General features: G+C 41.6%; 2 protein-coding genes and 1 long non-coding RNA gene across 5 annotated transcripts; 2 read left to right on the top strand and 1 right to left on the bottom strand.

The window, feature by feature from the left end:
* The first annotated feature begins 24,059 nt into the window (after positions 1-24,059).
* WARS2 (tryptophanyl tRNA synthetase 2, mitochondrial) lies at positions 24,060-62,496 on the top strand. Of its 2 annotated transcripts, none has more exons than XM_032680426.1 (6): positions 24,060-24,169; positions 43,756-44,013; positions 54,899-54,979; positions 56,724-56,809; positions 59,408-59,526; positions 61,529-62,496. In XM_032680426.1, exons 1-6 carry the CDS (start codon positions 24,116-24,118, stop codon positions 61,975-61,977), a joined length of 1,047 nt encoding a protein of 348 aa, XP_032536317.1. In that variant the 5' UTR covers positions 24,060-24,115; the 3' UTR covers positions 61,978-62,496. The 2 variants fall into 2 exon arrangements, with proteins under 2 accessions (XP_032536317.1, XP_032536319.1); XM_032680428.1 differs by lacking the exon at positions 24,060-24,169 and adding an exon at positions 24,402-24,479.
* A 26,480-nt stretch (positions 62,497-88,976) lies between these two features.
* On the top strand, positions 88,977-181,403 carry TBX15 (T-box transcription factor 15). Its single transcript, XM_032680592.1, has 8 exons — positions 88,977-89,496; positions 141,945-142,158; positions 150,662-150,763; positions 152,505-152,676; positions 153,040-153,207; positions 157,109-157,173; positions 164,626-164,723; positions 178,441-181,403. The coding sequence occupies exons 1-8, from the start codon at positions 89,295-89,297 to the stop codon at positions 179,223-179,225; spliced, it is 1,806 nt and encodes a 601-aa protein (XP_032536483.1). The 5' UTR covers positions 88,977-89,294; the 3' UTR covers positions 179,226-181,403.
* A 32,629-nt stretch (positions 181,404-214,032) lies between these two features.
* LOC116783469 lies at positions 214,033-229,425 on the bottom strand. 2 transcript variants are annotated; one of them, XR_004355700.1, is made up of 3 exons: positions 229,297-229,425; positions 219,073-219,332; positions 214,033-214,141 (listed from the first exon to the last, which is right to left on the bottom strand). It is a non-coding gene; the product is annotated as an uncharacterized LOC116783469 (long non-coding RNA). The 2 variants fall into 2 exon arrangements; XR_004355701.1 differs by lacking the exon at positions 214,033-214,141 and adding an exon at positions 218,279-218,617.
* Between the last annotated feature and the right edge of the window lie 58,933 nt (positions 229,426-288,358).

Below are 288,358 nucleotides of genomic sequence, written 5' to 3' on the forward strand. Positions count from 1 at the left end.
TCCTTATTAAAGGCACCGCACGTTAGCAGGGGTCAGGCACTCAGCCTTGCCAGTGGCAAAGTCACAACCAAGGGCACGGCTGGGAGGCACGGCTGTAAAGCTCACTGCTTTTCTTTCTTACGGATGGCGGATAACCTATTTAGCACCCAGAATATATGGTTTTCTCCAGCTGTCAATCCTACCTGGTTGGGATACAGATTGAGAAAATGTGTGAGATGCACTGTGCTGCTTGCATGGCTGCAAACAAGAACTACATAAAATGTGTGCAGCAGATGTCCACTGCTCCTGCCCTTGAGGGGGCCACCAGAAGCTCCCCCCGGGAGCCTTCCCACACCTTGGGAAATGGTCCCTTTCCAGCCATAGGCAAAGGGAGTTTTGCCTGAAAGCATGGAAGGGGTTGGCAAAAAACCAAAAATGGCAGTATTCACACATTTATATATCCATCTGTCTTTGATTTCTGTTTTAAAAAGGGGAAAACCGCCCAATTTTTCTGATTTCAAAATAATTTGTTTTTGTACGGAATTTTTTGTTTGGAAATACTCTTCAGATAGCAAGCAGGTCATGCTACCGGAGCTAATTAAGTATATGACTTGAGGAGCACTGCATTCTGAGTGTTGTGCTGTTCCAAGTCCACTCTCCAATCAAAATGTGCCCCTTGAAAATACAGACCTGTCCTCAGATTACCTTTTCTCCCAAGTTCTTTCCAAAGACTCCCTATACTGGATTAAGATGGAGGAAAGACAAGTAAGAGAAATGGCAAGAACTAGCTTGGACAGGGAACTAGGAAATAATCTGTGCTGCCAGGTTAGATCACCAGCATATCACAAGCATGCACATAACCTGCCTGAATCCCAGGCATGGATTTCTGTGGTATCACAAAAACCTGAGGGGCACGTGCACAAGGGAATCCTGCTCACACCTTGCTGGTTTTCTTCTCAAGATCTTGCAGCTTACATGCTGTGCTACCTGATGCAATCAAGGTTTAACTGCTCAGTAGCAGACCTTCAAGAGCACAAGGAGGTTTGCTGGCAAAGGAATAGCCCTGTAAGGAATTTAGACATCTTCATGTTTGGCAGCATCTTTGCTGGTGTTTTGGCATGTCCTTGAGCAATCTAGATGTTGGTTCTTGGTGGTGTTGGGATTTTTTCTCTTTTTAATGAGGCCTTTGTATTTTACTTCTGAATTGTTCTTAGGAACATACACACAGGAGTGACACAAGATACAGCTTGAAGCTGTTACTTCAGTGATCATGTCGTGTAACCCCCAGGTTACACGAGAACGACACTGCAACACCAAACGTCAGCATATTTTTTAATGTTTTGTCCAAATATGCTACTTGGTGTATAGGATTCATCCACAGTTCCTTTAACGATTTTGTATCAGTAAGGAGGGGTGAGATTTCATATCCAGCACAGCATGCAAACTTCTCCCTATCAACATATTAATATTTAAGTACAGAAATGAAAGGTTGAGAATAGTGAATACCTTAGATAGGCAGTTGTTCAGTGAGGGCCAGGTTTACTGGGCTCCTATGCCTTTGACTCTTTGAGGCAGGTTGTGCTTTTTCTAGCTTCTGAGTCATTGGCAAGAAGAGCCAACTGCCCAGCTCACAACAAAAATACAATCATCTCAGGCATCTACCCTCTTCTTCTGCTGGCATGAAAATAGCAGCCAGCAGGAGAGCCTGCACCACAGCTGTCTGGGTTAGGTTTGATTGGTCAGATAAATCACATTGTATTGTTTCCATTCCTTTGGCTCAGGGAATGTGTAAGCACTTCAAAACTGAATGCTTATGCATGAGAACTTAAAACTAGTTTACTTAAATGCACACATATGTATCTCTGACATTGACTTCTTACAGATTTTCTTGTCAATAAAAGTAAATTGCTTGACTGTTCACAGAAAGTTAACACAAACAGAGTCAAAGTGAATTCCTATTTTAAAACTGCATTTTAGCACAACGTCAGTGACAACTTTGTGAAAAGGAATGATAAAGTCTTTACTGCTACGACTCCACGCCACCACTGCACTGAAGTCATTTCCCTGACCAAGAGCTCCAAACTTTAAGGAACACCAGAGCAAACACTGAATGACTATTTCAGAGCAGAGGACTCGCTGATTTATGGCAAGTTGTGTGTAATGGAATCGTCTCAGCTCATCAGAGGACATAGACACTGTCCAGTTACTTCCCAACTGTGGGAATGCTTTTGTTTTGGGGTTGACAACTCTATACCTTTTCACCACTTCTCAGGTCCTTCCTCAGGGTGATGGAGAAAGCCTTTCAGCGTACAGTAAAAAATCATGCCTTGCAATCTTTTCCAACTCTCACACATCCTTGGGAAGCAATCACAGCTGCTCTACAGAAGGGGTCCCAGCACCTTCTGCCCACCCACTCCCTCCTTACCACTAAGACAATAAAGGAGCAGGGAAAGAGAATCAAAACCCTAAATGTTTAGGAGAGCGTCTGGAACAAAAGGAGTGAAAATGGGGGAGCATAGGTGGTGGTGGATTTTTTAGGACAATTATTGGTAAGGCATATATGGGAGTGCTGATTGATTAATTAATTTGGGATAGAACATTTGGGGCGTTTCCAGTTTCTCTTTGTTTGCTATGAGTCCCAGCTACATGAAGTCCACATGGCAACTCCTCCACCAGCAGACTGAGCCCGAGGGCACCATCAGCTCCCCATTCGCACATCCTCCCACGCAGGTGCTGCCGAGTGAGGAGCTCCAGCGCAGTGTCACTCTTTGTACTTTTGTACTGCTAGCATCAAACGCTGCTTGATCCATCCCCCAGGGATTAACCGTGACAGGCAGCTTGGCTGGATGTATCAGTACTGCTAGAGCAGTGGCTGCTAAAGAGATGGGGGTGAGGGGGATGGGGGGCTGGGAATTCAATTTGTGACCTTTACAACCAATTATTTTTACCTGGACACTCCTGTAGACCTGACTGATGGATGGAGTTGGATCCCTGCAGCTATTGTAAGGTTACCTCAGTCTTGATCTATCCTTGATCAACACGGTTACTTGTCTCTGCTTCCCTTCATGTGTGAAGCAGCTGTCCTTGTTTTCTGAGGATGTGGGGTGGAACTGACACAATTAAAGGTCACTCTCCATCTGGGAAGAGAAAGTTCTGGTCTACAGTGAAGCACGGGGGCTGGTTTCCATTTTGTCAGAGTTATGTAATCTCTAAATAAAAAATAATTCTGCTGTTCACTACAAGATCTTGTTGCTTAATGCTCTCTAGAAATGGCTGCCAGATTCCTTATGAACATAGTGTGTACACTGTTTTAAAACCTACACAGATTGGAAGTTCTTTAAATTGTAAACTCAAAGCATTATTTTATAGAAAGGAATCTGTTCTTCCAACTGAAAAACATGAGTGCCTGATTTTCAGAGGTGCTGAATGCCAGTTGAAGCCAAAGGCAGCTGCTTTTGTTTTTGTGCTGCCCTTCTGAAAATTAAGTCTGCAGTATTAACAGTACATTTCATAACAGGCACTGTAGGTGCAGTTAAGACATGAAAATGAAGTAAGGGGACACAGGATACACACAGAAGGAAAACTCCACTACAGGGGAAGCAGTCAAGCCTTTAAAGAAAAGCATCAACAATACCATTTGCCACTTCCAATTTGAAACCCCCAGTTCATAATCCAACTGATCTATGTTGCAAAACCCAACAGCTAAGGTTTTCCAATTTAAATACGTATGCTCAAGAGACAGTGACAAAAATTTCATCTCTACCCAGGATTAGGTAAGTGCACCCTTGCTTATTTTAGACAACATACTTTAATTAGCATTTTTGCCTCTATCCTCACATATGTCAAAATGCACTAATGTTCAACAAAATAACCAAGTTGCAGTGTTACCTCTGCATTCATATTTGCATCTCAATCTTCAACTCAGATTCATCTCTTGAGTATTTATTTTGTTTTCCCTTAATCAGAAAAGTATCTTTTCACTCCTCTTGATTTCTTCCTGATTGAGCTGAACTAGCCTAACTTAAAGTGGGGGGATTCATGCACCAAAACATGTGTTTCACTGTGGCTCTGTACCAGCACTGGAGGAGTGGCATAACTAATAATCTGAAAATCCCCAGGACGCAGAGGAGTTTCCATGGCTCTGCCCATCTGGGCCATCCTCCTTGCTTGAAGAATTTTACACAAGGACATGAACAATGTGCTGGAGAAGGCACAAGATATGGCTGGAGTGCATTATGCCCTGGAATCTTTGGAAATGAGAGCTACAGGGATCAGCTGGTGGTATCATCCATGAGGGCCTTCAGAAAAGCGTGGCAAGAAAGCGATTGCATGTTTGCTAGCAAAACAAAATATGTTACTGCACTGAGCTTTTCTTGTCCAGAGTAAGACCTAAGTGTATAACAAGTATGTGCAAGAAGAAAGAAACCAGCTATTGTCTGATTCCATTTCAATTTGTTGATCTAAACTCAACTAATGTTCGTAACTAATGTGTGTTAATAAGCTAGTGTGCTCCAGCATAACTGAAAGACAAACTTGATCCCATCAGGGATATTTTTCATTAGCCTCCAGTAGATAACTATACTTTGGTTTCATTCTGTACATACATAACAACCACTATCTGTGGATATCCATCATCAGTTAAGGTATCTGAACTTATAAATCTACAAAATTGTATCTATTTCTGTGGAGAATCAATTATGTGCATTGCATTGTAGAGATGATATGTATAAATTATCTATATATAATATCTCATTATACTCCGTTTGTCTGCAGAAACTCACAAGATATTTTGGGAAAGAAAGAAAACCAAAATGAGATCTGTCAAAGAACCCAGAGATTTGCTATATTTAAAAAAAATGCTTTAACCTGCCTCTAATCATACTGCTAAAATCAATTTTTCCTAGGCCTAAGCCACGGATCAACGACAATAAGACCGCAGACCTGCACTACATGGGTAGGTTATCTATGAGGTAAGTCTCCTTCATTGCTGAGGATTCATTGGTTCAAGGCATAACAGCAAAGTCTGTTTCCCCTTCTGCAGTGATGGAGATAACTAAGCTAAGTGGAGTTTACTGAGGTTTGCAAGGAAAAGTTGAGACCTAGCTACAAGTAACAATGCATGTTACATCCATTGTGCCTGGTTGTCCCTTGTTTTGGGGTGAATGCATAAACAGCAAAAGAAGCTGTTTCTAGAATAGAGCTGCCACAAACAGATGCAACCACAGGCTCTGAAGAAAAGGGTCTTAGAGGTGGTGAGCAAAACCAGGATCAAAAGTTAACATGGTGGCCGAACGGCCCATGGTAACACTTTAGGCAAGAGATAGGGTAGAAGAAAGAAAACACAGTGGAATGTCCTTGAAAGGGATTAGAATTAGAGATCAAACATAAGTGATCTACAGTCATTTGCACTGGATGAAATAATTTTCATCTCCAAATCCAGGACAGGTTTGCATCTGTGCCTGCTCTTGTTAAAGAGGTAACTTAAACTCTCTGATGTCAGCATCCTCCCTATGCATGGATGTCATGTCCAAGATTTCCTCACACAGGAATTTGAGCCAGGTACAGTATCCTTCTGTAGCATGGAACATATTCCAATCAAATGTGAACGCTCCTTGTGCTGTGAATTCTTTCTTTCTGCATGTACATACATTCCTGAGAGGTTCCATCAATCCACAAAGTACCATACATGCATGACTCTTTTGAAACAAAGAAGAACTAAAGAAATCTAAAGATTACAAAACCACCATTAATTTAGGACTTAAATACCCTGCCTCTTCCCATGAGAAAAACCTTGCATCTTACCTTCCTGACCATTCCAGTGGGTGCACAGGCATCTATCTACTGTAGAAATTCCATGTACATAGATTACAGGACAACCCATGTAAATTGCTTTTATTTCACAGACCCTTTAGAAGTGGTCCCCCAGCTTCCACAAATCTGTGGTCACAAACTGAAAGCCACTGACCTAAGGACACTGCACCGTAGGTGCAGTGGGGCAGTCATGCAACAGACTAGTAATCATCAAGCTTGCTTTTAAATCAAGGTTTGCTTTGTTCCTATGTATGTGCTCTTATTCAAACAGGAATTAGCTTTGGACATCTCAGTTATGTAAGTCAGCCCTCAGGTGAAACTCAATGGTCAAGCTACTCCCTCTTGAGGCACAGAGGCCCATTAGAGTGCAAATGACTGCCAAGTATTTGCCTACTACACCTAAAGCTCAGCAAGACTGGATAAAATGCTTAGGGACTTCTTTGGCCTTCTTATACTTAGAACTGTAAGCTGATGTGCACCTAAAAGCACCCTGAAGGTGCTCTATATGCACCATCACACAGAGATGCCCTGTTGCAGCCCATTGACATGAGACATTCTCAGCAGCTGACATAGCCTTTCCTTGCAGTACCATCCCATCATTGGTTTCCACCACATACATATTGAACCTCTCACCCTCTTTATTCCTATTTACTGGGAAGGCCACATTAGAGAAAATATGTTCTGCTTAAAGGAGCTTTACTGGGGTAACAAAAGCATGTGGCTGTCCAAAACAGATTACAAAGACAGCAAATATCCAGCAGTGTAGAGGGAGATCTTAACAGTCTTTAGACAGCCATACAGCTGTCATTAATGAAAAGGAGAGGAAATCTTTTCAAAGTGAAAATATGCCTAGATCTGCCCCTGTACATTGGAGAGGCAGGAGATCTGAGCATCATTTTTTAATGAAGTAGAGCCCAAAAAGAATTCCATATATGTTAGGTGATGTAAGAAGCATTCTGTCACAGAACAGAAAGTGTTGCAATCATGCCTCACTGCAAGAATCGAATTACTAGAAAAACAACCAGAATCCAAATGCAGAAGATACCTCATCATTTAAGACTGTTAAAACAAAGCATGTACTATTGCACATAATCTTGCATTGACAATCAAGGAGTAGACTAAATTATCTGATGCTTGGGTTCTCATTTATGTGCATTTGTATTTGCAGAGACAGCATATTCATAGAGATTAAATCTGAAAGGGCACATTTATATTGCAACTTCTTAGCATTCCTAATGTAAATTTCACTAAGTGAGAAATCAGTGTGATTCACTTGTCCATGCTGCTAAGAAGATGTTTTTGAAGTGAGTAAAGAACCTATGATCGCATCTATTAGGCACTGCTTTGCTGCAAACATTCCAGATAGAGAAAGCTGGGATTGTTCAACCCGGAAAAAAGAAAGATCCAGGGAGACCTTATAGAACCTTCCAGTACAAGAGTGCTGGAGAGGGACTTTTTACAAGGGGGAATGGCTTCAAACTGCAAGACAGTTGGTTTAGATTAGATGTTGGGAATAAATTCTGTACTGTGAGGGTGGTGAGACACTTGAAGAGGTTACCCAAAGGAGTTGCAGACTCCTCATTCCTGGAAGTGTTCAAGGCCAGGTTGGATGGGGCTCTGAGCAATCTGGTCTAATGGAAGGAGTGTTGGAATTAGATGATCTTTAAGGTCCCTTCCAACACAAACCATTCCATTATTCTATGATTCTACAATATCCAGTACCCCAGCCTGCTGCATCCTTTAGAAACAGCCACATTTGGCTTACTGGACTAAAAATGAGATTATTCATCTTAAAAAACCAGTGGAGAGTGTAGGGAAAAGAAAAGCAATTCAGCTATTTAAACATGTACATTTTGCTTCTCCATTCTGACAAAGGATGAAGGATCTAGTATCTTGCATTGCCAGTGAGGGCTCATTAAAAAAAGTTGCTTTTTGTGGCTAAAAGCAAAGGTGACTGTATAGATTGCAATATATAAGTCTCCAGAAAGGTCTTAAATCCAAATGGACGCCTCGAGGATCCATACTAGGTAACAAAAGTATTAAAGTCATGACCCCTGGCATGAACAGAGGCTGCTCTGAGTGTCATAGCATCCCTGCATATAGCTGACAGTAAATCTGCCTTACTATCACTTACAGAGGGGACTCAAATCTCTCTTAAAGCACAGTATTGGAGCAAGGCAATTGAAGACCTAAATAGCAGTGACTGCATCAGGGAATGGAAGGTGGAAATGAGGCTGAGCACAGCTCAGAGATATACTTCTTTTTCAAACACTGACCCCCATAGCTGCCCAGGGTTCACCTTCAGCATCTGACCCAGACCTCCAGTCTTAACCCAGGTCTCAGAGGAAAGGCTGAACATGAAGCTCTGTTTTGTTGCTACATCTCTGATGGATGTGCTGCAGTGTGTCGCTGAAAGCCTGACAGTCATATTCCCTAGGGGCACCCAGGCTTCCAGCACCAGCAAGGTGAAAGGCAGCTGCCATTCGCCCCAGCACCAGCTGGAGAAGCCACAGTAATGTGTAAAGAGTGTCAGCAGTGAGAGCCTCAGGGGAGAGAGGGAAAGAAACTATGTCACTGTAATGGAACCCTTCCCTGCCTGACTGTCTGTCTGTCTGTCAACAAGGACTTCTGTGTCAATAAATACCAGTCAGAATGCACAATTCCTGCTGACCTACAATCCCTCCTTCATCTCTGGAGAAAATAAACATGGGCTGTGGGTGCTGAGCTCCTCTGTCTTCTTCAGAACCTCCACTGTATTTGTGTTTGAAACATTTCAGCCAGCAACACTGGGCAAGGTTCATTTGGTACTCCCAGGAACTTGGAGGAACTCCCTGGTTGTTATGAGATTATCCCTTCACTGCAAAATAAACGGTCCTTTACAGATACCCTCTCAAGGGTGTTCCTTACAGATGTCTGGGAATCAGGAGGGGTCAGGACAGGAGGGATTTGACATTGTGTATAAATCCTCTCAGTGCAAGCTGCAGCCCCCAGAACAATGCCATTCACTGTCCAAAGCACCCACAGGAACAGGAGCTCCCTATCTTATACCTCAGCCCGCAGCAGCACCTTACACATCTGCAAGCAGCTCAAAATCAGATGCAGAAGAGAGCTCCTGTTCACTCATGTCTGAATAGAAACACCAGTTGTCATATCCTAGTTTTCCCTGTTCCTAAGGAAAAGTGTTTTGGTTTGGTATTCTCTTGCTATCTTATTCCACATCTTAATAGAGCCATTTGTCCTTGCTATTAGTCAGCATTCAATAGTGTAGTTGTCAAACTACTGATTTAAAAACAAAAAGCCCAGCATCCCTTATGCTTACTATTTGTTTGAGGGGGAATGAAGGGACAGAAACATCTTTTTTTCTCAATTTCCTAGCAGCAGCAGATTGTTATTTCATATTTGGCCTGGTCATTAAAGGGGTGAGGCATGCTTTGCCTGTGGGCTTCACAGGTACTTGATGACAGTGGAGTGATTCAAAAGCTTTCTGGATTGTGTTCCCCATTCTCCAAATTGGATCCTGGTGCTGATAGGTCCCTCTTTTCTCCAGGGCCACGATGCTGCTTGCTACTAGCCTCATCCCACGTCAAATTTCCAGTTCCAGATTTTTTGTACCTGTTCTTTGACACTGTAAGTCCACTAAGGCAAGGGGTGTTTTACACAATACCTGGAAAACACCTGATACACTGAGATGGCCCATCAGCAATTAATTCTAAACAGTTAAAAGCTAAAAAGATCTAAAGATATTTCAATCTGGCAGAGAAGATTCAGGATTATTTGTTTCTTTGAATTAAAAAAATATATTATTACTGCCCATTTTTGACAATGCAGAATAAAGGGGATTTTCTTCAGCAAAAACTGAGTATATAAATATTCCAGCAGGTTTCAAGTCATTTGTCTCCTAAGCTATTGGGGTCATTCTGAAAGCCAAGGCTGGTTCACAATTTGCAGAAGTTACTTTCTGCTTTTTCACCTAGAGTACTCTTGTTAAAAATGCAATCCTCTAAGCCTGAGAATTCATCCAAACATCACATCACAGTCCTGAGGCTGAGCAAGTATGAAGGTGAGCCATGCTTCACCTAACATCAGATAGAAGAGTGGCTCAACAGGACATGAGAGTAGAAAATTGATCTTACAGGGGACAGGCACAGCAGTGTGTGGCATAAGGTGTTCAGCAGAAACTTCTCAGAGGAAAAGGCAGAACAGCAACCATGAGTGGCATGAGCTGGTCTGGGGGGCACATTCTGCACCGCCAGAGTGTCTGCTTCACACAGCTCTGCAGCCCATGGAAAACTCACTGTAAATCATGTCCTAGAAATCAGTTTGTACTTTAAAAAGCTTCTGAAACTAGTTATGGAACTAACCGTAAGAACCTAAACCAGGGGTAAACCATTGCAGCAATGTAGAGATGCCTTAGAGCTGGAAACAACAGTTCTCGTATCAACTTCTTGAAGCATTAACTCATTTATTCCACAGCAATGGAATTTGGCACATTCCCATAACACGTAAGCACAGTATTTTACCAGTATCTGTAGTCAGGTACCCAACTTCAGTTTCTGGCCAGCTTGCAAATCAAATGCGTACCAAACCAGGGCAAAACAGGGCATAGGTTCTTTGTGGCAAGGGAAGGGGTTGGCACATGGTAGCATCAAGGCTGAGAACTGTGATCTGATACACTGCTGAGGCCATCTACAAGTTAACTCCTTCCCAGGCAGATACCAGAAAAAAAAAAATAGTCCTGGACTATGCTTCTTGAAATAATACTTCACAAAACAAGGCCCTGACAATGGAGATAGATTGCCTGGAGACGTTGTGAGGCCAAGAAAAGATAAAAGCTTTCTTAAAAGAATGGTTGAAAATATTCATTGCCATATTGTGGTGATGACTATTTTCAGCAGATATGGGCCACAGCTGCACATGTTTGTATGAAGAAAGGAAGACAAGAATGAAAGGATTTTTTTTTTTATATCATTACCATTTGGTCCCGTCTCATTGCAGAATACACATAATCTGCCTTTTTGAAGGATGCGTTCTTTTGAATCTTTATGGCTTAGAACCAGAGCTAAGGTAAATAGCTGTTAATTAATTTAATATAAGACACTAATGAGATAAAGAACCTAACTCACTTTGCAGCAAGGTAGTTCCTGGCCTACAGGCTATACCAGGAATATGTACTATATAAATAATAGTATGTTGAGAAACTATTAATGTTTCAAAGTCAAACACTCAAATGTAAAGGATCATCAGTAATAAGCCTGATCTTATTACTCTATCTACCTTACCATGCTCGATTACATAACCACATAGCAATTTTCCACTGGATCTCTGTTGAAGATTCTGTGTATTCAAGGTCTTCTTTTATACTCATTATGTGCTTCATGTGGATCATCCAGACTCTGCTTTGAAGACTGAATCATTACCTAATTTTTTTTCTGTTATATTTAATCTATGAATTTCCAATATGTGGAAATTCCTGCTCTGTTTCTGGAGACAAGTATCTGAGGTTCATGCCTCTCCCTCATCATTTTTCCAGTCCTACCTGGAAGATCCAAGCCTTTCTCGGAACATCAAGATATTGAGCTCAGCAGCTTTTTGTCCCAATGTCTTCATTCCCAGTACTTCAGTCCCAGGTCCCTACCTTTTGCAGTCTTGTCAGAAAGGTTCCTTATCCTCTTCCATGGTCTGTCAGTCAGATCACAGCAGAGGGAGCAACACTGTTCATCTCCCGTGCCTTGAGAATGGGGCCACACCATGTACCTCACTGCTCTGGTGGGAGAGAAGGTTGCCATCCACCCCTGGATTTGAGAATGGGCAGAAATCCTTCAGAGAACATGCATTTCTAATGTCTTTGTGTGAAGTGGGACTTTCTGAGGCTCATAACTTGAGTAAATGTGGGAAACTTTTTGCGGAAATGGACAAGTATACATTCCTGACATCAGAGGGATCCTCCGCCCCATCTGCTGACAAAAGACAAGTCTTTCATCAAATTAGGTAGGGACTATTAATTTTTACTGGTATCCCTTTCAGGGTTTTTTAGCATATAAGTAAGAGTAAAGTCTTCCAAAACTTTTTCTAAAAACTCAATTAATTATTTTTCCTCCATTTTTCACAGAAAGGGGGAAAGAAGGATGCAAGGTACAGAGATTTATCCCTGACATGTGAAATTTTACCTTAGTTATTTCACACGTAGCACAGTTCATACACTACTGAAAACAAGGTATTACAACGATGTGGCATAAATTTTCAGTGTACCTAATTTTAAACATTTCTTTTTATGTTGGCTGTAACAATCAGTTTCCAGGAGTATTTCTGTTAAATTAAATACAAAGTTCTGTTTGGCTCTCATGTGGATTAAAAGGAGTGCTAAGATCTTGCAAATCTTTGTTAAAAAACATGTTAATAATCCTTCCTACATTGTACTGAAAATGTTCAGCTCAGTCTGAGCAACCTATTCAATTCAATTCCTGCAGCCAACCCACTGTCATCATAATACAGAATTTTACTTTTCTGTCCCAGTATACAAGACATGGATAAAACCAGAGCAGTACAGCAGGGTGCTCAACACAGTTTAACCAAGGAATCATTAAAGACTCCAAGCTATCAGCCTGGGGACTCACCTTTCTCTTCTACTGCCAGCAGCCCACTTAACTTCCCAAAGCCCATGGTTGCTCTTCTTCAACCCCTTGCCCCCACCACCATGACACATCCTGAGCTCTACCTGGGAATTTTGGGCAGTTGGCCAGGGCCCATGCTATGCAGGTCACATGGAAAGTAAGCTGAGAACAACAGGAAACCATGATTTCTTCTGCTAAAGAAAGCAGAGACCAGAAGTTAACCAGCAAAATGCTTATGTCCCTGACTCCTGAGACACCACAGTCAGGGAGAGCCTCAGCTCAGTTTTTTATCAGTCTTAGCATCAGGATTGAGGACTGATTAGAAAATTGAACTGCCTTCTTCCCACAACGGCCAGAGGAGAAGGCAATTTTTCTGGCCTTGGTGAGGTGCTTTGAAAGGGGACCCCAAGGAACCTTGATAGGGGAGCCACTGGTTCTGCTGCTTCAGTGGTACCTGTTTTGTGGACAAACAAATTACTTTATTTTCCAGTGCTGTCATCACCACCAAAGTAATAACAATATCTTTAAAAAGTGAATTAAAAGCATACAAAAAGCACTAAGTAGCCAGTTGCCTGGTGCTTGAAGCCCAAGATCGGATGGTAGAGAGGGAGCAGGGGGTCTCTTTCTCACCTAGGTAATGATTATACGAGCCCCATAAGGACATAGTTAAATCAAGTATTAAGAAGACTGCACTTAAGAGGGGGAAAATATGTCAATCACACTTCGCCTTTGACAAAAGGAAATTCCTTGAAACTGAGAATGGGGAGAGAGTGGGAGGGAGAGTGTCTCGTCATGTGGGTGGCCAGGAAACTGGAGGCCAGAAAAGTACGAGAGAGAGAAAGAGTAAGAGATGGGGCGGGGGGAACCCACCAGACTGAATTCTAATCCAAATGCTGTGAGGCGTTCACACCAGGCCTTGTGAGAATATTAACAAGGTTACAGGAGAGGGGCCTTTAGCCTCGGGAATTATTAGTGAATATGGAATTATATTTGCGCAAACACAACCAGATGCAAGCAGCTAAATGCTCTGCAGATGTGAAAGGAGACGGACTGCATTCCAAATGGGCAGCAGCTTCATGAGTTTTAACCCTCCATCGTGATGCCTGGCTGCCTGTCAGAGCGGGCTGCTTTTCTGAAATGGCAATGGGATGGGAGAGACAGGCTCTTCTTTTTTTATCAGAAATTTAAACATGGGTACACTTTAGGGATTACTCTTTCCCAGAAACACTAGCATCTCCTAGTTGACTATCACACTGAAGATTATTTCCTGACTACATTCTTTTGTATCTCTGTGGCTTAGATTAATTTCTCACAAGTTTTCATTTTTCTCCATTTTGCCATGTCGTTTTCTCAAATCTCTCTGTCTCCTTCCCTGTGTTTCCTCACTGTTTGTTCTCTCTGGTTGAAGGGTCTAACTCCACCATGGCCTGAGAAGTTAGCCTGTATACATACAATATCGCAGGCTGTTTCCATTACAATGAGAAAGTGATTACAAGAGCCAGGTATTTCTTTGAAGTAATCCTGTTTTACTACAAAAAAAAAGGCCCGCTTCTTGAAATACAGTAAGTTTGAACAAGAATCTGTAGCTTTGTTCATGATCTGAGATCTGCAGTCAGGGGTCTGCTCAAAAACCTCCTTTCCTTGGCTTTCTTTCAAGACCATTGTGTATTCACTTCATTTCTTGTACCATGATTTTTGGGTTTGCTCCCTGCTTGCTACCTCCTGCTTTCCACTGTCATTCACTCTAATCAACCCTCTGACCCCGCATTCAGTATTTACCTTGGGAAGTGGCCTCCAGTGTTTAAGTTGTTCCTACATACAGTGTTCCCTCTTTTAGACAGTGTGGAAGGTAACAAACACACCTAGCATCCTCACTGGGATTTATGGTTATTCAAAACTAAAAAGACTTTCAGCTCCCAAACTCACATTATTAAGTGCATAATACCAGTAAGCGAGTGTCTCTGTTGAGAATGCAGCTTCTTCATTCTAGATCAGTTGCTACTTTCAAAACAATTACTGTCCTTATTCTGAAGAGCAGAGAGCATATACTAAATCTTTACAGATCAATTTCATCAGTTTAAGTACAAAGCTGCTGAAATGGCCATAGGCATAATTATAAAGGGGTTTAGTGTGTGGCAGGGTGGCAGGGTTAAGACCTGCTCAACAGGAAATTTTTGCTATGAAGAATAATGGCAGCAATTGACTATGTGTCCTATAGGGCTGTAAATGTAAAAGTATGGAGATCTGGAAGTTTATGTACGTGGGATTTTAAGAGATTGACTTGATGTGAGTATGCTAATTGTGATTTTAATTACCTGAATTATTTGAATTCCCATTAATAGAGATCTTGCCCATTTATGACCCGGACTGACAATGCTTGTTTTCAAAAACAATCAGAACATTCCTACAATATGGCTTATGCAAAATTATTGATGATATTTGCCTTCAAATTTTGTCATCTTTTAAAATATTTTATATCACTAAATGCTTATTTCAAAGGCAATAAAATACTCTAGAGTTAGGGTAGAATTTTCAAATTCAGGTATGCTCTGTTATGATTCTTTACTCTCCATGAAAAAATGCAGTGTACTTTCCTTAACAGTGTAATGCATATGGTTTGACTACAAATTTTCCAGTAACTTCAAAGATGTACTTGAATATATCATTTTACTTAGAGATTAAAAATGAACCACCCATTATTAGTCCTCTCTTTGTTTCCAGTCTTATTAAAAATAATACATACTCCAGAAAGCCAAGAATACATGAGGAAGGAGTCTGCCCAGTAAGAAGGGAGGGAGAGTAGAAAAATATCACATTTTCATAGACAAAGCGCTCGTTATTCTATGACAAAAATTGTTTCTTATTAAAACTGTCAAAAAAGTATTTTGTTCACTTAGTATTTAAGAGCCAGTCAAGGCATCAATGAAACAGAGCATCAAAAAGGACTTCGACTTCCCCTTCAAAAGCTAAGAGTTCTGCTAGCTCACACTTAAAGTGGAACCTTGCATGAAGACTTTATTTCACTTGCTTCTTCTAATTAAGCCAGTTTTGTTTTGGTATTTTTCCTGTTGCATGTAATCTTCTTTTCCCCTCAGGCAGGGCTGAGGGGTCCTCAGTGGACCTCAACCTCCCCTCAACATGGCTGCTGCTCCCCAGTGCTCTGGATGGGCCTCAGCTGGTGGCCACGTTGAGAAGGCTTTTCCCCATTGTTCCCAATGGGGTCTGTGTTTTATGAGCCTCACAGTATAGGCAGCCACTATCTCCCCTGGGGGCAATGGCAGTTTCTGTTTCATGGAGAACAATGGATGATGGTGGCCAGTTCAAAAAGGAACAATTCTGCATGGGGAGAAAAACAACAACAACAACAACAAAACAACTTGTAGTTACAAAAAAACAACAGTAAGTATGGCCATTCATATGAAGCCTCTGTGAGGAAAGCACCTATTGTGCCAAATCCTCTTTATAGGCAAGCTGAGAGGAAGGTGGGAGGCAGCATGCTTGTCTACTGCACCAAAGGAGGAGCCAGGAGCACTCTTCCTGGAGGAGTGGTGGAGAGGAAAGAGGACACGTGTACATGGCTGGCTCCAGGTTTACAAGCATGGAGGGGGAAATCATATTTTACCACCCAAAGGAGAAGGGGCAGGGTCACTTCTGCCATGAGGTGGAGGAAAGGCAAGGAGGTGAGACAGGGGGCTCAGGGAAAATCTGTGAAGAGCTGATCAGGCACTGCCACCATCAAGAGGCTGGAAGAGCCAGAGACATGACCAATGTTACTTGGCAATGCCGTGCTCCTGCCCAGCCAAAGCTGTTGCCCGTGCAATCCCTTTGCTCCCTCAGCAGCAGCAGTTGGCCTGGCTCTCTGACTGTGGGCCACAAGATAAGCAGCTGGCAGAGCAAAGAGGTTTTGCTGTCACCTGTAACCAACCTGGTGCTCTGGGCTGCCGGCTACTCTGCTGGAATTAAGTGCCAGTTTGGCATACAAGGGGAGAAGAATTGTATGAGCCTGGGGAATTCCTCATATTCAGAGGATAAAGCCAAGCTAAGTGTCATATATGAAGAAAAATTAATGGTGGGAGGTGACAAATCAGGAGAAATTTGGAGTGCAGAAAGCAAAGGGTGCTAGAACCTGTTTCAGCAGCTTTTCATTGCTGTGGTGAAACAAAACTGCAAACCTAGCCAAAGTATCCCATAAACCAAAGGTGCTCCACGTTCCTCAGATGGGAACACAATAGTCAGAGCGTAGCCATGGAAGTGCACAGAAAATGTAAAGCAAAAAAAAATTAGCTTTGAAAATCTGTACCTCAGAGTGTTATTAAATAATATACTAACACATGTGAGTGATTGTTTGAGAGATAATTATAGCAACTCTGCATTTTATGTACTTAATTATTTCTGGTATCTAGAAATACACTTGGCTGTGCCATAACTACATTTTTGTAAAGAGTTTATTTTGATACTTCGTGACAGTCTTATTTTTAAATGAACATAGAATAACCAGGGGAGTGTATATTGAACTGTACATTAAGATATTAAACCATTACCAGTTCAACAGGTCTTAAGCCACTAATTTTAACAATTAGCATTTTTATTAACCACAAGGAAGAGAATAGGAAAGCACTGCTAGTAAAGTCTGCAGATGATTCACAGCTTGGTGGAATGATAAACATTATTGAAAAACATTCAGTTATACACAGCTGGGCTGTTTGGTAGGAACGGGGAACTCATTCAAGCCATGACTCTGAACACACATTAATGGGGAAGGTCACACACCTGGAAACAAAAAAACCTGTCACCCTTACAAGTCAGGGGACTGTGGAAACTACTGACACCGAAATCGATAGAGATCGAATAGAAAGAATGTGAGCTGTCAGTGCAGTGCAGCAGCTAACACTATTCTCAAATATATAAATGCTATTTATTATTCTACCAATCTGTGCATCATCTGCAAACTTTCTCAGTAACTCTTCTATTTTATTTTTAGCAAATGGTTGAGTAGAAGCAGATGAATGATAATGAGAATAGCGATAGTAATGTGGCACATTTTGGTGCTTACCCTGAACAGAACAGCTTGGGAAACTGAAAAGATTAAGGAGTTAAACTTGTAATTTAGGATGTGCAAAGCCTATTTTACGACACTTTGCGGGGGGGAGGGGAAATCAGTCCATGCCATTTCTTAGGGGGGAAAAAAAACCCAAACAAAAAACTACCAACAAAAACCCCCATTCTTTGATTATAAGGAGAGAAGATTTCTTAAAGTAAAATGTGTTTTAGCTTAAAAGGCAATGAGGTTACACAATCTAAAAGTGGAAAGTAAAATCAGATCAATTTAGATCAGAAATAGGGTATATTTTATAGAAACTAGAACAATTTCTAAAAATAAATTAAAGGGTTTACATCAATGACTTTTCGTAAGTGTCTGGTGCCTAATGACTCCTGATTTAAATGTGAATTAGGCAAGCAGATTTTTCTGTACCCTACTCTCACATCTTAAGGATTCTTATTACAATAAGCAGGATGAAAGATTCACTGAAATATTTTTTGTAGAGTCTCTTCTGAGTATCTTGGACAAACAGGTAAGTCACAGACATATGTTCACACTGTAACACATCCTCTAGAGAAAGTGAGAGAGATGTTATGCTAATTGACCTTGTAAACAGGCAACTGTGAGGTTCTCTTACTAAACTGAACAACCAGAGTTACAAAGCACAGGTTCAGACTGTGAATTCCTACATATTCCTAAACATTCCAAATCTGTTTGCTTATGAGATTTTTCCTAACAAGCAATTTCTTAAATTTGCCAAGCTTGTCTTAAAACTAAAGTTTTTTGTTTTCTTCATTTTTTTCTATTAATTCTAGAAATAATATTTGCAGCCTTGAGAGTTTTTAATATGTTCAGAGGTATAGAAATATCACCATCAGTTGGGTATACATGAAGGAGCTTTGGCAGGTGAGGGAAATTATTAGGAGAGAGAAGATAATCCTCACTAATAATTTTGCCCAAAATAAAACTCTTATTTGGAGATGTGCTTCCACTTCAGAAAGGAATAATCACTGCTGCATACCAGCAAAAGTCTCCTTGGTGCCCAAGATGATTATGACTGAAGAACCAGCCCAGATGATTGTATCAAACTTTCCCAAATCTGTTCTAGTTTTGCAAACAACAGATCTGTGGTTCAATGGGGTGAAGGAGTACATGAATCTAGTGAAATATATTTTGGGTGATATTTTCATTGATGCATATAAGTATATTGAAGCTTCAAAAGGAGGGCATTCATGTAGGAGATAAATTTCCTTCTTTGCAGGGCGAAATTCCTGTAAGAATAAGAGAAAGTATGAGAAAGTGCTGTAGATCTGGCTCCCAGTGCTTCTTACAACAGCTTTTCTCTCCTTTTCCACTCTTGTGTTCTTTAAAAGTAGACAGATATGGATGATACATGAACACTAATTTTTTTCTTTGTGAAGTCTGTTGACATCATCATTCTTTTCTGTCTGTGGATTTAATTTGACTTATATACAGTAAGTATGTTCATTCACCATTTCTAATGACAGTCCCTCAGAACACTTATCTGAATAGCAGTATTTTCATTTAAAATGCAGTTTCAGATACAAAAGACAGAAATTCTTAAAAGCATTGCTTAGGTTACACACAAAAATATGTTAAGCATTTTAGAGATATAGAATAAGATAACTCTCTACTGGGAACAATGATCGAAAGTCTCCTTAGACATCCAGGCTGGATTATCCACCGGAAATAATAGCAGAATTGGGTTTTCTACTTACTGTAGTAAAGCAACCTTGTCTATAAACTCCTTATTGCTGCAAACCAAAGGTGTGCGTCTGGGGAGGGCAAGCTTTTCCCCTTGATGTTCCAGGACATGGAAATACAATCCTTTTTCAGACACAGATGTTTGCAATAGAAAACTTTCACTCCACTCTCTTCTGTTTTTAATCTGCTCATGACAGGAAACACAGATTCAAAATGAATGTAAAGAACACAGTCACCGTAACTGATGATAATACAAAAGAACATGTAGGAAAGATTTCTTTTTCCCAACATATTATAAGGAGAAAAGGTTTACAGATTTCAGAAGATTCTAGGTGATTTTATTTCTCAGTGGCTACCAATACAGTGTTTTTCCATGAACTTCACAGGATATAGCTCTCTGCAATGCTATGATACTATCAACAGTTTCAGCATACAAAAGACAATACAACACTTTTTCAAGTTCTCTGCCAGATCTTCAGTGCTTCCAAGTGACTACCCCTCTAAAGCTTCACTGAACAAACAGATGTATAAAAATGGCCAAATATTCTTCCATAGCATGCGTAAAATGTAAAATGAAAAGAGTGACTGATTCACCCTCTTCAGCCAGTCTTGCTGCTAACCTCTAGGCTCTCAAGAATTTCAAAGATGTGCTTTTTAAAATATGGTAATCTACACATCTCAAGTAAAGCTTTTTACGTATGACAGTGTGAAGGCTTTGACTTGACTCTCTCATGTGCTTTTTGGTTGTCTGTTCAAACTTCTCCTCCTACTCTGTTCTTCAGAACACAACCTACTTAGTCTTACTTCTCTGACTCCTCCAGATTACCTAAATCCCTTTTCCTTGCTCTTTCATTCAGGTAGCACCTCGCTAATAACATCCTTCCCTTAAAAAACAACAGGACTCACAATACTTACATGTTGAATTCTGCAAATTCATTTATCATGCTGTGTGTCATACACTCTTCAATCTGTGTCCACTTTGTCTTTTAGACTATGAGCTATTTGGAGCAGGGGTTGTCACCTGGTGCATGCTTGAGCAATGCACAGCACAAAGGCATTCTATTTTAGACAGTATCTGAGCAATGCTGTAGCAAACAAGAAAAAAAATTGTAGTTATAATTACCCCTCCTGCAAGCTACATTAAAAAAACATGATCAAAAACTCAGAAACTGAGAAATGAGAGCATCAACTCTGTTATGTGATTTAACTAATTTCCCTCTCTTCTGTATAAATATTATGATACTGACTCTGGCTATATCATAGCATATTATTTTTTCTGCAAAGGTCTTGTTCCTTTGAGTATTGTTGATTTTTTTTAAATGGTGTCCAATTCTTTCTCACCATAGGATTTTCTGTCATAATCCCATCATCAAATGGAAAGTTACTGGTTTCCTTCTAGATTTTTCTTTGTTACTTTTATCAGGTAATGTGAATGATTCAAGAGTATTAGCAAAATTGTTTGGACAATGCTGACTTGAATAATTGTTACTCCATTTCAAAGATGGGAGAAAAAACACAAATAGATTAAGCATAAAACATAAATCTTACATGTTAAATTAACAGACATAGGTTCTAACATTTTAGGCTGTTTCAAGGTTTCATGAAAATAAAAGTTTTGTGGGCTCTAGCCCAGCTACAGAGGTATTCCTACCTGGAGAAAAAGAAATTCAGACTTTCTGTTCTGCTTCTAGCACTTCCTGCATCTTCACTAATCACTTAATTGAGCATATGCCTAAGTCCTTTTTTAAATCATTTTACAGCTATTGTCTGTAGTATTTTTGCTTGATTTTTCAATATCTCTTTTTATGCATAGAAACCCACAGTGGACTTAGTATTTTCTGACCAGTATCCCAGTACAAGAAAATTGTTTAATTGACCGTTTCAGCTACAGGACTGCACCAGCAAATAGAGCTGCTTGTCCCACACAAACTCCAGATCTTTTGCAGAATCACCATGTCCCAGGGGACACACACCGATCTGAAAGATATGGTCTAGAACTCCTGTTTCTAAGTCAACAGTTTGGCAGTACTAATAACAGAGAATTGTACTAGTGATATTTTGACTGGAATCCTGGTTCATGTTCACCCGTTAACTGGCATTTTCCTAATTTGAGCTGTGTAGCAAATTCCTCACATCTAAATAGTCTTGAGTGGGTTAGGAATGTGCAGTGGGGTAATATGGGTAGTGGGAAGGTGTCTAGGAATCATACATGAGAAAGGTCAGAAGTATTTTGGCCGCAGTAGGAGATTTCAGAGGACAATAAATATTAGCAGTGAATCTTCCTCCTTCCGTAATTTTGGCATCTCGCAGGATGCAAGCTGCCTCATCTTCTCTGGGATTCTCAAGCCAAACTCTTCTTATCCACCTTGCACATTCACACCACTCTCCTTCTCTGCCTACGTCAAGAATATCCCAGCTTATTCTTCTGCCCCTGCTGGATTTCTGTCATAGCAGTGGGCTCTTCCTGTGGTAAAGAGGTATTTTGAATATTTTATTGATTTTTTTTGTTGTCGTTCAGCATCAGTTTGGGTTTAACAAAGACTTAAAAGTGATAACTCAGGCTCAGTTCAAGTTAAAGAAAAAAATTCAATTTTAATTCAAGTTTTTACTTCAGTTTCAACTTGATTTTAAAACACGCTTTGTTTTAATACACTCATCTGTGTGATCATGATGTTTTTAGCATTACTTAAAAGTCTGTCAATATTTGTGTCAAGGGCACATTTCAACATTAATTATTCAGTATTTATTTCCAGATAATTGGCAACAATACTGAGTAGGGCAAAGCATAAGTCACCACAGAACTCTACTATAACAAGTACTTTTGAAGACCTGTCAGCTAAGGAGCCCTGAGTCATTTAACGTGTGCTTCTCCTGTATGTTTAATTAGAATGCTCTGTGGTACTAAATCAAGGTATTCCACAAGTCTAAATTTAAAGTATCACCTTTTAGTGTTCCATTTACTAACTTAAATTCTAACAGCTTTGAAAATGACTACTAATACTTCTTAAGCAGTGTTAACTATATCTTCACTTTTTAGTCTGAATTCCACACAGCTTTTTTCTTCATCATTTTGTCTCAAACCAACATCCAACTTATTGACTTATAACAGCATTATAATATTTATATTTTTAGACGCTGAAAGTTTTCTCCTTGGCAAACATACTGGAAAAGAGTTTTGTTTTAAATTATTTCCAACTGAAAAATCGTCTTAACATTTCCTTATCAGATTACTTCAATTTTCTTTGAGTAACTTTTTGAAGACAGGTTTATATTCCATTTACCTCCAGCATTTCCCTCTTCATGGCATTAGTTTAAGACAATCTACCTGCTCCAACTAGTCTCCAAAAGAGAACAGTTCTAGTTGTGAGACAGAGGCTAGGATTTGTCATCCCTGCCACCATCAGGGTTGTCGCCTGATGCTCCACTCTGATCACATCTTCAGTCTCATATTAGTGAAGTAGCCATAGGCTCTTGTCCAATAATTTTCTGGTCTTAGGACTGGAAAATCTCAAAAAATATCAACTGGGCTTTTCCATTTTTCAGCTTTTCCCCTGATGTTTCCTACAATTCAAGTAGCTTCATGTGATTTTTGCTTAGTTACGTTCTCAAAAAATGGCTGACATATTTTTGCCGGAACACCGAATAAAAATGTCAGACAAAGATGAACATCACACAAAGAAGTCTTTAGATCAAATTATAAACAATATCTATAGCGATGATGCAAATGATGAAAAAATTATATGTACAATTTCTAGGTTTGAGTTAAAGTTCTTACGGACTGTGCAAAGTAGATTTTTTTACAATTTGTATTATAGTAGAATCTGGGGGAATAAATGTACTCCTATGTATTAAGCACTGCACATAAATGGTTTTAAAATATAAAAATTGTTACTAGCCAATGCATCAAAGTGAAAATAAATAAACAGTTATGTAAATTTACAGTGGGTTTAGCTACTAAAATTACTTCCAGATTTTAGAGTTAGGAACATTCCATGAAAATATCCTCAGTGACGGCGTTTGAGTGGGCTACTGGAAATAATCACCAGTACGACACACAGTGCCACTGCTAACAAACCTACAAGTGCACCTTCTTCGCTGATCCTTCTTTCCTGGTTTGTTTCCCCAGACCCTGCAGTAGCAGATTCCCACAGACACTGTCCCAGATGTTTCCAGACCCGCAGATGAGCTGCAGTTCACATCACCTGACCACTGCTAAACAAGCATTTTGTGTCTTCCCAGCCTGGGAATTGGAACTGGGTAGAAATTAACTGGCGAAAACCTGGCACCCTTTCCGGAAGAGCTGACGCAAAGGGTTGACGAACAACTTCTTCAAGAGCATGTCAAACCTCGTTAACAACTGCGGTGTTATTTGCTTTGGTTCTGTGAGCTGGTACATTGGAAGCAACACGGGCACAAAGACTGGATTTGGGGACGTGCCGTGTAGGGGATGCTGGATGAAGAGAGCTGCTCCTGCCTTGGCTTTTGGGACAGAGCAGGGCGGATTGAGGGAAGAGAGCACCTTTTCGGGGTGTTCTGTGGGGGGTTGACTTTAGCTAGTTTAACGAGTAAGACGGGCAGGATGTGGATCTCTCCGTGGAAAAGCTGCAGTGGGCACGGCCAGGCGAGCTGAGGGGAGCGGGGAGCCCTTGCAGGGGACACACTGCTGAGAGCGGCCTTTGGAAGGACAGTCTGCAGCCGAGGCAGGACCCGTGAAAAGCGGGAAGCGATGCCCCGCCCTGGCACGACGGGCACACCCACACGGCCTCACCCGGACTAACCAGCCCATCCCCGCCGTCCCAGGCAGGCCCGTGCGGTGCCAGCGCCGCCCCTTCCCGCTCACCGCGCCCCGGCCGCCGCTCAGGGACCGCGCCTGCGCCCTCCGCGCTGCGGGACGCGCCGTGCCCCTGCCTTGCTTCCCTTCCCCCCGCCCCTTCCTCCCGCTTTTGCCATGGCGACACCGAGTGGCCTGATCCGGGCCCTGCACCGCGGGACCCTCGGCCAGGTAACCGGCCTGGGGCACGTCCCCCGTCCCTTCCCGGTCTCCCCGGGATGTGGGATGAGCCCCGTGCTCCAGGCGCGGCCGGCCCAGCCGACAGCCCGCCCCCGTGCTGCGAGCGGCTTCGCGCATGCGCGGGGCGGGGTCGGGCCGCGCGTAGCTGGCCCTGTTCTTCCCATCGTTCCCGTTTTCCAGCTCCTTTCCCTGGGTCTTCTCAGCTCCAGGGGCTTTTACTCCTCGGGGCACTCGGGGTGTGGGAGAGAGGGAGGGCTGAGCCGGCAAGTACCGGTGTCCTGGTGGTCGTTCAAGGGCTGAGGTACCGCTGGGCGTTGTGCGAGATTTCAGCGTTGGTCTTTGCTTCTTCTCTAGAGTATCACCTTCCGATTTTAAATGCACCTGCAGGCTAGGAACTCTTGTCTTCTCCAGCAGGAAAAAAAAACCCAAACCGCATAGATGTCTGAATTGATGTATGTCAACTCCCCGCCTTGGTACTTACACAGCTTCGATATGTTCTAGTAGTGGTTACATTTCCTTAACATATTTGGGATTTTCACTGTAACCATAAGAAGCCTTCACTTCCTCCCTCCCTCCCATTCTATTACAAAATAAAGGAGCAACTGATTGCATTGATTGTGTTTGGAAAGACAACCCTCAGTAATCAGCCAAGTCAGGTATATATTCAGTGACTATATGTAGGCACCTTCCTTCATGAATTTTTATGTCTGTGAATGGTTTGCCTTGCAAATCTAAAATTTTTATGTAGCTTACAGTCTTATTTTTAAAATAGGTGGAAGAATGATTAATTAAAACAATTTGATAACAATAATGTTGCATAATTTTAGTGAATGTTTGTTTCCCTTAGCTGGACAATTGGCTTTTTCATGAAAATCTTGCTAATGTTCTTATATCATCTAAATCCTGAATGGTATGCTGTGTTTCTATAATGGAACATTTTATATTGAATGGTTGTCAGGGTAAATGTGTCTCATGTTGCTTGTGAAAAGAAATAGGTTAAGTAGAAGGTCAAAGACATCTTTGGGTGTTATCCACGCTGTCTGTGACCTTGCAGCAACTGGATTCTGTTATCCTCAGCTGTTGAGTTGATATTCTGAGCACATCAATACACACTAATACACAAAAAGTTGGTGTATATAGTGGTGTATGGTGGGTAAACTATGAGTTGTGAGACTATTTCTGAATTAGGACTTTTAAAATGAAGCTTAAATAATCAAGGCAATAAGGGTGTTTCCATTTCTGGAGGTGTTTTGATTTCATTTCGCTTACACGTACCTAAATCTTCCTAGGTTTCTAACACTTACCATTTGAATAGTTCTTGCAAAGATGCCTCAAACCACTCATTATTTTTAGAACTCAAAGTTCCTTGAAAAATACTGAAAGGACTTGTATATGCTTCTCTTTCCAGATGCTCATGATGGCTCTTTCTGATCCATTCAGTATCCTAGCAGATGGCCTCCTCTGTTTTCATCCCTCTAGCAAAGGATTCTGGTTTATCTTACATAATAGAGAACTCTGCTCTGAGTAAATATGGCTCTGTTATATCTTAATATTCACTCTGACAGGCGCTGCTTTGTCACCTCTGAGTTACCTGTCAGGTCAAGGTGTGGGTGCTTTATCATCTGATTACTGTTCCACAATGTCCTTTAGATATGATAGGTCTGAAAATGTGCTTCCTTCCTGTTGTTCTTTAAATGTTTTCATTTAAAAACAAGAAGCCCCAAGTTAGCCTTGGTTATGTAGCTTCATATCACCCACCCTCAAGTAACAGTAGTAATTTAAGTTGTTCCTCCAGTTTTAAATTTGCAAGTCCATTATGTTATGGGATTCTGTCAATTTACTCTCTCACTTTAAGCGCCCTCTTACATCTATATGGAAAGAATTGCACTGGAATTGAAGTAGTACTTCAGTGCATCTTCAAAAGACTTGAAGGAAAAAAACTGGCTTCCTTATTTATCTGCCCCTGTTTCCAGACTGGACTCCAGAGTAGTTCAACTATTGGAACAGCTTGGAATAAGATCATGTATTTGCTGTGTGCTAATGAGGAACATTCAAATTTCAAGCTGGAAAAGTGTTTGCCTTCAAGCTTGCACAGTAGGCAAGTACTGGCCAAGTACTGGCAAACTGATAGTTTTGATGTTTAAGCATTTGATAATGCAGTCACAGTTGCTAGGACGTATCATTTATGTGGTTTCACCTTTGTTTTACTGTAGTGCACAGTTCATTATTGTGCTGGATTTGTCATGCTATGGAAAAGTTGCTCTATAATTTTTGTTATACATATTTCTAGAACACAGCTAGACTTTGTAGGCATAATATATGTGGTTAAGAAGAAAGTAACATTTTGTTGGAGAGATTAATTACATTTGGGGTATCCTGACTTTCAAGAGCTTATTTTGAAATTGCCCGATTTACTGTTCTTCACTGGTCTCTAAGCCAAGGTTATAGAAAGTAATTTCATCAAGTCTGTTTCTTTGATAAGACACTCTTAAAAGTGGCAGCTAACAGGTACTCCAGAGAATTACTGATAAAATTATGAGAAATCCAACAAAGGCATAACCTGTCAATAGGAAAATTTACTCTAGAGTGAGTCAGTCAGTTGTTGTTGTATGTCCTGACAGAACATGGATTAGGTTTAGTCCTGTCAGCAAACATGAAGTAGAAGAATGACAAGGTCTTGCTTTTGGTTATAGAGTCTCATGCATCAGTAGATGGCTTTTCAGACTCCCAGCTGGAGGCCTACTTTATTTGCCTTCAAGAATTCAGGAGTCTTTGGCATCATTTTTCTTTTCTAGTATCAAAGTAGTTATCACTATTACAGTTACTGCAAGAATACTCTAGTACCTCTATTGCTTTTCTTCCTGAGAGTATCTTTTAAAGAAAACAAGAATTCTCATTTTGCTACCTTTTCTCCTGCCCTGGTCTTTCCTCTTTGATAGGTAAGCCTTCCCCGGCTTTCATACATGATCTGTTACAGTGACTGTATTGTTATTGCTAAGCTGTACATTTTGATGTTCTACAAACTTCATCTCTTGTCAACTTTCACAGGAATGATGCATCAGAAAGTGGATTCTCTTTTAGCTTCAAGTGGTACAGAATTGCATCTTCCAGCCACAAGGGTTGGTATTTTTTAATACGAAATCCTTTCCATTTTGGTGCTAGAATTTAGTGGGGTTTTTTTCTGACTGGAAGTTGTATTTACCCTAATTAAACTTATCACACTGACTCTAGCAGGCACTGTTTGGGTCATACAAAGAGAAAATTGGTTTGAGTCTCACGGTTCCAAGAATGTTTTTCTACCTTTTGGTGAGTGTTGCACAGAAAACATCTCTGGTGAACATTTAGTCAGATACCACTGCAAGTACACAACCTTGAAATCCAATGAATCTTAGCCAACATGTTGGTAATCTTAGCAGTTCATTTAGGAATGTACCTGTTTCTTTGCCTGAGTTAATATTATTAAAACAATATCACAGTGTGGTTCCCTGTATGTAGTTTCTCTAACTTGCTTTACAATTCATGACCAAAGGTGGTGCTAAAATCAAGAGGCCTTTAGGGTATCTTACCCTACTGTGGCAGCCTAAAGGATCTCAAGGACAAAGTTAGACTAATGTGGTGTGCTTTGCTCCTAACAAATCCACATTTGCTGTTGTTTTCTTTTAGTTATCTTCTAGGGAATTGCAAAAGATGGGTTTTATTCACTGAGTATTGATGCTAAGTAGACTACCTCCCAGACTGCTCCTCTTTTCCTGTATTTTTGAAGACAGGAGTGACATTTTTCCTTTTTTGGTCTTCTGATACTTTATTTGGCCTCTGTGAACCTCTGTGATTCTGGCCAGTATTGTCAGTACTTTAAGAAGAGATCTTCAGATTGTTTGGGTCTGATGAAATTTGATTTACTTTTTTTGAAGAAGTATTGTTCTGGTGGTATTCAGGCCACCTGATCACCCCATTGTTACTGTGCTAGTCATGTTAATGACTGGTCATGTTTCATATTTTTTAACAAAGATGGCTGTGAAAAAGGCAGATAAAAATTGAAGGGTTGTTTTGGAGAAGACCATTAAAATGCTTTTTCCCAGATTGCAAATTAAATCTTCAAAATTTTTAGCTATAGTTACCATATGGGCTCCAGAGAACGGAAGTAACTGAAATTACCAGACCCTAATCCTTAAGGATTTCAAAGGTCGTAGTTAAAACTACAGTGGGAGAGAGAGCTCAGTTTTTAGTATCATTCAGATGTGTTATGAATGAAATGCAAACAATTTAAAAGTATCCGTGTTCCCATCTTGAATTTGTTGCTGTCACATAGGGGTCACTTTGTTAACCATTAATGAAATGAGTCCCCAGGTGCATGTAACAAGCTGCACACATACACAGGTTACTGCAGCAGGTCAACTTCAGAATGTCTGTCCAGACACTTGTGTACTGAAATTGATGGATGAACAGGCAAATTTTTAAGTGCTTGCCCTGAATTTATGATTGTGACAATCCCCTGTGTTACATCTCTTTCTTCCAAAGAGCATGAAGGTTGGAAGTAGCAAACTGCTTTTGACTGACTTAAAAAAGCTGGAAATGCTTTTTTAACCTGTTAGACAGCAAAGACCCATGATGTTTCCTGGTGTCCAGTATGGGGTGCTTCAGCATATTGGAATCTACAGGACCTTTAGGAAAGATCCAAGTGATTTGAGAAATGCTTTCCAAGTACGGATATCCTCTATCCGAATTCATGTATGTAGAAATTGTGGCCTTTTTTTTTTCAATTTCCTATTTTTCTGAATTTTAACATTTCTAACTATTGCTATTGAGCCTAGATACTGAAAGTTATTTAGTTACCTGGGTTCTTCTGAAATCAACATGTTCTAGTCTTTGGATTAAACCTCTAGTGTCTCCTATTCGGGTTGGAATGGAAGTCTTTCCTAATCAGTCATTTGTTTATACTCTAATCACAAAATAATTTATGTTTGATCCTCTAGGGAAAGCAACTTACCTTTCAGATAAAGCAATGGAATAGTTCTTTATGCCAGAATGAAATCATTAGCTTTTGTGTCATTTTCAGAGCTGAAGGCAAGTTAGTATACAGTGAGAACATACATTTCTTGGGTTTTCACTGGGTTTGAGGGAGCTCGGATTTCCACACAGATTTATTAGACCTTCCAATTGTGGAAAGACTTCTCGTAATCTGCCTTGCTTAATGCCTTGTCTCTGATGGATTTTGACCACTGTTGTAGCTGCACAGGAGAGAGCCCCCATTGTAGACAGAAATGAGGGATCTTTGAGGCGTGAATGGGTCCTATTCATTTCCATAATGGAGTTCTAACAATAAAGTCTGGCAAACACAGATTGTTTTAGCAGGAAACAGCCCTTTATTTTGGCATCTTGGCAGGGCTTGGGTAGAGTCCCACCATTCTTTCCCCCTCTGGCCCTTGCTTTCAGTGTCTTGACTGAGCCTGTTTTTTCTCTTGAGAGATTCCTGTTTTTATTAACTTGTTTTTGTACAGTGAGTTTAATGAAAGATGCTACTCTGCCTATGCTGGATGTTGAAGTTTTATGTAAATTTCTCAGTGCATATGCTGGACAAACATATTGTACAGTCTGTAGTAGATTGCCTCTGTCTCTAGACCGCAGACTGGGGGTCTTGTTTTAATGCTGTTTCATTGGCAGATAGAATTTCCATTTACTAATACAGCAAGTGCTGTTCTAGACATTCAGCAATTACTTTTTCCATGACACAAGTTGTGGTTTATGCTGCGACTCGGGTTGGATGAACAAACATTTTGTGGAGTTGACTCAAATTACAGATCAGAAGTTGAAGTGAAGAAAACCTCCAAACATTAAGTCAGTTAAGTCACCTTAGATCATATATTTTTTGAGCTCTGCAGAGTTTGTAAGCAGTGAACTGAAGTTGTTTTCCTTTTTGTTGTTTGAGCCCTTGACTGTAATAATACCATTCTTGGAGTCCCGAACTCAGACAAATCCTGTAGCAGATTTTATAATTTTCTGCTGTATCAGGCACATCTGTATATGCACTGGACAGGATTAAATATATTTATATGTAAATAAATATATTAAATATATTTTTGCCCCCAGAGATTCTCACCTTGAGAGTGCACTGAAGTTCTTGCTGCCTGGGAAAGGAAATAGATAGATATTTGTATATATATATATATACAAATATGTATACTCACACAAATATACAATGCAGTATGTATGCTTACTTTTTCATTTCCCTCCTTCTTGTGCTGAAATGTGATGATTGCTACCAGAAATGAAATATCTGCTTTTATTTTAGCTTTGAGCTCTTTGAATTATGCTAGGGCTGTATCCGCTTCTTGGAGCTGGCTGAAGTAATGGAGAGGTGAAGTTGATCCCATTGCTTCAGTGATGTCTGCAGGATATCTGAGTGAAAAATTAGTGTTGTGTGTTTTCGTTATGTGCACACAGTTCACGTTATGAACTACTACCGAGATGTTATCTTCATAGCCAGGCAGATAAAACCCTGCTGTGCTTCCTTTGTATTTAGATGGCACTTTCATAACTGTTCAGACTGGGAACTTCTTTTTGTTTAGACTACCTTGTTTATAGATAAGTGGTTTGGAGCCTTACAGTACAGATTAGAAGGTGAATAAATGCTTCTGACTGATATTTCCAAGTGTGGTAAGCCCATCTAGTTCACCTATGTAGGTGGTTGTCAATATTTACATTCCTGTGCAGAAAGATCCCAGAGTTGGATAGTGCTAAGTTTCCATTTTTGAAGCTCAAAGCTCCTATAAAACTCTTCCAATCCCCTGAAGTATTCGGAAGCTGAAATGAGATGAAATTGTATATATTCTCCCATTCTGACAGATGGAGGATGTGTGACTCTGAATCCCATCACTGTTGTTTCTGATCACATACGCTCAATGACAATCAAATATTATGTATTGGTCTTCATAGTGTCATCCTCACCATCTGAATGCTGAGCTGTTAATCTCATTAGAAGGTTGTTGGCCAGCATTCAAAAAAAAAAAAAGAATTGCAAGTGTCTTCACAACTTTCTGGTCTCACCATCACCTTTTTCCTTTTGCCAGGTGCATAGGTTCTGACTTTGAAATCTGCCACCTGTGCCTTGGGAAAAGATATAGCAGCGTTTTCATGTTAATAAAAGACTCCAGGCTTCCTGATGATCTCACCAAAGATTCACATGGCAACTATTTTTGTCATTTGCTTTCACACTTGTGGATGCTCTAATATCTCTGTCCTTTGGCAGTGAGATTGCTAAATAGCCTGTTTTGAGTTTGCCCAACAGTCAGGAACAGTTCTTTTCAGGGATTCTGCCTTGATCCTGGGCCTCGTGGGCATTCACTTCTCTGCTTACCACCATTGCTTTTTGCACAAAAAGCAGCAAAGAAATACGAGGAGATACAAACTTTTGATGGCAGAACCATGTTATGCTGTCCTTCCTAAATACAGTCTTTTTATAGCTACATCAAAGTTTCTTTCAAAGGTGGTCTTTGACTTCTACTTGAATTGGGTTATCCATTTGCAAATATTTTTCTTGAAATCACATACTTGTCAAGATGTGGAAAGACTTTACTTAATAGGCATCCATAGGGTGCTTTCCGTTTGCATGGAAGAACAAAACAGTTTCAAACATTTCAAAGCCTCTTTGTTGCTTATGTAAAGGGAATGAGGGGTCCAGCCCTCTGAATTCCTGACCAAATCTTGTCTTGCATCTCTGCTGGCAACAAATCAGCCCATGTACTTTCTGCGACCAAGAACGAGTTCACGTTCTGCTCTTCATGCACTTCTACTGGGGTGTTTTGTTGTGGGGTTTTTTTAAGATATCTACAATTTAGATCTTTGCAGAGTTAAAGCAATGTCTGCACTCTGCAGTGTTCATCAACCATTAAGCCAGGTCACAACAGCCAAAGTGCTGTCACTCCCTTCAAAGGGACATATTTAGAGTTGATCGTGCAATGTTGATTCTAAGTCTCTAGGATACAGAATACTTGCCAGTACTCAAAAAATTGGAGTATTACACATCTGTAGAATACCTAGAGTAAAAACACTTGGCTTGTTTTATACTGCTATACTCCAAAGGGTACATCCAAGTTGAGATTTGTTAGTTTGCCTGGCTTCCCATGGGCCAGTTGAATAGTACAGGTAAGTTAGCAAGGAACATCTCATCTTTTTAACAAAGCAGTGAGCATCACACACAAACTAGGGAACTTCTCATGTGATATTTCTGGGCTCAAGGTGTGTAATAAGCAAGTCACAGTTTGCTGTGACTTGGGTGGCGTGTGCTGTTGCCATTCTAGTCTCACTTGGCTACATCCTCTTGACCTGAGCACAAATAAACACTTGTGTCTCTGTCTCCCTCATCCGTTGCTCATCTGTTGTTTGTCCTTTTTATGGAAACAGCCCAGGCTGGTGGTTTCAGGACCAGCCTGCACCGATAACACCAGTTTAAATGTAGTCTATATTGTCTATCTTCAGAAAAAGTTTTTTAAATTCTGTAGAAGTCCCTGAGACAAGTATGATTATTATTATGTCTAAAATACTCAAATTCATAGAATTCTCTCCAGCATAGACAAGGAGGACCAGCTGTAGCAATTTCTTTGTGCATGTGTGCACCATTAGGGAATTCACTGAGATTTCTGCATCCCAAGGCCTCTCAACATCCGTCAGGTGGTTTTAAAACTTTGCTATTCACCTGAGATGAATTTCATGCAGTGACCACAAGGTGAAAGTTTTTGAACAGCTGTGTTAATTTTGGCCCCATGTGAAATGAAGCCAACTTTTCCTTGCTACAGGAAATTGCCAAATAAAATAATGGAGAGGAAATGAACTACTCTTTGAGTTCCTAGGACAGTATTCTGAAGAAATATAGTAATTCCAAACAAAAAATATTTTTTAAAAAACATCCCTATAGATGTAAGTTGATATTCTTTGTTTATATCTCATAGGGCAATGTTAGTAGCAAGCAGACTCCTCACTTGAAGAAAATATATAAAAAAATATAATAAACTCTCTTTCAGCTAAAGGTCAGAGAAGGAGCAAGAGCAATCACATGTTTTTAAGAGATTTGGATACTACTGTGATCAAAAACATAAAACTTCTTTAATTTCTCTGGGAAGGAAGTATTTAGTTATGGGGCATTCTTTAGCTCTTTGTTTTGTTTTGGTTTAAGATTGTGGAGGTTTTGGTACTTAGAATGGTTTAATATATTAAAATTGCACCAACCTTTCATATATCAAATAATCTAGATTTATAGTTTAGAAATATAATACACTTTTCCAGTAACACGTGTATCTTGTGTGCTAATTCTTCACTTGTTGCTATCAGACTTATTCTCTTGAAGCAGTGTATGTTTCTAAATGTGGATAAGTACCAGTTTACAAGTGTTAAATGTTAAGTCGCATTTCACAATTTTAAGAACGTGAAATGGTTTTGCAAAACATATCAATGTTCAGGTGCTATCTGTGAAAAGGCCTCAATTCTTAAATTTTGTTGAATGCAGGTAGAAGGACTTGAATCTTGAAATGCTGGGAGATCTAGCCTGTCTAAATAGAATTCTGATTTATTTTCTATCCTCTTTGGTCAGCTCACTTTGATCTTAATCATCTTAGTGAGATGATTAATTAATAAGCTCAGAGGACTGCAACAGACCCAGCTGGAGCTGGTGCTTCCCATGGCCAAAATAAAAATTAACTGCCCCTGTATCTTTATCAACACATCGCATATATACATTTATATATAAATAAAGAACCTCTCTAAGCTCTCTTCTGAAATGCTTTCTTTTTCTTACTGTTGAAAAGTTTTCTTTACGTCTGATCTGAATCCTTACTGCAACTTAAGCTCATTGTTTCTTACCCTATTAACCACGATCCCAAAGTCATATGCATTTAAGGCGCGTTTAAGACCTTTTACTGTCACAGTCTTCCTTTCACTGGACTAAAAAAGCCTCAGGCTTTCCTCTGTAGTCTTATTTCTTAAGACATTTACTGGACTTGATTGAACTTCTATGGCCTCCTTCTACCACTGTTTTGAAACACAGGACCTAAAACTGTCCAAATGCTCCAGCTTGAGGCCATCCTCATCCTGAGTAAAATGAGCAAATTGTTTTCTCTCTTCTGGATTTTAATCCTATTCATAAATTCCTGTGCAATTTTTGGTGTAACTTATAAATGTTGTGGCTTTGCAGCAGCAGGATACTGATTCATACTCACCTTCTAAAATATTACAAACCCCAGATCCTGTTCTGCAGTTGTTGCCTGGACAGCTGTTCTTCCTGTGTTTGTGTGGTTGACTAGTCAGCTTTTCTGTATAGATCCATGTATTTTTGCCTGGTAAATAGCATTCTGTTTTTCAGATCATTTCTTTCCTTTGTCAAGATCATTTTGAGCCCTTACCATCCTTCCAACTTTGTTTTGTCTGCAGGTTTAACAAATACTCTATTTCAACATCCAGATTACTATTAGAGATACTAAAATACCAAATAATACTGGACCTAGGACAAAACCCTGCAAAACTATATTTGATATATCTTTTGACAACCAGTGTAAGCCATCAAGAAGTGCTCTTTTCGCTTTTGGGAGGTTTTTTCTGTCCAGTTCCACCTCCAGCATATAATATTATATTCTAGGTGCCATTTCTCTAGCTTGTTGGAAACTGAGGTAATATTGGAACTAAATGATAATCAGGATATAACCTTTAGTACTGGTTTCTCCATTCTAGTATCTCTTGTGCTATAGAAGGTTATCAGAATGATCTGACATCATTAGTTCTTGAGACATACTGCTGTTTGCCATTATTTCTGTAGTTTCTTCAAAGTTCATTATTTGTTCCTGTATTTTTCCGCGAATTGAAGTTGAGCTGACTGATACAGAGTAACTCCACTTAGGCCAGGTCACAGAGTGGAGCCTGAGGTTATCTGTGTGCTTCTGGGCCCAGTGCTTCCATGCCAGTGTGCTTTGTGCCACTGGCTGCAACGGGATCAAGAGGAAGGCAGCAGAAGGCTGGGTGCTTTCTAGAGCTGTTTCCAGGAGGCACCTGTGCCTGAAAACCTTGGTTGTTGCTGGTTCAGATACATTGTTCAATGAACAGTAAACTAGTTTTTATATGGATTTGTGTCTTAGGATTGTTCTCTACAGTGTGACAAGGCTGTCACTCTGCTCTCTCACCTTTTCCCTTGTGCTGCCTCTTCCAAGCAATACCTGCAGTACCATATCTGTCAAGTTTTCAGCTGTGAGCATTGAGTGCATCATCTAATGGATTTGGAAGCAGCATGTACTGATCTGACCTGACCTTCATGCCTTGCCTGTCTGGTCAGAATGTTCCCGCTGATAGTTCACCACACTTAGCTTTCTCTGAAGCTTCCTGTCAACAAGGCACTAATTTAGTTTGTCTCTTAGCACCTTCCTTGTGTGGTAGTTGTAAAAACATGTTATTAATTCCTTTAGCCTGTCACTGGGTCTGGGTGAAATGGACTGACAAGGCCTGCAGGTAATGTCTGTGGTTAGGTAGTTTGATTGGAGAAGATTTATTGCCTCAGCTTAAAAAGGGGAATCAAATGGTTTGAGAATAGTTAATGCAGGGTTAAGGCTGCATCAGGCAGCATCTGAGACCATTAATTGCAGTTCTTTGTACACCTTTGAAAACCAGGGGATGCAGAAGTAGTGCCTGTGTCAGTGTGCATTGGACCTGCTCTGTAGCTGAGGAATGGCTCAGCTTTGAATGGGAGCTGTAACATGCTGGCCTTCAAGTTGATGTGGAGAACTGTAAGAAGCACAGGACAAAAAGTAAAACTGTCAAGCTGTGTCCTTGCTCAGGAAGAGATTGTGGTTTAGAATAAGAGTAAGATTGGTGACCGCCATTGGCTGCAAGCAGACCCAGTGCATGGTTCTTTCACCAGCTGTGCACAAACCCTTCCTGCTCTGTCAAATGTTATCACCAGTTCTTGTCCCAGGGCCTCTTCAGAGTACTCGAGCCAGCCCTTCTGAGCCAGCATATTGCTGGCTGCTTCCAAGTCCCCTAGCCAGGATTCATATAACCTGTTTCACTTGACATGGGAGGGAAGGGTCTACAGTTGTCCCAGGTCCAGAGGTATCTTCTGGTGCATGGCAGCACAAACTGTGGCACCTGCTGTAGATAACGTGTCTGTCAGTGCAGCTGTCATTAGCACGATGAGTGGCACGCGGAGCTCATAAAGAGGGAATACATTTGCGGGATGCAGCGAACCACATTAAAGGATCCGTTTGCTTAGTCATCTTTAACAAGGCAGCGTGAGAGGGCAGCCTAACCCAAACACAGTTATACTGAATTCTTTTGCTAGCCCTAGAGGGCAGAGTTAAATTTATGGGGTGGGGTTAGTATGTGCTGTAAATGTTCCTCCTTTAAATGTGTTTCTCATTTTAAATATAAATATTAAAATCTTACTGAAGTTTAAATATGAGTGCATTTGACATTCAAGAAAGGAGTACTAGGCACTGCTGTTTAAATCTCAATTTCTGGGCAATGAGTTAATCTTTTCTCAGGAGCTATTTATCTGAAAACTTGTAAATATGTTTCTTTCTAATTTAATGTTAGATCTTTAATCCCTCATTTTAAGAATTAAGTATGTTGAAATAGCATTTGTACCAGATGAATTTGACGTATTGAATTATCAGATCATGATAAACATGTTTAAAAGTTTCTTAAGGAAGTTTGCAGAGAAGTAATTCCTTTAAAAACAGTAATTGAAACAAAGTCTGTAGTACATAAACTGCTCTTAAGTTTCCCTTTTCCTGAATTTTTTTCTTTTTCTAATAACATTAGCACTTAGATTGTCCCAATTAGGCTTTAAAATTTATGCTTTAGCTAGTAAAATCTGACTTGTCTGGCTTCCCTTCATTTTGCTGCTCAATAACTGTCTGAAGACAGGTTTTGCTAAGCCAGTATTAACAGACAAGTGTATTATTTAAGCAACGAGAGCTTTGAAGTTGCAAAGTATTAATGAGGGAAATAAAAGGATTGTAGATAGATGCAAAGATGCAGCAGTTGATGACTTTTGTCAGCCAGCGAATTTCTTTTGTGTCTGAGTTTGGGGCAAGTTTTTGGTTGTGTTGTTTTGTTTTATTTTTCTTCCCTTTTTGATCCCTGTTGGGAGGATCTTCGTGTTTGAAATTTCAAATTTTCCAATGTATGTGTTTTACTTATGTCTGTGTTTGCTTAATGCTGCTCTTTCTTCCCTTTGACATTTTCTTTTCCTCTCGCAAATTTGAACTTGCTTCAGTTTGGGACAGCTAGGGCAAAACAAATCGCCGCAAATAAAATTATAACAAGAAGAGCAAAGTCTGTGAATGATCCTTTGCTGTTTCCTGTGTCGTTCCAGTCTCATTAATCAGTGCTGGTGCTGTGGAGGCTTGTGGTGTGTTATGTCGCCAGCACAGCAGCTTCTCCGTCCCTTTCCCCCACCCCCTGTGTGCCTACACAGTGGGGAAAACTAGAGAGGGAAGCCATCAATCTTTCCTGTCACAAATGTCAGCAGTGATTCTCCTGTCGACTTCCTGCTCTCTCTGTCATGCCCACCACCTGTGTTTAGAATTAGCTCTGATGCTGCGGATCTCACTTGGCTCTTCACCTGTTCTGCCCCGACTAAATAGCTGTTAAAATAAAGCAGAGCAGCTAAATACTATAGCATGTGAATGTTAACCACCACTGTGGGTTGTGGGGTGATTTCTGTTGCAGCTGCTATTGTAATACTCTCATAATTTTCTGCAGCAATGTAGGTTTTGAGTCTGAAATCTCTTGCTTGTGTTTCAGCCCAAAGGTGAGCTTGTGAGCAGGACTTCTTTTTTAATTTAGAGATGAAAATATTTATTAGATATATTGCAGATAGAGGCATAAGCCTATCTCCCATCAGTTAGCTTGCTGGGATAGAATCATGAATGAAGTCCAAAGAAATTAGTTACTTTGAAGCTTTGTCCTTACCTTCAGTCACTCAAAAGATATAATTAGCAAAAGACTCTTTGAGATTTGATTTTTATATATCTATATTTGGCTAGTGCAACTTTTGAAAATATGTCTGTCTCTCCCATCACTGGGTAGATTGAGAAGCTGAATGCACTGCCTTTGTACCTCTAGGGCAGGATTAATGTGGTCATTTTATGGTTTGTTGTGTTAAATAATAGGTCTTAACTGGACTGTAACCAGACAAATTTTTATGTATGCTTTTATGTAATTGTATAACATTCCTATACCCAATTAAAAGGAGAAAGCAATGCTGAGAATTGTCTATTGGCAGCTTTCTTCTACTTCCTTGAATGGGTGCTAGGTTTTTCTGTTTTTAAAACCCAGAAAGAGATGAAAGCTTAGGCATAAAGTTTCCTTATAACTGTAGCTTGTCTGCTGTCATTTCAAGTGTGTGGCAATATTTATGTGGAGTTATAAAGAAGAGAGGTTCTGAAAACTTGAGTCTTGTGAATGCTTTCACTTGATTTTATTTGAGTAACTCTTGTGAAGTAGAGGAACTCTGTAATCGCTGATTTACTACATACTTGAGGAGCAGTTTTCTGCTAATTGTACCAGGCAAATACATGTATTCAACAGGTAAATACTTGTGTTCAACAGTCACAGAATTTATAGTGCTGAACATGAAATCTATAATCCAGATACCGAGAATTGGTTGTGGTGTGGGATGTTTTCATCTATGTGGATATTTTCTTATTTGTAGCAACTTTGGTGCATCTTCCAGTTCTGGCACATTTATCTCATGAAAGGGAATGTGAATGTGCTTTTGACTTCTGAATTGAGGCCTTGACAGTTGTAGCTCTCCTTACTACCAGTGTGGCATACTGAGAAAAGCTCTTCTTTGGTCCAAGAGGAAAGCACTGGATTTTGGAAGCTATCATCTTTTCCAGTATACTCTTTTGCATTGAAGATGGGTATGGCCATACTGCAGGATTTCAGATAAGACTTTAGCCATCCTACTCTGGGGCAAGAAGGTAATGATTATTCCTGATGGTTTGAGAGCATTTGGATATTGACAGTTTTTCGGTGTAAGGAGCAGCAGTTGTTTATCTCATTGCAAAAAGGGAGGTTAGGTAAGATAACACCTGAATCTTAATAGGTTTTGGATCAAGCTTTGTTTGGTAATGCAGCTGAGAAATGCACTGTGGTGTTTGGAACTGCCATGCAAAAGTCTAATCGAGAGATAAAAAATAGACGTTAAATCATCTGTCAGTTACTACACTCTTAATAGGAATGAAGATTAACATGAAGCACTGCTGGTGTAGGTGCACACACCACACAGAGTTAAACATACGAACAGCAGGCTCACACTGTGCTTGCTACAGATGTCTGAATGAGTGAGTGCCTGTGGGCTGGAGCTGCATGTCTTGTGGCTTTCACTCTGCTCCATTGGGAAGTCTTCACTCCTTTTGTTTTTATCCTTTTCCAACTCCAGTACTTTCAAGCACACAGCTCCCATCCCCTGACCTAACAGCTTCATTGAAGTGCATTCCAGCCCCATGATTTCATGGTACGAGGCAGAACTCCCCTGCCACGCTGCTATGCTGCCCGCTGCTTCTCATGGAGTGAACAAACAGGGAACATAAACTCTCTCCAAAGGAGCAATGTTCTCTGTATATTTTTAGTGCGAGAAATCCAAGATTCATTTGAGGGTGTTTTGTGTAGGCTTTTTTTAATATAGACTTCTGCTAACACAATGGAATATTTCATGCCACCCTATTTGCTGTAACTTGTCATGCTTTATGTTGTTAAATTGAATCAAAGGAGTTAAAGATGAAAGAGTTCTAGTCAACTGGTCCCTCAGCTGGGAGCCAGTGTGGGTCCTTTGTAATGTATTTGTTAGTGCTTTACTCAGGTTCAGCATAGCTCAGTTTTCATTATTGGATTTACTTGTTTCTGCAAATTCCGTACTTTAGGTTAAGTAATTGCTGAGCTTAGACTCAGTATAATACTGCTACTGTTTGTTTCTCATGTTTAACTTGCTATTTATTGCCCTTATACTGAACAACCCTTTTATAAGTAGTTGTTTACCATTCGAACATACAGAGCACCATTAAAGATGTCATGCTTGCCTTCACAGGTATTCTCTTTACTGGATAGACAGAGAACTTTTTTCTCTCTTTATATGAAACTGTGTCCATTTTATGTTGTACTTGGGTGTTTTCTTTTCAACATAGAGTGTATCACCAGATGCTAACTTATGTAGTATTACAACAAATCTACTTTTCATTAGCTCATTGTGAGCCTTTGAATATTCGGAGTTAGTACAGTATTTGCATGTACAGGTTATGTTAAGAGACTGATGTCTTGGATTTTCTCGGTGAAAGATGTTCTCAAACTATTTAAGTGTCACTTTTGCATTTTTATGTATTGAGTGTATTATACTTAACTTCGGGGACATCCAATATGTTCATAGTGGCATAATGTACAAACTGGATGGTGATCTTGGAAGAGAAAAGGCAGATAAAGGCAGATAACATGTTATGGGAAGCATATGAAGCAGGGAACTGCAGCTGCTGCATGACTTGGGGACTGACAAGGTTTCTAGACAGAGCTGTTCTCCACAGAGTCGGGGTGTTCAGCTCTTTTTGGGTCATGGTATTGACACATGTGCTGATCTCTGCTGACTGCACATAAATTCCTGCTTTCTGGTATAACAGGCAGTTACCCCAAGGGGTAGAGCTGCTTCTGCACTGAAGTAGCTCTAGCTTCAGGGTCCCAGGGAAAAGAAGGAATAACATCAAGAGCCATTTCAGGTGATGCTGTCTTTGACTAGGCTGCACTTGAAAGATGTGAAGGTTTCTGCACCATGCTTTAACTTGGTCATCCTAGCATACTTTACCTGATGCACATCCACAGTGGATTTCTAGCACATTATGAAGTTTCTTAGCTTTTCTAACTGTGCAGGTAGGAAACATTTTATACAAAGTCACTGGAGTCAAGGCAGTAATAGCTTCATTAGTAATAATAGTAATAACAGTAATAACCTCACCATATGGCATTCTCTGTGCCTTCTGACTGTCTTGATACACCATGGAAGAACTCTTTTGGGAAGCAAGGGGTGGAAAGCACAAGTGGAGGAAGAAGAGGATACAGGAGGGATGAAACTGTCCAATAAGGAGATGGGGAGTAGGGCTGTGAAAAGTGTAGCCTGTGAAAAGAGTGTGGTTAAACAGGCATATAAATGGACACTGGAAAGCAAGCAGCACTATGGGGAGAAATAACTGTGGGAAGGAGTATCAGGATTTGTACTGAGTAAGGGGAGACAGGAAGATGAGGTTATGTGCTCTGATAAATAACCGGCTGTTCTGGGGTCCCTTTAGGGGCAGAACAGCATCTTAGGGATCATCTATTTATAGCCTAATTTTCTTCTTGATTTCTTATTTTCTTGGTGAAGAGCAGGAATATGGGAAGCAAAAGACAAATGTTATACCTGTAAAGTACCTGTTGCATTGCCTAGCAACTGCTCTAAGCCCATAGTAATAGAAGTACAGCTCTGAAGCCAAGTGTATTCCAAGTTACCCAAGTTTCTGCAAGACTTCACTTATTTATATACGTTGGAATGCTGTATGCCTCCTTCTGTAGGTGAGCACCTGGCCCTTCTCAGTGTTAAGAAGAAGCTGTCTGCAGTCCTTAGGCCAGATAGTAGCTTAGTGGGAGGTGAGTGGGTTCTGTGAGTGGTGAGAAATGCTCTGATGTAGGTTCCCAGGAAAACAAGCAATCAAATGAGATTGATTAACATAATTCCATTTTTGTGTAGTGGAGAAAAGAGGCATATATGGTCAAGGACTGGAGCAGAAGGACTGGAAGTTGGAATTGCTGTTGGAGGAAATGGTGTGCTTTTCATTGCAGTGACTACCTTGCAGCTCCTGTGCTGGAGGTTCTCCAAGAGCACTTAGAAACTGACTCAACAATATACTAAAAGTCAAGAAGATATTTGGGATGGGGTGAAGGGGTTACCACCAAGACTTAAATGTGTAGTCATTTATGTGAGCAGGAGAAATTAGCATGGCAGCTAGCCCAAACCTGCTCTTGCCTGTCAGCACAAACATTTAAAACGTTGGATAACAAAATTGTCATGATCTGAAAAACAGGCTTACTTTGAAAGCAGAAAATTTTTCAGCAAATTTTGAAGGAAATAGGCAAGGCTTTTCTGAAGTATAGATCGTGTTTAAAAAAAAAAGTTCCTATTCTGCTTGGAAACACTTTCTCATTAATTTTTCTTGAGTCTGAGTCAAAATTAATTTAGTCAGTTTGAAGTCCTTTTTTTAATAGTTAAAAATAATGGTACTTGGCCTTGACTTTTACTGCCGTTTTGTGTGGTTTAATACTTGTATGACTTTTTTTTCTCCCACACACATTTGTAGAAGATTCACAGAAAAGAAAACAGACTACATCAGTAAGTAAATTCTCCCTGCTAAGTTATAGATGTTGCTCATAAAATTTAGCAGGAAAAAAATCACGCAGCCACAGGCATAATGAAATTGATGTTCCTGTCGCACAACAGCCTCTGAGGTTTGTATTGTGCAGCTTTGTGACTTGGACTCCTTGCTGAAGTTTTGGGGGACCCTCATTTGTAAGTCAAGCAGTCTTGCATGCTCCTACAACTTGGCATGTAACAAGCATTTACACATAAAACATTGCTGAGCTACTTCTGAATATGGTGGAATTCTTTGGAAAGGTCGGGGAGGTAATTGATCATTTGCTGACAGCTTGGGACTCTGAGAAAATGGTCAGATGGAGGACTGGGATGCAGGAAAACAAACTTTCTAAGATGGTAACTGTCACACAGCCAAGCTATACATGTTTCAAGCTTTTTAATCTTTGCTCACAGTCTCAGCTTCTTAGTCGTTTTTTTCCGTTTCTCTGTGAACTCTCTTCAGATGTTGACATTTTACTGATCCTGATGCATGGACAGTATTCCAGGTGTGATCTTGAGCTATAGCAGTATTTCTTTGTAGAGCCCTTTTAAAAACTCTACTGCTGCCAGGATAGGTAGTTTCAGAACTCTGATGATCTCTTTCATTATTCTTTAACCTGTAGGTCAAGGACTAGATTTCTTTCAGGAACCGCTCAAAATGTTCTCTGCAGCTAGAAAAATAAGATTTCAGCATTCATGGGAGTTAAGATGGCAATCTACTGGGACATTGCATGAGTTTATAACAAAAATGTTTGAATTTCTCTACACTGTGATCCTAAGTTTCTATATCAGAATGGATATAGAAACTGAAATGCAGGTATAGAAACTATAGCGGATATAGAAACTAAAGAGAAACATACAACTTCAATGCAAAAGAGGCTGAAAGAATCTACTGCTTGGTTTTTGAGATCTACTTTTCACCAATCCTGTCTACATCTGTAGTTTTTTGCATATGCAGTCTGACAACTTAAAATTATGGTAGTTGTCAGTCTCTCTGCAGTAACAGAGTATTTTAAATGACTTACTGCAATTATCAATCCTGAGGTAATTTATACATTAATACACTGAGAAGACACAGACATAAATGAGGCTTTTTTAATGACTTTTAAATATAAAAGAATCTGTCCCAAAAAAGGCGTGTGTTAATTTTACCAATGCTTTGCCACAGAATATGGTCGTGGATCGGATTTTCTCTGGTATCCAGCCAACTGGGACACCTCATCTGGGTAACTACCTTGGAGCCATTCAGAACTGGGTGAATCTGCAGGAAGAGTACAGCTCAGTGCTGTACAGCATTATGGACATGCACTCTCTCACCATGCCCAAGGAGCCAGCTGTCCTGCGCCAGAACATACTGGACACCACTGCTGCCATCCTTGCCTGTGGTATTGACCCAAAGAAGTGTTTCCTGTTCCGACAGTCACTGGTTAGTGCTTTCCACGCTTGTTAATGAATGAGCATCTTTGTGTTGGTGGTCCTAGAAAAATCAGCAGTGTTGGACTTTAAACTTATCCTTTGCTGTGATTTTGAAGTGCCTGAAATCATGACTGAAAAGTCCGCACTGTAAATTTCTGAAGCAGAGCTAGGTGTTTGTGCAGGTTGTGAGTAAAATACTGAAAAGACCTGTTAGGAGACCATTAATTTAGCTCTGTAAGTCTCACTTTAGTCGCAAAAGGTTAACTCATAAATGCATAAATGTAGTCTGTGTATCCATAAAAACATGTAAAACATGTTTCTGTGGTTTTGAATCAGCTCTTGTCACTTATTCTGCCAGCTGTACAGTATCTCCAACAAGTGATTGATATGGTAAGTTTTGTATCAGTTCCACCATGATTATCAGGGGGTTACCTCTTAGGGATTTTTTTCCCCCCTTCTTTGGCCATAACCTGCTTTTCATATGTACCTTTTACCATGTGATCTTATAATTCATATGTGAACTATTTGGATCTCTTGACCATCCCAAGGAGTACTGGGCTTACCATCCTACTTGGCATATGTCACCCTAGTCTATCACATGCTGTATTTTCATGGAACACAGCTTAATTTTTTACTCAATTAACTTTCTGTTACTGACTCTTAACTGGCAAACTTCTGTAATTTCCCACAGAGACAGATGTGTCATAGCTTCTGCTCGTGAGAAGACGTCCTTAAATGGATGTCCAACTTGCAGCAGGACTGCAAAGGTGGTGTGCACAGTCTCTGAAATTTATCAGTGTAAGATGAAATGGTATTACATTCCTCCTTTGAACATGGTTCTTCACAGGCAGAGTTTTCTGTGGTTATCAAACTGCAAATGGCAATCATAGCTCCATGTCCCTGGTGGATAATAAAAATATGAAGACAGATATACTTCCTGCTTCACTTTTCCTCAGTATTAAAAAAAAAATTCTAAATATGTTAGCTCAGAATTTTAATGAAGATATGTTTAAATTAATTTTTTTTTTTTTTCAAATCCAATTAGCATTTTAAATAAGTTACCAGCTTGGGTTTTAATTTGGCTCTCTGACTTAGCTTCGTCATTGAGGCTGACATTAACTGGAATAATCTCAAGGTGAGTTACAAGCCAGTGATTCAGTAAAAACTAGTCTGAAGGTTTGGGTTTTTTTCTTGCTTTCAGGCAACTGAACAATTAAATTAGTTCCAACACAGGATCATTGACTAGATGTACTCATCGTAGAGTAGAGATGATTTGCAGGTTATGGTTAGAGGGGAATAAAATCAAGGTTTATAAAACTGCAAGTGAAATGGAGAAAATAGGGAACAATTGTTTTATCCACTGAAGAATGTGAACTGACAAGTATCAAAACAAGATAACACCTGATAGATTCAACACAAGCAAAACAATGCTGCATTTTGTGAAACTCATGATCAGTGTACAGAACCCCTTGTCACAGGATGCATTGCATGCTGAAATGTGTATGAATTCAGAGAAAGAGTCAACAAATTAATCTAAAAAATCATTTGGGGACTGTTTCATTTCTGAGATTCCACCTCTGCAGGAAGTGCTGAAATCACAGATGGGAGAGTATCCGTGCTTTTCTGTACTTAGATTCTTTCTGTTGTTGTTGTTGTTGATTGCTGTCAGAGGTGGATATTTGATCAGTTCCAGTATTGTTTTTTGTATATTCCTACAAGTCTAAGAGCTAAATTAGTGCCGTTCCAGGTCTTGCTAAAGCCAACACACAGACTTCCCTTGAAGACAACAGATTATCAGTGAGGATCTTTACCTTGCAGGCAGCCACAGAAAGCATGTTGTATCTTTCACAATATCATAATGCAGAGACTGAGTCTTTGAGTCCCCAAAGAGAAAGTATCAGACTCAGAAAATGATGAGAGGACAGGACTGTATGTGATGCATCTCCTGTACGGTGATGTTTCTACCAGTACAGGCAACAACCAATGAAAACCTTACATAGTTAGACTTCAACCTGTTCAGCTTTATCTTCCACCAGATATGATTCTGGTTTATCTTATAGTGGTTAGGCTGGCCTCTGCTAAATAGACTACCTTTATGTATTAATTTTTCCATGTGACTTTATCTGTCCAGCTTTAATGGTGGTTCTTATTTAATCTAAACCATTAGATTAAATGTGTGGACCGTGTCTAATGTCTTGAACCATATTCTTACCAACACTTATCACACATGTATCAGTACAACTTTCCAAACTGACTGATTCTAGCATATTTTTGAAAGCTCATCGTCACACTGCAATCAGAAGAACTACTATAGTTGTTTGTGAATCCAGACTGTTTCAATACTGGTTCAGGCTGAAGTGGTTTGTTAGCTTCCGAAAACCAAGTCTATTCAAGCTGTATGTAGTGGTCAGGTACACCCAGAGATGCACTATGGTCTGTTCATTTACATCAGCAGGACCAGATGTTTCTCTGGAAGCAATTAAAAGGAATATCTGCATGTAGCTCGTGATGCGAGGAAAGGAGACAGGAACCTTGCTAATGTGATTATTGTTTTAGTGTGATAATGAAATAGTATGTTATGGAATGTCATAATATCGAGATGATTGTTCCTAAAAATGTAAGTGTAAGATGGATTGCAGTTATTGCTCATCAACAAAGTTTATTGCTTGATTTTGATTGGTAATTGCTCAGTTTTCAAAAAAATGAGCTGGCCTCTCCTTTTCAGCCACTCTAGCAGTCTCCAAGGGTGGTCTAAAAAACCACACTTCTGTTTACAAACATTTGGCTGAGGTGTAAAGCAAAGTAACCAAAACTGATTGTATACTGAAATAGGTTGTATTTCCAGAGGTCATCAGGAAAGCAGTGAAAATGCAGCTGCAAATACAGAACTGGTTTAGGTATTTGATTATGGGCAAAGTAGTTTTATTGAATAACAGATCAAACTGATAAATGAGAGAATTCTCAGTAGATTAGTGTGCTATAATTATTGTTTTATTTTGAGTTCTATCTGGAAAATTACAAAACCTGTAGATCACAGAAATGCTACTGCAATTACTTCTGATTAACATTTCTATTCTTCTTTTTTAAACAAACATCATGCAAAAAAATTATTATTACCTAAGAACTTTTAGTTTTAATCACCTAAACCCACTACAACTAATCACTATTAGTACCCTGATTCTGTAGCAGTAAAGGCAGAATGAAATTCCTGCACTGCAAAAGTATGCTAGTAATGGTAAGCCCCAGTGAGAGACTGCTCATGCAGTCACTAATGTGACGCTAACGCTGCTTGTCCTCTCACTTTCTTTGGATTACTCTGGGCAAGAGTGGTCTAGAGTTGCTGAAAAGGGTTTTCTTTGTTGTTGTTTATTTGTTTGTTTGGCTTACTCTTTCTGTACTTTGCTGCATATGTTGCTTCTCTGGAATATGTTTGCCATATGTGAAAAAAATATTGCTACTTTGTTTCCCAAAAGGCATGTGCATTTGGCAAGGGTTTTGCTGTCAGTAGGTTTTTGTTTACAGGAAAGTTTATGTAGATTAAATCTCTAATCCAGAGCTATCTGAAATACCTGACTCCAGAGTTTTCCCACATTTTATCGTCCTTTCCAATACAAGCAAGAGATAAAAACCTGGACAATATTAATCACAGATTTCTGGGGGAAACTGTGGTGAAAACAGATACCTCTCACGTTATACTAGATCCAAAAGGTGCTGCTATGGTAAGGATACAGGTGAAGTTGACTTGGGGTGCCAGAACTGATTTGAGTGATGTCCTTGCCTTGCAACTGAACTGAAATAAAAGTGAGAGAAATTTTGCATAAACTGATTTTTACTGTATTGTTTAGAGGGCACAGGGCCTATGTTCTTGTGTATTGGGTAAATCACAGCCAAATTAGCTAAATGGAAAGTGCTAGTTTCATGAAAATTATTTTTATATGCTTCAGAATTTACCATTTGTAGATTATATTTTTCTATAGCATGTATAAACAGTAAGTTAATGGCTGGCTGTGTATTTGTCTCGCTAAATTGCAGTTCCCCAAATACCTCCCATACTTCAATTGTCATAAACAAACTTGAACCCGAGCTTAGGGAAGTAATGGATACAAAGAATAAGTGATGATAACTGGAAAATATTTAGAAGCAAGAAGGATGATGATGAATAATTAGAGTAGTGTTTGGAACCACATTGTCTGTGAAGGGTTATAAACAAGCACATTTAATTAGAGTATCTAGGAAAACACAATTGTGGAATATGTTGGACAGTAGAATGGCCTCCCAGTGAGAGAAGCTCTTTCATTACAGATTGTTTAATTATATTTTCTTAAGGAGAAAGGCAAGTTATAGAAAAGTGACAATTTCAGTAAGAATAAAAATAAGTGCCTATTTCAAAATTATACATTTTTATTTGGAGTACATCTGCAAAATATATGAAACCCTCTTTGCTCTTAGAGGAAATAATGTCAAGATATGCTTTAAGTGGCTGCCTTTGCCTACTAGGCATAAAAAAGAAGTAACAGAATAATAACTTAGGCAACGTATCATGAGAATGTTAGAAGAAAGAGAAAATATATTCCTTAAATTGTGCCATAAATGATAAAAGCTGTAGCAGTCATCTTTCATAAAACTTAGAATGTTTTATTAAAAACAAAAAGAACTATAGGGTGTGGGGGAGGGGGAAATAAGAAAGACAGGATGCAATCTACACACATGGTAAACTTATATGGTGTAAGCCATTTTCTCTGGTTCCTGGTGGGTACAATACACATTTCAGTTTTTACCCATGACCATCTTGTATCTCATCTGTTTCACAGTTAAAACAATTTTAGAAACTTGATTTTGCTTTTATGTGGTCTCAGACTGTTCTTCCTGTCCATCTACCTATTGTAGTAGACACATGCTAAATGTCCCGAGAGAAACTAAAATTCCATCAGAGTTGATTCAGCAGGCAGTGGTTGATATGCTGCAAGAACTCTTCTCTGAGGAGTCCTGTGAGTTTCTGGACAACGTAACATTCAGTTTCTGGGCGGAAAATTGCAGTTTGCAGCCTTCTGGATAGGGTGATTTATTTTCTGAGTATAATCAGCTGCAGTGTTCTTGCAGTGTGCAAGCAAATTGAAGCAGTAACTCTGGGAGGTGGGAATTTGCCAATTTGTCTTAGCCTTAACTCCAAAAGCCAAGAAACAACAATATAAATGTGTGCACTGTTTCACTGCTGTTATTTTCCAGAAATATCCATCTGCTTTGTTTTGTGGGCAAAGTTTGAATGGATTCACGCTACTTCTAGTCCAATTTTCAGAGGGGCTGAAAAGCTTCCATTGCATCATAGCTTATAAATTCATTAAAGTACATTAATTTAGCATGGTCCATTGAAAACTTCCTGTCATAAGAGGAAGTATGTGACTGTTTAATTTAGCAAATTATTCTGCTTCTCTTATTCCTCTATTTTCTCCCTGTTAGGAGTGGACTAAACATAACTAGAGCTCAGTAGGAAAAAAAGTCATGGTTCACTAGGATTTGGGGTTTTTTTCTTTCTTTCTTCCTTAATTTACCTGGTTTATCTCATACTATTTTGTAGCTGTTATACGTTTTTCTCTTCACCAGACTTCTGGACAAACCAAACTAATTAGTCAGACAGTATTGAAGGTTAGACTAGGAGAATGTTTCTGAAACTAAGTTAATTTCATAATGAATAAAGGAGGGGAGAGGGTGCTCCAGCCACATTACTGTGCTCTGTCAGGGTTTATAACCAGTAAAACTTGATTCCAGTAGGAGTATTCTTGGTCAGGCTCTTCAGAAAGGAGAGACAGATCTTACTTCTGTAGGTTTTAGCCAAAAATAAACAAGTGACTAAAATGTTCAAAGGTAAAGGTGAAAGCTGTAAATACTGACAGATTTACCAAATATAACTAGATAACCACCCCCAGTTCAATACATTGCTTAACATGTTCTTCAAATCAAATGTTGCCTTTGTGACCTTGAACTTATTCCAACCACTCTTGAATTATTTCTTTGAACAGGAATTCAGGATACTGCATCAAATTTTCTATCATAAGAGTACCTCACTGCATGTTCAGTTGCCGTGTGCATTTGATTCAAGAGCAGTCTATTTTTGTCTTGTTTATGGCTCTTATTCTCTCTAGCTGTATAGTACTTAGTAACGTATGTCTGTATCTTGAACATATTGCTTGCAACCTGAGGCATTAATAAAATCTTACCTCTTATTAAAAAAAAAAAAAAAAGTGAGCAGCATCTGCTTTTAAAAAAAGGTCTCTTGAATTTTTTGCAAGCGCTAATTGGTACTTCTAGAAGAGACAAAAGTCGTAAAAAAGGTTTAATTTCTTTTTAAATTTAGGACACTTCCTCTTCTCTGTTCAAATTTCTTTTAGTACCCAGCTATCCAAATTACCTCCCCAGACCACTTTGTCCTCTACACTGTCAAAGTAAAATCTTTGAAATTTACTGCCCATTTAAAATATAGCCCATAATGAGGTTACAGTGTCGAGGGGGAAGCTGCTTCCATATAATAGAGGTACAGCAAATTTGCAGTGCCTTGCAGACAAGGGTGATAAGTTGCAACTTGAAGAAGTTCATCTTGACAATGAAACACTGCATCTCTTTTTGCAGGAAGCCACTCCAGCTGCCAACACACAGCTTTGTATTGTAACCTCAGAAAGCTGAGGTCCAGTGTTGCTGATTTAGCTGCTTTCAGATCTGCTTAGAGTATCCATGCCTCTACCACTCTTGTTCTTGAATCCCATTGCTTGCTGTCCTCCTCAGCTGTATGTCTCAGCGTGAGAAGTCATCTAGAAGTATTTGGACTAAAAGTAACTATTGGTTTTCCATGTGTATATCATCAGCTATGGCTGTGGCCAGGGAATATCAACAATAATTTGGTAGGGAATAGCTAGGATCACGGACAAAATAATATATCTGCAGGGAGAAGCCCTGAGATTGTACTTCAGCATATAATGCTCCAGAGATGATCCAAGAGATGATCCAATTGTGATCTGAGTTTAATAACTTCAAATGGCCACACAAGTGAATAATTAAGAAACTATTTATCTTCAAAGAGGGAGCAGCAGGGCACTCAGCCAGGTGAAGAAACAGAAATGTTCTTGCCTTTTAGATAACCGCTCATTATCGTTTGTAACTAGTCACCTCTGTTAAATAATTGTGCTTTAAAAAAATAAGAGGAATCTGACCATGCAGACTTGGGCTTGTCAGGCTACAAGGAAAGAATGTAAGTAGTTTGACATACAGGTCAAACACACTATTGAGCTGAATCACAATGCAGGAAAAAAGGTCTTGGAGTCATCATTGGCATTTCTATAAATTTATGGATCTGGATTTCATAGAATATTCTGAGTTGGAAGAGACCCACAAGGATCATCGAGTCTTACTCTTAAGGGAATGGCCCATACAGGGATTGAATGCACAACCTTGGTGTTATCTGAAATCATTGTCTCAGCACAAATTATTTTCAAAAATACCAACAGTATGTCATCATCACCGTATTACCAGAAAGGGTTTTGAGAATAAGACAGAAAAGATGTTTTGTAACTGTACAAAACCTTAGTGTGCCCATTTTTTGAATGTTGGGTAAAGCTTTACTGTCTACATCTCCAGAAGGAACTAGTGAATTAGATATGATACAAAGAAGAGGAATTAACGCAAGAGGAAATAGAGTACCTGCCTTCAAAGGAAAAATTCAGAAGTCAGGGATGCTTCAGTTTGAAGAGAAGGAGGCTGAGGTGTATATGTAATTAAGGTTTACAAAATCAGAAAAACACTGAATAAGCTGGATGTGGAATTGTTCACTAAACTGTGCAATACAAGAAACAGGTGCCATTCAAAAGTAGTAAACAAAGATAGATAAATTAGCGGCTGCATCAAGGTGTTTCTTTACACATCAGGTTTAAGGCTCTGGAGGTTATTGATAGATGTGGTTGTGAAGTGGGCAGTATCAGCCAGTTCAGAAGGGGATTAGACGCGTTCATGGGGAGCCTGAATACCAACAGGACTGGGCCAGGGATAATACCTTTGGATATTCCCTAGTACAACAATTATGGGTGCTGGAGAAGTATGAGGGGAAGATACTGTAGGAAGCAGTAGGCTCATGTGTTCGAACTAAATGCCATCTCTTGTTGCTTCTCCTGGAAACAGAGCACTGGGCTACAGCTACCTCTGTTGCACTTTGTTGTACAATATTACTTCTTACATTCTTGTGTTTTAGTTGTTTAATGAAGACGTTTGCTCAGAGTTTTAAATGGACTTACGGCAAGAAGCTGATCAAGTTTGTCTGAGAGAATGGCTTCTTCCTATCGCGATCCACTGGTATTGCTCAGTGAAAGGAAGAGTAGATTGAGCCTTTATTTTACTGGTGTCGTGTACATCTTCATGTCTTCCAGTTTCTTTGTATGCAGATTTATCCAATTTATTCCAAGTGATAGAATACTGTAGCTAAATGAGTAACATTTGAGCTGATGCACAGTGACCAACCAAATGCAGCAATTACCTGCCCCTCTTGCCAAGTAAAACACAGTAGCTTAAACCCTGATTTAGTCTGACAAATGATTTGTGGTTTAATCCTAGTACCTCCTGATTCACACACCAACATACAGTCACTTACTGCAATTTGGATGATGAATGTTAACTCATTAGGCTCCAGTACTGAATTTTTTTCCAACTGAAATCACTACCCTTCAGTGCACTTTTATATATTTTCTCCCCCTTTTATCAGGCTTTTCCCTCACAATATTAATGCTTTAGTCTTACTTAGGAAAAGACTGTGTGTGTTTGAGGATTAGACATGAGTATAACTTGGTAGGACCCAGAACTGTGTATTCGACTCAACAAATGCTGTTTAGATCACTTGGTGTTTTGGTAACTGATGTAATGTCAAATCCGCTGATCCACTGAAACTCACGTGCAGTCTTGGCTGTGGAAGCAAAGTCTTACAGAGCTGAATCAATGACTGCATAGCTTTTGAAGAGAGTCCTTGTCAACACAAGTGCAACAGAGCACCATCTCCTCTCTATCCGTGACTAGAAGAAAGAAATGAGAAACTGCTTTGAACCAGATGGTGATTCCTTCTAAATGAAGTAGGAGTCTTGACCTTAGTATTTTCTATAAAGTTCAATTTACTCTTTGTACCTTGCAGAGGATATATTTGGTGCATCTTACTGCACTTCGTCTTGTGTGCAGAAGATTGTAGGTCAAATAAGCATGAGGGAATTACAAAAAATAAAACTGTAGGAAAGGCAGAAAGAAGGGAAAGAGAATCAACCATATATGTTTCTCTAACCACTGAGCTGTTTTCTTAAGATCAGATACCTCTACACAACATTGGTGACCAAAATAGTCCAGTGACTGCTAGCTAGGAAATTACTATATTTAAAATGTAACAACAATTAATAATGCTAGTAATTCTTACTTGCTAACAAACACTTTTTACTGCCTTCCATCTGGGTTGTTATATCACGTTGCAAGCACGAAGCTTTGGACATCCCTGAGACAGTGAGCATGCTCTTAAACATTCAAACCTGCCAATATTGAAAAGAGTGAATCAAACATGTAAGCAAAGGAGCAGAACATAGGTCACTTTTTTCTTTTGATGATTATTGTCGATATAGCTAACTAACAACGGACAGAATGACAGGAAAGAAGTTAAAGAATATGCGTCAGCAATACTTGCCTCTTTTACTAATCCAGAAATGAATATTTGAAATGCAAAAGCTCAAGAGTGTATGTAAAGAAGCTAAACATGGATTCGTCCAACAGAGGTTGTTGACACAGCACATTTCTTGTCTCAGCCTGTAGAAGATCTTTCTCTTAGCAGAAGGGGGGCAATCACTCTGTCTGATGTCTTTCTGAAACTATTAAAATTTCACTATCACCGCAGTTTCCCCTGAACGTTAAATGAAGAATCTGTTGCATGAGCTTAAGTGGGACCTTTTCTTACCTTTTTTAAACCACCCTTGTAGCAAAGGGTATGAGGAGGCCTGATCCTCCTCTTTCACTTGCAGATCAGTATTAGTTTTAATGGGATTGCAGAACTGAGGGACAAATTAAGCCTCAATTCAGGCTGTCCTGTAGTTTGACTTCTGCTATTATCCCTGTTTTGCAGACAGGTTAGGGTCCTCAGGTGTGGCTAATTACCTTTCTGTGTCTGCTGATCACCAGACTGTCACTGCCACCACCCTTGCCCTATCAGTGTGTTGTCCTGGTCAGGGAGATAACTGTTCCTGCCTTGCTCCTGTCTCTTTGCAGACATGGCTTTGTGGAGCAGCCCAGCTCTTCTTTTTCCCTGGTAGTTAGCTCAGGCTTCTGTGAAGGGCCTGCAGTTAGTTTACTGCCAGACATGCTGCAGTGCAGTATGGCTCAAGCAAGAACTGGGGACAGTCTGGCTTGAGCTTAAACAGGGCTCCTGAAACTATGGGCAGAGGGGATGGCTGAAGGGTGCTGGTGAGGACAGTTAAGGGAAACCAGTGCACTTGGGGCCCTGATGCAGAAGAAATGAAGATTGGGTAACTTATTGGCACTGGAAATGAGAAAAGTGAAGAAGGTTTGTCACTATTAATGTATTACCTAAGAGTGTGGAGAGGCTGTGGCACAGTGGCAGACAGTTGATTAGTTTACATGTGTGTTCAACTCTGCTCTTGCTAAAGCATTTTCTTTCTTATTTAGAATATGAGTGGATAGGATCAAGAATGGTACCTGAGTGTAGGATATTCAATCCTGGCAGTGTCCAAAACTTCCCATTAGCTTGTCACTTGACTTTCCTGAAAAAATAATATTAAAAAATGGTTTTCTGATCCTTTTTATCTTTATTGATTTTGAGAAAATGTGCATATAAATAAAGGAGATTAAAATAGTTTCTGGCTTCATACTTTCAGGTTCCTGAGCATGCAGAACTTGCCTGGATTCTTGGGTGCTTAACCAATGTGCCACGTCTGCTACGTTTGCCCCAGTGGAAGGTATGGACAGTTTTGTAGATTGAAAGGAAATATGTGGAAGTTCAGTAGAATTGTTGTCCTTGAAATACTTGTTATCTGTGAAGTCCCAACTGTATCTTGGTTATCCCTGCCTTCAGTTTAAGTAGTTCTGTAGTCCTGTGGTGGAAGGGGGGGGAAAAGTGTCTTTCTAGGTCTGTTGCTCTCAATGAACATTTTCCTGCTGAAAGCTACAGAATAATATTATTGGCAGAGACTTGCAGAAACAGTACTAAATATGAGGTTGGTTTAGTGTCGTTGAACTGATTTTGCTAGAATATTTGATGTTATTTCAGTAATTTCAATGCCTATTTAATAACGTAAAACTACTGTATGATATTGCAATGGAAACCTTGAGCCTTGACAATTAAGGAATTCTATAAACAGCTTTTCTTTTTCCACTATAAAGAGTTCTGTAGATTTTATGGAAGAGTCTTCAAAAGAGTCATATGTTGGAAGAGGAGTATAGAAATTATAAATATAAAAAATGTGCTGAGTGATAATCTATCTTAAATGTTTGCCTTTACAAGTTTCAAACGTTCATTATTTTAATCTTGGTACTGCATCAGCATGACGGCATTAACAGTTCTTTCATTTAATTTCCTTGTATTTTATTTTGGCATTTAGTAAGCAGAAAAAGCAAAAGGAGAGAGAAGTATCCGAAAAAGGAAAAAAAAAAACCAAACAGCAGCTTAAGAGCAGTTTGGCTTGTAGAGTTCAGAGCAGCCTTAAATACCTCCAGATGTTTTCTTTTTTCCTGTTTTTCTTCTTAATTAAATAAAACCAGTAAACCTTAAATACAGCAACCAGCATTAATGCATGGCCTAGATTAAAGCAAACCTTTTCAAACCTGAGGTTCTCAAGTTAAGCTCTTAAATCCAACTTTGACTGGATTGACTTTCCAAATCTTCAGATAGGTGTTACAGGTGCTAGGCTTTGCAAATTAAGTTCCCTGAACCCTAGGCACTTAGAGATGTAGACAGAATATAGGATCTGTGGGAGAGGGTGAGAAAAATTTGAATATATTTGAACAGTCTTAATGAAATAATTAAGATTTCAAGGGGTTTAGTATATTTAACTATTGCTAAAAGCCAAATGTAGATATGCCATTGCTAGAACATAATTAGTATCTGTAGCCTGACTATTGTGATTTAAATGATCCATATTGTAGAGCACTAAAGGGCTTGAAGACATTAGGTGGATTGTGGGGAGCAGCGTGAACTAATGGAGAGAATGCTGGATTCCGCCTCTGTAGTTATGGGTTCTCCTAGCTGTTGCTGACTGTCCTTGTGACCGTGTGATCACTGTCTTAATTTCTTTTCTGTGAAACACAGGTACTATATACTCTTTATATCTCTATTGTAAAGTGTTTCAAAAATTTATTTCTGAAAACGCTATTTTAAAAGTAGGGTTTATTGATACTAACTGTAATAACCCAGCCTGATTGTTTTGAATTTGAAATCATTTTTATTAATAAGGTTACAAACAGAAAACACAAGGCTCTGTTTTCTTCCCACTAGAATATCAGAACAGTCTAGGGAAATTCATAAATACAGGACATAGAACATATGTATTCATAAGGATTGGATTTTACGTGACACTCTCTTCTCTAGAGTTATGCAATAAGTTACTCAGTAAGTCAGAATTCTAATTAACTAATTAACAAATTGCAGATTTTGATACCATTAGGCAAAAGTGTGATTCCTCTCCGTTTTTCTTTTTCAAACAGATGAAGCGTGCCAGCCAGAATAGCGAAGGAACTGTTGGTTTGTTGACTTACCCTGTGCTTCAAGCAGCAGATATTTTGCTGTACAAGTAAGAGGCAGAATGTGAGCCCATGGGCAATATCTGTTCAGCTACATTAGAATGAATGTTCGTCGGGTCAACATGCTAACTTATTAAGTGGGGGAGCTGGGTGTGATTAGATCAGAAGATTGGAAATGGATGACAGACTCTCAAGTGGCTGGTTGAAATCTAGCCTGACTAAAACGCAACTGATAGGGCTGTAAAGAGAAAAAGCTGGTCACTTGAGAATAATTCTTAGAGAATTACAGCAGATTGATGTTTAATTGTACATATTAATTGTTCACACACATACACATTTTTTTAAGTAGTTACGCTTAATTTTATGCAGTGTACTGTAGAGATACTTAAACTATCTGTATGTAATATACCAGTATTAGTGTGGGATTAGTGTAGTCCAATTCATATTGATGAGATAAGGTGACTGCACCTTGTAGGATCTGGGCTAGTTCAGTTTTCTCTGTGGGGTACTATGTGCTGCAATGGTAATGGGAGACTACAATGGTAATGGGCACTACAGCGTGCCCAAGCCTGTAGCCTAGCTGATAAGAATTGTTGTGACTGGTTGTATTTCATAATATGATTTAAACTGTCTCAATTAGTATATGTTAGAGACAATGCACTATGTATTATTTTTGTGTTCTGAGCATATGTACTTTGTGGCATTGTTCTGAAGGTATGGTGAGAGTATTTGTCGGGACAGAACAGTAGTACAGAACTGTGAGGATGGGGATGTTGTGACAGAGTAACCAAGAGTAGCCAGTTGTTAATTCAGAAAAATGTATCTAGAGAAATTTCATTGTAAGTAACCATAGTAGGGGAAAACAGTACTGTTTAGAAGCCCAGTAGATGGTATTTCTAACTCACCTGAATTTTAACTAAAACTAATGGGAAGCAAGCAAAAGAAAGAATTGGACTATTATAATGGTCTTCTTAGCAATGAGTCACATTTGATTGTCAAGCAGTATCTAAGGGTGAAATTTAGAGAACTTTATCAGAAATCACCTTGTTTTGATTGAGCTCAACTATGTATGTCTCTTCCATCTCTAGTCAGATCATGTAATTTGTATTTCATTAGTAAAGCCAGTGGCTTGTTTGCTATTATATTAGCAGCAGGCTGTCCACACAGAGCACAAAACAAGAAGTGAAAGAAAAAAAATCACTTTGAAAAAATTTGACATAATATATTAAATAATAAATGTTGTAATGTAAAAAAAATACTGTAAGGAACAAGAATTAGGGAGAACTGGAAATACAGGAAGGAAATGGCACCCACGAAGAAGAATTTAGAGCTAGAGGAGGGCGAGAAACAGTACTAACTCAGATGAACCAAGGATCAAACAGATAGGAAAATAAACAGAAAATTATACAGAAAGGAGTTAAAATAGCACCAAAACAAATATATTTTTAAAAAAATCAAGGAAAAAGGCAGATGTATTTATAGAGATAATATGTTTTCTCTTTCGTGGCAAACTTTGTGAATATAGAACCATTTTGGCATATGGAAACATTTCTTTTGACCTGCTTAAAGTATATTGATTATGGTAACTGTTTTCTCTATGTTAGTTATAGGCCACTGTGATTTTCTTCTGGCTACTGTAACTGTTTTTAGGTTGCTTTGCTGACTGTTTGGTGGGGAATAAAGGTGGATAAATTGATTGTTGGATGTCAGCCCAGTAATTCAGAATCGGAAGGAAAGAGTACCGTGTTGAACTGAAATTTTCTGGGAACTTAAAAGATGCATAGTGAACTTCCTTACTCTGGAACATATCCAGGATTCAGAATACCTCACAAGCTTCAGGAAAAAAAAAATCTGCTGGGGGGTGGGAGACTAATCAAAAGCTGGCATGATTTCAAGTCTGCCTCATCTAAAAGAATCATACATTTTTAGCAAGTATGATTAACTGTGGGAAAGAATCGCCGGGGGAAGTAATGGATTCTTCACCTCCTCATGTCCTCTGATGCAGATTGTGTTTTCCTCCAGAAGTGTATTCAAGCCATTGAGTTCAATACAGAAGATCAGATGATCCTTTGAATCTGACAGTTCTAATCTTCTAATGATAACACTTGTGACAACGGAGGCACTGACCCACTTGATATTTATTCAGTGGTGACCCACGAGGAAGAACCACTCTCTTCTTTCCTTCCCTTGGTATATCCTCAGTACTAACTTCTCAACAGTAGCTATGTTTTCCTGAAATTTGACATGACAATGTGCTTGCACTTTACACCTTGCAGACCTTTCTTGCTTTGTTTGCACACTTATAATACGTACTCTTTGATCTCCAAAGAGACAGCAGGAGATACTACAAAAACCTTCTCTGAGCTGAGTTTAGTGAGTTGCTCTTACAGGTTTCTTAGCCATGTATGTTTTCATGAGGGGCTATTTTTGCCCTTGGAGATGTGCTTCAGTTCAGCACAAAATGCAGACTCATCCTAGGATATGGTCGGTTTTGGACCTTATTCCCACAGCACCTATATCTAGCTGGGACTGAATATTTGGCTTCAGTCTGGCCCTCAGTTGTGGCAGAAGCTGTGACAGTCTTGAGTAACATTTCGGCAGAACCAGAGAGCTTTGCTGAGTTTCCTGTATCTGTCTTTTATTAAAAGGTCAACACATGTTCCTGTTGGAGAAGATCAAGTCCTGCACCTGGAACTAGCCCAAGATATAGCACAACATTTCAACAAGAAATATGGAGAATTCTTTCCTGTACCCAAAGCCATTTTAAGTGAGCTGGTCTTGTGTTTTTTTTTTTTCCCTTAACTGCACTTTTAACATTGAAGATGGATTTAAATATTGTGGAAGTAGTTTCAGGGACCAAGAAAAGGGTACAAACTGATGCTAAGGGAGTGGAAAATTAAAAACTGACAACGAGAGACTAGAGGCTGTGAAATTTAACTCCCAAGATAGACATAAGGCTTTACAAATCCCTGGTAGAGGAATGTACGTGACGTCTGGTATTCTAGTCCAGGGGGCCAGATGCACTCTGCTGCTGCCAGTCAGCCTTGCTCTTTGAGGATTGGACTTCGTAAGAGTAGGGTCTCTGCTCCATGTTGCTAGTTCATGAGACAAGGTAAGCAACAAGACCTCTAGAAAGCAGAATTCTCGAGGTCCAAGTGGTAGATATTTACATTAAGCCTACTAAACAACCTGTAGATTTATTGATACAATGCTCAAAAATTTTTAAGGGTGTTTAATATATACTTTTGTATCTCAGTACATGTCTCTTACAGAGCTTAAGACTTTCCAGTTTTGATCTTACACTCAGGGAGACTTATAAGGAAAATCTTCTCAGCCATTTTTGAGCTATAAGGTCATAGGCCGGGGGGTGAGGAGGAGTCAGATGGCACAAATGGCATGTTTGTTAAGAAACGTGAAGAATTGGGCAAGGAAGAAGCATTGCATCTTTGTTGTAAGTAATGTAGAGGAATGCACAGCAAAGACCTTCGCCCCCAAAAGGGCAAGGAGCTCTCACCTTAGAAAAGACAGGCAATAATAAACCTTTCTCAATTTTCAAGCCTCAGTGACAAAAATGGTATTAGACCTAAAGTGGAGCTTAGAGAATACTAGGCATTGCAAACTGCAGTTTCTAATGAGCAACTGAATACTAAGTACTATAAAGAAGAGCTGAGTGTAGCCTATGATGCAGGTGAGACTATTTACCAGTAAATAAAAAGAAGTTTTTAAAAAACAACAAGGACATTTCACCTTGCTCATGAAAAGCATTCCTTCGTAAGTTCACAAGTATATGCAAACCAACAAAATATCCTAGATGAATGGAGAAGTTAGGGAACTATTCAGACTCACTAGCTGTAGGCAATGCAAATACCTGGACTCATTCTGATTTAGAGAAAAGAGACAGACTTCCAAAAGGTGATTCAGAACAGAGCACTTTCTGGGGCAGTCTGAATTTATGTTGGAGAAACTTTTATCATTTCACTGAGTACATAGACCATCTATGAGGAGCATGCAGGTAAATTATTTGGCTGTGTAAGGTGTCTAAAACCAATTGGTGTGAATACTCTCAAGATCAGTGATACTTTATGACCTCCATGAATTATGTTTCTTGGTGTTTGGGTGTATGCTGTTAAAGTACTTTGCAATATTCCCCTAATGCTACTATTCTATTTAATGTACATGCATATATCCTAGGAATTTGTACAGTACCCACACTTTTCTTATCTGAGCAGTGCTTTACCTCTAACAGAGCTGGTTATTGTTCAGTTAGAGAATTTTAATAGCTATCTTTATTGAGATTTAGAAGAATTACCAGGAGATTATGGGTGGAAGAGTTTCTTGAAGTAAGGAGATAAACTCTTCTGGGATTCTTTTTTTACCAGTGGATTTAACCTGTTTCTCCAGTGCTCAGAACCTTTCAGTGAAGTCCATACTCTTCAGGTAACTTGTTCCCAGTGTCAGTAATATAAGGGAGGAGAAATTCTGGGGAGAAATCAGCATGTTAGCCACAGAAAGTATTAGAAGGAGTCCCAGCAGAAGTTTCTGCTTAGTGAGGGTGAGAGAGACGGAGCAGGTTTCAGACAGTTTATAGTAGGAGAAAGATGGCTTTTTAGAAGAACGGAGAGGGCATAAGGACTAAACAGTGCATAAGTGATTGTGCTCACAGCTCATTTTTGAGCAAGGATAAACAGCTTCATCCTGTGTTCTTAGCAAATTTTATAAGAAACCATTGTCTGCATTCATAATTACTCCTTTTTTTTTTCTTTTTTAAGGTACAACAAAGAAAATAAAATCCCTCAGAGATCCAGCAGTGAAGATGTCCAAGTCAGACCCACAGAAGTTAGCTACTGTTAACATAGCAGACAGCCCTGATGAAATAGTGCTGAAGTTCCGCAAAGCTGTGACTGACTTTACCTCTGAGGTGACCTATGACCCAGCTGCTCGCCCTGGTGTCTCCAATCTGGTGTCCATTCATGCTGCAGTAACAGGGCTCAGCATCAAGGAAGTGCTGCACCAAGCCACTGGTCTCGACACTGCTCACTACAAAATGGTGGTAGCAGAGTCAGTTATTCAAAAATTTGCACCTATCAGGAATGAAATCAAGAAACTCCAGGAAGACAAGTCTCACCTGATAAAGGTTTTAGAGGATGGAGCAGAGAAAGCCAAAGAACTGGCTGCCCCCATCTATCAAGAAATAAGAAGACTGGTGGGATTTCAATAGAAGCTACTGAGTAGTTGCAAGGACTTTTGTATCATGGGACAGGTATTTTATTTGTAACAAAATCACTTATTAATTATTAATCATTTTGGTTTGTAACAAAAGCTTTTTTCCCTGGAAGATCCAAGTAGAACATTGAAGGTGATTGCATTAAAAAATGTGCATATTACCAGTGGGACCATCATTAAGCTTGTCTGGATAGTCAAAGAGGGAGGGCAGAAACAATCACAGTTCACAAAGAAATTGTGCAAAAGCAGAATATAAGGTTGCCTCTGTGGAGTTTTTTTGATTTTTCCATTGACCGCTGCAAGAAGCTGAAGTATAGGCAAGGTGATCAGAATCTACCAGAAAGATTTGTAATCCTTTCAAGAACATACTTAGCTGTGTATGTAATCTTGTTACAGATGGACAGTTCATCCCATTGGGGGTTATTCAGCTTTAATATGGTGGTTGAACATGTTTTGGATAACTAGAATAAAAGCAGAGACTTACAAATAAATGCTCAGGGTGATGAAGAGAGAATTTATTGCTTCTCCCTATCATGTCTTCAAATTCAGTGTGACTTTTTTTATCTACGTAGTTGTGCGAAGTGAACCACTCTTTAAAACTCACTGGATACTGTGCTTGATGACTTCTTTTGATAGTCACTCCAAAGAATCCAGAAAGTGGACTTGAATTTCACTTCTGCCACCTGTATCATCCTGCTGGTCGGGTCTAAGGTACTTCAGTGACAAATGGTGTGCTTCAGCTGCTCCTATTCTGCCTGCTGTTCTGTTTAGCAGGGAGCTCCAGGATTTTCAGTTCAGCATCAAGTTCTAGGATTGCTTTAGAAAAGATGTAGGGAAGAAGACGTAACCCTGAGTCAAAGAAAATTTAGGTTGAGAATCAGAGAACTTTCTGTAAAGCTGGCAAAATTACTTGTTCAGAAAACTGTGCCAAAGTCAGAGCCAGAAGCGAGTTAAATAGATCTTTATGAACTCTTCACTGCTGAGCCTCAGGAAAACCTGGTGATGGGAGAATGGTATTAGCCTGCACTACCCACAGACTGAGGCCTGTGGACCATGGCATTTGTCAGGGAATGTGTGGCAAAGGGGAATTGCCAAAAGGAGACACCATATTCTGAAGAGGGGGTAGTAATACATGTTAAAAGGTAATTAAAGCCCTCCTGGTCCTGTGCCAGCATATTTAACTGTATCATTACTGTTCATGGTGCTGTGTTTGACATTGCTATACTGTAATGTAAATTGAGTTAATCCTGTGCTCTGGCAGTTCATAACCATTATATATATGCCTGTGGCATTTGTCATTAAGGATTGCAGTCTTACATGACTGAGTTAGTAAAACTGGAGGAGGGAGGGGGTGTTTCTACATAGTGCAGTTGTTTGTTTGTTTGCTTGCTTGCTTGCTTTTTAAAAAAGACACTATTTAGTTAATTATAATGACTTGATTCAGAAAGAAATATTTAATTTTCCAAAACATGAAGCTGAGAACTGAGCATCTCCGGATCTGTGCTGAGACCTGTATTTATTTGTTAGAGATCTGAAGAGAACTGCCATTATAGAACTTGATGATGACAGAGTTAGTCAAGACTAGAGAAGCAGAGTAGATGGAGACAGAATGATCAGAAATCAAACTCAGTATAGACAAGTCCAAGGTAATGTCCTCTGGAAAGAATAAGTATATTCAGAAATTATCCCTGGTTTTAAATAAGCAGATTAGGAAAGGGCACGGTTATAGTTGTGCATATATAGGTAGTTTTAAAAAATTTGTGTCAGTGTTTAACAGCTGCATTGTCTGCATGGAAACTAAGACAAAAAAATAAGGCACACAGTTACTGCTGGTTACTGACTTGGCATAAAATATTTGCAGTTTAATATGGCACTGTTTAATATGGATTGATTTCTGCAAAGTTTCCACAATATCTTCCTTAAGAGAAGCTAAGACAGGGCTCATGAAGACACTGAAAATCTTCACCTACGTTTACCTCTACCTCTTTTTCACTAGCAAAGATAGGAGCATGTATTCAAGAGACAAATCATAGTTTCATTTTTTGCACTTCTGATATCCAAATCACCTAACACATAGGGTTGCCATTCAACGCACCTTTGCAGTGGAAAGGAAATAGGAGCATTCATGGGAGGGGTTGACATCAACAGGCAATTCTGGTTTGTTACTCAAACTATTCTGAGCAATCTTTCCAAAACTGTTAGATTTTTTCAGAAAATCACATAGATGAAGCAGGAAGAAAAACTTCAAAAAAACCTTTTCTTTGAGGTAGGGGTTTAGTGCATCATGTATTTAGCAGCGTTTCAAACAAATTCACCAATTTGTCTCTTTTTAATTCAGTAATATATTGGGGTGTTTCCCTTCCCTTTATCCTGTCTAACAAACCTTACTTGCCTGACTCATTTCCTTCAAGTAAGGAAATATACCCGGGGGTTTTTTTCAGCTTCAGGAAAGTTAAACTCATGTAAAATGAGTATGTTCACCTACTGATTGTTGACTTAGCTTTTTATTTTAGTTGCTCCTGTGGAGGAATTCTCAAAATAAAAGCTGTCTGCCCAGTGACACAGTCCCAGTTCCATTAACATACATGATCTTTAGAGTCCCCTGGGATGAGGCAACAAACATAGATGTGCAGATATCTGTTGCCTATTTCAGTTTTCTTGGAGCATGGCTTTTTTGCAAAGTTAACTATCTTGGCACTCATGTTGTTTAGCTGAACCTAGCCTGGCTGCCTCTCTGCATTTCTTGAGCCCTTCTCTTGGTGTCTGGGAAGAGTTTGGCAGGAAGAAGCTGAGCTTGAAGGAATGTGTGCTCAGTACCAGCAGTAAAACTTTTTTGATTCCAAGCCACTCTGATCTCTTTACTCTTCCTCTACCTCCCTTTTTCCTCTTTGGAACATTTTTGTAAGCACCCATTCTATGTGATGTTCTGTGGTGGTGTCTACGTTAATGAAGTTGTGCAGGTGAGTTAGAGCAGCTGTTTAGAGAACCGTTGTTGTTGAAGACGATGCTATATATTTCAGAATAATTTGTTTCACACTAACTAGTCCAGTGTGCTGGGGATTTACTGGTTGTTTACACCTGGAGTGCAGTAGATGCACTCCTGAAATGCATTTTTGTGTTTGTTTTTATCCAGATCATGTTCCTTGAGACTTCTCTGTCATGTCAGCTGAAGTTCAGTAAGTGGGGACAGTGGAGAGTTCTGCAGAACTCCTGATCCCAGCTGCACTGCTAGTATAGAAATGCCTTGTGGTATTGCAGAAGTCATTATAAGGTGTTCTTCCAGGACTGGGTGAGAAAAAGGTCCAAATACATCTTTCCTAGTTAAAGAAAGAAGAGTTGAAAGGTGGAAAGGTATCCTTACCCCTTGCTGTGTTGCTCTTTGAAGAAAAGAAAGCTAAAACAACAATCCTTTCTTTTGAATATGTGCAGTAATTTGTGCCTTAGTCTCAAAATTTCCTCCTTTGCCATTCCTGTATATAAGTACATCTGAAGTACATATGTAGTGGTTGGGATCTGCAGTATCAGACATGGCATCTCCTGGTAAGTTTCACTTAAGTTTAGAGATAAAACATCAACTCCACGGTGAATAACTTGCAAAGCTCTAACTAAAACATTTATACACTTGAGACATTCATCTTTGTGGTCAGTGGTTCCTAGGAAGTCATCACTTATAAGAAGATGCTGGGAGTGAGTCTCAGTTCTGTTCTCTCAGTTTTTGAGAATTTTAAATTCAGGAACAATGTTTTCTTCAGCAGAGACTCCAGATTAGGATCGGCACCATATATTAACTCTGACACTGCTCCAGCATACATCCTTGCCTCAAATAACTGGAGTGCATATATATTGTACATTATACTGGAATTTGACTGTAACTGTTAAAGATGTGGTTGTACTTATTTTTCAAACACCGTGATCTGGCTTCTCATATTCTCCAGAAGGCCTTGTGCATAGTTCTGGTTTGGTGTGTGTTTATCGACAAACAGTTAAAGCAAAACTCTCAGGATTATGTCTGCATCCATTGAAGGTAAAGGACTTCATAAGAGTGAGCTGAAAGTCTAAGGAAGGACAGTGAAATGGGATCCTTGGGGACTGACCTGCATCTGAACGTTTTGGGACCACAGACTATAGAAGCAAAAGTTTTCATCTCCCTGGTTAAGGCCATCACGATTCTGACAACAGTACAGCAGTAAATACGGCTAATGAAAGCCTTTATGTCATTTTATGTAAGAATTCTGGATCTGATTTGTTGAGGACTGCAGTATAACATGAAATTTTAACTTTTCTGGTCTCCAAAGTTTGCTAGATGTTTGTGACAGCAGAAATCTGTTTGAAACCATTCGCCAAAGCCGAATCTAATCCTCAGATCCAAAGCCTTTGGGTGTTTTCCCGAAATGGAGATTTCACAAAACAGTTTATTATTTATAAACTACAATACCAATTTCAGTAATTGTTGTAGGATCAGTAAGAGCCAGAGGTCCATTCTGAATTACTCATTCATATATTTCATTACTGTTCTGATGCACATTCTGCATATCCATATGGCTAAAGGATCATGACAAAACTCAGAAAAGATCTGTGTGTGGTTCTGGTAATAGCAACAATATGGACCCAGGCGGGTTTGAGTCTTGAATCTAATGAGCATGCTCTTTCAGTGGTCCAGCTTGGTTAGATTTATCTTCAGGACAACAGATGGATCTTTCACCATTTTAATCTCTGTGTTTGAGTTCCTGGATGCTCAAACATAAACTGTTTATGACTGATTGACTGCTTCACAGGGAGAAATAGCAAGCTGGCATAGCGAGTCCAGTGGAAAAGATTTTCTTTTCAGGAAATATATTATCTGTTCTTGACAGGAAAACAAAAACCCTCTTTCTGCTTTATTGGACCATCTAATTTCCGTTAAATTATTTGATCTGTTCATTCCTTCTGGGTAAACTTGACAGTAGCTGCAAGAAGAATGACAATGCATTGTGTAGTCAGAAGCCTTGGAAGGACCCAGACATGTCTCATCAATTCAGAAGTCCCTTACATAGTGGGATTTTACTGGTTGCATCAGCCTGTTTCAGGGAAAATGTTGCAGCAAAATCGTAATCATATGTGACATTAATTGATCTAATTAAAGCTTTTGTGTCTTGGTTTGGTTTTTTATTTTTTTCTAACTCACTAGGCTGTGAGAGAAGACTTGGGTTAAACTTTGAATTCCCAATCAAGCTTTCTATTGCATAGTCCTGTCTAGATGACAGAGGAAGTAATGGAAAATGTATTGTTACAAAAGATTCTGCACTGATTCTCACCTTTCTGTCATTTTGTTTGCTGTGGTAATGGAAGGTTTGACAGAGAAGTATTTATTCTGTTTTGTGTCAATGAGAAATCGTTCTGCCTGCAACAGTCCCACACTGTTATGCAAATGGAAGATTCACTGATCATTTCAGTTTTAGACAGCAGCTTTAGTTTCATGATTTTTTTGTATAAGACCAAATGCCTACCTCCTGCACAAAGGGATGAGCAGGTGTGTCCAGGTACAATAAACAGTTTAACATCTGGGAAGATATTTTCCTATTGTGGTGAATTGCTGTCACAGAACACCATGTGACAGAAGATGACAATATCCACTACATGAGTGGTCTCATGCTGGACATGAAACTAAGCACTGAGCTTAATGGCTGTTTTGCTGTCATGCTCTCACCACTCCAACATGGCTGTGAGACAGGAACAGCAAATCTGTGCCATACTAGAAGGCTCAGTCAGTTCCAGATGTGCTATTTTTGCTGTATTTGCAAGATGAAATGTCAGGACAAGAGTTCCAGAACTGAAATCCTTAAAAGTTATTAAATGTTTGGGAGTAACGGCATGCTTGTAAAGCCTGGTTTATAAAGCCTAGGATAGCATGGTCTTAGCCTCATTCAGACAGCCGACATGAGAAGTCACGTGGCTGAATGTGGCATAAAGTAAGCCATCTGCTTCCTTGATACAATAACGTGAAGACAGTATGAGTCTAATTTGAAGGATTACTGGGTTAACTCTTACAGGTGGGAAGTAACAGGTTATGGCACAGCAAGGTAGTACCAGATCTTTCTTGGTGTCCTAAACCATTGTGAAACCAGACGCTCACAGTTCAGGTGGGGACTTTGGATTGTACAAAGCACAGATAAGATCCTGCGTGGACATTGTCACTTGTCCCACAGGCTGTTGTTCAGTTTCTGTTTGGTGTGATTTTATTGTCATCCAACAATGTGAAATGACGGTCACGTGCTGATAAAATTAATTGGTTAATTAACAGTTTCTGCTGTCACAAAAATTAATGAAACCTCTGAAATACTGAATTTTTGTTCTCTGCTATCTTTGGTGAAAACTTCTTTCCTGCTGCCCCAGGATTTATAGAAAGAAATTTTTAAGTTAAATACACATGAAACTTATCAAAACAAGGCTACTCTTTGGCATTATCCAGAATTTCTGGTGTAGGAGGTTTCTAGTTTCATTCACCCTGTTTACCTTCATGCTTCCTTCCCAAAGCCACATCCCTCTCTGAGTAAAGTAAAATCTAAAGTAAAATCTATATGTTGAATGTTGTGAGACTGACTTTCTATTGTGACTGGAAACAGTTGTTCATATGTATTTCAAGAGTCTCTTCATGGTGTTTGCTGAATGAATAACAAAGATTTCAATAAGTGCCTCTTGAGTATTCAAGCCAAGGAAGATCTGTGAGTGGGTTGGGGTTTGCTCTGCCCACATGTATTCCTTCATGGCCTGTCTGGCAGATGTTCCTACAGCAAGAATGGGAAAATTAACAATTTTCTGTTTAGGCTTGTAGGCCAAATGCAAACTGCAAGTGGCAGTATGGCATTCATTGTTTTTAGACAGTCCTCATCAACTTTCTGTTACTGACATAACTGCACACCCTCCGTGTTGAAGTTGTGTGGATGTTCAGGGGGGAAACAGTAGGATATTTTTTTGTTCTTCAAGACATCTTGAAGATGATGTTGTTATGCCCTGCCTTCCATCTCTTCTGGTCAGAAAGTTACTCCTGAGATTCTTGCTCTTAAATGTAGGTTACGCTTTTCTCTTGCCACGAGAAGCAAGGTGTGCAGATGTAATGCTGAACTCCAGTGGTTGTGTCTCTTAAACTAATCAGTCATACATTTCTGGAGCATATGTGGAATCCACATGGGCAAGGCATCTCAAAGGACCATGGTTTAACTAATTTTTGATGTACAGAAGGCTTCTCCCCATCACACCAAGAACACTTCTCAAGAAGCATGGGAGTTACTGTATGGTCACAGGCTGAATGCACCGGACAGGAATGACTAAACCCATTTCTGTCTCAGAGGTAGTGCATTCACTAGGCAGGCACATTGGCAGACAAGAAAGAAGTTGCCCTGCTGCTGTTGAGACAACTGATCCAAACTGCAACACTCCTGGCTTATGTTCAGCATCATGAACCCCCTTAGAAGGAAACTGTGAAGTGGATTGATTTTCCACATGTGCTGCATGAAGGCAGCAGTTTGCGCAGTGTTGGTGTGGCCTGTTGGGAAAGTATCATTTTAGTGTTTAATAACCCATTGCCAAAATGGCCCAAGGATGTGGGGGGATTCTGAAGATCTTGAATCTCCTTGGAGGAAAGTCTGAGATAGTTGTTCCTCTTCAGCCTCGCGAAGAGATGTTTGAGAGGGGACCTCATCCGTGACTGTTAAGTATCTGCAGGGAGGGTGTCAAGAGGATGGAGCCAGGCTTTTCTTGGTGGTGCCAGGTAATAGGACAAGAAGCAACAGGCAGAAACTGGAACATGGGAAATTCCACCTGAACATGAGTAAGAACTTCTTTACTGTGCGGGTAATCAGACACTAGAACAGATTGAGCAGAGAGGTTGTGGAGTCTCCCTCACTGGAGATATTCAGGAAGCCTCTGGACACAGTCCTGTGCAATGTGCTCTAGGATGACCCTGCTTGAGCAGGGAGGTTGGACCAGATGACCCACTGTGGTCCCTTCCAACTTTACCCATTCTATGATTCTGTGAATTCAGATGTGTTGCTGACTTGTGTGTGGGTTGTTCTGGCTCCGCTGAAGATGAAAGGTGCTTTTACGGGGGTCTTATTTCTAATGGGTTTAGTTCCTACAGACAGTGTTGTTAAAACAGACTTCAGAGGTGCAACATATCTGTATAACCTGAGAACAAAATTGAGGTGATGAGCTCACTGCTCTTTTAATCCACTTTGTTTACCAGCATCACACACTGGCAGGAATAGAAACTTCACTTTTTTGTTTAAGCCGACAAAGCTCTGACTCAAAGGGCTTCACTCTACTTTCTGCTTGCCTTTGAGGAGATGGATTAGCTGAAGTGTGAATGTCGTCTTTGTGTTTTTGAGGATGTTTCAGTAGATGCTGAGTAGTTTGTCAAGGGAGATCTCTGGGTGGCCTGGGAAGATTTAATGGGTGCTGTAAGGTTACCTCTCTTCAGTTTAAAAAAGAAAAAAAAAGTAATGTAGCTGCAGATGAGAATTAAAATAGAGACTATTCCCTATCAGCTTCATAGAAAGTTTTGCTACAGCTTCATAGGAAACAATGAAATGTGCATCAGCAAGGCCATTTTGGTATGTTGTTTTTAATGTGATTTGGGTCTTTGTTGTCTGCCTTGCAGTTTTCTGTTTCTTTACTATTTTTTGTCCAAAGAAGAGTTTTGCTCTTTGGTTAAGCAAAGAAAGTCAAAAAACGTATTTTACTTTTTATTTCTTCGATGCATTTGAGCTTTACTGTGCTTTGCCTCAGTTTCCTCACTATAAATGAGGCACAGGAGACTTAACTGCACAGATATTGGGAGGCTAAACTAATATTTGCCAAGTGTTTTGAGCCTTCCAGTTGAAGATGGCCTCACTTGGCACTTAGTTAAAGTATTTCTTCCTGAGATGCTCTGTTAGTGGTGCTTGTGGCATAAATAAATACAGTGAAAAGTACTGGAAGGCAGACAGTTCATTACAGAGTAATAAATAATGCATCCAGTGACAGCATGAAAGTTGTCTCCTTCACAGAAACCTGTAGGCTATTGCTTTCTAACTTGATACTCTTTGTTCTGCTGCAAAATGCCTGAAAAGGTCCCAAAAGAAACTTACACCACAATCTTTACTGCAGCTCCTTAATCTTTGTCTCCCTGCAGCTTGAACGCAAGGGCCTCTGCAAGGATCTGATATCAAAAGAAGGGTAATGCCACTACGGGGGGGGGGAGGGGGGGGGAAATTACTGGATTTCCTGAATAGTAAATAGTTTGGGTTGGTCTTGGGGTTTTTTTAGGGAGCTGGTCCCTCTGCTCTTGGCCCTTGCACTGCAGGAGGGTATCCCTAGGGTGCTGTTGCTGCGGGCCTCTCTCGCCGCTCCCCGCCTCGAAACTAGGGCCCAGTGGAGAAAACTGGTTTGGCGGGGACGGTGTCGCAGGAGTTAAGCAGCGGTGGGGAGTGTTGCTCGGCCTCCGTGGGTGGGAAGGAGCTTCTCCTCCGCGGGGGAAGGCGCGTCCCGCGAGTGTTCCCGCGGGCGGGGGAGCGCAGTGCGCGGCGAAGGGCGCCAGGGGGCAGCCGCGGGCTCGGGGGGTGCTGCGGGGGGCGCACACCCATCATTCCCCGCTCCCAGGCTCCGCTCCCAGCCCAGGACCCTGGGTTTGCCTTAAGCAGCGTCCCGTTGCTCTGACCGAGGCGAGGGAGCGGACTCCGAGCTCCGAGGGTGCAAGGAGGTGCAGCTCAGGCTTTCAAACTAGTCCCCCGCGGGAGGGAGCCCGGCTCAGCCCGTGTGACGGGGTGAGTGCGGAGGTCTCCCAACAGCCCGGTGCGGCGGCACTGTGCGGCTCCGCGCAGGGGCTGGTCTGTGTCCCCGAGCTCCCCTGTAGCCTCTGGGCTCACAGATGTTAAAAAGGAGGCGTCTCCACGCTCAAGTTGCGCGTCAAGGGCCTTTCCGAGCCCCTTATCCTCTCTCTGCCTCCCTCTGGGACGGTGCTTGCTTACTGCACGGAGCACAGCCCTAGCACTGAAGGCTATCCCGACATCTCCGCATCCGAAGGGCTCTTTCTTGTCCCTCAAGTAGGTTTCAGAGCAGAAAAAGGGGCAGCCCTGCTCCTTCTTCGGGGTAGTGAAGCCCTGCAGGGGAAAGGAGGGTGACTCCAGTCCCTCTCGGTCCGTCCCTCTCCTGACGATTATTGCCCAGCGCTTTCTCTCAAGCGAGCCGGAAGCTGGGGATGATTTCAGAGGCCGAGTGGTTTAAAAACGTATATGAGGGGTTTGTGCAGCGGCGGTCAGATCTGCTTATCGAGAGTTATTTACTAAGTCCTCGCCGCTTCCCTTAACACGAAAAATACGAGACGAGACGAAGATTTGCCCAAGCCGTCACCTCCGTAACGTGGGGAAAGGGGGAGAAGCGTGCAAACTCTGTCAGGGAAACCTTTCATTACTTTGTTTTCAAGAGTCCGCAATAGGAGCGACAGGGCAAAATACACCTGATCCTGCTAATTGCAGCGAGGACAGAGTGAACGCGTCGGCAGATAAAGACATCTGCCAGCCTTCTTTTGTTCAGTACGAGCTCCGATACACGACTTTTTCCTCTTTCTTGGCTTTATTCGTTCCCCACTGCCTCTGCTGGGGCTTGCTAAATATGTCTTCGGAATAAAAGCAGAGACGTGGGGTTTAGAAAGCCACGTCTGATCCTACCTGTGTATCCCAACCTGGAGCCCCTCTCAAACTTGGAGTGCAATGCTAAACCTCGTGTGGCCCCGCATCTCCTCACCTCCGCGGAGTCGGAGCATTGCCAGTCTCCAAGCCCCGGCGTGGCGGGAGAGGTGATGGAGGAGAGGGGGGACCCCAGAGCCCTTCGCCTCTGCTGTCCTCCTGGAGGCCCAAGCCCATGGGTGGGCAGGACTGCACGCCTCAGTGTCCCCATACAGGGACTTTCGAGGGAGGCTTAATGCAAGGCAATGACTGTCTTCATCCTGTTTGGCCAAAGCGAGTGTGTTTTGCTGACACAGGGAATACATCTGCGAGTTACCGAGCACCCCGTCATATATCATTGCCCTTGATCATTTGAGCACTTTGGGATTAGCGAGAGGCAAAACTCCAGGCTCACATGGAAATACCCCGGAGACCGCTTGCGTGGGGCAAGCGGGGGAGGCAACAGCGGCTGGCTGCAGTGCTCGCTCTTTTCAGGCATCTCCGCGGGGAAAATTACGGCAACTTCCCTACAACGAAAAGCAATTCAGGAGGGGAAAGAAAATAAAAAACAATTAGTGAATTGGTACGTTTCGAGAAATGAAGACTTGAGCACCGTTCCGTGCAGGGTGCAACGTTAGTTGCCATAAATAAATCCCGCTGCTCATTTTCATTCTTCTCTCGGCAAAGCCTGGCGAGTCCTGCCGATCTCCCCACGCCTTCGGCGGAGGCTCCGGCTGCTGGAGCCCGCGACGCTGCAGTGCCGATGGCGGGTAGCGCGTCACTCCTGCGGCTCAGAGCAGCCGGTCTCTCCCCTGCCCCTCTGGTGCTCATCCCGAGCGGGGTGTCTCCGTACCCGTCTTCTCTCGAGGTCCCAGGAATCAGTCCCGTCGAGTACCTTTTCAACATCTTTTATTTCAGGCGGCTGAAGCACATACATCACCGATTCGCGTAGCGCCTCGCGAACTCAACCAGGCGTTGCGATGTCCGAAATAAATTTTCAAAACAAGCATTTGCCTCCCAAATACGGATATAATCTTCACGGGCTTTCGTTTTAATGACTTCCATTGAATAGATGCGGCAAAGCTCTTTATCTTATAGTGCAATACAAAATGTGGCGTTGTACACATATGGTTTAGTTTTTTCCCCCTAATTCTTGTGAGCTGGGCAACTTTGAGCTGGGAAAGGCGTATTAATAAATATTTGACTCCTTGCACGTTCTAAGGCGCTGCAATGGTATAGGATGTTTTGGGAGATCTGTTTGGGCAGAGATATTAAAGTAAATCTAGGTAAAATGCACTTTAAAGCCGATTCCGGAGAAGTGAGTCTATCTTTAGGACACAGCTAAATATGCCCTGGAAATTTGTTACTGCTGTTACTGAAAATAGGCTAAGCACGGAGTGATCAATTTTCATGTCAAACAGATCAAGAATAAGTTAAGAACTCGTGTGGAAAAAAAATACATATATAAAGAAAAAAATACAGAAGGAAGGTACTTCTGTAGTGCTGCTTATAAGAGAGGATGCGTGCAGAGTGCTGTGAGCGTGGGTCTGGCATGCAGCGCGGGCGTACCTCGCAGGGGTGAAGGCAGAGGGCAAGCGAGGGGAGGAATTGTCTGGCAGCCTGCCCACAGCCACCACCAGGTACAGCCTTCGTGGAGCCCTGATAGAACCGGGGACTCCCCGCCTGGGAAGGCGTATTTGGGAACCCTGCGGCCGACACAAAATCTCGCAACCGTGTACCAGCAAATCTCCCCCCTTCCCGGTCCCGGGAGAGCAGCGCTCCCGAAATTTATCTCAGCTTGGAGCCCGCACTCAAGAGCTCTCCTGCCTTTCACGCCGCGTGTGTCGCTGTGTGTGTGTGTGTGTGTGTGTGTGTGTGTGTGTGTGTGTGTGTGCGGGGGGGGGGGAACGTCCTCTGTGTGCGTGTGGATGCATTAGGCTGCCGTGTCCGTGCCTGGTTTCTGTTTGAAGGCATCTAGAAGTGTTGTCTCCACACGACCCACTGGCAAGGCAGAGGGGGTGAGTATGAGCCCCTGGCTGTGACCCCTCTTTGTGCTGTGTCTGAGCTACCAGACCATCTTGTCTGGAGTGTGATTTTTATCTTCAGCTGATAAGGAACAGTTTACTCCGCGTTCTCCTTCTTTCTCTGAACTTGACAGGGAAGTGTCGGTGCAGTTTTATTTCTAGCAAAACAGTGCCTGCAAAAGCGATGTATACTTCCATCCAAATAAACGAATTCGAGTGATCTCCACTCTCAGAACTGTGCCACCCCTTTCCAGGCTGAACTCAAACTCCCTTTTCTAACTTATAAAATCTGTTCTTGTCCCTGTCCGCTAGTCTGTCCATGTATCTGTCCGTCTATCTACCTTTGGAGTTGGGCTTTCTGGGACGGGCAACACAGGTCAAACCACTGAGTACTCAAGTCCTTTTCACTTTATTTTGGACGGGTTTACACCCAAGCCCCCCTGAATTCGTTCTTATTTCAGTAATGAGACAAAGAAATACCCATCTCCCTCCTGAACGTCTAAGGCCCCCAAACCAAAACCCAATCACAGCACTCAAAATTCAGAGGGCTTCTCTCAAGGAAATGTATATATATACGAACACAAACTCGTAAAAAGCTCTCGAGCCGCGGCAGCATGTAAACGAGGTGTCAATCCCCGAGTATGTGAAAAGAGATAACATTGATCTTCTAGACGCGTTTGAAATAGGTTTCCGGTTTATTGTTGATTGGTTTGTTGCTTGGAATCTTTTTCTCCGGAAATAAACATGAACTGATTTCTGAAATCGTTTACCCCCTTGTGTTTCCCCCTATTTTGTGATGTATCTGCCATTACAAACGGGAGACGAACAATTTCGAAATCTCATATCAGGGCTGGAGGACCAGAAGAGTTAATGCTGCCAGCCCAGCTCTGTTTCTAGAGAGTCATATTTTGGAATATGGCAATACGCTGAAGAAAAGGTGCTCTCCTAAAGGATGAGCCGCTCGGCGTTAGCCGTGAAATTGTGTAGGAGGGAAGCTTTGCAGCTGTGGAGATCCCGACCCCGAAACGTTTGCTCTGTAGCTCTTTGTGATGATTTTTTGTAGGGCGTGCGCAAAGGCTGGAGGGTCGAGCTCTTATTGTAGCTCCGGAGGGATTTATGGCCGCAAACCGTAGGGGACTGTGCTGTAAAACTCCCGAGAGCTGGTGGGGCAGCAGGTCTTCACGCTTCACGTGGTGCCGCCGAGGTGTCTTCTCTCCAGGGAGGCTTTGGGGATGGTTCGCCGTGACGGTCTCTGGGGAAGTGGGAAGTGTGCGCTAAACTTCTTTTCCAATGCCGACGTTAAAAGGAAAAGGTGGACTTTGAAGCGTCGCTTATAAGCCGCGACGTGCAAACCTGGAAACCAAGTCGTCAGGGATCGGTCGTGAAACCTAAAGAGGGGATGGAGAGTCTGCAAACCTTTGCAGCCTCAAAGAGAATTAATCGCATAACACCGGCTAGACGACGTCCGCCCTAGCCGTGCGTTTAAAAATCAAAATAAGGAGTAAAAACCCGATGCGAGAACCAGAGAAAATACAACCACAATAAAAGCTGGTCAGTAAAGCCTACACTGCACACGGCATGCGGCCGACCCACATGCCCAGTGAAAGGGCGGAGGGGGGAAGGTGTGAACCAGAGGTGTCACATCTGCCGGCGGGGCCTACGCGGGGATCCCCCGGGCCAGCAGGAAAGGCGGCCACGAAGCAGAGCTGAGAATCGCGCAGCTCCACCGCTGGTGCAGTTGGCATTGGGAAGGGAAGGATCGCCTGCAGACCTGCAACTAAAGGCCCAGAGCCCCTGCCCCGACCGTGCGCTGCTTTTTCGCTCCTGCTGACCCAGGTCGGCCTTTTTGCTACAGGAGGGGAAACATGGGGCTACTCTTGTTTTCCCGAGCAGATGACAAAGCGTTGCTATTTCTCTTTCACGGTTCCCTGGGTGATTCCTTCTCCCTCTTTCCTATGCTTGTCCATTAACTTTAAAAACTTCGCGGAGGTTTCTGTTCCCGGGGCTACAGATACATCTCCTGACACTGAGGAGTCACGATCGTCTTTTTCCCTGTCACAAGAAACCGCCCAGCCCACGGGGCTTTTTTCTGTGCTCCAAGTTCAAAGGCACGGTCCTGAAGTCGTTAAGGGGCCAAAAGGGACAAGTGTGGGGGAGGCACCGGGTCAGGAGCACAGGGTCGAAGCCATTAAGAGCCGCCGCCTCTGCGGGCTTGCCCTTTACGGCCTCAGCATTTCGCTGCGAGCATCGTTCCGCCCCGATCCAGGGGCTTAAGGGACACGGTGGAGAAGGGGAGGGCAGGAGGGGGGAAGGGAAATGTCACGGTATTTCTCTTTGGAAAACTAAAGAGGTGGCACTGAGGGCCACCGAGCGCCCGAAGAAGTGACCCTGCGGGGAGCTGGGCTTCAGGAGTGCGCGGTTTCCCCACTGCCTCTGCTCCCTTCTTAGGGTCCACGATCGGTAGGGTACCGGGGCAGGCATATCCCTACTAATAAACAATCAAACCCGGGACCTGCTTCTCTCCGTCGCCTGCATCTCCTGTCAGTCCGAGCGTGTCTGCTGGTGAAATCTTCCCCTCGCCGCCGCTCTCTGCTCCTTCTCTGCAAGTTATTGGGTTACACTCGGCTGCTGTGTTATACGGGGCATGTGCTGGGTTGTTAGAAACCTCTATAAAAGAAAAAAGACTTAGTGGCAGCCCGAGCCTGAAACTCGTTTCCCTACACATTATAACACAGTCCGCAGACGCCGTTTAGTAGCGACGGGATTGGGGCGAGTGGAAAGACGAGTCTCCCATTATTTCTATTTGATCGAAAGAAGAAAGCCGTGTAAGGTGTTTCCTGTCTACTTATTTTGTGCGGCCCTTTAGACAGGTTATTTCTTTGGAAAACAGCCACAGATCCCATTGTCTTTATCTGATACTTGAAAGATTGGGGAGGAGAGGAAGGAGAAAAATCATTGTTAAAAACCACTTTGAAGTTGTGCAACTGTTGCTGCTCCAATTTTTTTCTCCAGTTTCCAGATGCAGCAGAAATCGTTACTTTGATCTCACAAAGCAGCAATTTATATTTTTTAATTTTTTTTTTTATTTTAAAAAATGGTTGGATAACTCAAAGCGTAATGGCAAACATGCCGAGGATGAGGTCATCGGGCCGCGCGGGGAGGCCCCGGGGAGGCGGGAGCGAGCGAGCGCCGAGAGCGCAGGAATGAGACGGCGGGGAAGAACGGGGCTTTTTCTCCGAGCGAGCCTGGTTGCTGGAACATCTGCTCAGGGCTAGTCTTACATCCCTGCTCGTTCGCAAGGAAGAAGTCTTTGGCAGTGCATATGGGGCTGGCTGAGCGTGCGATGGGACCTTTTACGCGCCTGCCCAGGGCTGGCGGAGGGGCGGAATGCCACGGAGAGAGGAGGGCACACGTCGGGTTGTGAGGAGCCCAGGAGCTGTTAAAATCTCGGCTGCGGACGTGGCGAGGGCCAGGACCCGGCTTGGCAGATGGTCCTGACCCCACTTCATCAGAGCAGGAGGGAGATCATAGAATCATAGACCCATATAATATACTGAGTTAGAAGGGGCCCACAAGGATCACTGAAGTCCAGTTCCTGGCCCTGCACAGGACAGACACAGGAATAACACCGTGTGCCTAGTGAGGGCGTTGTCCAAATGCTTCTTGAACTCTGTCAGGGTTGGTGCTGTGACCACTGCCCGGGGAACCTGTTCCAGTGCCCAACAACCCTCTGGGTTAAGAACCGTATCCTAATATCCAAACTAAACCGACCCTGACACAGCTTCATGCCATTCCCTCGGGTGCTGTCACTGGTCACCAGAGGGAAGAGATCAGTGCCTGCCCCTCCGATGTGTGAGAGCCCTCTACCTTTACTGGTGCACGGACAGCCCTCTTTGAGCGTTCCTCAAAAACGGGTTGCCCCAGACAAAACCATGAACCTCTTGTCTCTTCCAACGCTCCCAGCTCAGAGAAGCGATGAGTAGGCTGGCGTTACCAAAGCCAGCCCGACCCGTTGCCTCTCTGTTGTCTGCTGCCTCCTGACCAGAGGAACCTGGACCGGCATCCCAGTCCTCTGGATCACGGCCGCCGCCGGGGCCGCAGTGATGGCAGGGGCAATGCTAAGATCGGCCGGACAGGAGCAGCAGACTGACAGCTGCCTCTTTCGGAAGGGCTGGGAGGGCTTCTCGGGCCACCCCCACGCTGACCGAGCCACAACCACCTGCCTAAGGGCTTGACTCCCGAGAGACAGCCACCTATGCGGAGGTCAGGGGTTTATTTTGCTGAAGAAAATCAAATGGAAGCGAGGGTAAGAGGACTGTGCTTTTGTGGTGAACTCGAGGGACAACGACCCCATCACTCTCCAACTGAAAAAACAGGGCCGTGTTGAATCATCAGCATTGAACGCAGGTGATTTTCTTGTTGGGCAGTCACTGTCGCTGCCTGGCTTTTCCATTCCAAAGATACCGACCCAGATCAGCCCGCTGTCCCTACAGACCACGCAAGGCGTGAAAGTGGCTCTCTCTCGAGCCCATTGTGCCCCCGTGGAGATGTTTCCAAAGCCCACTCTGGAAGGAGTTCGACCCGGGCTCTGCTTTTGCCATACCTGGCAGCGCCCCACTCGGGTTACACAAAGTATGCGCTCTTCTCCCTCTGCGCGGGTGGAAACGGACCTACACCACTTGCATGTGAGCAGGATTTCGTTGTAAGGCCCCCTGGACCCACGTGAGCACAAAGATCTGGCTTTGATCCCGCTGCTGCCAAGGGGCGAGACGGCTGCAGCTGCCGGTCGCGGGCGGAAGGGCCCGGGCAGACACCTCCCCGCAAGCTGGGGCCCCGCGTGGGCTGGCGTGTCACCGCCCGAGTGGCCCCGGGAGTGGAGGGTCCCGCGCTGCTGCAGTCCCCGCTCCCCTGCGCAGTGCAGGCCGCTCGCTGACTCCCCCGCCGCAGAGAGGGATGCAGGGAGAGCAGCACACGCCAGCGGGAAGGCGAGGTGCCCGTGGGGGACAGGAGACCTGCCAGCTGGCGGCCAGGCACACGCCCACCCCCCCTGCCGTCTGAGGACAGGGAAATCTGTGCTCTCCAGGGTAGGGGGCAGCCTGGTACTGCTAGAAGTGGCCCTTCCCTGGAAATGGAACAGCACTGACTCCTGGATGACGTGGTGGGATCTGTCGCGACCCTTCAAAATTCTTATTTTCAAAAGGGGAGAAATGCGGGGGGAGGAGGAAGAAGAAACAGAAATGAGATGCTAACACTGAGTCGAAGGGAGACATCAACAATTGGTGCCTATAGGCCGCATCAAAGAACCGCAGAGCAACAATAAAATGCCTTGAAATACTTCTTAAAGCAGTGTTTGCATTAGGCAAGTCCACAAATGACGCCGAATTTGCCATCATGGGAGAAAGAAAGCAGCAAATGAGGTTTAACCAATATTTCTCTGAAACCCAACTATAGAGGGAAAAGAGAGGAAGGGAGAGGGAGAGATTTTTATAATCCTGAAAGGCAAGAGGACAAACCACATCAATGCAGAGCGAGTAAAATACGGCAGGGCAGGATTACCAAGGCACAGGGGAATCTTAACAAATAGACCGATATGCCACAAAACATCTGTAAAGAAGAAAACTTCCAATCTGAATTGCTACGGAGGCATTTTTGACTCTGAGGCTATTGCTCGGCCCGGCTATTTTAAAAGAGGCCACACTTGACCCCCCTTGCGCATGCCCTCATACCCTCAGCCCGCGGGCGATTTGGGGGCACCCGGAACCTGAGGCTCGTTCCAATAGCTGGAGAGCTTTCCTGGGGCGGGATGCCTCTCGCACGGATGGTGAAGAAGGGAAACGGGGACGAATGTGTGTGCTGGCGAGGGAAAAGCCTCTGGGTTCCGGTCAATCTCTGCCAAACAAGCAGTCACACTCAGATGAGCCCTTAATTGCTATTGTGTTTTTGTTTTCCAAAGACAGAAACCCTATTCCCCGAACCCGGCTGCAGTGTGGTGCAGGCTGGCTTTGTCTGGTTGCTGTGCGGCCGCTCTCGTCATCCTGGTCCCGCCAGACTGCAGCCCAAAGTCAAGAGTACCTATTTAGCTGCCTGCCACCCACGCACGAGAGAATGGCTGGATGCAGGCGGCTGAACACCCCTCTGTCCTGCAGCGAGTCTCTCTCCTCACCCACGAGATGAATCTCCGATCTGTGCTGAACTGTCAGAATCCCGCTCTCAGTTTGCTTTGCTGCCTTCCCCCGTGGGCGAGCTGCTGTCCCCTTTGCATCTGGCTCTCCCACCTCACCCTCTGGCCGGCCGTGCCGGGCGAGAGCCGGCGCCTGCTGCCTGCAGTACCTTTCCCAAAGCCAGAGCCCATCGCGGCAGTGCCGCCTGTGCTAGTTTCACAGGGAACCTCCCGGTTGCTGCGCCCACGCCGGGCAGGCTCGGGAAGTGCTGCCGGGCTGCCAGCCCTATCTCCGGCCGGCCGGGGGGCTTCGCTCTTCCCTGCTGCGGAGATGTCCCTGCGGTTCGGCCCCTGTGGACAGGAGTTGGCTGCTGAGCATCCTGCCTCAAAATATTCTTCCGTGAGAGGCTGAAAGACGGTTTGCGGGAGAGGGCAATGGACTGGGGCTCCCCGGGGCAGGCTGAGCATGCCGGCCGGAGCCCTGAGGCTCTAATGTCCCACTCCCACCGGCCCCCGACCCCTCACTGGCTCCCAGCCCCTCGCCGGCCTGGCCCGACCTCGCTGCGGCTGCCGAGCCCGGTCCCCGGCGTCATGGCCCCAGCCCTGAAAGCGCTGGGGAGTGGACTCTGCTCCCCGGGGGTGGGCTGCAGGCTCGACCCTCGGGCTCCTCCTCCGGGAATGCCACACGCCGCTCCTTGACCCGGGGCGACTCCTGCCCACTCCGACAGGGACGGGTCGGGGCGAGCACAGGGCAGGGAGAGAGGCCTTGCGGCAGAGAGAGCATCGCACACGCTCGCTGCTGCGTGGTCTCGATTCCTCAGAGGCATGGAGAGAGAAGATAGTTTAACTTATAATATCGTAATAGAACGTGACCCCGACAGGAATGCGGCCGGCACCGAGGAGGGAGCGGGGGGATATCTCTGGGTTTCCGCGGCTTTGCGGGGAATTAGCGGGATGGACTGTGGGGAGCCGAGCAAGCTGCGCCGATGGAGGGATAAAGGTTCATCTGAATCGGAGGTGTCCCAAGGCGTCATCGCCCGTCGTTCTTCGTTCTCTTCCGAGGTTTCTATCTTCCAGACGGGAGAAATCCCTGCGAGGCGTGGAGGTCAAACGGCAAAAAAGGGACGACATACACCAGGAGAAATTCCTCCCGCGACAGCCCAAAATTTCGTCCTGAGAGACCCCAGTCCCCGGCAGCTTTTTGCTTACTAGAAGCTCTATAAAAACAGTATTAGAAGCCAATAAAATCTTGCTTAATAACAAATCTGGGTAAATTCCGGGCGCCGAGGAAGAACAGGCAAGGTTTGCAACGCAGAAAGGTAGCCCGGTTCGGGATCCAGTGGATCATGAACACTTTAGAGGGACCTGGAGCCACGTTTCTACAGTGCCTGCTTTACACAGCAGTCGTGTTTCACGTGGGTTAAAATAAGTCGTGTTTGAAGTTCCCGGCTTGTGCCACGAATATTGCTCGTGAGGAGGCCGAGGACCTCTCTCCCGCTTCTGTAGTGGTGCTTTAGCGTTGGTAGCACGGCGGGATAAACTTCCCTTTTCCATAGCGGGAAGAGTACATAACCGGGGCCACAGGTCTTGTGAACAGTCCCATTAAAGTCTGCTGCGTTTTGTATTCGGCCCTAAACGGGACTGTTTACAGTATAACATATCATGTATGAGATAGGGGAGCGCAGAGACCTTTCTTGGTTCAAAGACCCGTGCCTTGAAGGGAAAAAAAAATTCACCTTATATTTTTTTTTCCCGACCGAACACACGTTGAAAGGCTGTGCGCAGCTCGGCTTTCTTCTCTGGAAAAGCGGGCTTTGGATCCCGTCTCCGTAACAAGGGGTCGGTTGTCCGCCTGCAGCACCCAACATGAGAACTATTGTGCTCAAGTCCCGCAGCGTTTTCTGGGAACGCCGCTTTTTCGGCGTGTGCGAGGCATGGGGACAAGAGTGGGACACAAGGGACGACGCGGCTGCCGGGTGGGTCCTGCCTGGACCCGGGGGAGGTGAAAGCACGCTCGACCTCTCCCGCTCCTCCTCCCCGACAGCAGCTCAGGCGGAGATGGCTGAAAGGTACCATGAGCCCCATGTGCGGTTGAAGCCCACGAATCTTCCCACTCATCGCACTCAGTCCTGTAGGTTTGGGAACCGAGGGTTGCATTTGGGCTGGAAAAATAATCCAACAAAAAGGAAGACAAAACCCCAGACTTCAATCACCTCAAACTGCCCCAAATTATAATACCAGCAATAATCTATGAAGAAGTAGCTCTTCAATGCTGTGCAAATGCTGCTTGCTGCCCGCGTAAAACTGATTTCGATTTCTTTCCCGACGGTTGAGTCGGGCGCCCTGCTGAGAACAGTCACCTTTTAGACTAAAATCTCCCCACCAGGACTCGAGCGTGGGCTACCCCACGCCTGGTCTTGACTCGGCTTTCCCGTTGCTCGTCGTATTCCTACGGCCACGCCGCGTGGGACGATAGGGGAGTCATACGTGCCCCGATCTGAGGTCGGACCAATAGGAGTGCTGAGCCCAAGCACAGCAGGACTGAGCCCCTCGGCCTCTGGGAGATGCTTGACGGGCAACCTCCTCGGGACTGGCTCTTGTGCCCTGACTCTGACAGTGGATCTGGTTAAAGCTCTTGTCCTAGAACTTGTCTAGATACAACCCCGCTGCCGACTTTCCCCCACTCTTTCCGAGGTCCCCTAACGCTATAGACCTTCTCCGAAATTCCACAAAGTCGGTTTATTTACTGGGAGGATAAAAAACCCACCACCACCACCCCCCAAACCACAAACAAACACACAAAACCAACAAAAAACAGGCAACAAACGAACAAAAAACCCAACCTAGACCTACGAACCACTTTGAGATCTCTCCCAGTCCCTTCTCGCCGGCTAACATCACTCCCGAGTCCACCTGCAAACGGGGGTAGGGGCAGTAAGAAGGAGGAAACCTCAGACACCCACTGTAGATGAGGCCGGGGGAGCGCCCCGGGGGACAGCGGAGCCCAGCTCCCCTTTTCCTTGGCACCAGCCTCCCCCTGTGGGCATCCTCGGCTCGCTTTGCCACCTCTTCCCGGGGGGGTAAGTGTGTGTGAGTGTGTGCGCAAATAAGTCTGTCAGGAGGGTAATGTGGCGAGTGCCAAACTGTGGACAAGCTGGCACGGCTGATCCGACACCACTGTTACTCATTCTCGGAGCCGAGTGGTGTGCAGTCTTTTTTGGGGGGGACTGCACTGCTTTCCTGTGGGCTTGCCAGTCTCTGCCCTCCTTGGAGCTGCCTCTTGCCTCTCACCATCCGAGAGCTGCAGCCCCGCGGACTCACCTGTCAATAGAGACCCCAGCACTAAGCAGGGAGAAAATCTGCAGAGGAGAGGGTGCGGAAATAAATATCTTATAAAAAAGCGGGTGGCAGGAGCAGCCGGGACCGGGTCCGGGGCACCCGTGGGTGTGAAGTGGGGTGTCCCGGGCGGGCGCGCCCCCACGTTGTACCCCGGGGGCTGCAGCGCACCAGGGAGCGTGGTGCAGAACAGCCCGCCCGTGTGCCGGTTTCACGCAAGCAGCGAGAGCTGAAAGCTACAGAAATTCCGCACCCGTGCTGACAGGCAGGCGAAAAGGGTTTGTAGGCGGCAAATGAAGAGAGAGATCATCTAGTCCCCCGCTTATCGTTCCAGGTTGTTCTGAAGTTTGGTAAATACATGGTAAATACAAATGCATGGCTTTTAACCCTGCCTGTGTTGTTTCAAATCAGTAGCTGAGAAGGCAGAAGGGTCTCTAACCGGGACTTTGGTCTTTGTTTGCGAGGGGAACCTGCTTTGTGTGAATTATTCATCATAATTGCCTATTTCCAAACAGCTCCACGGGGAGTCTCCGAAATGCAGTCAGGTCTGGCTAGTGCCTACGAAGAAGCGACGCCCGGAGCTGGTGGTAGTTCAGGCATAATTTTAAGTTCCCGATTCGCCTCTCCATGGGGAACACTGGGACCGGGATGGAGCTTAATGGGGGAGAGGCCCGGGGACAGGGAGCATTTTTTTTTCGCCTTAAAGCTCAGGAAACCTGCCGATTTCTTTGTGATCTGCCTACTCTCCTTGTGCCGCCCCGAAAACAGGAGTAACAAAAAAATATAGGCGCCTTGGTTTGCAATGCCGAAACTAGTGGGAGAGAAGTCCTGGTAAAATGGAGGGAAAGTAGTGGCTGTTTTTTATAGTCCAAGTGTATAATCGGATTTTTTTCTGTCCTGATAGAAAGCAGATAAATTTAGGAAGGGAGAGCTAAGAGAATAATTACAGGGTGAAGGTAGTTAAATTTTATTTCGAGTCCCAAAGGCAAAACCTGACATTTTATTGCGAACATCTGGAAGACTTAAGAGACTGGCATGGTGTTTGTTTAAACACTAATAGAGATTTTTATTCTGTAAAACACAAACAAAGCCCATTTAAAAACACTTCAGACTGTAAATATTTTGCGGTGGTTCAATTCTCAAAGCCTGAGAAAATCGGGAGAAGGGGAGGGGGAAGGAATCGACAGCATAATTAGGGTATAATTATGAATTAGTTAATATACGCAACAATACCGTTTGTGTAGACCATAAAAATAAATTGCAGGCGTATTTTTTTTTCCCAGTCACAATAACTGACCCCGCGCAGCACGGGAACATCACCTTGCTCTTGTTTCCAAGCGGCGACTTGTGTTCACTTTAAACTTGCCTCTTAAGAGAGCCAACCTCGAAATCCTCCGATCTGTTTTAAAAGATAATCGACGCTGCATTAAAGTCCAGTAAATCACTCGCTCACATTATCAGACATCCTTCAGCCAGCACCCACTGACTGGTTTTAACGTTGTTTTCAATTACTAACTTTAAAAAAAGAAATAATAATAATAAATCCCCTGGCTAGGTCTGGATAAAGGACCTTCGGAAAGGTTTTCCTTGCTGTGAAGCAGGGTTTGAAACTGGCTCAGCCCCTGTGAACAGCACATCTGGACAGCACTCCCGCCCCGCAACCGGCTCCTCTTATTTCCTTTTTTTCCCCCCTCCAAATATTTCCATATATAAACAAATATTTTTCAGGCTCGCTCTGCGGCAACTGGAAAGCAGGAGTGAATGATTTCTTTATAAACCCCGGGACCTGGCCCTGCGACCCTTGCTCCTGCCACTTTATTCCAGGGAGCAGTTTCCTGGATTTAATGGGAGCTACCCCTGCAAGTAAGAGTCTGGAATAAAGACCAGGCAAAGGGACGCATTCATCTCTGGCTGCCGGGGGTCGGAGTCGGATCTGAATCCAGATTAAGCCCAGGCCTCTGGTAGACTCCAGGTTTACACCGCTTGCCGCGGGGAGAGGGGAACTTGGCCCCGGTGCCGCTCCGGCTGAGAGGAGCACGGGGACCGGGTGCCGGCGGCGCCGCGCGTGTGCGTTTTGCTCAGCCAGATTTTGGTGCAAAGGCTCAATCGAAATATCATTCCCCGGCTTGGGGAGAGGGGGTTATTTCTGGGCCAGCTTGCTCAGCCCGGGGAGCAGCGAAACCTGCGAGGGGGCAGCGTTGACTCTCGGTCCCCCCCGCCCCCTCATCCCCATCCCTCCCCTTTCCCCCGGCACATCCTCGTGGGGCCGCAAGGCCGCTGCAGGGTCTGCCCTCTCCCTCCGCTCGTACAGTGGAGCAGCAATGCCTCTGTGTTTACCTCTTTTGCACCGCCCGGCGCGGACGGGCAGAGAGAGGGCGAGCTGCCCTAAACCTCCCGGGCACCAGGGTAGGGACAGGGAGGAGGGGGGAGAGAAGCAGTCGCCGGCCGCCGTGTGTCCCCGCGATCCCGGGAGCGGTGTCCGGGACAGCGGGGACCTGTTCTCCGGTCCCTGGCAAAAGGATCTGCTCCCTGGGGTCTGACGATTAGGTGCCGTATTGGCTCGGAAGCTCCACTGTGTTGCCTCCTGCAGAGGCAGTTCGGCTTCCAGGGCCGGACGCGGAGTGCTCGGACACAGCTTGCAGACCTCGGGTGGCACAGGGGAGCGCCCCGATGTAAGAGACCCTAAATGGATTGGGGATGCTTTAACCTGGCCACCAGTAAAAACACACTTAATGCTGTGGAAAACGTGCTTCTGAGTTCTCACATCAGCCCTCAAATTTGGTTTAAATCGCCCTGCCTTTCCAGCACCACTTCTCACTAAAACGCTGTAAATATTCCACTGTTTTCTTGGTCTCTTTTTCTAAAATCCCCCTCCAGTTTCTTTAAAAGCCTTCCTCTGTGTCTGTCTCCCAGGCAAGTGTTTTCGAGGCTTTCGGAAATAGGGAAACGGATTTTTTTTTTTTTTTGAGACATTCTTTCGCTGGGGGAAGGACACACAGCCGGGGGACCCGTTGGAAACACATGTGGCCTCCTACGAGTCCCCGCTCCTCTTTCAGTACCGCTGTCGACTCTCTCCAAGCCCCTGCCTCGGTCGCTCCCTTCTTCCCGCTGCTCCTGCCCCGGCATGGTTCCCCGCGGAGCGCGGGAGCCTGCAGTGCCGGGGTTGGGGACACACGACATCCCGTGCGGCAGCGCCGCTGTGCCCGGCGCCAAGCCCGCGGCGATTGACCTGTCAAGGAGGTGTACCGGAGGGGAGGGGAAAGGAACGGAGAGGAAGGGGATGAGGGCTGTAGCACAGGTGGTGGAGACTCACAAAGCGTGCTCCTCGGCCTAGACATCAGGGCTTAGCTTTCCCGAGATTTAGCGAAGAAATGGCTTCTTTCCCGCTTTTCGTCCGAAATCCGTTTCCGTGCGTGTGAACCTCGGCGCGCTGCTGTCAGTCAGCGCTTTAGGCCGTAGAGAGAGCACTGAAGAGCTCCGCCGTACCGTGCGGATGTGGGCACCTTGGATTCACTTTGGGAGCAAAAGGAAGCGTCTTTCCCCCCCAACACTCCCGCGTGTGCCCCCTTCACTTGTGTCCAGCCCCATAGTAAAAAATCGTTTACGATTCGTAAAAAAAATCTCAATTCGTTTACGAAAAATCTCACTCTTCTACCGGCGCTGCCCTAGGCAGCTCTGCGCCTTCAGGGAGCCGGGGAGAAAAAAAATTCCTTCCTGAAAATTGGTGTGTCTTCTCCCCCGCTTTTCCACCGTGACTCGGTCCATGTTAATTTTCTCCCGTACTTCATAATTATTTATATTTTATTTTGAACTTGTATTCGATCCTCGGGATCGAATAAACCCCCTCGGCTTTCCCCCCTATATTTTCCCTATACAGTGTTTTGCCTGGCTTCACCTATTTTTCCGGGGTCCCATCAGTTAATAAAAACACACGCTTCCGGCCACCTTCTCAAAAGTAGCGCTTGTTCCTTTTCACTGAGAGCCCCCCCGCGCCACGCGTGACCGAGGGGCGTGGGAGCAGTTGCAGACCCGCCTCAGCCGGGAGGATTTCAGAGCAGAGTGAACAGGAGAGCAAGAAATAAAATGCTGAATATCGTTCAGGCAACCGGCCGGGATCTGTACCTAGCGGGTTTGTTCTTGCTGTAGCCAAAGGGACAAAAAGAAGCGGGAAAGAGGGAAAATTTATTTATATATATAAAAAATCTTCCTTCCCAAAGAGAAGGCGCTCCCACTACCCGTGTTTGTCTGGGTCTCTCTGCCAGCCCACGCCGGCCACTCAGCCCCGCCGTTCCACGGACACGCATCGTTTTGAAGTGAAATTTCAACCCCCTCGAGACGTTGCTTCTGCCGGGTCAACACCGATTCCACCGGCAAGCGCAAGTAATACATGGCATAAATGACTTTTAAAAACACCCCCTCATCCGGCACCACTGGGTGGTAAAGCCCCTCTCGGGTACTTTGCGTGGGGATTAGCCAGCAGCAGTCTCTGGGAAATCTGGGTGCGGCGGAGAGAAGTGCGGGAGTTGTTACCTCTCTGCATTTAGAGCTATGGGTTTCCTACTGGCTCCCCGTTCTTCAAACAGTTAATTCTCCCGGCCGGTGCTCCAGGACTCAGATGGCCAAAATTCCTCTCCCTGAAGCCCGAGTCTCCCTTCCCTCCCCATTGGGTCGCAGCTTTTGGGTCTCTTCCGAGCTCTCCCTCCTATTGGCCGGGGACAGGTTTTTTTTTTTTTTCCCTTCTTTTTTTTTTTTTTCCTTGACAGGCGCACACAGCCTGCCTAACTCTTGGAGAAAAAAAAAATCCCAGAAGTTTGGATCAATCAGAGAGAGACAGAAGGAAAGGGGAGAAGGAAAAAAAAAAAAGAAATCCAGCCTGCAGCCCCTCTGAGCAAGTGCTGGGACCTGGGCTGAGCACACCCTCCCGGCTCTGCCTGCGGAGTATCTGCAGCCTCATGTAGTGCTTTCAGGAGACAGAGGGCTGGTTCTTCTGGGGGTGCAGCTGGGGAGGGGTGGGGGGGGAAAAAGAAGCAAGAGGCTCTGCCTCTGGTCCCCGAGCTGTGCGCTCCCAGCCACTGGTCGCTCCTCTGCCCAAGGGCCTGGGCTGGGGGATAAGATGAGTGAGAGGCGAAGATCGGCGGTGGCCCTCAGCTCCCGAGCGCACGCTTTCTCGGTAGAAGCCTTGATCGGGACAAATAAAAAGAGGAAACTGCGAGACTGGGAGGACAAGGGGCTGGATTTGTCCATGGAAAGCCTCAGCCCCAATGGCCAGCTGGGGGACAATGAAGACCCGACTCAGTGCCTGGACCTCAACCCCGGTTAGTGCGACTCCTTTCTCTTCGGGACTCCCCCGCCCGCCCCGCTCCCTCCCCGCCACTAGCCGCTCGCTGCCCGCCGGGAGAGCTGCGCCCAGCAGCGTGTCCCGGAAAACATCCGGGACTGGGGGTAGAGGAAAAGGAAGCAGGATTTTTGCGGAGATTTCTTGGAGTTTTTCCTTTCATTTTACGGGGACTTTTCTCCTACTCGCTGCGTCTCTTTTCCCCCCACAGCTCCATGATATCCCGGGAGGGGCAGCGTGCCGACTCCGCTTTCTCTTTCTCCCCCTCTCCTCCCTTTCCGTGCCTGTCGGTCGCGATAGTCCTTCACGAGTGTGTCGGGACACGCGGTACTCCTTGTTCCGGAGTTTCCCGGCCTCCGTTCGCGGAATTGCCGGGTGGGTCGGGGGCAAAGGAGTGGGGTGCGACATGCACCCATCTCCTCTTTCCGAGTTACCAACCAAACCTCCGAGTCTATTTCGTGGAGACCGTGCGCCCTAACCGGAGGTTTCGGTGGAGGAGGAGGAGTCCAGGATCAGCCCTGCGCCGAGGCGAGGGTCTCCGGCTCCTCAGAGCAACGGGGACCCGCTACACACCCCTGCGGCGAGCTCCCATCCGAAGCCTCCCCGGGCTGGGCCGGGCCCGGCAGCGAGTGGCTGGGGGCCTGATCCTTCTCCCGGGATCGGGCCCGCTGGGGCTCGGCGGCGCGGTCTCGCTCCGCTCCCGGGACGGAGCGCACAAGCCACAGCGGAGGCCTGGGGAGACGGTGGAGGGGGTCCTACCCTCTCCTTCCTCTCCTACTGCTCCTGGCAGGGAAAAGGGCCTCAGTGGGTGAGAGGGACTCCGAGGAGTCCGGCCCCGGGGACCGGGGCGCACGGAGCAGCGCCGGAGCCGCGGTCCCTCGGCCGGCAGCACAGTGTTAGGGAAGAGGGAGAACAACACTTCCCTCCTGGTGTCTGTACTTTTAATTTTAAACTCTCGTTCATTTATTTTTATTTAAAGGAGATCCAGTAGCTCGGAGCTATTATTTGGCTCCGGCGAAACCCCCGGTCTCCTCTTTTCCCTCCGGTCTTTTCTCTCCGGCCTAAACCGACGGTGCTGCAAAAGCAGCCGCGGACCCGCGACTACCCCGGGGGTGAAAACGCGCCAGGCCCCGTGCCCCCCACCCGCACTGCTCCCACGCCCTTCGTGTTGTCCCCACGCCACGTTCCCCAGCGCCTTAAAAAGGGACGCAGAGACCGATCCCGCTCTTATAATTGTAGTGTGGGGAGAAAACGAATTTTAGGAGATTTAACTTCGCTTTTAATATTCGGATGGGGGAAAAAGGTCAAGCGATTTCTTTGAGCGACACTGTGAGAAAAAGCGCAGAAATTTCCTCCATTTGTGCCAAGTCCGCTCCACCGCACTTGGAGAAGAAAACACCTTTTAAAAATTATTTTTATTTATTTTACATGACGTTCCCTGAGCTATCAGTAAGCATCAGTTCAAGACCCAGAATAAGAAAACAAACAAACAAAAACAGACAAACAAACATACAAAAAGGAGGGGAAAAAAAAAAAGATAAAGAAAGATCGAGGTGTCAAAAATATTTGCTGTAAAAAAAAAATTTAAAGTGTTTTTGAACGGAGCTAAAGACCGGGAACTCCGAAGACCTCGCCCAGCTACGCTCTCAAGGAACCGCACTTCAATTTGCTTTGAGTAGCAGCAGCCCTTCCCGGTGCGGATCCTAAGGAGAAGTAGGTAAAATCTATTGCCAGGGACGTCTCTTCCAGCGGAGGGACGTGAGTAAAGGAGAGGGGACAGCAGCGATCAACCAGTAAAAAGACAGCTCAGGTTTTCAGGGACTTCCCTGTTCAAAAGAAAAAATACGCGAACAAAACCAAAAAATCCAATGTCTAATAACAGAGCAGATCTGTGCGTCAGTCTTCTCTTTTTAGTACCGTTTTTCTTATTTTTTTAGTAGCAATAGGATATATTTTTGTGTAGTCTAAAAGTTTAACTTGCCCATTTCTCCACGAATTCGAAATGGAAAATTGGAAAACTCCCTCTGTACCAGATTGGAGAGCGGGACAGAATGACTGCTAGTGCCTGAAACCTCAGAAAGCAAACGTGATGTTTTTCATAAAGCAAAGGAAATCAAGAACAGTTTGAGAAATCATTTTTAGGAGGTTGATAGACTTTAAATAAAGTCCACGACTGTAATTTGCACAGTCACTTCATTAAACCTAATTCCTCCGAGGTGTACCTTAGCTCCTGGGTGAAAATTGATTAGCGGCTCTATAATGACCACCAAATTCCATCTTTACAAGACCTAATTAAGAACAAACTTTACACCTAAAGTATTTTAAACTTGCCAAATCTCCAGCGATATAGCAAAAAAAAAAAAAAAAAAAAAAAATAGAAGGGGGAATTTTTATAGTGTCCCAAAGGTTCAACAGTCAAAGCCACTGCCCCGAGTAGCGATGGCTGTTCCTTCTGCTGGAGGGATTCTTGGTACGGTGTACTCACGGAGAGGCCGCAAGTAGTACAGTACGGGCTGGGAAATTATGTGTTGATTTTGCGTGTGATAACGTAAATCGGGCTAGCCCCATTTATCGATCTTTTCGCTTAAAGTTCCTCCATTTCAGCTCAGGAGGGTCTGAAAATCATTCGCCGCGGGGAACTAAACATGGCCAAGGGCAGAGTAAGGCTTCGCTCTCCTTTTTACAGATCTTTTCCGTGCAGGCGGGTATCAGGATTTCTCTCCCACGCGCTGGCGTGGATTTTCCTCTCCATCCTCCAGGGGTGGAAGTGAGGTGGGGGTGTCGGCGGAGTGGCCCCATTCCGCTCTCGGCGTTGGGGCTTCGCCCCTTCGGTGCGGCTTTGTGCTGGACGAGTACAAACTGCAGCCCTGGGGGTGCGTGGGAGGCAGCGCTCCTCATCTCCCCGTTTTGGCGGAATCCTCGACCCCTTATGTGCCATTTTACAGCCGTGCCCAAACACTTCGATGATGATATTGGCGATACTGAGTCGCCCCGAGAGACCTCCCCGCGCTCCGGGGCCGCATCTTCCTGGGAGAAGCGAGATGGCAGGCTGGGAGGTGGTGGGTTGGGTGTGGTGTGGGGAAGGGTGAGAAAAGCAAGTGGATAAACCCCCCAAGTTTATAAAAAATATCTCCTGAATATCCAAGTTATTTATGTCTCAGCCACGAATCTTGTCGCCAGAGTTAATGCGTTTTTTTACGACTCATTGAAAAGGGCGATAAATCTGGATTTTAATTACGGGTTCTAATCACGACGTTGTGAAAAGGAATTCGGGATTACAAGCAGCTCTCACCGTCTCTCCCCCCACCCCGTCCACCTGGGGCGCGCCGGGCGTGGGGCCGCGGCCGGGCCGGCGGGAGGCAGGGCTCGCCCCGGGCTCGGTGAAGACTTCCCAGCTGCTGCCCCGCTATCGGGCTGGGCCGGGCTCCCGGCATCCTCCACCGGTCCTCGGTTCTGGCCGCGGAGAGGTGAAAGGAGCAGGACAGTGGAGGGGCGCCCCTCCGTCCCCTTGGCAGGTTTGGTTTCAGAGGGCAGCAAAACAATGGGCTCGGGTGTCTTCTGGGTATTTATAGACTTAACCTGAGCAGCGGAAAGGTCACGGGGGGCCCGGGCGTTGCCTCCCTTGATGTCTATATTGTTTACCGTCGTTTACGGCGGTGGCATTCGTCGGCCCTTCCCTCCGCCACGCTAAGGGCCCAGGGACAGACCGAGGCAGAGCCGAGCGCGCTCCTTTCCCTGTGGGCGCGTTTCCCCCAACAGAAGCGCGGCTGCTCCCCTAGGGGGTCGGGGTCGCTTAACTGTGAGAGGAGAACAGGCGCTTCAGAGGCAGAACAAAGCAGTGCGACTAAAAAGATGGAATTTTTCGGCTTTGGGACGGTCCTTTTCCTCGCAAAGAAACACGCGAGTCAAGTTTGTAAACGAATTTTGGCAGTGCAGTCCTTGTATCACACATCCTTTCGGCATTTTTGATTGCATAAATTAAAAGTGGCCATATCGCTTAAAAAAATCCCAAACCACCTGAAAACAAACTAACAAACACCCAATCAACAAACTAAACCAAAAGAAAACAAGGCATTGTTGGGAGTTTAATTTTTCGTTCCCTATGTTTATCTGAATCTACATTAGGGAATTACTGCGAGGTGTTGCAACGAGAGAAAACAATAAGGCACACATTTCAAGACCTACAACGTGTTTATTACAGCTGCTTATCCATAAGATTAAGATCCGAGAGCTTGACAAAGCCTTCTGTGGCTGTCAAGAGTAAAGCCTCCATCTCTTTTACTGAGGCATGTTCTCCTACCTCTCCCGGCAGGTTGCTCGGGCGTCCATCCCAATCCCGCTCCGCCGCAGGGCTCCTGCTCCTCCTCGCCCCCGGGCAAACCCCCTCCACCGGCGGGAGTGCGGAAGCCACGCAGTCCGTCCACCTTCCGGAGAGGCAAACAGATTTTAACAGCAGGAGAAATGCGATTGATCATATGTGACCTGTCTTTATTTTTTTGTTCAATACCCCTGCTTCTGAATGCTCATATTGATGAAGTCCCGTTCTTTGAGCAGTGGCTGTTACAGCCGCGAATAGGGAGCGACCTAACTTGATTTTTCGCTTCAGCTTTTGTTTGAGTGCTCGGTGGATGGGACTGGGATTTCAAGTGCTGGCAGAGAACATTTTCTCGTCTCTTCCCTGAGGTAGGGTGCACTGGTTTACATCGCCCTTTGCATGGTCCTCAAGGCTCACCAATGAGCAATGCTCTGTAACAACGAGGTGTAAGAGAGAGTGTCAGCTTTGGCTTGGGACTGGGAGTTACGGATGCGAAGTCTTTCTAACAAATTTGTGTATGACTGGGATTGTATGAATTCATTTCACCTGTTGAATCATCAGTTTTCCTCTTTAAGAGAGGATACGGAGCTCAGATCCATTGGTCCCTTGTGTACATGATGTAAGGAAACGCAAAAATCTGACTCTCTTAATGCCTCTGCTCCCCCCATGCTCCAGCCGCAGAGCTAATGCTCTAGCCCTTCTCAGAGGAGACAATCGCAGGAGGCAGATGGAGCTGTCCAGATGAGAGCCAGAAGAGCCCTGTGGGGGCTCGGGAGAGGGTTGTCTTAGTCAAGTTCATACAACTCTGACCTTGGAGCCAGGGGAGACTGAGAGCAAGAAGGATTTGTCCCTGCGATAACATGCGTCTTACTGACTTGGTGAACTCTGGCTGCTGGGTTTGTGAAACTCTTCCTGCAGAGAGGTGAATTCCTCACACTGTATTAAGAGGGCAGGTAACAGAAAAATAGAGACAAACCTTACAGCGCAGCAGAGCATTAGGAAAAGCACAGCGTGGCAAAAAACTTTCTCCTCTCTTTCATACGTATTTCAAATCTGCAGCATCTTTTACCCAGGTTTATTCCATCTGTTGGGAAGGGGAGAACTGCTGTTTCAAAAGATGTTTCTTACCTTTGACAAGAACTTCAGGAGAATCCAAAAAGCTTCTGTTACAAGCAAAAGTCAAGTAATTCCTTACAAACCATCAATCACTTCTCCCTTCTCCCATATGGGACTGAGTGCTTATATCAAATATCAGCCTAGCTATCCTCTCCTCAGGCAGAAGTGTTCTGCTTTATCTGTATCTGTCTTCAAGGAAAACTGATATTTTTTTCAGATGGAAAGTTGAAAGATGTCTTCCAAGAGTGCTACATTCAGGAAAGAGCATTTGCATTATTTTACAACACAGTCGGCGCCAGTTGAGTCACTTCTATTCACACAGATCACTGTGTGAACAGATTCTGTTCCTATTGTAATCAGTTGGATTCTTGTATGAATCTTAGGTCTCCAAAGATTAAAACTTTTTTTTTTAACCTATCTTTTTTCCTGCCTTCTCATCTAGACTAATAAGCTTACACTAGTTTAAATAGTGCACTAAAATCAGTCTGAGAGTATTCAGAAAATTCCTGGATATATTGAGACAGGATCATATGGCGTTTATATCAGTTCCTCTTGCAAGTAAAATCCATTCAACTGTGATTTAAGTCACCCCGTATTGAGATCTGTACTTTACACTGATGTTGTAAAATCAAGTTCAATGAAAAAAGCTTAACTTTTCTAAAACTAACAATGTTTCAGAGAACAACAGAGTTTCTGGGAGAGGCTGAGCCTTTCAGTGCCTTCTGATGCAATTACAGGATTTTATGCTAACTCTTAGCTCTCTGACAGTGCAATTACTTTGCAATAATGGGATGGGAAGTTATGTTTAAATTCTGACAGCAAAAGGAGGGTGAGTATACATGCAAATGGGTAGTATTTGTCAGCCTGGGAGCTGTGTGGCTCCATTGGGAAGAGCAGCTGTGGGCACCTGGGTGTATAGGAAAAGGCAGACAACTGGGATCTTCCCACTGTTCCAGTTCCTAATCTTGGCCAGATTAGGACATTGAAAGATTTTGGCTTTTATGGCTTTTTATTTGAACCAGTGTTTCCACAGGGAGAGTACCGTCCAGCAACACTGAGACATTTTTGTTTCCAGAGGAAAAAAAAGGTGTAGCTTTTTGTTGCTTATGTCCAGTACTGTTTAAAATAGGTTAGTATTGCAACCTTAGTGCCTGTGAAACATCTGCTGTCTCAAAAATACAATCCCGTTGCATTTCTTATGTTAAAAGCTGTTGCATGCTCTGGTGAGAAGTTCTGGGGAAAGATAACATAGTATGGTAAAATCAAATTGAAATATCTTTGAAAGCAGATTAAGAATTTTTAAAACTCTGAAAGGAAACATAGTGCCAGCTCAAATTCAAGCAACAATATTCGTGCCAGGGGCATCTTTTAATTGCATATTCTGCAAGGTCAGAAAACAATGAATCAGTAAATCAATCCAAGAAGTGACAAAAGCACTTGTTACAATAATATTTACAATAATATTTCCATATACCCTTTGCTCAATTGAGCTATTGATCTGACTGTATTTTGAAAGGTGGTGAAAGGACTGTCTAAGTCAGTCCCCTGTGACAGTGGGTTGTCTGATGTTTGCTGCATATTTGCAAATGCAACCTTACAGATGTTGTAGGGAAGGATTCACCTAGCAAATATCTTAGACCAGAACATACCAATTTGCAGCAATAGAGGATTTCTGAGGATTTTTCATTTTCAGATGCAGTAGAAAAGAAGTGAAGATTGTGAGGATTCATTTAGATTGAGTTTAATAAAAGCTTTTTTTTTTTTACTTCACTGAGAATCAGAAAAACTTAGGATTTGGCCAGCCTTTAAGTATTATTTTTTGTATTATCAAACTACCTAAAGTTTTTGAGTTATGCAACCATTTTAAAATTTGCAGTTAAAAAAACCAAGGCATTTTTATTTATACATGGGACTCAAATAAAGCATTTGGCCATTCAAAACTGCTTTGCAATTTTCCTTCTTCTAAAAATCAAAGTTCTTTGCCGAGTTCTGTAGGATTTCATGAAGTTTTCTTTTCTCCAAAGCTGGGTTTTCGTTGTTGATTCACTATATATATATATGCATACATATATATAAAATATTCAGCTAAACACTTGCACGGTAGAACTCAGCCCTTGTCAGTGGATGGTTTCACTTCACTGTCTCTGCACCTCTTCATTCTTCTCAAGACTTTTGCTTTCTTGGAAGGAAATCTTCCAGTATTGTTAAATGGACATTCTCAGCTATGTCTGCATGTGTAGCTCTTGGAAAAGAGCTTAGGAAGAAATCACTGCCAACCACCTTTAAAAGAACCAATTTAGAGTTTCTAAAGAGTACTTAACCAACTGGTTAAAAACTGACACAAATCATATTAATAATCAACACATTTATATGAATACAGCCACAGCAAAAATTGTTTGAAAATCAGTGGGCCAGAGCACACAGAATAGTTATGAATGACTTACAGTTCTTTGACTTCACTCAGGGACTGGATGCCCTCTTGGCTAGCATTGACATTTTTCCCATGACCGATGAATTAACAAACCCAAGCCTCTTCTTTTAGGAGCTTCAGGAAATGGAGAACTCTCTGATCAGAAACCTACCCTAAGTCTAAGGGGAAAATTGAAGACACCACAGTGTCTTTCCTTTTAATAAGAGCAAAGAACTATGCATTGTATACTTCCTAAGAAGCTGCACTAGTAATAGCAAAATCCTTAAAGAAGATACCAGCAGAGGCCATCATCTGTGAGGATGCCCATGCACATAAAATAATTCTAATGAGAACTTGTTATAACATTTAGAAATTCATGGTGCATATGATGAGAAGGTTAGGGAGTCTTCAAAAATAAGTTCTTCTTGATTTATCCCTGAAATGCCTGTAGATCAGTTTTGTAAATCTGAGTCTGCAAGGAAGAAGGGACCTTGGAAATAGATGGAAAAATTGACAGATAGACTTCTTTTTTTCACCTAATCACTGCACTGGATTGTCCTGAATCCTCCTCTAAGGATCCTATTAAAAGGTCAGTTATTAAATGTTCCTAGCTCTTATTGTCTTCACATTTGACTGCTTTACAAGCATCGCTTCATTTGATGAAGAAATTATCCCAGTGCTGCTCTGTCATCCCTCTTTCATCTTTGAACATGGATGCACTTTGCACAGAAAAATATTGCAGATTTATTTTTGTTGTACTTTAAGCAGCCTTTCTTGTCAGGGTGAAAAAATAGTAGAAGAAGACCTGTTGAGCGTTCCCTTGTACGCTCTCAGACCTTAATGGAAATACTCTCACTGGCTTTTTTGAAAGCAAACTTCATCCTTGAGGTTCTGCTAGACTCTGCTGCTGCCTTAACTTGTAATATAATACCATGCAAGAATCGGGATTGGCAATCTTAAATTTTTAGTTGACATATCCTCTTGTGAAATTGTGTATTGCCCCTGAGTTGGTTCTTTTATTTAATAAAGATTTTGGAAGTGTCCTATGACATTGCATAAACCAGTAGCATGAAGGCTGTTGGAAGCACACAGGAGGAAATTGCTAAAGGAGGGCCTGATTCTGTGAGATGCCAAGTATCTGCATTTCAAAGGGTTTTATGGTGCTGATTTTCAAGGGTGCAGCTTTTGTGACCTTATTTTCAGTGGTGTTAAGAACTTGTAATCGCCATGGAGATCTTGGCCTCTCATTTGATTTCTGCTCTGAGATACCCTAAACAGACAGCCACGGCCAGAAGGTAGCCTTCGTCTCACACAACTGTCAGGACTGGAATAATTTTGGCTTATATATGGGGATTTCTTTTTTGTGCCAGTCTGTAGGAGTGAAATAATCATGATGGTGAGGTTAATGTCTGGGAGATCACTTTTATGCTATAGATGGATCATGTTTGCTCTTCAGATTTGCTGCAAATGCCTGATGGTGTGAAAACTATCAGGTTGGATCGATACAGGTTTCTGGATTATGCCCGTCTTCACAATTTCTAAGTGCTCCCGCCCTTTCATTGTGTAATAAAATAAAACAGTGCTCCATACAAGGCAACAGGGCTGTTATTTTTAAACTGAAAAGTAGGTTTTTTCTTAAGAAAGCTAAATCTCTTTTACACCAGAAGGTTGTAGGAAGCTAGGAAAATATAGAATACAGCCCATGACTGTGAGTGCCTAATGGTTTTTATTTTGCTCTGGAATTTAAAAGATAAATAGAAGATTTATTATTGTAGGATTTGGGGGTTTCCTGTGCCAAGCTCCTTGGATCAAATAAAAAAAAGTCTTCATTTACCATCAAACAACCCCAGCAAACTCTCCATCTGCCTAATGGCAAGCCAGGCGCATTATTCGCTTCAATGCTGGGGAGTGTTAGCCACATAAGACTGTAACATCACAGTTCTGTTATGCAGGTCCCTGCAACTCTGACGGGGTGGCAGAGAGCCTACACTGCCCCGTTAGAGACTGCTTGGATTATTCTGTGCATAGTAATTCTATTTACTCCATAACTCAGGAAATTGTGCCTGGGCTGGGGAAAGGGAGGGCAGCTGTGGAAGTGCCTAGCAGTGTGCTGTAACAGAAATGGACAATAATTAATAGTTTTTGTGAAAATATAGGCATATAATGCAACTTCAGGAAGATAAACCCCCTCATTCTGCTTCTTGGAATCAAAGACTCGATTGTGAATTGGCTGTTTATTAAGAGTGTTTCAAGACTGATTGCTTCAGTTACATTAAGATGCTGAGCTTCATTTATCTGGAGTAATTTGGGAATAACTGATTTAGAAAAAGTGGAAAGAGGCTGGACTGAGTACATACGGGGCACATAAGCAAGTAATCCAGTATGGTTACAGCCCTTAAAAGAAAAGCAGTTCAAACCCAAAGGAGCATGGAAAATGTCTGGGGCATTTTTTGGCTCTGTTCTTTTGCAATGTCAGATGCCCTGCCCCGGTCGTGCTCTCAGACACCTGCTGGACTGGAATGTCTATGGGCTTCTGTAGGTGCTGACTCGTCCTTGAGCTGAGAAAGCATAGTAAAATAGTACACCAAGAATAAGAGGGCTGTACCTCAGCCTGGATGAGGACTGGATGCCCCATTTTGCTCTGAAAGGCTCACTCGACCAGGACAGGGGACATAATGCGCCAGGGAATGCACTGGGTTAATGTTGTGTTTACAGAGTTACATGTGCACATTATCCTCCTGGGAATTAAGTGAAATCAGGCAAAATCAGGAAGACATGAGTTAATAGGGGTAAAGGAGTAGAAAACCAGGCAGAAAGGGGAATCACTGTTGGGAAGGCAGAGGAGAATGAGGCAGGAAAGGGAGTAGTTCAGGCCTTCATTTCCTACCCACCAGCTGCTCTCGGCATGAGAAGAAATTAGAAACTGTTTTCAGACTTTCTTCCTGCATCTGGGTACCTTCCTGGTTCATTTGCCCCCCACCCCCCCTGCCCCCAGAATAATGAATAACATGGTTCCTATAAATGAAATACACTCTTCAAAATGGTTTCTGAAGGCAACTTAGTACATTATATGAGTAAATGTAATAATTTGGTGTAGCTTAGATATGTAAGAGGGGGAAACAGTAAACCTCTCAAATAAGCAGAAGTTTTCATGAAAAAGAGTATGCTTTCTTCCCATGGTCCTTGTTCTCCATAGTTTAATGCAAAAAAGTTAGGAATTTCAGGTAAAATTATAAAGCTCTTCTAGAGGAAATATTTTCTCTTACAGCAAACTCCACAGGATTTTTTAGAATATCATTTAAAATCCTATTTACAACTTTTATCACTTTATTCAGGCCTGCAGCCTTTTTATAGTCTACAGATGTTACATGTGGAGTTGTCTATTTTATTATGCAGTTGCATTGGCTGTACATTATTGATTTCCATTGCATATAAACATCATATGTTTCAGTGCTTTATGGTATTAATATTTAAATTTTCAGTATACAGAAGTTTTTTACATTCCTGAGAGACTATGTTAGTCATTATTGCAATGAGTGTAGTTATTTATTCTATAGGTATACCTACAGGCAATTTCTAATTACTAATTAAATAATGTGTAGCACATTTCTTATTGTTAAGGACATAATTAAACTCAATTTATGATAATCAAGTACTACAGACAATTCAATCTTCTCCCTCTCCTCAGAATTTCTACTTATTATTTTTTTGTGTGTGTTTTTCCTGGGGGCATGGATGGAGGGAAGAGGGAGGCAAATTTTTTTAAAAACGTCTGTCTGGCTAGGACCCTGTAACTTAAATCAAGAGTCACAAATAATAGCAATGGTTTCTTGCTACAATTATTTGTAGTGGAATGAGAATATTTATTTGTAAGCTCACTCTCAATCATTTAATTTATGAATATTCAAACATCTACTGAGTATTCATGAAAATGCTTGACAGTCTTGAATTAAAATATAAGTAATTACATCTCAGATAGTTGCTATTTGCTGTAGCATTTATGCAGTGATGTTTGCCATGCAGATAAACGGGAAGAAAAAGCTTATTATTATGGTCATCTAATGAAGTGTATAGCAGTTATTTTGTATTTCTTTCCTGAAAATTGTGTGGGTTTTTTCAATCTTTTTTCTATTTCTGCTTCCTTTTTTATTTTATTCCAAGTTCACAGTCGTAGTATTTTTTACTTGTCTGAGTCATGACTTTTCTCCTGTATGTCAGGATGCTCATTCAGCTCTGTTTCTAAAGCAAGAGGTGATTCATTGTTGGCACTTGGGCCGTTGCACGTACTTAGACTGTTGACTCTTTGTGACAGCCTGATGATCTCCCCTGCTTACATTTAACTGTACAGCAGAGCATCATTTCACATCCAGGGCTTCAGGACATTACAGTTGCACAAAGAATAATATTTTGAAGGTGTTGCTGGTTACTCACAGTCCTTTTATAAGACAACACTCACACCAACTGTTTACACTGTGGTTGGCTAGTTTTTTTCCCATGTACATACTAAGATGTGATTTTCATTGCGTATGCCAGACTTTGCTTCTTTGAGCACAGCAGGTCAAATGCTCATAACTCTTCCCCCGTACCTCCACCATTGGGGAAAAAGGGACTTCAACCAGGGTTTGTCATTATTTTACTTGTGGTCCGAGTTTGACATAATTTAATAATAAATTCAAAAGCATGGTCGATGATATTTGAGTAGGAACTCAAATTTCAGCACAGTGGAAACCCTAAATGAAGAAATAATGAAAGTAGAGTTATGTGAGGTAGAACAGAGGTCTTGTTTTGTTCCAGTGCACAATCAATTACAGGTGAAATTGCCATTTATAAAAGAATATTTTGTAAAAAATAAAAAAAAAGAAATTCCTGAGCTATGTTTCCTCATCTTCTGACTAAGATGTTGGGGAAAAAAACCCTTTCTTCTTGTATATTTTAACAATAAACAAGGGAATAGAAAGCAGTAATTTCTTTTTTGCAAAGGCAGAGGAATCTGAAGCTGAAGGCTTTGTTTGCAGAGTTTGTAGGGCAATTAAAAATAGCAGGATTCCCAATTCAAATGGTTGGCTCAAAATGCAACCTTATTTAGGAAGGAAAGCACAGGAATAAGTCAGTGATTGAGCCTCTTGCACAAGGAATTTGCCAAATTGGAGATCTAACATTCCCATTTTCTTCAATTAAATTTTGACTACCCTCACACAAATAAAAAAGTTATTTTTTTTACAAGGACATGACTTTCAAAAGCTATTTTCAATTATTTTTTCTTTGTTTCACTTCAGAAGAGTGTACAGATACCTATTTGGGGCCAAATTCAGCAAACAGCTGAGAACTCTAGCCCATTTTGTTACAGTATTTTCAAAAAAGCATAACAGTGACAGACGTATACAAAGTATTTAATACTCCCCATTTTTTATAAATATAGTTCTCCCTCTTTCTTTTTGCTTTTGTTCTAGGATTTCTTTTGTTTAAGAACTGAGGATTTTTTTTCAGGGAAGACTTTCCAGCTCTTCTTAACAGCTCAGAAAAAGTGACTGTTTAATATTGATCAGAGTTCTAATTCCATTTTGCTTGCTATACACTTCCTCCACATTGTCTGCATGTATAAGTCTCTTTCTCTATAGGTAGATTTATCATATGTACATGTATATATTATATATATAATACATATTATTACATATATGTATTATATATGCTATTATACTAATACTTTTCTTTTTTATAGGAATGTAGCATAATCTTTTCCTAAGGTCACTAAACCACCAAATTTAAACATTTAACATATTTTAAGGATTTTAGAAATACCAGTCTTCTCTGTTCCTATTTTGCAGTTACAGTTTTTTATGGCAACTAGTATTAGATACCAATGCTACATTTGGTGGCTAAAAATAAGAGAATCGTGCTCTGCAAGAGGTTTCATGCATTTGATAATGAAAGCTCCTTTCATTTTACTATGAAATTTTCACACCTGGTTTTGTATAGAGCAGGAAAAAAAGGTCTTGGGTTTTAATGGGAGAAGCATTGTTTTATGTATTGATTTATCCAATTAAGTTTGCAGCAAGCACCTAATGTTCAGAAGTTGAGTCTTTGCTGTCTTTGGTGAGAACCACTCAAAGCCAAGAGCATTCCCCTTTACCCAGCAGATATATTTGTGGTAGCAAGGTTTTCGCTCCAGGGCAAAAGTGGATTTGAAATCCTCTTTTAGAGGGGCAATTCAAAAAATTCACTGTGTTAAACAGAAGTGCAAGAAGCTCTTTTAATGAAAGACAGATTGTAAGCATTTGCCTAAGATTATCACGCTGCTAAACTGAAGCAGAGCAGCCGAAATTCCTGCATCATTTACATCCCATGAGCAAGGCGAGGGCAAAAGCTGGAGGGAAAATATTTGATAATATGGGAGCAAACAGCTGTGAGAATGAAAAAGCTGCACTTTCAGTCGCTGAATCTCTTAGGAAAAGAAAATAATAGTTTAGTCAAAGCCAAATGAAGCAAGCCCTGGGCTGTGTGATGCCATTAATCATTACAAGGACACTCTCAACATGGATATAAAAAAAAAAGAAAAATCAGTTCTGATGTCCTCCAGTTTCTTCTCTCTTTAAATACTCTGGCTGGCACTTAAAACTGTATAAAACTTTAATTTTTGTTCCTGGGATCTTTCCCTCTTTACGTTTGCAAAGATGGTTTCTGTTAAGACAGTTTCCTCCTTGCTATCTGAGGCCCTGATCCTGCCAAAATGTATTCATGTCCTTTATTGCAGTGAGTCTCCCACCCAAACTCCTCCCAGCAGGAAAGGTGAGCTCACATTTATGTGTTTGTAGGAGCAGTGCCTAATTGTAGGGGAAATGGAAACTGTACAGAGTTCTGTCTGTGGCACAAAATAAACAATAGAGAATATGGAGTAAAAGGTATTTCTTTAATACTTCAATTATAAAAGCAATAGAATTAATCTGTAACTTCAGTAAGAGATACACCCTTCAGAGAGAAATGTAATTTTTCATGTTATAAGTATATAGTTTTAAGCAAAAATAGCTATTAAAATAGCATATCTTGAAATTATTTTACTTGCAAGGTGAGGAATTAGGTTCTTTATTTTCATCCTATATCTTCCCTTCAATGTAAAACTGTCAAGCCCTTTTGTTGCTTTCCATTGAACACCAGTGAGACTTTGATTTTATTTCCCTCATGCATGATCTTATTTCGCACATTTAGCTGTTCTGATGGTGGAACTTTAATTTAGTCCACTCAGAAATTGCAGTATTTATTAAATCATTTTTTATGGTCATAACAAAAGATGGAATGTTGAAAAAAAAATTAAATTGTGGCCCCTTATATGTCCTTATTCAGAAAAATAGTCTCACTGAAGTTTCTGTGAGCCAAAAAGTAGATCGGATGCAATTTAAGCATTTACTTGAGCCTAGAAGCCTAACCAACATTTGAAAATGGTTGGGGGACAAAAAAGAGTGAGCTTAATTTATTTACATGCCTTCAAAGATACTATCAAGTTTTAAAGTATGGTATTGCCATGCATGACCGTAATTGAAAAATCTAGTCTAGCCATAACATGCTACCTTTACCTTGTGCTTGAGCTGGTTGAGATAAAGACTGCAAACCTGCTGTCATCTTACAAAGCTTGGTAAAGTTACTGCACAAACTGCTATTGGACCCAACATGAAGAATGGGAATGATAGAGGACTGAGATGTTAGGTGAGAAATTATCTTTTTTTCTGGCTATCAGCCTGAGGTAAAAGTTATGGAAAGGTGTTTTGCTATTACTCAGTTTTTGGACTGCAGCTGCAGGGAAGTTACGACAAAGAGAGGTAATCTTTATTTCTTGTTCTCTCTTCTTGCACACTGGTGCAGCTGTTCTACTGAGAGTCATTTGCAGAGCACAGGCAAGATGTTATTATTTAGATCTTGTATAATAGAATACGAAGGACCACATAGCAGCAATCCAGGAAGATTTTATAAGCTTTTTCTACTCCAAAGGCCCAGTTTTGCTCTTCCTCCGGGCCCCGAACTCTTCATTGCTTTTAAAGAGTGTTTCAGAGAGAGAAACAAGCTTCTTGTAAGAAACTGTTCAAATGACTTGCATCATGTCCTGATGCCACCAGAAATGTTAGTTCCTCCTACCCCTTCCACAATGTTTGTATCCTGTTATTTACCAACATTTCAGCTCCACATACATTTCCTTGAATACCCCATAGCATCCCAATTTCAGTCCTGACTTTTCTGCTACAGCCAAGCACAGGAAAGCATTTTTTCCATCTGGCTCCTGTCTCAGGATATTCTGCTGGGATGAGCACATAGAGCAAGTAGCCAAGAGAGCCTCTTCACTGAGGGTGCTAATTTGTTTAGTCATTCATTTGCACAAAATGTGAATTGTAATTCATTTGAGACCTCTATCCCTTTGTCAAAGTTGTTTGAAGCTGACAAGTGAGTCAGTTTGGATCAGTGGGTTCAGAATATTAAGGGGAAAAGGAAAATTAATCAGCTGATGGCCTTCTGCGAGCCTAATTTCCTAAGAAATATAGATAAAATGTTTGATACATAGACAGACAATCTATCCCCTTACTTTGTATAACCCAGTGTTCAAAAGAGGTGCTTTAGGCTAGAGTTATTTTATGTGCTTATGAAAGGATGATGAAAAAATAATTCTTCACACATTTTTTGTCATTTGTATAGCTTCATTCTTCAACTTTCAGACCCAAGTGCTACTTAAGGAAACAAACCCAACTACACAATGCTTATGCACATGCTGCTAAGAGGCACTGATTCTCTGTGCCCTTTTATTCCTGACATGGGTCTTTTAAACAACGTTTCCTCTTCTTTCCCACAATATTTGATAAGGAGAGAGCTAACAAAAATCAGTATATTACAATTAGCAAACAAATTATCCCCTGAAGATCAAAGGTCAAAACTATAAGTTTAGAGACTGCAGATTCACACAGATGTCCATAAGGTCCAGACTTCTTTGTCACCTTGATTTAAGAGATACTGGGCTTCATTTTTCCAGAAGACGATACTGTAACAGTGCCTTAATGCTGATTGTGACAAACTGATCAGGAGCATTTTTCCAGAGATTGCTGTGTCTCAGCCACTGCTCCTTCTCTCAGACTGTTTTAGAAGCCCTGACAACTCAGAATGAAATGTTTCCCCTTATTTGGTAAATGGTAACATTTTTCTATTGATAATTAATACAGAATTAAGCTTTCATAATTTTTTCATTGGTTTGATATAAATAGTTACACCCTCTGAGTGAAAATTTTCCTGACAGAGAACCTAGATTAAGAACCCATTTACCAACTAAGACTAATTTAAAACTCATATTAAGGGTTTAGTATAGTTTCTTGGCTCTTGTGTGGAACACTGGATATGAATTTCATCAGAATATATATAGATACAACATTCCTCCTTTGTATCACCATCTGCTCACCACCTCTGATTCTCTAGCTGAGCTTCAGGGTCTGTACCAATGTCAGCGGAAGCTTTAAAATCTGCCATTAAAATAGCAACAACATCAGAGATCTGCTGTTAAAATAATAGCAACAACATCCCTCTGTGGGATGCTAGGGAACACACAACTATGGACAGGCCTGATCCAGCATTCCTTTCCTGCCCTGGGAGGTTTTTAGAGGGAGGAAAAAAAAGAAAAGAAAGAATTCACAGGCTGACTCCATTTGTGCATAGATAGATGGAAATGTGGAACTACTTTCTCCCATTGTCCTTCTAGCTGAACACTGGGGAGAGAGTGGAACAATGCATGGAAATACCATGGAGGGAACGTAAAGGGATGCTCAGCAGATGAATTCAATACAAACAGAGCTAAAGCCACTGATAATGGTAATTTATACATTTTCCAAATGGCTTTCCATGTAACTGTGACTGAGCCAGCTTCTGCACATATTGCAGTTAATGGTAGCAGTTAATTACAGTTAATAGGAGCAGTCTTTATATTGGATAGCAGTGGGACTGAATTTATGGGTTGTGTGTGAAACACCCTGAATACACAAGTACAGTTGTGAGCAAGAAAATAAAATGTGAAAACAAAAATAGTAAATAAGCATTGAATGTCTGGCAAATTTTTGGTTGATTTTAGAGGAAAAACTTGGAGCAATGTCAGCTGGTTTGGTCCATTAGTTGTTCTTTTTTCAGAGGGTCTAGGTGGCCAGTGATATAGAAGTTGAGACATATTCCTGGATATCATCTCAGTACATGCACATGTCTAATGAATTCACACCACGTCCATCAACACAACTTCTTAGCACTTTTTCATTTGTTAGTCTAGCAGAACTTCAGAGACGGTGTAATTCCTGACACAAAAATAAGATTGTGGTGGCTAGTATGAAAGAATAAGATGATCAGACTGATCAGTAAGATATCTTGAGAGGTTTTACTTTTTATATTTTGATGCTGCTTCGATAAAAAAATCGTCTGAAATGTAACATAATGAGCTTTTTCAAACAGAGAGAAACTAAGAGCTTTAAAAATTGCCTTTTCTTCACAGAAGAATAATTTAGGGCTGAGGAATTAAGCTAACCATAACAAAAGAATAAAAAAGGACAAATTTGCAAGACAGAAAATGCATCTGGAAAATTTCTTATCTTGAAAAGTATGTGAATGACCACTTGCAATGGATGTTAACAGTGTAAAATCAATGGGCTGTTTTAGGTGCTTGGAGTGGGATAGAACAAAGGACATCTTTGGTGCAACAAAACTTGTAAATCTCATCTTTCACTAAAGAAACCTACTATACTCAATTTACATATAGAAGTAGAAGGAGGTTTGCTGATTTTGATGCAACGATTTGCTGAAGAGCTAGGCAGAAAAACAATTCTGTGTGTTATGGTGCAATCACTGCAAACTGTAATGCTCACTGGTGGAAGCATAAAGAATACAGTCTGGAGGACCAAGAGTATTAAGAATCAGCAGTATGTCAATGAAGTGACTGTGTTCAATATGTTAGTGATAATTGATAACTCATCAGAACAGCTATTGCATGGTATTAATAGATACTTGCAGTTTCATGGCATTGGAGGAATACACACAGAATTAATTAACAAAGAGCAGCACAAAATGGCAGCATGATAAACAATCAATTAATGTTTCAACGATGGTGAAGCATAGTGGGAATACCATCTTTGTACGCAAATTTATTTCCTCTTGTGTTGTACAGGATTTTTTGTCTTGCTTCCCTTGTGCAAGTGTGCTATTGGTTAAGTGGAACATCAGATGAAGGTGTGAACTGCTTGTGTCTCTGCTGCCAGAGGGAAAAAGCCTGCTGCATTTTTTTTTTAATCTAAACTCTGCGAGTCTGTCAGCAAGACTATGGGGAAATGAACAGGACACCAAAACAGGAGGGGAAAAGAAGAGATCTCCATGAGATAAGGGAACCCAATTTATTATTTTTAATGACAGGCATATGGGAGAGACACGTATACCACAGTAGTAACAAGAAACAGTCTACCATTTAATAACTGCAGAAGATAGCATTTATTTTTATGGCAGGTCAAGAGCCCAATCCGCAAAACAGATGAAACTTTGCTTTCATGAGCTCAACAGGCCAAACCCATACCATGCAAACCACGACTGCAGTTGGACTGGCCTTTGAAGTTAGTTGTATGTGACTTTGCAGCATCATGCACATGAAGCCCAAGAACATTACAGGAAAAAATCTTAAAAAAATTACCGTAAAGGGAAGTAGCATACAGGAAAAAAAAAAAAAAAGACAAAATCCACATTCTTGTGGCTATAAATCAGTTCCAGTGACCTGAGTGAATTTTCCCTTGTTGATACTATGTGAGGCTGACCCAGAAAGACAGAAGCATGAATATACGGTAGCTACTCGGCCAAAACAGCAGTGAGATAAGCATTATCTATATAATTTCAGATAAATTCCTTTTATTTTTGTTCAACAAAGGTAAGAATTGCACAGTGCAAGCCATACAGAGGTCAAACTGCTCTGCATCTCTTCTGTGTGACTTTGACTACCTGTCAGTAACCTACAAGAACTTGAGACGTGGATTCAAGGCTTGAATTTGATTTCATACACCTAGAGCCTTTTACTTCCTTGGTCTATTAAGATCTCTCTGTAGGATGTCTCCTAGTCACTCTGGGTTTTGCAGAGAAGCAAATTGGGATGAAAAGCACAGAAGTTTCCTGGCTAGACACACCTTTTCTGTCAAGGATGTACCTGTCTGACTACGAAGAAATAACAATTTATTTGGGTATATCAACTCTTCTCCTTGTTTATTCATGGCTGCTTTCAGTTATTTTCTGTTCAGTTGATTTCTTTCTATATCTGTCCCAGCCATCCAGCTTCTCCCTTTTGTTTCAGAATCCTCTTTCTTTGCTTTTCCCTAGAAAACTCACCATGCTTAGACTATCTTGCCTACAGGACCATTACTCTGACAATTCTCCCCAGATGTTGTCTGGCACATGATCATCAGGCCAGACTCTTCCTAACCTATTTATCTTACATTAAAAAAACACAAAGCCAAAAACAAAATGAAAGACAATGTTCTGTTTAGACAACTAAAAAAACCCAGTCCAAACACAGCTAGGAGATGCAGAAATTTCAAACCAAGATATTCAAGATGCACAAAAACATTAACATGATACAGGTCACTTAATGGAAGAACTATGCTTGTTAACAAATGTAAAAAAAATAGCATGAATGTGCAATATGTAAATGATCAATATTACTCATAAAAATGTAATGGTTAGGAATTTGGGCTTACTACCTGCTGAATTTCTGCCTTCTGTGTGAGTAAACAATAGAAACTGGATGTAATAACACTTTTTCATCTTCTGACTAATTTTAATAAGTGTGAACTGATGGCCGTCTCCATCTGGTACCAAGGTGTCTCAGAATTAACAAGCTGCATCTTTAAGGAGGAAAAGAGAGGGCAGTTCAAGGATGAGACTCGATATTTTCCAGGTTTGATCATTCCACACTTAGTGTCTTCCAGCAAAAGGGATATCATCTCTTCCTTCTGCACCAAGTGAACTTCATGCAAGGGGCAGGCAGTAGGAAGCCCAGCAGATCCAAGGAAATATTGTATATCCAAGGATATACAAGGACTATGGTCAAGTCCTCTCAGAAAATTTGTGCTATCCCAAGTCCCTGACCCAACGCAGGACGACAGGAAAGGAGCTTGTGTCTCCAGAGGTTCTCCAGTAGAAAAAGTCACCACCACAGAACATACACTGAATTGCTACAGAGACAGGTACATAGATAGAACTTTATTAAAGTTGGTTTTGAGCAAATCACGCCTGGAAGCTCATGTGTTCTCTCTCTCATTCCCTATGCTGATGTATCTGTTTCTTCATTAAAATTACACGTTTTAGAAGTTATTCCATTTTTTGTTGCGTTCATCTACATCAGTTGCTCAAAAGTGCAAAAAGGTCAGATGAGAGCTCCTACATGTTCACTGCTGATTGCTACTGCTGAAAGAAGAGAAGACTTCTTAAATTATCACAAATTTTTAAATAATATTTGATATCCGCCTCTGAAAGGTTTAATCTAAATGGATATCAGCTGTCATAATGCAAATAGAAATATACATTGGATTAAGTGAAGAATTCTTTATTTTTAAGATTACCAAGATGGTAAAGAGAGAAAGATGAAGGGAAAAGAGTGCTTTCCTATTTATCTTAAGGAAGGCCAAGTAAAGAAGTGGCTTTATTTTTTTTCTTTTGTCCTTAATCTCTTTCTTATGCAGCACTCATCTCAGAAATTTTCTCACACTATTCTCATTCTGTATTAGCCTACAAATATGGCTTTGTACTGAAATATAAAGCATCCTTCAGCTGAATCCTTTTTTTCAGCTGAGCTCTGTAACAATATGCTAGCCTTTTAGGCCTGTAAGATTTCCCATTGTGGGAGGCCTTAATAGTATGGAACTGTTTGGTTGTGGCTCTGTCTATTGCCAGATGAAATTAATGACAACAGCTTTTCAAGTCTTTAAAGTGCTGTCTGGTACGCATACAAGTATGTGGTGAAACAGGAAAAGAATGTGAGGGAGTATTTTCATTTTCACAATTTTTTTCTAGCGCATCTGAGAAATCCCTGATCTTACGCCATTTCTTAAAGTTCCTGAGCACTTGGGACATACAAGTATTTAATCAAATCTTTAATCCATGGTAATTATGTATCTGAGCTTATTTTGAAAATGCAGAAATCCCACACTTTCCTTTCCTCTTGATTAATAATTCTGTGTGTAGAAGCTGAGTTGTATCTCCACTGCTTATGAGGCATCCTGTGCTGAATGTTTCCCAGAGAGTTAGCAGAGGTCCTGCCTCTGATCTGTCCTTCAGTTGCTTAATTTTGAGAATTCTGCTTAAATCCTCATGGCCAAAATGAACAGCTTTCAGCTACCAGCAGGACCTCATCAACTGTCTTCCCCTTGAAGACATTAGATTCACTAACAGATGAGCTGCAGGATCTTTATAGAGAGTAAGTTCCAGTCCCTGACATATCTTCAGAATCATATTTTTAGTGTCGTGACTTTAAGTTCCTGTTACTTAATTATTTCTACATCCAGTGACTAGAAGCCTAACCTGTATAATTTTCAAACTTGCAATTATTTGCATTTTAAGATTTTAGTTGATTTATTTCTTCTGGAACAGAAAGTACCTTTTCATTGCACATGATATTGGTAAATATGTTTAAGGACATTGTATTTGGTCATAAACCCATCTGTTCCTGCTGCCTTATTTACATTCAGACTTTCTGTGATAGAACTCACTTCTTCCTTTTAAGTGAGTTACCCAAGAATTCTCTCCACATAAATATAAATAAAATTTTTCTTTTTGGTTTTGTGAGAAAGAAGTCCTTAAAGCAATTTAAAAGTTGTTGGCTTTTGGAGAGCTGACCTGCAATAAATAAAACCTTTTTGTCTCAAATCACCCAGCATCTCTTCTCAGCATGTTACCAGATGTCCTTTGCTGTCCCTTTTGAAGAAACTGCCGTATTATCCATTTTTAAAAAGCCTGTCCACCATCTTTCCCTTATATAATGTTTTGGTCTATGCATTTTTAGGTTGGTTCTGTTCAACAGATTTGCAGAAATCCAGTCCCTTCAATCCCTGTGGATTTATGCATATTTTAACAAAACCTTTCAGTAACTTTCTGCTTCTCTCAGACTGAAAAGGATCACCAGGCTTTTTCTTAGCTGGTTCTTGATTTTTTAAGATGGAAAGCTTTACTGGTACCTTCACCACTTATCCCTACCTTTCAAGATACCCACAGAGGTTTCTGACCCCAATGAGTTTCCTGGAGTATTTTTAGATAACTCTGAAAAAGCTATAGATATTTCTTTTGCCCTAGTTCTAAGCAAAGTTTCTTCCAGTTGCCATCAATACAAATTCTTTTAAATTTCACTCTTTCAAAATTTGGTACGGGGTTGAGGATACTGGATGATTACATCCAGAGAGACCAAAGTAACTGTATTTAGCAGGTCACTAGTGATAGGGAACCCATCAGTGCCTGAGTATGTATCACACAGTTGACAACAGTAAGAGCATCCCCCGAGTTAAGAGCTTACCACCTTTTGAACGTAACCAGCATCTAAAAAGGTGATTAGCTTTAAGTTACCTTCTAATCTGCAGATCCTGATCAATTTACTCTATCAAGAACTGGATTCATGTACTGACTACAATTTTCTCTTTTGTTCTAAATTTTATTAAAATTCTTAAAAAAAAGAAAGGGAAATGAAAGAAGCTTGTCCCTGCACGGAACAGTGTGGAATATACACTCTTTTAAGTTACCATTTTAGAAGCCTTTGATCAGAATATATCTGCCATCTTCAAACACCAAGCTTTTAGGATGAAAAGGAGGTATTTGACTAATAAAACTGCCACCTCTGCTCCTGGTGACCTGATGAGCAGTATGGTGTATATTCTCATATTGCGTCTCAAGAAGTTTTCATTGTTGGTCTGCAAAGGAGCTTCTTGTAATTGGACAGTTGTGTTTTTCACTTTTAAAATTTTCTTTTAAATGTTTGTAAAACTTGTTGACCTAAACTGGTCAATCATTTAGCCTTTTAAAGACATAATTTGAATTGGTTCATCTGTTCTGCTGACTTTCCAGCTGTTGCTTTTCCAACATTTAAACTTACAGGCTGTTATTCTAGTCCTTTCAGCTGATACTCTCATAAACAATTCAATACTGCCTGTTGCAATAACTGAAGACAGCTCTCAAATAGATGGATATGACAGTAAATTTGCAGCAAAGCCTGTGAGAGTAATATAATGTTTGCATCAGGTTCTGAATTAGGTTGCTTTGCTATTCTCTTCTGCATCTTGGAGTGTTTACTGTTCTAACCTATCCTATACTCTTCTCAATAGGCTCAAATGGAAAGAACAGGGAGAGGTATAGACAGACCAGATGACAAAAGTTTGAATAACTTTTTGGGCTTCTACACTTAGTTTGTGTTTCATACTATACCACTGCTCTAACATTCGTTCAGTTAACTTTAGCCATTCTGAATTTCTCCAGTCTTAAATAACTTGTTGCTAGCCTTTTGGATCTTCAAGCTCTGCTGTGTCCTGTGCCCTTTGGAGCACAAATGCAACTTCAAATGACTAGAAATTACCCGTTAACAGAAGGCACTGACCACTAAAGTGGAAGGCACTTGCAAAATGGAGAGAGATGCTGGGAGAGCAGGGAAGGGAAGACATAAATATTCGAGAAGCTCTTCTGGCCTGACCAGGGAGCTAATTGCTATCCTACCTGACAGCCTACACACAAAGCAGCTGTTTGCCTGACAATCTGTGCAAATCATTCAAATAAAAAGAAGGACAAGGTTTAAAACACTGCCTGAACCCGAATGGCAACATGCCATTCTCAAGATGGTGCCTCTGCATGCCATGGACCCGCTGCTGAGAGGACAGTGTCCACTAGGAGTTTTATTTCGTGCGTATGGAGGGGGCCACACTATCCGGGGTAATATGGCAGCACAGGAGTGTTTGGGGGTCCCCAAAGCTTTTGCTCTCTTTGAAAGTCAAGGCAAGGAAGGCACCCTGCCTCGCTAGAGAGATTTCTGCTGCCCAGACGGGGGAAGTGCTGCTTGTTATTAAGTCTCTTGAAACTGTGAGCAGTTGTGAAAGCATGTTTAAAAGCGTGATATGCTCTACAGTGATATCCTGGGCTCATAAGAGATTTTAAAGGGGTTTAAAGAGGAAATCAGACTTGATCAAGAGAACCTGAAGATGGTAATTTAAAAGGGGAACTCTATATTGTCTGAGAGTTTTGCTTTCCTGTGTATTGATTTTTCAGTGATTCTGAACTAAAAAAAACGCATTAGGATATTAAAACCAGAACTTCTGGAATATGGTTTGGATGAAATCATGAAGTGAGAGAATCTGGCAAATTTGCCTATGCAAAGCCCAGTGTAAGCTTTTCCTTAAAAAGTCACATCAAAGCCATAAACATTGCAAGATGCAAAGCATGACAAACGTGCAAGCAGAAATACTTCTCCTTGTTCTTTCCATCTGAGCCTATTGAGGAGTGTATAGGATAGGCTAGAACCGTAAACACTCCAGGATGCAAAAAAAAAAAAAAAATAGCAAAGCAACCTAATTCAGAACCTAATGCAAACATTATATTACTCTCACAGGCTTTGCTGCAAATTTACTGTCATATCCATCTATTCGAGAGCTGTCTTCAGCAGGGAAGCGGGTGCAGATAGTGCTCCTGATAATACCTCTCCTGTCAACAGGCCTCTGGATTCATGTCACTGGTAGGGGAGATTGAAGGGCATTATGGAATTTGGTCCATCTGCATTGGAGGAAGAAGTTGCTTTACTTCTTAGATATTTTCAGCTTTATTTCTGATTCAAATTGCCTCTGGTTTTGAAGCTCAGAGGAGCTAAGTAGGATAGACAGCTGATGTCTGCATCCTCTTTGTAGTGAAACCTAGCAAGACCTTTTGTCTTTCTGGCTTTAATAACATTTTTTCCCAACAGTAGACTTTTTTTTCAATGCAAATAAAAGCATTTATACTTTAACTCTGCAGATCACCTTTTCCACTAGCAGCAGAGATATGCTGTAAACCACAAGGAGTTTAGACTGAACACCCTTCTGGTGGTCTTTGTAGAGTTTTCTTCATATTATGCTGATTAGCTACAGTATTTTACAATTTTCTACCAGTAAATGATATTAGCATCTTGTATTTTATTTTACATTGTAAAGTGGTATTCACCATTCCTACATTTGCAATCACATGGCTTTAGAGAAAACACACATGTTGAACTTCTATTTGTTTATTTTAATATTAAGAGGATCAAAGCCTCGCATAGAAAATGGGCTGTGAAACGCCCTTGAAGCCATCATCATTATCCAACCCCCAAATTTTTCCTTGTTCAATACTATAATATAAAAGCCTCTAAGTTCAATTAACACAAGGACTAAAAGATCTACTTCCTCTTAATGAGATCATCTGAGATGCGTGTAGCTTAACGTTTCTTTGTGTGGAGCAAAGAATAGTCTTTGGTGTTAACAACTTGGTTACTTTGATGAAAATCCACAAAGACCTGCCTACCTTCTAATCATGATAAGTAACAGCAGCGTAGATATATGGAGTTTAAGGACCAAAGAGACCATTAGACTGTCCCATTACCTTTCCATCTATCAGAATTGCAACATCTTAGTAAACTTTTTATTTGGCTAAAGATTATCTTCTAGAAAAGCACATAGGTTTCTTCTGAAAGGTTCAGAAGCTGGAGAATTCAGCACCACCTGCAGCAGGAGATATCACCCCACTGCTAAGAACATGTGTCTTCTTTCCCTCAGAAAAGGGCTTCAGTTTCCTGCATTGGTTCTTGTCATGCCTTCTTCCAAGAAATTAAAGAATTCTCTTATATTTAATGTTTTATTGTATGCATGTTCCTGCATTGTAATAAACTCACCCTGTCTTCCTTTGGTATATGAAGTAGGCAGAGGTCCTTGCATCTTCCTCTATAACACATTTTTCTCTAATCAGAAGTAATTTTACTGTTTCTTTTCGCTGTCTCATTCAACTTTTAAATATCCTTTAGAAAGTATGTGCCCAGGGCTGTATTCAGTATTCCACTAGTAGTACCTCTACTTTTAAAAACTTCGAAAATCTTGATTAAAACTACCTCAAATACCACTCAATGCTCCCCAGTTTAAACACAGTTGTTTGGTTTTCTTCCATAGCATTACACCGGGAATGTGTAATGCTCTTGTTGTATGGTGTTCTTGTCACTGTGACACCCCATCCCTTTTCAGACACACCACTGTTCAAAACACAATCCTCAGTTTGTAGATTTGGCTCCCATTCTTTGTTCCTAAATACACAACTTTGCATTTGCCTTCTTTAGCATACCCTGTTTAACAAGATTTATGTTTCATTGAAATATGTGATATAGCTTTATTTATATCTTTATTCTTTGGCTATTTTATGAATGGGATCCCTTCCCAGCTTTTGTATTTTTCTTGCCTAGAAGAAATATCTGACTCATCAGCAAAGCTCCTCTGTTCATCCCATTCATTGAATACTGACACTGTTCTAGTCTTTTAGTGTTTCCCTGCATTTCCAAGATACTTCAAGACCATCACAGCAGGCCAGAGATCTCTTCAGCCAAGTCTTTTAGAATTGTTATGCACAAGTGGTCTTGGCCTGCCAACTTGAATATGCTTACTCCTAGGAGACTGATCTGAATTTATGTAGCATCCTCCTCTGTTACTAATAAATATAAATGTTGTTCAGCATTCTTACATGGTGTTGTCTTACTTCTGAGACCTAGACATGAGTAATTGTTATTTTCTGTTTATGTTAATGTATCTGAGTGCATTGATCCTATTAATTCAGCATTCTTAGTTTTATGGGCTACAAGCTAATATTTATTGCTGGGTTTTGATGAAGAATTTTATGCTGTAAATTCTCTGACACATTTAGCACTTACTAATGCAGACTCTCTTGCTGATTTTGGCTTGACCCAGTCAGATCATTTAAAACTCTAGCCAAAATTGCCTCCTTTACTTGTTGCTTCTTGTGTGCTTTGTGTTCCTATGGACCCCTACTCTTTTCCTCCAGAATTTTATTGGGACATTGAAATGAGTTGTTTCTAAATATACATACCCACAGACTTTCAAGCATCTTTCAGATCAGGTTTGAGAACACAATTTGACCCTTTAACCACAAAACGTGTTAATCTTTTGTGTCGTGTGTCCCTGCCCGCCCCCCAACTATTTTTATGAAAACAATTATCTCCACGGAAGTACTCACACCTGCTATCAGGAAGCCTTGGTGCATGCTAATGGTTTGCTGTAACACTAGAATTGCAGCTGCTTCAAGACTGGGGGTTCTCGGTCCTGCTGTCATTCATGCGGACACAGGGCCTTCACTATTTGGTCCTGTGACCTGGGCTTGGTGCTCACCAGGTCACCCCTGTTGTATGTCAGGGTGCTGCCTCCATCTTCATGATCTGGAGGAGATTCTGATATTTACTCAGTTCACAGAACAAAACATCATTTCCATATGTTTGAATTCTTCCTGAGCCTGTTCTTCCCGCCCGCAACTGGGAATCAGACTACTGCTACAGTTGCATACCTTTAAACATTTATGGGAGGGAACCATTTTTCTTCAAGTCAGTGTTAGAAGAAAATGACAGGTGAAAGGAAGAAATGGGGGCCAACATTCACTTACAACCAACAACCACCTGAATGGTGCATGTTAATTTCTGCTCAGTCCCATGCAAAACAACAAAAAAAAAAATCGTCAACATAAATTATTTTTGACATACAAGCCTCCAGAGGCTGGAAGACTGGAAAATGGCAACTACCCAGTGTAGAGAGAAAAGATAAATTCCACCAAATGAATAGGAGACCAAAGGTGAATTTTTGGTTCTAGCAATACAAAACCAGGGAGACAAATTTAAGAAAAAAAGCCTGCTGATGTAGCAGAGATCAAAACTGCACTGAGGACTCCAAGTATGTCTGCTGTAAAAAGCACAAAATATGCATAAAATACAGAATAGAGGTTTTTTACCACATGAAATGATTCAAAATGTTGGCATACTACTGTGTGAAATATTGTATTATGTGAATTGTTACATAGCACCATTATCTCTAATCCTAAAACAAAAATCTCCAAGTCTCCCGCTTTTCCTCAAGGCCTGTAGGTTAGAACAAGAACTGGACATTTTGCAGAGGGGTATTTCCATTCCATTCAGATTTGGTTCAAATTAACAACTACTCATGTTCATTTAAGGTTTCTTTAGGCTTGTCACATGAGCACACTGCTTTGGTGGGCAGACTCCAGCCATACAACTCCTTTTCCGTGCCATGGGAAGGAGCTTGGAAAGATGCAGCAGTATCTTGTTTTTCCTAGGGGAAGACAAGAATTGGAGAAGGAGAAAATGTGTGGTACCAGAGCTTCTCTTGAATTTTTTAGTTTGAACTGGACATGTGTCCATGCATGTGAGCATACGTGCATTTGCATTTGCACAGAAAAATGAAATATAGGGAAACAAATGTCTTTTCTGAGATTGTTTCCTTAAAAAGTATTAGCTAATTTACACAAAAATCCTGGGTATCTATTCTTTAGAGATGAAGTAAGTGAAATTAGATCAAGGTCATCCTAATTCTCAGTAGGAATTTCAACTTAAGTAGTTTATAGCATTTTAGAAAATCCACTTTAAATTCCCAGCTTCTTTGGTTTAGTATAGTTTTCCTGAACATCTCTGTATAGATAGTGCCTTGAAGAATTTCTGTAAAGGTGGTAGGTTTTAAAGCAGTATGGATATTTTTTTCAGTTTTCTTGAATCATCGAATCATAGAATCAACGAGGTTGCAAAGACCTCTGAGATCATCAAGTCCAACCCTTGATCCAACACTGCTGTGGTTATTAGACCATGGCACTAAGTGCCACATCCAATCTCATCTTAAAAACCTCCAGGGACGGTGAATCCACCACCTCCCTGGGCAGCCCATTCCAATGTCTGATTACTCTCTCTGTAAAAAATTTCTTTCTAATATCCAACCTTGAGACTGGCTTAAAATATAAGATAAGGTAAAGCGAAATAATCTGGTTTTTACCTAGTTTGGAGACTTCACTGTAAGGTTTAGTGCTGACCTGCTTAGTAACATTGCTTAAATAATTCTTTCTATTAGAATCTAACTAAAGCCCAAGAAGGAGTTCTTCAAACACAGACAACACCCAGGCAAGTTTCTGGTGATAAAAGTGGAGCTAATATAAGCAAGATGGAAATCTACTAAGACTGCATGGAGCTGTAAGAAGGAGGCTGAGACATTGTGCAGAAAGCAGGATACATTTGGAAGTGCAGTTTGCTGTCCTGATAAAGGAGGAGAGGCATGAAAACCACTGTAATTAACATGTTCAGAAGTTTTCATGATGAAAAAAAAAGGTCATCATGGAAAGAAAAATGACATCATCATAAAAATAATGGAAAACTCAGGGTTGGGAAGACTGAAGTGTAAAACTACTTCTGCACAAGAGAAGCATAAGGAAGGCATAGTTCAGGTCACAATGACTGTAGAAATTAATTACAGAGCAAAACCAAACCTGAATTGGAAAGATTTTCTGTACCAAGTATGCTAGTGGTTGCTTATGGCTCTAAATTGGAAGTCAGTTTTAGTTAATATGTTGCTAATTTTTTTCCTGCTCTGTTAAAATGTTTTCCATATTCTGGTGTGCTGAAAATATCTTTGAATAGGACCTTACACATATATGAACTTCTACCACAAACCGTGCAGGCAGTGGTAAAGAATGTTGGAGAAAATTGCTTTTGGCCTTAGGGACACAGAAGACAATGAGAAGTTTCTTTAAAAAACAAAAAACAAAAACCATCTAGTCTGCATTTTGTTGTGGAGCAGACCATAGGATCTGGTTATGGGAATCATCCCACACAGAAACCCAGCCACCATCTCTTGTTCTAGATTTGCATTGTGCAGCAAAAGATGAGTCAGTATTTTCTGTGGTATTGATGGGCAAAAAGAAGTGTAAGTGTAAGAGCAAACTATCACATACTGCTCTACAAGAGGAAGACAGCTTCACTCCTTCAGTTTTCCAAGACAAAGTAAATGACTGGAAGTCTTCTGTCCTCTAGAAGTGGAAAAAATCCAGGAAAAGCTTGCCCATCACCTTAGAGCTAGGGAAAACAGTGTCATGCCGAAAAAAATAAGAAACTAGAAGTTTATAGCTAGGCTGTGCAGTATATTGCCCATATATGATTTTCAGAACAGAAAGATTTTCTGTCAGTGTTCACAGAATAGCTATTATTGGCCTTTAATAGGAGCAAATGCAATTTGGAATAACTTGTGTAGAAACTAAATGTGCAGAGTCTTAAACCCATATTTCAGGTCCTGGTCTGAACAGTTGGGTCAAGCAGTAGGCAGGGGAGTGGTGTGGAAGGAGTGGAGGAAAGGAAACCCTAGGAACTACCTTGAACCTTCTCCACAGTGTGCCCACAGCTGAGCAGCTGAGCAGGCCCTGCGGGCAGCAGTGTCTCTGTTTATCCTCCTCACCACCTTTTTCTGCTTTTCCACAGGGCCCCACGCAGCTCTGGGTTGTGCAAGCCTCCCTTTGGGCTCCTTTGTACTGAGCAAGTGCAGTGATGATACTGGGTGGGGATTTTTGCCCATGAGTCATGAAGCATGACATTTACAATTCACCAAGTCCTTCTGCAATTAGATTTTTCTTTCTGAATACCTCTTATGGCATTCTTTCTTTTTGTTCATTTTCTGCTTTGATTTGCTCCTTCCATTTGGTAATATGCTTCAAGCAGCCTTTTGTCAGCGTGGTTAACAGTTGCTTTCTCTGTCTTTTGTATGGCTAAGGACTTCATCCAATGCTTTGTGTCTTTTGCTGTTTTTCATCCAGGCACTCTCCAGCATTTTAGGGAAGGTGAACTCTCCACCTTGCACACACTAGCCATCATACATAGACCCAAGGCTTCTCTTTGGAGGCTGAAAATTTAAAAATGAGGGAAAAAAACCTTCTTAAAAACAACTTCCTCAATCAATAAATCAAGGCACACATTTTTAAAAACTGCCTGTGGGTATTTTTGGAGGAAAAGCCTGAATTGCTGTGCGTGTGTATTTGGTTTGCATGGTGTTTTATAGATTTCTCAGCGTTTGCCTTAAAAAGATGTTTTAATTGAATGCAATCTCAAAAACTCTACAGGCAGAACAGTGGTTAGACATTAAATTCTAATTTATATATCAACTTCCTTTGCATGCAGTCAGATAAACTGCAGTTATAAATATTTGTATGGCCAACACACTGTGCATTGCTCAGAATCCAGACCACAGGGTTTACCTTTGAAATTCTCCCACTTTCAAAAAAAAAGAAAAAAAAAGATGAGGTGAAGCTGTTGTTATGAATTGAAATGCTTGCTGTAAACTGTGCCATGCTTCTGCCTTGAAGCCCTTAAGTGCAGCTTCTAATGACATTGCTCCAGCTGCAGGAATCTGCTCAGTGAAAGAGGAGTAGGAGAAGGAGAACGGCTGCTGGCCATTTTTGTTTTCTAGTGTGCATGAGTCGAAGAAAGAAGAATCCCTCATGGGACTTGATTTAGATGGTTTTGGCAGCTGTAAATTACTCACAGCATGCTGCAGTTTGTGCTACGAGATATTTTCAGTTCCGTTGAAATCTCATGCTAAAAAAAACCAGCCTCACTAAACCCGAACAAAAATAAGGCAGTGGGACAGGAGATTGCTGCAGATGACTTTCAGCTGGCTTATGCCTGCTTGCTCCATAGGAGGAGTTTTAAGGAGCTAGATTCAACACTTAGGGAATTTTGAAGAAACAATGGTGAATAACACTGAAATATTGTTTTTCACCCTTAATGGCTAAGAAAGAGCTTTTCTTTAGACTTTGCATTACATAAGGGTATACTTACAGGTGGTATTGTTTGTTTGTCTTAAGATAATGCTACAGTACAGGTTTTTAGAGGAGTTGAGTTAGTACATTCTAAAAGCTTGTTTACTTCTGTGGTTATGTCCTGACATTTAAGAGTGAATCTTAGTCAGAGAGCAAAACTGCTACTTATAAATTCTACCTTTACAAATAAACAAACAAATAAACAAAAACCTGCGCTAAAATTAAAAATCTCTTGTAATCTTCGGAGCACTGTGTGCAAATACCTCTATTTTACGGAGGCTACTCTTAGAGAGAAGTGAGATTATTTTCCATTAAGAAAGATGTTGCTTAAATTGAAAGAATAGCGTCTGTTTCAGTGGAGAGAAATCTCTTGGAAGCAGCTCAGCTTGAGTCTCAAAGCCCAGGCCAGCTAGAAGATTAGACTTCCCCACAAAATCAAGAGAAAAAATTGAGAAATTGAATGGATTTGACCTAGAGATGATTGAAGAGTGGGCAACATAGGTGTCCTTGGTGACACATAGGTTTTTTTGAGCAGTTGTGCTTTGTCAGGACATTTTACATTGTAACAGGAATGGGGCCATACAGTCTTTCCACATCAAATGGAGCCTGTAGCAGAGCCGGGCAGCTGCAAAATCAAGTTATGGTGAAATGGGAACAAGAGCTGCTCACCTTTTTTTCCACTGGCTGCATCATTCCAACATCTGTTCTTACTCCACAGCTCTGCCCGGTATCTACATTATTTTTCTGTTTCCTGTATCATTGTATATAGTACAGAGTAAAATATTTTAGTAAGTGGGAAAATGCAAGACATTTCAGAAAAATATACGGGCATTTTAATATTGACATTTTTGCAATTGTTGGTATGAAAAGGATTATAATCATCAAAACAGAGAATGAGACATATTTTCAGATATAAAACAATAATAATAGCTCTTTGATACAATTCTATTTTTAATGGCATTTTTTGGACAAAAATTATTTCATCGGGAGGTTTTGACCCACTTCAGTTGTAGTTTCATTTTGCCATCACTTTCTCAAGTGGAGTAGAACAGCAAAGAGTCAAAAAAATGCTGGTATCTTGTATTACTAAATTATTGTCCAGTGCTCTTGCTGCCTTCCTTCCCTCGGTGGGTCCTTCACTGCAGATACAAATGCACACATAACCACACGCCCAACCCAATGGCTAGGCTGTGGGCAGCCAGCTAGATTTAGGTCTTGCTTGATGACAAGAACTTTGTGTCGTGGAACATCTGCTCCCACCTCTACCTTCCTCTCTGCACTCCCAGGCAGGAGGGGAAGCATTTCAGGAAAAAAGCTACTTGATCCCTGAAGGATTCTTCTGCAGGCTGAACAAAAAGCCAAAGTTGAAATTGCATGTGAGATATTCATCCCACATTTTACAGTTGGGACCAGGGCAGGACTTCCAAAGCTAGTTTGGTATTTTGAGTTATGGTGGCTATGCAGTGTGGACAAGGTCATTGTGGTCCACAGTCTCATGGTTCAGCACTGTGCTGAAGGCGCATAGATATTTAAAGATGATTTTAGGCATCCTAGATGTTTCAGTCACAATCCCTGTTTTATACAGGCTCCTAAATATTTCTGCTGCTGAAAGTCCACATATGGTGCAAGAGCTTGGCATGTGTAGAGGGGTCATGATTGCCCTGTAGCCTGATAAGACACCATGATTAGAGTCTTCTCCTCAAGAAACTGATGTTAGAGGACCATGGGACCCAGCCAAGCCTTCTGCTGGCTGTGCCTCAACCTCCTTGATCTAGAGATATTGGTGGATGAGGAAACGGAAAAAAAGAACACGGACTGCAGTGAATTCTGTAGTTAATATTCATTTTGTGTAAGGCATCTTGACCTGCCCTCTCTCTATCAGGGGAATTTTGATGGCCATGCATAATGTTTTCTCCTGTTCCTCTGCTGGATTAACAGCTGCAAAAACTGGAGCAGCTCAGCAGTTTTAATCCCTGGGTTCCTGTGTGTGCTTTCTGGTATTGGAGGCCTCTGTTGATAGAGAAGGGACAAGTCATACCTCTAGGGCCAAATGATATGACAGTGGTTATGTGATGTCTTGCACATTATCTTTACATGTTTTCCAAATCAACCCATAATTGCTTCTATGTGACCTTCTACAGGACAGTATGAAAGTCCTGGCTTTGGCTGCCTGTTTAAGTCCATTCCAAGATCCTCTGCAAGAGCATTTGAATTTGAGATGGTGATGTAGCAATATTTTCTCTAGTGTATTATGCTGCAGAGCTCGTTCTCCTTTATTTTTCTGTCTGAGCTATTCCTGTGCAGAAAGAAAGCACAGTGGAGAACAATTAAAAATCTCTAGTATCACTGTAAATGAGGAAAAATGCCATTGAAGTACATAATGTAACTGCTGTGATTGAGGTGAGAATTGCTTTGTACTGAATTGAAAGCACACAGAGAAATACGCTGGTGGGTTAAGATTCAATATTAGAGGAGTTTCATAGATTTCCTCCATAATCCAGCATATGTGGCTTTGTGCCCACCTGCATGTGGTTGTCTGTTTCATGCAATGTGGGCATCTCACAGCTGTATAGAAATTATACCTAGGGAGCACTGGGAAGGTGTTCAAACCAATTAGTGTGTCAGAGTAATTTCTGAATTACAGCTTGACTTGCATTTTCCATAATCTGTTTTCTCTGTATGTTTTTCATTCATGTTTTTATGTCTTTCTAATGTTCTTTTAATGTCTTTATGTTTATTTAGCTTTATTAGTTCCTCTGTGTTTTTTTTAAACTGTGCTGCTATAGATCTTTACTGTCTTTTCTTCTTCTAATCTCTTCTCCCACTGATTTCTTCAGCTTTTTTTCCATTCTCCTTCTCCTGTGCTTTCTCCCCTTTCTTACTACTGCAACCTACAGTGTTTCTACTTGTTTCCCCTGAAAACATCTGGACTCGGGATGGTCTGAAGAGTTTTGGGATGAATATGAGCCAACAGGTCTTTTAGGAAATCTTACAGTCGAAGCCTTAATTTTAGTAAATAAAAAGTATTGTAGCCTTCCCTGTGACAGGAGAGGTGGCTCCTGAGTGTTTGCATTAGCTTTCAAGCAACACAGGAAATTCTTGAGAATGTTTTCAGTGATTTAATTTCTTAGTAAGTCTGCAGTCACTGAATTATTTTGTGTATGTGTGGGCAGATTTTCTCTTTTTGCTTTATTTTCCCCCTATTCCTTTATTTCATCAAGCCCTTGGCCTTTTTCTTTTTTAATTTTCTTTTCCTCTTTTTTAAATTAGTTCCCTCCCCGTAATCTCACCACATCATCTATTTCCATCCACTGTGTCCTTCTAGGTCTTTTTCATCTTGCTTCTTCTACTCTTTTTCTCTTTGTTTTCTTCTTGCTGTTATCATCCCTAACAGACTTTATTTGCTACATCTATAACTATTGGGAGCAAAGAGCCTTAGGCCTCACAGGGTCTATGATATTAAAAATTAAAATCTGGAGTGTTTGGCAAAAGTCTGGAGATTAACTTTCCTGAGACAGTAACTGGTTTGAACCTAAAATTCACCTGTGTTTCTCCTACAATGTTCCCTGCTGGATGGTCCGACTTTAGAAGCAGAGCAAGGAAACTGCCTGTTGTGTCTGTTTACTTCTCTAAACACTCAGGTAGCACGCAGCCTTAGAAAGGCATCAGTGACTGCCATTTGTTACTGCCTATGGTAAGGAAATAGGAAAGAGTGTGAAGGGATACAGGCTGGGAGAAGGGATTTGCTGACCAGGTTCCTCCTGTCTGTAGCTGCTTTCATATTTCTTTTCTCTTAGAGCCTGTCTTCCTCATTCCACACCCTGTGCAGGATGTTCTTTTTCAGTGAAATACGTGGGCGCAAAAGCTACTGAACTGGCACTGGCATTAACAAGGTGAAATTGTTTTAAGACTGTATGGTGGATCTATCTGCTATAAAGCTGACAGTGGTGCTGTAAGCAATAACTTGAGAAAGTCTGTGCAAGTCCTCAGGCATTGTCAGTGAGCCCAACTTCTAGGTGAGGGTTTTGTGTTTATACAGGAAGGCTTCCTGGCCAATGGTGAATATTAATGGATTTACTGCTGCCCTGAGGTAGCAACTGTGAATTAATCATGAGCAATTCGCAAAAGTGTGATTCAGTTTGGTCTTCTTCAGGATGCTTTAGCACAGCTGAACACAGGCACAGGGAAATACTCCTGGCAGAGGCTTGAGGACATTGTGTGTAAGTAGATGTGTGTGTCTGCTCTTGCACATGTGTAACCCTTGTGCAAATGCCCTAAAACCAACCTTGGTCTAAAATAAGTAAGAAATTGATTGAGCTCACTGAAGAAACTGGAATATAATAGTTTTCTGTCAGAAATTCTGCATAGAATTGATTTAAATTGCGTGAGGAAAATAAAGCATTTATTGGGATATTGGGATCTGTACTAAAACAGTCAATGCTACCACAGAGGTTTTTGCTTTCTGGTAGTTTGAACTATCAAGGCAACCATGCTGCCTTATAAAGTTTAAAAGCCCTGTTCATTCTTAGACATACTGTGCTGGCCTGTTGACTGATTTCTATGAACTTTCTATGCTTTTTACTCAAGAGCTGTATGTTTCTGGCAGATTCTTTTGAATGCTTTTCAAACCTTTGAAATAAAAAGTTGAGGAGTATTTGAGTACATAAATAAATGGGAGGAAATCACGTGTGGTAAATCATTGGGCGTACATAGACAGTCTAAGGATTGTGAGAGAAATGAAGTGTGAAAAAGCAATGATACTGTAAAAGAGTTATAATAAAATCAGAAAAAACAGTGGGTCAGATGCTAAGCAGCGTGAAGGCTGCTTTGCTCCACTCCAGCAGCTCAGTATAGGAGATAAACAAACATTTTAGCTGGAAGTACACATACTGTAGTTCCTCTGAAGCTGGATGCTGTGCCACCCTCACTCTGAGGGTGAAAGAATAGCACAGAGCCCTTGCATCAACAGGCTGCATAACTCATTTAGTGGGTCAGTGTGTGGGGATGGGACAGAAGCAGTATTCACTGCCTGCAGGTTTCCTGCTTAGTTCCGTGCCAATTCCCGAGCTTCTCTGCCCAGTCCTGTTTACAGCAAGAGTGGGGGAACCACAGACTGATGTTGAATGCTATGGAGCATCTCCTGATTTAATTGATATAAAACTGGTAAGTTTTTCTTCTCTTTTAAATACATTGCCTCCTGCAAGCAAATACCGGTTTTTAAGCATTACAGGAATGTCATAGGAAATTATGCCTTAAAAGCAAAAAATACATGGAAAAGTTTGTGAGGGTGGTCTCAGTATCCCCTGGTGCCTCTACATTACAGTGCGACCCCCGTGCCATCATTTGTCAACTAATGAGACAAAGCGGTGTACTTTTTGCAGCTCATCTCCTTCATTCACAGGTGCTGGTGTGCATGTGTGTTCATGGAAATTATGCATAAACTAGACTGTTTATGTAGTCTAAACTGTTTAGCTAAACTCCTAGACTATAGGAGTTTAACTACAGGGGCATAGTTATGCCAGAGCATTTTCCCCTTCAGATGGCATTGATTAGTGGGTGACTGTGATAAGCTGGGCTGTACAGTAACTGTTGCCAGGACTTTCAAATGGCTCTGGTGGGGACAAGTCTGAGGAAAGGATTGAAGGGAGAAGAGTGATCTTTTTGTGTAAATGTTTCCTCCTGTGTGTGAAAGGTGCCGTAGGAGAAGTCACAAAGATGCTTGGTGAGGCCTGTAGCACTCTGGAAACAGCTGCTGGTGCTGAGAGCCTTTCAATAACTTCAGTGGATATGGAGGAACACAGTAAAGGTCTATCAGGTTTTTGAGAGGAGGTTTTAATTTTTTGTATGATGTACCAGAAAAAGGGAAGAGAGTAGAGGAATACGGTCCAGCAGAGAGGTCAGGTGGGACCATTGGAATAAAATGAGAAGTTTATCCTTGCAATGGTGTTTTACACAAATGTAACTGTGGAAAGATTGTGTTAGATTACATAAAAAATGAGTTAGCAGTGAACAACATGCCAGTACTGACAAATCTTATAATTACTGGTGCTTACGAATCTTACAGATTATGGCTGAGCCCATGAGTGATGGTACTAATACCTCTGTGATAATATATTTAAGAGGGAAAAAAGTCATTGAGCAGAAGAAATTGTGGCCAGAGAAGAGCGTAGTGAGAATATGTGAGAGAAACAGCCCTGCAGACATCAAGGTCAGTGAAGAAGGAGGGGGAGAAGGTGCTTCAGATGCTGGAGCAGAGATTCCCCTGAAGCCCGTGGTGAAGACCACAGTGAAGCAGGTTGTCCCTATGCAGCCCATGGAGGTCCACAGGGGAGCAGAGATTCACCTGCAGTCCGTGGAGAACCCCACACCAGAGCAGGTGGATGCCTGAGAGAAGGCCATAAACTTGTGGGGAGCCCTGGCAGAACCTGTGGACCCACGGAGAAAGAAGCCTATGCTGGAGTGGTTTTATTGGCAGGACTTGTGACCCTGTGGGGACCCACGCTGAGCAGCCTGTTCCTGAAGGACTACACCCTGTGGAAAGAGACCCATGCTGGAGCAATTCATGAAGAACTGCAGCCTATGATAAGGACTCATATTGGAGAACTTTGTGAAGGACTGTCTCCCACAGGGGGCACTCCACGCTAGAGCAGGGAATGGAATCCTCTCCCGAGGAGGAAGCAGTGGCAGAAACATATGATGAACTGACCATAACCCCCATTCCCATATCCCTTCCCTGCTGTACATCTGACAACGCTTGCTGCTGTATAATGGGTTATGTGCAGGGTAGCAAGGGAACAGCATGATGCCACATTTGGAGGTGCAGCACACCTGGCTGGTTGCAGGAAGCATGTGCTGGTGCATGTGCCCTGTGTTACATGCAGGAAGGAACCACGGTCTTCCCATGGATGAGGGATCGTTGCTCTTTGTTGCAGCCTTTCCAGAAGGAGGGGATTGGTGTGGCTCAGGTTTCAATGTGGGGGACAGCACGTGCCTCCTGGTTGTGCTGTGGAATGGGAGGCACTCTGTCACCTGTCCCTCCAGAGAGTGCTCAGTGACCTCTTGCTGCTTGAAACACAAGGGGCCCAAGAAGAACAAGTTTTGGAGGTGTCAGGCTGGATGAGTGGGTGGGGTGGAGGCAGTTGGGGTGGACACCATAGTTTGACCTAGCAATGTCCTGCACAGGATACTTGTTCTGTACTCTGAGGGCTTCTCTGCACAGGAAGTTCATATTGAATATTTGTTTGATTGCCAATCAGTGTAAAATATTCTTTATTCAAGAAAAACCACAAAGTCATGCTTGCTGCCTAAATAACCCTGTAAGTCCATGTGGAGATGCCTTCCTGAATTTAGAAGCACCACAGTTATTACACAGGGCATGTCTCATGGATCTGACCTCCCCAGTTCCTTCCACTAAGTAAACAGTGAAATTGGTTATTCTCTATCTGTGTCTTCCTTGCAAGAAAGGTATTTTTTTTAGAGTGAAATACATAAAAGTCAGTTTGCTGTCTTTCTGTGAAATATTCAATATAATGAGCTTGTGAGGGACTTGCCTTGGTTGCAGAGAGAGTTAGGGAGAGGCAGAGGATGTAATAGATGCAATGTGGGACTTGCTTTGCTGTTTTCTGGGGAAAAAGCATTGCTCCTATTTTCCAGTGAGGCCAACAAAGTTCATTAGTTTACATTTCTGTAAATATCCTGATCTGTTTTAGTAGCAGAAAGGCAAGGGTGGCCACAAAACTAGCATTTTCCAAAGACATATTGAGATTCAGCCATGGAAATAACCATTTAATTTCAGCCAGACACTTTTATTTTATTTTATTTTATTTTATTTTATTTTATTTTATTTTAATTTTGTTTCATTTTCTTTCATTTTGTTTTGTTTTTTTTTGTCTCTGTGCCTCAGTGGAACTTGCCAGCAACTGTACTGTGCTGTTAGGAAGGAGTGTTGTGAGGCATACTGTCTGCTCAGAGAAAGGCTTTTAGTGCTAATTTATTTACCCCTAAACACCATAAAATTTAAGTAAAAACCACAGTCTCAGGAGTAATAAAACAGATTCCCAGTCAGGATTTTGGGTGCTTTAAGCAACCAAGAGTGTCCTGTTGAAGCACCTCTGCATTTCCCTATTATGTTAATATTTTTCTCCATCATGAAATGTGAGTTGGCAAGAAAGCTGCTGAGAGGGGTTAATGGGTCCATACTTACCTGATGCACTCAGGAGGAAATGAGCTGATCTGCTCAGCAGATCAGACCTGCAGTCAGAAAGCAAAACTGTCTGACATGAGCCATGAAAAGGGAGGGAAAGAATTGTGTGGCATTGAAGACATTCCCCTGGCTCACTGTCATTCTTTCTGCTGGTGCATTTTGTGAGAAGGTGTAAGGTTGTGATGCTTCCTGGACTGTCTTCTCTTTACAGCGTTTGATGCCAAGAAGCCACTTCCAATAAGCTATCTTAATCCCCAGCCTCTTCCTCCTTCTTTCTTACTCTGTATATTTATTTAACTTCTGTTTTAGCCTCGTCCTTTCCCTCCCTCTCCTTCTCTGCCTTCCATAACACATCTCACTGAAGAGCAGCCCAGCTGCTTCTCAGACCCTGCTGGGCTCCAGGCTGGAAGGGGTGGGTCACAGCTTCACTTTGAAGCATCGCTGTGGGGCTTCGAAACTGTACTGGGAGAGGAAATTGCTGCCTCCTCCTGTAACCACATGGTCAAGCTTAGCAGCATCAGAGACAAGCACGGGCTGCTTTTCACATCAAATTTTACCACACAAGAAGAAGGTGATAGAAGTATGATTGAAGGGAGAGTTGGGAGAGGGGGAGGAAAGTATGTTCTTTTGAAACTGTCTTTTTCTTCTCCTCTTTTCCCACATGAGGACGGGTGGATGTCTTATTAGTTCAGTGCTTCTCTCCAACCATCTCATGCTGTAGGTTGGGACGGGCTGAAAGGAAGTTTTGAGCCACAGATGGCAGCATGTCAGCAGTAAGGAGGGCATGGGAGGATGTACAAGAGCACCAGAGATAATAAATAAAATTATGAAATACTATGTTTGGAAGAATAATAAGGGATATGCTATTTGGCTGCTTGTGCTCTTATACCCTGCTCTTAATGAAACCCCAATGACAGATTAAACTCTTGCTTTTCCTCTGCATTCTTCTTGAGCTGAGCAGTAAGAAAAATCTACAGCAGCATCTTGGAAGAATGTGAGGAATCCTCTGGATATCAGGAAAGTCACACATTTTTTCATTAAGACCTTAGGGATATGCTTCATTAAGACATTAGGGATATGCTAAATGATACCAAGTACTAATAGGACTGGCAGGCACTGAATTCTTGGTGTGTTGGTGTCCATAGTGGTCTTTCCATCTCTAGGCTCTAGTTTGAACGATTTTGACTTTCCATTCTGTGCATTTTCTACAGTAGTACACCATCACCTTTCTCTGTGCCACAGTTGTTTGTGATAGAAACCCCTAAGTGTGGTAGGAATGTCTCAGTATGCAAGTTCTAATGCTGGACGGCAGAGTGAGGTTGAACAGGGCATTTTGGGAGACGTATGGAGACTGCAGATTCAATGTGCTATCGCATATCTGTTGATATTATTTTAAACTCACATCAAGAAGGCTAAAATAGAAGTTATTGGTGATGTAAAGTCTTGTTTTCTACTTCAAAAATATATAGAATATTTGCCTTCTTACTTGTAGTTGTGATTGAAAACTTTGAGAATTTTGCATGTTTCCCTTCCACATGAAAATGTTCATCCTCATCTTCTAACAAGAAGTTCCAAAGTAATTCAGTAAAATTTCTTCTTCGCATCTGCAATAAGATACAGCAAGCCATTCTTTTCACTGTCAAAACCCCTAATTTTTTACAGAAAAGATGGTTGGGAAAAAAACCCTCAATAAACTCAAAATGTGCATATAATTTTCCAAGTGTAGTACATGCTTTTAAAGGTTTCAAAAGAATGAGTTACAAAACAGTTTAGTTCTGCATGGTTGAAAATGTGTGGATATTCATACACAGAAAATTACTAGCCCTGTTTTTGACAGCCCTAGAGGGTACTATGTGAGGTCACAGAAGCCAACCAGTTTCTGAGGTCACTACAGATGCATTGACATTATCTGTGGAGGAATCGGGCAAACCTGAGACTTTTGCAACTCCAATGCCTCCAGACTGTGCACTTTTTAGCATATTTTGCTGTAAGGTAGAGTTTCCTGAGAACATCACAGTGGGGCATCCCATTGCTTCCAGTGTGCTGAACTGAGAGTCAGGCAGGCACAAGCATTCTGAATTAAAGTATTTTGCATAAAATATGAAACAAAAACGATTAGAAGTTTTTGCCCATATTCTCCTTGAATATATAATTTAGATTAGATGTGAATGAGAGAAGCTAAGGAGAACAGACCGGAAATTTCTGATATTCAGAAATGCTAAATTATGCAAGTATCAATTTTAGTGTTAAGCAGTGGTGTGCTTTTAAGTTAACAGATATCCGGACATGATTCTCCATTTCCTTTTATCAGTTATATTCTGGCATGACTTCTAACCAGAAAGTGGAAAAGTGAGTCTCATAGCAGTAAGGGCATGTAGGCACACATACAGGTGTGACTGAAAAATAGAGATTTATATCTGTATGCACACTGTGTGCTACACCTGTGAAGTGTTTATGTCAAGAGCCATTCATGCCCTGTTATTCAGAAGGACTAAATATGTGCTTTTAGAGTAAGTGCAAGTGATTCTTTGTATTTCCCCGTGTGTGACTGTAAATGCCACATTAAAAGCATATACTTCTTTCAGTGAAGTGAAAAGGGTTAGGCACCTCTTCAGTGGTTGTATAGATGAAGTGTTTGTGAGTTTTGTAAAGATGAATGAAGTTCATGGAGTTATTACAGTTAGCTGTGATCGCCAGATGTTGGAATATGTGTGTGAATGTGTGCTGGTGCATCTGTTGTTTGGATAATAGGATATACACGTGTGGGACAACTGTGGAGTGTAGGTGTTATCACACTCTGGACCAGAACTTCAGCAGGCGTAAATCAGGGTGGCTCAGTGGAAGGCAACAAAATCCAGCAGTGTGTGCTTCCTGGAATCAGTGTGTGTGATTGCATGTAGGGACTTTGACGTGTGGGATTGCGGTTGGCAGAGTGTGTCAGGATGTGACTTTGGGAGCTTGAGCTGAAGACAGTTACTAAAAGAAAAGAAAAAAGGCCAAGCCACAAATACACTTCTAAGGAGCACGGATGTTAAGGAAAAAGGAAAGAATACATGCACTGAGACTGATCCTTCACGCTAAGTCAAGAGTTTTGTGCTACTTTTCCTCTGTGGAAGTACATGAAAGCCAAGGGATTTTAGAATACTTTCGGGGGGGAAATTCCATTTATGGCTTGGCATGTGTGTGTGATATTTCAGATTTCAAATTAAATTGTATTTATATGACATAGTTGCCTTTCATAGCACAGGCTTGATTGAAGTTCCTAACACATCTTTTCCTGGTCCATGCGCCATACACTTGTAATGCAGTGCTGTAACCTATTCAGTCTCTCATGGTTCTGTCCCCCATGAACCAATGCCAACTCTATCCCCCATTTTGTTGCTTTTAAAAATATTTTTTTTATGTGTCTGGCTTGGTCTTGAAACACTAGAAGCTAAAAAACACTAGCACCACACTCAGACGCTTTTGGAGAATCTTTTCTCTCAACTCTACCTGTATGGCTACATAGTCAGAAGCAGGAAAATTTGCCGATTTGGATGCAAGTCAGTTTTGTGTGAAGCAAATAAAAGGAAGAATATGTTTATCACTTGTGAAAAATACACCAGGCTCATTGTTTAGTAAAAACATCTGGTTACTCTGTGGAGGTGATCAAAACAGCAAACGGAACATTAGGTTGTGAGAAATTTAATGGAAAGTACCATTAAAAATACTGTAATTTCTGCTATGTAAGCCAATGGTAGGTCACTGATTTAAAACTCAAATGCATTTTTAGGAATTCAATCCCATACGTATATTTATGTATCTTTGTATGTGTATGCATGCATGTAACAAAAATAGGACAGATTCTGCAAGCAAGCAATTAAAATGTTTAGAGTCAAGAAGAAGCTTTGTTGTGAATAAAATCTGAAAGGATTTGGGTTACAGTCAAGAAGTTTAGGTAGAGGAGAATCAAAATTGTGTGAGGGCAGATAGTCTTCCAAAGGCTGGCTCAGAAAGGGGTGTGGGAGGTCTGAAAGACAGCTTGGCTAAAGTAGCATGTGGAGGAAAAAAATGTACTCTAATGATTTGTTGAACTATTACAAACCCAGACATCAGTTCAACAGGACTGGCCTGATAATTACTGTTTTCCCAAAAGAAAATGGTGGATTGTGAATGAAACGAACAATTTAAACTTGAAACTTTGGCTTAATGGAGATGCATTTTTTCTTGTGAAACCATTCCCATGGAAATTTTCTAATTATTTCCTTTTGAAATAGTTGCACTTAAAAAGGAAATACATAAAGTAGTATTTATCTTGTTATAACACTGCAGCAAATGGACAGTCATACCATAAAGGTAATGCATTTTAAAGTGAAAAAGTACTTTTTGTCTTCTTGTGTGCACAGTTAAATGGTGGAACTCACTGCCACGTGACAGCAGTACCAAGAGTTCAGAAGGACTCAGGAAAGAGTTGGACTCTTTTCTCCATCTGGCTCCCTGATACTGCTGTCATGATAACCCCCATGGTATAGGGAAATATATATAATGTCTCTTTCCCTGTGTTTTCTAGGCCACCAAATATCAGCTAAATAATAATGTACTTAAAATGTTAAGCTTCATTTGTTTGAGCTGTGTTTATGCCTACAAAAAGGTCAATATTTTCTGGACTTCGCAGGCATTATAAATTTCCCAACAATTTCACATTGGTTTCAGACAGAATAGATACCTCTGCAGCATTGATCTTGTGCCATGTTTTCTTTTTTTTATGAATGCTTTTTTTTTTCCTATCTGGCAGAGAGCAGTCCAAGCTGCAAAATCCAGAAACAGACTGTCTCAGAGTTGGTGCCCGTTTCCATCAGGGAAGGGTCTACCAAAGAGCTGGGATCTAGTTTCAAACTCCTGCACAATTTGTGGTTATTTAGAGCCAACATTTTCATTTGGGTTGGTCTTTAAATATTGTTGTATGGTTTTATTTATAAGAATAATGACTCCATGTTTACAGGCTACAGCATATAATGTATCTGATGCCTGGTCTCTTATTTTTTTTAGTTTTCCTAACTTTCAAGAGCATTTCCACTCTTTAATTTTACACAAACCCTTGGACATGGGCCAGACATATTCTTTGTAGTCTGTACAGTTCAGGATCTTGGCCAGATTAAAGTTGTCATCAATTTCACCTCCTTCTTCTAATAACATCCCACTTTCCCCCTATTACTTCTCATGTTTTTAAAGGTTGTTGTTCTCTGTGTTCTACTGCATTTTTTTCAGTATTATGGTCTTTTATTTTTAATTCTCATTTAACCGAATATTATTTTTCTGCATGCTCTTTTAAAGCCCTGTACTATTTTAAGTATAGGCTTTCTAAATATTTGCTACTGAGAAGCCTTTTTGTGAGGCTGTGCTGGTGATTCCTTGTCCTAAGTCAATTCTGACTGACAGCTGCAGAGAATCTCCTCAGGGAATTTTAGGAATTTCTTGGTTTCCTCTACACTTAGATTTCAAATTGCATTTTCCACAAAGCTAGTCTGACATACTGAAGACCCAAGCTATTTTTGTTTTCCAGAAAACAATAATACAACATCAAACTCTGAGTCCAAGTTTTGCTATTTCAGTGGATTTTGTTCTCCTGAAATGTGATTGGACAGAAGCCTCTACTGGGAAAAATTATGCTTATAAGCTACTTTTAAGCAAAAAAAACATAGATTGGAAAGTTTACAGGACAGGTTTTTTGTTGACATCTATTTGATGGGATATTTTTAGTTATGATAGGTAGTCTAAAGCATGGATTGATGAGTTGCAGGAAGTTTTCCTGAGAGATAGGATTTCATATGAAGTCTACAAAAAAATCCTATGCTGTGACACTACTCAGAACACTCTTGGCCACCTAGCTTACACTACTGTAATGAGAATTTGTATTTACCAAGGATGAGTTCAGAGCCCAGCAGTCAACATCTCCATTTTCAGTTGAGGCAGCTCAGGACTGGAGCTGGTATCTTGAATATCTGGTCCTAAATTGTATGTTGGCATAACGTGTACATTTTCTTTTGCTTGGCATACTTAAAAAGTTACAATAGATTGTGAGATAAAAACCTTATTTTAAAATTTAACTGTGGCTGATATTCTTTCTTCTGGCTGGAGCAAAAGTTAACTTTTAAGGGCAAACCCCCAGGGTTAAGTATACTAGTAAGTGCCAGCTGCTTTGTACTTCTTTGCCAATACCAAGAAGCCATAAACCCAATTTAACTTGCTAGTTAAACCAGGTTTACAGCTGTTTTGCATTGCTGGAGTGGAGCAGAGCAGCTGGAGCATACCAGTGAATCAGAGTGATTTTTATTTTGCTGGGTCTTATGTCTCTCTGTTGAGTCCTACATAGAATAAAACAGTATAAGAATAAGTCAGTTCTTGGCAGTGCATAGTCAACTTGATGCAAGATTTGCATTTACAGCCAAAGCCAGCATGTTTTTTTTTGTCTTCTGTTTGTTTTTATATTTTCCTATTGATTGTGTTTGCCATGGGGATATAGATGTGTAACAACTTTGCTGGCCTTATACTCAGTTTTGGTAGGAGCAGCCTTTTTTTAATGTATCTTACATGCTTTTTTGGTCTTACAAAAACACCTTATAAAACTATATTTCAGGAGGATGAAGAAGTCTTAGAAGTTAAAATGCCAGAGCAATCCTTCAGAATCAGCTAGTCTCCTATTGATTTCACTTGTGGCTCTTATCAGGTCTCTTCATTTGTCTATGCCACATTTCCCCATCTCTACATGTTCTGGTTTTTTCTTTTTGAGTCTTGTTGATATTAACGTCATTTTGTCCTGCTATGGTTTCAAAAAAAGGTCTTAGGTTGGAAATTAATTATTTGAATGCTTCTTTTTGCTACCTGAGATTGCAATATAGCAGGAGTATAGAGGAAGTTCTTGGTTTGGAAAAGCTTGTATTGTCTCCATATCAATAAAATCCTGATATTGGTTGCAACTTGCAGTCACAAATATAATAATAATGAATATTGTTGGGGGATAGAATAGATGATTTTTTGAAGGTTCCTTTGAGCCTAAATCACTCTATAGCTCTATTATCTGTGGTAAACAGGTTATAAATTCTAGCTGTATGAAGTTGATAATGGGCCTAGTGCTGGAAGAAGGGATGATTAAGGTGGTAGGGTATGTGAGTGAATGGAAAAGTTCAGGGGGATAAAATAATATATAAGAACACCTGCAGAACTATCTTTGTGTTATTTGTTGTGTATACTAGGTCCCATATGGTTATAATCACCAAGTGTATAGAAACCTTTGCCTACAGCAAGAGCAATTGCTGGATCAGCTGTGCAAAATATATCATGCTAATTTGAACGTCTCTGTTGAACTCTAAACTCTTCTGCAGTTTGCTTCACCTCTGCTGCTCCTGCTGTCTTTGCCACAGCCAGACTTCTCATGTATTTTTGAAGTTACTGAGTTTTTTTAGCTTTTGCCCAAGTATTAGTAATCAGGGGAAAACTGTTGTGTACCTGAAGTAGTTGCACCAGCAGCTGACTCACCACAGTCAGATGAATTTCCACTCTTCCAAAGTGCTTGGACTTAGTGAGTTTCTGTTCTTTCACTTTCATATGGTTGTGACATTTTGTCTCAAGATTCCAGTATGGTCACACTGCTATGTGCATGGTTTTTACGCTGCTGATTTTGTGGGGTGGCAGTAAGCCAGCTTGAAAATTAGAAATCTGAAAAGAGCCTTGAGATCTGTCTGCAACCAGCAGCAAAACAAGGTATCAGCTCTGCTAATTTCTGCTGAGTTGATAAGAGAAAACCATCCCAAAACCCCCCAAAGTCCTCAAAATTTTCTTAGCCCTTATATGTTCAGGATTTTGTACCTTCTTTTTAGTTGGCAGGTCCTAATGGCCAGCAAGTCAACTGCAGGGGAGAGTGAAGGACCACCTGTTGCACTAAATGTTCACAAACCTTGCAAACAAAAATAAACAGTAAAAAACCAAACCCTTAACAGCTTGTAACAGCTGCCGCATTCCACCCAAGAGAAATCTTTACGCTAATGGAATCTGACAGGATCTACATTAGATATCTACATGTATACAAAAAAAAAAAGAGAAGAAAAAGTAATGAGAGGAAGAGAATAAATCTGTTGAGCTCCTCTGGGTAGGTGGTGTTTCATGTATATAAGGTTTTTGTCATTGTTTTCACTCCTGTAGTTTACATTCTTTGATAGCTTGGAGTAAAACATTTGTTGAGTTCATGAGCTGCATGGTATGGCCAAGGACTAAACTGAGCTCTTTTTATTTTATTGGTTAAATAAGGGGAGCATTATCCCTGCTGTGCTCCAGCTGCAGTGAAAATTCTGCTGAAGATTCATGTATGAATTTGCTTAGAAAATTAATGTCTTTTAACATTTCACATGCTGGTTTGCCTCTTGTACCAGATTGATGAAAACTCAGGGAATTTACATGAGGAACACTAGCCCATTGAGTAGTAGAAAGAAGTCAGGTAGTAGCACCTCGCTGATTTGTGTAAGAAGGTTCTGATCCCAGGAGACATGGTATTGGTGTAGGAAACTGGTTAGGGTTATTGTCCATTATCTTGGGACATTCAGTGGGGATACTGACCTCAGAGTCACCACGCTTGTGAGAATGGTGTTTACTTCCTACCTGCCAACAAAAAGCCTGTGAATTTGTGGATGAAAAGAAACTATGAGTTGAGGATTTCCAGGGTGATCTGGAGATGGTAGAAATGGGAAAGGAATTAATAAATAAAGGTTGTGGCTCTCCTTCCACTTCCATAATAATAATAAAAAAACCTCCAAAAGTCTGTAAAGTCAGTGGGATGATATCAGCATAAAATCAGCGAGAGGGGGCTTAAGCCTCTGATATTTAATTTTCTGCAGCGTGCAGTTCTGTTTAATTTCCAGGGATCCCCAAGGCTCCAGCCACATGCCCAGTTTGAAAAGTTGTCCAGGAAATGCTGGAATGATGTGAGGACAGCATCTAGCCAAGTGCCATCTGTTGGCCATTTACCATACTGCTTCAGAGGACGCATTGAGTTTCTGAGTGCCTGAACCAAGCACAAGTGATGAGCCCTAAACCAGCCCCTTTAGATTCAAATCTACAGTTTGGTGCCTCATTTTAGAAGGAGGACTCCATAATGGAAGGTTTTCCCTAGGTCCAGTCTCTTTAGACTCTCAGTGTAGTTTAGCTTTATTTTAGGTTGAATATTAGGAAGAATTTCTTCACAGAAAGGGTGATTAGATATTGGAATGGACTGCTCAGGGAAGTGGTGGAGTCACTGTTCCTGGAGGTGTCTAAGGAAAGATTGGATGTGGCACTTAGTGCCATGGTCTACTTGACATGGGGTGGTGATCAGTTGTAGGTTGGACTTGATGATCTCAGAGGTCTTTTCCAACCTAGTGAATTCTGTGATTCTATGACCTCAGAGAAGATGTAAGACTTCTGGTTCAGCACATGAGTAGATATATAGAAAGGTCTTACTGTGATTTTTGAAGCATCCTCTTCCTTTTTGTTGAAGGACAAAGTGATTAACCATTCCTAGGAAGACATAAGTAAAGTGACCTCTATCTGTCTTGTGGCCACAGAACCTCAGCAAGTATCTTGTATTATCTTGACTCACCTTGTGTCTAGGACATCGGTTTTGAGTGTAGTACTGGTCTCTATGTAACAATCCTACACTGGTAATTTTGTGCTATTCCTTTAGAAGTATTGACCTATTAAGGCTTCAGCCCAACTTGGAAGTCTGTGGGAGACATAAAGGAGTCCCTGTCCAAAATGGATTGGGAGCAATACATTCTGAACCTCTCTAGTGTCCTACAGAATTTCTACATTGTACTGGCAGATTGTCCAAATAATTGACAGAGCTTTCTGGAAACATCCTTTGAGCAAAATGTCCACTGTCCAGTGATATCACCTAGGGCTCTCACAAAAGATAAATGCTTCCTGGTGACACTTGGGACTGGAAGTTTCTCTTATACTATCAGCCAAAGACTTTGTGTCCATACCACTGCAGCAAAATGGATTTTCCAGAAATGTTTCTATGTGGCAGGAGATGGGGCTGGTGGTTCCACAGGTGGTATCTTCACCGCCTGCGTCTTCTTGACTGTTGCCCTCTGCATTGATGTGCAAGCTTGCTCCTGCAGACACTGTCTCTCAGAAATACTGTAAACCTGAGACTCAGCCTCCATGACCTCAGGGTTCTTAAAGGAATTTGTTTGGTATGGAGGGAATTTTAGATGGTATGATTTAATCACATTTTTAGTATAGATTGTTACTTTTTGTCTCCTTAGTTTTCCTGTGCAGACAGGGATATCTCTTTCTTTTTTTAAGTGCAGAGAATACATGTAAATAGCCGTTTTATTCCTTCACTGAGATTGCTTGTACTTATGTGATCAATGAGGACACTCAAGAATAGTGCTTCTGAATCTCGTTTGAAATCCACAGAGCTCTTCCTGAGCCTTTTGGTGGAGTGTGTCACATCGCTTTATTCTGCTGTTAATCATCTATATAATACTGGTGCCAATTTGTCAAAAATCAGACTCAAGACATAAACACATTGCTTTGCAGAATGTATTGTGAATTAATTTGATGTAATGTGGGCATGTACCCTGTTTCAAAATAACACTGCTATTTGCAAAATTTCATCTTAGCCCTACTATATGAGAATGAGGGTTGTATATAAACACCGTACCTACCTAAAACATTAATGAGATATTTTTGCAAAGAAATGGCTCCCTGACCAAATATGACAGCCTGGACTGTCAAACTAGTTGAACCTCACTTTTTTTGTTTGGTTGCTTGTTTTTTGAGCAAGCCTTTTTCTTCTTCTTCCCCATAGAGGTTGTTGTGTGCTCTTTTCTACAGTTTGCTTCAATTACTTTCCTTGGTAACATATTCCATATGTTTACTATCACCTTTTTTTGTTCTTCTGTAGCCTAGAGCATTTTATTCACCAAAAGCTGCGTGGTTATCTTCTCAGGAAGTATCATTCTTCAAAAAACAGTTTTATAGAAGCAAATAAAATATTTCCAAAACAGTGCTACCAAATAACAAAATAAAAACCTGTTCGTTGTTTTTGATGAAAAAGATGTTAAAATGAAAAAAAAAAAGTGTTGTTTAAAAATAACCAACTCTTCAGTAGTAGTGTGGGACTATATTCAATTAAATGTAATATAGATTTCCAGTAAGCCCATCTAATCCTAGATTGAAACTATGGATTGAATGATTTTTTTTCATTTCTATTTTTAATCTATATTTTTAACTTCATCCCCTGCATTGCTTGCTACTATTTTTATTTTATGCTGAGGGTCCTTTTTTCAACTGTTTCTAAAACTTTGCAAAAATGCCAGATATCATGTTGGAAACCCAAAGCCCCAAATTGCAACAAACCATAAGTATATATGTGTTATACATATATACACCTTATAAAAGGGCATTGTACTATTTTTTAGCACTTTCTGTATTGACTTCCCTCTTTCTTTTAACACTCACAGTAGGTAGAACTGGAGCATCTTACCTGACTTCTTTACTTTGCAGACTCAGAGCAGAGCACTGGGTCAGACACAGAGGTACTGACAGAAAGGACATCCTGCTCATTTGGCTCCCATTCCGACCTTACATCTGGTGGCTCAGGCCCTCAGCCTCCTCCACCTTCATCCATGGAAGAGATCCAGGTAGAGCTGCAGTGTGCTGACCTCTGGAAAAGATTTCATGACATTGGGACAGAGATGATCATCACAAAAGCAGGCAGGTAAGACACCTCTGGTTTTCTATCTAGTTAAAAAAGAAATAACCAAACAAAGTAAAAAAAATTTTTTTGAAGAAAGAAACTTTTCTTTTTCCTTCTTGATGAGCCAAAGGAATAAATACACAGGATTAATTAAATGGCTGTCAAAGTTTCAGAGCTGTATCTCCTACTAGCTTTCCTAAGACAAGTAAAGTTGTTTCATATTACTACTTGAATAAGTGGCTACAAAGGAGAACTCACAGCTGCAGGAAACTGTTGAGAATGGTCTTTTCTTTGAATAAGTAAATCAGGAAACGATCGTTGTATTGTTGGCTGTACTGAATCTAAAATGAGTTACGCATTTGGGGGTGAGCCATTTGAGTTTCCTTTCAAGTTTCCATAGCACTTCATGAGCCAGTTGATTTAATCTCAAGTACAGTGAAATTCAAACTCACCTTTGCATCAAATGAATGTCTTCCTGCAGTTCTACATAGATAAAGTGTTAATGATGTCCTGTATAAAAAAAGTGCAGGCTTAATGTTTTCCTTGGCTATTGCAGCTGATATTATGTCAGCTGAGATTAGGAAGAGCCACTGATAAGTGAGATTCTTTCAGAAAGAAAAACCCACTCTGCCATGCTGTTAGCCAAGGGAAAGATCTTCATTGCTGTCTACTATTAAAAAATAGCTAGACGTCTGTTTACGAAAACAAAACCTGAAGCTAGTTGTACATTTCTAGATCCCCCAAACTAGAATTTTTAGCCACGTTTGCGTTAACAGTCTGTTCCTCACCTCCACCTAATGAGGTTTTAATTCCGATTGACGGAGCGAAGGAGAATGTCAGCACCACGGAGAGATCCCGCCACGGCGAGCAGATCCCGTGATTGCCCTGGGAGCTGTCCCGACCCTGCCTCAGGGATGCAGAAGAGATTTCCCCTCAAGTTTTGGGGAAAACCCACGGTGTTCTATTGTTTATAGTGTTGTTTTGTATCTGTGCTTTCAGAATTTTCCAGAAACTTGTTGTTTTCCGTTCTTGTGAAGTTAGTGCTATTGCTCTGTACCCCCAGGAAGTCCAGATAATTTGAAAAAAGATTATCAGAGCCAGATTAGCTCCCAGTGTTAGATATACAATCTCTGTGGCACAGGAATCATCTTGCATCAATACAAGGTGGGCTGCTGGTTTTGCCTTTCTCTCTCAAGTGGAAGAGGCAAAGTAACAGGAATTATATCACTTGCTATTGTGCAACACCTTTTCTCTCGAGATGTCAAAGCAAACACAGAGAAAATTTATTATTATCCCCTTTTCATAGGGGGTGAAATCGAGACCTAAACAGATTAGGTGATCTGTCCAGCATCATTAAATATGGCACTGGAAGAACCAACTTCCTTGCTTCTGACTTTATTATCCTGGTGCCTGGACCATGCTGTTTCAGAAACATAAAATAATACATTATTACCTGTTGGATTAACTATATTTAATTCTCTTATGATACGCAGAGTAGATAGACTAAAGAGCAGCATAAATATCTCAAAGCCTACCAACACTAGTTCAAACTAAAATGCCCAGAACCTAGTGGTATGAAGATGATCTCATCAGCTCACACTTTTCTGAATGAAGTAGCTGACCTTTCTGACATCTTAAAAAGTCATACCCTGATCATAGTGTGCTTTTCTTTTTTTTTTTTTAAGTCATAAAAAAAGTTGAAACATCAATGCCACTGGAATTTTGCAAATAGTTCAATGCAACTTTTCACAGAAGCCTTGACATCACTGGTAGGGATTCTGGAAAAGGAAGGGTTCTGGAATAAAAACCATGGTAAAATGGTAAAACATTCTGGAGAGAGACATAATGAAATTAAATACTTTGGAAGAGTTTGGTCAGGCTGATGTACATATAAAGGAAAAAAGATTCTGTAGTTCCTTAAAAGTTTTTAGGAAAATACACAGAATTAAATGCTCTTCTGGGTTTGGTTTTTCTCTCTTTTTTTTTTTTTTTTAAACAACTCTTAGTTGGAAATTTTCATCAGCTTTCCTTGAGCTGTAAACTCTCATTTGTTGATTGGAACTATGTATTTTGACACTTTTGATCTAAAACTATTGTTCTGACATATATGAATTGAAATGTTTAATGTCAGCAATGGTTCTTGGAATTTGCGATTTCATGTTGCCTTTCAGACAAATACGTCTTCCCGCATCACATATCATCATATCAAACAATAGATATCTATCCCTAATTCCACAGGAATAAGAGGAAGCTGATTAAGAATTATTGTGAGGTGTACATAGTTCCGTCCATGTGGGTACATGATGGAGCTGAACTACAATTCCAGAGAAGCACCATGCCAGGAAAAATGAGCCCCATTTAGTAAAGAAGCATTGCAAAGTCAAACATTCAAATTCACTTCCCTCATCTAATCTTTTTCTCTTTGTTTCAACTTGGCCCCAAGTAAAAAAAAAATTGTTTTGATTTTCTTAGATTTTGGCTCATGTTTTGGAAGAGAGGTCTCTATTCTTTCGTCAAAATCTTGGTCTGCATCTTCTGATGAAATACCTCCTTTCTTATTCATGCATCTGTCAGAGGTGTTTAACAGCACATGTGAAGAAAGACACACTAACTTTATTTAAGGAGTCCAAAGCAATAGATATTTTGATAATTTTTAGAAGGAAATAGACAGAGGAAAACCTGTATGAACTGTAAAGAATACTTTTCTTTCCAAGATTTTTTTCTTATAACACCATTAATAATATTCTCAAGTGCCTTTGCAAGCTCCAGTTTGGATAATTTTTCCACTTATGGAAGACCATGTATCACTTACATGTCTTACTGTGCAAATCATAAATTCTTTATAATCCTAAATAATATTCTTTCTCCTTGAAAGGAGATGCTTACTTGACTTCTGATGGCCAACTGTCTCATCACTGGCTACCCACAGAAAATCTATGTAGCTGTAGCTACTAAATATATGGGTTTTTTCTGCTTGATGATATTCTTCTCCAGAAGTGATGATGATAATAATATTGGAGGGGGTTGTTTGTTTGTTTTGGGTTTTTTTGCTGTTGACTATATTTGTAGGTCGACTGTTGCAAAGCAAAATGAAGAGTTGGGCAGTTTGTTTAGGTAATATGCCTGTTTATTGAGGATGGACCTTACAGATATGATAACATTTACTAATGAGATGTTTAACTTCTCTGGTTAAACATTTTTCTTTCAGAGAAGATGTGTTAGTGATGGGTGAGAGCTGATTCAGGTAGTCCTGTTTCTCCATGTGGGATGCATGATACATGATGCATCTCATAGATTAGTATGTATAATTTCTGGAAAAAATAGCAGAGCTCGTGTTCTTTCCTCAAGATTTCCTACTACTTACTGAAATTGTGAGAGATGCACAGGGTAATTTGCATCTGCTTCCTTCCCCACAGAAGATTTTGCTCTTGTTGCTTTCTCTTTGGAAACCCTGTTTGAATCCTCTAAGACCTTCCTGTTTTGGAAGCCATTATAATTACAGACTCAGTTGCCTAGAACTACAGCTGCTTCTTAATTTTCTATGACCTGTAAGGCACTGCTTGGTTCCTGCTTGACCACACAATGTCTTTCTGTTTTGCTATGTAATGCTAGTTTCTAACCTACGTTCTCATTTCAAACATATTTCTGGAGCTATATCCTGACTACGTCAGGCTGACTACACTTTTTGTCTTTCAGACTCCCACTCTTACTCATATTTAATTCTGCTTTGTTTTTTTCTTTTCTTGATGCTATATTTACAGATGTCTTTTTTTGTCTGTTTTCATAACTTATTCCAGTCCTCTTATGACTTTTCCTTTCTTCCCTTTCATCAAAACTTGTTATTCAAATTTTAATCGGATGCTTATAGCAAGATGCCTTTGTTCCTTGTGCAAAAGATGCAAATGGCTGTCAGCTGCAGTGTGTTCAAATCTGCAATCACCTTTATCTCCTTGGTTTGAGAGGCAATCTTAGACCCTGTATAAAATAAAATAAATTCAGCTTAAGCGCTGAGCCATACTGATTTGAGCAACTAGACCTAAAACCATCTTTAACTCTTTTAATCTACCCTCCTTTACTAACAGTGATCATGCTTGTACCCTAGCAACATCAACAGAGGAATTTGAATCTCTCCCTTCATCTCTACAATCCCTATCTAAAGTCTACGGCCATCTGAGTTGCAGGGGTAACTGTTAACTGATGTATAGAAGTACTACCCAAAGCAGGAAACAACGTGTGCTTATTCCTGCAAGAATACACTCTAAAGAGTGCTTGGAGTCCTTCTCTGGGAGGGAATGGCTGCCTACTGCTTATGGAGGTGGTTATATGAGTGTGACCATGCATACCAGCACACCCACATTGCTCTGGGAACTCAGGTTTTACCTGTCACAGAGCCAGGATCTCATCTCAACAATAGGGGAAATTATCTCATGTGTCGTATCACAGTTATCATATCCATACTGCAGGATGGCTCAAATCAAAGTGCTGAGGCTTCGTAAGAAGAGTGGTAAAAGCCAGAAGTGAGTGGAACTTGTGAATTTGTGACCTTGTCCTCTCCTGACTCCTGTATGCAAAATGGTATTTTTCATGGAGTTTCCTTGCCTCCCTTAAATCATGAGTCTGAATTGTTTGTAACAAGTACTTAGGGCTGTTTACATTACCAAGGATTATTTTTCATTTCCAGTGCTCTTCAGTTAGTGACAGTATCAGGGATTTTGTATTGAAGCTCTATTGATGCTGAAGGGGCCCATGGAGAGGACTTATCAGAGCAAAGGCTGGCAGGCTACAGCTACCAAACTGCTGCTTAGAGGTCCTGGCCCAGCGGGTCAGATGAGCTTTCTCCAGCTTCCAGAAAAATATCCCCTTTGGGAGCAACTGAGAAGATCTGCTAATCTTCCTCTCCCTCATAAACAATAAATCCTTTTGCTCCCGAGCCCTGCCCTCAGCTTTTCCTCTCAAAACAAATATCTCCTCTACATGATCCCATGCTGCAGAGGGAAACAGAAAGGCATTCCTCTGTTACCTTGCCTTGCCCTGCCTTGCCTTGCATTACCTTTCTTTCCCTCACACATTACATGTTTGGTTTTTTGTAAAGAAATGTCATTTGGCATCTGTCTTAAATGCAAGAAAATATAACATATGAAGTAGCAATGATAACTTCAGGCTGCCCTGTAAACTCACACACACTGTAAACACTGTACACACTAAATTTGCAAACTTAAACCAGATTATTTTGTAGAGTTTCTCTATTGGATTTTTTTATATCCGGGAAATTACTACTCTGTTACTGTCAATAGACAAATTGTCTTTTGCTACAACTGAAGAGCACAGCCCTTCATTTTAGGGTTTGTATTTAACAGATGTCACCCTTATGCAAATCTAATCTTATTTAAGTTTCTAATTTAAGGGTTAAAAACTGAAGCTTTATTCTATTGGAGGAAAAAATCCAGTTTGAGGATACACCTGATATACCTTCTTTGAACAATTTTCACAGAGGAATATCAAACTCTACTTTTTGTGTTAAATGAAAATTTTAAACAACAACAACAAAGATATAATGCTAGTTGCCAAAATCCAACTACTTCTTTCTTTTGCTAAAAGTTCACAAACATGGTTCTTAATATCAGTACACTACAGTGCTGGATAATACTGATCAAGATTTAGAGGTGTTTATATATCATTAGTTTTCTTCACATTTGATGTTCATAAACCTCACTTTCATTGTGAAAGAAAACAGAAATTGAGTAGATTGAGGCATATGGTCATTACTAAAATGCTTTTTAAAACACTTGTAAGTGGTCCTAAAGTAATTTAATAACTTATTTCATATCACATCATATTTCTCCTAAAAGGGTACTGTGTGTAAGTTCACAGTCTAAGTTTAGGAAGACTTGTTTTCTTGCTGAGTGGTAAAGTTAATATATAAATAACTTGATCATCCCAAACTGTTGCTGATATAAAACCTCTTCCTAAAATATATCAGATGTCGTCAGATGTTCCCAATGAAAACAGACAGCCTTCATGTCTGTAGCTGTTGGCTATGAAGCTAGCTGATACCTGTCTAGATGAAAGATTCTTGACTGTTTATTCATATCATATTCATAAGCCATATTCAAATGGCCTGAATTCCTTTCAAACCTTTGAGCCCCTTGTTTTCTATAAGGCTTGTGCCTCTGGGGGACCAAGAGCTGACCAAGAGCCAACCAAAAGGAAATGCAGAGAACAAGGACTTTACCAGGATTACACATGGTACATCCCTAAGTCACCACTGTTTGCCTCTGCGTTTTCCATTTTCCCCTTTCCACGCAGCAGTGCTGCCGGAGACCTGCTGTGACAGTTCCAGGCCACATCCTTATTGCAAAGAAACCTAAGTTACTTTTACACCCACAGAAAAAGAAAAACAGTAATAATTTACAAAACTTTAAAAGTTCACTTAAACCTTAGAGAAAGCAGTGGGATCAGCCGAGCTCTCTCTGATCATTTTAGAGATTAGCCTCTAAGCCTGCTGAATGGTCTGCGGTAATCTTTTACAAGGTATTTCATCAGCAACAACCCCACAGGCTATACTGCAACTTTACACGGGGCTGCAGATTTGGAGGGAGCTTCTTGGGACGCACAGAGTGTTCAATTTTCCCAATACAGTGTGTAGTCTTGGACCCAAAGAGAATCAGATTTAATCCCGCATTTCTCATCAACCCTCTGAAACATGACCTGCCTCTTTAGCTGCTCCCAAGCCACCTCTCTCTAATTAAGGAGAGCTGGACTGTAAAATGCCACATCCTGTACCCACTTGACTTGGCAGATTTAATGAGCTATTGTGGTAGAAACAAGGTAATGCCCTCAAGCCACCAAAGGCTAATCCATTATTCTTCCTCCCCCCACCCAAGTCATTTCACTAGTAAACTCACACCATCAATTGCACTAATCTGCTTTGTCCTTGAAGGGTTTCTGCAGATGATTTTTGTGACAGTTTTATGTCTCTCATAACTTGGGTTTGTTGTGCTGCAGCAGCTGTGCTGTGGTGCTCTCCCCACTCCCCAGGAGAAACGCCCTTTTCCAAAGCAGTTGCAGTTGCTAATAGATCAGAACTTATCTTCTGAGTGTGGTCTGAAACGAAAGAGCTGTGGGTAAGGTAAAGGCTGAACATCAACCTCCTCCTTCTCACTCTCTTCTGCTAGTGGCTCTATGTGGCTTGGATGGGAAAGAATAAAATATCTTGTCATGGTTACATCCCTGCAGTGAAAAGTTTAAGAGACATGTTTGGAGATGTTGAAACAAAATTTCCTGTTTTCTCCCTCCTCCAGGCTATGTCCACTAGTAATACCTTGAGAAACAGAAATTATGGGAGAATTAAATCTTCTTCTCTGATGTTTCACTGCTTCTCACTAAATAGAAAGGAAAGTGTCATGATGGTTTCTAGGAATGGCTCCTGGAAAAAGTGGACAACATTTCTTGTACACTTTTCCACTATTTTGGCATTATGATTTTAAATTCCCCTTTAATATCCTCCTTCCATCCAAACCTTCGTTCCATAAGGATATGCCTACTTGTCAGAGAAGTAGAATGTAATTTTGTATGAGCATGCAATACTTTCAGAGTGTCTCCTATCAAACCTTTGCATTTTCTAGGTAGAAGTCATGCAATTGAGTAACATCATCCTATAGGACCTCCACTCAAGTTTTTCTCAGATAAGGGCTAAGAAGCTAGTCAAGTAGAGCTCAGGTTTGAGTTAACAACCAGTGAAACAACGCAGGATTTCTTTCAGTGCTCTGCTCTGCTGCTTGATTTCGTCTGCACTTCCTGCAGTTCTGCTCCTCAGATTTCATGAAGACGTGAAAATATCACATTACTTGCAAATATAATATGGCACAAGCAATTCCCTTAACATGCTGTTTGAGGGAGGTATAGAACAGATATTGGTCTACTGGCCACCATAAAGTTTTTAAGAATGAGAAATTATGCCATAGCCACACTATCACTGACATCTTCAAGGTTAAAATTGTTCCGATCTGTTATCTTCTGAAATTATTGCTTTGCTACAAACACTTCCAGAGCAGTGACTAATGTACAGCAGAACCAAACTTGAGCTCAGACAAGAGAAAAGCTGGGAATTGATTCTTCTTGGTGTATAGTTTCATAATTTGCCTATCAGAAGAAAATGCTTAATAGAGACCTGGCATTGCACAACATTGCACAAAATACTACCTAAAAATACCTTAGAGAGGACAATCTGTGTAAAGTATAGTAGAATTGTCTGCTATGAACTGGAAACAGAGTGCTTGACTGTGAGTATTTATTATTACTTACAGGTTGTTATCCTGCCACTCCTTTTTCTAAGTGGGAAAAATTTGAAGACTCAAATCACTGCCAGCACAGTCTTTTCTACCCACACCAAGTCCAGAGGAGTCATAGCAAGTACTGGGCTGTGTAAAATAGCATGCTCCTGGTGTCAGAAAGAGGTATAAGGACCCACTTCAGCATTCTTATTCACCATTTTCCCCCCTTATTTCTACTCTTATTTTCCTAGGAGAATGTTTCCAGCCATGAGGGTGAAAATTACAGGCTTGGATCCCCACCAGCAGTATTATATTGCCATGGACATTGTCCCTGTGGACAATAAGAGATACAGGTAAGCTTTTTAAGTGCAGAGGTAGGAACCTTATAATAACTTACTGTTAATGACAGCCTAGCAAGGACACCTGCCATTATACACCATTGCAAAGGTCTGCTGGAGGAGACCATGTTGATTTATATAAACGTGGTTGATTTGACCAGAATCATGAGACACAAATCCAGAGGTTTAATATAGTCTCCTTGGATTTAAACCTTTTTCTTTTCAAATAGCGTTTTTAATTGAGGAGTTCCCGGTCGTGCATTTCCTAATTAACATGATTCGCTTCAACTTTCTGAGGGAACTGATAACTGGAGTTATCAATGAGGAGTCTGCAGTCTCTAAAACTGCTTCAGCAAGAAAGGAATGGGCAAGCAGCAGCTGAACTAAGATAGGAACCTCAGGTCTGGCCTGAACTGAATTGGATGATTTAAATTTTAAAAGCATTCACTGTCCAGCACAGCAGCCACAGTAAATATTGGTCCCTGACCTACAGTGTGGAGTCCTTGAGAAACACTCCACCACTGAGTTGAAAGACAGGAAGAAGTCTCTCTGATATTAGTGGGCTTCTGACCCTTAAATGTACTCTGGAAAACTCATGGGCCCCTACATCTCAGAAAACTATCCAGACAGAGGTGATTTATGTATTCTTATTAAAAGACCCCTTTTCCCCTAACAGTCTTGACTGAACCAGATTTCAGGGATTTGGAATTGACCCTATGCTTCAAATGCTAAATACTACATTTTTGCTCTCAAATTGTGCAGAGTGTTTCTCGGGAAAATGTTTTTACTGGGGAAGCATCAAGACAGCGTTTGATACTCAGCTGGATGGGTTTTTTTCTTTCTTTGAGTGTGGTTCTGACAATATTAACATTGAAAATAAATATATTGTCTTACCCTTTGTTTCTGTCCATTGAGCAAACCAGCAGTGAAAGGAACAGACCTTTTTTCTTCTTTTCATTTCTTGTGAAAATACAGGAAATTAGTCACTCTTTGTAGGTAAAGACTGAAACAGCTTAGCAGAGCTGAGTAGAGACCCAATGAGGGGCAGCACAGGGCAGAACTTAGAGGTGTTAGCAGAACTCTTTGTGAAATGTCTTAGATGGAACTAGCTACCGGACAGAAAAAAAGTGTCTAGGCAAAGCTGTGGTAGAAAAAGTTATGGTATATATAGGATGGCTAGATCAGGAACACGAAAGATCACAAAAGGTCAGGAAAACAAAAATAATTTTTTTCCTTTAGTCCCAATGTATGTAATACCATATAGAATTTCCTGTTTTGCAACATTTCAAACCAGAAATTCTGTTTTAGCAATTGTTCTAGTGGTATCTATTGGCTTTTGCCCTTTCTAGGTGAAGCCACATGTGTTTTGCGAAGTCTGGTATGGGATCCAGTGCCGATTTCCAGAAATTACAGGGCATTTATTAATATTTTCAGAGAGGACTTTGTTTATCCATATTTTCCAGCCTCTTACTCTGGCTCAGAGAGGGTTAAGGAGTTGAGAAGGCACATGTGGCAGAGTTTTACTGGGAAAATAACTGCAAGGCGGTTTTAATAAGGAATCAAGTCTGAACAAGTGGCTCAGGGATAATCTGGCTTTCATTTAGAAGGTAGGAGGTTGCAATAAAGCACATTCTCCCCTGACTGCAAATGAGAGCTTGAATTGCATGCGGTAGGGTGGCAGGGGAGGAGGAGCTCTGGACATATTCCTACAGTGAGTGAGTGACAACTTCCCTTAGGTCTACCCTTCCTTTTTCAGGTATGTGTATCACAGCTCCAAGTGGATGGTTGCTGGCAATGCTGACTCTCCAGTACCCCCAAGGGTTTACATCCACCCCGACTCACTGGCTTCTGGAGACACCTGGATGAGGCAGGTGGTCAGTTTTGACAAACTCAAGCTGACCAACAACGAGCTTGATGATCAAGGCCATGTAAGTTAGAAGTTAATTGTGGTGCCTGCTGTCCCAGCCTTGCCCCTCTCAGTCTTGAAAGGGTGCTGCCGCTGCTTTGATGCTCCTCTGTCTTGTTCAGCACACGTCTGTAGCTGCTCTCCAGAGTTATGGAGCTTTTTCCCTATTTCAGTGCTTTTCCTCGAACTGTTGCCTGACCCTATAAAGCAATAAAGCAGCTTTCTCTCTGCACTTAGCACAAACTTTGTCTCATACATGCTTGTAAGAAAAGGGTAGTTTTCGTCATATTAGCTCTTACTCCATCCCTGCTTTCTTGTACATCTGGATGTGGTATAAAATATTTGGGAAAGAAAAACAGTCCTTTTCCTTTTGTTTTCTCTTCAGATAATCTTACATTCAATGCATAAATACCAGCCTCGTGTTCATGTCATCCGCAAGGATTTCAGCAGTGATCTTTCTCCTACAAAGCCAGTTCCTTCAGGAGATGGAGTGAAAACTTTTAACTTCCCTGAGACAGTTTTCACCACAGTGACAGCCTACCAAAATCAACAGGTAAAGATATGTGCCTTCAGGCTCCTTTTATGTTGTGTGGTCATAAAAATGTCAGTGTGCTCTTTGTGATTGAGACCTTTTCTTCTCTACCAAACAAAGTTAAAGAAGAGTGTACGCTTTACAGGCTAAAAAAGAAAATACTTGCTCTGGGGTAGAGTGTAGATTTCAAGTATCTTGTCAGAAAACCACCTTGGAGATAAGATGGTTGTGTCTTTTTCTGTAATGTAAGTAGGTGAGATCAATCATAAAGAGATGTGTTGTGTTCAAATTTCCTTGCTGTCTCATGGTACAAATTACTGTGACTTGTCCCTGCTATAATTTTAAGGTAGTACAACTAGTCTCAGAAAGAAAACACATAGTTGGGGTTTTTATAGCAGTGAAGGAAAAACTTTTAAAGAAGTGCAATCTCATCAGTTTGTTGACAAAATAAGTCTTTGAACACCTGTATTGCATATGAACTGAAATCCTCGTGCATAAATGTCCTAAGGTAAGGAATCAAGTTAGGTCCCTGAGCTTTAGGAAAGAAAACTTTCAGCTCTTCTAGAAGTTAGTCAATAGGATCCCCTTTGAGACTGCCCTCAGGAACAAGGGATAAAACAGAGATGGCAGATCTTTAAGGAAGTCTTCTATATAGCCAAGAGTTAGCAATTCCCTGGAGCAAGAAATCAAGCAAGGAAGTCAAGAGACGGGCATAGCTGAGTAGGGACCTCAAACTAAAGGGAAAGAAGCAAATGCACAGGCAATAGAAACAAGGTCAGATAACCTGGGAAGATTAAGGAGATTAAGTATGGTTGTGTAGGAATCGGGTGAGGAAGGCCAAGACAAAGCTAGAACTGAACCTGGAAAAAATAATAAGGGCTTCTACAGGTATGTTAACCAGCAAAGGAAGGTTCAAGAAGGTGTACCTCTCCAATAAACAATGCTGGAAAACTGGTAACAACAAAGGAGGAGAAGGCTGAGGTACTTAACTTTTTTGCATCAGTCTTCAATGGCAACCTCTCTTCCGACCTCTTGAGTGGGTGGACAGCAGGCTGGGGACTGGGGAAAAAAAAATGCTTCCCACTGTAAATAAAGATCAGAAGAAAAGGCTTTGGGTGACCAAGTTGTGGCCTTCCAGTACCTGAGGGGAGCACACAAGAAGGATGTAGAAAGATTTTTTATAAGGGTGTGTAGTGACAGGACAAGGGGGAATAGATTCAAACTAAAAGATAGTAGGTTTAGATTAGATATTAGGAAAAAAAATCTTTACTTTGGTGAGGGTGGTGAGGCACTGGGACAGGTTGCCCAAGAGAAGCTGTGGATGCCCCATCCCTGGTGGTGTTCGAGGACGGGTTGGGTGGGGCTCTGATTGTACACATTTGCTCTCCCTTCTCCTTCAGTGGCCAGTGAAATATTGTGTCCTATTCTTTGATGAGGTGTCCTGCTTCATTGCTTCTTCAGGCACATTCGTTGCACATATTGACAGCTCCTTATATCCACCCATTCTTTTTGTAGTCTCCTTATGTATTGCTCATCTGCCAGCTGCCCTTGCCTCAGAGATTGTCATTAGCCTTCACAGCACCTCTGTCATGCTTTGGGTTCAGGGAGCTTGCCTTCTCTTGTTTGCCTACACATACTCCCTGTTTTATTCTCAGGTGAGAGGAACATCCCATTTCCCTTTCCTGCCATTCTCCTCCTCACTGGGGTATGGGTTGTGATGGCATTAAAAGGGCTGCATAAGGTAATCTTTTTCCCCAGCCATGTGAAACAGAATGTCAGTTACTGAAGATTTTTGCTGCGTTAATGGTGTGTCCACTTAGAGAGTGCAAGTTACTGTTGTAAAACTAGAATGAGGGTACAAACCCACTTGGAATAAAAATAATATACTATCAAACCTGTTAGGGCAATAGATTATACAGTTTCCTGCCATGAATTGCAGAGGAGTCATGAATGGAAAAAAGCTGGTGAAAAAAAATTATGAAGTTAGTATTTTATCCAAGGCAACAACTGTGCTTGTGGAGAATGACTTCATGAACTCAGAGGATGTCATTATATTCAGTATTTTTGGACTGAGGGACAGACACATATTAAATTATCTTAAGGCAGATTGTAATATTTAAACAATTTCTAACAATTGTGAATTGTAACAATTTAGTGAAATGTCAGAGTTGGGGGTTTTTTGCAACATACATGCTGACAATGCTCCCACGACTGCTTCTTTTTCTTCCCGTTATTACTAACTTTTTTTCTCAGTCTGGTCCCCTCAAACTGACTTAAATAAGGATCTAAATGGATCAAAAATATTGGAACATGATGGTGGGTTTTCTGTAATTGTAGTATGGGAAATTTCCTACCCCTCTCAGCCAAATGCATATACTCCAAAAACTTTAGCTGTAACCAGACATGAAAAGAGGATAGAGAAGGAGAAGAAATGAGAGGAAATAAGCCTGTCATTTTTCCTTCATGACCAGACCTATAAGACATAATTACACAGGTAAGGGAGGTGCTAAGGGAGGGATCCCTGTCACGGACTGGTACCATAAGCTGCCTCACTCTAAATAAGCACTAAAGCTTCTGTCTCTCTGAATTCCAAGCATTTGGGGATTTTGTCCAAAAAAATTTGGGGGACACAATCACATTTTTATAATACCAGTAAGGAGATTCTAGTGGGCTGGAGAAACCTTTTCATTAAACCCAAATTTAAATCCCCTGAATCTGCCAGCATGCCCTCCAGTGGCTGTAAAACTTTTTCTTACCGGGAGAAGTGTCTCTGGAAACAATTGTAAAATGTTAGCAAATCCACCACAGGGATTCCCTCTGCTGTAATTCCATCCTCTACAGAACATATCTGTGTCTGTACACACAAGTCCCAGGACAGCTGCAAAGTCAGGCTAGCGGAAATTAAGTTCACAAATTAAGCTTCTGCAAAAATAGGAGCTGCATTCCAGATCTGAGGTTCATATTCAGAGTGAAGGCTTGGTTCTGACAGAAGCAAAACACCTGCAAATCCACTTCAGATCAGACTGTATTAAACTAGTTCCTTCTGAGCAGTTTCAGCAAAAACACCTCAAATTTGATAGGGTCTGGAGATCTCACTCTCACTCCAGAGATAGAATCTCCAGGACAAGGTGAGGCGGGCAGAGGAAAGCTCTTGTGCTACACCAGGTTGTGGAATAGCCAACAGTGAGTAGAATACCACAGACTGCAAGGTCAAAATCCTCATGCTATTTTTCATATTTACCAATATGGAATTCGTGCTTAAAAATAAAGCATGAAGGAAGATCCCCCCCAAAGCAGTTAGTCTGGCTGCCCCTTCCTTTATTTAAAGGAGCAAAAAAAAAGAAAAAGAAAAAATATTTCCAGACCGGAAAACTCTTCAGGAGCCACCTAGATGCTGACCAGGACAGCAGCAACCTGTGTGTGTGACCGGGTGGCCAGCTGCCATCTTTGGGGGCTGCAGCCTGTGCTTTGCTAGGCCTTTCCTCCTTGGCATTGTTTGAAGGTTCACGAGTGCATCCAGCTGCTGGATATCTAGAGTGTTGAGGCTGGGATAACTCAGATACCAGCCAAACATGAGCAGTATGCCTGCTTCCCAAACCACATGGACATTGACAAATTAAAGCTCCTGGGGCTTTGCATCTGGGTCCAAGGTGCGCTTCTCCTTCAGGAACAACTTCTCAGCCCCAGTGCTGTGCCAGGTTTCCTAATACTGCCGTGGTTTCTGTCTCTGGTGCCATTATCTTGTAAGCAGATAGTGTATTCATGGATAATGGAAGGGCAACTTTAACAGAAGTCTGGGGAAATAAGTATGGAAAATTGCTGTACAGGTGGCTTGGGTGAGAGTGATGATCATCCGTAATTTTCATTTGTTTAAAGAGAAAAATTTGAAGACATCAACTAATTCTCTTTTTCTTCCTTTTAGATCACCAGATTAAAAATTGACAGAAACCCCTTTGCTAAAGGTTTCAGAGATTCTGGGAGAAACAGGTAACAGGAACTTGTTCGTGTTTCCTCACTGATCTCTTCCCTCCTTTCCCTGATGAGTGCACAGGGCAGGTGTCTAAGGTTGAGGAGGGCATCTTGTGATCATAATTACGTTTTACAGGAGAAATTTGCTGTAGACTAGTTCTTAGAGGAATTAGAAGGACTGTTTTATTTTGCCTAAATAGATTTAATGTGTAATGGTGGCTTCTTTGGGAAATACTTCCCAGGTTAGACAGCTAGACTGATCCCATTACTTTTCAGAAGTCTCCTCCAGTGCTGTTCCTACCTCTGTTTGGATTCTGCAGTCCTAAACCCTGACAAAGGGGTTTAGATACTCTTAGACAACGGATCTGTAAAGACAGCTTATCACTTTCCTGCTTGATAACATTTTTTTCTGTGATTGTATTTTTTTGCTGCTGTATGTTTGGTTCTCTCTTTGCTTCTACCTTAGTGTCCCTTTTGTTTTTTTGTATATATGTTTTGCTGGTGGGTTTTTTCCTTTTTTTTGTGTCCTGGATAATTAATTTATATATGCTCATTTCTGTGATTTTCATGTTTTAAAACATTCTTTAGCATTCTGATAAGTTGTTAGTAAACTGTTCATGTATTGCTGATGTGGTACCATGATATCTAAAGAATTAGGTAAAATCATTGAACTTGAAGAGATACTGTAGTTTCCCAATTTTTTTTTGTTATTAAAATGAAGAACACAGAAAAATGAGGGATTGCAGACTGCAAAACAGACAAACAGGTCACAGTCTAACACTGTGCAAAATAATAGCTTATTCTTTATTACACATAGAGCTGGCTGAAGGGCATTTTTTAATTTTAATTTTCACAGGAAATGCCAAAACTTAGAGTGCAAATGCTTGCTTTACATTGGAAGAAAAAATGACTTTGTGATAGGTTTGCGGGATAAAAGTGCAAAAATGTTCTCATTTCAAACAATTCCTGTTTTTCTCCAGTGTTGTCAGATTATTTCACTTTGACTGTGTCGCTTGATTTTTGCCAGGATTTTTATGAAAAGATTAAATAAAACCCCTTGAGCGTTATTTAGGAAAAAAAAGTATTTTAACAGGTAATAGTTAAACAGGAACTTTAATCAAAAACCCCTATTGTGATAGTAAAAGACATTACAGAGTTATCAAAAAAGAAAAAGAAAATCAAAACAAAATTTCAACTTTTTCTACCATTCATGAATCCTGAAGAATTTGCAGCCTATCTGAGTATTTCAGATCTAAATGACGTCGGTATCCTTTCAATCAGTGTGACAAAGGCTTTAAACCTTAATTTTATTATAGAATTAGACATATATGAGTACATTACAAGAAGCCTAGGGTTGTAAAGCAAGATTCTGCAAGCCAGAGTGAACGTCATGTGCATAACCCTCATTTGCTGTTCCTGTGGGCACTGTAATTCAGTTTTTGCTTGCATGCTCCTGTTGTGTGTGTTCCCCAGGACCACTACGTCCTTATAGTTTGCTAAGGACAGTGTTCAGTCCCTGTGTTTTCCACCACACATTGTAATGCTACACACTCTATGGTCACAGACACCTAACCGACCTAGAGACTTCCTTGCTCAGCTCCTCTGTTCTCATCTTACAGAAGCTATGCAGAAAGATGTTACCGCTCTCATTTAATCCCCACTGGGAGCATCAGTTCTCCTCGAGGCATATGTGATTTTTACTCTGCTCTCCTCTCCTCTCCTGTGTGTGGGAAGTAGGATGTGCCCCAGGTACAAGATCTGTGTGCAGAGATACAGCTGCACTGGGGGCTGGGTTAGGAAGAGGATTGATGCAGTTCCAGGTACATGGTGGGATATATTAACATGGAAGGCATTAATAAGGTCCTAGCTCAGTGAATTTGGACAGTTTCCTGAAAAAGTTGGGAATTACTGATCTTTGTAGCTCATTGATTTAAGAAAGGGCAGGAAATTGCTACACGGCTGCAGCTGTGGGGAGGGCTCAGTAAGGCTTTCTGCTGATGTAAAGAGGAATTAAAATCTTTAAGGTATTACACATCAAAGAGAGCAGCCTGAGGCTTTAGGAAGAAAAAAACAGGCAAAGGTATTTGCAAGCATATATAGCAGTCAGGCGCCTGCCTCACAAGCAGTGGTCTGGCTAAGGTTGCACTGCTGTTGTCAGCTATGGAGGACATTAATGCTCAGCTGCTCCCTTTCAAGAGGACACATAGGAGGGAGAAAAACATTCAGGTCTAAGCTGTGTGGGGAGATGACTCTCCAAATGGGACTTCTCTTAACTATGCTGGATGGCTCTTCCCCTTGTGAATTTGTCATTTCATCAGGATTATTGGTCAGCTGGATTAGCAGTCATGATGCTCTGCAAATTCCCACACCCTCAAACATCATTCGCATATCCTTCCCACAACTTCGGTCAACTGCAGTCCATCAGACTGTGGCTGGAGAATGTCCCACTGAAAATGTAGGCCTTCTTTGAAAAAGAAACAGGTTAATTTGAAGAAGGAGCCATTTGTGAAGCAGGCAATTGAATAGTATATGTCCAAGAGGTTTTAAGGTTTTTAGAGGTTTGTAGGTCTTAAGGAAAAAAAAAAAAAAAAGGTGTGGCAGCAGCAGGAGACACAGAATTCTGAGGCAGCTCCAGGACATCATATCCCAGTGACAAAGGGATACTGAATCAGAGCCATGATTAGAGTTTGCCAGCAAATGATGGAGGAAAGAATCCCCCTGGGAAAAGCAGAGCATATTGGCAAAAAAGGAACTCTTAGGCCACTTCTTCGCTAGGACATTACCTTTCTGCTTTGTGTGGAGATTCTTCCATTAAATGGTGGTAGATATTTTCCCCTCCAGTTATTTATTCTTTTATTGTTTCACTGTTGTTTCCTGCTGCAGAAATTGTGAAGTTAACTGTTTTTTTTTTAAAAATAGTTTCTCTTTTAAATCTTTCACTTCTGTCAGCTCACAGCCTTCCCCTATGTTTCCTTATGACTGTGGTCTCACTTCATTACTACAAGAGATTGCTAAAACCTTGTTGCTCTGCGGACACCCCGTCATGATGTAAATGCTTGTATCCATATGGAGGAGCAATCTTTTCCCAGATTCTTTCTTAGATCTCTTTCAGTTATTTGCATGACTGTCTCCCTTCATAGCTCACTGCCTCAGTCTTTAAGCTGAGAGAAGGAGCAGTGATGGGTTTCAGAGGGAAGGATAGAAACAGCTCAGCAGCTAGATGATGTTTTGCAGTCTTTGAGCACTCAAACCGTGTTAAGTAATGGTGTTCAGCCATCTAGCCATTTGCCTTGTTGGGTTAGGAATTTAGCCTGTGTTTGAAGTCTGAGTCTTGGTTCCTACTTCTTAGAGATTCCCTCTACCTGATTTTTGGTCCCTCTTCACTTTTTGGAAAGGTACACGAAGCATCTGTAAAAATGCAACAAGAGAAGCTCCTGGTGGTGAAAGAATACCTATGTAATGGAGGTGCAAGTCAGGTTATTACTTGGTTTCTTTCCTGAACTTCAAGGGATTGAGAAACTAGAGTTTCTGAGATACAGAGCTCAGCTAGCCAAATGTTTGGGTAGCAAGGGTGCAGGTTTAATGCCACAGAGCCTATTTTTGGAGACCAAGCAAAGTTGATTTGACAGTGGGATGCTTGCAGGATCTCCTTATCCAGGAGGAAGCCAGAAGGGACAACAGTCAGGAAACTCAGCAGGGTGATGGAAGATAAAAACCCCTTGGCTGAAGGCAAATAACAGCACTTGACTTTCAGATGTGGGCAGCTGAAGTGAATACAGGTTGCTTCTGCTGGAAATGCTCTTTGAGTTTTGTCTAGGATAAGAAAGCCAGGAGGGCACTTGGAGCCAATAGTTTGGCTTCCCCAGTGAACAATGAAATGATGACCTGAATCCTGCATGCAGTGGGAATGGCAAGATCGGCCATATGGGATGGATTATGGAGGTGCACAGATAGCTCCTTTCATTTTTCAGACAATGGAACTGTTTCATTTATTGCCTATTATTAAAACTTTATAGCACTAAAAATAAAAGAATGAATGAAAAAGAGAGAGTAAATTTTGGATACCTTTTAAAGGACTGACCTTATTAAAAAAAAAAAAAGCTGGCAGTGAGTCCTCTTCTGATACTTTTGCTTTTTACTTCCTTCATAAAGATGGTGTGAGAGGGGAGGGTTTATGGACTGATAGATAGTTTGAAGTTAATTTTTCAGTGCGGTTCTTTGGAAGAGAAAATAAATGCCACATGGATTATGTTCAGCACACTTGGTACCAGCAGCCCTCACCAAAGCTCCCCCCGTATTACTGAGGTTTCAGGAATGCTGCAAACAATTATTTTTTTGTCAGCATTTATTACTGTCCCAAGAGGTCTCTTCATTGGCCAGGGGGGGTTTCTTTTCCTTGTTAGGGGGTGGAACACACACGCATAATAGCACTCCACTATTTCTGCTGACTAGGAGAGCACACCAATGTCATAAATTGCTACATAAGACACAGTTATTAGAGTTGACAGGGATTAAATTTCTTGATTCCCACCTCACCACCTCAACATTTTCTTTCAAAAATAGGAATACGTCACAGACAGAAGAAAGGCTGGGGATAGGGTTGTAAAATCAGTCACACAAAGGTGGTGTGCCTTCTCATCAAAAGCTGTTTTTTAGCATGGCTGCATGTTCTTCTTTTGCAAAACTCCATACACGGGGTGGTAGGTGCCTAGCAGGTTAGCACATGAAGCTGCTGTCTCATGGATCTTGTCTTATGCATGGAAGGATGTGAAAATTCAGTAAGGATGTGTTCTTCTTAGATATTATTTCAAAAACACCCACAATATTTTTTCTGCACAAAGTGAAAAAGGCCCCCAAAAACATAAACCAAAGAAAAAAACCCCAAACAAACCATACACCAATGGGAAAAAAAGATTTTTCTAGTATATAGGGACTTAAATTTATGCATAGGAGAACTATAACTATACATAACTTTGAGCTCTGTCATCCACATACTCAGAGAGGATGTTTTGTAATGCATGTTCCACATGTGTTCTGGAGGAGTAAAGGTCTCACATTAGTGGCAGGAAGAACCAGCTGTGGAGTTTGGCGTCCATTCTTCAGGTACCTGCTTCTGCCATGCTGCCTTCAGCATTTCAGGGCAATCTGTGAGTCCAGCAAAGCCATAGTGTTGTTTCCAGCAGTTGCAGTGTGGAAAGGGAAGGGTGAGAGGAGCTGTGTCCACAGCAAAGGCGCTGCTGTAGAACTGCTCTCCTGGAGCAGGAGGAGGTGGGTCTCTGGTGGCATCTTTCCTTTCCCTGACATACAGGCAGGAATACAAGCTGGTACTCTCAGTGTTGCCAATTACCCTCTATCAGGTCACAGACATAGTGGAGTCTAAACCTTGAAAGCAGTGTATTATTCCCGATTTACTGTTTTATTTCTTCCTTTTATTATCTCCTGACTATTCTATTTTTTCCTTTTCAAGTTATATGGTACCTGTGAGAACTGTATTGATACAGCGGAAGGTGGTAGATGCAGAGCTAGAAACTTAGAATAATAAGTCAATTGCTGAGCAGATAAAGATGTAGTCTCCAGGGAGAGGCAGTGGTAATAGCATTAACCTGCTTTTACTGTCTCCCTGAGCCACCTCCCATTAGGGTTTGGATTTTACTGGAAGGGAGTTATGAGAGCAGAGCTAGAAGTCTGACGCTGGAGATCTAATGACTGAGCCAGACTGTGTGCCCACTGGTTTTAGTGAGCTGGCCTCCTTGCTTCCTCACATGATCCTGTGGAAGACACAGGGCAGCTGAATTAGCAGAGCTGGAACTTTCAGTCTGCATTTTTGGATACATTACATGGTTTTAATCACCAAGGCAGGTCCTTTCAACAGCAGGTCTAGTTGCATTGCAAGTTGCTCAGGACATTTTTTGCCCCTGGATATCTGGTACCAGAAAGTCCTCCCTTCATGTTTGGGCCAGGGAGCATTTCTGAGGCTGCAAAAAAGGTGCTGTTCTCTTCCCAGCTGTGAGAGTCGAGAAACAGATGGAGTCTGAAAATGTGTGACTTTCACACACAGGGAGCAGAGGAAATCCTGGCCATAATATCGGTAGTTGAAGGGTAGCTTTTGCACACAGAGCCCAGCTTAGCAGATGGGTTCAAATTCTGCACTGCCTTGTTGTCTCTGAGCTCTATGAGCTGGCAGAGGCCACTGTATTAACCAAATAGTTTTGTTGTAATGTGCTCAGCACTAGTGTGAGGCTGCTATGCAGATATGTCTTCTGTTTCTACTTCTAACAGCTTAGCAGCTAATAAACACCATGCAACAACCTCTCTTCTAAACCTCCTCTTAAAATACAGAGTTTAGTTTGCCAACTCCAATGTATTTAAAGCATCCAAGCTTCCGGGGAGACTTTGGAAAGTTAACCGAGTGAGCGAAGGCACGTGCAGAAAGACATTTTCAGAAGCAAAAGGCAGCTCCAGTGTCAGCTCAACATCTGATGAGAGGCTCTGGGGATGTTAGTGCCTTTTGCGTTGAAAGGGGATATGTTCTTGCATTTGACGAAGAATCTCTAGTAGTGTACAGTCAGCGCAAGCGCTAAAACCTACTGCTGGAAAAGAGGCAGGGGAAAGTGAGGAATGGGGAACAGAAAGTGTGCAGCTTCCACAGAGAAGAGCCTTTCCTGGGAAGAAACTCCAGAGGTTTATCTTGTAAGGAACATAGAGTCTTTTCCTGATTATGAACCCATGTCCTCACTGAGGCTGTGGAGCTAAGAGACTTCCAGCAGAGCTAGCATTTTTTGGTGAAAATAAGAATAAATCTGAGACCCCCACCCTTCAAGAAGAAAAGTTCTCACCAAATTTTTTGGTGTTTTCTTTTTGTTATGTCTTTGTGTTGAGTTAAGGACCCAAAGCAGATCATTTTTAAGGATGGGGGATCATCATTTAAGGACCCACTGATCATTTTTAAAGAGCATCTTATGCATTTCTAGTCAAAATCCAAAACCAAGAAGATTCCCTTTATGATGGCTTCCCATAGCACTTCAGAACAGTGTCCAGAAGAAGGAAGTGGCAGGGAAAGGCAATTCACAAAATCTCTGGTTCTGTAGGCTGAATCCCAGACCTCCTTTGCTTGCATGACAGCTTACATCCACCAAGTGTGGAGGCTCAGTCAACGATAAAGTATGCCTTGAGGAGCTGACAGGCATGTGTCTCCTGTAAAGCAGACATGAGGCTTGAGATTCTTTTTAGAAAGGAAAAAGGCACTGAGAGACTGTTTGATGCTTTTGAAATCCTGGGCTGGGGAAATTTTATTTTACTCTGGTGCCCAGCACTTGTGCGGGAAGACTTGAGGAATTCACAGATGCCAAGGTGACCTTTTGGTAGCCGCTGGCAGCCTGTCAAAAAAAGTTGGAGCCTTCTTTCTGCAGTGCCTATGCCCCCAGCTGACTGGCATCCTTATTCTCTCCTTGTTTTATTTTCTTTGCATAGGACGGGTCTGGAGGCCATTATGGAGACCTACGCCTTCTGGAGGCCCCCCGTGCGCACTCTCACCTTTGAAGACTTCACCACCATGCAGAAGCAGCAAGGTGAGCATACAAAAGGAATGCAAAGAGCTGTAGAAAGAGCAGGAGAAGAGGGCATAAGAGCAGCAACACACTTTGCCGTGTTCCAGCGACTGGAATGGGGATGTCACATACATCATTAAGCTGTAATGAAAGGACACAGAGCAGAGAGGGTAGATGGAAATGGTGGACAGGCCATGCCTTATGAGGTGGAAAGGAACCACTTGATCTCCCTTGTCTTCCAAGTGCTGGAACTAGAGTCCTAAGAGCTAGAAGGAGGAGCAGGAAGGCGTGTAGGGTTAAATGAAGCAGCCTAACAACACAGCATGAGTTAAGTGTGAAGAGGGCACAGAGAGACTGAGGAAATGCTCAAGCATGTCAGACACGTTGTTCTCCATTTACAGTTAACATTTGCTATTTGTGTGGAAACAGAATGGAAATGGGATTGTGTCCTGTGGAAGTTTTAGGAGACCAAGAATGTGCCTCCCTTCCGGACCATGGTACCTTGATTTCAGACCTCGGTGGCCTTGCTGGAAAGACTTTCTGTTAGTAAGAATCTGGGAAGAATTATTGGATAAGCCAGGTGTTATCCACTTGCTCATGCAGTGTCTTTTCACAGCTTCTGCCCTTTACATCTCTCACTTGTTAAGTAGGGCTTTCATCTCTAGTTTCAGACTGTGTTGCTATTTTGCTTTTTGCAGGGATAGACCTTTCCCATTCACTTTATTGCTGCTATGCCTAGTTAAAAACACAGTGATCATTGAGAATGGAGGTATCAAGGCAGCCTCATACTTTTTTTCATTCCAACACACATGCAAGAAAAGAAACAATTCAAAATGGTGTTTAAATGTGACACCAGTGAGGTTAAACAATCAAAACCAAATGCCTGCCATGTGCAGCAGATTTTCCAGCCTCTCACACTTTAGCTTGACATCACCCCCAAAAATTCCCTCCAGACCTTGAATCCATCTAAGGATGATATGGTCTCCTCCAGAGGCAGGGAAGCCATGATGGCTGTTGGGGCTGCCCATCACCAGGGCAGAATCAGAAGAGTATACAGTGTAGGACTGTCTTCTTGCTGACTGTCCCCTACCTCAGTTCCATGTGCGACACCCCAGAGCCTAGGTCACCTGCTGAATCATGTTTCTGATGGCATAGCATCAGAGAAGGATAGAGCACACTCCAGTCAGCTGTGTGAGACTCCCTATGTCTTTACATGGTCTTTACATAGCCATTCAACTGGTCTTAAATGGCACAACATGGGGCAGGAGAGATTTTGCACAATCTCAGGGGCTTGTGTTGAGGAGCACTTGTAGTGGGAGATGTGGTCAGAGGTGGGTTAAAGAAGGCACTCAGGAATGTTTTCATCACTCACCTAAATAGAAACATAACAGCTTCTCCTCCTGGTCACAGCCACTGAAGCAGACTCTCTCCAATGTCTCACTCCCTATTTGGGCTCGACCCCTCCCCTCCCCTTGGTTATCAGATAACATCCTAGTGGCAAGTCCAGCAATTGCTTACGTGGTAAGGTAATACTAGGAAAGGAAAATATTTAATGTATTTTTAGCTTGCTATAATATAGTTTGGCAGCTGAAAAACCAGGAAGCAAGCCAGTACCCTGTGACCAGCTGGCTCTGTGCAGACCACCACTACTGCACCACAGACCTCTAGGCTTAGGGCAGCCTGTAACTAAAGTTGTGTTCACAGGTCGATCTCAAAAACTTAATAACTCTTTACAAAAAAGTGCTTTGAGCTCTGCATTTGACCATGTCAAATGAGCTCAAGATAATGAATCAGAAATATTCCAACCATCATAGTGCTCACCTCTCAGTAGTTGCTGTAACAAGCTGTCCCCTGGTCTCAAAAATAGATGCAAAGCCAAGGTACAAACACACTCTATTTTAATTTCTGGCTGCTGGGACATCCCCCAAAGGCCAGCACAAATGGTCTGGTCTGGAGGCCTTGGAATTGCTGGCAGAAAGAGCAAGAAATGCTGGGGTGGCTTTAAGCCACGTGTGATTCTTCTCTCCAAACGTAAGACAGCCAGGATATACCATGCTCATACCTCTTCATCTCCTTGCTTTCAAGCACATGAACTGGGTGACAGGTGAGTAAATCACTGGTATTTAACAGCTGACATCACCAATAAGCTCTTGCACCTTGGATCCTTCCAGCCTGAGCCAGTCTTCACATGTAAATAACTTGCCTTGGACTTTCCTTCTCTCTCCTGCCTGAAGCTTCAGTGCTCTGAGTTGCATGCTGTTATCTCACACCCTTGAATATTTATGAAATAGAAGTTTTCAGGGTATTATTTTAATAAACAGATACTTTAATTCTAAATCACATTGTTGTCTCCAAAACTGAGTGAACATGTGACATTTCTGAATAAACATTTGAAGAATTGCAAGCCTTCCTTTTATCCCTTGCATTGTTAGTTGAGAAATTGCACAGGAGGCTACAGGAGGCTTTTGGGACTAGATGTGTCCACTGCAGCTATAAAGGAATGCATATTTACTTCAGAGAGACAGGGTGAGAGCAGCAAAAGTGGCTGCTTGATGAGGAGGAAGTTATGGTTACCCAGCCTGTGAGGAGGGAGAGAATAGTGGTAGATAGGAAAAAAAGCAATAGGTTCCAGTTACATGAAATCTAGGGAAGTTGCTGGACCAGTTCTGCTGTAAGAACTGCAGAATTCAGCTTTGATTTTCTAGAGACGAGTCCCTCTTAATGTAGTAGGAAAAACTACGTTTTCTGGGGCAAGAGCTTGGGATGTTGGCAGCATAAAGTTCTGTCCTATGAATTGCTACAGATTCTTAGCTTACGTACCAAATTTTTATGGCCTCTACTATCTTGTAGAGATGTTAGCTTTGTGTTACCCACCCCTGATACTCTTGTTACTGTAATTTTAATGTTTTTATGAAACAACTGTGTGGAACATGCCTCATTCAAGTGGCTCTGATTTTTCTATTCCAACCTAATCTCCATCCCTTTTTGTGGGATGTTAAGAGAGAAGGAGAAGTTCTCTCTCATCCACCTTCTTTATACATTTAATTGTTTTATGTTTTTATGTCCCTCTTCTGTGCCTCTCAAACTGAATAGCACCAGTCATTTAATTTCTCTTCTAGTGGGAAGTTTTCCAGATTCTTAATAGTTTCTTTAAAAAAAGTCTGCACGGAGTATTCCAGATGCATCCACACGATACAACTACATAAAGGTGTAATATTTTCCACATTATCCTTTCTGCCATTCAACATGCATCCTAGTGCTTTGCTCATTTGCTTGGCCCAAGCTGTATGTTGAGCAAGGGGCCCAATGACACACCAAAATCGATACTCGGTGTGCTGGATGCAGCTGTTTCATACAGGGATTAAATAACTCTCTAATCTGCACAATGATAGGTTTCAGCTGCCACACAAACTGGTAAGCTTGATATCGCAACCAGTCACACAGATGCCTGGTGTGGCTGAATGTAGCCATCCATGAACTTTATTTTCACGTGTTGCCATTGAAGTAAAGCACATCAGTAAGTCTCTGCAGGTCTGTGACCTGACTGGTGACCACATTGTCCTACCAAGGAGATGAACAGGCTCTTTCTGTTAGTGAAACCCTTTGGCTTGAGAACAAACCTCTCTTTTGGAGCATGCAATCCAAAAGTCACCACAGCTTCACAGGAACAAACACCATGTTTGACAGTCACAGCAGGTTTGCAGCCACTTTGGAAAAAGAAAGTTCCCCCTGAACAAAACCTTTGCAAGAAATGCTCAGAAAATGGAAGCCCAGGGAAGGCTGACCTTCTGGAGAGTGATGTCACCCACACTACAGTCTACTTACTACTAGGGAAAAAGGGGTCTTGGGATTATTGAATGCACATGTCAATGGGATGTAGAGAAAGCCAAGAGTCTATTAAAGTCTTTAATTGGAATATATTTTCAAAATTTAGATTGAACCACATCCAGATTCTCATTATTAAAAATATGTGGCTCAGTTTCTTGATTATAAAAGGAAACATAAAAAAAAAAGAGTCGGGGGGAAGAAGAAAAGAGTTTCAGTAACTCTGGATTATGTCACTTTCTAAGAGTAAAAAGAGCTATTGCTGGCTTCTATATCCAGTGATATCTAGTTTCCCACAGGATATTGTGATGAGCAGATCACTATCAGTGACTGTAAGTTTTGCCAGGACATAGAGATTAGAAAGGCACTGGGACAATAGTAGAATAGTGATCAGTATCTGATCCTTCCTACAAAAGCTGATGACTTATACAAGAAGCAAAATCAAAGGTACCCTGGCAGTTGGTAAAAAGAATTTCCTCCTAAGCAGAATTTCAGGACCAGTGTGGGAGTTACATGATGTGGTGTATCAGCAGGCTTGCAGCGCATAAAAATTTACTTCACCATTAAATTGCTGCTTTGGTATATGCATACCAAATTCGCAGGGCTCAAACATCTTAGACTTGACTGGTGAGTTTTCAAGGCAGTTTTCCTTTCAAATGGGGTCTCTTTCTTTGAATAAGTGCTTTTGCTGAGGACTCCACCAAAGAGTAGATTCAGTAGATTCAACTCCATCTCCATCAGCTTGAGCATCTGCATAGATCTTGGACTGGAGACCTGAGGTAAAGAGTCCACCTCTCAAAGAGTCTGCAAAATTGGCATTAATGGTTCTTGAGATTAGCATTAAGAGCTTGAAAATTGTCTAAAAGGGTACCGAAGACAAAGAGGGGTGTGCTCCTCTCTGGTAAGACAGCTGTTGGTGTCTCTGGTAGCAGCAGGTATACTGCTAGCCCTAGAGCAGCATGCACATACACATACACGATGATCGAGTACAGGTCCTAGTGTCTTCTGAGAGAGGAACATCTTAATCCTGCAGTTTTGTGTCAACAGGGATATGCACAAAAGGATACGCACCCTGTCCTCAGTATGGAAGAGATTCAAATGTCCCATTTACTGCTGGAAAGGAACAATGTTTTCTTGTGGGACCAATGTTTCAAGACAGACACTAAGTCTGTCAGGAATAGTAGGTCAGCAGATGGCAGACAGATACCCTGAGCTTAGGTGGTACTGCTTTTCCACCTTCTCTGTAAACGTTACACTTTTTGGACAGGCATCACCTCTGTCTTGCCAAAGTTTGTCTGTACAGCTTGTTACTTATTCGGTATAATATGCTTCACTCATGGGGGTGGTGCTCAGAGAGCTGCCCTGATTGCAGCCATATGCAAACAAAATCCTGAGTGCACAAATGTGTACTGGTGTCAAGTGGAAGGAAAACTGAGCCCTCTAGAACTTCATCTGAAGACATCACAGGCGCCTGGAGACAGAAAGAAGTAAATAACTATTAAGATCCTTTGGGCTTTATCTGAGATCCTAGATCCCAAAAATAGTGTCTCCTAAAAGAGACATTATGCCAAAGGAGGTTGAACAACCTACAAATTCATCTGCTTGGCCCCTTGCCTCCCAATGGCAGCCATCAGTTCTCTCAGCCCTGCCACCAGGATAATCTGGATGCTGCTTTCCTTTCAAAATCAATTGTGAGCAGTTTAGGCTATTGGGCAGAGGTCAGATATCTAGGTTTGGTCTCAATTATCGTCTTGATTCTTTTGACCTTGAAGAGGAGATTGGAAACAGAGTAGTTGTTGCCAGAGTTATTGGGATCAAACCCTGGTTTCTGCTACATACTTCAAATGGCTTGTAGATTGCCTCATTTAAACAAAGCAACAGGGAACTAACTATTCCAGCTTCTTCTTTGTTGAGTTGCAAACAGTTTTTCTTTAGAGAAGAGACATTTTTGGTGCTTCGGTGTCTCATCTTTCACACTGAAAATTAAAATACCCTGCCAGATGTGACAGTAGTGGCTGCTGCCATTCCCTGATGACCTGAAAGGAGCCTGAAGTGCTTTGTTACTCCAGGAGGTGTTTACCTTGAATTCCGATGACTGAAGTGAAAATCTCTGTTATTGGCTGAGTGATGATCAGATTTCACATGAATGATTGGAGGTGGGTAATACTACTTTAAAGAATTGCAAATTTCCTCAGAGTAGCATGTTATTTTGTTTTGAATAGAAAATGACATGTCCTCTGAGCTTGCCACAGTACCGTGACATTTTTCCTCAATTCAGAAATTCTGAACCTTGGTGCCTCTGGATTTTATAGTTTTTTATTGTATTTTTTACCATTTAATGTGCAGGAGTTTCCAGGGCCAGTGTTGGCCCAAAGCAGACTCCCTCAAGATTGGCAGAAGTTTCCAATTCAGGTTACTTCTGTGACAGAAGTAAAGAAAAAATGATCACAATTTCAGTTAACCTCAGCTGCAATGTTGCAGAAGCTTCTGTTGTGATTTTCTGAAGGATTTATACCACAGGGAGTCCTTTTCTGCATCCTATTTTCATTCTGTGTCCTCTCTTAGAGCAGCTTTTGCTACATGACCCCCTTATCAATGTTTGTGCCCAGTTGATGGTTTTAAATGTGAAGGACCATGCATGATTATCACTCATCATCCTCCGAGTCTGAGTTGATTTGATCTGTACTTGAAGAAGGGGAACAGGAGGAGCTGATATAAAGCTCATGGAACTGTTGTGTGTGCCACATTACAACTGTTTGCATATAAGACAGAAGGTAATGTTCTCCTGAGACAGTGTGGATCTGGCCCAAGAGTACCATGTGTTTATGTGAAGAGTGGAAACCCTTGCATTAAAGACAGTCTGCAGGTCCCGGAAAGGAGGTGCTTTCGGGAAAGTTCCTTTGGTGTTCCGGATATTGATGGGAATTGAAATCAGATGTCCTGAATTCTACTTTTTGTCCACATTAGAACAAAAGGGTTGCTTTTTACCATTAGATCTTGAAAATGTTTTGTCTTGGAGGGTGACTGAAGCAAGTTTTATCTCTAACTTTCTGACTGCTCAGTTTGTGTTGCAGAAAGCTGTAGGAGCTAAAGGGAAGTAAAGTATTATTCTGAGTTGTTCTAGATCTCCCATTAATTCCAGTGATTCTTGTAATTTGAGGGAAACTTATAAAAAAAAGTCCTTCTCTATAATTTGTTAACCAAAATTTCCTTTCATTTCTCACCTCTATGCCATACAGTGTATGCTTTTCCCCTTCAGTCTGTTGCTGTAATCATTTTTTTTGTACCCTTTGAGCTGTATCCTGAAGAACTACAAAGCACTCTTTATGTTTCCTTTACAACCCAGCAACTTGGCATGTGGTAGATTTTGAGTCTCATTTGGGCCTTTTAAAGATTTTACCAGCGGATTCATAATTTGATAATTGGCCAAGGGCTCTAGAGAGAAAAAAATGCAGCTACACTCTGCAAAGACAGAAATGGCTCTCATTCCCATGAAAGTGGGAAGTTTTCATTCCTAGAAATGAGGAAAGAATGAATAAAGAGTCCAACATGTCACAAACCAGGTGGTCCTGCCCTTGCTTGGTGAGAAGGAAGAGGCATCAAAGCTGTTTAGTTTTGCAAGTTTTGCTGAATTGAGAACTTGAGTAATGATGGTGCAAGAAGGATGTGGTGAAGAATCCTTCAGTCCTTCTAAAGGTTTTAGACTTGGGTTTTGGAAAGCTAGGAATGGGAGGAGAGACCTTGGACTACTAGTTTTACTTGCAAGGTAAAAGTTGTCATGATAGGTGAGAGCAGGAGTGATACCTGATTTTGTGCCATTTAGATGCCTAGAGGCATCAAGCAGGACTGAGGTGTGTGCTGCCTGAAGGAGAAATGGATCCAGGTTTGTGCTAAGGCTATTAAAGACATGAGATCATATGGTTACAGTGGTACACTCTGCCTCATAAGTTATCAGTCAGACCACCTGGCAATTTGCACAAACTCTCCCTCCTTACCTTATTATTCTCTCAGATTCCTATCTTTAGGGAATTAGCATATTTAATTGTTGTTCTGCAACCAAAGGTGAAGTAACTTGGAAGACAGAGTAAGTTTCATAAGCCATATTTAGCATATATGCATGTACAAGCGCACAGAAAGAGAATGGGATTTTACATTTTGTTCAAATTTGTTTTCCTGCATGCACACCATCACATTTATTTACTGTTGTGTCCAAGGATAGAACACTACAGAACACTGTGAAGAGTTGCTCTTTCCTGTACTTTAGAAATGCTCTTTACATATGTGTACAAGTCTGTAGAGTCCTCACAAAAAACAGACCTTCCAGTACATCTGCATGGACAGGCTCCTCTGTGCTCCTTGCTGGCCAGACACATGCCAGCTCCTGGCCAGCTCCACTTGGAAAGCTGGAGAGTTGCATTAGCATGGCTTTATGCCCAAGTGAATATAAACTGCCTCTCAGGAGGGCTTATTCACTCAAGTTAAGCCAGGAGGATAGCTGTGAGCCAGATGAATGACTGGTGGCCACAGCCTCTTTTTCCTGCACCCTCAGGTGCTTGGACACGTGCCTATCATACAATGAAGATGCCAACATCTTGGGCATGTGTCAGAAGAGTTTTGGCTCCTCCAGGAGATGTATAAACGAGGTTGTGCACCTATCAATCCAGGCATCTGGTTTTGGGTTAGGTTCTGCTCACATATCAAGGTGAAAGATGGCTTGGCTGAGGCTGTGGGCCATACACTGTCCTGCTGGGCTGAGCCGAACAGCCTCCAGGCCATAGACTGGCCATGCTGAACCTGCAGTGTGGATCCAACCATAAGCTAAACTAGCTTGTAAGTGGAAGTGGGCTGAGTTGTTTAAGAAGCATTCACTCTCAAAGAATAACTCTTTACTGCCTGACCCATCAAAACATAAAATCTTAAGACAAACCATCTTGCTTTTCCTGTCCTTGTTAGAAAGTCAAGGCACAAACTCTGAGGACCCACAGCCACACCTGTTCGTAGTGTCTGAGACCAGATATGCTAAGAGCTGCAGGCTGCAACCAAGTTGCCCAAACTACTCTGAAGCTCTTGCCTGTTGGATGAGACTCTGCCATTGCACAGGGCATGGCATTCACGTTCAGATATCTTGTGCTGACTGCAACTTCACCTTGCATTTTCTCTCCTCCTTTGCACTAAGAAAGGACTTTGAGGACCTAGAGGTTTGTACGGAGGCGCTGCAGGTTCTGGTATTGACCAATGGCTGGAAACATTAGCGAGGAAAATATGTTGCAGTGGAACCCAAAGCTTGATTTATGTGTGCCTTTCAGATAAAGGAGGTTGGGATAAGTTGTGGGTCAACTAAATAGTATAGTGTCATTCGTAAAAGAGATCCCAGAAAATTTTCCATGCACAATTGCTTCAGACTCCCTTGGCACTGATGCTCTCCCCACTATCTCGCAGTTGCCAGAAAGCTCCTTTGGCTAGTGCTGGCTGCTGGCAGATGTATTTTCCATCTACACTGCAGTGTTATAAGTTCTCTACGTGACCTGCCATATGTGGAAGAGGTCCCTGTTGCCTTTCAGACACCCTGGCATGCTGAATGCTTCAAGAATACTCTGGCCCCTCATTTTAAGGCACATCATACTCATGAATTGAGGCAGTTTACCATGGGCTTGCAGTTCACCCTCACACTGTCCTTAACACAAGCTCAGTTCAGGTAAAAGCAAAAGCAAGGGTTTATTGGGAACATATGGGGAGACAGCTTAGATGGACACAGGTAACAGGAAGGAAAGACTAGTCACAAGCTACTTGAGGCAATGTTTTAATGGCAGTTCTTGTTGATACTCAGATGAAAAGCTGTAATTTCTTCCCTAACCCTCGTGGGCACATATCTGCCACCGGCACATAGACTGCATTTGTATATGGTGTCACAAGAGGAAATGCTGGCCTGAGGAAGAAGGTTTGCATTTACATCCCATCTTCTCAACAGGATCTCCTTGTCTTCCATCATGATTTCATTCTTTTTCCCACCTTCTCTCCTTACCAATGATTTCTTACTTCTCAGTGCAATTTGCAAATTTTGACTTCTGTTACACTAGGTCATTCTCCACTCTCCCTCTTTGAAAATGCTTCTGTTGTTTTGATAAAGTCAACTTAGCTATCATTTGTATGCCTAAGCAGAGAGCAGGCTTCCTTTAGGATGTCGCCTTGCTTAGCTAAGCCCTGGGCATAACAGCAGAATACTGTGAGGACAGACAGTTTCATCTGGCATGTGGTGCAGGGCTCAGATACAAAGGCGCAGGCTTTGAAGTTCTGAACCCTGTATTTTATACAAATGTGGCATATATGGGACCGATGTCTGCAGAGCCAAAAAATTATCATCTGGGCATAGTAGTAATCAATCACTTTGGAATCATGCTGACATTGGAGGTGAGAGATACTGTGACACTACTAGTAAATGCTTTTGGTATTGGCAACTATTTCCATGGGAAACAGTGGGTAGAGAAAAAGAACATAGGAGAATTATTGAGAGATTCATTTTGCTTAAATTAGGTTTCAGTTGAATTAAACCAGACCTAAACATAGTGTTGCGCATCAGTTTAACGAGCTTTTTTGCATCCATGACTTCCATTAAAATGACATACACATCCATGTATTGAAGGCTGCAGTATGGTATGGATATACTTGCTGGGCTTGCTGCCATCTCTAGGGATATTTGGCTGACTTTTTAACAACTACAGACCAAGTTATAACTTCACAAAATCCAGTTTGCATTTGGCCTATACTTAGTGCTGCCAGCAAAGATGGATAAGAGATAGCATTCAGGGCAGAGTGGAGCTGTTTGCCTTCTGAAGAGAATGAGCTGAGAAGGGCCTTGCTCTGTATTGTTTCTCATTCCACTTAAAAGTATAAAAATTATTCTGCAAATTATCAGGAACTTCATGCTTCTGTGTTATTCTCTGTTACATCATAAGTGTGGTGTGTCCTGTGCTTGTGGTTGCCATTCGTAGCAAAGCATTCTTAAAAGAGAATTGTCAGGTTTGGTGTTCACTCCTGTCGATGGATCTCTTACCTCCTCATCATTTTGAAGTTACAGAGGAAAAGAAAAAACTTCTTTATTTCCTAACTGCTGTGTTGTGACTTCAGGGTTTTTCTGTTGGCCTGAAAATAGGGATAATTCAAAGCAGAATCACTTCAATCTCTCTTCGGGAGTTACCTGAAATGTGCAATTCTCAGTTTTGGAGACATTAAGCAACCCTTGCAATTGCTAATTAGCAACCTCTACTTATTCTACGAAAGCCTCAGTTATGGGTATAACTCGATCATAGCTCCTTAGCAGATGAATAAAGACTAATGCTTGGGGTAACTGGTGTGTGCACTCCTCTCCTACATAGTTTTTGAAGGTTAACTATGGGGTAAAGGAAGACTGAAATGAAGACATTACATTTAATAATTTATTCTACATATTTTATTTCAAACAGATCATTGAATACTCATATATACATACACTGTCAGCAACTAAGTCACTATCTGCAGTTTGTTCATGAAATATGTGCTGTAAAGAGTTAAGTATGGGGTTACTGTGGGTTAAATGCATCTCACTTTGTGCTGTATTTGTTTTGTGATTATGTGACCTCTGGATTTTGGGCTTGGATAACTAAAGGATGATGCGCAAACTCAGCTGTCTGCCTGTCCTCCCTGCTGGAGGTTGCACTCTTTAAGTGTAGGGCTAACAGAAATATGTGTGTCTGTAGTTGTGTACCTCAGTTCAATCTCAACTTTATCAGCAATTTCAACTACTTTCAAAAAACAGACTGCAATGAAACTACTTATGTAGAGGCAGACATTTCCTTCTGCTGACCCTGCTGCACTGTTGACAACCTGTAACAGAGAGACAGAGAGAAAGGCAGGAGGAGGTACCAACTTAACTTACCACAACAAAATTAGCCCAAGATTGTCTGTCAGAGACTTGAAATGAAACAGTGAAATGTACCCTTTAAAATAAATTAGAAATTCACACAAAAAGCTTTAGAACTCTGGACCTAAAAGACAAGAGCAAGTTTTAACATTTCAGTATTGTCAAGAGCAAATACATGATGCCATTTGAAACTTCAAATTTTCTCATTGACTTTAATAGAGATTTAATGCAACGCTTCTCTTTTATGCTTTGAATAAAGGAGTCAGGGGCCTACAAATAAGCAATAACCAGTAAGCATTCCTCCCCATGGCTGGTAATGGGAGTGACTGACTGGATTTAGCAACACAGAAACACGCATTTTGTTAATGCTGCCTGGGTCGACAGCAATCACTCCGAGCTGTGCTTGCCCAAGGCTGTTTTTCTTCTTTTCATTGTGTCTGGCTTCAGAAAATTTTTTAAATTAAAAAATCATAAATATTATTAATGTCTCAAGAGTACATTTTCACTTCCAATTCTGTTTCGACCTAGATGTGTTAGAAAGAGTCAAATATAACCTCACTTAGATTCTCACCTCATATACTGACACAGAACCTGTCTTTCTAATGCATTTCTTAACCATTGGCATCACCTATTCTCTTTCCATCAAGCAGCACTGCATTCAGTTCCTCCCCTGTTTGGCAGCAGATATAGTCTCAAAGTTCTGCTGCTTTTTTTCCACAAGGTAACACAAGAAAAAGCTGTCCCTTATTTTTAATGCTCAATTTGCAATCTCTGCCTTGGTTAGATTTCATCTGCTCACTCTAACACGCTCTTTTCCATTCCCTTTGTATCTCATCTGTCATCTTCTAGCTTGTCGAAAATGCTGCCTCACCAATTGTCTTCCCAGTTCCTCTGGTTCTGCTTATTCCTCAGTCAATCTCTTCACCAGCACCTCTTTTCTGCTTTTACAAGACTGTTAGTTGCCCTAATGCAGAAAGGGGATCTCACACAAAGAGAATAATTCAAATGAAAATAAAAGGTTTCACATCAGAAAATTGAATTCCCTTACGCACAGAACTCATTTATTTTCCTGGTTGCTCAAGGAAGTTTCCTCTTACTCAGAATGTTGCTGATAAATAACCTCTTTTCAAGCTCAAAATTGTGCCATCAGCTTCTTCATATAACTTACTTTTAGTTTGTTTACCATTCTTGATAGTATTACACAGTATTATTTTCCCAGGTCAGAACATGTGAGCATTCCTGCTGTGCAAAATAGTCAATTCCATCATTCATGGCATAAATATTGCATAATGCGTTGATACTGCCGACATGGATATATATCAATATTTTGTTAACACCAGTGGTACAACATATGGAATCCCTTTTAAAGTTTAAGTACATGATTGAAAATCCTGACAGATCCTCTTTATCTGCTCTGTGGTACAGTCTATAGCTTGAAACTCTGTCCCTTCATTTTAGTGTTGCTTCTGGCTTAAATCAGTCCCACTGCACCATGAGCCATCTGAAAAAAATGTTGAATGGTGCAGAAGTCCAACATGCTTTCAACCACTTCCCGCCACAAGCCTATGAGCAGATGATAAAGCATGTTTGCAGTGGGACCAGATTAGTGGTCTTTCTGCAGACCTGGAGAGAGGAGAAAGACACTATTTTTTTCCCCATAAAAAGAACTAGGCACACATGCCTGGAAATGGCAGATCTCTTGACTGATGGAGCAATGCTTTCTCACAGGTTTTCCCAATGCCCTGAGTTGCTCTGTGGCAGACTTGCTTCCCTCTCCCATTTTAAGAGGGAATAATCCTCAGTTGAAAAACAAAGTCATCACAAAAAAGCATGAGGAAAGACCAAGGGATGCCATTAATAAAGTGAGGGCCCATGCCAAGAAAGACTTGAGTTTTCCAGCGGCCATTTTACCACCCTTGTTCCTTTATTAAACTAAGTTGTTTTCTAATGAGACTGTCTCATATTGCAGATGTGATTCCAGGCTCTGAACATCCTCCCATGTGTTTTGTTTTGCAGGAGGCAGCACAGGAACCTCCCCAACCACCTCCAGCACAGGGACCCCATCACCGTCTGCTTCCTCTCACCTTCTCTCTCCATCCTGCTCTCCTCCAGCCTTTCATCTGGCCCCCAACACTTTCAATGTTGGCTGCCGGGAGAGTCAGCTTTGCAACCTCAACTTGTCTGATTATCCCCCATGTGCCAGAAGCAACATGGCTGCATTGCAGAGCTACCCAGGGCTGAGTGATGGTGGCTACAATCGGCTGCAGAGCAGCACTGCTTCTGCCTCGCAGCCCTCTGAAACCTTCATGCCTCAGAGGACTCCATCCTTGATCTCAGGAATGCCAGCTCCTTCCTCCCTCCCCAGCAACAGCAAGATGGAGGCATACAGTGGCCAGCTGGGATCTTTCCCCAGCTCTCAGTTTCAGTATGTCATGCAAGCAGGCAACCCTGCCTCCACCTCGTCGTCTTCACACATGTTTGGTGGTGGCCACATGCAGCAGAGCTCCTACAATGCCTTCTCCCTGCACAATCCCTACAACCTCTATGGATACAATTTCCCTGCTTCCCCCAGGCTGGCAGCGAGCCCAGAGAAACTCACCACCTCCCAAAGCACTTTACTCTGCTCTTCCCCATCCAGTGGGGCCTTTGGAGAGAGGCAATACCTTTCCACAGGAATGGATCATGGGATGCACATGATCAGCCCTCCCTCTAGCAACCAGCAGACAGCCAACACCTGTGACAACAGACAGTATGGTGCAGTTCAGGGCTCCTCCTCACAGATGTCAGTGCACATGGTCTAACAAGCCATGCCTCTCCTTGGCATCGGAGGCAGCCACATCTTCGACGTTTTCAGGGGTGAAACCGTCCCAGTACCCTTTTGCCTTCAAACTTATAGTGGAACTAGTATTGTAATGATAAATAAGAACACAAGCCATCTAGGTGTGTGCCGCAAGAACCTTGTGGAAAGCCTTGACTGACAGCCATCACAGCTTGTTGTAGCCCAGGGCCTCCAGACCTGCCATGGAGCATGTGCTTTTTCTGGACATTGCAGAGAGAAGGGCATGACTTTAAAAGAAGCTGGAGAGAAGCAGCCAGATATACTGTCTATGCATTAACTTTCAGCTGGTGTGAGCTTTCAGCGTGGAGGGACCCATACCCCTGTGCTGTCTCCTCTGGGCGTTGAAGAAGGGCAGTCTCCCAGGGCTTCATCCTCTGAAGCTGCACTGCCCATGGCTTTAAAGACCTCCCCCTTTCCAAATAGATCCTCACTGCTGGAGTGGCTCAGCCCGTTTCTGAAGCAAACAGTGGTCTGTGGGACCTTCTTCCACTGTATCACAGAAATGGCACAGCTGGGCTAGGCTAGAGTTTCTTCCTGAAAGGTTTCTGCATGTTCACCGTGGCTCCGCCCAGCAGTTTCTTTATGAGGATTGAGCTCACTAGTACCCAGCCTGCAGATGGAGATGAAAGAAAGAGGAGAGAGAAAAGTTTTAACCCACAAAGGAGCCTCAGACATTAGCAGGGACTGAACTTTGGAAAGGTGCACAGGGGAGCGCTCAGCTCCTGTTGACTTGGCCGGAAGTAATGCAGCCAAACCGAATGGATGACAGCCTTTGTGGGGAACGTGTGTCCCACAGCACTCATCCCAACAGGAGGAAACTGTCCAGGCTGAACTCATGGGAAAGAGCAATGAAAAAAGAGAGTTTTGCTCTACAGGAGCACAGCTGTCCTTGCATGCAAGAGTTGCCATAGAAAACCATTAGCATTTCAGAAACAGTGAGGTTGAGTATTTGCCAACCTCCCAACTGCCACATGATCTCTGTTTAACCAAATAGATCATTGCCTTTTGACATCTTTCTTTTCTGTTTTTTTTTTCCTTTTTCTTTTGTTCCCCCCCTCTTCAAATCCTTTAATAATAAGAAAACAATTGTAGCTTGGTGCAAGCTATGCATTTAAGTGGTGTGAAAATGCAAATACCAAGTAACAGAATACAGATATTATTGAGATTTGTTGTGAGGTGTTGTAGATAAATGTATTTATATGCCTAGTGGGGTATTCATTATTATGAGTATAAAAGAGGGCAATAAAAATGGTATGTAAAATATGTATGAAGAAAAAGGTGTATAAAGATTTGCCCTACGCACGGAACTCTGTTTCTAAGTGCCAAGCACAGAATGCGCTAAATAAATCTTTGCAATTGTTCCCTCTGTGTTTTTCTCTGTCTGTGAGGCTTCTCAGGGGTCTTCTAGAGAAAGACATTTTTGACATACTGTTATGCGTGTTTGCACAGTCAAGACACGGTGCTAAATTGTGAAGTCCAGGCAATATTACAATAAAAATAAAAATTCTGTCTTCTCAAGGAATTTTAAAAAATTGAGTGCTTGGAATTTGTAGGATGCCTTCTTCACAGGAAGTGCGTCTTAAAGACAGCTGGAGATGTTATTTGGATTATTGAAGGCTAATAAAAAGCTCTTCAGAGTAATTTTTCACAGTCAATATAGTCAATAATGCCTAAAAACAACAGCATAATATATTTCTCATTTTTAAGTGGAACTTTGTGGTGTGACAGTTTTTCATTTGCACTATAATTCTGATATGAGATTGAGACATTAACACTGAAAGCCATGGGGAAGCTGAATCCCCTCAAAACTGGCTGGAAGTTATGGCTACAAAGTTTACAGCTTTTCCTGTGTCAATAAACTTTTTTTCTTTTCCTGAATTGAAAAAGTGCCAGGAAGGTAGAAAGACCCTTAAAGATAAGTTCTGCAAGCATTTCTTAATTTTTGTTTTTACAAGGGAAGATAAATATACCAATGCCATTCCCAGTTCTGTGCCTACTCTGTCCATCTGTATTCTGGCTTTTACTGTGTCTAGCCATGGATGCTGCTGAAAAGTGTAGGGGGGCTGTGGATGGCAGACACTCTGTCCCTCACCTTGTTGTCTTTTGTTTACCCCTAATAATGAATTATTGGTTTAGTCTTGAAACAGATAGTTTTAGACCCTTTCTAAAATATTTTCAGAATCTTTCAGATCTGTGCTTCGCTGTGCTTTTGGGTGTAATTCCATCTTATGGAAAAAATTTCTGCAGGTTAATAGTATCTTGTGTGAACCAGTATTTCTTTCTGCTAGCTGTTTAGATTAGATTATTCTTTCTTATTTATTCCATTTAGTTCTTTGTGAGTGAGTCTGTATTTCAGCTAAGAAGAGACTCAACAAAATCAAAATCATTCTCTGTATCACAATACATGTTTCTAATCTTGATTAAACAAAAAAAATAATCAAAAAATATCACTGAAAACATTTGCTGAAAAAAAGCAAAAAACATACGTAGGGCACAATCTTCAATATTAGTATGAAGACCTGGTATTCCAGTTTCCATGCATTTTAGTAGGAATCCTTGGGTAAGAGCTTTGAAATTTTCACTCACACTCTTCAGCAGTGTGATTCTTCAAGTTATTGAGCATCCGGTCCCTGATCAAGCAATCTCTTCAGCAAACTGAGATAATGTTACTGCATCAGTATGAACTGAAGTTGCTTTCAGTATGAAACTTATTGACCTCAGGGTGAGCATTTATTGGCTATATTTATAGACATATTTATTTAGCTCTTATGGGACACACATATAAAATGAGAAACCTTAGTTAGATAGATAGTTATTCCTTAGTGTTTTGTTGCTGAAGGATGAGAATATTCAACATCAAGATTGAAAAAGAATAGGAAAAAAACCTGAGAGAGGTTTCTCTGTCCCAAGATGTAAAGTCATAAGAACACAAATAGTACTCAACGTGAAAGTTACACTGACAGTCTATGAGGATTAAAAACAAGCTAACACTGAAATGGGCAAAAAATATTGTGCTTTGTCCATGGTTGTCACTGTACAAAGCAAGAGTAGAGCTGGCTCTGGAGGGCATTATCAAAAATAACAGGCCAAAGCTTGTTAAAATTATTTACTTAGTGTTCATTTAGATGCACAGGTGAAATCCTCTCAGGGGAACAGCTCCCTGAGCAGACAACCTGCCTAAGGCCTTGACAGCAGCCCAGAAACATGAGGTGAGCATTGAATTTGAAGCGGACCCAGGCGTGACAAGTATCTCATGTACGGCAGTGGCTCTTCTCCCCCTGCCACCCGTGTATGGACACAAGGCCCTGAGCCATTTGCCACTTTTTATTGAGGCTTCCCAGAGAGAGGTGATGGCAATGGGCAATGGGAAAGGTGCCCTGGGTTCAGTCTGGGAGTTCCACCTGGGACCAGCTGGCCTGGTGGGCAGCCCATGTTGCAGTACACACAGCAGCCACCCCTGGAAAGCTCCCTTTCCTTGGGTGACTGCCCTAACCACAGGACTTGAGAGCCCTCCTGGCACAGTCATGCTCTCATCCAGGAGCCCTTTGATTGCTCATTTGCAAAGCATGTGTGTGTGGGTGGCAAAGGCAGCAGTGGTCTGTTTACTCTCCCCTTCCTTCCTTCCCTACTTCACCATGAACATTTGAACCCTTTGGCCAGCTTTGAGCAGCTTTGGGATGTAAGTTCTCACATGTTTCTTTAGAAGAGACAGTGGAGGAGGACAGGGACCTTTTTAATTTTCCCAGTGCAGGAAAGGCCACCGTGTAACATCTCATTCAAAGAAGCCTCACAAGGAACAGGTGTTCTGCATACAAGCCCCCAGTCACAAGTTTCATCTGGCATATGGATGTTATTAGACACCAGAGGATCTATTCAGAGCTTCAGAAACCAGGGGTTTTCAAATCCACCCCTGGGCTGACCCACTTGGTCTTAGCCCACGCAGGCTTCTGGCTTCCAGTCCAGGAGAGGAGAAGGCTGTACGTCTCCCAGTTTGATGCTGCAAATTTGAAAGGTGAATCATGTACCTCTTTGGAGAAGTACTCTTTTCTAAAAGCCCAGTCCAAATCACAGGAAGGGTGGTGGAAATCTCAACGATAGAAGATCCCTCATCTTGTAGCACAGGCTGCTCCAAGTGCAAACCTGGCAACTTGTTACACAAATAAAAAGAATGGCGCAAAAATAATCAGAGTGGGTTTGCCAGCTTTGCAAAGTTTGTTTAGCTTCATTCCTTAGCACACTGACACGCACAGGACATAAATATCACCGTGACCACAGTCAGTGCAGCTCAGCAACACCCGGACATTGCATTCCAATGCACCACAGTGTTTTTGAAGGTAATGTAAGCACTGTGTGCTAAAGCAAATTGCTCAGGGTACAAACATAAATATGAATTAAGGTGCATAGCCATTATCTGAAATAGACTACAGTGAAAATTACGGTAGATGATCTGCTAGAGCGACATTTTTATTGCATACTGGGAGAAGTTTTACTGAGGTAGGTGAGGGCTGACAGATAGCATTTGCCATTGCAAAAATTTAAAAAGTGTTCAGATTATTTTTCCCCCAACTCAGTCAGGTTCATTGACCCAGAGCACATGACCCATGTGAGATCAGCAATAGCAGATGAGTTTTGCTGGATGCTGCTTTTGGACATAATTCTGAATGAAACAACAAGGACTGGGCAGAGGAACATCTGAGCATGTCCATTTCATGCTACAGATGTACTAGTAACGCAGCTACAAAAGCAGTGCCAGAACTTCATGAAGAGGGTGCTGGTGTGGCCAAGGGATAATTTGCTACAAATAAGACAGTTCCTCTAGAGGAACTGATTAGAGGAACATGTTCCTCTAGAGGAACATCTAACTACTTCAGCGCTTTTTCTTCTAGAAAGAAGCAGCCTGCAGGATCAGGCATTTTGGCCAGCTCTGTAGTCCAGCGCTTTCAGTCCGCAGAAGTGACCATTTCTGAGAGCTTGTCTGTCGGTCAGCTGGGAGGGGTTTCTGTAGGTTGCTGCTGATCCATTAATCTTCTGCTTGAAAAGTGACTCAGTTTTCTGACTGCTTATCTGTAATCACTATCTAAGAAACTGCATAGAATACACCTAAAATTCCTGGAACTCTTTTCCAGGCTGGGTTTTCCATGTCAGTAACTGTTTCTTATCACCCCAGAAGAGCAACATGGTCACAAATTACAGAAACAGTGTATGGAGCACATCTCTTCAAATATTAGCTCCTTTCTACAATAAAAATCTCCAGAAATTCTAACCTGTCTGAACAGAGGACTAATCTGTCCTCTGCTAGGAAAAGAGCAGTTCACATGGCTGCACGCTGTTGTGCTCTGACAGCACAATGATGAGCATGGCTTCTGTGTTGGGTAATGGTTGGCACTAGCTGAGTCAGGGAGGAGTAATAAACCACCACAGTAGGGATAGTTGTGCAATGGTCTATCTCTGGAGCACTGAGTTTGTCTATTTTTCTGACTCAATGTGGAACTCATTGCGTGCTGTGGGGGAAAAGGATTAGGACCGTGTAATTTTACACTGGTTGAAGTTCCTACAAATGCTGTTCTTATTCCAGTAATGTTCTGAATTTGTTGAGCATTTTGGAAGCTCCGACACTCAGCTGGATAATGTCCTTCTTTGCTGAGATAGGGTGACTTCTGTGGGATACTCTTGGATGCTTCCAGAAGCAGTCCTAGGCTCTGTTTGGTCATGTCTGTCCTTGAGCATCTAGCAATGTATACACCTCAGGGCACTGTTTTCCAGCAGACTGAGTGCAACAGTACTGCCGACACACAAAGCCGTCCTGAGTAGGACTGTGAGTAGAGAACATCAGCCCTTCTTTTAGGATGATGGAGAGGGCAGTGCTGCTTCAGCCAATGAGCTGGTTCAGCTGTTAAACTGGAGGTTTACTCCCATAGTCATTCTCAATGAAGGTGCCTGTGGCTGGGAAGGACTTTTCCCTCCAGACTGCACTGATGACAGCCCTGTGGACATTCTGCAGCACCCACAGTCTTTCCAGTGTTTCCTTTGTAAGAATCAGGGGTGCCTGAGTAGTTGCAGGAGTGGTCACATGGCCTCAAGTTGCTGTTCTACCTGAGCTGGTTTATAACATTTCCCTCAATGTGGAGTCAGGTAATTGCACATGAACATTTGCATTAAGTTGGTGTAACTGGCCCAGGAACCAGTGCAAAGGAAAACTGCCTGCTGTCAGTGTGCTACATTAAATAGATAATGTGGTCTGGTGATTGGAGACATGATGTAATTATCTGCATCTGACTTTCCCAATAAAGCTGGAATAAGTTGCAGTACAATTAACCCTGCATAAACTTAAATACAGCCTGCCAACCATCCAAACCAGGGCCAGCACTGTACTACGTGGTTTATATTATGTTGCTATGCGAGGGTCTGTATACAGAAATATTAAGAACAGTTAGAAAGAAGTCTGAGCACAGATGTGTGTGTAAAAGCACTAGAGGAACATGAGAGAAAGAATGCAAAGAAAGGCCTGTACTGGTAGCCAGGGACATGATCAATGGCAGCGAAACCGGTAAACACCTTTTGTGTTGCTTTCACCAAAATCACAGCATGGATGACTCAACAGCAGAAAACCTGCAATACAGGAATGTGAGAATGGCAGCAAGAATAGAACACACTGTGTGTATCATGTGTATCATGTAACCCCAACAAGAAATCTAGATTTACTAATAAGCTACCCAAAATGAAGAAGAAAAAGACAAGTGCAGCAATCTTACCCAGGATTTACAATGGATAATTATTAAAGATTCCAGGGTTAAAGTACAATACCTGTGGCTCCTGAGACATATAAAAGATCCATCCAAACACCAATACATTATCACAGTGAAAAGAAAGCCAGAAGACGAAGTAAAGGTTCAATGGCAAACACTTCAGAATACTTGCAGATGATAATTTTGGAGTTTGTGAGTCCCATGTGTGCATTGACAGTGTCATGTTTCTTAGAAAACTAAATATAAATCACTTCCCCTTCTATACACTATTGCACTTTTTTACCTGACTTCCCACAGGTGTAGTATTACCCATAAAATACTCCAACTCCTAACTCTGTGAACATTACAAAGTCAAGTTTTACAGAAGACCAGAGGAAATCAAGACAAAAAATTGATGAACTGAGAAAAGTTAAAAAGTAAAAAAAAATTAAAGATAATGTAAAAGGAGGTTGAGCTAACCTGAAGAAACCTATACAAAAAAATAGAAATAAAGTGCACACATCCAAAATAAAAAAGAACCAGCCATGCACACACAGCGAAAGAGACAACACAGAATCTGTATAGATGTCCTGTGAATAGCTCAGTTACTTTGGATAATGAATAATAAGCTGCCCTTCTTCTTGCATGGAGAATTTGAACTTCTTCGAAAGAGCCTGAGATGTTCTAGCTTCCTACCACATAGATAAAAATCATAACAACAAAAACCTGAGCCTTTGAAAGGAAACATGTTCACTTCTTCGATGTAAAATGTGCTGTATTAAATGTGTTGTTTACATTGCATACAGTATTGTATGCACTGTTTATAGCGACTAAATATATCCAGCAACTAACCATTGAACACTCACAACTGAAAGCACATGAAACTGGTTACATTGTCTATACACCAACATAAATGGTTTTATGCAATGCCTAGTAGTTTGTTCTTTATTTAGGGTGAGACAAACACCATGAACTATTAGGAGTTACCTCAGCTGCCTGCCCCTGTTGGGAAGTTTTTCCGTTACTGCCATGATCTGGGAAGGAAAAAAATCTTCTTGTACTTGTGGAGTTAAAAACCTGTTTAATAGTAATTCTTGATTTATCATACTTGGTTTCTGTTGAAAAAATGAAGACCCTGGCTCCTGTCTTAGGTCTACTCATGCACAGATCCAAACTGGGGAACAAAATAATTCTGGAATCTGTGTTTTCTACCACACAGGACATAGTGGGGAGGTTCTGTAATGTCATAGGAGAAATGTAAGGCTGTAAATATCTGCCTAACGTGACCATAGTTCAAGCTGTCAACTTGGGCTTATAAATAGTACAAAGTGAAAGAGGCAGAGAGGGGGAGCAAGGCTTAGCTCTTATATGGCCTTAGTTCTTTGCGTTCTCCTTTCTGATATCCAGGTCGTATTCACCTTGTGAGTGTATGAGCCTGCCATGATCACATGAAGGTTTCTCTTGATGTCCACCACTTTCAGTTCTAAGCAGGCAGACTATTCTGTGTTTGTTGTATTGGCATCAAGGAACAATATATAAGAAATGCAGCCACAGCCTTATACAAACCAATGTGACCTATGTTCAGGGAAGTTGGACACCCTTTGATACTGACTTTCAGCAGTGATCTAAAATTTGTGAATGGAAGATAGAATGAGAAATGGGAAATTCAAGGGGAATACCAAATAAAGCTTTGAATTTAGCTGTAGAACACGGTTGCAGCCCTAAAGATCAGGAAAGTCCTGCAGGGTCAGTCCTGGGTGGGCTGTGAACTAGATGCCCAGTGCTAATACTATTTTCCATTTCTAAGACCCTCAGTTCTACAACGGAAGGAGCAACATGCAGCATCTATGAGTTACCCCTACAAGGCAAGCAGGCAATCTCAATTTCAGTTGAGCTTGAATCCAAACCTAAAACATTCTCAAGATTTGTCCATCCATAATATCTATGGTTTTTTCTCCCTTCATGTGTTGCCTCAGTTGTGCCCCTGGGGGTTTCTGTAACTCAGTTCTCCACTGCTTTTATCCATGTTTTCCAGAATGCTACCAGATGCAATATAATGAGATTATTTATGATTTCTAAATATCATTTTCTAATGTATCTCTCAGGCCAACAAAGCAGCAGCACAGCAAATCTCACTGAACCAGAGATGCTTGTAGCAATCCCAAAGTGTCCATTTCCATTTCCTGGCTTCACTGTCTTCTTATTGCACCTTTTCAGATTTCCTTTTGGAGGATTTGGTGGTTTCTTTTTTTTTCACAGCAATAATGGAAAGAAAAGTGTTATTGGCTGCTGGTGTCCAATCCCTGAAGAGTCACTGCAGACGAAGTCTTTCTCCTGGGACTATTTTGGTGGTGTACAGAGGAAAGAAGTTCTGTCCTCAGTGTTGTCCTCAGACACACGTTGTACTTGACCCAGCAGCCCCTGAAGAGAATCTGTAGTGACATGGGTGGATGTGCTCCCAAATCCTTCTGGTCTGGTCTCAGCAACTGCATTTTCTTCACTCACTTGGGGCTTTGCCTATTCAGAGAGGTACATACTCTTAGGTGAGCACATTTCTAATGCAGCAAGTGAAAACTAATCTCCTTTAATGTGAGAATGAGTTGACTGCTTTTCAGCAAACTTGTTGGGAATTTATGTCTAAGTAAAGACTTGCATATAACACTAAAATAGAATTTCAAAATGTCTATTCAATTCTATGTAGTGTTCATTAATCTTTAAAGACTTTTTGGTGCTTTATATATCCAATAAAAAAAACCCCAAACCTCCTATAAACTCCTCTTTGTGATAGTACTTGAAAATTTATCCTCTGCTTTCCATGGTCAAGGCAGCTAGAGAGTAACTATGGAATCCCTGTACCTCCCTTGCTGGTCAAGGCAGTGTAGCCCCATTTTACAAAAATTAAACTGAACAAAGGACTTGCCCTTGGCCATCTGTACCCAATACCAGTCTCTCCTCCATTTATTACAAAACTGTAAACACTGGTAGAAGCAATAACGAAGTCCCCATCTTTGCCAATTTAGTACTGTATTTAAGGTCATATTCCTCGATTTATACTTTCAAAATTTAAGTCAAATGGGAAGAAGAGCATGCTATGTGATAACTGACACCACCAAGCATAGGTACTCTGAGCTGAATTTCTCCCATTGCTGTTGCAACATCATCCAGAAATGCTTAGTGGGACCAAGCTTAGTATTTTATCACTGACCCATGGCCAGGTGGTGGTGAAAGAGTTTCCAGCTGAGGCTGCAAAGACTGTGGGTTGAATAGGCAGGAAAACTTCACCATTGCGTGCTGCTCCAGAGCAGTCCTGCTGCTGGCCAGCAGAAATCTCTGAGGCAGGATTGCTGGCTCCTTACCAGCACACGGAGCTGAAAAGTGCACCCTGGGAACACAGTGCTTGTGCCGATGGTGTTCTTCAATGTGGTTTTACTCTCCCTCTGTGTGCAGATAAACACAGTGCTGTGCCAGCAGCTGCAAGTAGGTGCACAGAGAAGAAGAGGCAGTTGCTCAAACAATGTGGTATGGAGGGCTGGGGAAAACGCAGGTTGTAAATGTAAAGGACATTTACGTTAAAGGAAGGTGTGAGAGCTGCAGGAAGAGCCAAATTAAAAAAAAAAAAGAAAGAGTACTTCAAGCAGCCAAATTAAACAAGACACAATGGGGGCCAATTTAGCCTCCCAGGCATTTCAAAAGCCCATACCCAGAGTTCAGGGAGTGCTGGGGGGAACCATGTGTCCCTCTAGGTCTTATTTAACTTGGCCAGGTATAAGGAACTTTAACTCTTTAGTGACTTGCTGGTTTCCACAGCACCGGCATCTTCCCACCTTTTTTCTTTGTTTCTGGGTGCTTTTTATTGGATAAGTTTTAAATCCTTTTGAAAAGAAATAATTTCTTTTGATTTAAAAAAATAATCATTAGAGGCAAAGCGTAAAGTCATTTCAGTCATACTATCTTGAAGGAAAATAGATACAGTATTTTGGAAAGAATTTGAAATGAAAACACAAAGCCTGATGGGATTTAAATGTAGAAAACCAAAAATTCAGTCTCGCCTCCTCTTTTCCCTTCCCCTATTCATGAGGTCACCATTTCTCAACTCACAGACTATGGCATCTTGCCGGGATACTGAGGCAGCCACCAGAAGAAGTTTTCTTGCTCCTATGAGCACAAAGCAGGATCAAACTGACCAAGAGAAAATAATCAGAGTGGTTTATTGAAGCTAGAAAGAGAGAAACTTTGTAAAACTAGCAAGAAAAAGACATCCAGAAAATGCAGGCAACCTTTTTGGTCCCTCAAAAATTTGATGCATAAGAATTTGAGAAAAAGGAGGCTGGGTGAAAATGTGTGAAATAGAGAATGTGCATTGAAATTCAGCATTGTTGCTTGTAAATAGCTTGATTGTAGAGGGATTGCGTGTGCATGTGTCCAACAAATTAAACTTTAATCCTGCTTGCAAGCACTTCATTGCAGCAGGCTGGGTCTCTAAAGAGGGAGGGCTGACACTGTTGCCATGTCAGCTCTACTGCTTCTGGGACAAATGATTTTTCTCCTGGCCTTACTCCTACTGTCTGTGCTCAGACCTCAGAAGAGGGTCCTTTGTTCAGCCCTGGCACTATGTGAGAAAGCCCTAAGCTTTGCATACCATGTAACTCTCAGCCTACCTGAAGAAGAAATGATCACTCTGACACTGCATTGGCCTCGCTTAGTTACAGGTATTTCCCTTTTTAAATAAATTTTAGAGCATGAGGGAAGTAGGGATTGTGAATATTATTCTTCCCAGCAGATTTCTCTACAGCAAGACCCTGCAAATTCAAAGGATCTCCTGGGCATATTGATGGCTCCTACTTGCTCTGCCACAGCTCAGAGTATTTCAACTTAAAAAGAGCCAATAAAGATCATTGATTTCAATTCTCTGCTCTTCTCAGAAATACCTAAAAGTAAACCATATGACTGAGAGCATCATCCAGATGCCCCTTTTAGAGGCTTGATGCTGTGATCACTTTCCTGTGGAGTCTCTTCTAGTGACTGACCACCTTGTCAGTGAAGAACCTTTTCCTAATGTCCAGCCTGAATTTCACTTCATGTAGCTTCATTCCATTTCAATAAGAGCAGAGTGGTGCACAAATATGTTAACAGTCATGGTCGCATTAAAAGCTTACCTGTGAAAGCAACAATCTGCTGGTCCCTGGTGTTTATTTCAGATTCCAAAAACTGTCCAACTATACATACCATAGAATGATAGAATGGCTGGGCTTGGAAGGGACTTTTAAAGGTCATGTGGTCAAACCACTTGCAATAAGCAGGGACATCTTCCACTAGATCAGGTTGCTCAGTCCTGTCCAACCTGACCTCAAATATTTACATGGAAGAGGCATCCACCCACTCTCTGGGCAACCTCTTTCAGTATCTCACCACTCTCACTGTGAAAAACTTCTTCCTTATCTATTCTATATCTACTTTCTTTTAGTTCAAAACCATTGCCTCCTGTAGTATTGCAACAGATCCTACAAAAAAGTCCATCCTCCTTCAGGTACTGGAAGGCTGCTACAAGGTCTCCCTGGAGCCTTCTCTTCTCCAGGATCAACAACTTCAACTCTCAGCGTTTCCTCACAGGAGAGGTGTTCCATGTCTCTGAAAACTCAGCTCAGCTTTTGGGACAACAGTGGTAAAGTGAATGCTTTAGCTCTTACCGAAGTCAGGCTGCAGCACAATTATTTTCAGTGTACATTTCTGAGTTATATTGTTGCTAATTAAGTCCAATGTCAACTTGAGTTGAAGATCCATTTCAAAAATGTGTCTTCATGACAATTTTCCCAATGCGAGAAAGAAAGAGAAATTACTACAAAGGAAAAATTGTGCTCATTAGAGAGAAGATTTGTTGAATTTTGGCTCTGGACCTGAATTGTCTCCAAGGAATGGCACTAAGGACATGGAGTCAGTTTGGTTAGATGGGATAATCCTCTGGAATACTGGAAACATGCTCATCATCAAGATGCAGCTTCTTAAAAGTCCAGGCAGGGAAACAGGGAGAGCCTGAGGAGCAGGGACAGGAGTGAGGGTGGACATGGGGACCTGCTAAAGTCACAGCTTGGAGGCACACAAGAGAGTTCAGGGTGCAGGAGGGAAGAGGCCACCATCAAGAACATCTGTCCATACTACTGTGGATGTCCAATGCCAAAGCCAGCGGCCAAAGTCTTCAGCTCAGTTGAAGCACATCTGGCTCCCATGGGCATGAATCAGCGGGGAGGAGCACAGCTCCTGCCTGCACAGCAACAGAGTTGTGTCTAAATGTTACCATTCAGTGCTCTAACGCCATGCTGACTTTGTTGCTCAGGACAAGACAAGCTCAAGCTGTACCTGACAAGGCTTCCAGCCCACCATGGTGTTAATCACATCATCCAGCATAGTATTAGGGGATACTCCTCTTAATTTTCCTTTCCAGTCTGAAAGCATCCACCAACCATGCTCTCAGCTCTGTAAGAGCAAACAGGTGTTTATTTCTGTGCAGTGCCATGCAGCACCTTGGCTTGAAGCTGCCCCATACATCTCCTAGACTACACACTGGGACTTTTACTCAGGTTTGCAGTTGACGACAGTGTCTCTGAAAGCCAAATTATTTGGGTTTTATTCTTTTCTCATTCTCTGCTGCTACTTGTATCCTGAATCAGATGGAGCTCCTCAGTCTTGTAGTGATGTTATTCTCCTTACACTGCTTGCAGGAATGTAGGGATGAGCACAGAATGTCTGGCTCTGACACTGACAGATCTCATACTGCTCCCAGGGAGTTGCCCAAATGCTACAAAGATGAACCATATGGGCCGCCCCAGCACTTGAGGCCATTAATAGGAATTTTTGAGCAACTGTGATTGATGAGGCAGCTCTTACAAGTCTGAGATCAATGAAAATGCAACTTGATCTTTTGAACCCAACTCCTTAATTTTTTTGTTCCTTTTTCTGCAGAGAATCCCATAAAAACATTTCTGTGCAGACAAAAGCTGTCTGGGACACTTCATGTGGATTTGTCATGCATTTTCCTTTTGCTCCCCCCTCTGCCCTATTTGCAGTTTCATATGCAGTTCGTTTTTGAGTTTTTCTTCAAGACTTGTACAGTCACAGCATGATCAGCTTTTTCTATAATTGTGATTGGACATTGTCTTGAGGGTGTTTTTTTGAGACTTATTATTTTTCTTTTGTTTTCAATTTAATTAATTTACCCTCACTATTATTTGAACACCAAGGAGAAAACAATAGTAAGAAAAAAGAAAAACAAAAGTCACTGAGAAGGGGACGAAAGGCTGAACAACCTTCCTGGGAAAGCAGGGAGCCCAAGAAAAGAACAAGAGAGAGTACCATGTCTAATGAGTCTTGAATTATCCAAAATTTTTCCCTTAGGATCTGCTGACACAAATCAACAGTAACCAAAACTGCTCCATCTTCCAACATTCTCTATCAGAGAGACCAACCCAGCAGTCATTCCCAGTAAATTTGGATTGAGACAGTCCTCAGCCAAGATGTCAATAGTCTTCCGTCAGCTGGATGCTCCTAGAATTGAAAGCATCTAAGAGGCAGGCAGGTCACTTCTAACTAGAGGGAAAAGAGCCTTGAAAGACAGAGGGAAGGGGCAGCTTCTCAGAATTCCAGGCAGGGAATTAGGGGGAGCCGAGGAGCAGGAGCAGGGAGTGAGGGCAACATGGGGACCTGTATTTAGCTAAAGTCACAGCTTGGGGACACACGGGAGAGTCCAGGGTGCAGGACGGAAGAGGTCAAAACCAATGCAGTGACGTGGGTGAGTTTGACAGAGCAGAGAAGTGTGAGGCACAGCAAGAAGAGAGAGATCTGGAGTGAGGATGTGAATAGCGAAGGGCTGCAGAGGAGAGGAGGGGTGCACAGCATTAAGGGAAATTGTGAGAAAGGTGAGGGAAAAGCCTTGGAGGGGTTGGTAGGGATGCAGTGGGAGAGGGGGAGAACAGAGAGACAAACAACAACTCTCCCCTGTCCAGGGAGGGGAAGAGAAGGAAATGGAGCACGTTTTATGAAGGACTGACAGCTATATTTTGAACTTGAAACAACAACATGTAAATCAGGAGTTGGGAAAATGTCCCTTTAGCCACTAAAAAGAAGAAGAAAGAAATAAGTGAAAGCATTGAAAGTCATGTTTAATTACACAATACTTAAACCAATGCCAGTGCAAGAGGGATTTGGAAAAGGGGTGATATCGGTTCTTGGATTAGTAGTGCCTGGGGTGGGACATCTTCTCTTCCTTTGGCTAGCTGTGGGCTCAACCAACTCACTGCATAGCTCAAGGCAGAAAAGTTTTAGCAGTGTTTTGGGGCAGGGTGCACATAACGGGCTTCCCGGGAAGGGTGAGGTTCTGTTCCCAGAAATACCAGTTTGAGTGCATTTTCTGGAGCACACCAAGCCTTAATGGAGCAACACTCTACTACGAGTGGGGAGGACTTTTTTGCTGCCCTTCCCACTTGACTGCTTGTCATAGAGTGGGGCTTACTCACCAGCTGACTATGACAAATTGCAACAAATGAGAGAGCTGGTGGTGTAGGATGCATTGCAGTCCCTTGGAGTTATTCAGCACTTCTGAATCACTGTTCTTGCCTTTCTTTGGGACTGTTGGTGTAAGGCTCAGCTAAGAGAAGCACAGAGGTGGAATGAACTGGTTGAGAATGGCGTAAGTCTAGGACTTGGGATTTTCCAGGCTCAGTTGTAGGCTTAACCCACTCTGGCTCGTGCTGGTTCCCTACTATTAACCACCATTGTGAAGGAGTGAGTAACTTGGAAGAGCACACAGTCAACTTGAAAAAAGAGTCACTGAGGGCATTGATGGGATTGGAAGCACCCAGCTCTCCATAGCCTGTCAAAAGCACAAGAAAAACTGAAGATGTTCCCAGGATTCAGTGACATAGCTCAGGTGTAGACAGCTGGTTACCAAAGTAACCTGATAACTTACAGTATGTGACCAAAATTCCATTACATTCTGTGTCTCTTCTGCTAGGGAAAGAGTAAAACCTTCCCTGTGAACAACACCTGGGATTCTCTCTTACATTATTAGGTTTCTAAAATTAGTCCCTCCAGGACATGATCCTGGACAGGCAGAATGATAGGTGGTTACAGTTGCAGTGCGCTGTTGGGTCCAGCACACTCCTCTGGAGTTTGCATCCAGTTCTGGGAGAAGGATAAGCAACAGCTAAGCGATGGAAAGTACTCGTGTACTCTCCAGACCTCAAGCACCACGAAGCGTTTGGCATTTTGATATCTTCTAGCAGTGGGCACAGATCCAGCTGCAGCTGTGTGCAACCTGGAGACTTTCATCTTCAAATGAGCCCTCCAATGGTGTCACAATGTGGGCGACTCCCAGGGCCTCTCCAGGGTCTTCTGGAGTACCCAGATCTCTGGTTTTCAGTCCATGTTTGACAATGTGGTATCCACAGAGATGCACTCACACTAGATGGGTTCTTCCATTAAAACCTTAATATTTGCAAAATGCAAAGCTCCTTCCACAGAAATATTACACTCATTTATCTGAGGGTGGTGACTCAGACATGCTTTAAGCTCGGGAATATGCCAGTAACAATGCTACTGACCTGAGTAGTTTGGACTTCGTAGTCTTTTCTTTGTAACTAATACAAACTAAATGTGATTAACATTTTCCTTAAAACCGGTCAGTGGAGCAGTGAGGCATACCAACCTGGCAGCATTAGAAACTGGAGCTGTGTCCCCAGAGAGCAGATGTAGGCTGACAAAAGACAGGGTCAGCTTCTCACACCCACACGGGGCTCTGGCCACACCGCTTGGCCTCACACCCAACTTGGAGTGACAGCTTTGAGAAGAGAATGGCAAGCTCAGTTGCCACAACTTCCTCAGACGCTGCCTGCAATTACTGAGTCTGCCAAAAGCCACAGAAAGGCAGCCAGATGGCATCACCACGTGCTGTCAGGACTTGTCTCTTGCAAGCCTCTACCGACTGGAAGCCCATTCATTGCCATTCCCCCACTTTTCTGGGTCAACTGCAGCACTGGTTTGAGCTTTAGCAGGAGAACCAAAACAAGCATGTATTGACTTAACTCACCTCCCCTAGCAGACAGTTCCTTAAACAGTGCAGTCTCTGTGACTGGTCACATTTAGCATTTCCCCACCATGAACATTAGGGAAAGACTGAATGGTTCCAGGGACATTCCTTTCAGCCTTGCTCTCTCTGAACCTCTGATTTTTTCTTTCTTTCCCATCTTCTATTCCATTTTTAAAACTTCCTTTAAAATGACACTGACTCTCCTACCTACAGTCACTGCTCTGGAGCTCAGTCAGCCTTGTTGATCCTAGCTGCAAGTGACAACACTTCTCACTCTTTTATATATTGGCTTAACAGCCTGATAACAACTGGGCAGCGCAGGATATTCCTGGCACTCTGTGTGTATGCTGTGCGAAGCTTGTAGTATGGCACTAGCTATATTTTGCTGTCTCTTGCTCTTGAGCAGTTACCTTCTGATTGATTGAAAATGACTCGTGAGGTTCATATGGTCCAAATTAAGTGAATGCCTGAAGACTCGTGATGCTGTAGATTCCTTAAAGGATTTTAGGCAGAATCTTAATATTTCATTGTATGCCTGCAAACTCCTGAGATTTTTTAGCAGAAAACAAAATGCAGATTTCTCAAACTACAGAAATGTCTCATCAGCTGAGAATCTGAACCCTAATTCCAAGCTCATTTAATAACTTTTTTAGCACACTGTGGTTAATACAGCTATAAAGTAGTGCTGTCATGGAGACTTTCAGTTTATCTAGGACATTTCTCCATTTTTCTGTGCTATTTCAAGACTAGAATTGTTCTTCAACAGTGGAGCATTTTCACTAGGTGTTTCTTTAAAATGCATGGTAAGCATCTATGGGACATTGCCATTATCTTGCATTGCATAAGATGTTATGTGTATACAAATGTCCATTTTGAGCTCTGCCTGGTAGAGTAATCTCTACTGTCAGTAGTTCTTTTACAAGTCGTCTTAAGAGCTTCTCACCAACTGCTATCCCTACTCTCAGCCTACCCACATCTGCAGCACTGGCCCTGCACTCCTGGTCCATCAGCTCTGCTCCTCATCTCCAAAGCGATGCACAGGTATTTTCCAGAGCGCATTTGGTGACGTGAGCTGTTGAAGAACAGGCAAGTATGGCTCCTGGTGTGCAAACTGTTACTGCACTCAACAACACTTTCTCAGAGTTGCTGCTAAGTAAGTATGTGAGACTCAAAAAGCTTTGGACAAGAGGCTTGGCTTCTCTATTCTCCATTACCCTAAACCCCTGACCTATATACTGTTTTGGGGAGCTATACTGTTTGAAAGTCATCCTTATGCCCCAGAATTTGCTGTGTAAAAAAAATTTACCCTTCCTTAAGTCTTCATTCTTTCATGCTTGAGTCCCCAGCATTCCCAAAGGGTGTTCCAAATGCCTTTAACACTTGGACTGTCCTTTTTGAATTTTAGCAAAGGTTAGAGGGTTTGCCAGTGGTTTTGCTTTCCCAGTATGAGCCAAACATGCCTGCCAGATTTCTTGAGAGGGAATGTAAGATTTTCCAATTTCTAAATAGGCCAATGAAGCATTAAAATATCAAAATGTAAAATAAATGTGTTTTATGAAAGGATTCTCTGTTGTCAAGGAAGGAGGGCTGGCTAACACCTGAGGGTGCCGGGAACTTTTCTGCTCTGTGACCAGAGGCTCACAGGAAGTGACCTTTACCAGCCTGGAGGTGCAGGAATGCGGTGGTGCCAAACTTCCCCTCCACGTGTTGTGGGCAACTTAATGGAAAATTCTGTAAATATTGCAAAATGTCATGGATTGTTAGTAGTATTACTATGCTTTTAGATAGAGGCAGGTACTGTGCATTTTATTCTCTGTAACTCTCTTTTCATAACAGCTAACAAGGAAAGAAAAGTCAGAGGTTTCATGCTTACAGGAAGTATACGGTGTCGATGGATTTGCATAGTATTTAGAAGAGCTAGAGTTACATTGCAGTGACGCAGTTCTGCAGCACTTGCTAATTCCCTCTTCTCCCCAAATACTTCCTTTTGCCTCCTACCTTTGGTTTTTTGGACATATCCAGTCTTTTATTCCTCTCTCCACAGGCTGTATCCAGAGTTACCGAACAGTTGCACCAGATATGGTCATCCAGACTCTCCGAACGGGAACCCAGACGTTTGTCTCTAGACATGTCTTGTCATTTTCCTTTCCATAGCAATCTGTTGCTCTCCATTCATGTATCTATTCCAGCAACTGCAATAAAACAGGTCTTAAAATCCCACTTGACTGCCTAGCAAAGCAGAGCGTGAAGTCTTCCCAGGAGAGTTTGTGTGATGGTGATCTCCACGTCAGTGACAGGCCTTATATTTGTCATGTTTCTATACAGAGTTCAGGCTTTGCATAGATATTGGTTCATCCTTATACACACATGGGAGCCTGTTACTCTGGAAAGTGCCTGACAGAAGCAGCACAGCTGTTGCAGCACCTTCAGCTCTGATTCTGGTAAGGGGGCAAACCTCCCATGAACCATCTAAGAGTTTTGCAAGGGTGACCCTGGAAAATTCCCTGGAAATGCCCTTTCCTCTTTCCACCTTGAGAGCTGGTTTCAATTGCTCTCCTTTTGTGGCAAATGGGGGTAGAGGTGGTGACATCAGGCCCTTCTTGGCAGCTCCCTTTTCACAAGGAAGCATGCGTTCAATTAAAGGATTTTAATTAAAATACTTTTCTGTAGCATCCTGTTTCCAGGCCCTGCTGTAAATTTAACTTGACGTTCTCTCATTTAACAGGTGGGTGAGATTATTCTGAGAGCTGCCAGATGGAAGAAAGCAAAAGCAGGGCTGGCTGCTGAGATAGAAGAATGAAGAGAGGAAGAGAGAGAGGAAAAGAAAGGAGTGGGACAGATATCTGCTGCATATCTGTCAATATTTACTATGTAACATGCTATCCTTTTCTGTGATGGTTCTTCATTGCCATATGCATGTGACTTCTTAAATTTCTTTTGAAGGATAAAAGCAGCAAATCCAGGATCAACACATTTGCATTTGATCTCCTTTCCTTTTAGATTGGAGCAGTTCAGGAATAACCAATGAATTGCAAGTTATGCAAAATTCAAAATACCCCTACAACTGTCCCCAAAAAAGAAAAAAACCACACTTTAACCTGGAAGCTGGGGAGCAGAGTAATAGTTGTGAGGCTGCAGTGGCAGCCATGGGAGTGGGCTAGTTCACTAACTGTCCCTTCTGCCACTGCAGCTGTGTCACCACCAGCTTCCAGATGCAACAGGTTAAAGGATATGGGAGAGAAGAGACTGTTTTCGAGAGGTTGAAACTCGGCAGCTAGCAGGAGCAAGGATGAGGAATGTGGAAACCTGCCATTGGGGAGTCTCAGGTAGAAAGGCTGGAGACAAGGGGTGGGTAACTAGGAAGGAAAATGAAAGGGACAAAAGGAAGAGAAAAAAAAAGAGGAAGGACAGTCTGGGAAGAAGGAACCTTATGGAATGGGGGAGGAACAACCGCTCAGGGTTGCTGAGGATAGTGAGATGACTGAGAAAGCCACAGAGGCAACAAGGAGAGGAATGAGGAGGAAAAGGAACAAGGATCTTTACGCTCTCTTTCCCTTTGAAAGTAAGAAAACATAAGAAATTAAAGCCCAAACTTCAATCTAATGTAGAGGGGTAACAGAATTGATCTCCTTCCAATGTGCTATGTTGGACTGTAGTGCTCTAACCCATCCACCACACAGCATGTGTTGCCAGGGGTGAGACCTCCAGAACAATGCAGGGTGGAGGCTGCCTGAGACAGTACCAAGCTGTGGTGCAAGCAAAGAGGATGTTATAAATCCTCAGAAGCACTGCACACTGCTGTCAGAACTCATAGCAGTACTGCGCCTAGTCTCACTTTGCACTGACTGCCTGAACCAGCTGTTTTCAAAGGAGACTTTTGTAACATCAGGTTTAGCAGATAAGGTGCTACTGTGGAAAATGTCTGGTAAGCCTTGTCTTTCCTCTTTCCATTCGGTATAGATTGGTCCAGCTCCAGCTTCAGAGGTCTGGATCTTTCAAAGCTGTTGATTCCCTCTTTAGATTTGCTGTTCTGACTCTAGAGACCTGCTAAATAAATCCACCATCTGCATGATTTGGTTGCAAATTGATAAACTTGAAATTGTCCAGCTAAGCGCTGAGAGTCCTCATGTTTTCCTCACAAAGAATGGGATTTCAGACAAGACCTGTGATTGGGCTTTGCCTCCATTTAGCAAACTGAATATTTCAAGATACACCCAAACTGAAACATATGGTTTTGATTCTCCAAACAGGAAAAATCTTGTATAAAACAAACTCCCATTAAAAAAAAAAAAGAAAGAAAAGAATTTTTTAAAAAAATCCATCTTTTCAGAGGAAGATTCTTTATCAAAAGGACAGTATAGACATTTGTAAAAGTTGAAACTTACATCAGAAAGTCATCGCACAAAATCAAGTGCTTTGCTCAGCAAACATACTTTTATCAGTCACATTGTAACCACTGTCTAAAAAGAGATCTTATAGAGAGCAGGATCTGCTCTCTATATTATTACATCAATGGTATTTAATTGCATCGGTATCCTTTAATTCTTTACCAGTCATGTCTCCTATGTGTCTTTCTATAATTTTCCCTGGGATTGATGCCAGGTTAATGTGCCTATATTTGCTTGAGCAACCAAATTTATCCTCTTGAGAACAGGAAAAGCAGCTAGCTTTTTTTCCAGTTTCGTCTGGAAGTGTCTCACTCTTCCAGGACCCATGAAATACCAACAGGAATACCTCAGAGTTCTCTTCAGCAAGTCTCTTTTAAGGTCTTTGCTAAAATATACCTGGTCTGTGGACCTTAAAATGTTTAATTATAATAATCGTTCAGAACCTTCTCAAATTATTCTTGGAAGTATTTTCAGAGATTCACAGGGATGACTGACTTATATCACCAACTTGTGATACACATGTTGCCCAGATAATTTCACATTAAATTCCAAGACTAAGACTGAAGCCTGACCAAAGCCAAGGAGAAGACAAGGCAAAAGCCTCTGACAAGCTCTGTGCCCACATCCCAGCAGGAGCAGGGAAACCCTCCATGAACACAACTAACAGCCCTGCAAACAAAGTGCACTTTTACTGCAGAAGAAGGTGAAACTACCTTCAAGACTATGCCAATGTGACCTTGAGGAAGCCTCATATTCACCTCAAGTAAATCAGGGACTATGTCCCTGAACAAAGTGGCGCAGAGTCTCATCCTCAGGCATCTACAGTAGAAGTGCTTTGGAGCACAACCAACTCCCAATCACAGAGCTATCTTCAACTTTCGACAATTTCTCGGCCTTCAGGAAAAAGCAAAGCAAGAAAACAAACGTTACTTCTTTCCCCAAGTGCCTGAAAGCACACCAAAATATGTCTGGTCAGCGGAACATCAAAGAGAAACACCCTCCTGGTACCTGCAAGGAACTAGAGGAAAACCGGACAAGCTGTATTTGCTTTCAGCTGTTACTTGTTTAGAGAGTTATACAGAACCGAAGGGGTTTTCAGCATTCTGAGGGCAAAGGGAGATAATTTTTTTTACTGAGAACTTCAATGTACGTGACTTTGTCTGAGCAGTTGATTTACAAACTGTGGGCTCTCACGCTGGAAACTAAACGGGTATCTGCAAACCAAAATTTTCTCGGGCCTCTATCCTTTGTTAAACCCCAGAACAAAAGAATCCTTCAAAAGTTCAAAATTTTTGAGATTCACAAGATTTGTGAAAAGAGTATGATTCAGGATGTTCCCTTCACTACTTCAAAAAACCATTCTTTAATTTAAGTAGCTTCTGTCTCACACCTTATGTTGCTACAGACTGTAAACTTTTTATTTAATATCATACATAACAAACCACACCACACTGCTTTTTTTTGTCTGTATAACTGGAATGTAATGTGAACTGAACACTTGTGACTTTAAAGTTTTGCTGTTAAAGAGGCCCGTATTCAAGCAAGGCTTTGGGAGGTTTCTTGGGTGTTGGTTTTTTTGTTGTTGGTTTTGTTGTTGTTGTTGTGGTGGTGGTGGTGGTGGTCTGGTTTGGTTTGGTTTTTTGTTCCTAATATATTTTTAAATATTCTCTTTAAAACCACATTGGTCACCTTTATTTTAAAAACAACATTATTTTGACTTCTCATACATGTATTTTTAATTTATAAATTATATTAACTACCTCCTGCTTTCTCTTTCTCTATTGCGTTATCTGACAGATTGTCATTTAAACACTACTTTCAGGTAGCCTTTTAACCAGGGTGATTTCCATTCATCTATATTTCCATCCATATCCAACAAAATACATTTTACACATGCTCATGGTGATTTCTTGTGAGTGTTCATCTGGTAGGGGTTCCACAAAGGGCTCCCAGGCTTCACTGGGCTTTTAAAAGTTTTCCATTCTGAAATACTTACGAACATGGGAAATGGCCTTTAGACTTTTAATTTAAATTAAGTTACTATTTCGTGCAATGCTGTTTGCATGTGACAAATACACTTTTGCCACCACTGGTGATTGAGGCGTCCACTGACCTTTAGGTTATTTATTAACTCCTTGTCCAGCATAAAAGTTGATACTGAACGATCTCATCCCGGATGCAGGACACTGCATGTAAAGAAATTAGCACCTATTATTTTTAGAAACTCTTAGAAGTTTTGTCACTAGTAACATGAGAAGTCCAGCAAATACTCCCCAAGTTCTTCTAGGCCAGATGGCTGTCATTTCCCATCCTTAGTGAAATCAGTTAGACCTTTAGCCCACATGAATTCAAATTTTGTGATTCTGAAACAACAGTGACTCTTCAGTTCTTTACAGCCTCTCTGATGTCTGGAGACACAGCCTCTCTGCTGCTATCCTGTGGGACAACTTGTAGCTGTGAATTTTAAAGCCTTTGTTTGGTTATTATCTCATACACAAATGGAATATAGAAACTTTCCTTTCATTCATGCACACAGAGGCATCTTAGAACTTGGATCCCATCAACTGGTTTGGGAAAGGTGCCTCAACATCTTTACTTTTACATGCCACTGCTGAATGTACAGTCATCTCAGGTCAACCACTGTCATCCTGGTCTAACTTCATGCTCATCTATCTCCTTTTGAGACAGATATCTGTCTGTGGCCAAAGCTCAAAGGATCACAACTTGGAAGATTTCCTATCATTTTGTATGTACAAATGTCAGCTAAAATAATTTTTTGAAGTTTATGTGAACACCAGTTATATTTCTGATGCTATTGCTGTAATAACTTGCCTACTGGATTAGTTACTCCAAATGCTGCCAATTTTTAAACATTTGGACTCTGTTTTGTGACATAGACCACTGCTCAGACCTCTTCGTCTCCCATAACCTTGTTTTTCCTGAGGAAAAAAAAGGGATAAAGTGATTTAGGAAGAGTTAATGCCCCTGAACAGATGCACCAGCAAGAGATGTGACAAAATGTCAAGTGGAATGTGCCTGAGGGCTTGGAATTTGGCCATGGAAGCAGCAGATGAGTCCCCAGGATGGCATGTCCCCCAGAGGCCTGGCATGCTTTGGTGACAGCTGTGATTTTTATGACCCGGCTTCGATGACAGTTTGGGAGGGGTCAGCTCTACTCTTTTCTGACAGGAATTCAGTTTGTCATCAGATTCTAAAATCCCTCTGATTTATAGCATTAGCCACTGCTGGCATTTTATTCAGATACATGTCTTCTCCCCACTCCCTACAGAATGGGAGGTTAAGGTCCAAACCTTGATGTTAAAATTAAACTAATCATGAGGAAAAGGGAAGTGGTAGGTCATGAAGAGACAGGAAACACCAAGAAGACCTAGCTCCAAAAATCTCTCATTAAGAACACTTCATCTGAAAACAAGCAGCTCTTCCACCGCTATTTGAACACCAAATCTTCTATTAACCTCCACAGTCCATAACCTGCCAAACTTACGGACATTTCGGGGAATTAAGAGGACAGAGGTATACCCTTTGGTACCGTGTCCCCTCATATTTGCCAGTGACAAAGCAACTTTACAGAAAGGTGATTGCTTAGAACAAAAGCTTTAAGAGTAGGTGTCAAATGCCTTCCAGCCACACAGGGGAAGGGCCATGTCAGCATAGCACTCCTCAGCTTCTCAGTTCCCACTTGGTGTGACCATGGTGTGTTTTTCCGTGGTCACTTAGCACCCAGCAGGGGACTCGTGGCAGCTGTGGGCAGTCATTAAGGATACAGGCAGCTTCAGTTTTCCTCCTGGGTTTTCCAACCACTGAAATATTTTTTTTTTTGCAGACCTGGTAAGACACAGTAGCACAAAGAGTTCTCCTGCAAGCCAAGAGCCCAACTCCTATCAACACTGCCATTTAATTCACATCTTAAAGGAAGATGTTACAGAACAAGTCAGGTCCATTCTGATGACTCTCTCAGCTCCCTCCCACAGGTTTAAACAAGGTGCAGAGAAGGTTGTTTCTTTCTAATATCACCTTCTCACTCTTTGCTTACCTTACAGGTACAGCTCTCTTACAAACCAGAGGTGTTAACTGTCTCCTGCAGGAAATCCAGTCCTATTGAGGCTTCCCAGCAGTTGGAAGATCCAAAGGTATGGGATATCCTCTGTGGAAGTGAACGGAGGAACCTGAAGGTGACCATTCAAATATCTGAGATAAGAAGAAAGGAACGGTTCTAAAGCAGAGCCTGCCTGCAATGGTAAGAAACACTGGCCTCAGACTAATGCTGCTATGATCACAATATTATTATAAAGTCCTAAAATGGGTACAAGGAGCCATGGATACATCCACATGTAAAGGGATGAGGCTTTGCTCCAGTTCTTCACATGAACTCCGTTATAAATGTGGCTGCATAACCCTGGGACAGAGGATAGAAAGTTCAGGGATCACTTTTTGTGGAGGTGACATTCTAAAGCACTGGATACCTTGTGGCTGAACTTTGTGTGTTTTGTGGGATCAAGAGGAGCCGAGTGATAGGAATTCTCAGCATGGCACTTGACACTCTAGCAAAATATATGTATGTTCTGTTTGGATGCACCACCATTATTGCTTGGCATCCTCCTACCCCTGGGCTTGACATTTGCCTTCATCTTTCCTCCTTATATTCTTCCACATGGCATTATTAGCGGTCTGATTAGAAATTCCTTCCATTCCCAGTTCTTTGCAGGTTTGTGAAGGCATGATCTTATAAACTCTCCAGTGGTCCATTGAATTTTCTAGACAAAAGGTATAAGGGTATAAGTTGCTACTGTAAATTTTTAATGAAGTGAGTAAAAACTAAAGAAAACAATAAAGATAAAATATATTCAACTCACTTTTTATCAAGCATAACTCAGAGGCATGTCAGGCTCACATTTCTCATTGAAAGTTGTCTGACCACAGGTTTCTACATGACAGAAATGCTTACTTCTACACAACTGATTAAAGGGATTTTACAACAGCTTTCCCACAAAATTTGCTTGAGATGTTTGGCAAGTTTCTCTTTGTCCAGGCAGAGAAGAAAATGTAAGTATTCCCAAAAGTAAGAGGAGCAATTCAAATCAATCAAGTATTTTTTCACCAAAATGAAAAAGCCTGGGAGAATTATGGTAGAACAACAGTAAGAGGAAGTTCAGCTCAATCCTTGCCCACAAAGGATGCAGGGGACACAGAGGGTCCCATGAGGTCTGCCACATCTCCTGGGGACTTGCAGATAAAGCTGAACTGGCCCTTGCTGTGGAAACATTCCAGTTCATTTTTTTATAAACCAACTACGGTTTCAGTCTGCTGAAAAACTTCATCTCAGTAAGAAATGTCAGGTAGAAGTCAGTTAGGAAGTCTCAATGCTTCTGATGCAGTGGAAACCCGCATTTTATCATCCATTTAACAGACTGAAAAATATTTCATGATATCAGACTTTTCTAGTGAATGGGTGCTACAGATTCCAACTGTGTTTACGTATAGAGAGTTTTTATTTCATTTGCCATTCTAGGGCTTAAGTAGTCATGTTATAGCACTTTGCACAATTAGCTCTGTGTGAGAGATGCTTATGAATGGCAATGAAAATCTATTCCATAGGGACCATTCTGCTTCCTTTATGACTATTTTGGTTTATGTTCCAGTTGTCATCGTAATATACAACTGCCTGATCAGATAGCAAATGCTCCCTAGAGACCTCAGGATGCTGCATGCATTTGGAGACAGCATGAGACAGGAAAGGCCAATGCCACATGAAATAGAAGAATACATTTTTTGTTAATAGTCTAAATATTTTTTCCCTGATTTTCAAGTGTCTGAGTTCAGTAGGCACAATTATCTTGTTTCGTTAGTTAGAGGAATAGCAATGTCGAAGCACAGGCTTTGAGAGAGAGAAGTGGTCAAAAAATTGTGGGAAATTTAAATAATAATAGAAAATAAAGGACCGATCAACTACAACAGCTAACATGATCAAAAAGTGTGAAATACTGGTCTGAGGGTCCAAAAGACTCCCAAGTTCCACAGCCATTTGAATAAGGAACGAGAGTTTCCATACCATCTTAGACTCCTCAACACTTCACAGATTTATTTTTTTTCTTTCCCTGAGAAATGTTTTCCAGATTTTCTCTATTTCTGGCTCTTGCCAGTGATACAAATACCACAAGAACAGTCTATCTCAAAAGTGTTCTGGCAAACAATTCAGGTGCTGGCTAAGACTCTAACACGTATTGGCTACATTAGGCTTTTATAATGTGTCAGCTAGTCCCTGATAGCTATCATATGGTGATAACGATTATTTAGTCCAAGCCCTAAGTGAGATGGAGAAAGTGCATGTGTAAAGTGGGAAGCCATCTCTGCAACCATGCTCTCATTTCTACACTTGATATATTTCCTGGAAAAGGGCTGAATTCAGTGTCCCAGGCTGTTACCACTGAGAAAGGACCTTCTCTTCCCATCCCTATATTTACGGGTTCGTCACCACTATTTGTCACCACTATGTCTTCACCTTTTTATTTTTCCCGGTTTAGTGATGCAGAGGTTGTGAACAGCTTAGTGCAACTCACATCTCTCTGTAAAGCAGATAACGATCCCAGTGACCGCTGGAGAAAATTGATTGTGCCGGAATGAATGAGCCACTGCTGGACTGATGAGCCTCGCTGAAGGCAAGGTTTGCACGCAAGTGCTGATATTTTGGCATTGCACATCATGCATAATTTAATACTGGGAACCCAGAAGTGTCTGACTGGGCTTTGCAGAGAGCCTAACCACTCTGTTTTGCATGTCAAATTAACTACCCAGTAGTGAGCTACCCCAGCTAAATGATCACCCATTGGCCAGCTGCCACACCACAAAGCTCCCCATACAACTGTCTCAAAAATGGAAACTTGTTATTCAGGAGCTGCCCTGTGAATACCCGTTCTGTCAAGACTGGAGGGAAATATTTGGGGCAGGCAGGCTGAGAAAACAGAGAGGTGTTAGGTGTCAGAATTGATTTAAATGGGCTGCAGCTTTGCATGGGAGTAATGGAGCTCAGCAGCCAGAGGATGGGAGGTAGTCAGGGTGGGGGGCTCAGGGGCAGAAGAAAATGTGCTAGATATAAGACTCAGATGCCTGAGAGGGTCTTTTGGAGCCAAAAACAGAGTATTGTCTGTTCCCACTTGACTTCCTAATCCTCACCAGCACTCAGAGGTAGCAATTGCCTTCTGTTGGTGGTAAACCAATAGAGGTTGCTCCTCGGGGGCCTAAACAGATTTGAGGCAAGCAACAGGCACCCTAGATAAACATGTTCATCATAAATATCTTTCAGTCTTCTTCCAAAGCTGTTTTGAAACTGTTTCCACATTTAGTTATCTACAATAAATTGTTTCCTTCCTATCTTGCACTGAGCCATCTCCTTCCTAGATTTACACTAATTTTCCTCTCTCTTCCACAGCCTGAGCATTTTTAGAAGTTCTGAGCCTTTTTAGAAGGTTTTCTAACTTACTGCACCTCTCAGCAAAAGACCCCTTACCATATTTCCTTCCTCTTTTTGATATTCAATAGCATTACATACAAGAAATCTTTCTAAAACCCATTTTATATCAAGCTAGTGTAAATCCAGTTATATATTGTGCTTCATTTCACTGCCACACATTTGCATTTACATTATTTACTTGTTTATAATAATAAAGGTAAGTTTATTGTAATTTATTTTTACTTTCTAAATATGAAGATACTCAATTCTTTGATAATAACTTTGCTGGCCACAAGCTATTGTATGACAGTCTGATCTGTCACCTCATAAACAGTTGGGCTGTTTTAGTATTTTCTGTTACACCACTCTGTTAGCATTCCTGATGACTTTGGTTCCTTCCTTTTCAAACATGTCACTCTGCAGGGTCTGTGAGTCTACAGTAAGAGTACCATAACTTATCAGATCTTCAGCTTTAGAAACACCCATCATTGCAGGCGTGATGTGACATCTCTGGTAAATAGTTTGCTCAAAGATCTTTTCTGAACTTCCTCTTTCTTCTCTCACCTGGAAGTCTGTCATGCTTACAACCATTTTTGTCACCTGGCACAAACCCTTTCCCCACGAGTTAACCAGAGCTGTTTTTTATCTGGACAGTTCCACCAATATGGTCACAGTGCAGGCTAGCTGTGTGCAATCAACGCATCCTACCAGATTTGGATTTGCTATTCTGACAGCTGTGCAATTGTCAACAAATTCTCATATTGTTCATTTGACAGCATGAAATGCAAACATTTCAAAAATAGCTTGTGAATTTTCACTTGCCCACTTGAGCCACGTGCACGTATGGGGTGTGAAATATTTTGAAATCACAAGCCCAAATGCCATAAAATTCAAACACAGTTACCTTGTATGCAGAGAAGCAGTATAGTCTATATGCTTGTGAACTTGCTACTGGCTTGAATTAAAGGCCTGGCTGCAAAATCAAATTCTAGAAATTAAAAAGAGTAAATCTCCACTCCTCTCCTCAGCAACTCTGCTGAGTTACAAGTTTCGAAGGAAGGTCAAGGTCACTTTCAAAATGTGGCTCTTCATGTAAGGCTATCAGCCAAAGATAATATTTTTCTTCCTAAAAGCTCATAACAACACAGGCTCCCATCAGAAACTGAATCACATTGCTTTTTACCATCATGGAACCTTTCTGTTTCATAAATCTGATGCCTACTTTGCATCAGCACTGGGACACAAATCTAACACCAGGTCCAAGGGTCTTTAACTACTCTGAATTAGGTGAGGAGACAGCTTTACACATAAGAAAACAGTAGCTCTGAAGTCTTTCCGCATAGTCTACCTGCCTGTTCCTTTTTGGCCTTTCAGTGGCTATCAACAGGATGAGTAAGGTGGCTTGTGCTGACACACTGAAATCTCACTTCCCTACTTCACAGCTTTCCAGAGAATATCATATATATATGATATAGGACTGACAGAGATCTTTCCCATGCCGATGGTCTTCGAGGCACAAAGTCTTTCCAGCCTTTCAAACTGATCAATATTCTTGCTTGACTTATGTTGCCCTTTCCTTCTTCTAGAATTTCCAGGCTTTCTTCCTAAAAACATGAGCTACATCCAAAGGACACTTTTTTCCTAAAGAAGGTAGAAATTGTCTGATGGTGTTAACACTGCATATGCTCTCTTGAAGAAGGCGTTCTCACAGCTTCCTCCCCATCTAACCTGGGCAGAGCTCTTGTCTGCCTACCAGAAGGCTGTCAACAGACAAATTCAACAGCTTAATTCAGGAACATGAGATTTCTGTGTGACATTGTATAACACAGGAACTTTCCCAGCTTGCAGTTTACCTAGAGGTGTAATTCTAATACAGTCCCTAAAACAGTCCCACTATAGCTGTTCTTAGAGCACTTCCCAGCCCCATATTCTTCCTGAAATTCACAGTGGCACTACCCCAAACTATGTCTCACAAGGAAGAAGACACTCCTCTGTGCCCAATGCCTGTCCCCCAGACACATTCACCTCGAACCTGGTCATATTTCTCAGTCTTCTCACTCTTTGACTGCCCTTTCCATAGCTTGGTTTGTGTTTTTTTTTGACAATGGAGTTTCCCATCTTGCAAACATCACATACAATTTTTTGTTGCCATATGTGTATTTGGATGTACTCACATGCACGTTCAACTGTTTTCAGCCTAACAAGTTGTCCAGTTTTCCTTGCATCTATCAGAAGCTGCAATCAGCTAACTTAATTAGAAATAATTTTTATACTTGTTTTCAGATTATCGGTAAAAATACTCAACAGTGCTAGACCAAACCCACACCTCTGTGGGATTACATTAGAAACACACATTCCTTTTACTTAAGAGTCTCCATTAGTAAATACAGTTTTCAGTCACCTGAATGATTTCTAATTTGTTGACTATGTGCAATAGTGCCCTGGCAGATTCACAGATTTTAATAGGAATGCAAAATATTTCAACACATTTTGAAGGAATTGAACCCTACCTTAACAGAATTAGCTTTGTCAGGCAGGAATGCAATCTTTTCAATGAAAAAATTGAATTTATTTTAGTGGAATCCCTTTTCCATGAAACCTCATTGACTAACACTCATTGAATTCCTGTACTTTAACTGTTATTTGATTGTGTCCCACTGCCTTTTTTTCCCAGTATCGATATCACCCTAACAGACCTATAACTTCCCCTACTACGCCACTTATCTCTCTAAAATTTCAGCAGACTAGCTTCTTAATATTTCACTGGAATACTTCCAGTTCTTCCAAACTCGAGCAATTGAATCCAGTATTCAAAAAGCTCCCAGATGCACTTAAAAAAATCTTGACTGCAAGTTAGTCAGATAATTTAATTTTAAGATATTTAAACTTTCATAGTTACAGTTTGACTCAGCTACCCTCGGACTGTGCCCCATCTACCAGTACACTACACTAATGCAATAGATCTTTTCTTGGGCTACTTTCCAAGTTTTGTTCTCTAGGAATTGCATGGGCTCTTGGCTTCCTTTCAGGGGAACATATTCTTTTTAGTTTTTGGATCTCTTCACATTATGGTGCCTGGTATGATGGTTATGACCATTTTGACCATCATTCTTCTCATGATGGTTGTTTCTATGCAAAATTACAGCTACAAGTTCAAACATTCTCCAAGAAAATCCATATTCTGAGAGGCACAACTTTAGCAGCACATCAGGGTGCAAGCTATCTCCTCTTTTGCTAACCAAAGGTAGTTTTATTTAAATTTCTGTGTTTTAATTTTATTTACACCTTGCTAACAATCAGCTGACAGCATGCAGGCATTTGGCATTAGCAAGCACAAATACTGAGCAAATTAATCTGCACTGGATTTCTTAGATCTAGCAAAACAACCTGGCTAACTGAAATCTTCCCTGTTTTGTATATGGTCTAGGATGTGTGTCTCTTCTATATGTGCTACTACACATGTGTGTATGTCTACGTAAACCATATCTGACACCAATATACGATGCCTGCATTATCAGCACGGCCAACCTAATTTTCTCACTGTCCTTCACATTTTCCTTTCTTTTTTTCGGTATTAAGACACCATTTATAAGCCTAGGACACCAATTTTGCACACTAATCAATCTAAAAATAACAATAATCACCTTCCTTTAATTTAAACCAACTATTTTAACCATGAAGGCGATGTCCATTAGCCACACTACCCTGTGTGCTCCAGCCCCTTTTGTACTCTCTAGACCTCTTCCTTTCTCTCTGCAGTTGTCAGTGCTGTGTGTGTAACAGGACTCTGCTGAAGCCATGCAGCACTTTCCATTCTCTCCAGAAGCGTTATGCACATGCTCTGCTAGCTCAGCTAATTGCTGTCTTTCTAAAGAATGGAGGTCACCTCCTGGGAAAGGACAGGAGGGAGATTCCTCCTTCTCCAGGGAGATGCCAAATACAGCAACACGTGAAGCCAGTTGGTGTGAGTTCGCAAACCAACTGTGACACATAAAAAAGGATCTCTCTAGCAAGTGTTCTTTTCTTGACATATCCAAGTCTATAAAATACAAAGGGACTATTAAAATGCAAAATCCAGACCTATTTCATTCCATGACTGCTACAGGTTGGTAGCAAGTTAAAAAGGAGAAGGGAGTTTTCCCTGTAGTAATTTATGATTCCCACACAGATGATCTTCCCTGTTTGTTTTTACGTGATGTGGTACAAATGGGAAAGGACTGATCTCCTCTTAGTCTAGGAATATGCCTCTGACTTCCTGCCTGTCTGTGCTAGCATGGTTCGTGATCCCCTTCTGCGGTGGCAGTGTATTGAGGATGTATACAGGATAGTTTTCCAATATTCCTTATTGGTGTGCTTTGGGCATCAATGCCAATGCCAGAACAGTCTTTTAAATAAACACAGATACAGCCCAGCCAAGGCTTTGAGATGAAAGACAAAGGATTGAATGAAGAGATCTATGTGGTGTGCTCATCTGGGGTGCTCTGGATACATCACCAGAGAAAGCAGAAGAGGCACCAAATTAACTTCAACTGACTTGAATCTCATGTTCTCATGACCTTGAAGAACTAGAGAGAAGGGGAAGACAGCTGGTATTTTATGTGAAGGTCACAAGCAGCACGGATAGGACTCTGTCTCTTGGCCAGCCAAGACCAGCACCCAGAGCTCAAACTAATTTTGATACAGCAAACTTCATCATTTCTGTCAGCAAAATGAGTCTCCTGTGAGGTCTTCTAAACATAGGCCTGCTGCCTCACAGCAGTCCTCAGGGAGACCTTAAAGGGTCTGACAAAATTCTGTTACATGGAGCTAACTTATCTATAACTAGGATTGTGCCCTCAAGGACAGAGAGAAGCAGACACTGGACTGAGGTATTCTCAGCCTGGGATGTGAGCATTCTCCTTGGGAAAGATCAATCAGGTGTTGTGCATAATCCTATACCTGGTGTTGTCTGTAGTCTGGATCTCCATGTTCCAGTGACACACTGTCCTGTCCCTTGACAGCCTAATGAAAAACAAAAACCATGTAAGTGAAAAGTCCCCTCATCCTAAACCCAGACAAAATCACTGTTCTACTTTTCTACTGTGATTCAATACAGCCTCTGCAAACACTGTCCATACTTCTTGTTTTCAAAGACTGGCAGCACTGACTGCTCTTTCCCTTTGTCTCCTGCAACACTGACTGGAGCACCAGCCTTGGCAGAAGCTGCTCTGAAAATCTTATCCTAAATCTGCCTTACAATTTTTAATAAAAAAGAAGGTCTTAGCTATGGTGTCCTTGTTGAAGGTCAACCTAGGTAATTGCATACTGTATTCTTGCATTCCGTGCAATATCAACCGGAGTCAAAGTCCTTTGGTGCTGTGTCAAGGCTTTATGCCACACACTCTTGACACTCAGCTCATAACAAACTATATGGTCCATCATCACCTGAGCACCTGCTCCGTAACAGCCTCTGCCTTCTTTCAGCATCACCCCAAGATATGTCACATTTCTATGCCTGAATAGATTTAATGCAGAACTGTAATGTAAATATTTTCCAAGCTTTATGTCCTGTGTTGTGTGCTGATGTAATTAAAGACCTTACCAGAATGCAATTAACAGGCATAGACTCACCAAGGCAATCATGACTCTGAATTTACTAATATTTTGAAATTAAAGTCTTAACTTTCATGCTATATAATTATTTTTCAGTGTTAGAAGCATCTTCCAAAATTCATCTACTCCTGTGCCCTTGTTCCTCTGATCTACCATTTCTCACACCCATGGGGAGATGTGGAAGTTTCAAGCTTTTATTGAAATTCACCAGATTCCCCTCGTGCTCCTGACCCAAGTCACGGCAAATAATTCTACCTAGTTGGCAGGGCACTTGTGCTGCATAAAAAACTACAGTGCATGCTCCCATGTAAGAGATCGGGAAAAGAACTTAAAACCTTGAAAGTAGAATTTATTTTTAACCCAGCAAAGTTGTCAAAATTTATATGTTTTGTTCTATAGAAAGTTCTGATATCAACATTTATTTTGGATGCACATCTGGAAGAAATGCCGAAACAGTAATGTTTTTACTGAAAGCAAATGTGTCCTTTCTCAGAAAAGTTTAGCTTCAGCTTGGTTTGATATAACTGTGCGTCCCTTGGAACTGCTGTAGTGCCTCCTGAGGGTGATACATCATGTTTCTCGGCCGATGAAGTTCCCAGCCAGCGTCTTGTGATGTTTTGTGGCCATCTGACTCTCAGAGTACATTGCAGAAATTTAATGAGAGAGACGATTATGATGCATTATGGGAGTATGATGTCTATAAATTAAAATGTCCACAAGGCACACAGTAACTCTTGTGGACATAAATTAAAGCTGAACTGCCCCTTCATGAAATGTTTTAATTCAGTTTGACAAACCAAAGTATTTCAATTTAGGTTGAGCTAATTCAAAACAAAGCATTTTATTTTTCCCAATGGGGAGTAAAAATCTCCAGCAGAAGTGCCACAGGGAAATTCAAAGCTCTTAAAGACTAAATTTCCATTCAGAAAAAGATATTCATGGGAAATATCTGACCCCCAATAATACATACTCCATATCCACATATTTATATAAATATATAGACAAATATATTATCACAAACAAAGAAATATAAGCCTGGACTCTTAAATATAGCTTAATGGGCTTAATATGCATTTGGTGATTTTTAAATTATAGTTTATTGTATAATATCCAAGTAGGAAAAGGAAGTCATAGAGCATTTATTTCTTACATTTATTTCTAATGCCTACATGGATGACTCTATACATTGCAAGCTCATCTCAGTAGAAGCTTTTTTTCCCCTAAGTTTCACAGGAGAGGGAGCTGAGAGGAAAAAGTGATGTGTTTCATCTCAACCTTGATGTGTTCACAGCACTGACAGGCCTTCTATTGCTTCATTACAATCCTGTAACACTCTAGCGATTGGGAGACATCTCATTACTTCTGCACAATTTTCTGGCTTCCCATTTTAAAAGAGGAAATCTGTTTCCCTGAGGCAGAGCTCTGCTATCGCGTTGTGACAGAAATCTGTGTATTGCTAGGAAAGGCCTACGTACGCCTTTTGTATTACCACTGTTGGGAAAGATTTCACTTATTTTGGACTTCCAGAAAACTTATTTCACAGCTTTTCTCAAGAGGATTTCTGTTTCCTGGAGACCAAAATTCTGTTTAGTCCCCAAAACAGAGTCCTATCCCCAGGAATCTGTGCCATCAGAGGTGGAAAGGTGCGAACAACATCAAATCCAAACACCTCATAGTTTTTAATGAGGTTTCACCATGGCAGAAAGTATGAAATTAGGCTCTTGTTATTCTTATTTCAGAAACCATGAGTCATTGTAGACTGTTTCAGACACAGAATAATGGCAAAGCAACTTTGGAAATTGACAGTAACTGTTCTTATAGCAACACGGTTTGCCACTCACAGCTGCAACGCCGTTTCAGAAGCACAGTGTTAACCTGGCCCATGACGCTGGAGATTCCACAGCCACGTCAGCTCTACCAGCTGCGTCCTGCTTCCAGCAACAGTGAGGAGTCCTGTAGGAGGGGATATTTCTGGGATGCAGCTGAGTCACAGGGACTGCAAGCACCAAGAGTGCTACGAGACTGTGTAGACACACACAGGGAGAGCCATGTCCATCATTCCCCTCTGCTCTCTGACCCCACCTGACTGTGATGGTACATGGCTATGTCGTAACAGCTTGTGACTGTGAGCTGCTTCTTGATAAGAAAACTAGACCACTCGTTTTCCATTCCTCATTTTCCTCACTGAGCTGTAGGGTCTGACTTGCCTCTCTGCCTCAACCATCTGGCTGGAGTTATCCTCATGACCTTTCCAGAGTCTCTGCTTTCCAGGATGTGTGCCTGCCGCCCCACACTGGAGAGAGTTTTCCATTTTGTCCCACTAGATATATGCCCTGGCATTTGCACTTATTCAAACCTAGTTTTGCTCAAAGGGTTCTGTTCTATCAGGTGATCAAGATTGAATCAATAGTCTGAAAAAATGCCCTCTCCTCCCCATCCTTTACCACACCACCAGCTTTGTCTTCCCCACAAACTGCATCAGCTGTAAGTTTGTACTTCTCACAGCCCACTGAACTGACATGCTTGTCCCTGTTTGCCAACAATGCATGTCTGGTGTTTCCACACAAAAGTGTCACTGTACAATAGGAGATGAATATAAACAGATTAACAGCTGACAAAAGAAGCTGAAAAACACTGCTTCTGGTAGAGGAACGGCAAAATACATTGTATAGTAGAACACTGGGCAGAAACACTCCAGGAGATATGGATATAGCTCCAGTCAAGAGTACTATCAGCTTTTATGTATTGCCCTACTATCGGGGCAATGAGGCCCTCTGTACCTTCCAGACAGACACCAGCTTTCGGGGAGAGACAAGTCTGTGCAGTGCAGGTTGCCTTTTCTCTGTGTCTGGAGTCCTTGCTACATGACAGCATCACCATCTGTAGCTGCAATTTTGAGCTAGAAATAGCATGAAACATTTTTTCCTTCCTCTGTGCCCGCTATGCCATTCATGCCACCAATGTCCTGCTGCAGACCCATCCAGTCCTTATCCCATTTACCCTCCTCCTTCCCTATATTTATGCCAGACTTATTTTGAGCCTCTTTATGTAAGCTATTAATCATAGCATGGTTAGTCACTTAAAAATAAAAAGAATTACTGGTCTATGGACGTGACAAGTCCAGCTACTGAACAACTTGGCAAGTGATTTTTTTTTCTGTTTGGTTGAAAATATTCTAGACACACCAGGGAGGTTTTTTATCTGTGTATTCATATAAAGGGAACATGTAAATGTGTCAGAGGGGATGAGATGGGAAACAGCCAACTCCTGAGCAGTTGCTAAAAGATGACACTTTGTAAACTATGTTGATAACCCTCTTGGGAGGAATAGCAAAAACTTAATTAGTACTGATATGTATTAGGAGAAGTCTTATTTTTAGAGTTCTGAAAGGAGCCTGCAGGAACTTCTTGTTTTAACTTCTTGTACAGAAGCACAATGCCTTGACTGCACAGGAAGGTGAGAAGCTTCGCAGGGAATAAGGTGACCTAGAGTTTACTGTGACTTAGCTTTGTTCTGTCCATACAAAAGGCCCGCCGACTTCTAGGAAGGACAAAAATCAGGCTTGTAATTTCTGGGATCTAAACTAAAATGAAGAAATAAATAGTTTTGACATCTGGAAAAGGACCTCAACTATGAGGTGTCCCAGATTAGTTTGCTGCCTACTCCTTGACTAATCTAGGAAAAGTCATTGAACCTTTTTGTACTTTACCTCTGTCCTGGCAAATAGCAATAGCAGGAATGTTTGGGGCACAGATAGCTTTTCCACCTTGTTCATATTTTTTGCTTTTAAGAAATGTTGTGCTTTTTGCACTAAGACATGCCTAAAACCTTTTAAAACTTTCTACAGGAGGACAGCGATGGTATATAAAATCCCTAGTAAAAACATGCTAGGACAATTCACTCAGCATGTGAGGGGCTCAAAACTAATTCAAAAGTCTAATTCAGATACATGAGTCTAACTCTTCTCCTATAAACATTAATATCGTAGTTGTCAAGCCCTTCTAGGTCAGGCCAGCCTCATCCTACAGTGGAAAAGACCTTTTTTTCAGATAAAGATTTTTTCATTAAAAGTAGCTCTGGCCCAGCAAAAGATTGCAGTTTCTTGAGAAGAAGCTCTTCTATTCAAATAGTCTTCCCTATTACAGATAACATTTTGCAGCTTTCACTCTGGACCGGTTTCATCTGGTAGCTGGGCTTTTCCATGATGCTTCAGTTGAAGTGAATGGAAAACATACTGTCAATTTTTGCTGTCAGTGTAATTTAGATACTGCACTTATCTGAGGTGACCTCACTCTTGTGGGAGGTCCCTTGGTTTTACTGCAGAACATAAGATAAAGAATAAATTAGTAATAACAAAACCAAGCAGTGAAAGACACTTGCTGAGAGCCCTATGGGAGCACTGCTGTGGATGCCTCTTCCACTGTGTGAAAAGTCAGAGACAGCATAGCTGAACAGGAAAACACGGTGAGAAAATCTTTGTATAGCATCATAGAAAGAAGACTAAAAATAGTCCAAATCTTGTTTCTCCACTTATTTAATAAATCATCTTTCTAAGGAGAACTGACACTTTGCAACCTCACAGCCATATTTTTAGGAGGTGGTAATAATTTGCAAGAATGGTCTGAGCTAGAAGAGAAGTGATTGATCTGAAGGGTCACAACAGATTGATGCTGACTGATTTAAACTGCAACACTGTTAGCTGAGATTAAATAGCAGGGAACTTTATAAAAAGTCAACTGAGCAAGAGAAAAGGCTTTTCTTCACACCTTCACAGGAGGTGTGAAGGATTCAAAGAGCTTGGAGCACATCAGTTTAAGTCTTGTGATCTATTCCGACGTATGGTTTCTTGGGCATCAGTACAGGGGATGTTTGTAGCCCTGATGGATACTAAGGACATGTCCAGGCTTCTCTCAGTGATGTTCTAACTCTACCTATGCAGTATGGATGCAGTGTTATAACACCATGGAAAAACAGCCTGTGATATGCAAGTGTTTGAGGATCTGCCTCACTGACTGGAGCCACTGGTGTTGGTGTGGTCCAGATGATTGTCAGCCATAGGAAGAGTTGAGCAAATGTCCCAGGTGCAGCCAGCCAGTGTCCATCCTGTATGGACAAGACAAGCAACAGCTTTGCTGTTACCTTCAGGAGGCTCCACCCCATCACCACCCTGTACAGATCCACATAGATACTTGTTCTGGACTGGGATTCCTAACTCTTCAGCAAAACCACTTCAGTAAATCTGATGAAAAGCCGTCCTGCATGACACTTCTCTGTTGGGTGTCCTGTTCCCTGGAGCTTTGATAGCTCCAAACAGTGCTTGTCATAACATCTTCCATGTTTCCATTACGGCTTGAAAGATAAATGAAGGGAAAACCAGCCATGCCCAGAAAAAGGAGTTTTGAATACAAATGAAATATAAATATTAGTGTACTGTACTGTCACAAGAAACACTGCTCTGAGCCACATGTATCTGTCCCCTTTCTGTATTTTAAGATGCCTCCTTAGCCCAGCTGGCAGCATTATGATTCAATAACTGCCACTTGCTGTCAGGCACTTACTATTCAAGGAAGGGTGCCGAAGAACCCAGCAATTCCAATGAGCAAGAGAGTTTTCTTGTGTGACAGGAATTGTTTATTCAGTCCTGTTTCTAAAATGGGGAGGATGCTAAAGGCAAATTTGACTTTAGCTACTAAAAACATTCAGCTTTATTAAAAATTGTTGCCAGGCCAGAAGCAATATTTTACAGCCTGTGAAGTCATTCCTCCTGGATGATTTCAACAGTGGTAATTTTCTTCCGTGTGCCTTCATGCTGTACACACTGTAGGGAGAAAGAAGTTATCAGAGATCAGGGCATATTGAAAAAGGCATAAGAAAATATGTGCACATCTCCTCTTTCTCTCCTTATAGTTCTGTGCAAATGCTGCCTCCTAGAGATTCTCAGCCTCTCCCAAGTTTCATGGCTATCTCCATTTGAGAAACTGAATGACCACTGCAGCTGCTACCTCCTCCTTCTTCATTTTCACTTCCAGTTTGTGCTCAGTGGTGGGATGAACAGGAGTGAATATCAGCATTCACCATCACAGCCATAGAAACTTTTAATGAGATACAAGGATGCCATACTTAAGACACTCCATTTCTCCTCCTGCAAACAAGCCTGCCAAACCAAAGGGCCAGGTTGTTTTGAGAAGAATGAAGGGATGCAGCTTGTCATTTGCTAGCAGTGGTTGAAGTGGTATTTCTGTTTGCTTAGCTGGTCCCTCAGAAGACCATTTCCAGGCACACTGTATTCAGGGAAGAAGTGATGGGAAGAAGACAGGTTAGAATAGGTGAGTCCGTCTGCTTAATTGGATCCTGCAGAAGGACAGTAGAGAAATTCACTTACATAAAACAAGAGCAAACTGCTGCTCTCAGACAATTATTAAGCATGCTTGGAGACACAGTCTAAGCTCATGCATAGCAGACAGGGTGTCCAGTTGCCACTTGGATTTCTGAGAACCCACTCTGTTGCGGCGAGCAAAGGCCATGATTAGTGCTAACCGTACCATGAAGTGGTTACAAGCAGAATTAAAACATGTCATATGCATAGCCACTACTGTGATTGCTATGGGTTTTGGGGAAGAGAGTGAAGAAAATATCAAATACAGCACAAGGGAATCCCTGAGAGACACAAAGGCTCAAGCATTTGTATCTCCCAGCTGGAAAGTTGAGTTGTTGAAAGGAGACTGTGGTTTTAAGGAACCTCACTGGATAAATCTGTCAGGGTGATAAAAATAGTTTATGTTTTTGTTCCATCTCCAGCAGCACCCATGTTATTCCCAGCATGGTCACAACTTAGGCCTCAGCCTCCATCTGCCTGCTTAGGGGAGATCATTTCATTGTGTCAGCTGTCTCAGAGTCATGGATGTGCATAGCACTACTAATCTGCTGCAGCAATTTTCCATGGCATCAGTCAAATTCAGCAATATTCCTTTACCTCCATCTATCTGAGTAACAGCCTCTGTCCTGTGTTCCACACCAAATGCCTTTAAAGACCAACACAATACTCAATGGTGTTGCCTGGGGCTAACCTCAAAGGCAGTTGAATCAAATTGTTAGGGTAAGATTCAGCATGTCTAACTTCAGGGGTCTGCAAGGAAGCAGTTTATGACTCAGTGGGTTGCCCTGGGTCCTCTTGAAAGTCATAAAGAGAAATAAACACTTTTAGGATCTGATCTGTTTTGCTCATTTTAGATGTCTATGTCACAATGAGGAAACTAGCACTTGGTAAAGGGAGACTGTGCATCCAGACAAGATGTCTACATCTGTCAGCTTTATCCTACCCATTGTGACTAAAGGGAAAGAGTGCATCATACTTGCTTACGTTCAAAATTTATGCCACCCAAAGCTTTCTGCCAAAACCAGCAAATCTCTTCACATGATGAGACAGTACTCAGTATTATGTGGTTTTCCTTTATTCCTTGAAGCCTGAAGAAGTCAGAAACTGTAAGTGTAAGGAAGTCTGGAGTGCAACACTGACCCTATCACACAAGACCGTTTTTGGTACATCAAAGCCCACTCACAGCTTCTGGTTGATAGTTCCAGGCCCTTAATTCACTCACTAACCTAAAAACTTCTTAAAAGTTCCATGTAATAACAATGGATAGAATAAGGGAAAAGAAGAAGGGCAGGCTTTGCTCAGAAACATGGTTTGAATTTTTCTTACTAAAGCACGGGCAAATGTTTTGCAAAGCAAGGAAGAATAAGTCTACAGCTAGTGTTTAAAATACCCTAAGTGACTAAGCAGTACTTGACCCAGCAGGACTGCAGCTTGAGGTTACTGGCAGCTCATTGCCTAGAAACTGTTTAGGCACAAATATGAAGATAAATAGCTTATTTTCATTTCAAGGAGCAAAAGGGATTTTATGTGTACTAGTTGAATTTATCAAAATTCTTTCATTTCTTCAGTATAAAGTGATATTTGTAACAATAATACATAGTGTTTGTAGCACATTTCTGCTGTGAATTTTCCTAGAAGAAAAAACCAAGGAAAATATATCCGTATTGAATTTGACAGGCAGGGATTTTTCCATCTTCCATAACTCCAATTGTTTCACTTGCACTTCATCAGAATGAAAAAGGCACAGAAGACTTAAAATTGACTAAAACTTCACATTTTTCAACAGTTTTGTGGAGTGTATCTAGATGCTAATACCTCTGAACATCATTTCAGTGTTTAACAATTGGGGGATTTTAATGGTAACATGTAATTGTTGGTTCATTCTGGCTTGTGGCACTAGATAATTATGATCCTCTCTGCTCTAACTAATGGTGCCTTCTCTACATCCTGATTTTTTGCTGTTGTAGTTCTCATGCTACTAGTTGCTAAATATATGACATCCACAATATTGTAAGCCCTGAAGAATAATAGAATATCTTCAGTTGGAAGGAACTCATAAGGATCATCAAGTCCAGCTCCCTTACAGACCATTAATTTATATAATGGGCTTGATTCTCCAACATCTCTCATCTGGAGGTGCTGCAGTGCCTTTGCAATGGAAAAGACCTGTAAATGACATAGCTGCCTAGGCTGGTTCCGTACCTATTCTCTCACATGCGCACACATATGGTTCACACTATGAAAGGGAAAGACAAGCAATCCACATATGCTGCACACCAGCCGTTGATCTGATCATGTGGGAAAGAGCACTCCATGTGCCAATAAATTAGAGCCGACTTTAAATTTTGGGTGGTGGTGATGATGTGACACTGCACTGGATGGAGCCTTGTAATCAGGAGAGCAACACTAGGCTCCACAAGACACCCCAACCCCAGCCCTGAGAGACACCCATGTTCTGTTCCTGCTCTGCTCCGACTCCCCAGTGCAGTGCTGGCATGGCCAAGCTGACTCTACCTGGTTTGCTGCTGGGGTGCTGAGCACACATAATTCCAGGGCCAGCACACCTTCCTTCAGCCTCAGACACAGCGAATGATATGCGCCACTGAGTCAGCCACTCACTCTGGCCTTTAGCTTAAGGCCCACAAAATTAAAAGTCTCTCCACTGTGTTGACAGCTGGAATCATTTTGTTTATGACTACCCTCCAGCATCACACTGCTTTTCTGACTATTCTGACTAGATGACACTGAAAACTCAGCTGAATGTTTCAGACTACAAACAGCTTTGTGAAACCAGAGTGTCCCTGACACACAGCCCTGGGTAACTGCCATCATTCATTCTCAAAAGCCAGCTTCAAACAGCACCATCTATGTTTGATACGCCCTTTCCAAACATCAGGATTTATTCTTGGGAGCACACAATACCCTGGGTCTGTACTAAAGAACTCATTGTTAGAGTTCACAGGACTCAATAAATAAGTCCCAATCTTCAGCTTGCCATTTTAAAGGAAATATGGTCAATTACATAGATAAAACTAGGAAAAAATTGCCTCACACTTCATCTGCCTATGATTAACAAACTATACTCTGCTCTGAGACTAGAGAAAGGGCAACATCCAACCTGGCTGTTTTGGGAGCTCCTGAAGAGCAGATGTGTCTTGAAACCTTAGTATGACACTGGGCACTGCACATCATTGCTCCAAGTGCTCCTCTACGCAGGAACAAGTGGCACAGCCACCCCTTCCCCACCAGCATGGATCCGTGTGGAGCTTCATGATGAAGCTCTTTCCCCATCTTCTTCCTCTGTGGGAAGCAAGTGTGGGAGGTCTTGGTGTGGCACAGTCCAACAAGTCTGCTGTCTGCAGCAAGTTCTACCCAGCATTTTTTTTCCTGAACTACCTCTGGCATTATTCAGCTAGATCCCTGCATGGTGGAGATAAGTGTGTGAACGTGAAGGAAAGGGCTGAAAATCAATTGCAGTAAAGTTTGCTGATGAGAGGAGTGCCATCGGCAAAAAAGGGAAAACACACTAAAGACATAGCGGGCCGAGAGAACAGTGTGTTTTGCTGAAGAAAACTAAGCCTGTTTCAGGGTCTCAGTTCTAATTTTTAAGAAATTCTGTAATACCATTGAAAAAGGTATACAGTGAGAACTGCAGTCTGCTACTGCATCTCTGCAGCAGTGTCTGACTCTGAGGTCAAGTGGGCAAAAGTAGCTTACACTCTTGGCAGCAAGGGATGGATTTTGCAGAAAATGAGAATGAACCCACATGCGGTGACCTTCAGAGTGAAACTATTTCCTTTAGACTGTCTTGATGGATGGATGGACAGAAGGAAGGAAGGAACAAAGGAAGGAAGGAAGGAAGGAACAAAAGAAGGAAGGAAGGAACAAAGGAAGGAAGGAAGGGGTAAGAAATGGGAGACTAATGTTGTAGGAGAACTGAGTTGGAAAAGGGTGAAAGATTGATACCTTATAATTAAAATACAAGGAAAAAAACCTGTAAGCATGATTACAGAACTACAGGAAAATGTACTGTTTTATGCAGAGTTCTGTATAAATGGATAAGTCTGATTAAAAGCCTAGGGAGAGAGAAAACACCCTGCAGAAGGAAAAAAAATCAGAAGGAGGTTTCTTTGCTCATTGGCAGTGTTATGCTGATTCTTCTTTCCCTCAACTATTACAGAAACTTGCATTACGGTCATTACTCCTATTCATTTGTTCTCCTTTGCTTTGTAAACCAGGAGAATGACTTCACCATAGAGACAAGAGGGCAACTTTGGGCTACCTGGAAATTTTACCATCTCTAGTGAAGAAGGTTTAAATAGTGACAGAAGCTTTACAGCACAACACAAGCAGAGAAACATGACACTCCATCTTGGGGAGATGACACTTGCCAGCTTCTAGGCTTGTTATTGATGTCCTATCAGATACAACCACACCGGATTATCCTGTCAGGAATGGTAACATGCAGCACAGAAGGTGCAAACAGTTATTTTAACTCACTGCAGGAACATGTGCACTCACACACTACACATTTTGAGGATGTTACCCTGCGGAAGGGACACCTATCAGCTAAAGATAGGCATAAAGCATTTGGAGCCTTCTCAACACATGCTTGCCCCGGTCATTTTTATATACAAACAAGCTACTTCTTGAAAGCAAGGACTGAAGCTCGGATGAGTATTTATTGAGCATACACTTAATTAAAATGCTGGGTTTGCTGCTGAGGCAACAGACTCATGAAAATAGAAGGAATAAAAGTCAAGAACTTTTGAGCTGAAGTGTTTGAAAAGCAAAGACTCATGAAACCACAGGAGCTCTGAGTAAATGTCTTGTCTGAATGCTAATTCATGCCACTGAAAAAGTATATATAACACCAACTATAGCAAGAAGAAAAAACACGTGTACTTTAAACAAACTAAACCCCTCCAAAACCACCCTGAACCATATGCAGTGCTGGAATACACTTACTTGGGGTATATATTCCCAAGGAGCAGTTTTTATCAGCCAGTAGCTGGCTTACATTTTCTCAAATAAATAAATTGTATGTATGTGACTTTCTATTGCTTCATGAAAACAAAGTTACATAAAAGCTGGTTATTTGCAGCATAACCTTTCTGAAGAAGCCTCAGCTGATATCAGGTAATTATTTGCCACCCGAATCTAATACTTTCCACCCTGTGCCAAGTCATTTTCATGGGATCTGCAGGGTGTGATGTGGATCAGAAATACCTTCACCATCCGTCAGTGCTGAAAATCACTGGAGCTGGATCCGTCTGCCCGTGTTTACTCAGCAACCAGAGTCGCGTTGCTAATGCGAAGGTCGCCCCATGTGAACCCATCAATCAGTGAGCTGGCTTTTTCAGCTCTGTACCAATATCAGAAATAAGCTCAAGGGAACAGCTTTTAACCCTTCACTGTTTTTTAATGGCTGAGTCCATCTGTCCTTCATGGAAGTAGTTTTCAGAGTCACTTCCAAAGTGACCTTCTGTATACAACTTCAATACCTTACCTATGAGATACACCTCTGACCAGCCCACGAAGCTGTAACTTACCTGCTGAATACATCTCAATATAGGTAGTGTAGCTAAATAAGCTGTAACTTCTGGATTTAAATGTCAAGAAAACTCCTAGTGTGTATGCTCTAAACTGATCACCAGCTATACTAAGATACAGTTTAAACATTTCAACTCAAAACAGAGTATTACATTTAATCACAACTAGCTTTCAATTTTATTTAAGGTTGAAGTGGTTCCCGTGGGTTTTTTTATTCCTAATTTGATTTTTGGGGGACCTCTATGTTAAGATAACAAGTGCAGTCAGCTGCTCAGTCATACTTTAGGGTAGTGTTCTATGTGCCCTTCTGCTTTGTACAGATAGATGCCTTTATGCTCTTTTTGTGATTAAAGCTAGCCAAATTTATTAATTCAAAACATTCTTTCTATTTCTAAATTGTCTGCATACAGATTGGGATTTCCATTAATTTCATTCTTACCTGAAATTGTTCAATGGGTGCTTTGTCCAAGCACACCTCAGACCGCAAACTTTTTGTCACTGACCTGCAGTGACTGATTCAACCATCTCATGTTCCCAGTACTGAGTCTGGTAGAGCTGTGTGTCTGTGTGTGGGTTAGAATCCTGAACAGAGAAGAAAAGGTTTTGATGAAGGCATCTACAAAGATTCACAACTGCAAAACCTGAAGAAGCTTATCTTGGAGCTTGTGGAAAATAAGCATAACTAAAAAATACAAGATCTTCATTTGCCACTGAAGCGTATTCGCCTCTTGGCAATAGTTCACAACAACATGGGCCCTGGTCTGAATTCTGACTTTATAAAATTTTAACCCTACAGAAGTGTCCTGAAGCATTCAGTTAAACAGTTGAGATGACCTAGATTACAGCTTGAGCTCATAAAAGCTGTTCTTTTAAGAAGTTCAATCCTGTTTTACTCCGAATCAACTTGTGGAGAGAAAGTTAACTGTGAAATAATCCATAGCCTTTCCTTATATGTTCTAGATTATTTCAGTGCTTGTTTTTCATTGATTTGGCTGCTTTTTGTTTTTGATAAAACTGTTCTAAAATTTGTACTCTTAAACAAGGTATATAATAAAAAATGAAGTGATCAATTGAAAGTCAACTTATTTAGAAAAATGACACTTTTATGTGATGAAATTTTGTGAAATCTTCTGAGAAATAAGTGCTTTACAGCATGTTTTTGCAGTGTTTGCCACTCATGCTTGAGACCATTAGCTTACACACATTCTCATCTGTATCGTTTCTCTAAAGTATTGCAATGGGAAATGATTTTGGCTTCTTAGCTGTTCTGCTGCTCACACAAAATCCAGTGACAAGTCATCAGAATGTCTGTGATGAGACAGTGGTCTCAGCAGCTTTGTGCAGTGGCAGAGATGACAGTGCGAGGTGCTAATACAAGTCAGTGATTAATGGGATGTAAGAACACAGATAGATTAGATTGGATTAGGCATGCATATGTTTAGTTTAAATTTAAACCTTAACCAAAAAAACAAAGCAAAAAAAACCCTCCCCAAACAAACAGATAAATAAAATCTTGTTGGTTTTTGCCTTGACAAAACCCCCAAGCTATTCTAAATCACTCTCTGGCTTTCCAGTGGCAAGGAGCTTTAATTCAAAGAAGTCTTAGGCAGCCTGACAAATCATGGTCTCTAGATCTGAACTCTTTCTGTCTATTACCTGTTTTATACCTGTCACAGCAGCAGCAAAGACAGATAAAGGAACCAGCAGCAGGTTCCAGGGTGAACCTAACCCTGGGCATATTGTGTGTTAGATTGATGTAGGCAAAGGTGGGATTTAAAATCAACCAACCCATATAAGCAATCACTCCCAATTCAGTATTAATCAGTTGAGAGTAATCCTTGCTACATCAAGAGCAGTAGCTCAGTGTAGTACTATGAAAATCAATGAAAATTCAAACGGTATCACAGATGTACCCTCTGTGCCTCATTTTTCTGCAGATGAAACTGGGCTGCAAAGTTTAACAGTTTGTAGTTTGTATTAACCTGTGGCTAGACTTGTAGGAATCCATGGCTCTCTGTTATCATGCACTGGGGCATCAAGCGATCTCCTCCTTACAGACTCCTCCAAAGTTTTTCCTTTCCTGTAGGACCACTAAGACAGTCCTTGTATGAGCTATGATTTCCTGTTCTCCTGCTAGTTTATGCATCAACCTCAACAAAGCCAGGTCCATGCAAGCACCTGTTTAATCCAGTTTAAACCACCTCTTCCTTCCTGAAACAAAATGCAGGGTATCTTCCTGTAATTTTTGCCAACACTTTAATTTGAAATACTCTGAGGTTTTATTTTTTAAAAATCCTATGTATTTTCTTTTTTTCTGCCAAATCATGCTCTCTCTTTTCCTCTCAGTGCTCGAATACCAGGTGACTTTAAAGGAATTGCTGAGATAAGGAATACGGAAGATTAGTATGTTCCCTCAGTAGCAGCTCTTCACATGAGAGAGAGAAGTGTGCTTTGGCCTTTAGATATTTTTTCCCTTAGCTACTACAAGGTCTTGGTAAGTCATGGCCAAGTCAGAGCCCTTCATCTCCAACATGATCTCATCGGACATTTTTTGATCCCAGGAAAATGCTAAGGAACCTATTCAGAGAAACCTGGCTCAGTTAGAGATAGAAGCACATCAATAAACACCTTGGCTGGGTATCTCTACCATGGCTAATACAGAGTTCATGGAAGTGGACTGGGATGATCGCTGTTGGTTCAATGTGGAGATGCCATTGGCAGGGTTTTGTGTGAAGCAGAAACCAAGCAAACCCAGCAGACAGTGCCACGTGTTTGGATTGAGGCACTGATACGCTGCCAATGCTTTAGCAAAGATCTCCTCCAAAGTTCTTTTAGCACAACTACAAAAAGAAACATAAACATCTGTGAATGCACTGCTGCTGAGACCTGTCTCACAGGCAGTGATCGCAGGCATGTTCAGAAGACACACAGACCTGTCTGTAGTGCAGCTTGGGCTTGAGTGCATCAGAGAATAGACAAGAAATTAATTACACCTCTTTCTGTTCCGGCAACTGAATTTTAACCTAGAGCTCTTTGCTGCCCCTGAGAATGTTTTTCCTGAACAGCCATGATGAACATCCTCTAAGCAGTGAGGGACACACTGGACAGGGACTGCACCAGGGTGCCTTGAGTCAGTGTGGAGGTACCTCAGCCCAGCTGTGGGAGAGCAGAGGAGCCAGCTCTTAACAGCCACCCCAGTACCACGATGCCCTTTGCCGCCTGGAGGGAAGAGGGTAGTAAAGGGAAGAGAGAGCAAAAGGAGCATTTAGAAGTGAATCAGTTAAAAAGTTTCTCTCCATGTGAACCTGTCAATCTTCTGTAGAGGATTATGTCCACTGGGGTGAGTAAGCCCAGGCGCGCACACACACACACAAACACACACACACAGACTTTCGCATAGTATCACTAAGACCTTGTGGTTAATTATAGCTCTGAATCTGACAGAGAAAAATTAGAGGGGAGAGGGACAGCTGCGGGATCCTGGGGTGTAGGGTCTGATTTCCAATGCAATCTGCAGCCCACCAAAGATCTTCACTTTGGAAAAATAAAGTTCAGCCATTTCTAGTCCCTGCCTGCTGCTTTTCCATTGCCTCATGCATGCCGTGAACCTCTGAGCTCCTAGCAGGGTCCCCATAGCAGCAGCCTGACCCATGCTAAGCAAGGGTGGCTTGTGCCAATGAAAAATATACATACGCTGGGATTGCTCAGATCTCCTTTTCTTTCTGTTCTGCTTTTTTTTTCTCTAGCTTATTGCAGGGGATGAGTCTGTAAGACCAGTGCTAGTTTCTTTCTTCCTAGGTCTGCCTGCAAATCTCTCCTAAACCTGGAATTAAAATGAGGTGGCAAGTTTTACCTTTTTCCGGTGACATGTCATCTGACTCTTCTGATGTCCAGAGGCAGAGCCTTCAGAAACACTTCTGTTGATTCTACATTTTAAGTATATGGATAGTTCAAGGTCTGGGTATTGCTTCTGTCTTCCTTTGAAACATGGGAGACTTCAGGGAATCTTGCTGCTCATCTTGAACCTGTTTACATGCAATGATCTCATATTACATTAAAAAAAAAAAAAAGACTCCATAAGGTGGTTGCAACATGAGCCGAAAGGGAGAATCTAAAGATTACATAAAACTGGGATCACTATGTTTAAGGTTTGTACCTCTGGTCTGGGCTACAGTGGTTTGAGAACCATTTTAATGTACACAGACAAATAATAATCCCTCATACTTACTAAAGTACAGTCAGGAGTTGGGACCAGGTCTCCACTACAGGTTCAATACCATTTTTGGATGCAATCATAACTTTTAATGCATCTTGGAAGGCCAAAGAAACTCCAATGAACTGGAAAATGTTAGTGATGTGCCAATGCTTGAAGAGTATATGGGGCAGGGAATTATAGGCTGCTTAGCTTCACAACAATCTGAGGCAAAATCACGTACTGGCTGATTAGAAGATGGAAAATCCTACACAACTTTAGTAACTTCTTTAAGTTAGGAATTTCTCATAGCAGTTCCTACTTTAGTATTACCATTGTTGACCAGCATTTTCCAAGGAATATTAGTTTAAAACATCCATACCAGTTTAATGTCTTGCTCTACTTCCAGATGCGTATAAAAAGTGAATAATCTTCAACATAAGAATAAAGTGCAAACCTCACACAAATGCAGACCCCAGACTCTGCCAGAGTGTATTAGAAGTTAAGCATGATGCAAAACACTGATTTTCTTTTGAAATCTGTTTTTGAATTGTATAACTGTGGTCAACCAAATTCTGATTTCTCCATTCAGAGACAGTATGCATTAAGAATATACTACAACTTCCTAGACTTCTTTTAGGGAACAGATACAGTCAGGCACAGGATCATAGAATCATTCGGGTTGGAAAAGACCTTTAAGATCATGGAGTCCAACCATAAACCTGGCCCTGCCAAGTCCACAGCTAAACCATGACTGTAAGAGCCATATATACATATCTTTTAAACACTTCCAGGGATGGTGACTCAGCCACTGGTAGGCCAAGCAGACAGACATCTTTAAGACACAGATGAAGCAGCTGAACACATTATCAGTTCCATTTCCTTCAACCAAACTTTCAACAGAGATCAGGTGACATAACATTAAACAGAGTAACCTGATGCAATGCAAAATAGGCACGGGTTAGTTAAAATTACCTTTACCAGTGACTTGAGTCATAACAGTCTGACTTTGTCCTCACAAAAACACCCAAAGAGTTGGTTTTCAGCTCTCCGGAATAGACAGTAAACAGCAGCATGGGTACAAAGGTAGATCAGATTGCTCAAAGCCTTGTCCAGCTGTGTTTTGAAAATCTCCGAGGGTGGAGATCTTAAAAAAGCCTAAGATGACATTTTTTTCCATCACAAATACCCATTCCCTTTTGGAAAGAACATTTCCCCTTTGGAGAGAACATTTCCCCTTTGCTGGGCTCCTAAGAATAAAATCCTCTGTATCCATGTACTGATTTATAGCCTCTTCTGTATTCTGCTGGCTTTGCAAAACAATCCCTTTCCTGTTAACCCATGCAGGGAGGCATGTCCCAGGGCGCACAGATACAATAACCTAACATCGCCACCTACATGGGCTCTGCAGGTCCCACTTGAAGCATACATTCACACCAGGTCAAAAGTTTTTCTTACAGCTGATAATAGTGAGGCGAGAAGCCTTGTTCCAGTTTTGACTGCATAGCTAGGTGGTGGTGGGTGGCACACGTCACCTATCCATACAGCTCCAACTTTAATGCAGTCACCATGATAGCTAGCCAGTTAGGTGGTTTCACCTCTCAGGAATGCTCTCGGATTGCCAGATGGAGGCTCTAGTGAAAGGCAAAACACCATGAGCCTGAATCTCTACTAACTTATCCCTTCGTGTCTTTCGAGAGAAAAACTGCTGGAGGTGTAAAGACAGCTTAAGCAGAGCAGGGAATCTGGTGCTGTAGGGCTGCTAGGAGGACCACTGAGCCTCCCATAGGGAGAAAGACGTTCCAGAAAGGCAAGTCTGTGATGTGTCCCAGAGCAAGTCAGGGTTGGGTACGTCTTCATTACTACAAAGCAATTGAAACATTGCTTTGGAGGCCTGCGCTAGCAGTCAATGCTGAGACTAGGTCCAGGGCGCTGACAGACTCTGTAGCCAAACCTTCTCAAGTACTTGCTGTTTTCTCCATCAGGGCAGAAATTACTCCCTGTTTACACCAAAACCTAGAAAGAATGTAGTCTGAGAAATTACTGAGTATTACAGCACTGTAGTTATCCCACAGCTCAGCTGCTCTCATTTCTGCTTGTTGTTGTTCCTTTTCCTTCCCCTCAACCCCTTCATTCCTCTGGTTCACCCACCATCCAGTCATTTTCTCTACTTGGTGGGTTTTTTTCTGCTATGCCTCCTTTTCAGTCTCTTTCTCTTAACCACTTCTCTTCCCCTCCCCCTGCCCTACATTTTCTGGCAGAGTTTTGGACTCTGAGTTCAGTTTTATTCTTCCCTGGAGAAATGACTTAATGCCTTGGCTCTAATGAGCAGTTTGCTAACTGTGAGACCTTACTGCTTAGTCTGTATGGAGATGTGCACGCCAGTAATTGGGAACCCCATTTTTCTTCTGCTTTGCTTTTCTTCTCCCCCCCCTCCCTTCTTTTCCTAGTCTCATTTAGCCATATGATGGCTGAAGAGAGCAAAGAGTCAGACAACTGGATAAGACCTTTTGTATTAGATCACTGCTGTTCATGTGCTCAAGAGAACAAGCTCAACAGCTCAGGGAGCACGGACTGCAACATGAATGAGACTCATGAGTATATATAAAGTTTCCTCTTTTCCCCTGTGGGGATGTTTTCCCACTTATTTTGCAAGCAGATTAAGCTGACCATGGATTGATTGTATATGCACTGCAATGTGGACATTGCTCTGGGTTGCCGTCTGTGGGGGCACATGTCAACTGAGCCCTGCTTTCCCAGAACTGCATTTGGCTGAAGACAGCCCATTCACCAACAACTTTCCAATGTTCCCAGCTCTGACCAATTCCCCTCTACCTCATAAACACGGGATTTCTCCAAGTTTTAAAGGCCCTTGGGTACCCTAACTTGATCTGCTCCATTCAACCACTTCCTGTAAACGGACATTTACGGTAATTTTAGAGGCCACCAGGGCCCATTCTCTATTCAAAGTAAACCTTTGCTCCCAAACGTCTAGACTTTGACCTCCTCTCTCCCCAGCTTTCATGGTCAAACTCCGCCGTGCTTCACACTCTCTATTTGCCTCTGAAGTGCCTCGTCCAGCCCCTCTGATTCTTTCTTGTGGTCTTCGCAGCTGCTGAACGCCCTCCTTGTGAGACATGGGAAGACACCAGCAGAGTGGTAGTCAGCAGGACTTCCTTCAGCGAAGTAGTCACAAGGTACCCCACCTGCAAGAGGCCAAGCTTCAGTGCACTGCAAGTCCTCATAAAATAGAGGCTGAGAATACAGAAGGAATCATTGCTGCAGCTGATAGAAGGTGACAGACTTTAAAAGTCATTTTAGTGCCTGAAAAATCTCAAGAACACAAAGTTTCCTGATGAGAGTCACTGGGTGTTTCTATTTCTAAAGCTTAACAAACCACAGAATTAGCCACACCCCAGAGGTATCCACATTTCTCTTGGATGGCTCTTTCAAAGTCACCTAGTGGCTGCTATCCTGTAATGAAGACCTTCCTCCTGACTACCTTCTTGGGATTCACCAGGGCCTAACTCTTGGTGAAACTGCATGTGCAGTACCCGTGTAGTTGACCACTGTGGCAGTGTCAGTATCAGCAGCTATCCACAAAATCTAGGTAGCCTTTGTGCATTGCTGTGTGCCATGGTTGCATCCAAGTCCCTGATTCATTGTCTAGTCCAAGAACCACATGCAAGACCTTTATTCTGGATGTATTCCCAAGAACTGTACATGACAACAATTAGTATGTTTTTAGTACAGAGCCTGGAGTTCCTGTCTTAAAAGTACAGTTTTCCTTGTGTCATTCAATACCACATCCTACCTTCCAAGCCATAAATTGATAACAAAACCTAAAGCTCACCATTAACAGAATGTATAATTAAAAACTTTATAATTGACCTGTTAGCTAAGCTGATTAACAGCGGTCAGTTAGAGCTACAAAGTCTCTTGCACTCATACTTGATTCTCCAAATTTAACCTAGAGGCCAGTGGTGTTGATCTCAGGAGACAGTCAACCCTTTTCTTCTAGTGATTCCACATCTGAGAGCTACTTCACCTCAGACTGCAGCTGCTGCTGTTGCCTGGTGCTTGATATCTCACTCTCTCTGAGAACTGGATAAGGTGACTACTGTCCTCCCACAGACGTGGCCCGTCACAGGTGATGACCTCATATCATCATGGATTAATGCATAATTTTCAAGAAGTGGAGGCAATTTCCAACACCATGAATCCCATCTTTCTTCCCTTCCCCCTTTGATTCTTTTTCCCACTTTGGCAGGTCTTTAGTCTCTCTGATATCAGCTTCTAATTGTTTAGGCCATCCTTGACATTAGTTTTCTGCTCAGCAAAACCTCAGAGGGTGACAAGCCATGCTGACGCTCTACAATTTAACAGAGCTAAATATGGACCAGAGTCTGACTAAGCATTCTTCTTCAGATATTTTTACACCATTTCCCACCCATCTGTTATATTTGGAATAATAGTAATTAGCAGTTCATCTCCAAACCCCAAATTCGCTTGCAAATGCTTGAACTCATGACCACAGTTGGGCATCAATTTTTCAGACCTCACTGCATCAGTAATGCCACGTAAAAGAAAATTAGATTTGACAGCTGTTTAAATTGCAATAGCATACACTAAGCATATCTTATATTGTATAGGAGTGCAGAACAAGTACATAGTGTTTTTGCAGATAGCACAAATAAACACGTGCTTACTTTTCTCAGTGGAACAATTATTTTTTTACCAGGGGAAATGTTTCCCTGGTCTTTTAAACTTTTTAACATCATGGATTTTTTTTTCCTGTAGTACATTAGGACTCAACACCCTCACACCTTTAAACAAAATTCCACCTTGTAAAGAGATTTTACCCTAAAATTGATGCAGGGGCTGTTCTAACAATTCTCAACTAGTAGTTTGAAAAGTATCTCCAGCTCTAACTCAGAGTCCGTGTTTCATCTGAGAGCTACCATATTTTAGGTTTCACTTTATTTTATTTTAAACCGCATATCTCCTATGCTGTCTAGTTCTTAGCTCTGCTCCATTGTTCTTTGATTTAATGTTCTGAAACAACTCTGAAACCACTGAATCTTTCCCAGATTTGCCTCCAAATTGTACTCTTGTACTTAAAAGAGAAAAGTCTATATTGAACAACATGAGAGTTACCAGGTCCCTCTTGGCAATGTTAGGGAGGTTTTATGGTCAGTTCAGCTAACACTGGTCTCCCATAAATAAAGAAGTGAAATTTTACACCTGTGGACTGGTGCCAAAGCTGCCTTCTCTATTTGAACATGCTGACACTCTGTTTTTGTTGGTGTATGTGACATACAAGCCACTGGTTTCCAACTCCAACCACAGCAGTATAGGAAAGGCACAATGAAACCCTCCTCAGAGGCATCTGTGGACAACTCACTTTTGCATTTACTGTTATAATCTCCCAGGACTTTAGCCTCTTTCATTAACTCCTTCAGCTTTGTCAGCTGTTGAAAGATTGCACTCTGTGTCTTCTAGACCTCTCTCACACCCCTTTCTGAGCTTCACAAACACATCACCCTTGACTGATTTTCTTTGAGTCTTCTTCCATTGCAGGTAGTTTTGATATGTCACACTCTTGTGCACCAGAGAGCTACAGTTGCTACTTCAAGTAAATGAGGTAGTTGCAAACTTTCCTATACACTACACTGGTCCAAGGAAACTCTCTGGCTTCCTCATCTCTTCAGGCAGGAAAACTGGTGGTTTGCTGACCACCCTGAGATCTATCATCACCTCTTACTGTTTTAATAACTCCTCATTTTTTTTTTACACTACAAAAATGTTATATTTGCTTTTTTTTTTTCAATTTTACTCTAGCCACGTAAGCTCTTCAGATGCCCGAGGATCTTAAAATGTTCTTCTGCTGTTTCTCCCCAGGCCAAGATGATGTGCGGGACCTATTACACTCCATGCCATCCAAAATTCACCTGACTCTCCTAGTGAAACACCTGGAATACTAAATACAACACACATCACACCTTGCAGAAACTGTGTCTCCTGTAGGGTGTATTGGATGTACACAAACACGTGCTTTGTATTCTGAGGTGCTCTTGCCAGTATCCCGCTGGGGCATCTAACATAGAAAATATTTGGCATTAACTACCTACCCCAATATTTTTCTCCTTTCAAGTAGTGGAAAACTTGCCTTTTTATGTTTTCAGTGCTTTTGAGGAACCAAAGTTCACCAGATGTACTAACAATTTTACTTCTGTCACCCCCAATACAATTTTCAGCATGACTAACCTGTTCAAGAACTTTTGTTAAGTCTCCATTTTAAGGCAAAATGAGTTTTTGCATTGCAGTGAATCATATAACAATTGTATCCTTTCAGCCTTATTCTTTACTGAGAGCTTCTCTATCATCTTGAAGATGTTCTCAAATTCTTCCTCAGTGCTCTGCTGTCTTGCTCCCCCAGTAAAGGTACCTTTCTGGGAAGACTGAAGGATTAATCCATCTTTAATCAGAGCCACTCTTCCCTCTTGTACTTTTCAAGTCTTTAGATTTGTAACATAAAAATCTAGTTCATATATATACTTTTCAGTGGAGGTAAAATCACTACATTTTAGCATCGCCTACATGTAGATAATCTTTAACAGTCAGTGTCCAGTACAAAAGTATGTCTTATTTATTGGTTAGAAAGTCCATTTGTCTTGAGTTACAACAAGAAGAGCACTGATCCTACAAAACAGCTGTCTCTGTAGTACTACTGTTAATTTCTCGTTCATACTGTGGATGCTCTGTTGGAATATACAGTGTTTAGCAAAGTGGTAGGACGTGTTCCTTTTGCAATTTCTCCTCTTCTGCCAGAAAAATATTGTCACAGTGTGCACTTCGGTGTGTTGGTTTTGCTTGACTCTGAACAATGTACACTTCTCTGCTTCCACTCATTTCTCCCCCCAGTACAGTTGAAGTCTCTGATGTGTTGCATAACCTCCCTCCCCTGAGCATCATTCTACTCTCTAGTATCACATTCTGTACACACAGTCTGAAAAACCAACCTAAGCACAGCCTTCATGGAGGGCTTGGTGGTCTGCACTCCACCATACAGTCTTTTTACTCGGCCTAATTGTGTTCCAGAAAACATCCAGGCGAGGTATGACAAGAAAAGTAGTCAACAAGGTACTCTTTTATTCATAAAGACCTTTGATATGTACAAAACTGCTTGTTAAATACTTCTCTGGCTGTTTTTCCTCCTGAAAACCACTTGCTTTGCTGTCTCACTTTCAGTAGCCTATTTTTGCTCACTTAACAAGGGTATTTCCAATCTCTAAGTGGTTGTCTGAACATTTTACGACTAGGAAGGATAGCAAAGCAATTTCAAGGCAGGGACACAAATGCTTCTAGAAAACAGTTTGGAACTAATTTCATGATATGTTGATCTTCCCTGGACTTCGGAACTTATCTCTAGGGAGTTCCAGACTGAACTATGTATAGTCCTTTGTGCAGTGTTCATTGTATTCCCTATTTCCTGTCATTTTCTGTAACTGAAATCCATTACAGTCTTAATTATATTAGCCACTGTTAAGCATATCAAACCATGGTACTTGTTTTTTTTCCTTAATAATTCGGAAAATTTAATTTAGCTTTTAACATGACAACATCAGCCACAGGATTACTAACCGTGATTCAGTAATTTAGATACAAGCTGCTACATAGCTATTGCTCATTTAGTCTATCCTTGAAGAATAATGAGAAACTTATTTCTTTCACATAGTAGATTATTTGCAATCTGCTTGAACTTTATAGCGTATAATCACTGACCTCAACCGTACCGTGCTGGATCTGCTTCATGACTACATCAAGACCTGAAAGTTTTAAAGAGGGTATATAAACAAGAAAAAATGCCCCCAAAGCCAGGAATAATACAGATTTCAAGCTGCATTGTGTAATTTTTAACACAGCAAGCATTTACTTTAGTGCCTAGGAATTACTCTTGTGTACAAATACATGTGAATTAGCAGAAACCCTAATTACAACTTAAACTGAACTGAACTCCTGTCCTTAGATTTTCTAATAGGATTTGTCACTGCTCTGCTTATTTCTGATTATTTTTCAATCATTACCAGGTAGTAAAGGTATGGATGAAGGTCTCTGATGTCATTTGTTCTCAGTCATTTGTACTGCAATATCACAGACATTTGTGCTTTTTCACAGGGGAATATGCACATCTGAGCAAATCTAAGTAAAAGTAAAGTAAAGTAAAGTAAAACTTTATGGTGCCTGAAACAGCTTAAAGCAACATTTGGGACAAACAGAAAGGCTGACTCTTCTCTAAACTTAAGCATGTAAACTTAAGCATTAAATTCCAACTTTTGAGCAGCAGTAAAAACAACTGAATTACCTTTGATTGTCCCTCTCAGACTGCCCAGCATAATGTAGGATGGGTGGAGCATTCCTGCTTTGTGTTCTGGTGGCTTGGAGCACTCTCCAGTGAGCTGTATATCTTCTCTGCAGTCTGATCACAGCTTGCTCTCCAATCTACCATCAGATTTCATCATCAGCCATATTTCACTTCGAGACAATGGGAAGTTGGCTGTACACCACCAGATTTTTTTTATAATCCATGGCTCTCAAATTCCCCAGTGTTCTTGGTGCACCTGAGGAGGATTATAGTCTCAAAGTTGGCACAGACTTACAGTGACTGCAAGTAGCAACATGACAGACAGAACTATAAAAGCATTTTTATTGTAATGCTCTTCTAACATATGTATAAACCTCTGAAATTTTCATTCAGTGGACTGAAGCATATCTATATTCAATGGGATTCACAATGGAAGTTTCTAATTCTTTTGTTATTTTTGGAGGAAGAGAAGTATATCTTCCCCAGGGTGCTGGAGAGATAAACAGAGAAATCAGCCTTAAACTTGGAAATGGCATAACAATGGGTCTGTTAATGAAGACCACGATTTTCCTAACTCTTAGGGATATGATAAGATTATTTCTGTTTGAAAATGTACTTGTGCTTGAATACACAGTACTAATAACACATTTCAGGTTGGAGCTATGAACTCCTAGGTCTGTGCACTTTCGTTCAGCTGCACTTAAAGACCAGGTACATTTAAAAATGATGCTACATCCGAGGCTTAAAATTACTTCCCCAAAACCATAACTCTACTCCATAATATTATTAAAATCATACTTTTAAATCCATATTAAAAATACACAAGGACTGAAAGTCAAGGACAAAAAATTGGGAGCTGCTTATGCAATATTAATGTGTGACTGCAGATTCATTTTCCAATGGGATACCTACATCCATTAGCTTTCAGAAAGCCCCAAGGCCCCACTTCAGGAGGTAGAAACACTTTCTTGCGCAGGATGCTCACAACATCTTTGCAGGAGCTGAGAAGCATGAAGCAAAAGGAGAGAAATATAACAAGACATCCTCTATACATTATGGATTTTTGTAATAAGAAATAATGTAAGAACTAACAAAAAAAATAAAGAAAAATTTTGGGTCATCTACCAGACTGGGATGTCTAGGCTCACAGCTTATCATTTGAACTGTGGGCTTGTATGCCCGCTTGATCCTCTGTTTCCCCCACTCCCAATCCACAGCCTGTGTCCTGCTCCTGAAATCATCTCTATTCTTTCTGCACATCAAGTCTGAGCCCATGGGCTACCTCTAGACTAACTGTGATGCTGAACAACTGCCTAGTCCCAGCTGAACCCTGAGACTGGAGACAAAAGAAAAGAAGCTGGAAGAAGGTGAGAGGGGAGAAAGTAGCAGAGACGGGAAGAAAAAGTGGAACCTCACAGTCATTCTACAACACTGGAGCTATGGGGCTAGGAGCATGCCCAGAAAACACTGGGTCTTCAGGAGACAAAGCTACCAATGTCTGAAAAAACTCCTGTTCAGAAAGCACAGACTTACTGATTTAGGGGCTAGTATGTTAGAAGAATTTTTGCAGGGACATAAAAAAGCACATACCATATATAAAGGCACCAGACCTGTGCCAAATTTCAGACTCTTACTCCGAAGTTCTGACTTTCTTAATGAAATATCTCTCCCTTTAATCTCATGTTTGGAAACTGTTGTTCCAATTTAGCTGAAATAGTTCAACCATCCCCCCCAAATCATCATTAGGTAGACATTTGGCATGAAAATCTTCCATCTGTACTGTTTGTATTTGGCAGAGCATTTCATGGGCAAGTGCTTTAAAAGAGTATAGCTTTGGAAATGGTGAGATGTGCCATACCATGAGCCATGAAAATTATCCAAGGAGTTTCACAGGACTTCATGGAATAATTTGCAAAGCAGGGGGGTATGATCCTGAAAGCATAAACTTACTTGCTCAGGACTGTAAAGAGAACTAACGAAAGAGCTTTGAATAGAATTGCGGAGAACGGTTTCCCAAGCTTTTTTTCCTCAACTTTTAATACTAAAGACTTCTCATCTTGCCTCCTTTCTTAGCCTCTAATGCACTCTGACACTGATAGCGTTACATCTATAGTGTGATTCCTGTATCTTGTGTTTGCAAATCCAGAGGAAAGGGATTTCTGCCCAGTGTAGGAATTTAATACTGTATTACGGTGTCCTCAACCCCACCTACATCCATCAGATTGCTGGTTCTCTTCTTGGGACCCCATACAAATTCCTTCCACTACATAAACCCTGGCTCTGCTATGCCTGCAGCTACAGGGCAGCTACAGCCCAATCCCTTTATTTGACTGCAAAGACTCACGTTGGGACGCCTACAGTAACACGTCCCTCCCTAAACCCTGGAAGCTGTCTTTCCTCAGCAAAGGGCAAAAAGCAGACAACCACAGAGTGATTTCTTCAAGCAGGGCTATAAGTCCAATCGCCAGAAGACTTGCTCGGGTAGGAACTACAAGGGGAAGTTGTAAGAGTTTGCTAATGCTGTGTGGTTCTGAGACTATCTGCCTTAGTTTACTTCACCACAGTCCTTAACAGAAAAGAAAGGTCACAAAAAATGTCCAAGGTTTTAGGATCTGCAACTTCTATTTTGCAAGCTGAAAGTGAGCAGGAGGGTTATCTGCTGTCAGCTGACTGGTGTGGTGTTTGAAGCTGGGACAGGTGAGGGTTGCGACATGGAGGAATGCTGTAAAGTTTGCAAACTTACTGTTTCTTTTCTTCCACTATTTCTAGCTCTTCCTAAGTTATAAAATCAAGTTATTTAAAGAAAGAAAAATCATGAAGCACAAAAAATTTGTGCAAACTGACTTTCCAGTCACAAACAGGTCAACAGAAGCCAACTGGCATGGCCACTGTGCAGCTCCCCATAGCTCTAATTATCTACTTCTCTTTTTACAATTTGCTCAAGGGATCTAATTGTACCCTTTGCAAAAGGGAATTCAGGGAATGACTTTCCCTGTGTAGTTATTTATAAAATGGGAACCCAAGCTTGATAGTTAATGAACCTCAACCTGCACTGAGCTCAGCAAGGGTGATTTCACCTTGCCTCAACCCTTTCTCCCTATCCATGCCCATTGGATGATAGGAGTTTGTTAATACAAACCTTCTCTCTCTGAAGCTGAAACTCTTCTAAACATGTCAGGAGTATGGGAAAACACAAAAGGAATTTCTCTGGCCTGCAAAAAGTGCTAAGCTTAACACAATGGTATCTAATAACAGCCATGCCAGTGTGACTGGCAGCTGGCCAGGTCCCTACTGACTCCAGTACTAAGCACAGCAACACATGCTGGGGCCTCTTTCTTTGGCTAAACCTGAAGACTTTTGCCTCACACCCAGCCCACATTGTGCTTGGCATGAACGACTGGGGAGACACTGTGAGGTCTGAACATAATGGGATCTCCGTCTGCAAGCCTCCCTTTCTCCAAAGTGACCCCCTCCCCCTCCATCATTCTTCTTTTCTGCAGATTTAATTTTCTGTAAAGTTCACACTTTCCATCTCAACAGCCAGGATATACAAACATAAGCTCAGCTTCCACCCTTGACCAAACTAGAAAAGAGATCTTCTGTTATTGTTGTCATTGCAGAGGAAAGCTTCTCAGCTGGGAGATGTCAGACCAGGGGGCACAGGCATTAACTACTCCTGTGCATCACCATCTCCAAGCTGAACAGACTGCCTGAGCACAGGAAATGGGAGGAAGTGAGGGAAGCAGTCAGAAGATGAGGGTAGCCTGGTCCAGTTTCTGTGAAATGCTATTTGCAGCTCCCTAGCTTTGGGCAGACTGACACCACCCACCCATATGAAGGTCAGAGCCCACCATCCTACAATGCCCTTGGTATTCTCCCATTTCCTGCTCCTGGAAGGGCGGGAGAGGAAAACTTTTCCTCCCATCCTCTGGATGCTCTCCAGTCAATGAACCGCTGCACACTACATGCAGTGCAGCAACAGTGGAAAAATACCATTGGTACTTGGAAAGGAGATAAATGCTCCGTCACTTTTGCCAGGACCAGTGTAGAAAAGATGGGCTGGAGCGGCAAAACTTGTAACCCAGTCCCAGATGCGCCGGCAAACAACAGACATCCCACCACACACAAAGAGACATTTGATCAGTTGAGACTGCTCCATAAGGGGACAAAACAGTGATCTCCCCAAGACTGCTAGGGATGGTTTAGCAACGTAAGCAACTGGCTTGAGGTAGGGAGACTTCAAGGAACCTGTTTCAAATCCCAGCAGAACCCATTAAGCAGTTTATCCTCAGACAGATAAAATGCCTATCAGGTGGTTACTGCTCTCAGATTTTTTCAATGAGACCTCAGAGACTTAGCTCATTGCTGGGCTTAGTGGAAAGTAAAGACTTCATGATGCCAGTGGTAAAAGCAGAAGTATTCCTCGGTTACTCTGTTTTTTTTCCAGGCTGCCTTCTGTGCAGGTCTGTGCTATCATGTGCATGCCTTTTTTTATGGCAGCACAGCCTACAGAATATTTACGTGCATATACTGTACTCTCTGCCATGGTCCTTTGAGAGGAACCCACTCCAGAAATATACAACTTATATATAATCAGATCAAACAGAGAAGGTGTTGTTCTAAGATTCAGAAAGCTCAACAGAGAAAAGGTTTTCTGGAAAAAAAAAAAAATTCCTTTCATTTCAGATCAAAGGAACAGAAATGTTCACTTTTTTCCTGCCAAAAAATATACTTCTGTCAGAAAAGTTTCTGCCTAGAAACAATCTTCATTTGCAGATATATCTTTAATGTACAACTTCCTGGATTAAGTCTGTGTGGCCATTTTTGCCACCTTTTTTTATTTATTTCCTGCTGTTACGTAATTCTCAAGTATTACATAGTTAGGCTGTCAATTCCTCCTTACTTTTTCTTTCCTAATTTTCTCCTTCCCTCGGCATCCAGAAGGAATTTTTAACAATTCAGAAACCTGAGAAAGAGGAGTATTTTGACATATTTCTTTCTTCTCTTGGAAGATAGATGCAAGAAAAAGAAAGGTTTTTTTTTTTGATTTTACCTTTGACAAAACCAAAATCATAAGAAAAATTGCTCTAGTTCATTCTTGCATTTTTCATGTACATGTATTTCTCATTTTCCCCTAAGTTTTCTCTCTTCCTTTTACAGAGGCAAAGGGAAGAGAAAAGAAGCAATTATCAAAACCTAAAATGTGTTTCTCTATAGGAATCAAATTTAAATTTAAACTTCAACATGAAATTAAATAAAGCAATTAATTTTGTTTTGGTTAGAATTTTTCTTCAGAAGAAATATGTGAACGTTGAATAATTTTTAAAGAGCTTTTCACTATACAAAGTACCTTTTTGACCTAATGTTTCAAAGTAGTACAGCTGGTGACAGGCAATCTCCAGGACACATTTCACTTGTACGTCTACAGTAGGAACATACTTTATGAGAGCAATTACCAGACATACAACTCTAACATGAGTTCTACTATAAATTGCAGCATAGACATTATTTATACCAATCAATAATAAGGTGATTGTCTAAAGCACAACAGGAATTTACCTCAAATAGGGGAGACAGTGTGAGGAAGGAGTCACTTTGATCAAGGAGAGATGAGAGACTTACTCATCATATTTTCTGAGTGCAAACAGGATGGCAAGATTGCAGCTCCTCGCATTTAAAGGACTATAATAAAGACTGGAACATTCTCTATAGGAAGGAGGTGAAATATTAGCAGTAGGTCTTATTAAGGTTACTCTGAAAAAGAACAGATGGTTTTACACAACTGGACTTGCTCAGCAGAAGCTGAAAAAATAATTTTGGCTAGAATTTGTGTAACTTTCCAAATTAATTCACTGTGGCCATGCTTATACTGCTTCTTCATTCGTTTCCCATGAACATCAGAGTGATCAAATTTTACCCACACAAATTCCTGCAGAAGGCACATTTTCAGCTTGCTTCCTCACATACTCAGCAGTGATGTATTTTAAAGTTGTCCTCAAAGTTTACAGTCTGATATGAAACTGGTCTTAAAAAATGCAGGCAAAGGCTTCCAAAGCCCCTTACTAGAGCCGTGGTGTTGCAGCTTTTCAGCTTATAGGATCTTATGTTACCTCTTGAAACCAGAACCCACAACAATTTTTGTACTGTGTGACTGTGATCACAGAAAATTAAGACAAAACCTGCATTTGTCTGCTAAATTTCACATGAAGCAATGTTTGCTAGAGAAACATGCTTTAGGTATGATCTGGCTCACTGAGAAAGGTTTTTTGTTTTGTTTTGTTTTGCATTGTTTTAAAATATTGTTCAGCGAGATAATCTGAATTCTCTGCTGTCTTTTGCCAATCTGCAGTAGCTTGTTCAAGCCCTTCTTTTGATGAAGGCATGCTAATTAGCATGGCATACAGCAAAGTGTATTATAATCCATGAAACCAAGCATAGCTAATTAACAATATTTCCATAAGAATACAATTCCTAGGGGAGGGGGGAAACCCAGAATAATTTTCAATAAGGTGTACTTTGCAAGGGGACTGCAGTTGGTGAAGAAATGACCAAGAGATGGAGCAAGAAGCAGGGATAAGTCACCAGCTAAGCTCTCGTTTAGCTTTATGAGCAAAATCTCATTTGCATGACCTAACCCAGCCAGTCCTCAGGGTGAATAACCTTTCTTCATATGTATAACAGAGGCTAAGAGGTTTTCCTGACATTTGAGACAGAGACAGCAGCCACCATTTTTCATTCCAGAGGAACTGCAGAACAAAGTTGTTCCAGCAGTTTTGTTGATTTGGCTGGGGGAGGGAGGGAGGGAGAAAGGCAGATGTTAACATTTCTATTGTGAGACTTCCATTTGTACCATCAACCATGTATTGAGGATGAGGCACCACTGAATATCACAGCAGACATGCTGCCAGGTCTCCTAGACCATGAGGGAAAAGACTGACTAAGTGCCCCCTGGTATTTCCTCATCCTGTGTGGAGTGAGAAATGAAGAACGAAACCTTCATCCCTCTCAGAAGACACTGCCGCATCTCCTCAGAATGAACCTCCAGTGTCACTCCAAGGGTGATGCAGACTTTCCAATGTGATCAAAATCATGTGATGAAAGAAGGATCACTAAATTACGCTGGCTGGAATGCTGAGCCTGACCCCAGTGGAGCTTTGGGAGCATCACTGGCACATCAGCACTGAGGACCTGATAGCTTTAAACCCTGAAGTGCTGTCCTGCACTGAATTTTCCTGTTCCTGTCTTCTATCTCTCTCTCCCTTTCCCTTCAAGGGAAAGGTGGTGGTTAGGTGAATGTCCCCCACCACCACCTGGGGTAAAAAGACGGTCAGATTGTTCTTCCCCTCACCCTCTGGAGACATGTAGCCTGGCCTTTGCAATGTCATAACATGCCAGAACTCTGTCACATGAAATATTTGAACACGGTGCAAACTCACATGCTGTGACTGAGCTGGACTTTCCAAATGTCACACTAGTTTGACACTGGGAACAGGTTCTCAGCCCTGTGGTCAGCTGCACTGAGCTCCTGTGGTCCCCCAGTATAGGGTGTCCCCTTGGGCATCATCACTGACTCTGATATGTTTAAGCCTCATCTATACTGGCCTAAACTTAGGCTGGAGTTAGTGCTACTGAAACTCTGGTCCATCTCAGACCACACAGATGCCAGCAGTGTCCTTCTTGCTGGCTGTTCCAAGGGGTGCAACATGGGGTTCTGATGTAAATTGACACTGCCCCCACAACAGCACCACATCTCCACACCATCACAGGGGAGAGGCTATTTGACCCTATCACTTCCCATAATTTTCCACATCCACCCGCAGAGCACCAGGTGTAATATAAGGGTTAATATCAGCACAGTAACTCTGTGCTTTCATTTTAACCAGCCTCCTTTATGGCTCTCCAGCTCTGATTTCTGTTACAACCCAAGGTGATAAACACTTCATTAGTGAGGAACTCATTCAGTTACATATGTTGGATCTCAAAAGAATGCACCACATTCAGCTATCATTTCTAAGTAAAAAAGACCCTAGTTCTGCCAAAATCACTATGCCTACATTTTCACTTTGTGTGAGAGGTGCCAGAGGGTAAAGAAGGGTGATAGTCACAGAATCATAGAATGGTTTGGGTTGGAAGGGATCTTAAAGATCATCTAGTTCCAAACTCCCCCACAACTGGCAGGAACATATTCCAACTAGATCAGGTTGCTCAAAGCACTTTCATACACTCAGTTACACTCAATGCATCAAGAGCAAAAGTCCCCTCATAATACTTTTGCCCAGGCACTTTTTTCTCCTGTCTAGTATGTCCCCAAGTCACAAAAGGATTTTTTTATCTCCCACCAGCATGTGGCTCACAGAGAATGGATGGAGTGGATTTGTGCCCTTGGTTTTGTTTTGTACCTTTAGGACAGGACTACACACCTTGACTATTTCACACAGACCTGTGAGACCATGTGTTGCAACCACAGCTTCCATCCACTGTGATCTTAGGGAAGATTTTAAACCATAATCTGAGGGTGAAAAGACATACATTACAGTAAGCATTCCAGGTCTCACAGAAGTGAGTTCACTGGGAAAAAATCTTAGACCAAGCCAGCATTAAAGGGATCACTTTAAAAAAAGAAGAAAAATACAGGCTTAGTATCAGGAAATATTTGCTAGCAGAGAGCTTTGTTCAAATGTGCAGCTTTCTCCCAAAGGAAGAGATGGAGCTTCCATCACTGCAGTCAGTTAAAACTAGACCTGACAAAACTCTGAACAATAATTCACTTGTGCTAGCTGAAGGGATGTATTGGATGGGACAATAAGTCTTTTTTCCATTTCTAAATTTCAATTATTCCCCTTTAACCTTATTTTTCTGAGCACTTGCTCTCCTCAGCTGGGTATTGCAGGAATGGATTTCAGTTAAAGGAACACAGAGGAGTGGAAGAGGCACAGAGCTCAGTCTGAATTTCTGTGTGGGCCTGAGTCCAGGAAGAAAACAGCTTCCCAGAGCTGGATAATTGAATTCTAATTTAATTATCGGCTTAATATCAAACACTTAAATGCAACAGCTATCTATGCATACTGCAGTTTTCTATTTTCAGACACTATCTGCTTTAAAACTGCAGCTCTAATGCTGTTAGCAGATGGATGTGTGTTATTGCAGTATAGGGAACTGGAAATTCTCCATATACCAAGCTATAAATATTTCTTTGACATTTATTATCCTCACTTGAGTTCAGGTGCTAAAATACTTGGACTGAAGTCATGCTTGTAGCAGAAAAAGTCAGTCTTGGATCTTACCTTGTTGCCGACTAAATTATTAAGAACAGACAAAAGACAGCAAAGAAAGGGAGTCCCTCACTTAGTAGAGGTCACGCAACCTTTGAATCAAATTAGCTGAAGTTTCAACTCATTTAATGATACCAATTCTCAAACACTCCTGCTCAGACAATATGATAGATCACTTCATGGAAGCTTTTCTAATTCGCTCTCTCTCTCTCTCTCTTTTTGCTCTTTCTAGCGTGTGTGCAGTAGGATTGCCTTTGCGGTCATGAATCTGAATCCCAGTTTTACCAGCTGCATTGGATTGTAAACTCCAAGTCATATGAATCTCAATTTTGATTGCCCTAAGGGAAGTGTTGGATTATGTAAACCAGGAGATAATAGCCCTTATAAAATCCCTCCAATAAAATAAAATCAAGGTGTATGTGTCATGGTGGATTAACAGACTTGCCTGTTCCTCCCCCCACCACCATTTCAGGTTCCTGGTTGCAGTTGACTAGAAACACACACTACCACAGAGGGAAGGGGAGCATACTGTCATTTGTGAATCAAACAGAAATGTGTTATATCATTTAAGATGCTAAGTCTGCTCCCTGTTGTAAAGATCAAATTGAAGGAAAATGGTGAGTTGTCTATCTGACCATACTAAGCAACTGCTTAGGTAGCACAAAGCAACTATTTTAATGTAGGACATTTGAATGTAGTGCAGCCAAATTGAGTGCCCTGGCTTGGCATTTGTCTGGGACAAAATAATCATCATCTTTGCCCTTTAAAAACTACAGAGGAACTTCTAATTACTAAACCCCAAATTTACTTCTAGCAATGAAGAGTCTCATCCAAAGGTACACCTTGAATAGCACAAGATCTCTCAGCTATTCACTGTGGCAGAGGTGTGTTGTCAGTTCCCAAAGGAAAGTCCTGGCTGTTCAACCATACCCCCACCACCTGTATGGATGACTGTGACCTTTCTGCTGAGGTGATTCTTTTTTATGGAAGAACATAGAATCATCTCTGCAGAACCAACATTTTTCATCAGAAAATTCCACCTCAGAAAAAAATCCTTGATTTTTGGTTGATAAAACCAGGATGCCCCATTTCATTTAGGGCAACTGACAGTTAAGTTCTGCAACACTGCAATCCCCAGACAATTAGAGCTTGTGAGACCTAGATTACCAATATTTACCATAAGCCAAATTACCCCTGTGGACTGAATGCACTGTATCTCCAGTGGCACCCCACTATGACGAGGAGAAGCTGCTATTTACCGGTAGACCATGATGCATTACGTAAGTTCAGTCACAGATGGGCTTTTTAGCTCTTTTTATGGGGACCAGACAGGTCAAAGAGTAGCAATAGGGAGGATATATCAAGCAGCCTAAAGAGCTGGTATTGTTGTCCCCAAAAGCAGGATGCCAGATCTACAAGTGCCTCTGCAGCCTGAACACAGGCTGAAGAAGACAGCAGTGAGGAAGTGCAGCTCCATGACAGCATACAAGTGCAGGTCAGTGTTAATCCAAAAGTAAATGACACTTTTCAATTCATTCAAAAGGGGAAAACCTCAGAACATTTTGTCCCACACAAAATTCCAGCTTCTCAAATGTGGGGATTTTTCTCCCTCTTTTGGAGCTGAAAGATAGATGTCAACATTCACAGTAGCAGTTCTGTCTGTCCATTAGAGAATGGTTACTTTTGAGACACTTCTGCCAAACACTGAGTCATTCGGACTACTTTGCTGACAGCAGGCTGCATCTGCTCCACCACAGACAAGACAAAGAATGGGGCCACTGGAATCACAAAATCTGAAGAACTAAATAACTCTTCCTCTTACCACTGTCCAACACTGGAAGCTCAGCTGTTGGTGGCGGTGCTACCAAATTTGGCCCTCCACAGTGTCATGGTCATGTTGCAGGAATGGGATGAGAGCATGCTGGTATAGGAAGAACACAGGCAGGGTAAAGGGTCCCTAAAGACTCAGATGTCAGCGCTTTAAAGTGAGACCATGTTTATAAAATCTGATAAAAAGTAAAAACTTGATTCAGAAGTGATTTGATAATAATATTTCTAGCATGAGGAGGTTTTGAATATAGCAAACAAAGGCAAAGTAAAATCAAGACCAAAAAAATCAATAAGAAATGCCATGTCTGTTTAAAGTCCTGCAAGTAATTAACCTTCACAAGAAAACTACTGTACAATGTGGTAAATTCTCCATCACTTGGGTCTTAAAATTAAGGATAAATCACCCTTTCTTTTCCCCCCCACAAGATATGCTTTGGTTCGGCTACAGGTTGTTGGATTTAAGGCAGGATTTACTCGGTGACATTATTTGGCATGTGTTATGTGGGAGGCCAGACCAGACCAGATGATCATTAAAGTCCTTTCTGGCTTTATAATCTCTGAAATTACTAACCCCAGAACAGAGCTCTTGATCTTGACCACATCGCTCGTGGGTAAAATATACTCTTGGAAAGGGTTGGAAAGACTCCTGTCTTTTGGATCATTGGCCAAGGTAGACCCTTCCTTGGTAAGGTAAACTGCATCATGGAACTTCAGAGAAGTAATCATTATCAGCTGTTCATTCTGCTCTTTCCTTTCAAGTCCCCAGTTCCTTGTCTGAACTTCATGGCAATCTTCTTGAGAGACTTCTCCTATAAGAATCTCTTATTCTCTCAACTTCAATTTGAGTCTTTCCAGTATGTGCTTCCATCCCCCTTGATCCTGACTAATTGTCTCCAACCCCACCCTGGGCTGCATCAAAGGCAGTGTGGCCAGTGGGTTGATGGAGGTGATTCTGCCCCTCTACTCCACTTTGGTGAGACGTCACCCGGAGTGCTGCATCCAGCTCTGGGATCCCCAGCACAGGCAGGACATCAGCCTGTTGGAGTGAGTTCAGAGAAGGGCCATCAAGATGATTAGAGGAATGGAGCACCTCTCCTATGAGGAAAGGCTGAGAGAATTGGGTTTGTTCAGCCTGGAAAAGAAAAGGCTTCAGGGTGACCAAATTGTAGCCTTCCAGTACCTGAAGGGAGCCTACAAAAAACACAGAGAGGGACTTTTGAACATGTAGGGACAGGACAAGGGGGAATGGATTCAAAATAAAAGAGGGTAGGTTTAGATTAGATGTTAAGAAAAATTCTGTGGGGGTTGTGACACACTGGAACAGGTTGCCCAGAGAAGTTGTGAATGCCCTGTCCCTGGAAGTCTTTGAGGCCAGACTAGATGGGGCTTTGAGCAACTCGGTCTAGTGAAAGGTGTCCCTGCCCATGGCAGTGGGTTTGGAACTAGATAATCTCTATGGTCCCTTCCAATCTGAACCATTCTATGATCATATGATCTATGATTCTATAACATGCTTGCTCCCAGACTCATCTCTACATCAGGGCAACACACAGTGGGCAGGAGGGAGAGCGCCTCTTCCACAGGAGTACCAGGAAGACAGAAGAACTTGTTCCAGACATGGGTCCCAAACTGCCTCTGTGGTCAGGAGGTTGCCTTGAACTGACAAGTAGTTGGAGCTCAGTTCTCAACACAGACCACATTTGAAGGCACATCGATCTTGGTCCAATACTGATCCTACAACTTTAAGAGTATCTGCTGCTACCCTAGGAGGGAAGTGTTCTATTTCTCTTGACATTCACCCAAATTTTAGAAAGGCTGAAATGTTGAATAATCCTAAAGAAGAAGGATTTTAGGTCTGGGGTTAAATGAATAGTTGGAGATTGATGCAAAATGATTTTATTGATCTAACACATTTCTTTTAAACTCTCTCAATGTCTTCATTATTCCCACAGCTGTTTCCAGCACTGTGTAGCCAACTTCTAACTACATCTACTGTCTCAACAGGAACTCCTTGAAGTTCACAGAAGGATCAGCTGAAGGGAGAAAGTGGGCACTGATTTGGTCAACAAAGGCTGCAGTTTATGAACTGCTACAGTTGGTCGAAAGGATAGCAGACAGCAAAGCAGAGAGCACTTTATCATGCAAGTAACCAAGACATTTTCACTTGATTTACATATAGATTGCACTGTCAAGACAGGAGCACAGCCTGAAGTCTACTGGGATTATCAGTCATGTACAGGGATCAGTAAGAAAGCAAAGGTAAGAAGGTAAAGAGAAATAAAACGTAGGAGGCGAAGAATTATATGCTCTCCTATTTCTGACTTCTGTAAATGTGACATCTCTTTTTTGCTTTGAGTCAACCATATCAAAAACATGGAAACTCTCATCGAGAGCATCCTTTTGAAACCTGTGAAGTCCGCTTTCTGGCAATAATGCTGTCCAACTGTATCAGGGCTGTTTCTTTCTGAACATATTCAGCTGACTCAGTAAAGTGCAGGGCTTTAAAAATCCCTCCTACAGGGAGATCTTTAATCTACAGTTACAGGGAAATACTGGGGGAAAGTATCTGAGAACCATGTGCACAATCCAAACGATTCAGCACTGACCTTCTAGCGTAGTGTTTATTAGCTCTTAACTATTAGCATTTGCTCAGTGTGCTTCATTGGGTGAGACTGACATAATCCAACAGTATGGTGTGGCATCTGGATGATGTTATCACACATACTCTTGCATGCGCAATCACATTCATCCCCATATGCATATACGCACATACATGGAGATATACGAGCACAGCACAAAGTGGGCAACTGGAGGCTTTTCTTTTCCTGTCATTGTAGGCGACAAACTAGACAGGATGAAGGGTATCAAAGCCTTTCTTTCCTCTCTTGTTGGAAAGGGCAACTTACTTCCAGCACTGTTAACGGGTTTTGAAAATCCACAGAAAGATACAGGAGTACCCAATAAATATAGGGGGAAATATTTTTGTGGAGCTGAAGGGTAGCAACAGTGCTGTGTGTTTTCTGGACAGGCTTCACAGGCAGCAACCTCTGACTTTCCACGTTGAGATGGAAGAAGCCCATTTATGTTCATCTTCATTCAATAGTGAACGGACTAGTGCTTACTGCTGGGCATGACAACACGTCTCTAGATGCAGCCCTTTGTCCTTTAGAATAGGACAACATAAACTGAGATTATAATCTGCTGCATTGCCTCTCTCTTCACTTACCTTGCCTTGGGAAATTAAGGTCACGTGGCAATATTACAGCCAGAGGAAGAAAGGACACCTACACTAAATTTTGCTTTGCTCTTCTTATAACACCTTCCCTCTCTCTGTTTTAATGAACTGTGCTGAACTTGGGTCACTGTTGGAGTTGTTGGAACAGATTTCTGCCTCACTGGAGGTGCTGTTCAGGTTCATTTGTTCTTTTTTTGAAATGTCCCAGGAAATTGATTAGGCAGAAAAATACAGTTTCACCCTGTGTATAAATTTATTACAGGGCTTTCACCAAGAATTTGGTGCTTCAAAGTTTAGGATCAGCAGTGGTGGGAGCTCAGGTGGAGGGGTGAGAGCATTGTGCGAAAGGCTGAGAGAGGATACTAGAAATAGAAGGGGAGGCTGGGACTGAAGGAAGCAGCTGGTGACTGGAAACTGAGATGAGGAGGTGGAGATGAGGAGTAGAAGGTAGGGGAATATGGTAACAGGACAACGGTAGGCTGGAGGGTCATGAACAACCTGGAAGAGGAAAAGAAAAATAAGTGTCTGCAATCAGTTGATCCAGTGCTTCTGTACCAGGAAAGTGGTCTTCACTGCAGAGACACAGGCACTGCTGCACAGGGCATGTTACATGCTGCGTGCAGAGTTCTGGGTCCTGCCAGCCTCTGGGCTGTTTCTGTGTGGGGCTGGATAGACACCGCTTTGTCACAGCCCTCAAGGCGGGCAACACAGTCCAGTATAGGAGTAGGTGATGATGGCACCTCAGGGCAAGGCAGGGGGATCTTGAGCACTCTTAGAAGGGGCACACAGCCAACTTTCTCAAGTGACATCCAGCCAGGATTTCTGGGTCATGTTCTCTTAGCAAATTGGTGCAGAGCTGCTCGGCCTTTTTGCCACCTTGCTCCCCACCCCATATATAAAATACTTTTTACTATAGCCAGTTGTGCTACTTCCTCAAGAGGCAGGAAGTAGGATGGGCTCTGGAGATATGAGTCTCAGAGAGGAGAAACCACTACCACCAAACCCAGTGTATGTTGATACTGCTAAACCATTTCCATTGATGTGACAATTCTGAAAAATATAAATGCTTCATTTGAACCCTCTGAAAGGGAAGAATTTTGATTCTTCCATGTGAATTTACATCTCATGTTAGTTTGAATCAAAATTATTATGTCACATGAAAAACAAAAATCAGAATGAAACCCCTTTGTTTGACCCCTGTGATTCTTTTACATTTCTGAGACTCATGAACAAAGGAACCAGCCCTCCTGATGGTCCATGTTGGAGTAGTTATTCCTGCTTATGCCCAGATTTTCACTTTGCTCTTAAAAAAAATGAGGAAATTTACTCATAAACTGTATTAAAATATCATTAGGGCTGTAAAATCAAGTACTTAAAACTTAGGAGGGACCAAAACTAAGATAGCCATCTTAAGTTCAATCCTTTTGCCCATGTACACTATAACGATTAATTATGAACCCAATCATTTATCTCCAGGATACCCATCTCATGCAATATGCAGATGGATGGTGCTTTGGTGATGAAAGAGTGTTGAATAATGAAAAAAGCTTTCGTCTACCAGAGCTTGCACAACTGCTGAAGAAAACAGAACCTTCCAAATAAATATGACACTTGGTGAAAAAAGAGAGAGGATGAGAGAGGGAGAGAGAATCATGGCTTAGACAACTGAAAGCCATCCTGAGAGAGCTGGAGTCCAGTCTTGCTTTTGTCTCAGAGCTGTGGAGCAGTGCCTGTCAAATCACTCCAACTGGGGTTTTTTTGGAGGTGGTCAGTAATAGTGCATTCCTTCCACCTCTGTGAGAGGCCAAGCCCGCTCTGCAGAGATGAACGTTGAGTCAGTGGGAGCTGTAGTCTGAAGTGTGTGCCAAGAAAGGAGTCACTTATTTATTTATTTATTTTACATCAGGCTCCGAAGCTTGGCACTTACATGTTCACAAAGCACGTTGTGTAAAAAAGCCTACTTATGGACTAACAGCTTTGCCTTCGGACACAGGAGACATTGGTAACACAGGGCTGGGGACCACACACCGAACAATGAGGATTAAAACAAAACACTGAAAAACTTGCCAGTAACTGAACACCATGCTCTGAGTGGGGGGGTATCTTTGGAAAGAAGATGATGTGATCTCGTAATAAAAGACTGCAGCACCTTATTTGAGGAATTTCCCAACATTTGGTGCCAGACTCTTCAATTTTAATATTTTTATAATCAGTTTAGCTTAGAATGGTAAATCAATGTAACTCATTTCTAAAGCACATTAAGCATATCCACATGTTCAGACGAATCAGTGACAAATCATATGCCTTTATGTAGGGAGACACCTTTGGATTAAATTCCTTATGACCACGAGCTTTGGTGAACTGCAAAATAGTCACTCAAGGATTTACAATAGTTTTGATTCATTATTGTTTTAAACCAGTTTATTCTAGGTTGGTGCAAACTTCTCACAAACATGACTCTAGGGAGACTTTGTGGGAGATTTCCGAAGGCACTAATGGTAGTTCAAGCATTTAACTCTGTGTGAACCAGCAACACACAGGGTTCATAAATAGGCTGATCTTTTCTCGCTTCCTCTGTCCACCACAGACCCATCTGTAATTGCTCAGCTGTTCTCAGACTATTTCAAATCTACTTGTTTCATCATATTATCTTCAAGAGGAAAGAATCTGGGGAGCCATTTATTAACACAAAATTGCCTTTACAGTAGAAAACTTCACTTTAGACACATTGCTTAAACGTGAAGGAATCCCTGCCATCATGAACCTATTTTAGCTGTCTCTTCTCTAATTGCCGCTCTGTATATCTTTCTTTTCCTCTCTTTCATTTCCCTAATGTTCTCTTTGTTTTTAATGGGTGACGCCAGCCCAGCCATCTGGAAAGAGAAACAGGAGGGAGAGTTTACAGAGAAACAAACTTTGGGTGCTTCTTCCTGTGCAGCATTCAGTGCCTTTCACTCTAGGACCTGACAGCATTTTAGACAATACCCTCCTCATTAGAGAAGGCCAGCTCACACCGGGCTAGTGGCAGGTCACCTGGCTTCCAGATGCCCACTCCCAACTATATAACAGAGACCAGCAGGTCCTTCAGTTCATGCCTTTGGAAATTCATTTCCTATTCTTTCCAGAATTATTTACTTCCCAGGACAGTGCAAACCCAAACGTGCACATGTGCCTGTTCATGAGCATGCACAGACTCACATACACACAGAGTTTCTTTTTCCTTTGTCAGGCTTTAAAGACACCAAAAGAGTCTCCTTACTGTATTTTGTCATTCCCTGGTGCAAGGATTACCAGATCTTGCCTCTGATACAGTGTTTTCCATATCACGGTTCCAATCCCCATGCTACTTACTGACGAGGACACCGTGTTTTCCCACCTCCACCCAGATGGGAATTCATTGTCTACCAAGAACACTCTCAAAGCCCCTTCTGCTCTTCTCTTGTCACTGCTCGAGGCAGCAGACTACCCAGCTGGTGCACAGCAGGTGCCCGGACACGTACCAGTCCTGCTGGGGTGCTGCCAGCTGGTGGGACTCTTGCCCTGATGGGTTCAGAAGGAGACTACTCCATCCTCGTTTCCATTTGCCCTTGGGCATAAGTGAAAGTGAGCCTGCATTCCACAATTCACCATGAACCCCAGGCAGAGCTTGGGGAGTGCACAGAGCAGAGCATTCCAGCTGAGGAAAATGAGCTGTATCCACACTTCTTAAGCAAAATCTGCCAAATCCAGGTATGACTGAGGGACTGGCACAACAGTGTGATTGATGTCTTTTAGTAGGGTGAGCTCAAGGGTTTGCTCTGGCAGTACACAGTCCCATGTGTCATTTTTTGAGGTATGGTGAAGTAGATTACAAGGAGGGAGGCTATATCCATGAAAATATTCCCAGACAATCCTCTCCAAGGAGAAAAAACAGAATTTGTAATTGCTAAATTATGTACTCTTCAAAGGCAACAATATTCTCTGCAGCTAGGAAAAAGACTCAGTTCTGCTGTGGACAGTGTACTCAGCATCCGGACATAAGGATGAAATTTTCTAATGACAGGAAAATGGCTCCCCTGGGTCCACAGTCCCCTTTTCATATTACACTGTGGGGGATGATTTAGTTTCAAGGCATGGCAGGTCCCACAAAGGGAATGATACCATTAACTTCTGAACCAAAATTAATATAATCATATAAATAAAATGCACAGTTTCCTGTCTGCACAGTGCATAAAGCTGGAAATTTAAAAAGTCTCACTCATCTTCTATTTTACATTTAACAGACTCTGCAGCCTAGCTGCTTTCTTCTTCCCTCTTCTCTCTTTATAGCCATCTCTGCTCACTGAGGTCACACAGATTAAACAGATCAGTTTAGAAAATTACATAGCTAAATGTACAGAGCCCTCGCATAGAGTTAGTGTAATAAGTGAAGAATCAAGGCAAATTAAACAAATAGAAGGTACTTTTCAACCTTTTCAACTGCTTCCTGCATTAGTTATACTGATATAAATTTTGAGTGTAGAGGTGGTCCATGTACCAACATTCCACTTGCTCTCCTAGGCCAGAAGAGCAGAGCAGCCTCTCAGTCTCTCAAGCAGACTTCCCTGCAGATAAAGAGAGAGAGATCTTCTAGAGTATTTATTCCTATTACAAAGTAATTAAAAAAAAATAAAATCAAGCAACCACTTAAGAAAAAGTTTAATGTCTCTAAAATTACCTCTTATAACGTGTTCAAAAGTTCTCACACTGATTGCAAACATTCAGTGAATATTTTTCTCTCTCACTTAATCTGTTTCTTTAGAAAAGTCTATGCTAACTGCATGCATCCTGGCTTTAAAATATATTTTAAATATTCCAATTTTCTGTTTTATCATATATCCTGGAACACTGTGTGGACTTATATACCAGTGACATTCTTCCAGAAGTGCAACCTTTGCACCTTGCAACTGGACATCTAAGTCTGTAATATGAAAGCAAAGAACTTTTTATTCTTTGAGCATCATAAAAGGAGACTTTCACCCTGCCCTTCCTCATGGTCTGGGGAATAACACGCAAAGGAACTTACTCCCACTTGTATGGTATTGTATAGCTCCAGTACTGCACCTGGGGCCTTAACATGGTACACTTGGATGTTCCCCTTTCAAACCGTCCTCCTGTAGTCAGATGAAAACATTTAGAGAATTTAGAGGCTTCTGAGAAGCCCTCTTCAAAACAATCAGACAATGCAGATAACTGAATTTGTGATCCTCCACAAATCGGCCAAATTGAAATCTGTTACCCTTTTGAAGGCTACATGGAGAATTATGAAGACCTAAAGGCATCACACTGCAGTGAAAAGTCCTCTTCAAAGCATAGACTCAGGGAGATCTCAGGGACCTATTTTCACTGTTTAGAAGACACTGCTAAAACAGATCAGGAAAGTAGTACATCCAGACAAGTGGATCCAAGATTTCAGTCTCTTTGAGGACTCTTTGGAATAGCAGAGGGGAGAATTTTCCTTCCTGGATCAGGAAATAGTCATGGGTCACTGCTGATAACATATACGTCATTTTGGCGTCATTGACAAGTTTCTGTTTTATCACCATCTTGAATATTTATCATGAAGTGTACCAATCCAGGCCCAGAACCCTTTCAGCTCACCCTTCATCACCATCACTATGTGCTGCTTTATCAGACTTTCAGGAAAAGAAGTATTCATCTCCACAAATCTTCATTATCTCTGTCCATATCCATGTGAGGAGTGGGACAAAGAGTCTAAAAAACTCACCAGTGGACTCGTGAACAAAGTAAATTTCAGTGACTCTGTAATCTCCTTTAGTCCTCTTTTTTTCTTTTTTTCTTTTTCCCCCACTGCATCTTTCATGCAACTTCCACTGCCAAGTGCTTAAATCTGAAATACAAGCCACAGGCAGAGAGGCTCACTACCTACTTTTTCTCAGCTCCACCTACAGTAATCACCACCAAAATCCCCTGAAAGTGAAAAAAGCCAAATTAGTTTTTTCCTCACCTAGACTGACTGCGTTGGTTAGCAGTTACTGAGAATAGCCAGGCTGTTTTAAGCTAAGCTACTCTAAATTAGGAGCTGTTTTAAAAATCTAGCTTGGCTTATTTTCTGTTATATTAACACTTCAACATACTCCATATGCTTACAAGATGGGTGTGAGAGAAGAAGAGAAACACAGCTGGCCCAGAGTGGGAAGAATGTAAGTTTAAACAGCCTCACCCCTTCCCAAATGTCTTTTTGGCGGCACTTTGTGACTTTCTGGATATTTTCAGTTCTCGCTTTCTTTTACAAAAGCTCATCATACCCAATTTAATTTTTATAATAAAAAACTGAACAGTGAATTGTTGCCAGCCCCCTTTACTGCAGCTGAAAATGCACTGGTATTTAAGATTAAAAGGAAGAGAAACAAAGGTCTTATAAGAAGTCCTAAGAAAGGAAACCTTATCCATTTTATCTAAGTGCAAAGGTGCTAAAAGTTGAAAAGAAAAAATGTTTTCCTGTATCTCCTGTGTTAATAGTTGCTCTTGATCCTTTTTCTTACAACTATTTATTCGAAGACAAATGTTTTATTACTTAAAACCTTGAGCTTTTTCCTTTGTAAAGCATATTAAGAGCCAAATTTAGGGATATATTCCAGAAGGGATTGCAATAGTTTGCACAGTTTCTTGCCACGTGATCTTCAATTACATGTCTCAGAAAGCATATCCTTTCATGGCTCATTGCTAATTTCTTCCTTGACCTGAAACAGGCCAGCTTGCAGTTTCTTATGATGCTTTAATCTACCCTAGCCATGAATGTGGAAGCCCAATAGGTGCCACTCTCAGGCAGGTTTAGCGTTGGTAGCTTGTAGCCAGATTATGGCCATCATTTGTTGCAACACAACTTCGGTTGTTCCCAGTGGTGTCCCTGGAACCAGATGAGAAGGGGATGTGGTGCCTCTCCAAGCTCCACCTATTGAAATAAATCCTAAGCATGCACCTACACGAGAGCAGCTCACAGCAGATTTTATAGAGATTTAGAGTATGATGTGTGCTCTCTGGGATCCCATCAGCTCAGCTTTCACTGGATATGCCCAAGGGCTCTTGACCTTAGCTCCTTTTTGACTAGGGGTAGAAACCTAAGATGCAGCACCTCCCAAAGGCCACCAATTAATGGCTCAGTAAACTGTGCAGTTCTGCAACTCTCCATCTTCTTTTCATGTGAGTAACTATACCACTGACAATCGTGATGTTTAAATAATCATATTTAATGTAAGGGGTTATTTTGCTGGACTGGAGGAGGTAATTTACCTTTTCAAGTATGCTAGCTGCTGACCCCTGTGGGTGTCTCCCACTCAGACATGGTCAAATCTTACCTCTAAGTTTTTCTTGACAGTTGTGGAAATGGAAGATTCTGTCTTTCCTTTTTACAAGCTGAGACTGTGTGGAGCAGAACAAGACAGACACAGGTGCACTGAACCATGCTTCTTTCAAAATATTATAGCACCCTTCCCTCACCTTACTTTTGTCTCCACTGGCTGGCTCTTTCTATGCTTTATGCAGCAAAAACAGGGCAGGTTTCAATCATATGTTGCAGCTTGGCCTCTCCTGTCTTGGTAGATAGTTGGACCTCTTGTTTCCAGTTCTGCCTCCCCTCTTCTACATATGCAGGTTAGAAGATGTTAGTTCAAGCTTCATTCAAGGTTTGTTCAACCAAGGAGACTGTAAAACAAGTATGAAACATTTTTTATGTCTCCAGAATGGAACATACCTTCATTGGAGAATAAGAATTTCACTTGCAGTTTAAAACAAAGACCATCTCTTTATCTAGGCTTGGGTCCAACCCAGAGGCATCCCCTTTTTGAATGTGCAATGAATACAAAGGGTCTGGCATGAACCTGAAAGCTGGTACTTTTATCAAGATTGGATTTCAGAAAATAAGAAGACCACTTATTGCCCTCAGTAATTCCCTGTGCTTGTTACAGGGTTTCATGTTTGGGTGAAGGCTAGGAAGGATTATGGACAACTTGAAACATTGAAGTCAGAAGTGCCTCAGGCACCAATTTTCCCTTCCAACTAATCCATCATTCCTGCTGTGATTTCAGGAAAGTGATATAGTAACCTGTCTTCTTAGAAGAAAGGATGGTCCACTGCTCTCTTTTATATTCTGTTGAATTATAACACTTTCCTTTTTCATCTGGCCTTTCATCAAAGACTTAAGTGTTTTTCTTTCTGTATATACAACTGTGCCAGTTTCTCATTAATTATCTACACAGGGATGGCCACACTGATCCCATCTGCAATCCTTCTTCTACGCTCCCACAGGACTTTCTAGGGAATGAAGTTTTCCTAATTTGGAACAGATTCTCAATTCCTTACCAGAACCTTATCAACAAGTGCATCTGATCTCACCACAGAACGGGATTTTAGGGCAAAAATGCTGCCTTCCCCCTCCTTTCCAGTCACCCACAACTGCAGACAGGACACCATCTTCCAACAGTGTACTCAGGTGTCAGAGGCAGCACAGTGAAGCATGAGACGTCAGTTCTTCTGGTCCTTCACTTTGCATGTGGTCAAAAAAGGCCTAGGTATTTGTGCAATTTTCATACATTTAATATGTGTTTTATACTGTGCAGTAGTAAGTTTCTACCCTGCTTAAGAGTACAGAATATCTCATTCTGAGACCATGTTTATCAGAGGTGTCTGGTAAGATTTTATGGGTAATTCATTAAAGATTTGGTATAAATGTGTCCTTCTCCTTGGTCAAGCAATTATTGAATTTCTGCTCATGCATGATCATGTTGTGTAGTCTCAAGAGGAAAACAAAGGCATGGGGAGTGCAGCATTTTTTCATTCAGAACGTACAAAACAAATTTACTCATATAGCAACAGCATTATGGTGTACTTGGTGTTGCAGGTATGTCAGATGGATTTTCTGAGCCACAGAAGTAGTTGGCAAGATGCCCCGCAGTCAGCTGGCTTCCTCTCTGTCATTAAATCTACAGTTTTGCTGTTGATGCTTTGAGGCTTCTTTAAATTCAGAAGAGTGCCTTCCCCAGCTCCATCTGAAAGTGCTTGGGGAGGATTCCTCAACACAGTGAGACCTAGTGAAGCCACAGAGTCATGATGAAGACAGAGTCACAACCATGAAAAACTCCACAGCAGAAAGCATTACCAAGAACTTCTCTCTCAGTTTGTGCCCCACTGCACTCCATTTCCCTCTCAGAGGATGCTGCCCCTAGTCCATCATATAAAGCACCCATAGAAATGTATTAGGATGATAAAAATATGGAGTTATGGGAACACTTCAATAGTTGTTCAGAGGTGTGCATCTATTCCTCAACTCATTTAAACCTGTCAATAAATAGGCCTAATGATGTTACCACTCCTAAGTTTTATTTCTTTGATTGAGGAATAGGCATCAGTAAAAGAGACTGGGTTTAGTCTCTGTGTTCTTCTCAGTTTCAGTCTTTTAACAGTAGAAATCTGGCATGATCTTCACTTCACCTAACTCATCTAATACAGTTTTCTCCACATGGACTGGTTACCATCAGCTCTTTTTTAAAGTTTACTCCACAGGCACATCTCTGGTGCTGTTCCTGACCTACCTTGAGTGAGATAGACTTTTTCTCCCTTTGACTGCAAATGGAATCCAAACAACTACCATAGTTGAAGAAACCTGTATTCTTCATTTCTCAGCTTAGCAGATTGCAGATCCTACCCCTGCAGCCTGAAGCTTAAATCCTGATTTTCACTGCCCAAAGCAAAAATAAGATTTGTGAGCTTCCCAATAGGCTGGAGGCTATGATGGAGGCCAGTGGAATATCCTCAGCCCTGGAACTTTCTGAAAGCAAGTATTTGCACCACACCTGCAGAAAACATGGCGATTAAATGCAGTGAAGAATTTTGAAGGAAGAGGAACAGTGGTCTTTTGAGTCAGCGTCTTCACATACTGGATAATCCCTTCTTCTAATACTGGTACTCAGTTCTTTTGACTGAGGTCTAAGACATTTTCTTCTCCTGAATAGTCTTCCCCTTTTCAACTGTTGATACATAACACTGCAATAACCTCTTCTGTTCACTTTTCACTATCTCATTTCCAGGTGCTTATGTCATGCACTGAACGTCTTTTCTTAATGACCATTTCATGTGCTACCATTTATTTGCATTCCTTAAGTTCTGTTGTGGAATAGATTTGTGTGTTTTTCACTGTTTGAGAGACTCTCTTTACTTGTCTCTTCGCTGAAGACTCTTGAAAATTTTGCTTGTTCAACAGCTTTGCTGATAACTTTGGGAGTTTATAAATCGAACTCCCACACTCTCAGCAAAGACTCACATATCATGTCTAGAGCTGCACATCTATGGCATATTCTTTAATGCTTTCCTGCACCTGTTAGATTCTCATGAGAAAAATGAATTTTTCATAAGATGCATTCTTCTGGTGGATACAATAAGTTTCATTTTGTGTAATGATCCTACCAATATCTGTGCAGCTGTGAGTAAGATCTAGATGTAACTGAAGATATACAGAACATTTGCATCATCAACAGTAAAAATAAGAATTATTTTTCAATTAAGAGTATTTTCAGGCAAAAGTTCCTTGGCTCTGTTCAGCACTTTTGTTACTCTTCCAAATATATAAAATTAAAAAAAAAAATCCAATTGAAAATGGTTCAAGGAACCCACAAAGCTCAAAGCTCAATTCAGGATACAGTTTCATGTAATGAGGCAGTCTGGTCCCATTAGCTGTGCTGTCTATGTTGTTCTCATCAGATTCTAGGCAGGTACATTTCACAGCAAAACAAAAGTCCCTTTTATCTGCACTTGAAATTATTCTCTTTTTTAGATGGCTTTAAGGAACAAAAGTGAGACTTTGCTGTTAAAATGTGTAATCCAGACCTCAGGCCAAGACCACTGGCATTTCTGTGCTCTGCCAGGTAAATGTGCAGTCACTAGGCTGATGGAAGGCTGTAGACATTCTCTTCTAAGGCTCCTGACTGCATGAATGGATGCAAAGGGAGAGGAGCAGGGGGCAGGATGCTTATCTATTGCATCCCAGTATACTTTCTGCACCACTGCTTGCTCCCAAAGCAGCAAGTTCAGCTGCATGGAGCAGGTTTAGAGTCAGAGCCTCACAGAATGCAGATTTCTGCTCATCCACAGGGCAGGAACGTCTGCCAAGGTTTCTCCTGATGCCCTGCAAACAAGACTTGCTTCCGGATGACAGGCATCCCTCTTCCCCCTCTCCCATGAGAATGTCTCACAGAAAGCCTGTCCATTCAGCTTGTGCAGCAACAGCATGAGCATTTTGCCATATGTTTTGCTTTGTTGGCTGAGCTGTTCGGAGTGTTTCTGGGAACAGGTGCCTTTTGCCAGCCCTATCTACTGCCTTGGCAGGATGATGAGCAGAAGCAGTACAGACCTGCTGAGACTTCTCCCCTTGAGGACCAGAAGCATGTCGACTCCTGACATCCTCCAGGTGTGAACCACATGGTCCAGCCCATGCATTTCATCTTCGGTGGCCCTGATCTCATCTTCCTGAAGAAATACAGCTATTTTTAAAAGAGAGGGGGACTCCTCCTGTGGAACTGGTCCAATATTAATCAGTCAGTAGATGGAGATTTTCTAAATAGTTATATAGATGAGGTAACCACACCATTTTTCCCCATTCAGGGATGTGAATTCTCTCCTCTTTGCTCCTTTCTGTCATCTTCTGTTTACTGTCCCATCTCCTTGGTCCCTTAAATTTATGCGACAACCATCTAAAATTGTATCAGAGGGCCATGAAATGAATTTTCTCATGCAGCAGATTTCAGGATCTTTAGGAATGACATCAGAGGCCATCTGGAAAGGCTAGCAGCAGCCACATATCATCCCGGAACACACACATATCCAACACCTCCTTCCTATGTGAAAAAATGCAACCAAGTCCTCCTGGCTCAATGGAGTTGTAAATGTCCTTTAAATCTGTCACTTTAATGTCCTGCTTGGAAGATGCAGAATGAGGAGGCAGGGTTTTTTCCTTATGGCTTTTTATATTATAAACCAGAGAAATTCAAAGTACTCTGTGGATTTGTTACAGGAGTTCTTTGAAAATATTGTCTTCTGGCAGGACCAGCAATAAAGTGTTGAACTGTGTTTCCTTCTGACATTCAGGAGAGTCAGAAGTCAAACTAGCTGCGAGCAGCTAAGATAAGATAAATCTTTCATGGCAGTAGACTACCAAAGTCGGGCATGCTTTGTAGCAAAAGGTTTTATTCTTTAAAAGCACATTTAGGAAAGGTGAAAAAAAATCAGTTTTTCCATCCCAGGGTAAAACTTCACGCTGAGAAGACAGCCTGCTGCCTGTGGAATATTAGCAAATCTGTAAAAAAAATTAATGCACATTTTGTAGAGCAGTTAGTAATCCTCACAATCACATAATACCTCTCCAAAAGTGTGTCAGAAAAACCAGGGGTTCTCAAACACAATACTACTGTACCTCAGGGCACCAATATTTTAAGCACCTTTCTTGACCGTTGGAACTACAATGGCTTATTATGCTGAGCTAAATAGAAAACTGCATGCAATGAGGAGAACAGCACAATGAGACAAACAGCAAACACAACACATGGAACAACCAGCAAGCACAACATGGAAATCATCAAAAAAGAAACGATAATGGAAAAACCAGATATTTTGAAGTTCAGAACTTCGAACAAGTACTCTTTTCAGTTCAATTATTGCTTCCATATATAAGAAAGTTACACTACATTCATTTTTCTATTTTTTGCATTTTAATCCTTTTTTCCCACTTGATATTTGTTTTTCACTCCAGCTTTTCCATTCTTTTTTCCTCTAATTTCTTTTCACTCTACAGTTCGTTTTAGCATAGTGACATGCTTGACTGGTGTGCCTGGCAGGCATGAAACATTCCAGTACTGTATTTATGAAAGCAATGGATGAACTGATTTTCCTACTCACTGATCTGGGTTGGGATTTTTAATTCTTGAGGATGCACTAAAAAACGTAACCAGCTTTTGCATTTTGATTTTTGTTAAAAAAATTTTGTCTTTTGTAAACTTTTTGTAAACATTTTTGCCTTGTAATTTCTGACTCCTGCTTTCCTAGTTTGATCTGTAGTCAGCATCATGGTCTTCTTTTCCAAGTCTGAAGTAACTATCATGTGATTTTTCTTGTGCTTGTTTCTTGCTCAGATTTTGTTTTCTTATTCATCCTGCATTTGAGAGTCATCCCTGTACTTACAAGCTTGGCAGAAGGCTTGGGCCTAAAGGATCCTGAACACAGCATCCCCACCTGAAAGGCGCCACAGCAAGTGCTCAGAAGATCTGAGCCCAAACATACATGTGGTGTTTTCTGTACATGAGTAAATCTTTGGTTTGTTTCTGATCGCTGTATTCATTTTCTCTTAAATTTGTTTAGCATTTCAGCCACTGCAACCTCCCTTCTGCATCCACTAGAATTCTCTTACTCTGTTCTTCTCCTCAAATATTGCCTTTTTGTTTGTTTGTTTGTTTGTTTGTTTTTTTGTTAAAGTCACTGTTTCACTTTTGCATGGGCAGAAAAAGAGATTTTGTGCTGACAATGTTGTTTAATCGGCATCACCACATGTTGGGATATTTTTAAAGAGAAAAAATCCCCAAGTTCTGAAACATTTTATATGTGGAAAATGAACAAATGAAAGCATTGTAACTAGAATTAATACTTAGATGACCATTCTTAAAAACAAATAGTTATTCAATGTAAAGAACAGATGAAATTAAAATAATTTTGAAATTTTCCTCAGCACTTATAAAACTTCTTTGGTTCTGGCTGTTTTAAAATTGTTCTGGTTATGCAGACTGGAAAGTGAAGGAATGTATACAGACCATGTAATTCTCTGTGAAAAGAGAGAACAATGAGACTGGTATTTCCATTGACTGATTTCTTAAGAAACCTTCTTTAGAAGAAATTGGAAATGAGTTTTCAGGACTCAGTCAACTTAAAAATTATAAGCAAACACAATGAAGATCTCAGAACGTAAAGCCTATTTAGGCAAGTAGCAGCTCCATCAATGCTAGACAGAAAGGGCAAGTGAGAGTTTTTAAATTAAAAATCTGGGTTCTGAACTGAGAGCTCTAACTACAGTCTGTAAATTGACCATTAGCTAAAAGCATTTATTTTACCAAGAAATTTTGGGTTCTGTAGTCCTTAATGTCCCTTAAATTTACCAAAACCACCAAACACAGACAAGGGTCAGAGTATGCCCCTCTAGATCTTACACTTCTGATTACACCATCTGCATGTTTTCCAGCCGGTATGGGACCTCCTTGTCACCTGCTGGCCATTCTCCACAGCACTGTGCCACTGGGCTGCTCCATCCAACCAGTGGTCCACAGGGGGTCAATTATCTTGCCAACCAGTTTCTCCCTTTAGGGAGACAGTGCTTCAGATTTAGCTATTGCAGGCAGGTTACCAAAACTGTGGATCATTTTGATTTGCACGTGCTACTGGGATTTCTGGCACTGTTAAACTGAACTGCTACATCAAGAGAAATGGTTTGGAAGCAGACAGACAATTATAACTCCTCCAGATAGACTTTTAGAACAAGAAAGTTGTATGGTCCTTCTCTTGTAATACTTTTCACACTGTTAATCAGAAAGCCGCAATTAAGGGCTGTGTTTCAGCATCAAGTGCAGAGCATCTAGAGGACAGCAGCATACTTTCAGTCTTCCATACATCCAAGAAGGGATTAGGAGACTCCCAGGAGAGCAGATGTGCTGGCGCTATTTTTCTACCTCTTCTATTTCATTGATCAGGACTCAGAGAAACCTCTTTCTCCCTGCATACAGGAAATTCACACAGATTCTAATAAAATAAGAACTGAGTAGGGAAGCTTTTGTATGTGCATTTTTTGAATCATCATTTCACTACTCTGCAACCTTAGAGCTTTTGATAAACCCTATAATCCATCGAAGCTAACAGGAGTTTTGCCTGAGTGACTGTCCACTGCCTACATTACTTTACAGATGCAGTGGTGGTGGTGACACACTGATCATCAGTAACTACTGGGACACTGTGAAAATGCCCAAAGGAGTGTCTTTCAACATGTCCTGAGGGAAGGGGCCTCTGAATACAATTTCCCTGTAAACATAAAGTTTATCTCCACTTCTTTCAAGAGACATAGTAATGGTATGATTATGTGGCCTTCTGGACTGAACTTCACATGCAAAAATCAGTTGCATAGCAAGCGTTACCTTAAGTAACAAAATTATCTTTTATACAACAAGGTGGATGAAAAAAGGGGAAACTGGGTCCCGCAAAAACCACAGGGTCATCATCTTGGTATTTCCCAGTGGGACGAGAGAGGAGCAATACTGAACTTTTTAAGTCCAGGCTTTAGAGTTGTGAGACAACACACACATTTTTACGATATTGCATGCATTCAAAACATAGATTGAAGACAATTCCTAACCGCCTTTTCATCTATTTTTCTTCTCCATATAGAAATTGCAGAGCTACCAAGCTACTGCCTTACCAGCCTGGCCAGCATAATTCACAGCTTACTGTTTGCAGAAGATAATTTATTTAATCAGATTTGTTTCTAACTTGAGAGGGCCATCCTGGTTGCCCATCAGAAACTCAAAATGGAGCAAATCTGATGCATTCCCTTGCAGAACCACATTGGACAATCAAGTATTAAAACAAGCCATTATTATTAAATAGTCTCAAAGCTATCCTGAACCTTAGCAATGGCCTTAACATATAAAGCTCCTACAGACTCTCCATACTTTCTTTAGTGATGCTGCAGGCACCAGTTCATATGCAATGACATTGACTGCACAAGCAAGCTATCAGACTTTACACAGTGTCAAATAAGTAAAGCAAAGATGCAACCTCCACGGTAGCGTTTCCTGACTTGACGTTTAATGTTTAATTAATGATATTTAGTCACACAACCCAAATTGCCACTTGAAAGAGTGCTGTGGTGTTTTAAGACCTTGGCACAGTTATCAGTGATCCAGAACGCAATTCTGTGGGGTTTTGTTGGTTTTTTTTTATTATTCCAAATACTGGGTTAATCATGGAAATACAACAAGGGAATAAACATATCTAGGTACTACAGCCTTCTCAAATGTAATGAAATATTCACTTATATGTCTTATAAAGTAAGTGTGGTGAATAAAGGAGGAAGTCTGAATGGGAGAGGGTACCTGGGCACTGTGTACGAGAATGCTGTTGCAGGATGTGTTACATCCCAAAAAAGCAACCATCAGAAATTTACTAGATATTTCTTGTTGAAGAGTGGAATTTACAAAAAAATATTTTGCTACAACTCCCAGGGTGGTATTTCACATATATACAAACACACATGCTCATATCAAAACTTTGTTTTGTGGAGTTATTAACTGCTAAGGCAGAAATAGAGGTGGTCTCCGTATCCTGAAACTACTGCTTTCTGTCATTGTCCTGCCCATCTTTTTGTCCATCATAGATCAGTTTGGGTCCCTAAGCCTGATGAAGCACAAACATTTCCCTGCAAGACTTGTGTTTCTCAAACATACCCTTCTGCAAACCTTTCTTTCTGTTTGCACCATGGCAAGTGATACCTGTAGACAGAAGAAAGAAATACTGAGTACAGCCATCTCCAGTCATGTACCAGTCACCAGGTTGGCGAAGCTGCCTCACACAGACCTTTCTCTTCTGAGAAGGTCTCTGCAAGAGCTGTTTCCTGGTCCTGGAGATCAGTGATTTGGCAGATTTTTCTGCTCCGACACATTGTGGAAGTACAGAAAAGGCCTTAAATTCAAAATTTGTGGTAACGTTAAGATGCTCAAGTGAATAAAATAAAGAATTTCCGCAAAAAGGACTGTAAGTGGTTTTATTCCAGCTTTGGGGGTATCTCTGAACACCCTGAACAGTAGAGCTGACCTCTATTTCCTAGTGTCTGCACACAAAAAAAATTGATTGAGAAAAAAAAGACATTCTTTAAAAAATCAACTCCTTTGCAACTTAATAGGACTCTGATCACCCATGTAAAATGAGTCATGTTTTATTGCAATCTTCTCTAACCCTGACCTCCTTCACTCAGACACACCTCATGGAAAGAGAGGTGGAAGCACCATTTCAAGGGCAAGAAGCAGGTAATAATATTAAATGGCCACGGTGGGACTGCAGCAATGGATTGAGCAGATTGGATTTGCCCAGTGCACCAAAATGCCCATTCAGTCCTCACTTCTTTACAGGCTGCCTTCCCAGTCCCTCTGTGCTATATTTCATGGTCAAATTCAGGTGATGACATGGACAATTTAGTGTCTGAGTTCTTTCTAACCCAGGACATGGTGTTGTAATTACACGCTCCAGTGCAGGCCTGCATTCCGAGATAACAAACAACCTTGTAAAAGAGGGGGAAGAAATCCTTTAATAAAGTGCAGTTCCCTTCTTCATGGGCTGAGAAAGCCGAACAGCAGACAAAATTTCACTGCATCACTGTGTACCTGGAAGGGCCATTCAAAGAGAACCTAATTAACACCAGAAATTATACACCAAGAGCTAATGACCGCTAAAAGCACAGTTTCTTCCTTCATCCTAAATGTTTTGCTACAGGCTTGATGCAAATGCAATTTTCATAAGTAGCTCTTTCCCAGATACATTTCCTCTGACAACACTTCTTCGGTCTCTGGTCTTGCTCGGAAAACTCCTCATTGAGCAGCAGCGGCTCATTCCATAAAGCAGTTTTCACACAAGCAAATTATATCCCAGCACACATTCAATATATCTACACCCAGATCTTCTGCATTTCCATACTTTGGCCTCAAGACAGTGGTAAATGACTGTGATTTAGGACTGAAAAGTACTGTGGGATGCAAATCACAGGAAAAAATGCCCATTTAGCAGAAGGCAGAAGAAGCAGGAGAGTAGAAGATCACGTAAATTTTCTCTCAAAGATTTAATATAATAACTTGATAGGGGCGAGATGGAGCTCATAGGTAGCAATATAATTACATAGTTGCCTTTTCGTTTTGCCAGGATCAGCTTTAACATTCATTAAAAATGTGAGAGCTGTTGCCTCATCTGTTTGTTGAAAAACTTATGGTTACCACTGACTCAGGCACAGGGTAGATGTCTTTATGGATCCTTCAGCTCTTAGCATTTTGTCCAAGTATGAAATAACAAAACACTTCCACTTCTGGACTGGGTTGCCAAATTTTCTCATTCTGTCATTGCCTTGGGTATTTATGTTTTTTAATTTGAGCCTCTTCCTACTTGTTTTTTCTTTTCTTTTTCTAAGAATCTATTTATACATATGAATGCATTCACAGCAAACATTCCAAAAATCAAGTCAAGACACAGTATTCATGTATTGTTGTAGAGAAGATACCCCCTTTTCCCTTATATTTTTTCAAGCTCTGAACAGATGTTATTTTATCTTCAGGCCAACTGGAACAACAGCTCTAAGAGGTATGAACCATATCATTCATCTCAGCACGGTGTTAATTCAGGGTTGATCTATACATAGGCTGGAACTAAAAATATACCCATCCTACAAATCCTACCTGCAGTTCAAGTGTGTACATGAATATTTTGGAGGCTTATCCTCATACTAACCTGATTTTGTTAGTAAATCACCACCAAAATGGGTGATAGACAAACCCATGTGTCAGCTCCAGTGTTTTTGCTACAAATCTGATGGAGATTTATTTAACAGAGAAAGGCCACTCTGAACATAAAAACACAGCATTGTCACACCAAGATTCACTGGTAAGTTCAGATTTAAACTCAAGTTGCTATTTTGGTTCCAGTTTGGGTGCACATAAGCTCTCCAATGCCCTGAGATAACAGTTTAAATGTCACTAAAATTAACCTTTTCATTCCTAATCACAGGACTCCGTAATTTATTTACTGTGCATCACTCCATGGGCACATATAAAGAGTCATGGGAGACGCAATGCCTCATATTTCTCCTTGTGTTTCTCAGTGAAGAACCAAACTCACCAGAGCTTTGAGCCCTTCTGGGATATACCAGACTCAAGGAACTCAAAAACACTTTACATCATATATGAACCTCTGTACAACAGGGAAGAAGGAGGAGGAAGTAATAATCCAGCCACCATCTCTTCCTGCCTCCTCACCTTCGTGCCATTTCTGCACAGTTTTGTCTTCGTTGATGTCCTGCAGATGCATTCACACATAATGAGGGGATCAATTTGAGTTTCCTGATTTCAAGCAGCAACAGCAGCAGCAGCACTTTACACCCTCTTCCCCCTTTTGTCCCCTTAACAAGAGGACATATTTTGCCATATGCAGAAGGCTCATCCAATCTGGGGTTAAGTTTTAAGATTTAAGATTGACAGAGGTACAAATGTCAATCTAACTGTAGCAACAGATACTTAACATCAGACATAAAATTCAGGCTAAGGGATTGATGGCTCTACAGTTATAGTTGCCTTTACAACTGCTTTGTCTAAAAGCAGCCAAACACATTCACTTGAAAGCTGGACAGCCTTGATATGCTGTGCTCAGAGTAGTCACAAGGCAGTGGGGAGGCCCTCAGGTACTGTCCCAAGCTGGAAGGGCTGTTCTGGTACTCAAAAGGATATACTGTCCTGGAGCCACCTCTTCTTCTCCCCAGACAGCCTGCAGACAGAGACAAAGAACTTGGACTTTTCTCACGTTCTTCCCATAAACATGTCTCTCTTTCTCCTTTTCAGAAAATGACGGGAGAGGAAAAATGTATTTGGGGTGCAGGGAGGAACAAGGTGGTTGTGGGCAGAGACTGGAGGAGACAAAAAGAGCAGAGTGGATGTTCACTGGTGGACGTGAAACACAGCAAGAGAGCAGGTGGAGGAGAGGACAAAAGAAGCAGAGACCAGGCAAGAAGGATCACTAAGAGTCTGGGCATGCACAGCCCACAAGAATGTGAGGACACTGAGGTGGAGAGGAAAAGCAAATTAATTTCCAGATGAAGACAGAGCAGAGAGGAAATGGAGATGAAACAGGGAAAGAATTAAACTCATGATGGCAAAATGCTGGCCCTAGCAGAGAACTGGCACCACACCGGTGGTGATTAATTACAGTATTTTTTTTTATTGAAGGTTTGTTCCTTTTGGAATACAACAGTACACGGTTTCAGTATACGCAGGCTCTGAGAATAAACGTAAAAAAATTGTTCCTCATCCACATTACTGCAAACATGACTTTAGCACTCCATGCAAGAGCTACTTTGTATTTTATGGGCACTGGGTTTCAAAAGCAGGCTTGATACATAGGGGGATGTTCTTTAAAAGCCAGCAGAGTAGAACTGCTAGTGACATAAACAAAAATATTTACAATATTTATTATGTGATTGAACATGTTAATAAACACACCCAAGCTCTGTGCACAAGCAATCACTGACATATTTTCACTGCAGCTTTGGAGCCCAAACGCAAAAGTGTACAATAAAGCAGTAATCTGAGATTTTCAGGCATGAGGGAACAATGAAGTACTGCATGATGAAACAAAATTGGAAGCCATTATTACATCTTCTGGATTCTGTAAGTAGATTTTTTTAAAGAATATTTTAATGATAAATGCTTTTTTGAAAGACATCATAGAAGCTTGCTTTCAAACGAAAGGGGACAAAAAAGGGATCCTTCCCTTTTGAGATGACCAACATTCCTAAGAACTGCACTTCACTGCAGAAGTTTCCACTGACAGCAAATAATGTTTTACTGGCAAGATCTCAAGAGGCAGGCTACACTGCACATCAAAAACTGCTATCTGATGGTGATTTCACATGAGGAAAGAGCGTCTCTTTTGCCAAGCCATTATCTTAAGCCTATGATAACAAAACTGAAATGATTCAATACAAAACGCATGCTAAACAGCAGGGATAAAGTTAAAGAATTAAGTTGGATGATGGCCTTGCAATTCAACTAGCAGAGGATTTAGATAAATGTGACTGGTTTTCCATTCATTTCAATGAGTTAATTGATATAAGGTTTGTAATATAGCTACTCACACACACAAAGGGAAGAGTACTATAGCTGTATACATATATCTACCAGATGCTGAAATAAAAAATACACTAATGAAGTTGCTTAACTTCAAGGGCCTGCTGAAGGTTAAGATATGTGTACAGGCCAGGAGTAAATTTAATATATTGATGTATCAAAAGCTTTAAGCATCACTACAGATGCTCATGAAATATGATTGCTACAAAAGTCCAAAAGTCAATTTTGAAAAATTGTTTTCAAACCAACTTGTGGCATTACATGTTAGAGTGTATAAAGAAGCATTATGGATGAACAAGGGTTTAAAAAAAGAGAAAAAGAAAACTGAGAGATGACAGAGTTTTAACAAAGTTGTGTTGATTCACACAGGTTAATTCTTCACCTAGGATGAAGAGGATAGGTAACATCTTCACCTAGGACCATCTAGGTGAAGATGCTCCTAGAAAAAGAAAGCACTCAACAAGTAAGATCATTGATTTGCAACAGCAAGCAATACCTTTACTAGGTGTTTTGAGGAAACAACTCCATTTCTGGATGAGGAGGGAGATTAGGGACACTGTTCCAAGAATAAGAAAAAACAAGTATTACCAAGCTCTGTCCCCATCTTTCTTCTTCCATAGTCCATTTTTCCTTCTTCTCAGACCTTCTATCCTTTGCTAGTCCAGCTAAATAGTCTGGGAGAAAAGAAAGAGAAAGAAGTTCCTGTCTTTCTTCCTTCTCTATACCACAAAACTTTCTCATCTTGAATTGCAACCACAGCAATCCCTTTTTTACTGGCCTAGCCTCCCACAAACCTCTCCCCGCTAAAAACAATGTCACTAAAGATAAGTTCCAGGTCCATAGTTTTGGCCACTAACCAGTGACGTGCTGCCTTAAGTCTTATGAAGGGGCCCTCCCACTCCTGCCCAATGTTCTCCCTTTCAGCTGTGGGTATGTGACATCCAGGCTAATCCCAAATCATGAGCCTCACTCAACTCATTTTTAATCCCCTATGACTCTTGCAGACACTGTAAATCTTCCACACCCAGCACAGCATCTATTTCTTGGCTGTAAGAAAAGTCAGCACCAGCCTTCCTCTAACACACCCATGCTGAGAGAGTAACATACCTGGTGCAACAGCTTAATGGTATGTTTGCTCAACTTAGAGGGTAGAAAAAAAGCCAAATACAAAAAAAGCCTGTTACGAGAAGTAACTACTATAAAGCTGTGGCCGTGCAGAGAAAAAAGACCCCACTCATCTTCTTTCTTGGTATGTTCCCACATTTCCCCAATGCCTGAAAGTTCCTAAAATGCAAGGTGTCCTCTTAAGTGCACTCAGACTTCCCCTTCCTGACTTTGTAATTATTTTAGCTAGTCCTAAAATAAATGGCCTTGGCATCTTTTTCTAGATTCATCAGTGTTTATTACTCCATAGTAAGGTCTGTCAGATTGAGACTCAAAGAATTATAACCTCCATTGTCCCAGGGGCAAAACTATTCCTTGAAAAACAAACAAAAAAAAACCCCAGTGAAATTTCTCTCTCAGGCAACCTTTCTTCAGTGAGTGCCCTGTGGTCTCAGCAAGCAGGTAGAATAGCCCAAGAGTGGTATCAATTGGCCCTTCAGCAATTTTACAGGGACATTGTCTTAAACAGCACGTTTCCATCTGCTATAAACCTGTCTCTTCCCTCCCCTCTATTTCCCTACATCCACTATATAGTGACAAAAGAGGGGACAGGCATTTGCCCCTGTACTAATGCAAACCAAGGTCACACAAAGCAGTGAGATCATTAGGAAGCAGAGTGGGGCTGCCACACACCTGAAGATCCAAGGGTGATCCCAGCCCAGGTAGGGACCTGGAGATGAAAGGCAGTGCCAGGGACCTTATAACCATTTCTGTTAAGACCCCCAGCCAAGGCAAGGTGATGGATCCTGTCCAGGGTCCATCTGGGGATCTCAGTAAGGAATAGCTAGAGAAGGGGCCCAGAGACAAGACTGGATATGAGGCAACAAGATAGGTTCCCAAGCTGAAACAGAGCACACGGCACATGGGCAGTGTTGGCGGGTGGAGTGACCTTACTGCTCAGGACTGATAAGGTACAAGTCTTACGAGGAGCAGCTGAGGGAACTGGGGTTGTTTAGCCTGGAGAGAAGGAGGTTCAGGGGGGACCTTATCACTCTCTGCAACTATCTGAAAGATCACTACAGCAAGACGGGGATCAGCCTCTTCTCCCTAGTAACAAGCAATAGCACAAGAGGAAATGTCCTCAAGTTGCACCAGGGGAGGTTTAGGTCGGACATTAGGAAAAAGTTCTTCATGGAAAGGATTATCAAGCATGGGAACAGGCTGCCCAAGGAAGTGATTGAGTCGCCATCCCCAAAGGTATTTAAAAGATGCGTAGATGTGGCGCTTAGGGACATAGTTTAGTGGTCGACTTGCAATGCTGGATTAATGGTTGTACCTGATGGTCTTAAAGGCCTCTTCCAACCCAAATGATTCTATAATTCTATCCTAGTGCATTAAGGACCCTGATAGATATATCTTAACATAACTTAAAGTGAATAACTTTTAAAATTATGTCTCTGGAGGAACTCCCCAGCAGTGAGCTCTAGTCTCCAGGCTGCAGTTTTTGTACCTCCCACACAAAGCATCAATGAATTATTGGAGAACCAGCACATAACCTCAGTAATAATAATAACAATGATGTATAGCCCCTTGTGTGTTGGACTGAAAGAGGCGGTCACATCTTGGGACTCCTCAGCGGAGGACTGTGGAAGTCAGATACTGCCAGTGGAGGGGAGAGGTGATCCCATGCCATGCCAGGACACCACAAAGATGAACAAACAAAACTGTTGTATAGTTTTTGTGGTTTGTTTTGTTGTTTTTTTTTTGATTTTCCTCTGAGCTGAACTATTCCTTTCCCTGAAAGCAGATCTGTCAATTTACTTCAATTTTCTGGAGCTTTAATGCATCTTATGCTTTGCAGGTATGTTAACTTGTGGTATCTTCTGCATCTCAAGCTTAGTATACTACACAGCTCTTAATTTTGATATGTAACCATGTCAAACATCTGTAAAACATCTGGACTGCAAAGCAACAGTCTCTTCTCTCCGCAGATAAGGAATTGTCCTACATTAAGAGGAATGTTATTCCTTTCATTTTCTCACTCACTGACTTCTCTAAGAAATTTCTCTGTCCCCTTTCCTGCCTTTCTTCTTCTCTGGAGTGTTAAAAGGCAAGAGCTCTTACATTCCTGCTCTTGTAACCCTGAATTACCTCCACTACCAATGAACCTTTCTGTGGACTCACAACACCTTTTGTCTGCAATCCCACTAATGTGGGATCCCTATTCACCCTTTGTCTGAAAAAGGACACACATCTTTCATCTGAACATCTCACCAAATGGGCTGCAGGCCAAGGTGCTACCCCACACAGGGCAGGCAGATGACACTGCACATTGACATCACTTTTTTTCACATAAATTCTAAGAAACATTTCTTTTTTCTTGGTTTCTATCTCTGCATATTTTGCTCTGAAACATAACTTTGTTATATCCTTTCTTTTCTTTGATACAGTCTTCATAAGTCCCAATTTTTCTCTTTTGAAAAATCTGATGAAATTTTCCCCAGGAAAGGCTGTGTTCTGAATAGGTATTTATTGTACATTTTGTGTTCCCCTTAAGGAACTTATTGATATAGATTGCTTTTTCCTCTTTTTTTTTTCTTTCTATTTCTTCTCTATTTTCTCATTGTAATTTGCATATTTGCTTTGTAATATTGCTTTGTGAGATATTTTGCTTATTTAAGGGTGATTCCATATTTTAACTTAGGTTCTCCTTATTTCTCCTTAGCTGCCTTGATTATGGCACATATGTTTCTCATAAAAAAAACCCAGACTGACAGTGCTTTGTTAAGGTTGGTCCTAGCTGTTTGCAGTGCGGCAGGAAAGGAGGAAATAAAGGTGAAGAACTAGATCTGTAGTGTGTATGTGTGTGTAGTGGTGTTTGGAGAAGCATTTTCCTCCCATCTTCACTGTTATGTACCCAGCCAGCTTTGTGCCCAAATTTGTCACTTTGAAAATCTGCTAGGGGCAGACACAAAGATAGAGGTGTGGTGGGGAGGACCAACCTCTTCCATTAGGCTCTGCCACTGGTCATGCAAGATGAAAAACCCTGATGTTTAGGACATAGCTGATGAATCTGCAGAGGGAACTGAAATTCAAGCAGGGGAAGACATTTCCAGAGGCAGCAAGGCACAGGTCTGCTTATTGGAAACAGAAAACAGGTGTCAGATGATGTTGATTCCTTGATGCCCCTCTCTCGCCCGTGTATTCTTCCCATCTGAGCTCCATTCACATTAGGACGGGCCTGTGTAATCTGTCTTCCATATGTTCTAAAGGGAAACTGTCTCTTCAATGGCAAAACCATATCAATTGTTCTCTGCCAGACCCCTCCCCGTGGCTTGTGATGAATGGCCCCAGCATGCCGCCTGCTCTGGGAGAGATGCACTTTGCTCACTGGAGATTGCAGCCTTTCTCCAAACCTTTCAGCAAGGTTTAACAAGTTCATATTTCTTAACCAGACCTTGTTGGTAGAACTCTGTCAGAAGTGGATAAATCAGGCTGGAGAGTTGCAAAGAAGTATTATCTTGTCACATGGGCTAAGTTTCTGGTAGGTACTTGGAAACCTGACTGCCACTCAAATTACAATCAATAGCATAGAGATAGTAAGCTCTTTTGGACTATGGCCTTAGTGGTCAAAGTAGATTTTTATGTATATTAGGATTTTACTGTTGCATTTTTATTTTGCTGTTGCATTTTTATGGACTGCAATAGCAATTCAGTGTTTGTGGACTGGTCCCATGCTTTAGGGGCAGGAAACTACTTTTAAGCATCAATACTTCTAGTGAAATCACTAGATGTCTTTATCAGTATGTTTTTAATTGAGGATGTTACTCAGTTTTCTACTTAAAAATGTGTCCTTAGAGATGAATTATTTGAGTTACCACAGTTTGAATCTCACAAAAAGTTCAGAAAATTCTGAAATCTTGTACCAATACGTAACCTATTCCATACAGTGATTTTACGTATTAAAAAGTATGCTTTTCTACAATTGCCTTGTGGAACTGTAAACACCAGTTACCACAATTAACAGGAAAATGGTGTCTCAGGTCAAAGTTCCTGAGCAGCATCCCAGGCAGAGTAGAATCAGACCACGCTGTGCTCATGGTCTGAATGTCTATAACACGATCTGACCCAAAGAGGGTGTAATTGACCGTAATCACAGTGAAGACAACGTTTGTGAAAGTAAGGGTGAACACAGGGGGCACAGTGTTACATGGAGGGGGACAGAAGGATCAAGTGTTCCTCTTCACAGGAATATCATGACCTTACCTCTTCTTAGAAGCAATCCTTCTTCCCCACCTGGCTTACTTTCTCTTGAGGTTGTTCTCCCCAGCTCACCAAAATGTTTGTTTCTTCTATCATTCCCTTTTTTAATGTTCTGCCATGCTCGCTTACTGCATTTGAGAGTTTTGCACCTGCTGATGACTGCCCACATCTCATCCAAGGACAAAGCACACCCCTGTCTGCCCCCTCTCATCAGAACCCTTCTGGGATCAGAACTTTTAATCTAACCAGGTGAAGAAGTTGCCTTGGCAAAGACTCCCAGAAAGTCACATGCAGAAACCAGGGCAATGACTTAGTAGCCCAACTGCCTGCTGACTCTCTGGAAGCAGGGCAGGCATAAGGCAGGAAAAGCTAAGGTAGATGCTCTGTGTACAGCTCCATCGCTGTGACATGAAGGTGTAGCTTCAGAGCATCTGAAGGTCTCTCTCAAAGTCATGTAGCCAGGTGCAAACTTTCTAAAGGAGGGCAGTGGGGGGCAAAAGGAGCAGGGTTGTTGTTGTTGAAGGCCGTTAACACCTCCTGGGGCTGTGCACATACTTCATACATCTAACACAGGCCTGGCTGGGTTGTGCAATCCTCCTGCTCCTCCCAGCTCTAGATCCTCCCATGGTCCATGTGCATAGTGTGTAACATGTACAACAAATCTGACATGCCCATCTACCCAGTCCTTAGGGAACAAGTTCAGAGAAGAGCAATGAGGCTGGTGAAGGGACTCGAGCACAAGTCCTACGAGGTGAGGCTGAGGGAGCTGGGGTTGTTCAACCTGGAGAAGAGGAGGCTCAGGGGAGACCTCATCACTCTCTACAACTACCTGAAAGGAGGTTGTAGCCAGGTGGGAGTTGGTCTCTTTTCCCAGGCAACTATCAGCAAGACAAGAGGGCATGGTCTTAAGCTGTGCCAGGGGAAGTTTAGGTTAGATATTAGGAAGAAATTATTTACAGAGAGGGTAACCAGACATTGGAATGGGCTGCCCAGGGAGGTGGTGGATTCTCCATCCTTGAAGGTTTTTAAGATGAGACTGGGTGTGTCACTTAGTGCCATGGTCTTGTAACTACAGTGGTAGTGGATCAAAGGTTTGGCTTAGTGATCTTTCCAACCCCACTGATTCTATGATTCTATGATTCTAAGTGGCACTGACTACACCCATAAGATTATTAGTTTAAAACTGAGGAAGTAGAAAGGGAAATGTGAGGGGTTAGTTGGTTTTCTTCTTTTTAAGTTTGAATGCTGAACCTGTATCAATGAACACTGTAACAATGAGGTCAACAGTTTGTTGCTGTTCAGAAAGGGATTAGGGATTTATATGGATAATGAGAGCATATATAGTTTTATTAGACAGATTCAGAAAAATGCTTTGACACAAGATCTAAGTCCTTCTCAAGTTTCAGGGCATAAGCCAAATTAAGTGATAGAGGCTGGAAAGAAAAATGCTATATTCAGAAACTGCCTACTTTGTCATTCCTTTCTGCCTCCTCTGATACAGCAGACACTGAAAAGAGCCTGTGGACTTCAGATCGCCAGTCCCTCCCTGTTCATGCCAGGGCTGTTTCTAAGGTAGGACAGAATGAAGGGACGGGAGTTTTCCAACATAGCAGTACATGTACACCTACCCACCCAAACAGGGGCAAGCAAGTATTCATCCCTACCCAGGTACAACTGCAGGTCTCTTAAAATACAGGCACAGCGTTTCCCCATTTTTTACAGCAGGATGTTGTTCAGTTTGTGGCACGTTAATTACTATTTACGGGACTGCTATAAAAATTAGTTACCTTTTTATAACAAAAGGCCCACAGCCAATATTTTATAGACAACACACAAAGAAGTTTGGAATTGATGATTTACAGATCAGGAAATAACACTTAATCAGCTTCCCTACCTTCCCAAGCACGACTGTGCAGTTTTACGCCACCTTGCTGTTTTCAACTCATTATTTATTGATGTTGATTGCTTGACATTTCACGACAGGATATGCTTGTTCTGAGAGGTGCACTCTGGGATTTATCCCAATGTAGCAGAGAGGTGTGGGTTATATTATTTTGCCCGCAAGTCAGCTGTATCATATGTCCCAGCACATAGAGTGGTCTCTAGTGTTTATGTCACACAATATAAAACCTGCTTTCACGGAGGGTGACTGTTTTCCCTGCACCACACACGAAGGGAGCCCAAGAATGCGAAGCAAATACCTCATTTACACCATCTCCACGTCATGAAACACACATCGCCATCCTGCCAAAACACCACTCCTGCTTGCTACCACTTACTTCTGTAACATCTTTCATCAGGTGGTCTGAAAGCTCTTTACTCCCATGAATCAATTAACTGCACACCATCACCATGATGTGGAAAGACAGGGGATAGCTATAGGTAATTTATAGATAAGTAAACAGAGGCACTTATGATCATATTCCATCTTAAGTGCTACAAATCACAGTCAGTTGATTAATGTCTGGAAACCCCTCAGAGTGGCTTGAGCTTCGTGCATCACTGATGAAACACTGCTAGAGCAGTTTGGGCTGGTATGGAGGGAAGGATAGTCTGATGTGCTGCCACCAGCAGCAAGAGAAAGTGAGAAACCTGCCCAGCGTCACACCCGGTGGCTCCACAGGGCTGTCAATAAGAGTGTGCAGGAGGGAGGATGCATTGCCAGTGTTCTGCCCTCACTGCTTCCCAGCTTGCCCTTGCTGGAGGAGACATGGAAGAATAAGGATTAAATAAAAGCCTATAGTCTCCAACTCTGCAGACTGAGACCTATACCAGACATGGGGTTACAGCATGATTGTCCATACCTAGAGCTCAGCACTCCTAACACAGGCAGTTTTACCTTGGGAACTTCCTAACCACAGTTGTCAGCGTCTTTTGGGAAATAGTAATTGTAAAAGCATGCACATAGCCCAAATTAAATCACAATAAAAAAAAAAGTGCTTCAACTAGTTCTAGACTCTTATGCAGGCTTGCATTAGGTCTTGAAGCCACATGCTGTCCTCTGAAAAGAGTGTGATTACTCTTCAAATAGGCACAGCTTTACATTCATCTGTCATACGCACTGACAAAAACAAGTATGGGACCACTACTCATTCCATTACCTGGAATTAATTTTTAAAGTAATACTACCTCACTGTCAGCCAAAAGATAAAGATCCCAAGGATAGTTTATTGATGCACTTTGTGAACTATGTTTTTGAAGAGAAAGTTGTTCAAATTTGAAAAATTTTACTTCAATGACTTTTCATTTTACTAACTGGGTAAGAAGATTTTTTTTTTGTTTATTCTCTATGTTTATTTATATTTTCATTTAAAATTATCTATTAAACTATTCAGTATTTGTTCACAAACATTGCTCTAAATCAAACGAATCAACACACATTTTTATCAAACAGTGTGAATCATCAGTATATATATTACAGCTGGCTGAACCGGAAAAAAAACCATCTGCAAACATGCAGCAAATCCCCCTCCTATGATCCAGTCCCACAGCCTGTCTAACCTTTCCAGTCATTTTCCATTATCTAGTAGTATGCCAACTTTTTGTAAATGCTTAGCCCAGGGCATTTGTTATAGTTTTTGTTTGAAAGTACTTAGCAGCTATTTAAACTCCACTTCACATGCTTGCACAAAGTAATTACTCAGAGTTCATCTTGAAAAGGAGGCAATACAGACAAAGCAAACGAATTATGTAGTAATCTACTATCTGTACTTTCTGGGGAAAAATAAATCCACAATTCTGCCTGAGCACAAACAGAACACATAAGAGAAAACCTGTAGGAGCTCTAAGTCATGAAGACAAAACTTATGGCCCACTGAGTTCAGGGCTTTTTGGGAACTTCTCAGTGAACGACACTCTGATTTTTAACAATTGTCATCTATTTTATTAGGAAAGGTTTTCAGTGACATTGAGGTGAGAACACAAGCCCCAAAACCCAGTGAGGCTTTATATGTGGACAGAAAACGAAAGCTAGAGTGAAATTTAAATCAGCAATTAATATATTTACAGGAAACATTTTGTGGACAAAAGGAGGTGCTCTGCAAAGCTTTATGAGGAATGATAAACCATTGTGTTACACAGAGGCATGGAAATTTTCTGGTGTCCCCACTTCAAAAGATCACTGGAAAACCTAAGAGCATCCACACGAACTCTATACTGATATAATGAATCTGTCTGAACTCACTAATGTTACAGAACTTGAGAAGAGAGCAGCAGCAGTAATTCACATGTAAGATATTCCAACATTGTAGAATATGTCCATTCCAATATGCCTTACTTAAAAAACCATAGACAATATGATTTATCCAAAATAAAGTTAAGAGACAATTCAATTAACAGCCTCAGAAACACAAGAGCATTCAGACATCTAATCAATTTTCATGCTTGCCACAAGACAGAATAGAAGAATCACAGAATTGTCAAGGTTGGAAGAGACCTTGAAGATCATCTAGCTCAACCCTTGACCCAGCACCACCACAATCACCCCCAAGCAATATCCCCAACATCCAGACGCCCCTTGAACACTTCCAGAGGCGTTTATTCCACCACATCCCCAGGCAACTCATTCCGATGCCTAACTGCTCTTTCAGTGAATTTTTTTTCTAATATCTAATCTGAGCTTTCCTGAGCACACCTTAAGGCCATTTCCTCTCACCCTTTCACTTGAGACATTGCAGGAGACCTTGAAATTCAGCCCCATGTGTTTTTTATTAATACATATATCTAAAGGTAGGAAGACATGGAGAATCCCAACACTGCTCCTGGTAAATTGCAATGATTATATTTATTACCAAAATATGTGTCTATTTTCAATTTGAATTTGTCTGGCTTTAGCTTTCTCTCATCAGTACTAATTAAGCTTTTCTATTGCGATGAAAACCCCTAAAACATTTAGTGTTTGTTTTCCTTCCATGGAAGTATTTCCACAGTGTAACACACTCACCTCTGAATATTCTATTCAAGGGAAGAGAGCAATGGAGTCTCAAAGTTTCTCCACTTTTTCTATAACTAAGTTTCCATAGCAGCCAAACAATTGTTATGACTCTTCTCTGCTTTCCTGTCGACTTTGAAAATATTTAGAGATAGGAAAGCTGGAATTGAACGAATTATCCTCATTCCATTTTCACCAGTGCTCCTTACAGAGGTAAAGCAACTGCTCTTCCATGCAGTTCACACCTACCTAATGGCTGTGTTAGCTCTTTCTGCCACCTGCGCCAGATGGAGAGACGGAGAGATCATGTCTTGAAAACAGAGCTTCATATTCAAATTGTGTCTGGCTGGGATGCAGTTAACTTCCTTCATGGCAGCAGAGACTCAGGCCGTGGCTGTGGGGTTTCTTATGTGTGGTCCACCTACAGCAATATTCTATTTTGTGATGAAAAAAATAATATACAATTGTTTTGAAATGCTATTGATGTGCAACTACTAGCTATGTGAAATATGCATTTAATAAAATATACATCCTAAATCGAGGTCTCCATAACATTGTGCTGATAAACTCTGTTGTGTCACCCGTGTTAATCGCATTGAGTGGACCATTGAAGAGTTTATTGTATAACTGATCTATACACTTAAAATCTTCCCTGTTAAATTCTACCTCTCTCCCAGACATTGAGGAATTAATCACTCAAAGGCCTCAAGTGGTGTGTATCTGGGAGAAGTCATCTGATATTAATCAATCCAGCAAATGAAAAAATCCAATTAATCTAACTTGAATTTAAGCTAGGAGGAACATGCAATATTTAACCTCTGGAATGAACATGAGATGCAGAAGACTCTCAGCTCCTGAAGTCTTTAAGTTACTGTTGCATTTCTTTCAAAATGTATGACACAGGTCAGCGGAATATCCATGGAGCACCTAAACAATTCAACCTGCTCAGGGATCTCCTTGCATGGTCCTTTCTCTAGAGTATGGAGCAAACTGGTGGTAGCTGCTTGCTCTAGATAAGTAAGCCAGAATGATCCCTCCATCATGTAGTGGGCACACTGAACCTCATGACACAGACTTCTGTCTCATTGAGAGGTTGATGTGGCAGAAGCCAATGGTATTCAGGGAAGAAGTCACCTGGGAAAAACCCACATCATTCCTTCTTGTGGTGGAAATCTATTCCCAGCCTTTGCTAGGGGCCATTTAGACTCAAGGAACAGACAATAAACTGGAAAGGGATGCATAAGCAGGACAGTTGAATTGTAGGAAACTGTAGGAAATATCATACCTACAGGGCCTGCCCACTCCAGCTCTGTATGATTCCCTACTCCTGGAATAATGTTTGTGATTTCTTAGTTCAGAAAATGATAGGCATCTTTAGCCTATTTGAGCCTTAAGTTGTATAGCTCAGTGTGAAAGTTAGGGCTGATATTCTCCAGCTAGTGCTATGTAGTGTTATGTTCAGGGCTGGCACTCTGGCTGTAAAGCTGATGAATTGACTGAAGGAAGATTAAAAGAGGAAACATGTCTGGCTTGATTCTGATGCAGTGATGACACCAAGAATCCCTCCAAGGCTTCAAAAATTATGAGGAAAAAGTATTGTTGCTACAGGTGACTTAGGTGGCCATGAGTAAAAGAGAGGGGATATATTGAAGCAAATGAGAGATACTTTCCATCCCGCTATGAAGGTATGTCAAATAGTGATCTTATTGTCTGTGGAGAATGTAGGAGGAACTCCACTGCTGTGGTCTCACCAACTGGCAAAAGACAGGATATCACACGAGAACCTTCTCCTCAGAATAATGCAATGAACACTCTTGCCCTATCCCAAAGTCTATCCTCCCCATCTCTTGCCGTGGTGGCAGGAATACCCCTTCCTTGGGAGCTAGGTTTGTTACTCCCAGCCAGTGAGTGGGGTCCCTCTTCAGTCACCCTTGCACATGTGCACTTCATTGTACAAAAGCTATGTAACAGTGCTGGCTTGATTTATGAGGGCTGCATTTCTTCCAGTGATCCCTGCTGGTACAGGACTCACTACTTCCCTTTTATGTGTCTGTGTCAGAGGGCAACTGGCAACCAGCTGTTGGAAACTGATTTTAAAAAAAACACAACAAAACCCTTTGTTATCATTGTGATATTATTTCAAGTCCCAGTACCTGCCTATAGTTCCTGTTCTCTATAAAGAGAGCAGTGGAGACTGTGGCTGCAGGCTGACTTTTTATCACTGCTGTGAAGGGATTAAAATGAAATCAAATTTCCCACTTGGACGAGTCACTGGGCATAGTGAACCAAAACACATCCCCACTACAAAGTAACAGTGATTCAGACCAAGGATGTGTTTTCCCAGTAGTGTTCATGTTCAGAGACCATATGATATACATATTTCCCCCTCCTAGGTGTCTGTTAGTAAGGGGATACCAAAACCCCAGGAATAACAATTATAATAATCTTTTTTTAAAAGCAAATCTCGCCTCATATGTCCAATCCAGTCAATCTATTGTGCTGTTGTACATTGTGCAGATACAGCAGGGCTGGAGAGAAGGAGGGTGGTGCTCCACAAGCACTCTGCCTTCTTTCCTTCCCAGGCAAACACAAGGGTCCTGACACTCCTCAGCTTGTCTTTGCTCTCTTTGTGTGCATGCACCCTGTGGGTGGTTCCTTAGTTCAAAGAGTCTCAATTTCCAGCTAGGCCAGGATTACTGGGGTGAGTGGCCAGAGAAGTTCAGAATGCACAGACAAGACACCAGCAAATGATTCAAGCATTACAGAAATATGTTGGAGAGAAATGGCCAAAACCATCAGTTTGAATGTTCTGGACTCATATGAATTGTGTGGAAATATATATTTGCAAATCCATGCATGGTGTTTACAGAACACTCTTCAGTCTGCCTTACAAAGTAAAAAAGCATTTTTATAATTGCAGCATCCATCCTCTTCCCTAAGATCTGCTGAGCTTTAAGGATAATATCAACCAAATCTGAGGGAGAGCTGAATATCCCTGAGGTGAGTTCATTAAAATTTCATTAAAATGGAGAGCTGAGGAATGGAGAAAGGGACACATTACTGTTTTCAGTAATGGAAAGGCCTAGGAAGGAGCTGGGGATATTGTGGTCAGATGGACAGAACAGGGGAAGGTCTAGGAGAAACCAGGAAGAACAGATACTGCCAAGGGAGAGGCAGGGAGCTGGCTTTGTGCAGCAGCAGAATAAGAAAAGAGTTGGAGGGATGTAGGACACAAATCCATAGGAAACCGGGCTTTGGGAGTTTGATGGCTTATGGTTCCTACTAGAATTCTGCAAAATCAGTTTGCTACAAAAAAAATATAAATCTACTTCACCTGCTACTCTTTACCTCTCAGTGAAGCGCACCAACTCTAGGTACACTCACAACCATTTTTGAGCAGTGCTGTGTCACTGTAGCACAAGTGAGGGAAAACAAACAGGACAGAAACAAATTGAGATGGGCTGGCAGGAATTGCCTGGGTCCCCGGCAGATGCAGGCAGAGCCAGGGGATCTCGCAAGTACCTTTAAACCCCAGCAAGGTAAATCATGCAGGAGCTAAACGAACACTGTGTTATCTTTTTCCTGCTGTTATCTTCCCCACGGAAGGAAGGTGTCCCAAGCCAAACAGAAAACCAAGTTCTTCATGCTGCCCAGAGCCTCCTGCCTCCCAAGCCGTTCCCATCCCTTCCCCCTCGCCTCCTCCTGCCTCTGCACATGCCAGGTGACAGCCTATCTCAGGAAGGTATTTATTTTTGCACTATTGGTTAGCTTTGTTTTACCTCCTAAGTAAACCTTCCAGTATTTATAGCCTTGCCTCCACACTTGTAGTATATATTAGCCTTTTATGCCTTCTCTGTCACCTGTTGAAATGAGAACTCGGGGTCTTCGGGCCTCTGCGGCCCTTCCCTTACATTAACTTAAATCGCACCAGATGTGGGTCCTTACTGCAGAGGAAGACTAATTGATTTCGCCAGTCACAATATGCCTATTGTTTTTTAACACAAATAAACACTGTGGTGTGGGGGGTTCGGGGTTTTTTTCTTTTGCCTTTTCTTTTTTTTTCTTTACCATGAGTGCCAAAGGTTATTCAATTAAAGGACTCCAAAAAGTGTGACTAATAATCCACGGACAGGGTATTTCTACAGTAAAAAAAAAAAAAAAAAAAAAAAAAAAGAAAAAATAATCTCCACGCTACCCTGAGAACAGCAGCCTCACCAGGGCCGGCCATAACTGTGATGGATGGCTGGTGTGTGTAAGACGTTATTATTTGTTATGTGAGTGGGGGGACATGGCAGGCGCATTGGGTAGTACACCTGCTGGGCTCCAAGAAGCAAGAACAGCTGTGTGCATTGATTTAGACGCTTGCTACTTGGGGCTCCAGGAACGAATCAAGCGACAGCTCATAAAAAAAGAGGGTTTTATGATTTTTTCCCCCTTCTTTCTGCAAACAAACGGCCACATCATATGTTTTCCTAACACTGCTATAACTCAAAATTAAATCCCAGCCCAAGGTGTCAGGCTGGTACCATGTCAGAATTGTAACGGCTTATTTTAAAGGTCGTTATGGATGTACCAGGGAAACACTGGGGGCTTCTGCACAAAGGTGCCATTTCGTTTTGCTAGAGCTCAGGCACTTAAGGGCAATTAGCTCCACTGTTAAAAAATGAGCTGAGAGTGTTTTAACTGGTGATTTTATGCTAATAGCAACTACTAATTCATATTGTTAAAAAAGAAAGTGCAGGCTGCCAAATCTGCTCCAAGCAGCATACTGTAAGGCCCCAAAGCTTC

Source organism: Chiroxiphia lanceolata, chromosome 2 (genome assembly GCF_009829145.1).
Source record: "Chiroxiphia lanceolata isolate bChiLan1 chromosome 2, bChiLan1.pri, whole genome shotgun sequence".
Taxonomy (NCBI): domain Eukaryota; kingdom Metazoa; phylum Chordata; class Aves; order Passeriformes; family Pipridae; genus Chiroxiphia; species Chiroxiphia lanceolata.

Bases quoted from the DNA above. Each gene is read 5' to 3' on its own strand.
- TBX15 (XM_032680592.1), top strand. From the start codon at position 89,295: ATGAGTGAGAGGCGAAGATCGGCGGTGGCCCTCAGCTCCCGAGCGCAC. The intron at 152,677-153,039 runs GTAAGTTAGAAG...TTTTCTCTTCAG, and splicing joins AGCTTGATGATCAAGGCCAT to ATAATCTTACATTCAATGCA. The intron at 157,174-164,625 runs GTAACAGGAACT...TTCTTTGCATAG, and splicing joins AGAGATTCTGGGAGAAACAG to GACGGGTCTGGAGGCCATTA.
- WARS2 (XM_032680426.1), top strand. From the start codon at position 24,116: ATGGCGACACCGAGTGGCCTGATCCGGGCCCTGCACCGCGGGACCCTC. The intron at 54,980-56,723 runs GTATGGACAGTT...TTTTTCAAACAG, and splicing joins TACGTTTGCCCCAGTGGAAG to ATGAAGCGTGCCAGCCAGAA. The intron at 59,527-61,528 runs GTGAGCTGGTCT...TTCTTTTTTAAG, and splicing joins TGTACCCAAAGCCATTTTAA to GTACAACAAAGAAAATAAAA.